Source organism: Muntiacus reevesi, unplaced genomic scaffold (assembly GCF_963930625.1).
Source record: "Muntiacus reevesi unplaced genomic scaffold, mMunRee1.1 SCAFFOLD_47, whole genome shotgun sequence".
Taxonomy (NCBI): domain Eukaryota; kingdom Metazoa; phylum Chordata; class Mammalia; order Artiodactyla; family Cervidae; genus Muntiacus; species Muntiacus reevesi.
Genome location: NW_027077923.1, coordinates 493,990 through 779,510, shown reverse-complemented (window position 1 = coordinate 779,510; position 285,521 = coordinate 493,990). Strand labels below are relative to the sequence as shown.

General features: G+C 58.7%; 1 protein-coding gene across 1 annotated transcript; it reads left to right on the top strand.

The window, feature by feature from the left end:
* Positions 1-134,567: 134,567 nt before the first annotated feature.
* LOC136155245 (adhesive plaque matrix protein-like) lies at positions 134,568-255,353 on the top strand. Its single transcript, XM_065917084.1, has 27 exons — positions 134,568-134,689; positions 138,012-138,144; positions 141,834-141,892; positions 143,600-143,732; positions 147,417-147,559; positions 149,289-149,431; positions 149,739-149,861; positions 189,915-190,019; positions 190,306-190,448; positions 194,015-194,057; positions 194,344-194,486; positions 200,114-200,246; positions 200,364-200,506; positions 200,614-200,746; positions 203,155-203,214; positions 219,987-220,169; positions 223,574-223,696; positions 225,140-225,262; positions 228,653-228,771; positions 230,955-231,087; positions 234,450-234,568; positions 235,072-235,210; positions 236,415-236,539; positions 243,100-243,232; positions 250,654-250,796; positions 254,775-254,907; positions 255,244-255,353. Exons 1-27 carry the CDS (start codon positions 134,568-134,570, stop codon positions 255,351-255,353), a joined length of 3,342 nt encoding a protein of 1,113 aa, XP_065773156.1.
* The last annotated feature ends 30,168 nt before the right edge of the window (positions 255,354-285,521 follow it).

The following is a 285,521-nucleotide window of genomic DNA, read 5'->3' as shown; positions in this document are numbered from 1 at the left end:
TGAATCATGTGTCAATCATTGGGAATCACGTGGGAATCACTTGGGAAGCACGTGGGATTCACGTGAGAATCACGTGGGAATCATGTTTCAATCACGTGTCAATCACATAGGAATCACGTGGGTATCACGTGGGAATCACGTGTCAATCACGAGGGAATCACGTGCTATCACGTGGGAATCACGTGTCAATCACGTGGGAATCATGTGGGAATCACGTGTGAATCACTTGTCAATCACGAGGGAATCACGAGGAAATTACATGGGAATCCAGTGTCAATCACGTGGGAATCACGTGGGAATCACGTGTCAATCGCGTGGGAATCACGTTGGAATCAGTTGGGAATCACATGTCAATCACGTGGGAATCACGTGGGAATCACGTGGGAATCACTTGAGAATCACGTGGGAATCACGTGTCAATCATGTGGGAATCACTTGGGAATCACGTAGGTATCACGTATCATTCACGAGGAATCACGTTGGAATCACGTGGGAATCACGTGGGAATCAGGTGTCATTCACGTGGGAATCACGTGGGAATCACGTGGAAATCACGTGGGAATCACGTGGGAATCAAGTGTCAATCACGTGGAAATCACGTGGGAATCACGTGTCAATCACGTAGGAATCACGTGGGAATCACGTGTCATTCACGTGGGAATCACTTGGGAATCACGTGTCAATCATTGGGAATCACGTGGGAATCACATGGGAAGCACGTGGGATTCACGTGAGAATCAGGTGGGAATCATGTTTCAATCATGTGTCAATCACATAGGAATCACGTGGGAATCACGTGGGAATCACGCGTAATTCACGTGGGAATCATGTGGGAATCAGGTGGAATCACGTGTCAATCACGTGGGAATCACGTGGGAATCAAGTGTCAATCTTGAGGGAATCACGTGGGAATCACGTGTCAATTACGTGGGAATCACGTGGGAATCACGTATCAATCACGTGGGAATCACGTGGGAATCACGTGGGAATCACATGGGAATCACATGGGAATCATGTTTCTATCACGTGGGAATCACGTGGGAGTCACGTGGGAATCACATCTCAATCACATGGAAATCACGTGTCAATCACCTGGAAATCACCTGAGATTCACGTGTAAATCACGGGGGAATCACGTGGGAATCGGGTGAGAATCACGGGTCAATCACGTGGGAATCCCGTGGGAATCAAGTGTCAATCACGTGTCAATCACATGGGAATCACTTGGGAATCACCTGGAAATCACGTGGGAATCACGAGTCATTCACGTGGGAATCACGTGGGAATCACGTGTCAATCACGTAGGAATAACGTGGGAATCACGTGTCATTCACGTGCGAATCACTTGGGAATCACCTGGAAATCACGTGGGAATCACGTGTCATTCACGTGGGAATCACGTGGGAATCACGGTCAATCACGTAGTAATCACGTGGGAATCACGTATCATTCACGTGGGAATCACTTGGGAATCACCTGGAAATCACGTGGGAATCACGAGTCAATCACGTGGGAATTACCTGGGAGTCACGTGGGAAGCACGTGTGAATCATGTGTCAATCATTGGGAATCACGTGGTAATCACCTGGGAGTCACGTGGGAATCACGTATGAATCATGTGTCAATCATTGGGAATCACGTGGGAATCACATGGGAAGCACGTGGGATTCACGTGAGAATCACGTGGGAATCACGTTTCAATCACGTGTCAATCACATAGGAATCACGTGTGTATCACGTGGGAATCACGTGTCAATCACGTGGGAAACATGTGGGAATCACGTGTGAATCACGTGTCAATCACGAAGGAATCACGAGGTAATTACGTGGGAATCACATGTCAATCACGTGGAAATCACGTGGGAATCACGTGGGAATCACTTGAAAATCACGTGGGAATCACGTGTCAATCACGTGGGAATCACTTGGGAATCACGTGGGTATCACGTGTCATTCACGAGGGAATCACGTTGGAATCACGTGGGAATCACGTGGGAATCAGGTGTCATTCACGTGGAAATCACGTGGTAATCACTTGGGAATCACGTGGGAATCACGTGTCAGTCACGTGGGAATCACGTGGGAATCACGTTTGAATCACATCTCAATCATGTGGGAATCACATGGGAATCACATTTGTATCAAGTCTCAATCACGTGGGAATCTCTTGGGAATCACCTGTCAATCCCGTGGGACTCACGTGGGTATCATATGGGAATCACGTGTCAATCTCGTGCTAATCACGTGGGAATCACTTGATAATCACGTGGGAATCACGTGTCAATCACTTGTCAATCACGTGGGAATCACATGGGTATCACGTGGGAATCACGTGTCAATCACGTGGAAATCACGTGGGAATCACGTGTCAATCATGTGGGAATCACATGGGAATCACGTGCGAATCACGTGTCAATCACTTGTCAATCACGTGGGAATAAAGTGGTAATCACGAGGGAACAACCTGTCAATCACGAGAAAATCACATGGAAATCACGTGTCAATCACTTGGGAGTCACGTGGGAATCACGTGTCAATCACGTGGAAGTCACGTGGGAATCACGTGTCAATCATGTGGGAATCACTTGAGAATCACGTGAGAATCACGTGTCACTCACTTGTCAATCACGTGGGAATCACGTGGGAATCACGTGTCATTCACGAGGGAATCACGTGAGAATCATGTGGGAATCACGTGTCAATCACGTGGGAATCACTTGTCAGTCTCGTGGGAATCATGTGGAAATCATGTGTCAATCACGTGGTAATCACGTGGTAATCACGTGTCAATCACTTGGGAATCACGTGTCAATCATGTGGGAATCACGTGGGAATCACGTGGGAACCACGTGTCATTCACGTGGGAATCACGTGGGCATCACGTGAGAATCACGTGGTAATCAAGTGGGAATCACGTGGGAATCACGTGTCAATCACCTGGGAATCACGTGGGAATCACGTATCAATCACGTGGGAATCACGTGTCAATCACTTGTCAATCACGTGGGAATCATGTGGGAATCACGCGTATATCACGTGGGAATCACGTGGGAATCAGGTGGGAATCACGTGTCAATCACGTGGGAATCACGAGTGAATCAAGTGTCAATCTCGAGGGAATCACGTGGGAATCACGTGTCAATTACCTGGGAATCACGTGGGAATCACGTATCAATCACGTGGGAATCACGTGTCAATCACGTGGGAATCACGTGGGAATCACATGGGAATCACGTGGGAATCATGTTTCAATCACGTGGGAATCACGTGGGAGTCACGTGGGAATCACATATCAATCACATGGGAATCACGTGTCAATCACCTGGAAATCACCTGACATTCACGTGTAAATCACGGGGGAATCACGTGGGAATCGGGTGAGAATCACGAGTCAATCACGTGGGAATCACGTGGGAATCACGTGTCAATCACGTGGGAAACACGACGGAGTCACGTGGGAATCTCTTGGAAATCACGTGGGAATCATGTGTCAATCACGTGGGAATTAAGTGGGAATCACGTGGGAATCATGTGTCAATCACGTGGGAATCTCTTGGGAATCACTTGGGAATCACCTGTCAATCACTTGGGAATCTCGTGGGAATCACATGGGAATCACGTGTCAGTCACATGGGAATCACGTGGGAATCACGTGGGAATCACGTGGGAATCACTTGGAAATCACTTGGGAATCATGTGTCAATCAGGTGGGAATCTCGTGGGAGTCAGGTGGGAATCACTTGGAAATCACGTGGGAATCATGTGTCAATCAGGTGGGAATCACGTGGGAATCACTTGGAAATCACGTGGGAATCATGTGTCAATCAGGTGGGAATCACGTGGGAATCACGTGTCAATCACGTGGGAATCACACGGGAATCACCTGTCAATCAGGTGGGAATCTCATGGGAGTCAGGTGGGAATCACTTGTCAGTCACGTGGGAATCACGTGGCAATCACATGGGAATAACGAGAGAATCACGTGGCAATCACGTGGGATTCACGAGAGAATCACGTGGGAATCACGTGGGAATCACGTGTCAATCACGAGTGATTCACGTGGGAATCATGTGTCAATCACGTGGGCATCACATGGGAATCACTTTTGTATCACGTGTCAATCACGTGGAAATCACGAGGGAATCACGTGTCAATCACTGGGAATCACGTGGGAATCACGTCAGAATCACGTGTCAATCACTTGGGAATCACGTGGGAATCAAGTGTCAATCACGTGAGAATCTCGTGGGAATCAGGTGGGAATCACTTGTCAATCACGTGGGATTCACGTGGGAATCACATGGGAATCACGAGAGAATCACATGGCAATCACGTGGGAATCACGAGAGAATCACGTGGCAGTCACGTGGGAATCACGTGGGAATCACATGGGAATCACGAGAGAATCACATGGGAATCACGTGGGAATCACATGTCAATCACGTGGGAATCATGTGGGAATCACGTGGCAATCACGAGTGAATCACGTGGGAATCACGGGTCAATCACGTGGGAATCACGTGGGAATCACATTTTTATCACGTGTCAATCATGTGGGAATCACGAGGGAATCACGTGATAATCACTGGGAATCACGTGGGAATCACGTGGAAATCAGGTGTCAATCACGTGGGAATCACGTGTGAATCACGTGTAAATCACATGTCAATCACGTGGGAATCACGTGGGAATCACATGTCAATCACGTGGGAATCACGTGTCAATCACGTGGGAATCACGTGGGAATCACATGGGAATCACGTGGGAATCATGTTTCAATCACGTGGGAATCACGTGGACTCACGTGTCAATCACCTGGGAATCACCAGGGATTCACGTGTAAATCACGGGGGAGTCACGTGGGAATCGGGTGAGAATCACGTGTCAATCACGTGGGAATCTCGTGGGAATCACGTGTCAATCACGTGGGAAACACGACGGAGTCACATGGGAATCACGTGGGAATCACTTGGAAATCACGTGGGAATCATGTGTCAATCACGTGTGAATTACGTGGGAATCACGTGTCAATCACGTGGGAATCTTTTGGGAATCACGTGGAAATCACCTGTCAATCACGTGGGAATCACGTGGGAATCACATGGGAATCACGTGTCAATCACGTGGGAATCACGTGTCATTCACGTGGGAATCACGTGGGAATCACGAGTCAATCACGTGGGAATCACGTGGGAATCACGTGTCAATCACGTGGGAATCATCTGTCAGTCTCGTGGGAATCACGTGGGAATCACGTGGAAATCATTTTTCAATCACGTGGGAATCACGTGGGAATCACGTGGAAATCAGGTGTCAATCACGTGGGAATCACGTGGGAATCACGTGGGAATCACGTGTAAATCACGTGGAAATCCCGTGGGAATCACGTGTCAATCACATAGGAATCACGTGGGAATCACGTGGGAATCACGTGTCATTCACGTGGGAATCACGTAGGTATCACGTGTCAATCACGTGGGAGTCACGGGGGAATCACGTGATAATCACGTGGGAATCACGTGTCAATCACGTCTCAATCACATGGGAATCAAGTGGGAATCACGTGTCAATCACGTGGGAATCACATGGGAATCAGGTGGGAATCACGTGTCAATCACGTGGGAATCATCTGTCAGTCTCGTGGGAATCACGTGGGAATCACGTGGAAATCATTTTTCAATCACGTGTGAATCACGTGGGAATCACGTGGAAATCAGGTGTCAATCACGTGGGAATCACGTGGGAATCACGTGGGAATCACGTGTAAATCACGTGGATATCACGTGGGAATCACGTGTCAATCACGTAGGAATCACGTGGGAATCACGTGGGAATCACGTGTCATTCACGTGGGAATCACGTAGGTATCACGTGTCAATCACGTGGGAGTCACGGGGGAATCACGTGATAATCACGTGGGAATCACGTGTCAATCACGTCTCAATCACATGGGAATCAAGTGGGAATCACGTGTCAATCACGTGGGAATCACGTGGGAATCAGGTGGGAATCACCTGTCAATCACGTGGGAATCACGTGGGAATCACGTGTCAATCACATGTCAATCACGTGGGAATCACGTGTCAATCACGTGGGAATCACGTGTCAATCACGTGGGAATCACGTGGGAATCACTTGTCATTCACGTGGGAATCACGTGGGCATCACGTGGGGATCACGTGGAAATCACGAGGGATTCACGTGGGAATCAGGTGTCAATCACGTGGGAATCACGTGGGAATCACGTGAGAATCACGTGGAATTACGTTGTAATCACGTGCGGATCACGTGGGAATCACGTGTCAATCACGTGGGAATCACGTGGGAATCACGTGGGAATCATGTGTCATTCACGTGGGAATCACGTGGGTATCACGTGTCAATCACGTGGAAATCACGTGGTAATCACTTGGGAATCACGTGTCATTCACGAGGGAATCACGTTGGAATCACGTGGGAATCACGTGGGAATCAGGTGTCATTCACGTGGAAATCACGTGATAATCACTTGGGAATCACGTGGGAATCACGTGGGAAGCACGTGGGATTCACGTGAGAATCACATGGGAATCACGTTTCAATCACGTGTCAATCACATAGGAATCACGTGGGTATCACGTGGGAATCACGTGTCAATCACGTGGGAAACATGTGGGAATCACGTGTGAATCACGTGTCAATCACGAAGGAATCACGAGGTAATTACGTGGGAATCACATGTCAATCACGTGGAATTCACGTGGGAATCACGTGGGAATCACTTGAGAATCACGTGGGAATCACGTGTCAATCCCGTGGGAATCACTTGGGAATCACGTGGGTATCACGTGTCATTCACGAGGGAATCACGTTGGAATCACGTGGGAATCACGTGGGAATCAGGTGTCATTCACGTGGAAATCACGTGGTAATCACTTGGGAATCACGTGGGAATCACGTGTCAGTCACGTGGGAATCACGTGGGAATCACGTTTGAATCACATCTCAATCATGTGGGAATCACATGGGAATCACATTTGTATCAAGTCTCAATCACGTGGGAATCTCTTGGGAATCACCTGTCAATCCCGTGGGACTCACATGGGTATCACATGGGAATCACGTGTCAATCACGTTGGAATCACGTGGGAATCACTTGATAATCACGTGGGAATCACGTGTCAATCACTTGTCAATCACGTGTGAATCACATGGGTATCACGTGGGAATCACGTGTCAATCACGTGGAAATCACGTGGGAATCACGTGTCAATCATGTGGGAATCACATGGGAATCACGTGCGAATCACGTGTCAATCACTTGTCAATCACGTGGGAATAACGTGGTAATCACGAGGGAACAACCTGTCAATCACGAGGAAATCACATGGAAATCACGTGTCAATCACTTGGGAGTCACGTGGGAATCACGTGTCAATCACGTGGAAATCACGTGGGAATCACGTGTCAATCATGTGGGAATCACTTGAGAATCACGTGAGAATCACGTGTCACTCACTTGTCAATCACGTGGGAATCACGTGTCATTCACGAGGGAATCACGTGAGAATCATGTGGGAATCACGTGTCAATCACGTGGGAATCACTTGTCAGTCTCGTGGGAATCATGTGGAAATCATGTGTCAATCACGTGGTAATCACGTGGGAATCACGTGTCAATCACGTGGGAATCACGTGTCAATCATGTGGGAATCACGTGGGAATCACGTGGGAATCACGTGTCATTCACGTGGGAATCACGTGGGCATCAGGTGAGAATCACGTGGTAATCAAGTGGGAATCACGTGGGAATCACGTGGGAATCACGTGTCAATCACCTGGGAATCACGTGGAAATCACTTGGGAATCACAAGTCATTCACGTGGGAATCACGTGGTTATCACGTGTAAATCACGTGGGAGTCACGGGGGAATCACGTGATAATCACGTGGGAATCACGTGTCAATCACGTGTCAATCACGTGGGAATCATGTGGGAATCACGCGTACATCACGTGGGAATCACGTGGGAATCAGGTGGGAATCACGTGTCAATCACGTGGGAATCACGAGGGAATCAAGTGTCAATCTCGAGGGAATCACGTGGGAATCACATGTCAATTACCTGGGAATCACGTGGGAATCACGTATCAATCACGTGGGAATCACGTGTCAATCACGTGGAAATCACGTGGGAATCACATGGGAATCACGTGGGAATCATGTTTGAATCACGTGGGAATCACGTGGGAGTCACGTGGGAATCACATATCAATCACATGGGAATCACGTGTCAATCACCTGGAAATCACCTGAGATTCACGTGTAAATCACGGGGGAATCACGTGGGAATCGGGTGAGAATCACGAGTCAATCACGTGGGAATCACGTGGGAATCACGTGTCAATCACGTGGGAATTAAGTGTGAATCACGTGGGAATCATGTGTCAATCACGTGGGAATTAAGTGTGAATCACGTGGGAATCATGTGTCAATCACGTGGGAATCTCTTGGGAATCACCTGTCAATCACTTGGGAATCTCGTGGGAATCACATGGGATTCACGTGTCAATCACGTGGGAATCACGTGGGAATCACGTGGGAATCACGTGGGAATCACTTGGAAATCACGTGGGAATCATGTGTCAATCAGGTGGGAATCTCGTGGGAGTCAGGTGGGAATCACTTGGAAATCACGTGGGAATCATGTGTCAATCAGGTGGGAATCACGTGGGAATCACGTGGGAATCACTTGGAAATCACGTGGGAATCATGTGTCAATCAGGTGGGAATCACGTGGGAATCACGTGTCAATCACGTGGGAATCACACGGGAATCACGTGTCAATCAGGTGGGAATCTCATGGGAGTCAGGTGGGAATCACTTGTCAGTCACGTGGGAATCACGTGGCAATCACATGGGAATAACGAGAGAATCACGTGGCAATCACGTGGGATTCACGAGAGAATCACGTGGGAATCACGTGGGAATCACGTGTCAATCACGAGTGATTCACGTGGGAATCATGTGTCAATCACGTGGGCATCACATGGGGATCACTTTTGTATCACGTGTCAATCACGTGGGAATCACGAGGGAATCACGTGTCAATCACTGGGAATCACGTGGGAATCAAGTCAGAATCACGTGTCAATCACTTGGGAATCACGTGGGAATCAAGTGTCAATCACGTGAGAATCTCGTGGGAATCAGGTGGGAATCACTTGTCAATCACGTGGGATTCACGTGGGAATCAGATGGGAATCACGAGAGAATCACATGGCAATCACGTGGGAATCACGAGAGAATCACGTGGCAGTCACGTGGGAATCACGTGGGAATCACATGGGAATCACGAGAGAATCACATGGGAATCACGTGGGAATCACATGTCAATCACGTGGGAATCATGTGGGAATCACGTGGCAATCACGAGTGAATCACGGGGGAATCACGTGTCAATTACGTGGGAATCACGTGGGAATCACATTTTTATCACGTGTCAATCATGTGGGAATCACGTGGGAATCACGTGGAAATCAGGTGTCAATCACGTGGGAATCACGTGTGAATCACGTGTCAATCACATGTCAATCACGTGGGAATCACGAGGGAATCACGTGTCAATCACGTGGGAATCACGTGGGAATCACGTGGGAATCACGTGTCAATCACGTGGGAATCACGTGGGAATCACATGGGAATCACGTGGGAATCATGTTTCAATCACGTGGGAATCACGTGGACTCACGTGTCAATCACCTGGGAATCACCAGGGATTCACGTGTAAATCACGGGGGAGTCACGTGGGAATCGGGTGAGAATCACGTGTCAATCACGTGGGAATCTCGTGGGAATCACGTGTCTATCACGTGGGAAACACGACGGAGTCACATGGGAATCACGTGGGAATCACTTGGAAATCACGTGGGAATCATGTGTCAATCACGTGTGAATTACGTGGGAATCACGTGTCAATCACGTGGGAATCTTTTGGGAATCACGTGGAAATCACCTGTCAATCACGTGGGAATCACGTGGGAATCACATGGGAATCACGTGTCAATCACGTGGGAATCACGTGTCATTCACGTGGGAATCACGTGGGAATCACGAGTCAATCACGTGGGAATCACGTGGGAATCACGTGTCAATCACGTGGGAATCATCTGTCAGTCTCGTGGGAATCACGTGGGAATCACGTGGAAATCATTTTTCAATCACGTGGGAATCACGTGGGAATCACGTGGAAATCAGGTGTCAATCACGTGGGAATCACGTGGGAATCACGTGGGAATCACGTGTAAATCACGTGGAAATCCCGTGGGAATCACGTGTCAATCACATAGGAATCACGTGGGAATCACGTGGGAATCACGTGTCATTCACGTGGGAATCACGTAGGTATCACGTGTCAATCACGTGGGAGTCACGGGGGAATCACGTGATAATCACGTGGGAATCACGTGTCAATCACGTCTCAATCACATGGGAATCAAGTGGGAATCACGTGTCAATCACGTGGGAATCACATGGGAATCAGGTGGGAATCACGTGTCAATCACGTGGGAATCATCTGTCAGTCTCGTGGGAATCACGTGGGAATCACGTGGAAATCATTTTTCAATCACGTGTGAATCACGTGGGAATCACGTGGAAATCAGGTGTCAATCACGTGGGAATCACGTGGGAATCACGTGGGAATCACGTGTAAATCACGTGGAAATCACGTGGGAATCACGTGTCAATCACGTAGGAATCACGTGGGAATCACGTGGGAATCACGTGTCATTCACGTGGGAATCACGTAGGTATCACGTGTCAATCACGTGGGAGTCACGGGGGAATCACGTGATAATCACGTGGGAATCACGTGTCAATCACGTCTCAATCACATGGGAATCAAGTGGGAATCACGTGTCAATCACGTGGGAATCACGTGGGAATCAGGTGGGAATCACCTGTCAATCACGTGGGAATCACGTGGGAATCACGTGTCAATCACATGTCAATCACGTGGGAATCACGTGTCAATCACGTGGGAATCACGTGTCAATCACGTGGGAATCACGTGGGAATCACTTGTCATTCACGTGGGAATCACGTGGGCATCACGTGGGGATCACGTGGAAATCACGAGGGATTCACGTGGGAATCAGGTGTCAATCACGTGGGAATCACGTGGGAATCACGTGAGAATCACGTGGAATTACGTTGTAATCACGTGCGGATCACGTGGGAATCACGTGTCAATCACGTGGGAATCACGTGGGAATCACGTGGGAATCATGTGTCATTCACGTGGGAATCACGTGGGTATCACGTGTCAATCACGTGGAAATCACGTGGTAATCACTTGGGAATCACGTGTCATTCACGAGGGAATCACGTTGGAATCACGTGGGAATCACGTGGGAATCAGGTGTCATTCACGTGGAAATCACGTGATAATCACTTGGGAATCACGTGGGAATCACGTGGGAAGCACGTGGGATTCACGTGAGAATCACATGGGAATCACGTTTCAATCACGTGTCAATCACATAGGAATCACGTGGGTATCACGTGGGAATCACGTGTCAATCACGTGGGAAACATGTGGGAATCACGTGTGAATCACGTGTCAATCACGAAGGAATCACGAGGTAATTACGTGGGAATCACATGTCAATCACGTGGAAATCACGTGGGAATCACGTGGGAATCACTTGAGAATCACGTGGGAATCACGTGTCAATCCCGTGGGAATCACTTGGGAATCACGTGGGTATCACGTGTCATTCACGAGGGAATCACGTTGGAATCACGTGGGAATCACGTGGGAATCAGGTGTCATTCACGTGGAAATCACGTGGTAATCACTTGGGAATCACGTGGGAATCACGTGTCAGTCACATGGGAATCACGTGGGAATCACGTTTGAATCACATCTCAATCATGTGGGAATCACATGGGAATCACATTTGTATCAAGTCTCAATCACGTGGGAATCTCTTGGGAATCACCTGTCAATCCCGTGGGACTCACATGGGTATCACATGGGAATCACGTGTCAATCACGTTGGAATCACGTGGGAATCACTTGATAATCACGTGGGAATCACGTGTCAATCACTTGTCAATCACGTGTGAATCACATGGGTATCACGTGGGAATCACGTGTCAATCACGTGGAAATCACGTGGGAATCACGTGTCAATCATGTGGGAATCACATGGGAATCACGTGCGAATCACGTGTCAATCACTTGTCAATCACGTGGGAATAACGTGGTAATCACGAGGGAACAACCTGTCAATCACGAGGAAATCACATGGAAATCACGTGTCAATCACTTGGGAGTCACGTGGGAATCACGTGTCAATCACGTGGAAATCACGTGGGAATCACGTGTCAATCATGTGGGAATCACTTGAGAATCACGTGAGAATCACGTGTCACTCACTTGTCAATCACGTGGGAATCACGTGTCATTCACGAGGGAATCACGTGAGAATCATGTGGGAATCACGTGTCAATCACGTGGGAATCACTTGTCAGTCTCGTGGGAATCATGTGGAAATCATGTGTCAATCACGTGGTAATCACGTGGGAATCACGTGTCAATCACGTGGGAATCACGTGTCAATCATGTGGGAATCACGTGGGAATCACGTGGGAATCACGTGTCATTCACGTGGGAATCACGTGGGCATCAGGTGAGAATCACGTGGTAATCAAGTGGGAATCACGTGGGAATCACGTGGGAATCACGTGTCAATCACCTGGGAATCACGTGGAAATCACTTGGGAATCACAAGTCATTCACGTGGGAATCACGTGGTTATCACGTGTAAATCACGTGGGAGTCACGGGGGAATCACGTGATAATCACGTGGGAATCACGTGTCAATCACGTGTCAATCACGTGGGAATCATGTGGGAATCACGCGTACATCACGTGGGAATCACGTGGGAATCAGGTGGGAATCACGTGTCAATCACGTGGGAATCACGAGGGAATCAAGTGTCAATCTCGAGGGAATCACGTGGGAATCACATGTCAATTACCTGGGAATCACGTGGGAATCACGTATCAATCACGTGGGAATCACGTGTCAATCACGTGGAAATCACGTGGGAATCACATGGGAATCACGTGGGAATCATGTTTGAATCACGTGGGAATCACGTGGGAGTCACGTGGGAATCACATATCAATCACATGGGAATCACGTGTCAATCACCTGGAAATCACCTGAGATTCACGTGTAAATCACGGGGGAATCACGTGGGAATCGGGTGAGAATCACGAGTCAATCACGTGGGAATCACGTGGGAATCACGTGTCAATCACGTGGGAATTAAGTGTGAATCACGTGGGAATCATGTGTCAATCACGTGGGAATTAAGTGTGAATCACGTGGGAATCATGTGTCAATCACGTGGGAATCTCTTGGGAATCACCTGTCAATCACTTGGGAATCTCGTGGGAATCACATGGGATTCACGTGTCAATCACGTGGGAATCACGTGGGAATCACGTGGGAATCACGTGGGAATCACTTGGAAATCACGTGGGAATCATGTGTCAATCAGGTGGGAATCTCGTGGGAGTCAGGTGGGAATCACTTGGAAATCACGTGGGAATCATGTGTCAATCAGGTGGGAATCACGTGGGAATCACGTGGGAATCACTTGGAAATCACGTGGGAATCATGTGTCAATCAGGTGGGAATCACGTGGGAATCACGTGTCAATCACGTGGGAATCACACGGGAATCACGTGTCAATCAGGTGGGAATCTCATGGGAGTCAGGTGGGAATCACTTGTCAGTCACGTGGGAATCACGTGGCAATCACATGGGAATAACGAGAGAATCACGTGGCAATCACGTGGGATTCACGAGAGAATCACGTGGGAATCACGTGGGAATCACGTGTCAATCACGAGTGATTCACGTGGGAATCATGTGTCAATCACGTGGGCATCACATGGGGATCACTTTTGTATCACGTGTCAATCACGTGGGAATCACGAGGGAATCACGTGTCAATCACTGGGAATCACGTGGGAATCAAGTCAGAATCACGTGTCAATCACTTGGGAATCACGTGGGAATCAAGTGTCAATCACGTGAGAATCTCGTGGGAATCAGGTGGGAATCACTTGTCAATCACGTGGGATTCACGTGGGAATCAGATGGGAATCACGAGAGAATCACATGGCAATCACGTGGGAATCACGAGAGAATCACGTGGCAGTCACGTGGGAATCACGTGGGAATCACATGGGAATCACGAGAGAATCACATGGGAATCACGTGGGAATCACATGTCAATCACGTGGGAATCATGTGGGAATCACGTGGCAATCACGAGTGAATCACGGGGGAATCACGTGTCAATTACGTGGGAATCACGTGGGAATCACATTTTTATCACGTGTCAATCATGTGGGAATCACGTGGGAATCACGTGGAAATCAGGTGTCAATCACGTGGGAATCACGTGTGAATCACGTGTCAATCACATGTCAATCACGTGGGAATCACGAGGGAATCACGTGTCAATCACGTGGGAATCACGTGGGAATCACGTGGGAATCACGTGTCAATCACGTGGGAATCACGTGGGAATCACATGGGAATCACGTGGGAATCATGTTTCAATCACGTGGGAATCACGTGGACTCACGTGTCAATCACCTGGGAATCACCAGGGATTCACGTGTAAATCACGGGGGAGTCACGTGGGAATCGGGTGAGAATCACGTGTCAATCACGTGGGAATCTCGTGGGAATCACGTGTCTATCACGTGGGAAACACGACGGAGTCACATGGGAATCACGTGGGAATCACTTGGAAATCACGTGGGAATCATGTGTCAATCACGTGTGAATTACGTGGGAATCACGTGTCAATCACGTGGGAATCTTTTGGGAATCACGTGGAAATCACCTGTCAATCACGTGGGAATCACGTGGGAATCACATGGGAATCACGTGTCAATCACGTGGGAATCACGTGGGAATCACGTGTCATTCACGTGGGAATCAAGTGTAAATCACGTGGGAATCACGTGGGAATCACGTGTCAAGCACGTGGGAATCATCTGTCAGTCTCGTGGGAATCACGTGGGAATCACGTGGAAATCATTTGTCAATCACGTGGGAATCACGTGGAAATCAGGTGTCAATCACGTTGGAATCACGTGGGAATCACGTGTAAATCACGTGGAAATCACGTGGGAATCACGTGTCAATCACGTAGGAATCACGTGGGAATCACGTGGGAATCACGTGTCATTCACGTGGGAATCACGTAGGTATCACGTGTCAATCACGTGGGAATCAAGTGGGAATCACCTGTCAATCACGTGGGAATCACGTGGGAATCAGGTGGGAATCACCTGTCAATCACGTGGGAATCACGTGGGAATCACGTGTCAATCACGTGTCAATCACGTGGGAATCACGTGTCAATCACGTGGGAATCACGTGTCAATCACGTGGGAATCACGTGGGAATCACGTGTCAATCACGTGGGAATCACGTGTCAATCACGTGGGAATCACGTGGAAATCACTTGTCATTCACGTGGGAATCACGTGGGCATCACATGGGGATCACGTGGAAATCACGAGGGATTCACGTGGGAATCAGGTGTCAATCACGTGGGAATCACGTGGGAATCACGTGAGAATCACGTGGAATTACGTTGGAATCACGTGGGGATCACGTGGGAATCACGTGTCAATCACGTGGGAATCACGTGGGAATCACGGGGGAATCACGTGTCATTCACGTGGGAATCACGTGGGTATCACGTGTCAATCACGTGGAAATCACGTGGTAATCACTTGGGAATCACGTGTCATTCAGGAGGGAATCACGTGGGAATCACGTGGGAATCACGTGGGAATCAGGTGTCATTCACGTGGAAATCACGTGATAATCACTTGGGAATCACGTGGGAATCACGTCTCAATCACGTGGGAATCACATGGGAATCACGTTTGTATCAAGTCTCAATCACGTGGGAATCTCTTGGGAATCACCTGTCAATCCCGTGGGATTCACGTGGGTATCACATGGGAATCACGTGTCAATCACGTGGGAATCACGTGGGAATCACTTGATAATCACGTGGGAATCACGTGTCAATCACTTGTCAATCACGTGGGAATCACATGGGTATCACGTGGGAATCACGTGTCAATCACGTGGAAATCACGTGGGAATCACGTGTCAATCATGTGGAAATCACATGGGAATCACGTGGTAATCACTTGGGAATCACGTGTCATTCACGAGGGAATCACGTTGGAATCACGTGGGAATCACTTGGGAATCAGGTGTCATTCACGTGGAAATCACGTGATAATCACGTGGGAATCACGTGTCAATCACGTGGAAATCACGTGGGAATCACGTGTCAATCATGTGGAAATCACATGGGAATCACGTGGGAATCACGTGTCAATCACTTGTCAATCACGTGGGAATCACATGGGTATCACGTGGGAATCACGTGTCAATCACGTGGAAATCACGTGGGAATCACGTGTCAATCATGTGGAAATCACATGGGAGTCACGTGGGAATAAAGTGTCAATCACGTGGAAATCACGTGGGAATCACGTGTCAATCATGTGGGAATCACTTGAGAATCACGTGGGAATCACGTGTCACTCACTTGTCAATCACGTGGGAATCACGTGGGAATCACGTGTCATTCACGAGGGAATCATGTGAGAATCATGTGGGAATCACGTGTCAATCACGTGGGAATCACTTGTCAGTCTCGTGGGAATCACGTGGAAATCATGTATCAATCACGTGGTAATCACGTGGGAATCACGTGTCAATCACGTGGGAATCACATGTCAATCATGTGGGAATCACGTGGGAATCACGTGTCATTCACGTGGGAATCACGTGGGAATCACGTGGGAATCACGTGTCAATCACGTGGGAATCACGTGGAAATCACGTGGGAATCACAAGTCATTCACGTGGGAATCACGTGGTTATCACGTATCAATCACGTGGGAGTCACGGGGAATCACGTGATAATCACGTGGGAATCACGAGTCAATCACGTGGGAATCACATGGGAATCACGTGTCTATCACGTGGGAATAAAGTGGGAATCACGTGAGAATCACGTGTCAATCACGTGGGAATCACCTGTCAGTCTAGTGGGAATCACGTGGGAATCACGAGAAAATCATTTGTCAATCACGTGGGAATCACGTGGGAATCACGTGGAAATCAGGTGTCAATCACGTGGGAATCACGTGGGAATCACGTGGGAATCACTTGATAATCACGTGGGAATCACGTGTCAATCACTTGTCAATCACGTGGGAATCACATGGGTATCACGTGGGAATCACGTGTCAATCACGTGGAAATCACGTGGGAATCACGTGTCAATCATGTGGAAATCACATGGGAATCACGTGGTAATCACTTGGGAATCACGTGTCATTCACGAGGGAATCACGTTGGAATCACGTGGGAATCACGTGGGAATCAGGTGTCATTCACGTGGAAATCACGTGATAATCACGTGGGAATCACGTGTCAATCACGTGGAAATCACGTGGGAATCACGTGTCAATCATGTGGAAATCACATGGGAATCACGTGGGAATCACGTGTCAATCACTTGTCAATCACGTGGGAATCACATGGGTATCACGTGGGAATCACGTGTCAATCACGTGGAAATCACGTGGGAATCACGTGTCAATCATGTGGAAATCACATGGGAATCACGTGGGAATCACGTGTCAATCACTTGTCAATCACGTGGGAATCACATGGGTATCACGTGGGAATCACGTGTCAATCACGTGGAAATCACGTGGGAATCACGTGTCAATCATGTGGGAATCACTTGAGAATCACGTGGGAATCACGTGTCACTCACTTGTCAATCACGTGGGAATCACGTGGGAATCACGTGTCATTCACGAGGGAATCACGTGAGAATCATGTGGGAATCACGTGTCAATCACGTGGGAATCACTTGTCAGTCTCGTGGGAATCACGTGGAAATCATGTATCAATCACGTGGTAATCACGTGGGAATCACGTGTCAATCACGTGGGAATCACATGTCAATCATGTGGGAATCACGTGGGAATCACGTGTCATTCACGTGGGAATCACGTGGGCATCACGTGAGAATCACGTGGTAATCAAGTGGGAATCACGTGGGAATCACGTGGGAATCACGTGTCAATCACGTGGTTATCACGTGGAAATCACGTGTTAATCACAAGTCATTCACGTGGGAATCACGTGGTTATCACGTATCAATCACGTGGGAGTCACGGGGAATCACGTGATAATCACGTGGGAATCACGTGTCAATCACGTGGGAATCACATGGGAATCACGTGTCTATCACGTGGGAATAAAGTGGGAATCACGTGAGAATCACGTGTCAATCACGTGGGAATCACCTGTCAGTCTAGTGGGAATCACGTGGGAATCACGAGAAAATCATTTGTCAATCACGTGGGAATCATGTGGGAATCACGTGGAAATCAGGTGTCAATCACGTGGGAATCACGTGGGAATCACGTGGGAATCACGTGTCAATCACTTGTCAATCACGTGGGAATCACATGGGTATCACGTGGGAATCACGTGTCAATCACGTGGAAATCACGTGGGAATCACGTGTCAATCATGTGGGAATCACTTGAGAATCACGTGGGAATCACGTGTCACTCACTTGTCAATCACGTGGGAATCACGTGGGAATCACGTGTCATTCACGAGGGAATCACGTGAGAATCATGTGGGAATCACGTGTCAATCACGTGGGAATCACTTGTCAGTCTCGTGGGAATCACGTGGAAATCATGAATCAATCACGTGGTAATCACGTGGGAATCACGTGTCAATCACGTGGGAATCACATGTCAATCATGTGGGAATCACGTGGGAATCACGTGTCATTCACGTGGGAATCACGTGGGCATCACGTGAGAATCACGTGGTAATCAAGTGGGAATCACGTGGGAATCACGTGGGAATCACGTGTCAATCACGTGGGAATCACGTGGAAATCACGTGGGAATCACAAGTCATTCACGTGGGAATCACGTGGTTATCACGTATCAATCACGTGGGAGTCACGGGGAATCACGTGATAATCACGTGGGAATCACGTGTCAATCACGTGGGAATCACATGGGAATCACGTGTCTATCACGTGGGAATAAAGTGGGAATCACGTGAGAATCACGTGTCAATCACGTGGGAATCACCTGTCAGTCTAGTGGGAATCACGTGGGAATCACGAGAAAATCATTTGTCAATCACGTGGGAATCATGTGGGAATCACGTGGAAATCAGGTGTCAATCACGTGGGAATCACGTGGGAATCACGTGGGAATCAAGTGTCAATCACGTGGAAATCACGTGGGAATCACATGTCTATCACCTAGGAAACACGTGGGAATCACGTGTCATTCACGTGGGAATCACTTGGGAATCACCTGGAAATCACGGGGGAATCAAGAGTCAATCACGTGGGAATCACGTGGGAGTCACGTGGGAATCACTTGTGAATCACGTGTCAATCATTGGGAATCACGTGGGAATCACTTGGGAAGCACGTGGGATTCACGTGAGAATTACGTGGGAATCATGTTTCAGTCACGTGTCAATCACATAGGAATCACGTGGGTTTCACGTCGGAATCACATGTCAATCACGAGGGAATCACGTTGCTATCACGTGGGAATCACGTGTCAATCACGTGGGAATCATTTGGGAATCACGTGTGAATCACGTGTCAATCAGGAGGGAATCACGAGGTAATTACATGGGAATCAAGTGTCAATCACTTGGGAATCACGTGGGAATCACGTGTCAATCGCGTGGGAATCACGTGGGAATCAGTTGGGAATCACATGTCAATCACGTGGGAATCACGTGGGAATCACGTGGGAATCACTTGAGAATCACGTGGGAATCACGTGTCAATCATGTGGGAATCACTTGGGAATCACATGGGTATCACGTGTCATTCACGAGGAATCACGTTGGAATCACGTGCAAATCACGTGGGAATCAGGTGTCATTCACGTGGGAATTACGTGGGAATCACGTGGGAATCATGTGTCAATCACGTGGGAATCTCTTGTGAATCACGTGGAAATCACCTGTCAATCACGTGGGAATCACGTGGGAATCACATGGGAATCACGGGTCAATCACGTGGGAATCACGTAGGAATCACTTGTCATTCACGTGGGAATCACGTGGGAATCACGTGTCAATCACGTGGGAATCATGTGGGAATCACGTGAGAATCACGTGTCAATCACGTGGGAATCACCTGTCAGTCTAGTGGGAATCACGTTGGAATTACGTGGAAATCATTTGTCAATCACGTGGGAATCACGTGGAAATCACGTGGAAATCAGGTGTCAATCACGTGGGAATCACGTGGGAATCACGTGGGAATCAAGTGTCAATCACGTGGAAATCACGTGGGAATCACGTGTCAATCACATAGGAATCACGTGGGAATCACGTGTCATTCACGTGGGAATCACTTGGGAATCACGTGTCAATCATTGGGAATCACGTGGGAATCACATGGGAAGCACGTGGGATTCACGTGAGAATCAGGTGGGAATCATGTTTCAATCATGTGTCAATCACAAAAGAATCACGTGGGAATCACGTGGGAATCACGCGTAATTCACGTGGGAATCATGTGGGAATCAGGTGTAATCACGTGTCAATAACGTGGGAATCACGTGGGAATCAAGTGTCAATCTTGAGGGAATCACGTGGGAATCACGTGTCAATTATGTGGGAATCACGTGGGAATCACGTATCAATCACGTGGGAATCACGTGGGAATCACGTGGGAATCACATGGGAATCACGTGGGAATCATGTTTCAATCACATGGGAATCACGTGGGAGTCACCTGGGAATCACATCTCAATCACATGGAAATCACGTGTCAATCACCTGGAAATCACCTGAGATTCACGTGTAAATCACGGGGGAATCACGTGGGAATCGGGTGAGAATCACGGGTCAATCACGTGGGAATCCCGTGGGAATCACGTGTCAATCACGTGGGAAACACGACGGAGTCACGTGGGAATCTCTTGGAAATCACGTGGGAATCATGTGGGAATCACGTGTGAATCACGTGTCAATCACGTGGGAATCACTTGGGAATCACCTGGAAATCACGTGGGAATCACGAGTCATTCACGTGGGAATCACGTGGGAATCACGTGTCAATCACGTAGTAATAACGTGGGAATCACGTGTCATTCACGTGGGAATCACTTGGGAATCACCTGGAAATCACGTGGGAATCACGAGTCAATCACGTGGGAATCACCTGGGAGTCACTTGGGAAGCACGTGTGAATCATATGTCAATCATTGGGAATCACGTGGTAATCACCTGGGAGTCACGTGGGAATCACGTGTGAATCATGTGTCAATCATTGGGAATCACGTGGGAATCACGTGGGAAGCACGTGGGATTCACGTGAGAATCACGTGGGAATCACGTTTCAATCACGTGTCAATCACATAGGAATCAAGTGGGTATCACGTGGGAATCACGTGTCAATCAAGTGGGAATCACGTTGCTATCATGTTGGAATCATGTGTCAATCACGTGGGAAACATGTGGGAATCACCTGTGAATCACGTGTCAATCACGAAGGAATCACGAGGTAATTACGTGGGAATCACATGTCAATCACGTGGAAATCACGTGGGAATCACGTGGGAATCACTTAAGAATCACGTGGGAATCACGTGTCAATCACGTGGGAATCACTTGGGAATCACGTGGGTATCACGTGTCATTCACGAGGGAATCACGTTGGAATCACGTGGGAATCACGTGGGAATCAGGTGTCATTCACGTGGAAATCACGTGGTAATCACTTGGGAATCACGTGGGAATCAAGTGGGAATCACGTGGGAATCACGTGTCATTCACGTGGGAATCACGGGGGAATCACGTGTCAATCATGTGGGAATCACGTGGGAATCACGTGGGAATCACGTGTCATTCACGTGGGAATCACGTGGGCATCACGTGAGAATCACGTGGTAATCAAGTGGGAATCACAAGTCATTCACGTGGGAATCACGTGTCAATCACGTGGGAGTCACGGGGGAATCACGTGATAATCACGTGGGAATCACGTGTCAATCACGTGTCAATCACGTGGGAATCATGTGGGAATCACTCGTACATCACGTGGGAATCACGTGTCAATCACCTGGGAATCACGTGGAAATCACGTGGGAATCACAAGTCATTCACGTGGGAATCACGTGTCAATCACGTGGGAGTCACGGGGGAATCACGTGATAATCACGTGGGAATCACGTGTCAATCACGTGTCAATCACGTGGGAATCATGTGGGAATCACTCGTACATCACGTGGGAATCACGTGGGAATCAGGTGGGAATCACGTGTCAATCACGTGGGAATCACGAGGGAATCAAGTGTCAATCTCGAGGGAATCACGTGGGAATCACGTGTCAATTACCTGGGAATCACGTGGGAATCACGTATCAATCACGTGGGAATCACGTGTCAATCACGTGGGAATCACGTGGGAATCACATGGGAATCACGTGGGAATCATGTTTCAATCACGTGGGAATCACGTGGGAGTCACGTGGGAATCACATATCAATCACATCGGAATCACGTGTCAATCACCTGGAAATCACCTGAGATTCACGTGTAAATCACGGGGGAATCACGTGGGAATCGGGTGAGAATCACTAGTCAATCACGTGGGAATCACGTGGGAATCACGTGTCAATCACGTGGGAAACACGACGGAGTCACGTGGGAATCTCTTGGAAATCACGTGGGAATCATGTGTCAATCACGTGGGAATTAAGTGGGAATCACGTGGGAATCATGTGTCAATCACGTGGGAATCTCTTGGGAATCACTTGGGAATCACCTGTCAATCACTTGGGAATCACGTGGGAATCACTTGGAAATCACGTGGGAATCATGTGTCAATCAGGTGGGAATCTCGTGGGAGTCAGGTGAGAATCACTTGGAAATCACGTGGGAATCATGTGTCAATCTGGTGGGAATCACGTGGGAATCTCGTGGGAATCACTTGGAAATCACGTGGGAATCATGTGTCAATCAGGTGGGAATCAGGTGGGAATCACGTGGGAATCACGTGTCAATCACGTGGGAATCACATGGGAATCACGTGTCAATCAGGTGGGAATCTCGTGGGAGTCAGGTGGGAATCACTTGTCAGTCACGTGGGAATCACGTGGCAATCACATGGGAATAACGAGAGAATCACGTGGCAATCACGTGGGATTCACGAGAGAATCACGTGGGAATCACGTGGGAATCACGTGTCAATCACGAGTGATTCACGTGGGAATCATGTGTCAATCAAGTGGGCATCACATGGGAATCACTTTTGTATCACGTGTCAATCACGTGGGAATCATGAGGGAATCACGTGTCAATCACTGGGAATCACGTGGGAATCACGTCAGAATCACGTGTCAATCACTTGGGAATCACGTGGGAATCAAGTGTCAATCACGTGAGAATCTCGTGGGAATCATGTGTGAATCACTTGTCAATCACGTGGGATTCACGTGGGAGTCACATGGGAATCACGAGAGAATCACATGGCAATCACGTGGGAATCACGAGAGAATCACGTGGCAGTCACATGGGAATCACGTGGGAATCACATGGGAATCACGAGAGAATCACATGGGAATCACGTGGGAATCACATGTCAATCACGTGGGAATCATGTGGGAATCACGTGCAATCACGAGTGAATCACGTGGGAATCAGGTGTCAATCACGTGGGAATCACGTGGGAATCACATTTTTATCACGTGTCAATCATGTGGGAATCACGAGGGAATCACGTGATAATCACTGGGAATCACGTGGGAATCACGTGGAAATCAGGTGTCAATCACGTGGGAATCACGTGTGAATCACGTGTCAATCACATGTCAATCACGTGGGTATCACGTGGGAATCACGTGTCAATCACGTGGAATCACGTGGGAATCACGTGGGAATCACGTGTCAATCACGTGGGAATCACGTGTCAATCACGTGGGAATCACGTGGGAATCACATGGGAATCACGTGGGAATCATGTTTCAATCACGTGGGAATCACGTGGACTCACGTGTCAATCACCTGGGAATCACCTGGGATTCACGTGTAAATCACGAGGGAGTCACGTGGGAATCGGGTGAGAATCACGTGTCAACCCGTGGGAATCTCGTGGGAATCACGTGTCAATCACGTGGGAAACACGACGGAGTCACATGGGAATCACATGGGAATCACTTGGAAATCACGTGGGAATCATGTGTCAATCACGTGTGAATTACGTGGGAATCACGTGTCAATCACGTGGGAATCTTTTGGGAATCACGTGGAAATCACCTGTCAATCACGTGGGAATCACATGGGAATCACGTGTCAATCACGTGGGAATCACGTGGGAATCACGTGTCATTCACGTGGGAATCACGTGGGAATCACGTGTCAATCACGTGGAAATCACGTGGGAATCTCGTGTCAATCACGTGGGAATCATCTGTCAGTCTCGGAATCACGTGGGAATCATGTGGAAATCATTTGTCAATCACGTGGGAATCACGTGGGAATCACGTGGAAATCAGGTGTCAATCACGTGGGAATCACGTGGGAATCACGTTGGAATCACGTGTAAATCACGTGGAAATCACGTGGGAATCACGTGTCAATCACATTGGAATCACGTGGGAATCACGTGGGAATCACGTGTCATTCACGTGGGAATCACGTAGGTATCATGTGTCAATCACGTGGGAGTCACGGGGGAATCACGTGATAATCACGTGGGAATCATGTGTCAATCACGTCTCAATCACGTGGGAATCAAGTGGGAATCACGTGTCAATCACGTGGGAATCACGTGGGAATCAGGTGGGAATCACCTGACAATCACGTGGGAATCACGTGGGAATCACGTGTCAATCACGTGTCAATCACGTGGGAATCACGTGTCAATCACGTGGGAATCACGTGGGAATCACTTGTCATTCACGTGGGAATCACGTGGGCATCACGTGGGGATCACGTGGAAATCACGAGGGATTCACGTGGGAATCAGGTGTCAATCACGTGGGAATCACGTGGGAATCACGTGAGAATCACGTGGAATTACGTTGGAATCACGTGGGGATCACGTGGGAATCACGTGTCAATCACGTGGGAATCACGTGGGAATCACGTGGGAATCACGTGTCATTCACATGGGAATCACGTGGGTATCACGTGTCAATCACGTGGAAATCACGTGGTAATCACTTGGGAATCACGTGTCATTCACGAGGGAATCACGTTGGCATCACGTGGGAATCACGTGGGAATCAGGTGTCATTCACGTGGAAATCATGTGGTAATAACTTGGAAATCACGTGGGAATCACGTCTCAATCACGTGGGAATCACATGGGAATCACGTTTGTATCAAGTCTCAATCACGTGGGAATCTCTTGGGAATCACCTGTCAATCCCGTGGGATTCACGTGGGTATCACATGGGAATCACGTGTCAATCACGTGGGAATCACGTGGGAATCACTTGATAATCACGTGGGAATCACGTGTCAATCACTTGTCAATCACGTGGGAATCACATGGGTATCACGTGGGAATCACGTGTCAATCACGTGGAAATCACGTGGGAATCACGTGTCAATCATGTGGAAATCACATGGGAATCACGTGGGAATCACGTGTCAATCACTTGTCAATCACTTGGGAATAACGTGGTAATCACGAGGGAATCACCTGTCATTCACGAGGAAATCACATGGAAATCATGTGTCAATCACTTGGGAGTCACGTGGGAATCACGTGTCAATCACGTGGGAATCACGTGTCAATCATGTGGGAATCACTTGAGAATCACGTGGGAATCACGTGTCACTCACTTGTCAATCACGTGGGAATCACGTGGGAATCACGTGTCATTCACGAGGGAATCATGTGAGAATCATGTGGGAATCACTTGTCAATCACGTGGGAATCACTTGTCAGTCTCGTGGGAATCAGGTTGAAATCATGTATCAATCACGTGGTAATCACGTGGGAATCACGTGTCAATCACGTGGGAATCACATGTCAATCATGTGGGAATCACGTGGGAATCACGTGGGAATCACGTGTCATTCACGTGGGAATCACGTGGGCATCACGTGAGAATCACGTGTTAATCAAGTGGGAATCACGTGGGAATCACGTGGGAATCACGTGTCAATCACGTGGGAATCACGTGGAAATCACGTGGGAATCACAAGTCATTCACGTGGGAATCACGTGGTTATCACGTATCAATCACGTGGGAGTCACGGGGGAATCACGTGATAATCACGTGGGAATCACGTGTCAATCACGTGTCAATCACGTGGGAATCACGCGTAAATCACGTGGGAATCACGTGGGAATCCGCTGGGAATCACGTGTCAATCACGTGGGAATCACGTGGGAATCAAGTGTCAATCTCGAGGGAATCGCGTGGGAATCACGTGTCAATTACGTGGGAATCACGTGGGAATCACGTATCAATCACGTGGGAATCACGTGTCAATCACGTGGGAATCACGCGGGAATCACATGGGAATCACGTGGGAATCATGTTTCAATCACGTGGGAATCACGTGGGAGTCACGTGGGAATCACATCAAAATCACATGGGAATCACGTGTCAATCACCTGGAAATCACCTGAGATTCACGTGTAAATCACGGGGGAATCACGTGGGAATCGGGTGAGAATCACGGGTCAATCACGTGGGAATCACGTGTCAATCACGTGGAATCACATGGGAATCACGTGGGAATCACGTGTCAATCACGTGGGAATCACGTGGGAATCACGTGTCAATCACGTGGGAATCACGTGTCAATCACGAGGGAATCACGTGGGAATCACATGGGAATCACGTGGGAATCATGTTCCAATCACGTGGGAATCACGTGGAAATCATTTGTCAATCACGTGGGAATCACGTGGGAATCACGTGGAAATCATGTGTCAATCACGTGGGAATCACGTGGGAATCACTTTTAAATCACGTGGTAATCACGTGGGAATCACATGTCAATCACGTAGGAATCACGTGGAAATCACGTGGGAATCACGTGTCATTCACGTGGGAATCACGTGTGTATCACGTGTCAATCACGTGGGAGTCACGGGGGAATCACGTGATAATCACGTGGGAATCACGTGTGAGTCATGTCTCAATCACGTGGGAATCATGTGGGAATCACGTGTCAATCACGTGGGGATCACGTGGGAATCAGTTGGGAATCATCTGTCAAACACGTGGGAATCACGTGGGAATCACGTGTCAATCACGTGTCAATCACGTGGGAATCACGTGGGAATCACGTGTCAATCACGTGGGAATCACGTGGGTATCATGTGTCAATCACGTTGGAGTCACGGGGGAATCAAGTGATAATGACGTGGGAATCACGTGTCAATCACGTGTCAATCACGTGGGAATCACGTGGGAATCACGTGTCAATCACGTGGGAATCACGTGTCAATCACGTGGGAATCACGTGGGAATCACGTGTCAATCACATGTCAATCACGTGGGAATCACGTGGGAATCACGTGTCAATCACGTGGAATCACGTGGGAATCACGTGGGAATCACGTGTCAATCACGTGGGAATCACGTGTCAATCACGTGGGAATCACGTGGGAATCACATGGGAATCACGTGGGAATCATGATTCAATCACGTGGGAATCACGTGGACTCACGTGTCAATCACCTGGGAATCACCTGGGATTCACGTGTAAATCACGGGGGAGTCACGTGGGAATCGGGTGAGAATCACGTGTCAACCCGTGGGAATCTCGTGGGAATCACGTGTCAATCACGTGGGAAACACGACGGAGTCACATGGGAATCACATGGGAATCACTTGGAAATCACGTGGGAATCATGTGTCAATCACGTGTGAATTACGTGGGAATCACGTGTCAATCATGTGGGAATCTTTTGGGAATCACGTGGAAATCACCTGTCAATCACGTGGGAATCACATGGGAATCACGTGTCAATCACGTGGGAATCACGTGGGAATCACGTGTCATTCACGTGGGAATCACGTGGGAATCACGTGTCAATCACGTGGAAATCACGTGGGAATCTCGTGTCAATCACGTGGGAATCATCTGTCAGTCTCGGAATCACGTGGGAATCATGTGGAAATCATTTGTCAATCACGTGGGAATCACGTGGGAATCACGTGGAAATCAGGTGTCAATCACGTGGGAATCACGTGGGAATCACGTTGGAATCACGTGTAAATCACGTGGAAATCACGTGGGAATCACGTGTCAATCACATTGGAATCACGTGGGAATCACGTGGGAATCACGTGTCATTCACGTGGGAATCACGTAGGTATCATGTGTCAATCACGTGGGAGTCACGGGGGAATCACGTGATAATCACGTGGGAATCATGTGTCAATCACGTCTCAATCACGTGGGAATCAAGTGGGAATCACGTGTCAATCACGTGGGAATCACGTGGGAATCAGGTGGGAATCACCTGACAATCACGTGGGAATCACGTGGGAATCACGTGTCAATCACGTGTCAATCACGTGGGAATCACGTGTCAATCACGTGGGAATCACGTGGGAATCACTTGTCATTCACGTGGGAATCACGTGGGCATCACGTGGGGATCACGTGGAAATCACGAGGGATTCACGTGGGAATCAGGTGTCAATCACGTGGGAATCACGTGGGAATCACGTGAGAATCACGTGGAATTACGTTGGAATCACGTGGGGATCACGTGGGAATCACGTGTCAATCACGTGGGAATCACGTGGGAATCACGTGGGAATCACGTGTCATTCACATGGGAATCACGTGGGTATCACGTGTCAATCACGTGGAAATCACGTGGTAATCACTTGGGAATCACGTGTCATTCACGAGGGAATCACGTTGGCATCACGTGGGAATCACGTGGGAATCAGGTGTCATTCACGTGGAAATCATGTGGTAATAACTTGGGAATCACGTGGGAATCACGTCTCAATCACGTGGGAATCACATGGGAATCACGTTTGTATCAAGTCTCAATCACGTGGGAATCTCTTGGGAATCACCTGTCAATCCCGTGGGATTCACGTGGGTATCACATGGGAATCACGTGTCAATCACGTGGGAATCACGTGGGAATCACTTGATAATCACGTGGGAATCACGTGTCAATCACTTGTCAATCACGTGGGAATCACATGGGTATCACGTGGGAATCACGTGTCAATCACGTGGAAATCACGTGGGAATCACGTGTCAATCATGTGGAAATCACATGGGAATCACGTGGGAATCACGTGTCAATCACTTGTCAATCACTTGGGAATAACGTGGTAATCACGAGGGAATCACCTGTCAATCACGAGGAAATCACATGGAAATCATGTGTCAATCACTTGGGAGTCACGTGGGAATCACGTGTCAATCACGTGGGAATCACGTGTCAATCATGTGGGAATCACTTGAGAATCACGTGGGAATCACGTGTCACTCACTTGTCAATCACGTGGGAATCACGTGGGAATCACGTGTCATTCACGAGGGAATCATGTGAGTATCATGTGGGAATCACTTGTCAATCACGTGGGAATCACTTGTCAGTCTCGTGGGAATCAGGTGGAAATCATGTATCAATCACGTGGTAATCACGTGGGAATCACGTGTCAATCACGTGGGAATCACATGTCAATCATGTGGGAATCACGTGGGAATCACGTGGGAATCACGTGTCATTCACGTGGGAATCACGTGGGCATCACGTGAGAATCACGTGTTAATCAAGTGGGAATCACGTGGGAATCACGTGGGAATCACGTGTCAATCACGTGGGAATCACGTGGAAATCACGTGGGAATCACAAGTCATTCACGTGGGAATCACGTGGTTATCACGTATCAATCACGTGGGAGTCACGGGGGAATCACGTGATAATCACGTGGGAATCACGTGTCAATCACGTGTCAATCACGTGGGAATCACGCGTAAATCACGTGGGAATCCGCTGGGAATCACGTGTCAATCACGTGGGAATCACGTGGGAATCAAGTGTCAATCTCGAGGGTATCGCGTGGGAATCACGTGTCAATTACGTGGGAATCACGTGGGAATCACGTATCAATCACGTGGGAATCACGTGTCAATCACGTGGGAATCACGCGGGAATCACATGGGAATCACGTGGGAATCATGTTTCAATCACGTGGGAATCACGTGGGAGTCACGTGGGAATCACATCTCAATCACATGGGAATCACGTGTCAATCACCTGGAAATCACCTGAGATTCACGTGTAAATCACGGGGAAACACGTGGGAATCGGGTGAGAATCACGGGTCAATCACGTGGGAATCACGTGTCAATCACGTGGAATCACATGGGAATCACGTGGGAATCACGTGTCAATCACGTGGGAATCACGTGTCAATCACGTGGAATCACATGGGAATCACGTGGGAATCACGTGTCAATCATGTGGGAATCACGTGGGAATCACGTGTCAATCACGTGGGAATCACGTGTCAATCACGAGGGAATCACGTGGGAATCACATGGGAATCACATGGGAATCATGTTCCAATCACGTGGGAATCACGTGGAAATCATTTGTCAATCACGTAGGAATCACGTGGGAATCACGTGGAAATCATGTGTCAATCACGTGGGAATCACGTGGGAATCACTTTTAAATCACGTGGTAATCACGTGGGAATCACATGTCAATCACGTAGGAATCACGTGGGAATCACGTGGGAATCACGTGTCATTCACGTGGGAATCACGTGTGTATCACGTGTCAATCACGTGGGAGTCACGGGGGAATCACGTGATAATCACGTGGGAATCACGTGTGAGTCATGTCTCAATCACGTGGGAATCAAGTGGGAATCACGTGTCAATCACGTGGGGATCACGTGGGAATCAGTTGGGAATCATCTGTCAAACACGTGGGAATCACGTGGGAATCACGTGTCAATCACGTGTCAATCACGTGGGAATCACGTGGGAATCACGTGTCAATCACGTGGGAATCACGTGGGTATCATGTGTCAATCACGTTGGAGTCACGGGGGAATCAAGTGATAATAACGTGGGAATCACGTGTCAATCACGTGTCAATCACGTGGGAATCACGTGGGAATCACGTGTCAATCACGTGGGAATCACGTGTCAATCACGTGGGAATCACGTGTGAATCACGTGTCAATCACATGTCAATCACGTGGGAATCACGTGGGAATCACGTGTCAATCACGTGGAATCACGTGGGAATCACATGGGAATCACGTGTCAATCACGTGGGAATCACGTGTCAATCACGTGGGAATCACGTGGGAATCACATGGGAATCACGTGGGAATCATGTTTCAATCACGTGGGAATCACGTGGACTCACGTGTCAATCACCTGGGAATCACCTGGGATTCACGTGTAAATCACGGGGGAGTCACGTGGGAATCGGGTGAGAATCACGTGTCAACCCGTGGGAATCTCGTGGGAATCACGTGTCAATCACGTGGGAAACACGACGGAGTCACATGGGAATCACATGGGAATCACTTGGAAATCACGTGGGAATCATGTGTCAATCACGTGTGAATTACGTGGGAATCACGTGTCAATCACGTGGGAATCTTTTGGGAATCACGTGGAAATCACCTGTCAATCGTGTGGGAATCACATGGGAATCACGTGTCAATCACGTGGGAATCACGTGGGAATCACGTGTCATTCACGTGGGAATCACGTGGGAATCACGTGTCAATCACGTGGAAATCACGTGGGAATCTCGTGTCAATCACGTGGGAATCATCTGTCAGTCTCGGAATCACGTGGGAATCATGTGGAAATCATTTGTCAATCACGTGGGAATCACGTGGGAATCACGTGGAAATCAGGTGTCAATCACGTGGGAATCACGTGGGAATCACGTTGGAATCACGTGTAAATCACGTGGAAATCACGTGGGAATCACGTGTCAATCACATTGGAATCACGTGGGAATCACGTGGGAATCACGTGTCATTCACGTGGGAATCACGTAGGTATCATGTGTCAATCACGTGGGAGTCACGGGGGAATCACGTGATAATCACGTGGGAATCATGTGTCAATCACGTCTCAATCACGTGGGAATCAAGTGGGAATCACGTGTCAATCACGTGGGAATCACGTGGGAATCAGGTGGGAATCACCTGACAATCACGTGGGAATCACGTGGGAATCACGTGTCAATCACGTGTCAATCACGTGGGAATCACGTGTCAATCACGTGGGAATCACGTGGGAATCACTTGTCATTCACGTGGGAATCACGTGGGCATCACGTGGGGATCACGTGGAAATCACGAGGGATTCACGTGGGAATCAGGTGTCAATCACGTGGGAATCACGTGGGAATCACGTGAGAATCACGTGGAATTACGTTGGAATCACGTGGGGATCACGTGGGAATCACGTGTCAATCACGTGGGAATCACGTGGGAATCACGTGGGAATCACGTGTCATTCACATGGGAATCACGTGGGTATCACGTGTCAATCACGTGGAAATCACGTGGTAATCACTTGGGAATCACGTGTCATTCACGAGGGAATCACGTTGGCATCACGTGGGAATCACGTGGGAATCAGGTGTCATTCACGTGGAAATCATGTGGTAATAACTTGGGAATCACGTGGGAATCACGTCTCAATCACGTGGGAATCACATGGGAATCACGTTTGTATCAAGTCTCAATCACGTGGGAATCTCTTGGGAATCACCTGTCAATCCCGTGGGATTCACGTGGGTATCACATGGGAATCACGTGTCAATCACGTGGGAATCACGTGGGAATCACTTGATAATCACGTGGGAATCACGTGTCAATCACTTGTCAATCACGTGGGAATCACATGGGTATCACGTGGGAATCACGTGTCAATCACGTGGAAATCACGTGGGAATCACGTGTCAATCATGTGGAAATCACATGGGAATCACGTGGGAATCACGTGTCAATCACTTGTCAATCACTTGGGAATAACGTGGTAATCACGAGGGATTCACCTGTCAATCACGAGGAAATCACATGGAAATCATGTGTCAATCACTTGGGAGTCACGTGGGAATCACGTGTCAATCACGTGGGAATCACGTGTCAATCATGTGGGAATCACTTGAGAATCACGTGGGAATCACGTGTCACTCACTTGTCAATCACGTGGGAATCACGTGGGAATCACGTGTCATTCACGAGGGAATCATGTGAGAATCATGTGGGAATCACTTGTCAATCACGTGGGAATCACTTGTCAGTCTCGTGGGAATCAGGTGGAAATCATGTATCAATCACGTGGTAATCACGTGGGAATCACGTGTCAATCACGTGGGAATCACATGTCAATCATGTGGGAATCACGTGGGAATCACGTGGGAATCACGTGTCATTCACGTGGGAATCACGTGGGCATCACGTGAGAATCACGTGTTAATCAAGTGGGAATCACGTGGGAATCACGTGGGAATCACCTGTCAATCACGTGGGAATCACGTGGAAATCACGTGGGAATCACAAGTCATTCACGTGGGAATCACGTGGTTATCACGTATCAATCACGTGGGAGTCACGGGGGAATCACGTGATAATCACGTGGGAATCACGTGTCAATCACGTGTCAATCACGTGGGAATCACGCGTAAATCACGTGGGAATCACGTGGGAATCCGTTGGGAATCACGTGTCAATCACGTGGGAATCACGTGGGAATCAAGTGTCAATCTCGAGGGAATCGCGTGGGAATCACGTGTCAATTACGTGGGAATCACGTGGGAATCACGTATCAATAACGTGGGAATCACGTGTCAATCACGTGGGAATCACGCGGGAATCACATGGGAATCACGTGGGAATCATGTTTCAATCACGTGGGAATCACGTGGGAGTCACGTGGGAATCACATCTCAATCACATGGGAATCACGTGTCAATCACCTGGAAATCACCTGAGATTCACGTGTAAATCACGGGGGAATCACGTGGGAATCGGGTGAGAATCACGGGTCAATCACGTGGGAATCACGTGTCAATCACGTGGAATCACATGGGAATCACGTGGGAATCACGTGTCAATCACGTGGGAATCACGTGTCAATCACGTGGAATCACATGGGAATCACGTGGGAATCACGTGTCAATCACGTGGGAATCACGTGGGAATCACGTGTCAATCACGTGGGAATCACGTGTCAATCACGAGGGAATCACGTGGGAATCACATGGGAATCACATGGGAATCATGTTCCAATCACGTGGGAATCACGTGAACATCATTTGTCAATCACGTGGGAATCACGTGGGAATCACGTGGAAATCAGGTGTCAATCACGTGGGAATCACGTGGGAATCACTTTTAAATCACGTGGTAATCACGTGGGAATCACATGTCAATCACGTAGGAATCACGTGGGAATCACGTGGGAATCACGTGTCATTCACGTGGGAATCACGTGTGTATCACGTGTCAATCACGTGGGAGTCACGGGGGAATCACGTGATAATCACGTGGGAATCACGTGTGAGTCATGTCTCAATCACGTGGGAATCAAGTGGGAATCACGTGTCAATCACGTGGGGATCACGTGGGAATCAGTTGGGAATCATCTGTCAAACACGTGGGAATCACGTGGGAATCACGTGTCAATCACGTGTCAATCACGTGGGAATCACGTGGGAATCACGTGTCAATCACGTGGGAATCACGTGGGTATCATGTGTCAATCACGTTGGAGTCACGGGGGAATCAAGTGATAATGACGTGGGAATCACGTGTCAATCACGTGTCAATCACGTGGGAATCACGTGGGAATCACGTGTCAATCACGTGGGAATCACGTGTCAATCACGTGGGAATCACGTGTCAATCACATGGGAATCACGTGGGAATCACATGGGAATCACGTGGGAGTCACGGGGGAATCACGTGATAATCACGTGGGAATCACGTGTCAATCACGTGGGAATCACGTGGGAATCACGTGTCAATCACGTGGGAATCACGTGGGAATCGGGTGGGAATCACCTCTCAATCACATGGGAAACACGTGGGAATCACGTGTCAATCACGTGGGAATCACGAGGGAATCACGTGGGAATCACGTGTCATTCACGTGGGAATCATTTCGGCATCACGTGGGGATCACGTGGAAATCACGAGGGATTCACGTGGGAATCAGGTTTCAATCTCGTGGGAATCAAGTGGGAATCACGTGAGAATCACGTGGTAATCATGTGTCAAACACGTGGGAATCACGTGGGAATCACGTCTCAATCACTTGGGAATCACGTGGGAATCACGTGGGAATCACGTGTCATTCACGTGGGAATCACGTGGGTATCACGTGTCAATCACGTGGGAATCACGGGGGAAGCAGGTGATAATTACGTGGGAATCACGAGTCAATCACGTGTCAATCACGTGGGAATCACGTGTCAATCACGTTGGAATCACTTGGGAATCACATGGTAATCACGTGTCAATCACGTGGGAATCACGTGGGAATCACGTGTCAATCACGTGGGAATCACTTGTCAATCACGTGGGAATCACGTGGGAATCACATGGGAATCACGTGGGAATCATGTTTCAATCACGTGGGAATCACGTGGGATTCACGTGTCAATCACGAGGGAAACACGACGGAGTCACATGGGAATCACGTGGGATTCACGTGGGTATCACATGGGAATCACGTGTCAATCACGTGGGAATCACGTGGGAATCACGTGGGAATCACATGGTAATCACGTGTCAGTCACGTGGGAATCATGTGGGAATCACGTGTCATTCACGTGGGAATCACGTGGGGATCACGTGTCAATCACGAGTGATTCACGTGGGAATCATGTGTCAATCACGTGGGAATCACGTGGGAATCACTTTTGTATCACGTGTCAATCACGTGGGAATCAGGATGGAATCACGTGTCAATCACTGGGAATCACGTGGGAATCACGTCAGAATCACGTGTCAATCACTTGGGAATCACGTGGGAATCAAGTGTCAATCACGTGAGAATCTCGTGGGAGTCAGGTGGGAATCACTTGTCAATCACGTGGGATTCACGTGGGAATCACATGGGAATCACGAGAGAATCACGTGGCAATCACGTGGGAATGACATGTCAAACACGTGGGAATCATGTGGCAATCACGTGACAATCACGAGTGAATCACGTGGGAATCACGTGTCAATCACATGGGAATCGCTTGGGAATCACGTGGAAATCACCTGTCAATCACATGGGAATCACGTGGGAATCACATGGAATCACGTGTCAATCACGTGGGAATCACGTGTCATTCACGTGGTAATCACGTGGTAATCACGTGTCAATCACGTGGGAATCACGTGGGAATCACGTGTCAATCACGTGGGAATCACCTGTCAGTCTCGTGGGAATCACGTGGGAATCACGTGGGAATCACGTGTCAATCGCGTGGGAATCACGTGGGAATCAGTTGGGAATCACATGTCAATCACGTGGGAATCACGTGGGAATCACTTGAGAATCACATGGGAATCACGTGTCAATCATGTGGGAATCACTTGGGAATAACGTGGGTATCACGTGTCATTCACGAGGGAATCACATTGGAATCACGTGGGAATCACGTGGGAATCAGGTGTCATTCACGAGGGAATCACGTGGTAATCACTTGGGAATCACGTGGGAATCACGTGTCAGTCACGTGGGAATCACATGGTAATCACGTTTGAATCACGTGTCAATCACGTGGGAATCACTTGGGAATCACGTTTGTATCAAGCCTCCATCACGTGGGAATCTCTAGGGAATCACCTGTCAATCACGTGGGATTCACGTGGTATCACATGGGAATCACGTGTCAATCACGTGGGAATCACGTGGGAATCACGTGGGAATCACATGGTTATCACGTGTCAATCACGTGGGAATCATGTGGGAATCACGTGTCATTCACGTGGGAATCACGTGGGGATCACGTGTCAATCACGTGGGAATCACGGGGGAATCACGTGTCAATCACCTGGGAATCACGTGGGAATCACGTCAAAATCACGTGTCAATCACGTGGGAATCACGTGTCAATCAGTTGGGAATCTCGTGGGAGTCAGGTGGGAATCACTTGTCAATCACGTGGGAATCACGTGGGAATCACTTGGGAATCACGAGAGAATCACGTGGCAATCACGTGGGATTCATGAGAGAATCACGTGGGAATCACGTGTCAATCACGAGTGATTCACGTGGGAATCATGTGTCAATCACGTGGGAATCACGTGGGAATCACTTTTGTATCATGTGTCAATCACGTGGGAATCAGGATGGAATCACGTGTCAATCACTGGGAATCACGTGGGAATCACGTCAGAATCACGTGTCAATCACTTGGGAATCACGTGGGAATCAATTGTCAATCACGTGAGAATCTCGTGGGAGTCAGGTGGGAATCACTTGTCAATCACGTGGGATTCACGTGGGAATCACATGGGAATCACGAGAGAATCACGTGGCAATCACGTGGGAATCACATGTCAAACACGTGGGAATCATGTGGGAATCACGTGACAATCACGAGTGAATCACGTGGGAATCACGTGTCAATTACGTGGGAATCACGCAGGAATCACGTTTTTATCACGTGTCAATCACTTGGGAATCACGTGGGAATCAAGTGTCAATCACGTGAGAATCTCGAGGGAGTCAGGTGGGAATCACTTGTCAATCACGTGGGATTCACGTGGGAATCACATGGGAATCACGAGAGAATCATGTGGCAATCACGAGGGAATCACGAGAGAATCACGTGGCAATCACGTGGGAATCACGAGGGAATCACATAGGAATCACGATAGAATCAAATGGGAATCACGTGGGAATCACATGTCAATCACGTGGGAATCATGTGGGAATCACGTGACGATCACGAGTGAATCACGTGGGAATCACGTGTCAATTACGTGGGAATCACGTGGGAATCACGTTTTTATCACGTGGCAATCATGTGGGAATCACGAGGGAATCACGTGTCAATCACTGGGAATCACGTGGGAATCACGTGGGAATCACGTGGGAATCACGTGTCAATCACGTGGGAATCACGTGGGAATCACGTGTCAATCACGTGGGAATCACGTGGGAATCACGTGGGATCACGTGTCAATCACGTGGGAATCACGTGGGAATCACGTGTCAATCACGTGGGAATCACGTGGGAATCACATGGGAATCACGTGGGAATCATGTTCCAATCACGTGGGAATCACGTGGGACTCACGTGTCAATCACCTGGGAATCACCTGGGATTCACGTGTAAATCACGGGGGAATCACGTGGGAGTCGGGTGAGAATCACGTGTCAATCACGTGGGAATCTCGCGGGAATCACGTGTCAATCACGTGGGAAACACGACGGAGTCACATGGGAATCACGTGGGAATCACGTGGGAATCACGTGTCATTCACGTGGGAATCACGTGGGAATCTCGTGTCAAACACGTGGGAATCACGTGGGAATCACGTGTCAATCACGTAGGAATCACCTGTCAGTCTCGTGGGAATCACGTGGAAATCACGTGGAAATCATTTGTCAATCACGTGGGAATCACGTGGGAATCACGTGGAAATCATGTGTCAATCACGTGGGAATCACGTGGAAATCATGTGTCAATCACGTGGGAATCACGTGGGAATCACGTGTAAATCACGTGGAAATCACGTGGGAATCACGTGTCAATCACGTAGGAATCACGTGGGTATCACGTGTCAATCACGTGGGAGTCACGGGGGAATCACGTGATAGTCACGTGGGAATCACGTGTCAGTCATGTCTCAATCAGGTGGGAATCAAGTGGGAGTCACGTGTCAATCACGTGGGAATCACGTGGGAATCAGTTGGGAATCACCTGTCAAACACGTGGGAATCGCGTGGGAATCACGTGTCAATCACGTGTCAATCACGTGGGAATCACGTGGGAATCACGTGTCTATCACGTGGGAATCACATGTCAATCACGTGGTAATCACGTGGGAATCACGTGGGAATCACTTGTCATTCACGTGGGAATCACGTGGTCATCACGTGGGGATCACGTGGAAATCACGAGGGATTCACGTGGGAATCAGGTGACAATCACGTGGGAATCACGTGAGAATCATGTGGTAATCACGTTGGAATCACTTGGGGATCACGTGGGAATTACGTGTCAATCACGTGGGAATCACGTGGGAATCACTTGGGAATCACGTGTCATTCACGTGGGAATCACGTGGGTATCACGTGTCAATCACGTTGGAGTCACGGGGGAATCACGTGATAATCACGTGGGAATCACGTGTCAATCACGTGTCAATCATGTGGGAATCACGTGGGAATCACGTGTCAATCACGTGGGAATCATGTGGTAATCACGTGACAATCACGAGTGAATCACGTGGGAATCACGTGTCAATCACTTGGGAATCACGTGGGAATCACGTTTTTATCACGTGTCAATCATGTGGGAATCACGAGGGAATCACGTGTCAATCACTGGGAATCACGTAGGAATCACGTGGAAATCAGGTGTCAATCACGTGGGAATCTCGTGGGAATCACGTGTCAATCACGTGGGAATCACGTGGGAATCACGTGTCAATCACGTGGGTATCACATGGGAATCACATGTCAATCACGTGGGAATCTCGTGGGAATCACGTGACAATCACGTGGGAAACACGACGGAGTCACATGGGAATCACGTGGGAATCACTTGGAAATCACGTGGGAATCACGTGGGAATCACATGGGAATCACGTGTCAATCACGAGGGAATCACGTGGGAATCACGTGTCATTCACGTGGGAATCACGTGGGAATCACGTGTCAATCACGTGGGAATCACGTGGGAATCACGTGTCAATCACGTAGGAATCACCTGTCAGTCTCGTGGGAATCACGTCAAAATCACGTGGAAATCATTTGTCAATCACGTGGGAATCACATGGGAATCACGTGGAAATCATGTGTCAATCACGTGGGAATCACGTGGGAATCACGTGTAAATCACGTGGTAATCACGTGGGAATCACGTGTCAATCACGTAGGAATCACGTGGGAATCACGTGGGAGTCACGAGTCATTCACGTGGGAATCACGTGGGTATCACGTGTCAATCACGTGGGAGTCACAGGGGAATCACGTGATAATCACGTGGGAATCACGTGTGAGTCATGTCTCAATCACGTGGGAATCACGTGGGAATCACGTGTCAATCACGTGGGAATCACGTGAGAATCATGTGGTAATCACGTTGGAATCACGTGGGGATCACGTGGGAATCAAGTGTCAATCACGTGGGAATCACGTGGGCATCACATGGGAATCACGTGTCATTCACGTGGGAATCACGTGGGTATCACGTGTCAATCACGTTGGAGTCACGGGGGAATCACGTGATAATCACGTGGGAATCACGTGTCAATCACGTGTCAATCATGTGGGAATCACGTGGGAATCACGTGTCAATCACGTGGGAATCACGGGGGAATCACGTGACAATCACGTGCGAATCACGTGTCAATCACGTGGGAATCACGTGGGAATCACATGGGTATCACGTGGAGTCACGGGGGAATCACGTGATAATCACGTGGGAATCACGTGTCAATCACGTGGGAATCACGTGGGAATCACGTGTCAATCACGTGGAAATCACGTGGGAATCACGTGGGAATCACGTGTCATTCACGTGGGAATCATTTCGGCATCACGTGGGGATCACGTGGAAATCACGAGGAATTCACGTGGGAATCAGGTGTCAATCACGTGGGAATCACGTGAGAATCATGTGGTAATCACGTTGGAATCACTTGGGGATCACGTGGGAATTACGTGTCAATCACGTGGGAATCACGTGGGAATCACTTGGGAATCACGTGTCATTCACGTGGGAATCACGTGGGTATCACGTGTCAATCACGTTGGAGTCACGGCGGAATCACGTGATAATCACGTGGGAATCACGTGTCAATCACGTGTCAATCATGTGGGAATCACGTGGGAATCACGTGTCAATCACGTGGGAATCATGTGGTAATCACGTGACAATCACGAGTGAATCACGTGGGAATCACGTGTCAATCACTTGGGAATGACGTGGGAATCACGTTTTTATCACGTGTCAATCATGTGGGAATCACGAGGGAATCACGTGTCAATCACTGGGAATCACGTAGGAATCACGTGGAAATCAGGTGTCAATCACGTGGGAATCACGTGGGAATCACGTGTCAATCACGTGGGTATCACATGGGAATCACATGTCAATTACGTGGGAATCTCGTGGGAATCACGTGACAATCACGTGGGAAACACGACGGAGTCACATGGGAATCACGTGGGAATCACTTGGAAATCACGTGGGAATCACGTGGGAATCACGTGGGAATCACATGGGAATCACGTGTCAATCACGAGGGAATCACGTGGGAATCACGTGTCATTCACGTGGGAATCACGTGGGAATCACGTGTCAATCACGTGGGAATCACGTGGGAATCACGTGTCAATCACGTAGGAATCACATGTCAGTCTCGTGGGAATCACGTCAAAATCACGTGGAAATCATTTGTCAATCACGTGGGAATCACATGGGAATCACGTGGAAATCATGTGTCAATCACGTGGGAATCACGTGGGAATCACGTGTAAATCACGTGGTAATCACGTGGGAATCACGTGTCAATCACGTAGGAATCACGTGGGAATCACGTGGGAATCACGTGTCATTCACGTGGGAATCACGTGGGTATCACGTGTCAATCACGTGGGAGTCACGGGGGAATCACGTGATAATCACGTGGGAATCACGTGTGAGTCATGTCTCAATCACGTGGGAATCAAGTGGGAATCACGTGTCAATCACGTGGGAATCACGTGAGAATCATGTGGTAATCACGTTGGAATCACGTGGGGATCACGTGGGAATCAAGTGTCAATCACGTGGGAATCACGTGGGCATCACATGGGAATCACGTGTCATTCACGTGGGAATCACGTGGGTATCACGTGTCAATCACGTTGGAGTCACGGGGGAATCACATGGGAATCAAGAGAGAATCACGTGGCAATCACGTGGGAATCACGAGACAATCACGTGGCAATCACGTGGGAGTCACGTGGGAATCACATGGGAATCACGAGAGAATCACATGGGAATCACGTGGGAATCACATGTCAATCACGTGGGAATCATGTGGGAATCACGTGACAATCACGAGTGAATCACGTGGGAATCACGTGTCAATTACGTGGGAATCACGTGGGAATCACGTTTTTTTCACGTGTCAATCATGTGGGAATCACGAGGGAATCACGTGTCAATCACTGGGAATCACGTGGGAATCACGTGTCAATCACGTGGGAATCACGTGTCAATCACGTGGGAATCACGTGGGAATCACATGGGAATCACGTGGGAATCATGTTTCAATCACGTGGGAATCACGTGGGACTCACGTGTCAATCACCTGGGAATCACCTTGGATTCACGTGTAAATCACGAGGGAATGACGTGTGAATCACGTGTCAATCACGTGGGAAACACGACGGAGTCACATGGGAATCACGTGGGATTCACTTGGAAATCACATGGGAATCATGTGTCAATCACGTGTGAATTACATGGGAATCACGTGTCAATCACGTGGGAATCGCTTGGGAATCACGTGGAAATCACCTGTCAATCACGTGGGAATCACGTGGGAATCACATGGAATCACGTGTCAATCACGTGGGAATCACGTGTCATTCACGTGGTAATCACGTGGTAATCACATGTCAATCACGTGGGAATCACGTGGGAATCACGTGGGAATCACATGTCATTCACGTGGGAATCACTTCGGCATCACGTGGGGATCAAGTGGAAATCACGAGGGATTCACGTGGGAATCAGGTTTCAATCTCGTGGGAATCACGTGGGAATCACGTGAGAATCACGTGGTAATCACGTGTCAATCACGTGGGAATCCCGTGGGAATCACGTCTCAATCACGTGGGAATCACGTGGGAATCACGTGTCATTCACGTGGGAATCACGTGGGTATCACGTGTCAATCACGTGGGAGTCACGGGGGAATCACGTGATAATCACGTGGGAATCACGAGTCAATCACGTGTCAATCACGTGGGAATCACGTGTCAATCACGTTGGAATCACTTGGGAATCACATGGTAATCACGTGACAATCACGTGGGAATCACATGGGAATCACGTGTCAATCACGTGGGAATCACGTGTCAAACACGTGGGAATCACGTGGGAATCACATGGGAATCACGTGGGAATCATGTTTCAATCACGTGGGAATCACGTGGGACTCACGTGTCAATCACCTGGGAATCACCTTGGATTCACGTGTAAATGACGAGGGAATCACGTGTGAATCACGTGTCAATCACGTGGGAAACACGACGGAGTCACATGGGAATCACGTGGGAATCACTTGGAAATCACGTGGGAATCATGTGTCAATCACGTGTGAATTACATGGGAATCACGTGTCAATCACGTGGGAATCGCTTGGGAATCAACTGGAAATCACCTGTCAATCACGTGGGAATCACGTGGGAATCACATGGAATCACGTGTCAATCACGTGGGAATCACGTGTCATTCACGTGGTAATCACGTGGTAATCACGTGTCAATCACGTCGGAATAACGTGGGAAACACGTGTCAATCACGTGGAAATCACCTGTCAGTCTCTTGGGAATCACGTGGGAATCACGTGGGAATCACGTGTCAATCGCGTGGGAATCACGTGGGAATCAGTTGGGAATCACATGTCAATCACGTGGGAATCACATGGTAATCACGTTTGAATCACGTGTCAATCACGTGGGAATCACTTGGGAATCACGTGGGTATCACGTGTCATTCACGAGGGAATCACATTGGAATCACGTGGGAATCACGTGGGAATCAGGTGTCATTCACGTGGGAATCACGTGGTAATCACTTGGGAATCACGTGGGAATCAATTGTCAGTCACGTGGGAATCACATGGCAATCACGTTTGAATCACGTGTCAATCACGTGGGAATCACTTGGGAATCACGTTTGTATCAAGTCTCCATCACGTGGGAATCTCTTGGGAATCACCTGTCAATAACGTGGGTATCACATGGGAATCACGTGTCAATCACGTGGGAATCACGTGGGAATCACGTGGGAATCACATGGTAATCACGTGTCAATCACGTGGGAATCATGTGGGAATCACGTGTCATTCACGTGGGAATCACGTGGGGATCACGTGTCAATCACGTGGGAATCACGGGGGAATCACGTGTCAATCACTTGGGAATCACATGGGAATCAAGTGTCAATCACGTGAGAATCTGTGGGAGTCAGGTGGGAATCACTTGTCAATCACGTGGGATTCACGTGGGAATCACATGGGAATCACGAGAGAATCACGTGGCAATCACGTGGGAATCACGAGACAATCACGTGGCAATCACGTGGGAGTCACGTGGGAATCACATGGGAATCACGAGAGAATCAAATGGGAATCACGTGGGAATCACATGTCAATCACGTGGGAATCATGTGGGAATCACGTGACAATCACGAGTGAATCACGTGGGAATCACGTGTCAATTACGTGAGAATCACGTGGGAATCACGTTTTTTTCACGTGTCAATCATGTGGGAATCACGAGGGAATCACGTGTCAATCACTGGGAATCACGTGGGAATCACGTGTCAATTACGTGGGAATCACGTGGGAATCACATGGGAATCACGTGGGAATCATGTTTCAATCACGTGGGAATCACGTGTCAATCACGTGGGAATCACGTGGGTATCACGTGTCAATCACGTGGGAATCACGTGGGAATCATGTGGGAATCACGTGTCATTCACGTGGGAATCACTTCGGCATCACGTGGGGATCACGTGGAAATCACGAGGAATTCACGTGGGAATCAGGTTTCAATCTCGTGGGAATCACGTGGGAATCACGTGAGAATCACGTGGGAATTACGTGTCAATCACGTGGGAATCACCTGTCAGTCTCGTGTGAATCACGTGGGAATCACGTGGGAATCACGTGTCAATCGCGTGGGAATCACGTGGGAATCAGTTGGGAATCACATGTCAATCACGTGGGAATCACGTGGGAATCACTTGAGAATCACGTGGGAATCACGTGTCAATCATGTGGGAATCACTTGGGAATCACGTGGGTATCACGTGTCATTCACGAGGGAATCACATTGGAATCACGTGGGAATCACGTGGGAATCAGGTGTCATTCACGGGGGAATCACGTGGTAATCACTTGGGAATCACGTGGGAATCACGTGTCAGTCACTTGGGAATCACATGTTAATCACGTTTGAATCACGTGTCAATCACGTGGGAATCACTTGGGAATCACGTTTGTATCAAGTCTCCATCACGTGGGAATCTCTTGGGAATCACCTGTCAATCACGTGGGATTCACGTGGGTATCACATGGGAATCACGTGTCAATCACGTGGGAATCACGTGAGAATCACGTGTCAATCACGTGGGAATCATGTGGGAATCACGAGTCATTCACGTGGGAATCACGTGGGGATCACGTGTCAATCACGTGGGAATCACGTGGGAATCACGTGTCAATCACGAGGGAATCACGTGGGAATCACGTGTCAATCAGTTGGGAATCTCGTGGGTGTCAGGTGGGAATCAATTGTCAATCACGTGGGAATCAGGTGGGAATCACTTGGGAATCACGAGAGAATCACGTGGCAATCACGTGGGGTTAACGAGAGAATCACGTGGGAATCACGTGTCAATCACGAGTGATTCACGTGGGAATCATGTGTCAATCACGTGGGAATCACGTGGGAATCACTTTTGTATCACGTGTCAATCACGTGGGAATCAGGAGGGAATCACGTGTCAATCACTGGGAATCACGTGGGAGTCACGTCAGAATCACGTGTCAATCACTTGGGAATCACGTGGGAATCAAGTGTCAATCACGTGAGAATCTCGTGGGAGTCAGGTGGGAATCACTTGTCAATCACGTGGGATTCACGTGGGAATCACATGGGAATCACGAGAGAATCACGTGGCAATCACATGGGAATCACGAGAGAATCACGTGGCAATCACGTGGGAATCCCGTGGGAATCACATGGGAATCACGAGAGAATCACACGGGAATCACGTGGGAATCACATGTCAATCACGTGGAATCATGTGGGAATCACGTGACAATCACGGGTGAATCACGTGGGAATCATGTGTCAATTACGTGGGAATCACGTGGGAATCACGTTTTTATCACGTGTCAATCATGTGGGAATCACGAGGGAATCACGTGTCAATCACTGGGAATCACATGGGAATCACGTGGAAATCAGGTGTCAATCACGTGGGAATCACGTGGGAATCACGTGTCAATCACGTGGGAATCACGTGGGAATCACGTGTCAATCACGTGGGAATCACGTGGGAATCACGTGGGAATCACGTGTCAATCACGTGGGAATCACGTGGGAATCACGTGTCAATCACGTGGGAATCACGTGGGAATCACATGGGAATCACGTGGGAATAATGTTCCAATCACGTGGGAATCACGTGGGACTCACGTGTCAATCACCTGGGAATCACCTGGGATTCACTTGTAAATCACGGGGGAATCACGTGGGAGTCGGGTGAGAATCACGTGTCAATCATGTGGGAATCTCGTGGGAATCACGTGTCAATCACGTGGGAATCACGTGGGAATCACGTGGGAATCACGTGTCAATCACGTGGGAATCATGTGGGAATCACGTGTCAATCACGTAGGAATCACCTGTCAGTCTCGTGGCAATCACGTGGAAATCACGTGGGAATCACGTGGGAATCACGTGGGAATCACGTGTCAATCACGTGGGAATCACGTGGGAATCACGTGTCAATCACGTGGGAATCACGTGGGAATCACATGGGAATCACGTGGGAATAATGTTCCAATCACTTGGGAATCACGTGGGTATCACGTGTCATTCACGAGGGAATCACATTGGAATCACGTGGGAATCACGTGGGAATCAGGTGTCATTCACGTGGGAATCACGTGGTAATCACTTGGGAATCACGTCGGAATCAATTGTCAGTCACGTGGGAATCACATGGCAATCACGTTTGAATCACGTGTCAATCACGTGGGAATCACTTGGGAATCACGTTTGTATCAAGTCTCCATCACGTGGGAATCTCTTGGGAATCACCTGTCAATCACGTGGGTATCACATGGGAATCACGTGTCAATCACGTGGGAATCACGTGGGAATCACGTGGGAATCACATGGTAATCACGTGTCAATCACGTGGGAATCATGTGGGAATCACATGTCATTCACGTGGGAATCACGTGGGGATCACGTGTCAATCACGTGGGAATCACGGGGGAATCACGTGTCAATCACTTGGGAATCACATGGGAATCAAGTGTCAATCACGTGAGAATCTGTGGGAGTCAGGTGGGAATCACTTGTCAATCACGTGGGATTCACGTGGGAATCACATGGGAATCACGAGAGAATCACGTGGCAATCACGTGGGAATCACGAGACAATCACGTGGCAATCACGTGGGAGTCACGTGGGAATCACATGGGAATCACGAGAGAATCAAATGGGAATCACGTGGGAATCACATGTCAATCACGTGGGAATCATGTGGGAATCACGTGACAATCACGAGTGAATCACGTGGGAATCACGTGTCAATTACGTGAGAATCACGTGGGAATCACGTTTTTTTCACGTGTCAATCATGTGGGAATCACGAGGGAATCACGTGTCAATCACTGGGAATCACGTGGGAATCACGTGTCAATTACGTGGGAATCACGTGGGAATCACATGGGAATCACGTGGGAATCATGTTTCAATCACGTGGGAATCACGTGTCAATCACGTGGGAATCACGTGGGAATCACGTGTCAATCACGTGGGAATCACGTGGGAATCATGTGGGAATCACGTGTCATTCACGTGGGAATCACTTCGGCATCACGTGGGGATCACGTGGAAATCACGAGGAATTCACGTGGGAATCAGGTTTCAATCTCGTGGGAATCACGTGGGAATCACGTGAGAATCACGTGGGAATCACGTGTCAATCACGTGGGAATCACCTGTCAGTCTCGTGTGAATCACGTGGGAATCACGTGGGAATCACGTGTCAATCGCGTGGGAATCACGTGGGAATCAGTTGGGAATCACATGTCAATCACGTGGGAATCACGTGGGAATCACTTGAGAATCACGTGGGAATCACGTGTCAATCATGTGGGAATCACTTGGGAATCACGTGGGTATCACGTGTCAATCATGTGGGAATCACTTGGGAATCACGTGGGTATCACGTGTCATTCACGAGGGAATCACATTGGAATCACGTGGGAATCACGTGGGAATCAGGTGTCATTCACGGGGGAATCACGTGGTAATCACTTGGGAATCACGTGGGAATCACGTGTCAGTCACTTGGGAATCACATGTTAATCACGTTTGAATCACGTGTCAATCACGTGGGAATCACTTGGGAATCACGTTTGTATCAAGTCTCCATCACGTGGGAATCTCTTGGGAATCACCTGTCAATCACGTGGGATTCACGTGGGTATCACATGGGAATCACGTGTCAATCACGTGGGAATCACGTGAGAATCACGTGTCAATCACGTGGGAATCATGTGGGAATCACGAGTCATTCACGTGGGAATCACGTGGGGATCACGTGTCAATCACGTGGGAATCACGTGGGAATCACGTGTCAATCACGAGGGAATCACGTGGGAATCACGTGTCAATCAGTTGGGAATCTCGTGGGTGTCAGGTGGGAATCAATTGTCAATCACGTGGGAATCAGGTGGGAATCACTTGGGAATCACGAGAGAATCACGTGGCAATCACGTGGGGTTAACGAGAGAATCACGTGGGAATCACGTGTCAATCACGAGTGATTCACGTGGGAATCATGTGTCAATCACGTGGGAATCACGTGGGAATCACTTTTGTATCACGTGTCAATCACGTGGGAATCAGGAGGGAATCACGTGTCAATCACTGGGAATCACGTGGGAGTCACGTCAGAATCACGTGTCAATCACTTGGGAATCACGTGGGAATCAAGTGTCAATCACGTGAGAATCTCGTGGGAGTCAGGTGGGAATCACTTGTCAATCACGTGGGATTCACGTGGGAATCACATGGGAATCACGAGAGAATCACGTGGCAATCACATGGGAATCACGAGAGAATCACGTGGCAATCACGTGGGAATCCCGTGGGAATCACATGGGAATCACGAGAGAATCACACGGGAATCACGTGGGAATCACATGTCAATCACGTGGAATCATGTGGGAATCACGTGACAATCACGGGTGAATCACGTGGGAATCATGTGTCAATTACGTGGGAATCACGTGGGAATCACGTTTTTATCACGTGTCAATCATGTGGGAATCACGAGGGAATCACGTGTCAATCACTGGGAATCACATGGGAATCACGTGGAAATCAGGTGTCAATCACGTGGGAATCACGTGGGAATCACGTGTCAATCACGTGGGAATCACGTGGGAATCACGTGTCAATCACGTGGGAATCACGTGGGAATCACGTGGGAATCACGTGTCAATCACGTGGGAATCACGTGGGAATCACGTGTCAATCACGTGGGAATCACGTGGGAATCACATGGGAATCACGTGGGAATAATGTTCCAATCACGTGGGAATCACGTGGGACTCACGTGTCAATCACCTGGGAATCACCTGGGATTCACTTGTAAATCACGGGGGAATCACGTGGGAGTCGGGTGAGAATCACGTGTCAATCATGTGGGAATCTCGTGGGAATCATGTGTCAATCACGTGGGAATCACGTGGGAATCACGTGGGAATCACGTGTCAATCACGTGGGAATCATGTGGGAATCACTTGTCAATCACGTAGGAATCACCTGTCAGTCTCGTGGCAATCACGTGGAAATCACGTGGAAATCATTTGTCAATCACGTGGGAATCACGTGGGAATCACGTGGAAATCATGTGTCAATCACGTGGGAATCACGTGGGAATCACGTGTCAATCACGTAGGAATCACGTGGGTATCACGTGTCAATCACATGGGAGTCAAGGGGGAATCACGTGAGAGTCACGTGGGAATCACGTGTCAGTCATGTCTCAATCAGGTGGGAATCGCGTGGGAATCTCGTGTCAATCACGTGTCAATCACGTGGGAATCACGTGGGAATCACGTGTCAATCACGTGGGAATCACATGTCAATCACGTGGGAATCACGTGGGAATCACGTGGGAATCACTTGTCATTCACGTGGGAATCACGTGGGCATCACGTGGAGATCACGTGGAAATCACGAGGGATTCACGTGGGAATCAAGTGTCAATCACGTGGGAATCACGTGAGAATCATGTGGTAATCACGTTGGAATCACTTGGGGATCACGTGGGAATCACGTGTCAATCACGTGGGAATCACGTGGGAATCACATGGGAATAACGTGTCATTCACGTGGGAATCACGTGGGTATCACGTGTCAATCACGTTGGAGTCACGGGGGAATCACGTGATAATCACGTGGGAATCACGTGTCAATCACGTGTCAATCATGTGGGAATCACGTGGGAATCACGTGTCAATCACGTGGGAATCACGTGTCAATCACGTGGGAATCACGTGTCAATCACGTGGGAATCACGTGGGAATCACTTGGGAATCTCGTGGGAGTCACGGGGGAATCACGTGATAATCACGTGGGAATCACGTGTCAATCATTTGGGAATCACGTGGGAATCACGTGTCAATCACGTGGGAATCACGTGGGAATCACGTGGGAATCACATGTCATTCATGTGGGAATCATTTCGTCATCACGTGGGGATCACGTGGAAATCACGAGGGATTCACGTGGGAATCACGTGGGAATCACGTGTCAATCACGTAGGAATAACGTGGGAATCACGTGTCATTCACGTGGGAATCACTTGGGAATCACCTGGAAATCACGTGGGAATCACGAGTCAATCACGTGGGAATCACCTGGGAGTCACTTGGGAAGCACGTGTGAATCATATGTCAATCATTGGGAATCACGTGGTAATCACCTGGGAGTCACGTGGGAATCACGTGTGAATCATGTGTCAATCATTGGGAATCACGTGGGAATCACGTGGGAAGCACGTGGGATTCACGTGAGAATCACGTGGGAATCACGTTTCAATCACGTGTCAATCACATAGGAATCAAGTGGGTATCACGTGGGAATCACGTGTCAATCAAGTGGGAATCACGTTGCTATCATGTTGGAATCATGTGTCAATCACGTGGGAAACATGTGGGAATCACATGTGAATCACGTGTCAATCACGAAGGAATCACGAGGTAATTACGTGGGAATCACATGTCAATCACGTGGAAATCACGTGGGAATCACGTGGGAATCACTTAAGAATCACGTGGGAATCACGTGTCAATCACGTGGGAATCACTTGGGAATCACGTGGGTATCACGTGTCATTCACGAGGGAATCACGTTGGAATCACGTGGGAATCACGTGGGAATCAGGTGTCATTCACGTGGAAATCACGTGGTAATCACTTGGGAATCACGTGGGAATCAAGTGGGAATCACGTGGGAATCACGTGTCATTCACGTGGGAATCACGGGGGAATCACGTGTCAATCATGTGGGAATCACGTGGGAATCACGTGGGAATCACGTGTCATTCACGTGGGAATCACGTGGGCATCACGTGAGAATCACGTGGTAATCAAGTGGGAATCACAAGTCATTCACGTGGGAATCACGTGTCAATCACGTGGGAGTCACGGGGGAATCACGTGATAATCACGTGGGAATCACGTGTCAATCACGTGTCAATCACGTGGGAATCATGTGGGAATCACTCGTACATCACGTGGGAATCACGTGTCAATCACCTGGGAATCACGTGGAAATCACGTGGGAATCACAAGTCATTCACGTGGGAATCACGTGTCAATCACGTGGGAGTCACGGGGGAATCACGTGATAATCACGTGGGAATCACGTGTCAATCACGTGTCAATCACGTGGGAATCATGTGGGAATCACTCGTACATCACGTGGGAATCACGTGGGAATCAGGTGGGAATCACGTGTCAATCACGTGGGAATCACGAGGGAATCAAGTGTCAATCTCGAGGGAATCACGTGGGAATCACGTGTCAATTACCTGGGAATCACGTGGGAATCACGTATCAATCACGTGGGAATCACGTGTCAATCACGTGGGAATCACGTGGGAATCACATGGGAATCACGTGGGAATCATGTTTCAATCACGTGGGAATCACGTGGGAGTCACGTGGGAATCACATATCAATCACATCGGAATCACGTGTCAATCACCTGGAAATCACCTGAGATTCACGTGTAAATCACGGGGGAATCACGTGGGAATCGGGTGAGAATCACGAGTCAATCACGTGGGAATCACGTGGGAATCACGTGTCAATCACGTGGGAAACACGACGGAGTCACGTGGGAATCTCTTGGAAATCACGTGGGAATCATGTGTCAATCACGTGGGAATTAAGTGGGAATCACGTGGGAATCATGTGTCAATCACGTGGGAATCTCTTGGGAATCACTTGGGAATCACCTGTCAATCACTTGGGAATCTCGTGGGAATCACATGGGAATCACGTGTCAATCACGTGGGAATCACGTGGGAATCACGTGGGAATCACTTGGAAATCACGTGGGAATCATGTGTCAATCAGGTGGGAATCTCGTGGGAGTCAGGTGAGAATCACTTGGAAATCACGTGGGAATCATGTGTCAATCTGGTGGGAATCACGTGGGAATCTCGTGGGAATCACTTGGAAATCACGTGGGAATCATGTGTCAATCAGGTGGGAATCAGGTGGGAATCACGTGGGAATCACGTGTCAATCACGTGGGAATCACATGGGAATCACGTGTCAATCAGGTGGGAATCTCGTGGGAGTCAGGTGGGAATCACTTGTCAGTCACGTGGGAATCACGTGGCAATCACATGGGAATAACGAGAGAATCACGTGGCAATCACGTGGGATTCACGAGAGAATCACGTGGGAATCACGTGGGAATCACGTGTCAATCACGAGTGATTCACGTGGGAATCATGTGTCAATCAAGTGGGCATCACATGGGAATCACTTTTGTATCACGTGTCAATCACGTGGGAATCATGAGGGAATCACGTGTCAATCACTGGGAATCACGTGGGAATCACGTCAGAATCACGTGTCAATCACTTGGGAATCACGTGGGAATCAAGTGTCAATCACGTGAGAATCTCGTGGGAATCATGTGTGAATCACTTGTCAATCACGTGGGATTCACGTGGGAGTCACATGGGAATCACGAGAGAATCACATGGCAATCACGTGGGAATCATGAGAGAATCACGTGGCAGTCACATGGGAATCACGTGGGAATCACATGGGAATCACGAGAGAATCACATGGGAATCACGTGGGAATCACATGTCAATCACGTGGGAATCATGTGGGAATCACGTGGCAATCACGAGTGAATCACGTGGGAATCAGGTGTCAATCACGTGGGAATCACGTGGGAATCACATTTTTATCACGTGTCAATCATGTGGGAATCACGAGGGAATCACGTGATAATCACTGGGAATCACGTGGGAATCACGTGGAAATCAGGTGTCAATCACGTGGGAATCACGTGTGAATCACGTGTCAATCACATGTCAATCACGTGGGTATCACGTGGGAATCACGTGTCAATCACGTGGAATCACGTGGGAATCACGTGGGAATCACGTGTCAATCACGTGGGAATCACGTGTCAATCACGTGGGAATCACGTGGGAATCACATGGGAATCACGTGGGAATCATGTTTCAATCACGTGGGAATCACGTGGACTCACGTGTCAATCACCTGGGAATCACCTGGGATTCACGTGTAAATCACGAGGGAGTCACGTGGGAATCGGGTGAGAATCACGTGTCAACCCGTGGGAATCTCGTGGGAATCACGTGTCAATCACGTGGGAAACACGACGGAGTCACATGGGAATCACATGGGAATCACTTGGAAATCACGTGGGAATCATGTGTCAATCACGTGTGAATTACGTGGGAATCACGTGTCAATCACGTGGGAATCTTTTGGGAATCACGTGGAAATCACCTGTCAATCACGTGGGAATCACATGGGAATCACGTGTCAATCACGTGGGAATCACGTGGGAATCACGTGTCATTCACGTGGGAATCACGTGGGAATCACGTGTCAATCACGTGGAAATCACGTGGGAATCTCGTGTCAATCACGTGGGAATCATCTGTCAGTCTCGGAATCACGTGGGAATCATGTGGAAATCATTTGTCAATCACGTGGGAATCACGTGGGAATCACGTGGAAATCAGGTGTCAATCACGTGGGAATCACGTGGGAATCACGTTGGAATCACGTGTAAATCACGTGGAAATCACGTGGGAATCACGTGTCAATCACATTGGAATCACGTGGGAATCACGTGGGAATCACGTGTCATTCACGTGGGAATCACGTAGGTATCATGTGTCAATCACGTGGGAGTCACGGGGGAATCACGTGATAATCACGTGGGAATCATGTGTCAATCACGTCTCAATCACGTGGGAATCAAGTGGGAATCACGTGTCAATCACGTGGGAATCACGTGGGAATCAGGTGGGAATCACCTGACAATCACGTGGGAATCACGTGGGAATCACGTGTCAATCACGTGTCAATCACGTGGGAATCACGTGTCAATCACGTGGGAATCACGTGGTAATCACTTGTCATTCACGTGGGAATCACGTGGGCATCACGTGGGGATCACGTGGAAATCACGAGGGATTCACGTGGGAATCAGGTGTCAATCACGTGGGAATCACGTGGGAATCACGTGAGAATCACGTGGAATTACGTTGGAATCACGTGGGGATCACGTGGGAATCACGTGTCAATCACGTGGGAATCACGTGGGAATCACGTGGGAATCACGTGTCATTCACATGGGAATCACGTGGGTATCACGTGTCAATCACGTGGAAATCACGTGGTAATCACTTGGGAATCACGTGTCATTCACGAGGGAATCACGTTGGCATCACGTGGGAATCACGTGGGAATCAGGTGTCATTCACGTGGAAATCATGTGGTAATAACTTGGAAATCACGTGGGAATCACGTCTCAATCACGTGGGAATCACATGGGAATCACGTTTGTATCAAGTCTCAATCACGTGGGAATCTCTTGGGAATCACCTGTCAATCCCGTGGGATTCACGTGGGTATCACATGGGAATCACGTGTCAATCACGTGGGAATCACGTGGGAATCACTTGATAATCACGTGGGAATCACGTGTCAATCACTTGTCAATCACGTGGGAATCACATGGGTATCACGTGGGAATCACGTGTCAATCACGTGGAAATCACGTGGGAATCACGTGTCAATCATGTGGAAATCACATGGGAATCACGTGGGAATCACGTGTCAATCACTTGTCAATCACTTGGGAATAACGTGGTAATCACGAGGGAATCACCTGTCAATCACGAGGAAATCACATGGAAATCATGTGTCAATCACTTGGGAGTCACGTGGGAATCACGTGTCAATCACGTGGGAATCACGTGTCAATCATGTGGGAATCACTTGAGAATCACGTGGGAATCACGTGTCACTCACTTGTCAATCACGTGGGAATCACGTGGGAATCACGTGTCATTCACGAGGGAATCATGTGAGAATCATGTGGGAATCACTTGTCAATCACGTGGGAATCACTTGTCAGTCTCGTGGGAATCAGGTGGAAATCATGTATCAATCACGTGGTAATCACGTGGGAATCACGTGTCAATCACGTGGGAATCACATGTCAATCATGTGGGAATCACGTGGGAATCACGTGGGAATCACGTGTCATTCACGTGGGAATCACGTGGGCATCACGTGAGAATCACGTGTTAATCAAGTGGGAATCACGTGGGAATCACGTGGGAATCACGTGTCAATCACGTGGGAATCACGTGGAAATCACGTGGGAATCACAAGTCATTCACGTGGGAATCACGTGGTTATCACGTATCAATCACGTGGGAGTCACGGGGGAATCACGTGATAATCACGTGGGAATCACGTGTCAATCACGTGTCAATCACGTGGGAATCACGCGTAAATCACGTGGGAATCCGCTGGGAATCACGTGTCAATCACGTGGGAATCACGTGGGAATCAAGTGTCAATCTCGAGGGTATCGCGTGGGAATCACGTGTCAATTACGTGGGAATCACGTGGGAATCACGTATCAATCACGTGGGAATCACGTGTCAATCACGTGGGAATCACGCGGGAATCACATGGGAATCACGTGGGAATCATGTTTCAATCACGTGGGAATCACGTGGGCATCACGTGAGAATCACGTGTTAATCAAGTGGGAATCACGTGGGAATCACGTGGGAATCACGTGTCAATCACGTGGGAATCACGTGGAAATCACGTGGGAATCACAAGTCATTCACGTGGGAATCACGTGGTTATCACGTATCAATCACGTGGGAGTCACGGGGGATCACGTGATAATCACGTGGGAATCACGTGTCAATCACGTGTCAATCACGTGGGAATCACGCGTAAATCACGTGGGAATCCGCTGGGAATCACGTGTCAATCACGTGGGAATCACGTGGGAATCAAGTGTCAATCTCGAGGGTATCGCGTGGGAATCACGTGTCAATTACGTGGGAATCACGTGGGAATCACGTATCAATCACGTGGGAATCACGTGTCAATCACGTGGGAATCACGCGGGAATCACATGGGAATCACGTGGGAATCATGTTTCAATCACGTGGGAATCACGTGGGAGTCACGTGGGAATCACATCTCAATCACATGGGAATCACGTGTCAATCACCTGGAAATCACCTGAGATTCACGTGTAAATCACGGGGAAACACGTGGGAATCGGGTGAGAATCACGGGTCAATCACGTGGGAATCACGTGTCAATCACGTGGAATCACATGGGAATCACGTGGGAATCACGTGTCAATCACGTGGGAATCACGTGTCAATCACGTGGAATCACATGGGAATCACGTGGGAATCACGTGTCAATCACGTGGGAATCACGTGGGAATCACGTGTCAATCACGTGGGAATCACGTGTCAATCACGAGGGAATCACGTGGGAATCACATGGGAATCACATGGGAATCATGTTCCAATCACGTGGGAATCACGTGGAAATCATTTGTCAATCACGTAGGAATCACGTGGGAATCACGTGGAAATCATGTGTCAATCACGTGGGAATCACGTGGGAATCACTTTTAAATCACGTGGTAATCACGTGGGAATCACATGTCAATCACGTAGGAATCACGTGGGAATCACGTGGGAATCACGTGTCATTCACGTGGGAATCACGTGTGTATCACGTGTCAATCACGTGGGAGTCACGGGGGAATCACGTGATAATCACGTGGGAATCACGTGTGAGTCATGTCTCAATCACGTGGGAATCAAGTGGGAATCACGTGTCAATCACGTGGGGATCACGTGGGAATCAGTTGGGAATCATCTGTCAAACACGTGGGAATCACGTGGGAATCACGTGTCAATCACGTGTCAATCACGTGGGAATCACGTGGGAATCACGTGTCAATCACGTGGGAATCACGTGGGTATCATGTGTCAATCACGTTGGAGTCACGGGGGAATCAAGTGATAATAACGTGGGAATCACGTGTCAATCACGTGTCAATCACGTGGGAATCACGTGGGAATCACGTGTCAATCACGTGGGAATCACGTGTCAATCACGTGGGAATCACGTGTGAATCACGTGTCAATCACATGTCAATCACGTGGGAATCACGTGGGAATCACGTGTCAATCACGTGGAATCACGTGGGAATCACATGGGAATCACGTGTCAATCACGTGGGAATCACGTGTCAATCACGTGGGAATCACGTGGGAATCACATGGGAATCACGTGGGAATCATGTTTCAATCACGTGGGAATCACGTGGACTCACGTGTCAATCACCTGGGAATCACCTGGGATTCACGTGTAAATCACGGGGGAGTCACGTGGGAATCGGGTGAGAATCACGTGTCAACCCGTGGGAATCTCGTGGGAATCACGTGTCAATCACGTGGGAAACACGACGGAGTCACATGGGAATCACATGGGAATCACTTGGAAATCACGTGGGAATCATGTGTCAATCACGTGTGAATTACGTGGGAATCACGTGTCAATCACGTGGGAATCTTTTGGGAATCACGTGGAAATCACCTGTCAATCGTGTGGGAATCACATGGGAATCACGTGTCAATCACGTGGGAATCACATGGGTATCACGTGGGAATCACGTGTCAATCACGTGGAAATCACGTGGGAATCACGTGTCAATCATGTGGAAATCACATGGGAATCACGTGGGAATCACGTGTCAATCACTTGTCAATCACTTGGGAATAACGTGGTAATCACGAGGGAATCACCTGTCAATCACGAGGAAATCACATGGAAATCATGTGTCAATCACTTGGGAGTCACGTGGGAATCACGTGTCAATCACGTGGGAATCACGTGTCAATCATGTGGGAATCACTTGAGAATCACGTGGGAATCACGTGTCACTCACTTGTCAATCACGTGGGAATCACGTGGGAATCACGTGTCATTCACGAGGGAATCATGTGAGAATCATGTGGGAATCACTTGTCAATCACGTGGGAATCACTTGTCAGTCTCGTGGGAATCAGGTGGAAATCATGTATCAATCACGTGGTAATCACGTGGGAATCACGTGTCAATCACGTGGGAATCACATGTCAATCATGTGGGAATCACGTGGGAATCACGTGGGAATCACGTGTCATTCACGTGGGAATCACGTGGGCATCACGTGAGAATCACGTGTTAATCAAGTGGGAATCACGTGGGAATCACGTGGGAATCACGTGTCAATCACGTGGGAATCACGTGGAAATCACGTGGGAATCACAAGTCATTCACGTGGGAATCACGTGGTTATCACGTATCAATCACGTGGGAGTCACGGGGGAATCACGTGATAATCACGTGGGAATCACGTGTCAATCACGTGTCAATCACGTGGGAATCACGCGTAAATCACGTGGGAATCCGCTGGGAATCACGTGTCAATCACGTGGGAATCACGTGGGAATCAAGTGTCAATCTCGAGGGTATCGCGTGGGAATCACGTGTCAATTACGTGGGAATCACGTGGGAATCACGTATCAATCACGTGGGAATCACGTGTCAATCACGTGGGAATCACGCGGGAATCACATGGGAATCACGTGGGAATCATGTTTCAATCACGTGGGAATCACGTGGGCATCACGTGAGAATCACGTGTTAATCAAGTGGGAATCACGTGGGAATCACGTGGGAATCACGTGTCAATCACGTGGGAATCACGTGGAAATCACGTGGGAATCACAAGTCATTCACGTGGGAATCACGTGGTTATCACGTATCAATCACGTGGGAGTCACGGGGGATCACGTGATAATCACGTGGGAATCACGTGTCAATCACGTGTCAATCACGTGGGAATCACGCGTAAATCACGTGGGAATCCGCTGGGAATCACGTGTCAATCACGTGGGAATCACGTGGGAATCAAGTGTCAATCTCGAGGGTATCGCGTGGGAATCACGTGTCAATTACGTGGGAATCACGTGGGAATCACGTATCAATCACGTGGGAATCACGTGTCAATCACGTGGGAATCACGCGGGAATCACATGGGAATCACGTGGGAATCATGTTTCAATCACGTGGGAATCACGTGGGAGTCACGTGGGAATCACATCTCAATCACATGGGAATCACGTGTCAATCACCTGGAAATCACCTGAGATTCACGTGTAAATCACGGGGAAACACGTGGGAATCGGGTGAGAATCACGGGTCAATCACGTGGGAATCACGTGTCAATCACGTGGAATCACATGGGAATCACGTGGGAATCACGTGTCAATCACGTGGGAATCACGTGTCAATCACGTGGAATCACATGGGAATCACGTGGGAATCACGTGTCAATCACGTGGGAATCACGTGGGAATCACGTGTCAATCACGTGGGAATCACGTGTCAATCACGAGGGAATCACGTGGGAATCACATGGGAATCACATGGGAATCATGTTCCAATCACGTGGGAATCACGTGGAAATCATTTGTCAATCACGTAGGAATCACGTGGGAATCACGTGGAAATCATGTGTCAATCACGTGGGAATCACGTGGGAATCACTTTTAAATCACGTGGTAATCACGTGGGAATCACATGTCAATCACGTAGGAATCACGTGGGAATCACGTGGGAATCACGTGTCATTCACGTGGGAATCACGTGTGTATCACGTGTCAATCACGTGGGAGTCACGGGGGAATCACGTGATAATCACGTGGGAATCACGTGTGAGTCATGTCTCAATCACGTGGGAATCAAGTGGGAATCACGTGTCAATCACGTGGGGATCACGTGGGAATCAGTTGGGAATCATCTGTCAAACACGTGGGAATCACGTGGGAATCACGTGTCAATCACGTGTCAATCACGTGGGAATCACGTGGGAATCACGTGTCAATCACGTGGGAATCACGTGGGTATCATGTGTCAATCACGTTGGAGTCACGGGGGAATCAAGTGATAATAACGTGGGAATCACGTGTCAATCACGTGTCAATCACGTGGGAATCACGTGGGAATCACGTGTCAATCACGTGGGAATCACGTGTCAATCACGTGGGAATCACGTGTGAATCACGTGTCAATCACATGTCAATCACGTGGGAATCACGTGGGAATCACGTGTCAATCACGTGGAATCACGTGGGAATCACATGGGAATCACGTGTCAATCACGTGGGAATCACGTGTCAATCACGTGGGAATCACGTGGGAATCACATGGGAATCACGTGGGAATCATGTTTCAATCACGTGGGAATCACGTGGACTCACGTGTCAATCACCTGGGAATCACCTGGGATTCACGTGTAAATCACGGGGGAGTCACGTGGGAATCGGGTGAGAATCACGTGTCAACCCGTGGGAATCTCGTGGGAATCACGTGTCAATCACGTGGGAAACACGACGGAGTCACATGGGAATCACATGGGAATCACTTGGAAATCACGTGGGAATCATGTGTCAATCACGTGTGAATTACGTGGGAATCACGTGTCAATCACGTGGGAATCTTTTGGGAATCACGTGGAAATCACCTGTCAATCGTGTGGGAATCACATGGGAATCACGTGTCAATCACGTGGGAATCACGTGGGAATCACGTGTCATTCACGTGGGAATCACGTGGGAATCACGTGTCAATCACGTGGAAATCACGTGGGAATCTCGTGTCAATCACGTGGGAATCATCTGTCAGTCTCGGAATCACGTGGGAATCATGTGGAAATCATTTGTCAATCACGTGGGAATCACGTGGGAATCACGTGGAAATCAGGTGTCAATCACGTGGGAATCACGTGGGAATCACGTTGGAATCACGTGTAAATCACGTGGAAATCACGTGGGAATCACGTGTCAATCACATTGGAATCACGTGGGAATCACGTGGGAATCACGTGTCATTCACGTGGGAATCACGTAGGTATCATGTGTCAATCACGTGGGAGTCACGGGGGAATCACGTGATAATCACGTGGGAATCATGTGTCAATCACGTCTCAATCACGTGGGAATCAAGTGGGAATCACGTGTCAATCACGTGGGAATCACGTGGGAATCAGGTGGGAATCACCTGACAATCACGTGGGAATCACGTGGGAATCACGTGTCAATCACGTGTCAATCACGTGGGAATCACGTGTCAATCACGTGGGAATCACGTGGGAATCACTTGTCATTCACGTGGGAATCACGTGGGCATCACGTGGGGATCACGTGGAAATCACGAGGGATTCACGTGGGAATCAGGTGTCAATCACGTGGGAATCACGTGGGAATCACGTGAGAATCACGTGGAATTACGTTGGAATCACGTGGGGATCACGTGGGAATCACGTGTCAATCACGTGGGAATCACGTGGGAATCACGTGGGAATCACGTGTCATTCACATGGGAATCACGTGGGTATCACGTGTCAATCACGTGGAAATCACGTGGTAATCACTTGGGAATCACGTGTCATTCACGAGGGAATCACGTTGGCATCACGTGGGAATCACGTGGGAATCAGGTGTCATTCACGTGGAAATCATGTGGTAATAACTTGGGAATCACGTGGGAATCACGTCTCAATCACGTGGGAATCACATGGGAATCACGTTTGTATCAAGTCTCAATCACGTGGGAATCTCTTGGGAATCACCTGTCAATCCCGTGGGATTCACGTGGGTTTCACATGGGAATCACGTGTCAATCACGTGGGAATCACGTGGGAATCACTTGATAATCACGTGGGAATCACGTGTCAATCACTTGTCAATCACGTGGGAATCACATGGGTATCACGTGGGAATCACGTGTCAATCACGTGGAAATCACGTGGGAATCACGTGTCAATCATGTGGAAATCACATGGGAATCACGTGGGAATCACGTGTCAATCACTTGTCAATCACTTGGGAATAACGTGGTAATCACGAGGGATTCACCTGTCAATCACGAGGAAATCACATGGAAATCATGTGTCAATCACTTGGGAGTCACGTGGGAATCACGTGTCAATCACGTGGGAATCACGTGTCAATCATGTGGGAATCACTTGAGAATCACGTGGGAATCACGTGTCACTCACTTGTCAATCACGTGGGAATCACGTGGGAATCACGTGTCATTCACGAGGGAATCATGTGAGAATCATGTGGGAATCACTTGTCAATCACGTGGGAATCACTTGTCAGTCTCGTGGGAATCAGGTGGAAATCATGTATCAATCACGTGGTAATCACGTGGGAATCACGTGTCAATCACGTGGGAATCACATGTCAATCATGTGGGAATCACGTGGGAATCACGTGGGAATCACGTGTCATTCACGTGGGAATCACGTGGGCATCACGTGAGAATCACGTGTTAATCAAGTGGGAATCACGTGGGAATCACGTGGGAATCACGTGTCAATCACGTGGGAATCACGTGGAAATCACGTGGGAATCACAAGTCATTCACGTGGGAATCACGTGGTTATCACGTATCAATCACGTGGGAGTCACGGGGGAATCACGTGATAATCACGTGGGAATCACGTGTCAATCACGTGTCAATCACGTGGGAATCACGCGTAAATCACGTGGGAATCACGTGGGAATCCGTTGGGAATCACGTGTCAATCACGTGGGAATCACGTGGGAATCAAGTGTCAATCTCGAGGGAATCGCGTGGGAATCACGTGTCAATTACGTGGGAATCACGTGGGAATCACGTATCAATAACGTGGGAATCACGTGTCAATCACGTGGGAATCACGCGGGAATCACATGGGAATCACGTGGGAATCATGTTTCAATCACGTGGGAATCACGTGGGAGTCACGTGGGAATCACATCTCAATCACATGGGAATCACGTGTCAATCACCTGGAAATCACCTGAGATTCACGTGTAAATCACGGGGGAATCACGTGGGAATCGGGTGAGAATCACGGGTCAATCACGTGGGAATCACGTGTCAATCACGTGGAATCACATGGGAATCACGTGGGAATCACGTGTCAATCACGTGGGAATCACGTGTCAATCACGTGGAATCACATGGGAATCACGTGGGAATCACGTGTCAATCACGTGGGAATCACGTGGGAATCACGTGTCAATCACGTGGGAATCACGTGTCAATCACGAGGGAATCACGTGGGAATCACATGGGAATCACATGGGAATCATGTTTCAATCACGTGGGAATCACGTGGAAATCATTTGTCAATCACGTGGGAATCACGTGGGAATCACGTGGAAATCATGTGTCAATCACGTGGGAATCACGTGGGAATCACTTTTAAATCACGTGGTAATCACGTGGGAATCACATGTCAATCACGTAGGAATCACGTGGGAATCACGTGGGAATCACGTGTCATTCACGTGGGAATCACGTGTGTATCACGTGTCAATCACGTGGGAGTCACGGGGGAATCACGTGATAATCACGTGGGAATCACGTGTGAGTCATGTCTCAATCACGTGGGAATCAAGTGGGAATCACGTGTCAATCACGTGGGGATCACGTGGGAATCAGTTGGGAATCATCTGTCAAACACGTGGGAATCACGTGGGAATCACGTGTCAATCACGTGTCAATCACGTGGGAATCACGTGGGAATCACGTGTCAATCACGTGGGAATCACGTGGGTATCATGTGTCAATCACGTTGGAGTCACGGGGGAATCAAGTGATAATGACGTGGGAATCACGTGTCAATCACGTGTCAATCACGTGGGAATCACGTGGGAATCACGTGTCAATCACGTGGGAATCACGTGTCAATCACGTGGGAATCACGTGTCAATCACATGGGAATCACGTGGGAATCACATGGGAATCACGTGGGAGTCACGGGGGAATCACGTGATAATCACGTGGGAATCACGTGTCAATCACGTGGGAATCACGTGGGAATCACGTGTCAATCACGTGGGAATCACGTGGGAATCGGGTGGGAATCACCTCTCAATCACATGGGAAACACGTGGGAATCACGTGTCAATCACGTGGGAATCACGTGGGAATCACGTGGGAATCACGTGTCATTCACGTGGGAATCATTTCGGCATCACGTGGGGATCACGTGGAAATCACGAGGGATTCACGTGGGAATCAGGTTTCAATCTCGTGGGAATCAAGTGGGAATCACGTGAGAATCACGTGGTAATCATTGGTCAAACACGTGGGAATCACGTGGGAATCACGTCTCAATCACTTGGGAATCACGTGGGAATCACGTGGGAATCACGTGTCATTCACGTGGGAATCACGTGGGTATCACGTGTCAATCACGTGGGAATCACGGGGGAAGCAGGTGATAATTACGTGGGAATCACGAGTCAATCACGTGTCAATCACGTGGGAATCACGTGTCAATCACGTTGGAATCACTTGGGAATCACATGGTAATCACGTGTCAATCACGTGGGAATCACGTGGGAATCACGTGTCAATCACGTGGGAATCACTTGTCAATCACGTGGGAATCACGTGGGAATCACATGGGAATCACGTGGGAATCATGTTTCAATCACGTGGGAATCACGTGGGATTCACGTGTCAATCACGAGGGAAACACGACGGAGTCACATGGGAATCACGTGGGATTCACGTGGGTATCACATGGGAATCACGTGTCAATCACGTGGGAATCACGTGGGAATCACGTGGGAATCACATGGTAATCACGTGTCAGTCACGTGGGAATCATGTGGGAATCACGTGTCATTCACGTGGGAATCACGTGGGGATCACGTGTCAATCACGAGTGATTCACGTGGGAATCATGTGTCAATCACGTGGGAATCACGTGGGAATCACTTTTGTATCACGTGTCAATCACGTGGGAATCAGGATGGAATCACGTGTCAATCACTGGGAATCACGTGGGAATCACGTCAGAATCACGTGTCAATCACTTGGGAATCACGTGGGAATCAAGTGTCAATCACGTGAGAATCTCGTGGGAGTCAGGTGGGAATCACTTGTCAATCACGTGGGATTCACGTGGGAATCACATGGGAATCACGAGAGAATCACGTGGCAATCACGTGGGAATGACATGTCAAACACGTGGGAATCATGTGGCAATCACGTGACAATCACGAGTGAATCACGTGGGAATCACGTGTCAATCACATGGGAATCGCTTGGGAATCACGTGGAAATCACCTGTCAATCACATGGGAATCACGTGGGAATCACATGGAATCACGTGTCAATCACGTGGGAATCACGTGTCATTCACGTGGTAATCACGTGGTAATCACGTGTCAATCACGTGGGAATCACGTGGGAATCACGTGTCAATCACGTGGGAATCACCTGTCAGTCTCGTGGGAATCACGTGGGAATCACGTGGGAATCACGTGTCAATCGCGTGGGAATCACGTGGGAATCAGTTGGGAATCACATGTCAATCACGTGGGAATCACGTGGGAATCACTTGAGAATCACATGGGAATCACGTGTCAATCATGTGGGAATCACTTGGGAATAACGTGGGTATCACGTGTCATTCACGAGGGAATCACATTGGAATCACGTGGGAATCACGTGGGAATCAGGTGTCATTCACGAGGGAATCACGTGGTAATCACTTGGGAATCACGTGGGAATCACGTGTCAGTCACGTGGGAATCACATGGTAATCACGTTTGAATCACGTGTCAATCACGTGGGAATCACTTGGGAATCACGTTTGTATCAAGCCTCCATCACGTGGGAATCTCTAGGGAATCACCTGTCAATCACGTGGGATTCACGTGGTATCACATGGGAATCACGTGTCAATCACGTGGGAATCACGTGGGAATCACGTGGGAATCACATGGTTATCACGTGTCAATCACGTGGGAATCATGTGGGAATCACGTGTCATTCACGTGGGAATCACGTGGGGATCACGTGTCAATCACGTGGGAATCACGGGGGAATCACGTGTCAATCACCTGGGAATCACGTGGGAATCACGTCAAAATCACGTGTCAATCACGTGGGAATCACGTGTCAATCAGTTGGGAATCTCGTGGGAGTCAGGTGGGAATCACTTGTCAATCACGTGGGAATCACGTGGGAATCACTTGGGAATCACGAGAGAATCACGTGGCAATCACGTGGGATTCATGAGAGAATCACGTGGGAATCACGTGTCAATCACGAGTGATTCACGTGGGAATCATGTGTCAATCACGTGGGAATCACGTGGGAATCACTTTTGTATCATGTGTCAATCACGTGGGAATCAGGATGGAATCACGTTTCAATCACTGGGAATCACGTGGGAATCACGTCAGAATCACGTGTCAATCACTTGGGAATCACGTGGGAATCAATTGTCAATCACGTGAGAATCTCGTGGGAGTCAGGTGGGAATCACTTGTCAATCACGTGGGATTCACGTGGGAATCACATGGGAATCACGAGAGAATCACGTGGCAATCACGTGGGAATCACATGTCAAACACGTGGCAATCATGTGGGAATCACGTGACAATCACGAGTGAATCACGTGGGAATCACGTGTCAATTACGTGGGAATCACGCAGGAATCACGTTTTTATCACGTGTCAATCACTTGGGAATCACGTGGGAATCAAGTGTCAATCACGTGAGAATCTCGAGGGAGTCAGGTGGGAATCACTTGTCAATCACGTGGGATTCACGTGGGAATCACATGGGAATCACGAGAGAATCATGTGGCAATCACGAGGGAATCACGAGAGAATCACGTGGCAATCACGTGGGAATCACGAGGGAATCACATAGGAATCACGATAGAATCAAATGGGAATCACGTGGGAATCACATGTCAATCACGTGGGAATCATGTGGGAATCACGTGACGATCACGAGTGAATCACGTGGGAATCACGTGTCAATTACGTGGGAATCACGTGGGAATCACGTTTTTATCACGTGGCAATCATGTGGGAATCACGAGGGAATCACGTGTCAATCACTGGGAATCACGTGGGAATCACGTGGGAATCACGTGGGAATCACGTGTCAATCACGTGGGAATCACGTGGGAATCACGTGTCAATCACGTGGGAATCACGTGGGAATCACGTGGGATCACGTGTCAATCACGTGGGAATCACGTGGGAATCACGTGTCAATCACGTGGGAATCACGTGGGAATCACATGGGAATCACGTGGGAATCATGTTCCAATCACGTGGGAATCACGTGGGACTCACGTGTCAATCACCTGGGAATCACCTGGGATTCACGTGTAAATCACGGGGGAATCACGTGGGAGTCGGGTGAGAATCACGTGTCAATCACGTGGGAATCTCGCGGGAATCACGTGTCAATCACGTGGGAAACACGACGGAGTCACATGGGAATCACGTGGGAATCACGTGGGAATCACGTGTCATTCACGTGGGAATCACGTGGGAATCTCGTGTCAAACACGTGGGAATCACGTGGGAATCACGTGTCAATCACGTAGGAATCACCTGTCAGTCTCGTGGGAATCACGTGGAAATCACGTGGAAATCATTTGTCAATCACGTGGGAATCACGTGGGAATCACGTGGAAATCATGTGTCAATCACGTGGGAATCACGTGGAAATCATGTGTCAATCACGTGGGAATCACGTGGGAATCACGTGTAAATCACGTGGAAATCACGTGGGAATCACGTGTCAATCACGTAGGAATCACGTGGGTATCACGTGTCAATCACGTGGGAGTCACGGGGGAATCACGTGATAGTCACGTGGGAATCACGTGTCAGTCATGTCTCAATCAGGTGGGAATCAAGTGGGAGTCACGTGTCAATCACGTGGGAATCACGTGGGAATCAGTTGGGAATCACCTGTCAAACCCGTGGGAATCGCGTGGGAATCACGTGTCAATCACGTGTCAATCACGTGGGAATCACGTGGGAATCACGTGTCTATCACGTGGGAATCACATGTCAATCACGTGGTAATCACGTGGGAATCACGTGGGAATCACTTGTCATTCACGTGGGAATCACGTGGTCATCACGTGGGGATCACGTGGAAATCACGAGGGATTCACGTGGGAATCAGGTGACAATCACGTGGGAATCACGTGAGAATCATGTGGTAATCACGTTGGAATCACTTGGGGATCACGTGGGAATTACGTGTCAATCACGTGGGAATCACGTGGGAATCACTTGGGAATCACGTGTCATTCACGTGGGAATCACGTGGGTATCACGTGTCAATCACGTTGGAGTCACGGGGGAATCACGTGATAATCACGTGGGAATCACGTGTCAATCACGTGTCAATCATGTGGGAATCACGTGGGAATCACGTGTCAATCACGTGGGAATCATGTGGTAATCACGTGACAATCACGAGTGAATCACGTGGGAATCACGTGTCAATCACTTGGGAATCACGTGGGAATCACGTTTTTATCACGTGTCAATCATGTGGGAATCACGAGGGAATCACGTGTCAATCACTGGGAATCACGTAGGAATCACGTGGAAATCAGGTGTCAATCACGTGGGAATCTCGTGGGAATCACGTGTCAATCACGTGGGAATCACGTGGGAATCACGTGTCAATCACGTGGGTATCACATGGGAATCACATGTCAATCACGTGGGAATCTCGTGGGAATCACGTGACAATCACGTGGGAAACACGACGGAGTCACATGGGAATCACGTGGGAATCACTTGGAAATCACGTGGGAATCACGTGGGAATCACATGGGAATCACGTGTCAATCACGAGGGAATCACGTGGGAATCACGTGTCATTCACGTGGGAATCACGTGGGAATCACGTGTCAATCACGTGGGAATCACGTGGGAATCACGTGTCAATCACGTAGGAATCACCTGTCAGTCTCGTGGGAATCACGTCAAAATCACGTGGAAATCATTTGTCAATCACGTGGGAATCACATGGGAATCACGTGGAAATCATGTGTCAATCACGTGGGAATCACGTGGGAATCACGTGTAAATCACGTGGTAATCACGTGGGAATCACGTGTCAATCACGTAGGAATCACGTGGGAATCACGTGGGAGTCACGAGTCATTCACGTGGGAATCACGTGGGTATCACGTGTCAATCACGTGGGAGTCACAGGGGAATCACGTGATAATCACGTGGGAATCACGTGTGAGTCATGTCTCAATCACGTGGGAATCACGTGGGAATCACGTGTCAATCACGTGGGAATCACGTGAGAATCATGTGGTAATCACGTTGGAATCACGTGGGGATCACGTGGGAATCAAGTGTCAATCACGTGGGAATCACGTGGGCATCACATGGGAATCACGTGTCATTCACGTGGGAATCACGTGGGTATCACGTGTCAATCACGTTGGAGTCACGGGGGAATCACGTGATAATCACGTGGGAATCACGTGTCAATCACGTGTCAATAATGTGGGAATCACGTGGGAATCACGTGTCAATCACGTGGGAATCACGGGGGAATCACGTGACAATCACGTGCGAATCACGTGTCAATCACGTGGGAATCACGTGGGAATCACATGGGTATCACGTGGAGTCACGGGGGAATCACGTGATAATCACGTGGGAATCACGTGTCAATCACGTGGGAATCACGTGGGAATCACGTGTCAATCACGTGGAAATCACGTGGGAATCACGTGGGAATCACGTGTCATTCACGTGGGAATCATTTCGGCATCACGTGGGGATCACGTGGAAATCACGAGGAATTCACGTGGGAATCAGGTGTCAATCACGTGGGACTCACGTGAGAATCATGTGGTAATCACGTTGGAATCACTTGGGGATCACGTGGGAATTACGTGTCAATCACGTGGGAATCACGTGGGAATCACTTGGGAATCACGTGTCATTCACGTGGGAATCACGTGGGTATCACGTGTCAATCACGTTGGAGTCACGGGGGAATCACGTGATAATCACGTGGGAATCACGTGTCAATCACGTGTCAATCATGTGGGAATCACGTGGGAATCACGTGTCAATCACGTGGGAATCATGTGGTAATCACGTGACAATCACGAGTGAATCACGTGGGAATCACGTGTCAATCACTTGGGAATCACGTGGGAATCACGTTTTTATCACGTGTCAATCATGTGGGAATCACGAGGGAATCACGTGTCAATCACTGGGAATCACGTAGGAATCACGTGGAAATCAGGTGTCAATCACGTGGGAATCACGTGGGAATCACGTGTCAATCACGTGGGAATCACGTGGGAATCACGTGTCAATCACGTGGGTATCACATGGGAATCACATGTCAATTACGTGGGAATCTCGTGGGAATCACGTGACAATCACGTGGGAAACACGACGGAGTCACATGGGAATCACGTGGGAATCACTTGGAAATCACGTGGGAATCACGTGGGAATCACGTGGGAATCACATGGGAATCACGTGTCAATCACGAGGGAATCACGTGGGAATCACGTGTCATTCACGTGGGAATCACGTGGGAATCACGTGTCAATCACGTGGGAATCACGTGGGAATCACGTGTCAATCACGTAGGAATCACATGTCAGTCTCGTGGGAATCACGTCAAAATCACGTGGAAATCATTTGTCAATCACGTGGGAATCACATGGGAATCACGTGGAAATCATGTGTCAATCACGTGGGAATCACGTGGGAATCACGTGTAAATCACGTGGTAATCACGTGGGAATCACGTGTCAATCACGTAGGAATCACGTGGGAATCACGTGGGAATCACGTGTCATTCACGTGGAAATCACGTGGGTATCACGTGTCAATCACGTGGGAGTCACGGGGGAATCACGTGATAATCACGTGGGAATCACGTGTGAGTCATGTCTCAATCACGTGGGAATCAAGTGGGAATCACGTGTCAATCACGTGGGAATCACGTGAGAATCATGTGGTAATCACGTTGGAATCACGTGGGGATCACGTGGGAATCAAGTGTCAATCACGTGGGAATCACGTGGGCATCACATGGGAATCACGTGTCATTCACGTGGGAATCACGTGGGTATCACGTGTCAATCACGTTGGAGTCACGGGGGAATCACATGGGAATCACGAGAGAATCACGTGGCAATCACGTGGGAATCACGAGACAATCACGTGGCAATCACGTGGGAGTCACGTGGGAATCACATGGGAATCACGAGAGAATCACATGGGAATCACGTGGGAATCACATGTCAAACACGTGGGAATCATGTGGGAATCACGTGACAATCACGAGTGAATCACGTGGGAATCACGTGTCAATTACGTGGGAATCACGTGGGAATCACGTTTTTTTCACGTGTCAATCATGTGGGAATCACGAGGGAATCACGTGTCAATCACTGGGAATCACGTGGGAATCACGTGTCAATCACGTGGGAATCACGTGTCAATCACGTGGGAATCACGTGGGAATCACATGGGAATCACGTGGGAATCATGTTTCAATCACGTGGGAATCACGTGGGACTCACGTGTCAATCACCTGGGAATCACCTTGGATTCACGTGTAAATCACGAGGGAATGACGTGTGAATCACGTGTCAATCACGTGGGAAACACGACGGAGTCACATGGGAATCACGTGGGATTCACTTGGAAATCACGTGGGAATCATGTGTCAATCACGTGTGAATTACATGGGAATCACGTGTCAATCACGTGGGAATCGCTTGGGAATCACGTGGAAATCACCTGTCAATCACGTGGGAATCACGTGGGAATCACATGGAATCACGTGTCAATCACGTGGGAATCACGTGTCATTCACGTGGTAATCACGTGGTAATCACATGTCAATCACGTGGGAATCACGTGGGAATCACGTGGGAATCACATGTCATTCACGTGGGAATCACTTCGGCATCACGTGGGGATCAAGTGGAAATCACGAGGGATTCACGTGGGAATCAGGTTTCAATCTCGTGGGAATCACGTGGGAATCACGTGAGAATCACGTGGTAATCACGTGTCAATCACGTGGGAATCCCGTGGGAATCACGTCTCAATCACGTGGGAATCACGTGGGAATCACGTGTCATTCACGTGGGAATCACGTGGGTATCACGTGTCAATCACGTGGGAGTCACGGGGGAATCACGTGATAATCACGTGGGAATCACGAGTCAATCACGTGTCAATCACGTGGGAATCACGTGTCAATCACGTTGGAATCACTTGGGAATCACATGGTAATCACGTGACAATCACGTGGGAATCACATGGGAATCACGTGTCAATCACGTGGGAATCACGTGTCAAACACGTGGGAATCACGTGGGAATCACATGGGAATCACGTGGGAATCATGTTTCAATCACGTGGGAATCACGTGGGACTCACGTGTCAATCACCTGGGAATCACCTTGGATTCACTTGTAAATGACGAGGGAATCACGTGTGAATCACGTGTCAATCACGTGGGAAACACGACGGAGTCACATGGGAATCACATGGGAATCACTTGGAAATCACGTGGGAATCATGTGTCAATCACGTGTGAATTACATGGGAATCACGTGTCAATCACGTGGGAATCGCTTGGGAATCAACTGGAAATCACCTGTCAATCACGTGGGAATCACGTGGGAATCACATGGAATCACGTGTCAATCACGTGGGAATCACGTGTCATTCACGTGGTAATCACGTGGTAATCACGTGTCAATCACGTCGGAATAACGTGGGAATCACGTGTCAATCACGTGGAAATCACCTGTCAGTCTCTTGGGAATCACGTGGGAATCACGTGGGAATCACGTGTCAATCGCGTGGGAATCACGTGGGAATCAGTTGGGAATCACATGTCAATCAGGTGGGAATCACATGGTAATCACGTTTGAATCACGTGTCAATCACGTGGGAATCACTTGGGAATCACGTGGGTATCACGTGTCATTCACGAGGGAATCACATTGGAATCACGTGGGAATCACGTGGGAATCAGGTGTCATTCACGTGGGAATCACGTGGTAATCACTTGGGAATCACGTGGGAATCAATTGTCAGTCACGTGGGAATCACATGGCAATCACGTTTGAATCACGTGTCAATCACGTGGGAATCACTTGGGAATCACGTTTGTATCAAGTCTCCATCACGTGGGAATCTCTTGGGAATCACCTGTCAATCACGTGGGTATCACATGGGAATCACGTGTCAATCACGTGGGAATCACGTGGGAATCACGTGGGAATCACATGGTAATCACGTGTCAATCACGTGGGAATCATGTGGGAATCACGTGTCATTCACGTGGGAATCACGTGGGGATCACGTGTCAATCACGTGGGAATCACGGGGGAATCACGTGTCAATCACTTGGGAATCACATGGGAATCAAGTGTCAATCACGTGAGAATCTGTGGGAGTCAGGTGGGAATCACTTGTCAATCACGTGGGATTCACGTGGGAATCACATGGGAATCACGAGAGAATCACGTGGCAATCACGTGGGAATCACGAGACAATCACGTGGCAATCACGTGGGAGTCACGTGGGAATCACATGGGAATCACGAGAGAATCAAATGGGAATCACGTGGGAATCACATGTCAATCACGTGGGAATCATGTGGGAATCACGTGACAATCACGAGTGAATCACGTGGGAATCACGTGTCAATTACGTGAGAATCACGTGGGAATCACGTTTTTTTCACGTGTCAATCATGTGGGAATCACGAGGGAATCACGTGTCAATCACTGGGAATCACGTGGGAATCACGTGTCAATTACGTGGGAATCACGTGGGAATCACATGGGAATCACGTGGGAATCATGTTTCAATCACGTGGGAATCACGTGTCAATCACGTGGGAATCACGTGGGTATCACGTGTCAATCACGTGGGAATCACGTGGGAATCATGTGGGAATCACGTGTCATTCACGTGGGAATCACTTCGGCATCACGTGGGGATCACGTGGAAATCACGAGGAATTCACGTGGGAATCAGGTTTCAATCTCGTGGGAATCACGTGGGAATCACGTGAGAATCACGTGGGAGTCACGTGTCAATCACGTGGGAATCACCTGTCAGTCTCGTGTGAATCACGTGGGAATCACGTGGGAATCACGTGTCAATCGCGTGGGAATCACGTGGGAATCAGTTGGGAATCACATGTCAATCACGTGGGAATCACGTGGGAATCACTTGAGAATCACGTGGGAATCACGTGTCAATCATGTGGGAATCACTTGGGAATCACGTGGGTATCACGTGTCATTCACGAGGGAATCACATTGGAATCACGTGGGAATCACGTGGGAATCAGGTGTCATTCACGGGGGAATCACGTGGTAATCACTTGGGAATCACGTGGGAATCACGTGTCAGTCACTTGGGAATCACATGTTAATCACGTTTGAATCACGTGTCAATCACGTGGGAATCACTTGGGAATCACGTTTGTATCAAGTCTCCATCACGTGGGAATCTCTTGGGAATCACCTGTCAATCACGTGGGATTCACGTGGGTATCACATGGGAATCACGTGTCAATCACGTGGGAATCACGTGAGAATCACGTGTCAATCACGTGGGAATCATGTGGGAATCACGAGTCATTCACGTGGGAATCACGTGGGGATCACGTGTCAATCACGTGGGAATCACGTGGGAATCACGTGTCAATCACGAGGGAATCACGTGGGAATCACGTGTCAATCAGTTGGGAATCTCGTGGGTGTCAGGTGGGAATCAATTGTCAATCACGTGGGAATCAGGTGGGAATCACTTGGGAATCACGAGAGAATCACGTGGCAATCACGTGGGGTTAACGAGAGAATCACGTGGGAATCACGTGTCAATCACGAGTGATTCACGTGGGAATCATGTGTCAATCACGTGGGAATCACGTGGGAATCACTTTTGTATCACGTGTCAATCACGTGGGAATCAGGAGGGAATCACGTGTCAATCACTGGGAATCACGTGGGAGTCACGTCAGAATCACGTGTCAATCACTTGGGAATCACGTGGGAATCAAGTGTCAATCACGTGAGAATCTCGTGGGAGTCAGGTGGGAATCACTTGTCAATCACGTGGGATTCACGTGGGAATCACATGGGAATCATGAGAGAATCACGTGGCAATCACATGGGAATCACGAGAGAATCACGTGGCAATCACGTGGGAATCCCGTGGGAATCACATGGGAATCACGAGAGAATCACACGGGAATCACGTGGGAATCACATGTCAATCACGTGGAATCATGTGGGAATCACGTGACAATCACGGGTGAATCACGTGGGAATCATGTGTCAATTACGTGGGAATCACGTGGGAATCACGTTTTTATCACGTGTCAATCATGTGGGAATCACGAGGGAATCACGTGTCAATCACTGGGAATCACATGGGAATCACGTGGAAATCAGGTGTCAATCACGTGGGAATCACGTGGGAATCACGTGTCAATCACGTGGGAATCACGTGGGAATCACGTGTCAATCACGTGGGAATCACGTGGGAATCACGTGGGAATCACGTGTCAATCATGTGGGAATCACGTGGGAATCACGTGTCAATCACGTGGGAATCACGTGGGAATCACATGGGAATCACGTGGGAATAATGTTCCAATCACGTGGGAATCACGTGGGACTCACGTGTCAATCACCTGGGAATCACCTGGGATTCACTTGTAAATCACGGGGGAATCACGTGGGAGTCGGGTGAGAATCACGTGTCAATCATGTGGGAATCTCGTGGGAATCACGTGTCAATCACGTGGGAATCACGTGGGAATCACGTGGGAATCACGTGTCAATCACGTGGGAATCATGTGGGAATCACGTGTCAATCACGTAGGAATCACCTGTCAGTCTCGTGGCAATCACGTGGAAATCACGTGGGAATCACGTGGGAATCACGTGGGAATCACGTGTCAATCACGTGGGAATCACGTGGGAATCACGTGTCAATCACCTGGGAATCACGTGGGAATCACATGGGAATCACGTGGGAATAATGTTCCAATCACTTGGGAATCACGTGGGTATCACGTGTCATTCACGAGGGAATCACATTGGAATCACGTGGGAATCACGTGGGAATCAGGTGTCATTCACGTGGGAATCACGTGGTAATCACTTGGGAATCACGTCGGAATCAATTGTCAGTCACGTGGGAATCACATGGCAATCACGTTTGAATCACGTGTCAATCACGTGGGAATCACTTGGGAATCACGTTTGTATCAAGTCTCCATCACGTGGGAATCTCTTGGGAATCACCTGTCAATCACGTGGGTATCACATGGGAATCACGTGTCAATCACGTGGGAATCATGTGGGAATCACATGTCATTCACGTGGGAATCACGTGGGAATCACATGGTAATCACGTGTCAATCACGTGGGAATCATGTGGGAATCATGTGTCAATCACGTGTGAATTACATGGGAATCACGTGTCAATCACGTGGGAATCTTTTGGGAATCACGTGGAAATCACCTGTCAATCACGTGGGAATCACGTGGGAATCACATGGTAATCACGTGTCAATCACGTGGGAATCATGTGGGAATCACATGTCATTCACGTGGGAATCACGTGGGGATCACGTGTCAATCACGTGGGAATCACGGGGGAATCACGTGTCAATCACTTGGGAATCACATGGGAATCAAGTGTCAATCACGTGAGAATCTGTGGGAGTCAGGTGGGAATCACTTGTCAATCACGTGGGATTCACGTGGGAATCACATGGGAATCACGAGAGAATCACGTGGCAATCACGTGGGAATCACGAGACAATCACGTGGCAATCACGTGGGAGTCACGTGGGAATCACATGGGAATCACGAGAGAATCAAATGGGAATCACGTGGGAATCACATGTCAATCACGTGGGAATCATGTGGGAATCACGTGACAATCACGAGTGAATCACGTGGGAATCACGTGTCAATTACGTGAGAATCACGTGGGAATCACGTTTTTTTCACGTGTCAATCATGTGGGAATCACGAGGGAATCACGTGTCAATCACTGGGAATCACGTGGGAATCACGTGTCAATTACGTGGGAATCACGTGGGAATCACATGGGAATCACGTGGGAATCATGTTTCAATCACGTGGGAATCACGTGTCAATCACGTGGGAATCACGTGGGAATCACGTGTCAATCACGTGGGAATCACGTGGGAATCATGTGGGAATCACGTGTCATTCACGTGGGAATCACTTCGGCATCACGTGGGGATCACGTGGAAATCACGAGGAATTCACGTGGGAATCAGGTTTCAATCTCGTGGGAATCACGTGGGAATCACGTGAGAATCACGTGGGAATCACGTGTCAATCACGTGGGAATCACCTGTCAGTCTCGTGTGAATCACGTGGGAATCACGTGGGAATCACGTGTCAATCGCGTGGGAATCACGTGGGAATCAGTTGGGAATCACATGTCAATCACGTGGGAATCACGTGGGAATCACTTGAGAATCACGTGGGAATCACGTGTCAATCATGTGGGAATCACTTGGGAATCACGTGGGTATCACGTGTCATTCACGAGGGAATCACATTGGAATCACGTGGGAATCACGTGGGAATCAGGTGTCATTCACGGGGGAATCACGTGGTAATCACTTGGGAATCACGTGGGAATCACGTGTCAGTCACTTGGGAATCACATGTTAATCACGTTTGAATCACGTGTCAATCACGTGGGAATCACTTGGGAATCACGTTTGTATCAAGTCTCCATCACGTGGGAATCTCTTGGGAATCACCTGTCAATCACGTGGGATTCACGTGGGTATCACATGGGAATCACGTGTCAATCACGTGGGAATCACGTGAGAATCACGTGTCAATCACGTGGGAATCATGTGGGAATCACGAGTCATTCACGTGGGAATCACGTGGGGATCACGTGTCAATCACGTGGGAATCACGTGGGAATCACGTGTCAATCACGAGGGAATCACGTGGGAATCACGTGTCAATCAGTTGGGAATCTCGTGGGTGTCAGGTGGGAATCAATTGTCAATCACGTGGGAATCAGGTGGGAATCACTTGGGAATCACGAGAGAATCACGTGGCAATCACGTGGGGTTAACGAGAGAATCACGTGGGAATCACGTGTCAATCACGAGTGATTCACGTGGGAATCATGTGTCAATCACGTGGGAATCACGTGGGAATCACTTTTGTATCACGTGTCAATCACGTGGGAATCAGGAGGGAATCACGTGTCAATCACTGGGAATCACGTGGGAGTCACGTCAGAATCACGTGTCAATCACTTGGGAATCACGTGGGAATCAAGTGTCAATCACGTGAGAATCTCGTGGGAGTCAGGTCGGAATCACTTGTCAATCACGTGGGATTCACGTGGGAATCACATGGGAATCACGAGAGAATCACGTGGCAATCACATGGGAATCACGAGAGAATCACGTGGCAATCACGTGGGAATCCCGTGGGAATCACATGGGAATCACGAGAGAATCACACGGGAATCACGTGGGAATCACATGTCAATCACGTGGAATCATGTGGGAATCACGTGACAATCACGGGTGAATCACGTGGGAATCATGTGTCAATTACGTGGGAATCACGTGGGAATCACGTTTTTATCACGTGTCAATCATGTGGGAATCACGAGGGAATCACGTGTCAATCACTGGGAATCACATGGGAATCACGTGGAAATCAGGTGTCAATCACGTGGGAATCACGTGGGAATCACGTGTCAATCACGTGGGAATCACGTGGGAATCACGTGTCAATCACGTGGGAATCACGTGGGAATCACGTGGGAATCACGTGTCAATCACGTGGGAATCACGTGGGAATCACGTGTCAATCACGTGGGAATCACGTGGGAATCACATGGGAATCACGTGGGAATAATGTTCCAATCACGTGGGAATCACGTGGGACTCACGTGTCAATCACCTGGGAATCACCTGGGATTCACTTGTAAATCACGGGGGAATCACGTGGGAGTCGGGTGAGAATCACGTGTCAATCATGTGGGAATCTCGTGGGAATCACGTGTCAATCACGTGGGAATCACGTGGGAATCACGTGGGAATCACGTGTCAATCACGTGGGAATCATGTGGGAATCACGTGTCAATCACGTAGGAATCACCTGTCAGTCTCGTGGCAATCACTTGGAAATCACGTGGAAATCATTTGTCAATCACGTGGGAATCACGTGGGAATCACGTGGAAATCATGTGTCAATCACGTGGGAATCACGTGGGAATCACGTGTCAATCACGTAGGAATCACGTGGGTATCACGTGTCAATCACATGGGAGTCAAGGGGGAATCACGTGAGAGTCACGTGGGAATCACGTGTCAGTCATGTCTCAATCAGGTGGGAATCGCGTGGGAATCTCGTGTCAATCACGTGTCAATCACGTGGGAATCACGTGGGAATCACGTGTCAATCACGTGGGAATCACATGTCAATCACGTGGGAATCACGTGGGAATCACGTGGGAATCACTTGTCATTCACGTGGGAATCACGTGGGCATCACGTGGAGATCACGTGGAAATCACGAGGGATTCACGTGGGAATCAAGTGTCAATCACGTGGGAATCACGTGAGAATCATGTGGTAATCACGTTGGAATCACTTGGGGATCACGTGGGAATCACGTGTCAATCACGTGGGAATCACGTGGGAATCACATGGGAATAACGTGTCATTCACGTGGGAATCACGTGGGTATCACGTGTCAATCACGTTGGAGTCACGGGGGAATCACGTGATAATCACGTGGGAATCACGTGTCAATCACGTGTCAATCATGTGGGAATCACGTGGGAATCACGTGTCAATCACGTGGGAATCACGTGTCAATCACGTGGGAATCACGTGTCAATCACGTGGGAATCACGTGGGAATCACTTGGGAATCTCGTGGGAGTCACGGGGGAATCACGTGATAATCACGTGGGAATCACGTGTCAATCATTTGGGAATCACGTGGGAATCACGTGTCAATCACGTGGGAATCACGTGGGAATCACGTGGGAATCACATGTCATTCATGTGGGAATCATTTCGTCATCACGTGGGGATCACGTGGAAATCACGAGGGATTCACGTGGGAATCAGGTTTCAATCACGTGGGAATCATGTGGGAATCACATGTCAATCACGTATGAATCACGTGGGAATCACGTGGGAATCACCTGGGATTCACGTGTAAATCACGAGGGAATCACGTGTGAATCACGTGTCAATCACGTGGGAAACACGACAAAGTCACATGGGAATCACGTGGGAATCACTTGGAAATCACGTGGGAATCATGTGTCAATCACGTGTGAATTACATGGGAATCACGTGTCAATCACGTGGGAATCTCTTGGGAATCACGTGGAAATCACCTGTCAATCACGTGGGAATCACGTGGGAAACACGTGGAAATCACCTGTCAATCACATGGGAATCACATGGGAATCACGGGGAAATCAGGTGTCAATCACGTGGGTATCACGTGGGAATCACGTGGGAATCACGTGTAAATCACGTGAAAATCACGTGGGAATCACATGTCAATCACGTATGAATCACGTGGGAATCACGTGGGAATCACGTGTCATTCACGTGGGAATCACGTGGGTATCACGTGTCGATCACGTGGGAGTAACGGGGGAATCACGTGATAATCACGTGGGAATCACATGTCAATCACGTCTCAATCACGTGGGGATCAAGTGGGAATCACGTGTCAATCACGTGGGATTCACGTGGGAATCACGTGGGAATCACGTGGGAATCACGTGTAAATCACGGGGGAATCACGTGACAATCACCTGGGAATCAGCTGGGATTCACGTGTAAATCACGGGGGAATCACGTGGGAATCACATGTCAATCACGTGTCAATCACGTGGGAATCACGTGGGAATCACGTGTCAATCACGTGGGAATCATGTGTCAATCACGTGGGAATCACGTGGGAATCACGTGTAAATCACGGGGGAATCACGTGTCAATCACCTGGGAATCACCAGGGATTCACGTGTAAATCACGGGGGAATCACGTGGGAATCACGTGTCAATCACGTGGGAATTATGTGTCAATCACGTGGGAATCACGTGGGAATCACGTGTAAATCAAGGGGGAATCACGTGTCAATCTCCTGGGAATCACCTGGGATTCACGGGTCAATCACGTGGGAATCACGTGGGAATCACGTGTAAATCACGGGGGAATCACGTGTCAATCACCTGGGAATCACCTGGGATTCACGTGTAAATCACGTGGGAATCACGTGGGAATCACGTGTCAATCACGTGGGAATCATGTGTCAATCACGTGGGAATCACGTGGGAATCACGTGTAAATCACGGGGGAATCAGGTTTCAATCACCTGGGAATCACCTGGGATTCACGGGTCAATCACGTGGGAATCACGTGGGAATCACGTGTCAATCACGTGGGAAACACGACGGAGTCACGTGGGAATCACGTGGGAATCACTTGGAAATCACGTGGGAATCATGTGTCAATTACGTGGGAATCACGTGGGAATCACATGGGAATCACGTGTCAATCACTTGGGAATCACGTGGGAATCACGTGTCATTCACGAGGGAATAACGTGGAAATTACATGTCAATCACGTGGGAATCATGTGGGAATCACGTGAGAATCACGTGTCAATCACGTGGGAATCACCTGTCTGTCTCGTGGGAATCACGTGGGAATCACGTGGAAATCATTTGTCAACCACGTTGGAATCACATGGAAATCCCGTGTCAAACACTTGGGAATCACGTGGGAATCACGTGGAAATCAGGTGTCAATCACGTGGGAATCACGTGGGAATCACGAGGGAATCACGAGTCAATCATGTGTCAATCACGTAGGAATCACGTGGGTATCACGTGGGAATCACGTGGGAATCACGTTGGTATCACGTGGGAATCACCTGTCAATCTCGTTTGAATCATGTGGGAATCACGTGTAAATCACGTGTCAATCACGAGGGAATCACGAGGTAATTACGTGAGAATCACGTGTCAATCACGTGGGAATCACGTGGGAAGCACGTGTCAATCGCGTGGGAATCACGAGGGAATCAGTTGGGAATCACATGTCAATCACGTGGGAATCACGTGGGAATCACGTGGGAATCAAGTGTCAATCACGTGGAAATCACGTGGGAATCACGTGGGAATCACGTGGGAATCACGTATCAATCACGTGGGAATCACGTGGGAATCACGTGTCAATCACGTGGGAATCACGTGTCAATCACGTGGGAATCACGTGGGAATCAAATGGGAATCCCGTGGGAATCATGTTTCAATCACGTGGGAATCACGTGGGACTCACCTGTCACTCACCTGGGAATCACCTGGGATTCACGTGTAAATCACGGGGGAATCACGTGGGAATCACGTGTCAATCACGTGGGAATCTCGTGGGAATCACGTGTCAATCACGTGGGAATCACGATGGAGTCACATGGGAATCACGTGGGAATCACTGGAAATCACGTGGGAATCACGTGGGAATCACATGGGAATCACGTGTCAATCACGTGGGAATCACGTGTCATTCACGTGGGAATCACGTGGGAATCACGTGTCAATCACGTGGGAATCACGTGGGAATCACGTGTCAATCACGTGGGAATCACCTGTCAATCACGTGAGAATCACGTGGGAATCACGTGTGAATCACGTTTCATTCACGTGGGAATCACGTGGGTATCACGTGTCAATCACGTGGGAGTCACTGGGGAATCACGTGATAATCACGTGGGAATCACGTGTCAGTCATGTCTCAATCACGTGAGAATCTCGTGGGAGTCAGGTGGGAATCACTTGTCAATCACGTGGGATTCACGTGGGAATCACATGGGAATCACGAGAGAATCACGTGGCAATCACGTGGGAATCACGAGACAATCACGTGACAATCACGTGGGAATCACGTGGGAATCACATGGGAATCACGAGAGAATCACATGGGAATCACGTAGGAATCACATGTCAATCACGTGGGAATCATGTGGGAATCACGTGACAATCACGAGTGAATCACGTGGGAATCACGTGTCAATTACGTGGGAATCACGTGGGAATCACGTTTTTTTCACGTGTCAATCATGTGGGAATCACGAGGGAATCACGTGTCAATCACTGGGAATCACGTGGGAATCACGTGTCAATCACGTGGGAATCACGTGTCAATCACGTGGGAATCATGTGGGAATCACATGGGAATCACGTGGGAATCATGTTTCAATCACGTGGGAATCACATGGGACTCACGTGTCAATCACCTGGGAATCACCTTGGATTCACGTGTAAATCACGAGGGAATGACGTGTGAATCACGTGTCAATCACGTGGGAAACACGACGGAGTCACATGGGAATCACGTGGGAATCACTTGGAAATCACGTGGGAATCATGTGTCAATCACGTGTGAATTACATGGGAATCACGTGTCAATCACGTGGGAATCGCTTGGGAATCACGTGGAAATCACCTGTCAATCACGTGGGAATCACGTGGGAATCACATGGAATCACGTGTCAATCACGTGGGAATCACGTGTCATTCACGTGGTAATCACGTGGTAATCACGTGTCAATCACGTGGGAATCACGTGGGAATCACGTGTCAATCACGTGGGAATCACCTGTCAGTCTCATGGGAATCACGTGGGAATCACGTGGGAATCACGTGTCAATCGCGTGGGAATCACGTGGGAATCATTTGGGAATCACATGTCAATCACGTGGGAATCACGTGGGAATCACTTGAGAATCACGTGGGAATCACGTGTCAATCATGTGGGAATCACTTGGGAATCACGTGGGTATCACTTGTCATTCACGAGGGAATCACATTGGTATCACGTGGGAATGACGTGGGAATCAGGTGTCATTCACGTGGGAATCACGTGGGAATCACGTGTCAGTCACGTGGGAATCACACGGTAATCACGTTTGAATCACGTGTCAATCACGTAGGAATCACGTGGGAATCACGTGGGAATCACGTGTCATTCACGTGGGAATCACGTAGGTATCACGTGTCAATCACGTCTCAATCACGTGGGAATCACGTGGGAATCAGGTGGGAATCACCTGTCAATCACGTGGGAATCACGTGGGAATCACGTGTCAATCACGTGTCAATCACGTGGGAATCACGTGTCAATCACGTGGGAATCACGTTTCAATCACGTGGGAATCACGTGGGAATCACTTGTCATTCACGTGGGAATCACGTGGGCATCACGTGAGGATCACGTGGAAATCACGAGGGATTCACGTGGGAATCAGGTGTCAATCACGTGGGAATCACGTGGGAATCACGTGAGAATCACGTGGAAATCACGTTGGAATCACGTGGGGATCACGTGGGAATCACGTGTCAATCATGTGGGAATCACGTGGGAATCACGTGGGAATCACGTGTCATTCACGTGGGATCACGTGGGTATCACGTGTCAATCACGTTGGAGTCATGTAGGAATCACGTGATAATCACGTGGGAATCACGTGTCAATCACGTGTCAATCACGTGGGAATCACGTGGGAATCACGTGTCAATCACGTGGGAATCTCTTGTGAATCACGTGGAAATCACCTGTCAATCACGTGGCAATCACGTGGGAATCACATGGGAATCACGGGTCAATCACGTGGGAATCACGTGGGAATCACGGGTCATTCACGTGGGAATCACGTGGGAATCACGTGTCAATCACGTGGGAATCACATGGGAATCACGTGTCTATCACGTGGGAATCAAGTGGGAATCACGTGAGAATCACGTGTCAATCACGTGGGAATCACCTGTCAGTCTAGTGGGAATCACGTGGGAATCACGTGAAAATCATTTGTCAATCACGTGGGAATCACGTGGGAATCACGTGGAAATCAGGTGTCAATCACGTGGGAATCACGTGGGAATCACGTGGGAATCAAGTGTCAATCACGTGGAAATCACGTGGGAATCACGTGTCAATCACGTAGGAATCACGTGGGAATCACGTGTCATTCACGTGGGAATCACTTGGGAATCACCTGGAAATCACGTGGGAATCAAGAGTCAATCACGTGGGAATCACGTGGCAGTCACGTGGGAATCACTTGTGAATCATGTGTCAATCATTGGGAATCACGTGGGAATCACTTGGGAAGCACGTGGGATTCACGTGAGAATCACGTGGGAATCATGTTTCAATCACGTGTCAATCACATAGGAATCACGTGGGTATCACGTGGGAATCACGTGTCAATCACGAGGGAATCACGTGCTATCACGTGGGAATCACGTGTCAATCACGTGGGAATCATGTGGGAATCACGTGTGAATCACTTGTCAATCACGAGGGAATCACGAGGAAATTACATGGGAATCCAGTGTCAATCACGTGGGAATCACGTGGGAATCACGTGTCAATCGCGTGGGAATCACGTTGGAATCAGTTGGGAATCACATGTCAATCACGTGGGAATCACGTGGGAATCACGTGGGAATCACTTGAGAATCACGTGGGAATCACGTGTCAATCATGTGGGAATCACTTGGGAATCATGTAGGTATCACGTATCATTCACGAGGAATCACGTTGGAATCACGTGGGAATCACGTGTCATTCCCGTGGGAATCACGTGGGAATCACGTGCGAATCACGTGTCAATCACGTGGGAATCACGTGGGAATCACATGGGAATCACGTGGGAATCATGTGTCAATCACGTGGCAATCACGTGGGACTCACGTGTCAATCACCTGGGAATCACCTGGGATTCACGTGTAAATCATGGGGGAGTCACGTGGGAATCGGGTGAGGATCACGTGTCAATCACATGGGAATCTCGTGGGAATCACGTGTCAATCACGTGGGAAACACGACGGAGTCACATGGGAAGCACGTGGGAATCACCTGGAAATCACGTGGGAATCATGTGTCAATCACGTGTCAATCACGTGGGAATCTCTTGGGAATCACGTGGAAATCACCTGTCAATCACGTGGGAATCACGTGGGAATCACATGGGAATCACGTGTCAATCACGTGGGAATCACGTGGGAATCACGTGTCATTCACGTGGGAATCACGTGGGAATCACGTGTCAATCACGTGGGAATCACGTGGGAATCACGTGAGAATCACGTGTCAATCACGTGGGAATCACCTGTCAGTCTAGTGGGAATCACGTGGGAATCACGTGGAAATCATTTGTCAATCACGTGGGAATCACTTGGGAATCACGTGGGAATCAAGTGTCAATCACGTGGAAATCACGTGGGAAACACGTGGGAATCAAGTGTCAATCACGTGGAAATCACGTGGGAATCACGTGTCAATCACGTAGGAATCACGTGGGAATCACGTGTCATTCACGTGGGAATCACTTGGGAATCACGTGTCAATCATTGGGAATCACGTGGGAATCACATGGGAAGCACGTGGGATTCACGTGAGAATCAGGTGGGAATCATGTTTCAATCATGTGTCAATCACATAGGAATCACGTGGGAATCACGTGGGAATCACGCGTAATTCACGTGGGAATCATGTGGGAATCAGGTGGAATCACGTGTCAATCACGTGGGAATCACGTGGGAATCAAGTGTCAATCTTGAGGGAATCACGTGGGAATCACGTGTCAATTACGTGGGAATCACGTGGAATCACGTATCAATCACGTGGGAATCACGTGGGAATCACGTGGGAATCACATGGGAATCACGTGGGAATCATGTTTCAATCACGTGGGAATCACGTGGGAGTCACGTGGGAATCACATCTCAATCACATGGAAATCACGTGTCAATCACCTGGAAATCACCTGAGATTCACGTGTAAATCACTCGGGAATCACGTGGGAATCGGGTGAGAATCACGGGTCAATCACGTGGGAATCCCGTGGGAATCAAGTGTCAATCACGTGTCAATCACATGGGAATCACTTGGGAATCACCTGGAAATCACGTGGGAATCACGAGTCATTCACGGGGGAATCACGTGGGAATCACGTGTCAATCACGTAGGAATAACGTGGGAATCACGTGTCATTCACGTGCGAATCACTTGGGAATCACCTGGAAATCACGTGGGAATCACGTGTCATTCACGTGGGAATCACGTGGGAATCACTGTCAATCACGTAGTAATCACGTGGGAATCACGTATCATTCACGTGGGAATCACTTGGGAATCACCTGGAAATCACGTGGGAATCACGAGTCAATCACGTGGGAATCACCTGGGAGTCACGTGGGAAGCACGTGTGAATCATGTGTCAATCATTGGGAATCACGTGGTAATCACCTGGGAGTCACGTGGGAATCACGTATGAATCATGTGTCAATCATTGTGAATCACGTGGGAATCACGTGGGAAGCACGTGGGATTCACGTGAGAATCACGTGGGAATCACGTTTCAATCACGTGTCAATCACATAGGAATCACGTGGGTATCACGTGGGAATCACGTGTCAATCACGTGGGAATCACGTTGCTATCATGTGGGAATCACGTGTCAATCACGTGGGAAACATGTGGGAATCACGTGTGAATCACGTGTCAATCACAAAGGAATCACGAGGTAATTACGTGGGAATCACATGTCAATCACGTGGAAATCACGTGGGAATCACGTGGGAATCACTTGAGAATCACGTGGGAATCACGTGTCAATCACGTGGGAATCACTTGGGAATCACGTGGGTATCACGTGTCATTGACGAGGGAATCACGTTGGAATCACGTGGGAATCACGTGGGAATCAGGTGTCATTCACGTGGAAATCACGTGGTAATCACTTGGGAATCACGTGGGAATCACGTGTCAGTCACGTGGGAATCACGTGGGAATCACGTTTGAATCACATCTCAATCATGTGGGAATCACATGGGAATCACATTTGTATCAAGTCTCAATCACGTGGGAATCTCTTGGGAATCACCTGTCAATCCCGTGGGACTCACGTGGGTATCACGTGGGAATCACGTGTCAATCACGTGGAAATCACGTGGGAATCACGTGTCAATCATGTGGGAATCACATGGGAATCACGTGCGAATCACGTGTCAATCACTTGTCAATCACGTGGGAATAACGTGGTAATCACGAGGGAACAACCTGTCAATCACGAGAAAATCACATGGAAATCACGTGTCAATCACTTGGGAGTCACGTGGGAATCTCGTGTCAATCACGTGGAAGTCACGTGGGAATCACGTGTCAATCATGTGGGAATCACTTGAGAATCACGTGAGAATCACGTGTCACTCACTTGTCAATCACGTGGGAATCACGTGGGAATCACGTGTCATTCACGAGGGAATCACGTGAGAATCATGTGGGAATCACGTGTCAATCACGTGGGAATCACTTGTCAGTCTCGTGGGAATCATGTGGAAATTATGTGTCAATCACGTGGTAATCACGTGGTAATCACGTGTCAATCACTTGGGAATCACGTGTCAATCATGTGGGAATCACGTGGGAATCACGTGGGAACCACGTGTCATTCACGTGGGAATCACGTGGGCATCACGTGAGAATCACGTGGTAATCAAGTGGGAATCACGTGGGAATCACGTGGGAATCACGTGTCAATCACCTGGGAATCACGTGGAAATCACGTGGGAATCACAAGTCATTCACGTGGGAATCACGTGGTTATCACGTGTCAATCACGTGGCAGTCACGGGGGAATCACGTGATAATCACGTGGGAATCACGTGTCAATCACGTGTCAATCACGTGGGAATCATGTGGGAATCACGCGTACATCACGTGGGAATCACGTGGGAATCAGGTGGGAATCACGTGTCAATCACGTGGGAATCACGAGGGAATCAAGTGTCAATCTCGAGGGAATCACGTGGGAATCACGTGTCAATTACCTGGGAATCACGTGGGAATCACGTATCAATCACGTGGGAATCACGTGTCAATCACGTGGGAATCACGTGGGAATCACATGGGAATCACGTGGGAATCATGTTTCAATCACGTGGGAATCACGTGGGAGTCACGTGGGAATCACATATCAATCACATGGGAATCACGTGTCAATCACCTGGAAATCACCTGAGATTCACGTGTAAATCACGGGGGAATCACGTGGGAATCGGGTGAGAATCACGAGTCAATCACGTGGGAATCACGTGGGAATCACGTGTCAATCACGTGGGAAACACGACGGAGTCACGTGGGAATCTCTTGGAAATCACGTGGGAATCATGTGTCAATCACGTGGGAATTAAGTGGGAATCACGTGGGAATCATGTGTCAATCACGTGGGAATCTCTTGGGAATCACTTGGGAATCACCTGTCAATCACTTGGGAATCTCGTGGGAATCACATGGGAATCACGTGTCAGTCACGTGGGAGTCACGTGGGAATCACGTGGGAATCACTTGGAAATCACGTGGGAATCATGTGTCAATCAGGTGGGAATCTCGTGGGAGTCAGGTGGGAATCACTTGGAAATCACGTGGGAATCATGTGTCAATCAGGTGGGAATCACGTGGGAATCACTTGGAAATCACGTGGGAATCATGTGTCAATCAGGTGGGAATCACGTGGGAATCACGTGTCAATCACGTGGGAATCACACGGGAATCACCTGTCAATCAGGTGGGAATCTCATGGGAGTCAGGTGGGAATCACTTGTCAGTCACGTGGGAATCACGTGGCAATCACATGGGAATAACGAGAGAATCACGTGGCAATCACGTGGGATTCACGAGAGAATCACGTGGGAATCACGTGGGAATCACGTGTCAATCACGAGTGATTCACGTGGGAATCATGTGTCAATCACGTGGGCATCACATGGGAATCACTTTTGTATCACGTGTCAATCACGTGGGAATCACGAGGGAATCACGTGTCAATCACTGGGAATCACGTGGGAATCACGTCAGAATCACGTGTCAATCACTTGGGAATCACGTGGGAATCAAGTGTCAATCACGTGAGAATCTCGTGGGAATCAGGTGGGAATCACTTGTCAATCACGTGGGATTCACGTGGGAATCACATGGGAATCACGAGAGAATCACATGGCAATCACGTGGGAATCACGAGAGAATCACGTGGCAGTCACGAGGGAATCACGTGGGAATCACATGGGAATCACGAGAGAATCACATGGGAATCACGTGGGAATCACATGTCAATCACGTGGGAATCATGTGGGAATCACGTGGCAATCACGAGTGAATCACGTGGGAATCACGGGTCAATCACGTGGGAATCACATTTTTATCACGTGTCAATCATGTGGGAATCACGAGGGAATCACGTGATAATCAGTGGGAATCACGTGGGAATCACGTGGAAATCAGGTGTCAATCACGTGGGAATCACGTGTGAATCACGTGTAAATCACATGTCAATCACGTGGGAATCACGTGGGAATCACGTGTCAATCACGTGGGAATCACGTGTCAATCACGTGGGAATCACGTGGGAATCACATGGGAATCACGTGGGAATCATGTTTCAATCACGTGGGAATCACGTGGACTCACGTGTCAATCACCTGGGAATCACCAGGGATTCACGTGTAAATCACGGGGGAGTCACGTGGGAATCGGGTGAGAATCACGTGTCAATCACGTGGGAATCTCGTGGGAATCACGTGTCAATCACGTGGGAAACACGACGGAGTCACATGGGAATCACGTGGGAATCACTTGGAAATCATGTGGGAATCATGTGTCAATCACGTGTGAATTACGTGGGAATCACGTGTCAATCACGTGGGAATCTTTTGGGAATCACGTGGAAATCACCTGTCAATCACGTGGGAATCACGTGGGAATCACATGGGAATCACGTGTCAATCACGTGGGAATCACGTGGGAATCACGTGTCATTCACGTGGGAATCACGTGGGAATCACGTGTCAATCACGTGGGAATCACGTGGGAATCACGTGTCAATCACGTGGGAATCATCTGTCAGTCTCGTGGGAATCACGTGGGAATCACGTGGAAATCATTTTTCAATCACGTGGGAATCACGTGGGAATCACGTGGAAATAAGGTGTCAATCACGTGGGAATCACGTGGGAATCACGTGGGAATAACGTGTAAATCACGTGGAAATCCCGTGGGAATCACGTGTCAATCACGTAGGAATCACGTGGGAATCACGTGGGAATCACGTGTCATTCACGTGGGAATCACGTAGGTATCACGTGTCAATCACGTGGGAGTCACGGGTGAATCACGTGATAATCACGTGGGAATCACCTGTCAATCACGTCTCAATCACATGGGAATCAAGTGGGAATCACGTGTCAATCACGTGGGAATCACGTGGGAATCAGGTGGGAATCACGTGTCAATCACGTGGGAATCATCTGTCAGTCTCGTGGGAATCACGTGGGAATCACGTGGAAATCATTTTTCAATCACGTGGGAATCACGTGGGAATCACGTGGAAATCAGGTGTCAATCACGTGGGAATCACGTGGGAATCACGTGGGAATCACGTGTAAATCACATGGAAATCACGTGGGAATCACGTGTCAATCACGTAGGAATCACGTGGGAATCACGTGTCATTCACGTGGGAATCACGTAGGTATCACGTGTCAATCACGTGGGAGTCACGGGGGAATCACGTGATAATCACGTGGGAATCACGTGTCAATCACGTCTCAATCACATGGGAATCAAGTGGGAATCACGTGTCAATCACGTGGGAATCACGTGGGAATCAGGTGGGAATCACATGTCAATCACGTGGGAATCACGTGGGAATCACGTGTCAATCACATGTCAATCACGTGGGAATCACGTGTCAATCACGTGGGAATCACGTGTCAATCACGTGGGAATCACGTGGGAATCACTTGTCATTCACGTGGGAATCACGTGGGCATCACGTGGGGATCACGTGGAAATCACGAGGGATTCACGTGGGAATCATTTGTCAATCACGTGGGAATCAGGTGGGAATCACGTGAGAATCACGTGGAATTACGTTGTAATCACGTGCGGATTACGTGGGAATCACGTGTCAATCACGTGGGAATCACGTGGGAATCACGTGGGAATCACGTGTCATTCACGTGGGAATCACGTGGGTATCACGTGTCAATCACGTGGAAATCACGTGGTAATCACTTGGGAATCACGTGTCATTCACGAGGGAATCACGTTGGAATCACGTGGGAATCACGTGGGAATCAGGTGTCATTCACGTGGAAATCACGTGATAATCACTTGGGAATCACGTGGGAATCACGTGGGAAGCACGTGGGATTCACGTGAGAATCACGTGGGAATCACGTTTCAATCACGAAGGAATCACGAGGTAATTACGTGGGAATCACATGTCAATCACGTGGAAATCACGTGTCAATCACATAGGAATCACGTGGGTATCACGTGGGAATCACGTGTCAGTCACGTGGGAAACATGTGGGAATCACGTGTGAATCACGTGTCAATCACGAAGGAATCACGAGGTAATTACGTGGGAATCACATGTCAATCACGTGGAAATCACGTGGGAATCACGTGGGAATCACTTGAGAATCACGTGGGAATCACGTGTCAATCCCGTGGGAATCACTTGGGAATCACGTGGGTATCACGTGTCATTCACGAGGGAATCACGTTGGAATCACGTGGGAATCACGTGGGAATCAGGTGTCATTCACGTGGAAATCATGTGGTAATCACTTGGGAATCACGTGGGAATCACGTGTCAGTCACGTGGGAATCACGTGGGAATCACGTTTGAATCACATCTCAATCATGTGGGAATCACATGGGAATCACATTTGTATCAAGTCTCAATCACGTGGGAATCTCTTGGGAATCACCTGTCAATCCCGTGGGACTCACATGGGTATCACATGGGAATCAGGTGTCAATCACGTGGGAATCACGTGGGAATCACTTGATAATCACGTGGGAATCACGTTGGAATCACGTGGGGATCACGTGGGAATCACGTGTCAATCACGTGGGAATCACGTGGGAATCACGTGTCAATCACGTGGGAATCACGTGTCAATCACGTGGGAATCACGTGGGAATCAAATGGGAATCCCGTGGGAATCATGTTTCAATCACGTGGGAATCACGTGGGACTCACCTGTCACTCACCTGGGAATCACCTGGGATTCACGTGTAAATCACGGGGGAATCACGTGGGAATCACGTGTCAATCACGTGGGAATCTCGTGGGAATCACGTGTCAATCACGTGGGAATCACGATGGAGTCACATGGGAATCACGTGGGAATCACTTGGAAATCACGTGGGAATCACGTGGGAATCACATGGGAATCACGTGTCAATCACGTGGGAATCACGTGTCATTCACGTGGGAATCACGTGGGAATCACGTGTCAATCACGTGGGAATCACGTGGGAATCACGTGTCAATCACGTGGGAATCACCTGTCAATCACGTGAGAATCACGTGGGAATCACGTGTGAATCACGTTTCATTCACGTGATAATCACGTGGGTATCACGTGTCAATCACGTGGGAGTCACGGGGGAATCACCTGATAATCACGTGGGAATCACGTGTCAGTCATGTCTCAATCACGTGAGAATCTCGTGGGAGTCAGGTGGGAATCACTTGTCAATCACGTGGGATTCACGTGGGAATCACATGGGAATCACGAGAGAATCACGTGGCAATCACGTGGGAATCACGAGACAATCACGTGACAATCACGTGGGAATAACGTGGGAATCACATGGGAATCACGAGAGAATCACATGGGAATCACGTAGGAATCACATGTCAATCACGTGGGAATCATGTGGGAATCACGTGACAATCACGAGTGAATCACGTGGGAATCACGTGTCAATTACGTGGGAATCACGTGGGAATCACGTTTTTTTCACGTGTCAATCATGTGGGAATCACGAGGGAATCACGTGTCAATCACTGGGAATCACGTGGAAATCACGTGTCAATCACGTGGGAATCACGTGTCAATCACGTGGGAATCATGTGGGAATCACATGGGAATCACGTGGGAATCATGTTTCAATCACGTGGGAATCACATGGGACTCACGTGTCAATCACCTGGGAATCACCTTGGATTCACGTGTAAATCACGAGGGAATGACGTGTGAATCACGTGTCAATCACGTGGGAAACACGACGGAGTCACATGGGAATCACGTGGGAATCACTTGGAAATCACGTGGGAATCATGTGTCAATCACGTGTGAATTACATGGGAATCACGTGTCAATCACGTGGGAATCGCTTGGGAATCACGTGGAAATCACCTGTCAATCACGTGGGAATCACGTGGGAATCACATGGAATCACGTGTCAATCACGTGGGAATCACGTGTCATTCACGTGGTAATCACGTGGTAATCACGTGTCAATCACGTGGGAATCACGTGGGAATCACGTGTCTATCACGTGGGAATCACCTGTCAGTCTCATGGGAATCACGTGGGAATCACGTGGGAATCACGTGTCAATCGCGTGGGAATCACGTGGGAATCAGTTGGGAATCACATGTCAATCACGTGCGAATCACGTGGGAATCACTTGAGAATCACGTGGGAATCACGTGTCAATCATGTGGGAATCACTTGGGAATCACGTGGGTATCACTTGTCATTCACGAGGGAATCACATTGGTATCACGTGGGAATGACGTGGGAATCAGGTGTCATTCACGTGGGAATCACGTGGTAATCACTTGGGAATCACGTGGGAATCACGTGTCAGTCACGTGGGAATCACACGGTAATCACGTTTGAATCACGTGTCAATCACGTAGGAATCACGTGGGAATCACGTGGGAATCACGTGTCATTCACGTGGGAATCACGTAGGTATCACGTGTCAATCACGTGGGAGTCACAGGGGAAACACGTGATAATCACGTGGGAATCACGTGTCAATCACGTCTCAATCACGTGGGAATCACGTGGGAATCAGGTGGGAATCACCTGTCAATCACGTGGGAATCACGTGGGAATCACGTGTCAATCACGTGTCAATCACGTGGGAATCACGTGTCAATCACGTGGGAATCACGTTTCAATCACGTGGGAATCACTTGTCATTCACGTGGGAATCACGTGGGCATCACGTGGGGATCACGTGGAAATCACGAGGGATTCACGTGGGAATCAGGTGTCAATCACGTGGGAATCACGTGGGAATCACGTGAGAATCACGTGGAAATCACGTTGGAATCACGTGGGGATCACGTGGGAATCACGTGTCAATCATGTGGGAATCACGTGGGAATCACGTGGGAATCACGTGTCATTCACGTGGGATCACGTGGGTATCACGTGTCAATCACGTTGGAGTCATGTAGGAATCACGTGATAATCACGTGGGAATCACGTGTCAATCACGTGTCAATCACGTGGGAATCACGTGGGAATCACGTGTCAATCACGTGGGAATCTCTTGTGAATCACGTGGAAATCACCTGTCAATCACGTGGCAATCACGTGGGAATCACATGGGAATCACGGGTCAATCACGTGGGAATCACGTGGGAATCACGGGTCATTCACGTGGGAATCACGTGGGAATCACGTGTCAATCACGTGGGAATCACGTGGGAATCACGTGTCTATCACGTGGGAATCAAGTGGGAATCACGTGAGAATCACGTGTCAATCACGTGGGAATCACCTGTCAGTCTAGTGGGAATCACGTGGGAATCACGTGAAAATCATTTGTCAATCACGTGGGAATCACGTGGGAATCACGTGGAAATCAGGTGTCAATCACGTGGGAATCACGTGGGAATCACGTGGGAATCAAGTGTCAATCACGTGGAAATCACGTGGGAATCACGTGTCAATCACGTAGGAATCACGTGGGAATCACGTGTCATTCACGTGGGAATCACTTGGGAATCACCTGGAAATCACGTGGGAATCAAGAGTCAATCACGTGGGAATCACGTGGGAGTCACGTGGGAATCACTTGTGAATCATGTGTCAATCATTGGGAATCACGTGGGAATCACTTGGGAAGCACGTGGGATTCACGTGAGAATCACGTGGGAATCATGTTTCAATCACGTGTCAATCACATAGGAATCACGTGGGTATCACGTGGGAATCACGTGTCAATCACGAGGGAATCACGTGCTATCACGTGGGAATCACGTGTCAATCACGTGGGAATCATGTGGGAATCACGTGTGAATCACTTGTCAATCACGAGGGAATCACGAGGAAATTACATGGGAATCCAGTGTCAATCACGTGGGAATCACGTGGGAATCACGTGTCAATCGCGTGGGAATCACGTTGGAATCAGTTGGGAATCACATGTCAATCACGTGGGAATCACGTGGGAATCACGTGGGAATCACTTGAGAATCACGTGGGAATCACGTGTCAATCATGTGGGAATCACTTGGGAATCATGTAGGTATCACGTATCATTCACGAGGAATCACGTTGGAATCACGTGGGAATCACGTGGGAATCAGGTGTCATTCACGTGGGAATCACGTGGGAATCACGTGGGAATCACGTGTCATTCCCGTGGGAATCACGTGGGAATCACGTGCGAATCACGTGTCAATCACGTGGGAATCACGTGGGAATCACATGGGAATCACGTGGGAATCATGTGTCAATCACGTGGCAATCACGTGGGACTCACGTGTCAATCACCTGGGAATCACCTGGGATTCACGTGTAAATCATGGGGGAGTCACGTGGGAATCGGGTGAGGATCACGTGTCAATCACATGGGAATCTCGTGGGAATCACGTGTCAATCACGTGGGAAACACGACGGAGTCACATGGGAAGCACGTGGGAATCAACTGGAAATCACGTGGGAATCATGTGTCAATCACGTGTCAATCATGTGGGAATCTCTTGGGAATCACGTGGAAATCACCTGTCAATCACGTGGGAATCACGTGGGAATCACATGGGAATCACGTGTCAATCACGTGGGAATCACGTGGGAATCACGTGTCATTCACGTGGGAATCACGTGGGAATCACGTGGGAATCACGTGTCAATCACGTGGGAATCACGTGGGAATCACGTGAGAATCACGTGTCAATCACGTGGGAATCACCTGTCAGTCTAGTGGGAATCACGTGGGAATCACGTGGAAATCATTTGTCAATCACGTGGGAATCACTTGGGAATCACGTGGGAATCAAGTGTCAATCACGTGGAAATCACGTGGGAAACACGTGGGAATCAAGTGTCAATCACGTGGAAATCACGTGGGAATCACGTGTCAATCACGTAGGAATCACGTGGGAATCACGTGTCATTCACGTGGGAATCACTTGGGAATCACGTGTCAATCATTGGGAATCACGTGGGAATCACATGGGAAGCACGTGGGATTCACGTGAGAATCAGGTGGGAATCATGTTTCAATCATGTGTCAATCACATAGGAATCACGTGGGAATCACGTGGGAATCACGCGTAATTCACGTGGGAATCATGTGGGAATCAGGTGGAATCACGTGTCAATCACGTGGGAATCACGTGGGAATCAAGTGTCAATCTTGAGGGAATCACGTGGGAATCACGTGTCAATTACGTGGGAATCACGTGGAATCACGTATCAATCACGTGGGAATCACGTGGGAATCACATGGGAATCACATGGGAATCACGTGGGAATCATGTTTCAATCACGTGGGAATCACGTGGGAGTCACGTGGGAATCACATCTCAATCACATGGAAATCACGTGTCAATCACCTGGAAATCACCTGAGATTCACGTGTAAATCACGGGGGAATCACGTGGGAATCGGGTGAGAATCACGGGTCAATCACGTGGGAATCCCGTGGGAATCAAGTGTCAATCACGTGTCAATCACATGGGAATCACTTGGGAATCACCTGGAAATCACGTGGGAATCACGAGTCATTCACGTGGGAATCACGTGGGAATCACGTGTCAATCACGTAGGAATAACGTGGGAATCACGTGTCATTCACGTGCGAATCACTTGGGAATCACCTGGAAATCACGTGGGAATCACGTGTCATTCACGTGGGAATCACGTGGGAATCACTGTCAATCACGTAGTAATCACGTGGGAATCACGTATCATTCACGTGGGAATCACTTGGGAATCACCTGGAAATCACGTGGGAATCACGAGTCAATCACGTGGGAATCACCTGGGAGTCACGTGGGAAGCACGTGTGAATCATGTGTCAATCATTGGGAATCACGTGGTAATCACCTGGGAGTCACGTGGGAATCACGTATGAATCATGTGTCAATCATTGGGAATCACGTGGGAATCACGTGGGAAGCACGTGGGATTCACGTGAGAATCACGTGGGAATCACGTTTCAATCACGTGTCAATCACATAGGAATCACGTGGGTATCACGTGGGAATCACGTGTCAATCACGTGGGAATCACGTTGCTATCATGTGGGAATCACGTGTCAATCACGTGGGAAACATGTGGGAATCACGTGTGAATCACGTGTCAATCACGAAGGAATCACGAGGTAATTACGTGGGAATCACATGTCAATCACGTGGAAATCACGTGGGAATCACGTGGGAATCACTTGGGAATCACGTGGGAATCACGTGTCAATCACGTGGGAATCACTTGGGAATCACGTGGGTATCACGTGTCATTCACGAGGGAATCACGTTGGAATCACGTGGGAATCACGTGGGAATCAGGTGTCATTCACGTGGAAATCACATGGTAATCACTTGGGAATCACGTGGGAATCACGTGTCAGTCACGTGGGAATCACGTGGGAATCACGTTTGAATCACATCTCAATCATGTGGGAATCACATGGGAATCACATTTGTATCAAGTCTCAATCACGTGGGAATCTCTTGGGAATCACCTGTCAATCCCGTGGGACTCACGTGGGTATCACATGGGAATCACGTGTCAATCTCGTGCTAATCACGTGGGAATCACTTGATAATCACGTGGGAATCACGTGTAAATCACTTGTCAATCACGTGGGAATCACATGGGTATCACGTGGGAATCACGTGTCAATCACGTGGAAATCACGTGGGAATCACGTGTCAATCATGTGGGAATCACATGGGAATCACGTGCGAATCACGTGTCAATCACTTGTCAATCACGTGGGAATAACGTGGTAATCACGAGGGAACAACCTGTCAATCACGAGAAAATCACATGGAAATCACGTGTCAATCACTTGGGAGTCACGTGGGAATCACGTGTCAATCACGTGGAAGTCACGTGGGAATCACGTGTCAATCATGTGGGAATCACTTGAGAATCACGTGAGAATCACGTGTCACTCACTTGTCAATCACGTGGGAATCACGTGGGAATCACGTGTCATTCACGAGGGAATCACGTGAGAATCATGTGGGAATCACGTGTCAATCACGTGGGAATCACTTGTCAGTCTCGTGGGAATCATGTGGAAATCATGTGTCAATCACGTGGTAATCACGTGGTAATCACGTGTCAATCACTTGGGAATCACGTGTCAATCATGTGGGAATCACGTGGGAATCACGTGGGAACCACGTGTCATTCACGTGGGAATCACGTGGGCATCACGTGAGAATCACGTGGTAATCAAGTGGGAATCACGTGGGAATCACGTGGGAATCACGTGTCAATCACCTGGGAATCACGTGGAAATCACGTGGGAATCACAAGTCATTCACGTGGGAATCACGTGGTTATCACGTGTCAATCACGTGGCAGTGACGGGGGAATCACGTGATAATCACGTGGGAATCACGTGTCAATCACGTGTCAATCACGTGGGAATCATGTGGGAATCACGCGTACATCACGTGGGAATCACGTGGGAATCAGGTGGGAATCACGTGTCAATCACGTGGGAATCACGAGGGAATCAAGTGTCAATCTCGAGGGAATCACGTGGGAATCACGTGTCAATTACCTGGGAATCACGTGGGAATCACGTATCAATCACGTGGGAATCACGTGTCAATCACGTGGGAATCACGTGGGAATCACATGGGAATCACGTGGGAATCATGTTTCAATCACGTGGGAATCACGTGGGAGTCACGTGGGAATCACATATCAATCACATGGGAATCACGTGTCAATCACCTGGAAATCACCTGAGATTCACGTGTAAATCACGGGGGAATCACGTGGGAATCGGGTGAGAATCACGAGTCAATCACGTGGGAATCACGTGGGAATCACGTGTCAATCACGTGGGAAACACGACGGAGTCACGTGGGAATCTCTTGGAAATCACGTGGGAATCATGTGTCAATCACGTGGGAATTAAGTGGGAATCACGTGGGAATCATGTGTCAATCACGTGGGAATCTCTTGGGAATCACTTGGGAATCACCTGTCAATCACTTGGGAATCTCGTGGGAATCATATGGGAATCACGTGTCAGTCACGTGGGAATCACGTGGGAATCACGTGGGAATCACGTGGGAATCACTTGGAAATCACGTGGGAATCATGTGTCAATCAGGTGGGAATCTCGTGGGAGTCAGGTGGGAATCACTTGGAAATCACGTGGGAATCATGTGTCAATCAGGTGGGAATCACGTGGGAATCACTTGGAAATCACGTGGGAATCATGTGTCAATCAGGTGGGAATCACGTGGGAATCACGTGTCAATCACGTGGGAATCACACGGGAATCACCTGTCAATCAGGTGGGAATCTCATGGGAGTCAGGTGGGAATCACTTGTCAGTCACGTGGGAATCACGTGGCAATCACATGGGAATAACGAGAGAATCACGTGGCAATCACGTGGGATTCACGAGAGAATCACGTGGGAATCACGTGGGAATCACGTGTCAATCACGAGTGATTCACGTGGGAATCATGTGTCAATCACGTGGGCATCACATGGGAATCACTTTTGTATCACGTGTCAATCACGTGGGAATCACGAGGGAATCACGTGTCAATCACTGGGAATCACGTGGGAATCACGTCAGAATCACGTGTCAATCACTTGGGAATCACGTGGGAATCAAGTGTCAATCACGTGAGAATCTCGTGGGAATCAGGTGGGAATCACTTGTCAATCACGTGGGATTCACGTGGGAATCAGATGGGAATCACGAGAGAATCACATGGCAATCACGTGGGAATCACGAGAGAATCACGTGGCAGTCACGTGGGAATCACGTGGGAATCACATGGGAATCACGAGAGAATCACATGGGAATCACGTGGGAATCACATGTCAATCACGTGGGAATCATGTGGGAATCACGTGGCAATCACGAGTGAATCACGTGGGAATCACGGGTCAATCACGTGGGAATCACGTGGGAATCACATTTTTATCACGTGTCAATCATGTGGGAATCACGAGGGAATCACGTGATAATCAGTGGGAATCACGTGGGAATCACGTGGAAATCAGGTGTCAATCACGTGGGAATCACGTGTGAATCACGTGTAAATCACATGTCAATCACGTGGGAATCACGTGGGAATCACGTGTCAATCACGTGGGAATCACGTGTCAATCACGTGGGAATCACGTGGGAATCACATGGGAATCACGTGGGAATCATGTTTCAATCACGTGGGAATCACGTGGACTCACGTGTTAATCACCTGGGAATCACCAGGGATTCACGTGTAAATCACGGGGGAGTCACGTGGGAATCGGGTGAGAATCACGTGTCAATCACGTGGGAATCTCGTGGGAATCACGTGTCAATCACGTGGGAAACACGACGGAGTCACATGGGAATCACGTGGGAATCACTTGGAAATCACGTGGGAATCATGTGTCAATCACGTGTGAATTACGTGGGAATCACGTGTCAATCACGTGGGAATCTTTTGGGAATCACGTGGAAATCACCTGTCAATCACGTGGGAATCACGTGGGAATCACATGGGAATCACGTGTCAATCACGTGGGAATCAGGTGGGAATCACGTGTCATTCACGTGGGAATCACGTGGGAATCACGTGTCAATCACGTGGGAATCACGTGGGAATCACGTGTCAATCACGTGGGAATCATCTGTCAGTCTCGTGGGAATCACGTGGGAATCACGTGGAAATCATTTTTCAATCACGTCGGAATCACGTGGGAATCACGTGGAAATAAGGTGTCAATCACGTGGGAATCACGTGGGAATCATGTGGGAATAACGTGTAAATCACGTGGAAATCCCGTGGGAATCACGTGTCAATCACGTAGGAATCACGTGGGAATCACGTGGGAATCACGTGTCATTCACGTGGGAATCACGTAGGTATCACGTGTCAATCACGTGGGAGTCACGGGGGAATCACGTGATAATCACGTGGGAATCACCTGTCAATCACGTCTCAATCACATGGGAATCAAGTGGGAATCACGTGTCAATCACGTGGGAATCACGTGGGAATCAGGTGGGAATCACGTGTCAATCACGTGGGAATCATCTGTCAGTCTCGTGGGAATCACGTGGGAATCACGTGGAAATCATTTTTCAATCACGTGGGAATCACGTGGGAATCACGTGGAAATCAGGTGTCAATCACGTGGGAATCACGTGGGAATCACGTGGGAATCACGTGTAAATCACATGGAAATCACGTGGGAATCACGTGTCAATCACGTAGGAATCACGTGGGAATCACGTGGGAATCACGTGATAATCACGTGGGAATCACGTGTCAATCACGTCTCAATCACATGGGAATCAAGTGGGAATCTCGTGTCAATCACGTGGGAATCACGTGGGAATCAGGTGGGAATCACCTGTCAATCACGTGGGAATCACGTGGGAATCACGTGTCAATCACGTGGGAGTCACGGGGGAATCACGTGATAATCACGTGGGAATCACGTGTCAATCACGTCTCAATCACATGGGAATCAAGTGGGAATCTCGTGTCAATCACGTGAGAATCACGTGGGAATCAGGTAGGAATCACCTGTCAATCACGTGGGAATCACGTGGGAATCACGTGTCAATCACATGTCAATCACGTGGGAATCACGTGTCAATCACGTGGGAATCACGTGTCAATCACGTGGGAATCACGTGGGAATCACTTGTCATTCACGTGGGAATCACGTGGGCATCACGTGGGGATCACGTGGAAATCACGAGGGATTCACGTGGGAATCATTTGTCAATCACGTGGGAATCACGTGGGAATCACGTGAGAATCACGTGGAATTACGTTGTAATCACGTGCGGATTACGTGGGAATCACGTGTCAATCACGTGGGAATCACGTGGGAATCACGTGGGAATCACGTGTCATTCACGTGGGAATCACGTGGGTATCACGTGTCAATCACGTGGAAATCACGTGGTAATCACTTGGGAATCACGTGTCATTCACGAGGGAATCACGTTGGAATCACGTGGGAATCACGTGGGAATCAGGTGTCATTCACCTGGAAATCACGTGATAATCACTTGGGAATCACGTGGGAATCACGTGGGAAGCACGTGGGATTCACGTGAGAATCACGTGGGAATCACGTTTCAATCACGTGTCAATCACATAGGAATCACGTGGGTATCACGTGGGAATCACGTGTCAATCACGTGGGAAACATGTGGGAATCACGTGTGAATCACGTGTCAATCACGAAGGAATCACGAGGTAATTACGTGGGAATCACATGTCAATCACGTGGAAATCACGTGGGAATCACGTGGGAATCACTTGAGAATCACGTGGGAATCACGTGTCAATCCCGTGGGAATCACTTGGGAATCACGTGGGTATCACGTGTCATTCACGAGGGAATCACGTTGGAATCACGTGGGAATCACGTGGGAATCAGGTGTCATTCACGTGGAAATCACGTGGTAATCACTTGGGAATCACGTGGGAATCACGTGTCAGTCACGTGGGAATCACGTGGGAATCACGTTTGAATCACATCTCAATCATGTGGGAATCACATGGGAATCACATTTGTATCAAGTCTCAATCACGTGGGAATCTCTTGGGAATCACCTGTCAATCCCGTGGGACTCACATGGGTATCACATGGGAATCACGTGTCAATCACGTGGGAATCACGTGGGAATCACTTGATAATCACGTGGGAATCATGTGTCAATCACTTGTCAATCACGTGGGAATCACATGGGTATCACGTGGGAATCACATGTCAATCACGTGGAAATCACGTGGGAATCACGTGAGAATCACGTGGAATTACGTTGTAATCACGTGCGGATTACGTGGGAATCACGTGTCAATCACGTGGGAATCACGTGGGAATCACGTGGGAATCACGTGTCATTCACGTGGGAATCACGTGGGTATCACGTGTCAATCACGTGGAAATCACGTGGTAATCACTTGGGAATCACGTGTCATTCACGAGGGAATCACGTTGGAATCACGTGGGAATCACGTGGGAATCAGGTGTCATTCACGTGGAAATCACGTGATAATCACTTGGGAATCACGTGGGAATCACGTGGGAAGCACGTGGGATTCACGTGAGAATCACGTGGGAATCACGTTTCAATCACGTGTCAATCACATAGGAATCACGTGGGTATCACGTGGGAATCACGTGTCAATCACGTGGGAAACATGTGGGAATCACGTGTGAATCACGTGTCAATCACGAAGGAATCACGAGGTAATTACGTGGGAATCACATGTCAATCACGTGGAAATCACGTGGGAATCACGTGGGAATCACTTGAGAATCACGTGGGAATCACGTGTCAATCCCGTGGGAATCACTTGGGAATCACGTGGGTATCACGTGTCATTCACGAGGGAATCACGTTGGAATCACGTGGGAATCACGTGGGAATCAGGTGTCATTCACGTGGAAATCACGTGGTAATCACTTGGGAATCACGTGGGAATCACGTGTCAGTCACGTGGGAATCACGTGGGAATCACGTTTGAATCACATCTCAATCATGTGGGAATCACATGGGAATCACATTTGTATCAAGTCTCAATCACGTGGGAATCTCTTGGGAATCACCTGTCAATCCCGTGGGACTCACATGGGTATCACATGGGAATCACGTGTCAATCACGTGGGAATCACGTGGGAATCACTTGATAATCACGTGGGAATCATGTGTCAATCACTTGTCAATCACGTGGGAATCACATGGGTATCACGTGGGAATCACATGTCAATCACGTGGAAATCACGTGGGAATCACGTGTCAATCATGTGGGAATCACATGGGAATCACGTGCGAATCACGTGTCAATCACTTGTCAATCACGTGGGAATAACGTGGTAATCACGAGGGAACAACCTGTCAATCACGAGGAAATCACATGGAAATCACGTGTCAATCACTTGGGAGTCATGTGGGAATCACGTGTCAATCACGTGGAAATCACGTGGGAATCACGTGTCAATCATGTGGGAATCACTTGAGAATCACGTGAGAATCACGTGTCACTCACTTTTCAATCACGTGGGAATCACGTGTCATTCACGAGGGAATCACGTGAGAATCATGTGGGAATCACGTGTCAATCACGTGGGAATCACTTCTCAGTCTCGTGGGAATCATGTGGAAATCATGTGTCAATCACGTGGTAATCACGTGGGAATCACGTGTCAATCACGTGGGAATCACGTGTCAATCATGTGGGAATCACGTGGGAATCACGTGGGAATCACGTGTCATTCACGTGGGAATCACGTGGGCATCACGTGAGAATCACGTGGTAATCAAGTGGGAATCACGTGGGAATCACGTGGGAATCACGTGTCAATCACCTGGGAATCACGTGGAAATCACGTGGGAATCACAAGTCATTCACGTGGGAATCACGTGGTTATCACGTGTAAATCACGTGGGAGTCACGGGGGAATCACGTGATAATCACGTGGGAATCACGAGTCAATCACGTGTCAATCACATGGGGATCATGTGGGAATCACGCGTACATCACGTGGGAATCACGTGGAAATCAGGTGGGAATCACGTGTCAATCACGTGGGAATCACGAGGGAATCAAGTGTCAATCTCGAGGGAATCACGTGGGAATCACGTGTCAATTACCTGGGAATCACGTGGGAATCACGTATCAATCACGTGGGAATCACGTGTCAATCACGTGGGAATCACGATGGAGTCACATGGGAATCACGTGGGAATCACTTGGAAATCACGTGGGAATCACGTGGGAATCACATGGGAATCACGTGTCAATCACGTGGGAATCACGTGTCATTCACGTGGGAATCACGTGGGAATCTCGTGTCAATCACGTGGGAATCACGTGGGAATCACGTGTCAATCACGTGGGAATCACCTGTCAATCACGTGGGAATCACGTGAGAATCACGTTTCATTCACGTGGGAATCACGTGGGTATCACGTGTCAATCACGTGGGAGTCACGGGGGAATCACGTGATAATCACGTGGGAATCACGTGTCAGTCATGTCTCAATCACGTGAGAATCTCGTGGGAGTCAGGTGGGAATCACTTGTCAATCACGTGGGATTCACGTGGGAATCACATGGGAATCACGAGAGAATCACGTGGCAATCACGTGGGAATCACGAGACAATCACGTGACAATCACGTGGGAATCACGTGGGAATCACATGGGAATCACGAGAGAATCACATGGGAATCACGTAGGAATCACATGTCAATCACGTGGGAATCATGTGGAATCACGTGACAATCACGAGTGAATCACGTGGGAATCACGTGTCAATTACGTGGGAATCACGTGGGAATCACGTTTTTTTCACGTGTCAATCATGTGGGAATCACGAGGGAATCACGTGTCAATCACTGGGAATCACGTGGGAATCACGTGTCAATCACGTGGGAATCACGTGTCAATCACGTGGGAATCATGTGGGAATCACATGGGAATCACGTGGGAATCATGTTTCAATCACGTGGGAATCACATGGGACTCACGTGTCAATCACCTGGGAATCACCTTGGATTCACGTGTAAATCACGAGGGAATGACGTGTGAATCACGTGTCAATCACGTGGGAAACACGACGGAGTCACATGGGAATCACGTGGGAATCACTTGGAAATCACGTGGGAATCATGTGTCAATCACGTGTGAATTACATGGGAATCACGTGTCAATCACGTGGGAATCGCTTGGGAATCACGTGGAAATCACCTGTCAATCACGTGGGAATCACGTGGGAATCACATGGAATCACGTGTCAATCACGTGGGAATCACGTGTCATTCACGTGGTAATCACGTGGTAATCACGTGTCAATCACGTGGGAATCACGTGGGAATCACGTGTCAATCACGTGGGAATCACCTGTCAGTCTCATGGGAATCACGTGGGAATCACGTGGGAATCACGTGTCAATCGCGTGGGAATCACGTGGGAATCAGTTGGGAATCACATGTCAATCACGTGGGAATCACGTGGGAATCACTTGAGAATCACGTGGGAATCACGTGTCAATCATGTGGGAATCACTTGGGAATCACGTGGGTATCACTTGTCATTCACGAGGGAATCACATTGGAATCACGTGGGAATCACGTGGGAATCAGGTGTCATTCACGTGGGAATCACGTGGTAATCACTTGGGAATCACGTGGGAATCACGTGTCAGTCACGTGGGAATCACACGGTAATCACGTTTGAATCACGTGTCAATCACGTAGGAATCACGTGGGAATAACGTGGGAATCACGTGTCATTCACGTGGGAATCACGTAGGTATCACGTGTCAATCACGTGGGAGTCACAGGGGAAACACGTGATAATCACGTGGGAATCACGTGTCAATCACGTCTCAATCACGTGGGAATCACGTGGAAATCATGTGGGAATCACCTGTCAATCACGTGGGAATCACGTGGGAATCACGTGTCAATCACGTGTCAATCACGTGGGAATCACGTGTCAATCACGTGGGAATCACGTTTCAATCACGTGGGAATCACGTGGGAATCACTTGTCATTCACGTGGGAATCACGTGGGCATCACGTGGGGATCACGTGGAAATCACGAGGGATTCACGTGGGAATCAGGTGTCAATCACGTGGGAATCACGTGGGAATCACGTGAGAATCACGTGGAAATCACGTTGGAATCACGTGGGGATCACGTGGGAATCACGTGTCAATCACGTGGGAATCACGTGGGAATCACGTGGGAATCACGTGTCATTCACGTGGGATCACGTGGGTATCACGTGTCAATCACGTTGGAGTCATGTAGGAATCACGTGATAATCACGTGGGAATCACGTGTCAATCACGTGTCAATCACGTGGGAATCACGTGGGAATCACGTGTCAATCACGTGGGAATCTCTTGTGAATCACGTGGAAATCACCTGTCAATCACGTGGCAATCACGTGGGAATCACATGGGAATCACGGGTCAATCACGTGGGAATCACGTGGGAGTCACGGGTCATTCACGTGGGAATCACGTGGGAATCACGTGTCAATCACGTGGGAATCACGTGGGAATCACGTGTCTATCACGTGGGAATCAAGTGGGAATCACGTGAGAATCACGTGTCAATCACGTGGGAATCACCTGTCAGTCTAGTGGGAATCACGTGGGAATCACGTGAAAATCATTTGTCAATCACGTGGGAATCACGTGGGAATCACGTGGAAATCAGGTGTCAATCACGTGGGAATAACGTGGGAATCACGTGGGAATCAAGTGTCAATCACGTGGAAATCACGTGGGAATCACGTGTCAATCACGTAGGAATCACGTGGGAATCACGTGTCATTCACGTGGGAATCACTTGGGAATCACCTGGAAATCACGTGGGAATCAAGAGTCAATCACGTGGGAATCACGTGGGAGTCACGTGGGAATCACTTGTGAATCATGTGTCAATCATTGGGAATCACGTGGGAATCACTTGGGAAGCACGTGGGATTCACGTGAGAATCACGTGGGAATCATGTTTCAATCACGTGTCAATCACATAGGAATCACGTGGGTATCACGTGGGAATCACGTGTCAATCACGAGGGAATCACGTGCTATCACGTGGGAATCACGTGTCAATCACGTGGGAATCATGTGGGAATCACGTGTGAATCACTTGTCAATCACGAGGGAATCACGAGGAAATTACATGGGAATCCAGTGTCAATCACGTGGGAATCACGTGGGAATCACGTGTCAATCGCGTGGGAATCACGTTGGAATCAGTTGGGAATCACATGTCAATCACGTGGGAATCACGTGGGAATCACGTGGGAATCACTTGAGAATCACGTGGGAATCACGTGTCAATCATGTGGGAATCACTTGGGAATCACGTAGGTATCACGTATCATTCACGAGGAATCACGTTGGAATCACGTGGGAATCACGTGGGAATCAGGTGTCATTCACGTGGGAATCACGTGGGAATCACGTGGAAATCACGTGGGAATCACGTGGGAATCAAGTGTCAATCACGTGGAAATCACGTGGGAATCACGTGTCAATCACGTAGGAATCACGTGGGAATCACGTGTCATTCACGTGGGAATCACTTGGGAATCACGTGTCAATCATTGGGAATCACGTGGGAATCACATGGGAAGCACGTGGGATTCACGTGAGAATCAGGTGGGAATCATGTTTCAATCATGTGTCAATCACATAGGAATCACGTGGGAATCACGTGGGAATCACGCGTAATTCACGTGGGAATCATGTGGGAATCAGGTGGAATCACGTGTCAATCACGTGGGAATCACGTGGGAATCAAGTGTCAATCTTGAGGGAATCACGTGGGAATCACGTGTCAATTACGTGGGAATCACGTGGGAATCACGTATCAATCACGTGGGAATCACGTGGGAATCACGTGGGAATCACATGGGAATCACATGGGAATCATGTTTCAATCACGTGGGAATCACGTGGGAGTCACGTGGGAATCACATCTCAATCACATGGAAATCACGTGTCAATCACCTGGAAATCACCTGAGATTCACGTGTAAATCACGGGGGAATCACGTGGGAATCGGGTGAGAATCACGGGTCAATCACGTGGGAATCCCGTGGGAATCAAGTGTCAATCACGTGTCAATCACATGGGAATCACTTGGGAATCACCTGGAAATCACGTGGGAATCACGAGTCATTCACGTGGGAATCACGTGGGAATCACGTGTCAATCACGTAGGAATAACGTGGGAATCACGTGTCATTCACGTGCGAATCACTTGGGAATCACCTGGAAATCACGTGGGAATCACGTGTCATTCACGTGGGAATCACGTGGGAATCACGGTCAATCACGTAGTAATCACGTGGGAATCACGTATCATTCACGTGGGAATCACTTGGGAATCACCTGGAAATCACGTGGGAATCACGAGTCAATCAAGTGGGAATCACCTGGGAGTCACGTGGGAAGCACGTGTGAATCATGTGTCAATCATTGGGAATCACGTGGTAATCACCTGGGAGTCACGTGGGAATCACGTGTGAATCATGTGTCAATCATTGGGAATCACGTGGGAATCACGTGGGAAGCACGTGGGATTCACGTGAGAATCACGTGGGAATCACGTTTCAATCACGTGTCAATCACATAGGAATCACGTGGGTATCACGTGGGAATCACGTGTCAATCACGTGGGAATCACGTTGCTATCATGTGGGAATCACGTGTCAATCACGTGGGAAACATGTGGGAATCACGTGTGAATCACGTGTCAATCACGAAGGAATCACGAGGTAATTACGTGGGAATCACATGTCAATCACGTGGAAATCACGTGGGAATCACGTGGGAATCACTTGAGAATCACGTGGGAATCACGTGTCAATCACGTGGGAATCACTTGGGAATCACGTGGGTATCACGTGTCATTCACGAGGGAATCACGTTGGAATCACGTGGGAATCACGTGGGAATCAGGTGTCATTCACGTGGAAATCACGTGGTAATCACTTGGGAATCACGTGGGAATCACGTGTCAGTCACGTGGGAATCACGTGGGAATCACGTTTGAATCACATCTCAATCATGTGGGAATCACATGGGAATCACATTTGTATCAAGTCTCAATCACGTGGGAATCTCTTGGGAATCACCTGTCAATCCCGTGGGACTCACGTGGGTATCACATGGGAATCACGTGTCAATCTCGTGCTAATCACGTGGGAATCACTTGATAATCACGTGGGAATCACGTGTCAATCACTTGTCAATCACGTGGGAATCACATGGGTATCACGTGGGAATCACGTGTCAATCACGTGGAAATCACGTGGGAATCACGTGTCAATCATGTGGGAATCACATGAGAATCACGTGCGAATCACGTGTCAATCACTTGTCAATCACGTGGGAATAACGTGGTAATCACGAGGGAACAACCTGTCAATCACGAGAAAATCACATGGAAATCACGTGTCAATCACTTGGGAGTCACGTGGGAATCACGTGTCAATCACGTGGAAGTCACGTGGGAATCACGTGTCAATCATGTGGGAATCACTTGAGAATCACGTGAGAATCACGTGTCACTCACTTGTCAATCACGTGGGAATCACGTGGGAATCACGTGTCATTCACGAGGGAATCACGTGAGAATCATGTGGGAATCACGTGTCAATCACGTGGGAATCACTTGTCAGTCTCGTGGGAATCATGTGGAAATCATGTGTCAATCACGTGGTAATCACGTGGTAATCACGTGTCAATCACTTGGGAATCACGTGTCAATCATGTGGGAATCACGTGGGAATCACGTGGGAACCACGTGTCATTCACGTGGGAATCACGTGGGCATCACGTGAGAATCACGTGGTAATCAAGTGGGAATCACGTGGAAATCACGTGGGAATCACGTGTCAATCACCTGGGAATCACGTGGAAATCACGTGGGAATCACAAGTCATTCACGTGGGAATCACGTGGTTATCACGTGTCAATCACGTGGGAGTCACGGGGGAATCACGTGATAATCACGTGGGAATCACGTGTCAATCACGTGTCAATCACGTGGGAATCATGTGGGAATCACGCGTACATCACGTGGGAATCACGTGGGAATCAGGTGGGAATCACGTGTCAATCACGTGGGAATCACGAGGGAATCAAGTGTCAATCTCGAGGGAATCACGTGGGAATCACGTGTCAATTACCTGGGAATCACGTGGGAATCACGTATCAATCACGTGGGAATCACGTGTCAATCACGTGGGAATCACGTGGGAATCACATGGGAATCACGTGGGAATCATGTTTCAATCACGTGGGAATCACATGGGAGTCACGTGGGAATCACATATCAATCACATGGGAATCACGTGTCAATCACCTGGAAATCACCTGAGATTCACGTGTAAATCACGGGGGAATCACGTGGGAATCGGGTGAGAATCACGAGTCAATCACGTGGGAATCACGTGGGAATCACGTGTCAATCACGTGGGAAACACGACGGAGTCACGTGGGAATCTCTTGGAAATCACGTGGGAATCATGTGTCAATCACGTGGGAATTAAGTGGGAATCACGTGGGAATCATGTGTCAATCACGTGGGAATCTCTTGGGAATTACTTGGGAATCACCTGTCAATCACTTGGGAATCTCGTGGGAATCACATGGGAATCACGTGTCAGTCACGTGGGAATCACGTGGGAATCACGTGGGAATCACGTGGGAATCACTTGGAAATCACGTGGGAATCATGTGTCAATCAGGTGGGAATCTCGTGGGAGTCAGGTGGGAATCACTTGGAAATCACGTGGGAATCATGTGTCAATCAGGTGGGAATCACGTGGGAATCACTTGGAAATCACGTGGGAATCATGTGTCAATCAGGTGGGAATCACGTGTCAATCACGTGGGAATCACACGGGAATCACCTGTCAATCAGGTGGGAATCTCATGGGAGTCAGGTGGGAATCACTTGTCAGTCACGTGGGAATCACGTGGCAATCACATGGGAATAACGAGAGAATCACGTGGCAATCACGTGGGATTCACGAGAGAATCACGTGGGAATCACGTGGGAATCACGTGTCAATCACGAGTGATTCACGTGGGAATCATGTGTCAATCACGTGGGCATCACATGGGGATCACTTTTGTATCACGTGTCAATCACGTGGGAATCACGAGGGAATCACGTGTCAATCACTGGGAATCACGTGGGAATCAAGTCAGAATCACGTGTCAATCACTTGGGAATCACGTGGGAATCAAGTGTCAATCACGTGAGAATCTCGTGGGAATCAGGTGGGAATCACTTGTCAATCACGTGGGATTCACGTGGGAATCAGATGGGAATCACGAGAGAATCACATGGCAATCACGTGGGAATCACGAGAGAATCACGTGGCAGTCACGTGGGAATCACGTGGGAATCACATGGGAATCACGAGAGAATCACATGGGAATCACGTGGGAATCACATGTCAATCACGTGGGAATCATGTGGGAATCACGTGGCAATCACGAGTGAATCACGGGGGAATCACGTGTCAATTACGTGGGAATCACGTGGGAATCACATTTTTATCACGTGTCAATCATGTGGGAATCACGTGGGAATCACGTGGAAATCAGGTGTCAATCACGTGGGAATCACGTGTGAATCACGTGTCAATCACATGTCAATCACGTGGGAATCACGAGGGAATCACGTGTCAATCACGTGGGAATCACGTGGGAATCACGTGGGAATCACGTGTCAATCACGTGGGAATCACGTGGGAATCACATGGGAATCACGTGGGAATCATGTTTCAATCACGTGGGAATCACGTGGACTCACGTGTCAATCACCTGGGAATCACCAGGGATTCACGTGTAAATCACGGGGGAGTCACGTGGGAATCGGGTGAGAATCACGTGTCAATCACGTGGGAATCTCGTGGGAATCACGTGTCTATCACGTGGGAAACACGACGGAGTCACATGGGAATCACGTGGGAATCACTTGGAAATCACGTGGGAATCATGTGTCAATCACGTGTGAATTACGTGGGAATCACGTGTCAATCACGTGGGAATCTTTTGGGAATCACGTGGAAATCACCTGTCAATCACGTGGGAATCACGTGGGAATCACATGGGAATCACGTGTCAATCACGTGGGAATCACGTGTCATTCACGTGGGAATCACGTGGGAATCACGAGTCAATCACGTGGGAATCACGTGGGAATCACGTGTCAATCACGTGGGAATCATCTGTCAGTCTCGTGGGAATCACGTGGGAATCACGTGGAAATCATTTTTCAATCACGTGGGAATCACGTGGGAATCACGTGGAAATCAGGTGTCAATCACGTGGGAATCACGTGGGAATCACGTGGGAATCACGTGTAAATCACGTGGAAATCCCGTGGGAATCACGTGTCAATCACATAGGAATCACGTGGGAATCACGTGGGAATCACGTGTCATTCACGTGGGAATCACGTAGGTATCACGTGTCAATCACGTGGGAGTCACGGGGGAATCACGTGATAATCACGTGGGAATCACGTGTCAATCACGTCTCAATCACATGGGAATCAAGTGGGAATCACGTGTCAATCACGTGGGAATCACATGGGAATCAGGTGGGAATCACGTGTCAATCACGTGGGAATCATCTGTCAGTCTCGTGGGAATCACGTGGGAATCACGTGGAAATCATTTTTCAATCACGTGTGAATCACGTGGGAATCACGTGGAAATCAGGTGTCAATCACGTGGGAATCACGTGGGAATCACGTGGGAATCACGTGTAAATCAGGTGTCAATCACGTGGGAATCACGTGGGAATCACGTGGGAATCACGTGTAAATCACGTGGAAATCACGTGGGAATCACGTGATAATCACGTGGGAATCACGAGTCAATCACGTGTCAATCACGTGGGAATCACGTGTCAATCACGTTGGAATCACTTGGGAATCACATGGTATTCACGTGTCAATCACGTGGGAATCACGTGGGAATCATGTGTCAATCACGTGGGAATCAGGTGTCAAAAACGTGGGAATCACGTGGGAATCACATGGGAATCACGTGGGAATCATGTTTCAATCACGTGGGAATCACGTGGGACTCATGTGTCAATCACCTGGGAATCACCTTGGATTCACGTGTAAATGACGAGGGAATCACGTGTGAATCACGTGTCAATCATGTGGGAAACACGACGGAGTCACATGGGAATCACGTGGGAATCACTTGGAAATCACGTGGGAATCATGTGTCAATCACGTGTGAATTACATGGGAATCACGTGTCAATCACGTGGGAATCGCTTGGGAATCACGTGGAAATCACCTGTCAATCACGTGGGAATCACGTGGGAATCACATGGAATCACGTGTCAATCACGTGGGAATCACGTGTCATTCACGTGGTAATCACGTGGTAATCACGTGTCAATCACGTCGGAATCACGTGGGAATCACGTGTCAATCACGTGGGAATCACCTGTCAGTCTCTTGGGAATCACGTGGGAATCACGTGGGAATCACGTGTCAATCGCGTGGGAATCACGTGGGAATCAGTTGGGAATCACATGTCAATCACGTGGGAATCACATGGTAATCACGTTTGAATCACGTGTCAATCACGTGGGAATCACTTGGGAATCACGTGGGTATCACGTGTCATTCACGAGGGAATCACATTGGAATCACGTGGGAATCACGTGGGAATCAGGTGTCATTCACGTGGGAATCACGTGGTAATCACTTGGGAATCACGTGGGAATCACTTGTCAGTCACGTGGGAATCACATGGTAATCACGTTTGAATCACGTGTCAATCACGTGGGAATCACTTGGGAATCACGTTTGTATCAAGTCTCCATCACGTGGGAATCTCTTGGGAATCACCTGTCAATCACGTGGGATTCACGTGGGTATCACATGGGAATCACGTGTCAATCACGTGGGAATCACGTGGGAATCACGTGGGAATCACATGGTAATCACGTGTCAATCACGTGGGAATCATGTGGGAATCACGTGTCATTCACGTGGGAATCACGTGGGGATCACGTGTCAATCACGTGGGAATCACGGGGGAATCACGTGTCAATCACTTGGGAATCACGTGGGAATCAAGTGTCAATCACGTGTGAATCTCGTGGGAGTCAGGTGGGAATCACTTGTCAATCACGTGGGAATCACGTGGGAATCACGTGGGAATCACTTGTCATTCACGTGGGAATCACGTGGGCATCACGTGGGGATCACGTGGAAATCACGAGGGATTCACGTGGGAATCACGTGTCAATTACGTGGGAATCACGTGGGAATCACATGGGAATCACGTGGGAATCATGTTTCAATCACGTGGGAATCACGTAGGACTCACGTGTCAATCACCTGGGAATCACCTTGGATTCACGTGTAAATCACGAGGGAATGACGTGTGAATCACGTGTCAATCACGTGGGAAACACGACGGAGTCACATGGGAATCACGTGGGAATCGCTTGGAAATCACGTGGGAATCATGTGTCAATCACGTGTGAATTACATGGGAATCACGTGTCAATCACGTGGGAATCGCTTGGGAATCACGTGGAAATCACCTGTCAATCACGTGGGAATCACGTGGGAATCACATGGAATCACGTGTCAATCACGTGGGAATCACGTGTCATTCACGTGGTAATCACGTGGTAATCACGTGTCAATCACGTGGGAATCACGTGGGAATCACGTGTCAATCACGTGGGAATCACCTGTCAGTCTCGTGTGAATCACGTGGGAATCACGTTTCAGTCATGTCTCAATCAGGTGGGAATCGCGTGGGAATCACGTGTCAATCACGTGTCAATCACGTGGGAATCACGTGGGAATCACGTGTCAATCACGTGGGAATCACATGTCAATCACGTGGGAATCATGTGGGAATCACGTGGGAATCACTTGTCATTCACGTGGGAATCACGTGGGAATCACGTGGGGATCACGTGGAAATCACGAGGGATTCACGTGGGAATCAAGTGTCAATCACGTGGGAATCACGTGAGAATCATGTGGTAATCACGTTGGAAACACTTGGGGATCACGTGGGAATCACGTGTCAATCACGTGGGAATCACGTGGGATTCACGTGTCAATCACGTGGGAATCACGTGTCAATCACGTGGGAATCACATGGGAATCACTTGGGAATCTCGTGGGAGTCACGGGGGAATCACGTGATAATCACGTGGGAATCACGTGTCAATCATTTGGGAATCACGTGGGAATCACGTGTCAATCACGTGGGAATCACGTGGGAATCACGTGGGAATCACATGTCATTCATGTGGGAATCATTTCGGCATCACGTGGGGATCACGTGGAAATCACGAGGGATTCACGTGGGAATCAGGTTTCAATCTCGTGGGAATCATGTGGGAATCACGTGAGAATCACGTGGTAATCACGTGTCAATCACGTGGGAATCACGGGGGAATCACGTGTCAATCACCTGGGAATCACGTGGGAATCACGTGTCAATCACGTGGGAATCACGTGGGAATCACGTGTCAATCAGTTGGGAATCTCGTGGGTGTCAGGTGGGAATCAATTGTCAATCACGTGGGAATCAGGTGGGAATCACTTGGGAATCACGAGAGAATCACGTGGCAATCACGTGGGGTTAACGAGAGAATCACGTGGGAATCACGTGTCAATCACGAGTGATTCACGTGGGAATCATGTGTCAATCACGTGGGAATCACATGGGAATCACTTTTGTATCACGTGTCAATCACGTGGGAATCAAGAGGAATCACGTGTCAATCACTGGGAATCACGTGGGAATCACGTCAGAATCACGTGTCAATCACTTGGGAATCACGTGGGAATCAAGTGTCAATCACGTGAGAATCTCGTGGGAGTCAGGTGGGAATCACTTGTCAATGACGTGGGATTCACGTGGGAATCACATGGGAATCACGAGAGAATCACGTGTCAATCACGTGGGAATCACGAGAGAATCACGTGGCAATCACGTGGGAATCCCGTGTGAATCACATGGGAATCACGAGAGAATCACATGGGAATCAAGTGGGAATCACATGTCAATCACGTGGAATCATGTGGGAATCACGTGACAATCACGAGTGAATCACGTGGGAATCACGTGTCAATTACGTGGGAATCACGTGGGAATCACGTTTTTATCACGTGTCAATCATGTGGGAATCACGAGGGAATCACGTGTCAATCACTGGGAATCACGTGGAAATCAGGTGTCAATCACGTGGGAATCACGTGGGAATCACGTGTCAATCACGTGGGAATCATGTGTCAATCACGTGGGAATCACGTGTCAATCACGTGGGAATCACGTGGGAATCACGTGTCAATCACGTGGGAATCACATGTCAATCACGTGGGAATCATGTGGGAATCACGTGTGAATCACTTGTCATTCACGTGGGAATCACGTGGGTATAACGTGTCAATCACGTGGGAGTCACGGGGGAATCACGTGATAATCACGTGGGAATCACGAGTCAATCACGTGTCAATCACGTGGCAATCACGTGTCAATCACGTTGGAATCACTTGGGAATCACATGGGAATCACGTGTCAATCACGTGGGAATCACGTGGGAATCACGTGTCAATCACGTGGGAATCACGTGTCAATCACGTGGGAATCACGTGGGAATCACGTGGGAATCACGTGGGAATCATGTTTCAATCACGTGGGAATCACGTGGGACTGACGTGTCAATCAACTGGGAATCACCTGGGATTCACGTGTAAATCACGAGGGAATCACGTGTGAATCACGTGTCAATCACGTGGGAAACACGACAGAGTCACATGGGAATCACATGGGAATCACTTGGAAATCACGTGGGAATCATGTGTCAATCACGTGTGAATTACATGGGAATCACGTGTCAATCACGTGGGAATCTCTTGGGAATAACGTGGAAATCACCTGTCAATCACGTGGGAATCACGTGGGAATCACGTGTCAATCACGTGGAATCACGTGGGAATCACGTGTCAATCACGTGGGAATCAACTGTCAGTCTCGTGGGAATCACGTGGGAATCACATGGAAATCATTTGTCAATCACGTGGAAATCACATGGGAATCACGTGGAAATCAGGTGTCAATCACGTGTGTATCACGTGGGAATCACGTGGGAATCACGTGTAAATCACGTGAAAATCACGTGGGAATCACATGTCAATCACGTATGAATCACGTGGGAATCACGTGGGAATCACGTGTCATTCACGTGGGAATCACGTGGGTATCACGTGTCGATCACGTGGGAGTAACGGGGGAATCAAGTCTCAATCACGTGGGAATCAAGTGGGATTCACGTGTCAATCACGTGGGATTCACGTGGGAATCACGTGGGAATCACGTGGGAATCACGTGTAAATCACGGGGGAATCACGTGTCAATCACCTGGGAATCACCTGGGATTCACGTGTAAATCACGGGGGAATCACGTGGGAATCACCTGTCAATCACGTGTCAATCACGTGGGAATCACGTGGGAATCACGTGTCAATCACGTGGGAATCATGTGTCAATCACGTGGGAATCACGTGGGAATCACGTGTAAATCACGGGGGAATCACGTGTCAATCACCTGGGAATCACCTGGGATTCACGTGTAAATCACGGGTGAATCACATGGGAATCACGTGTCAATCACGTGGGAATCATGTGTCAATCACGTGGGAATCACGTGGGAATCACGTGTAAATCAAGGGGGAATCACGTGTCAATCTCCTGGGAATCACCTGGTATTCACGGGTCAATCACGTGGGAATCACGTGGGAATCACGTGTAAATCACGGGGGAATCACGTGTCAATCACCTGGGAATCACCTGGGATTCACGTGTAAATCACGTGGGAATCACGTGGGAATCACGTGTCAATCACGTGGGAATCATGTGTCAATCACGTGGGAATCACGTGGGAATCACGTGGGAAACACGACGGAGTCACGTGGGAATCACGTGGGAATCACTTGGAAATCACGTGTGAATCATGTGTCAATTACGTGGGAATCACGTGGGAATCACATGGGAATCACGTGTCAATCACTTGGGAATCACGTGGGAATCACGTGTCATTCACGAGGGAATAACGTGGAAATTACGTGTCAATCACGTGGGAATCATGTGGGAATCACGTGAGAATCACGTGTCAATCACGTGGGAATCACCTGTCTGTCTCGTGGGAATCACGTGGGAATCACGTGGAAATCATTTGTCAACCACGTTGGAATCACATGGAAATCCCTTGTCAAACACTTGGGAATCACGTGGGAATCACGTGGAAATCAGGTGTCAATCACGTGGGAATCACGTGGGAATCACGAGGGAATCACGAGTCAATCATGTGTCAATCACGTAGGAATCACGTGGGTATCATGTGGGAATCACGTGGGAATCACGTTGGTATCATGTGGGAATCACCTGTCAATCTCGTTTGAATCATGTGGGAATCACGTGTAAATCACGTGTCAATCACGAGGGAATCACGAGGTAATTACGTGAGAATCACGTGTCAATCACGTGGGAATCACGTGGGAATCACGTGTCAATCGCCTGGGAATCACGTGGGAATCAGTTGGGAATCACATGTCAATCACGTGGGAATCACGTGGGAATCACGTGGGAATCAAGTGTCAATCACGTGGAAATCACGTGGGAATCACGTGGGAATCACGTGGGAATCACGTGTCAATCACGTGGGAATCACGTGGGAATCAAATGGGAATCCCGTGGGAATCATGTTTCAATCACGTGGGAATCACGTGGGACTCACCTGTCAATCACCTGGGAATCACCTTGGATTCACGTGTAAATCACGAGGGAATGACGTGTGAATCACGTGTCAATCACGTGGGAAACACGACGGAGTCACATGGGAATCACGTGGGAATCATGTTTCAATCACGTGGGAATCACGTTTTTATCACGTGTCAATCATGTGGGAATCACGAGGGAATCACGTGTTAATCACGTGGGAATCACGTGGGAATCACGTGGGAATCACATGGGAATCACGTGGGAATCATGTTTCAATCACGTGGGAATCACGTTTTTATCACGTGTCAATCATGTGGGAATCACGAGGGAATCACGTGTCAATCAGTGGGAATCACATGGGAATCACGTGGAAATCAGGTGTCAATCACGTGGGAATCACGTGGGAATCACGTGTCAATCACGTGGGAATCACGTGGGAATCACGTGTCAATCACGTGGGAATCACGTGGGAATCACGTGGGAATCACGTGTCAATCACGTGGGAATCACGTGGGAATCACGTGTCAATCACGTGGGAATCACATGGGAATCACATGGGAATCACGTGGGAATCATGTTCCAATCACGTGGGAATCACGTGGGACTCACGTGTCAATCACCTGGGAATCACCTGGGATTCACGTGTAAATCACGGGGGAATCACGTGGGAGTCGGGTGAGAATCACGTGTTAATCATGTGGGAATCTCGTGGGAATCACGTGTCAATCACGTGGGAATCACGTGGGAATCACGTGAGCATCACGTGGGGATCACGTGGAAATCACGAGCGATTCACGTGGGAATCAAGTGTCAATCACGTGGGAATCACGTGAGAATCATGTGGTAATCACGTTGGAATCACTTGGGGATCACGTGGGAATCACGTGTCAATCACGTGGGAATCACGTGGGAATCACATGGGAATCACGTGTCATTCACGTGGGAATCACGTGGGTATAACGTGTCAATCACGTTGGAGTCACGGGGGAATCACGTGATAATCACTTGGGAATCACGTGTCAATCACGTGTCAATCATGTGGGAATCACGTGTCAATCACGTGGGAATCACGTGGGAATCACGTGTCAATCACGTGGAAATCACGTGTCAATCACGTGGGAATCACGTGGGAATCACTTGGGAATCTCGTGGGAGTCACGGGGGAATCACGTGATAATCACGTGGGAATCACGTGTCAATCATTTCGGAATCACGTGGGAATCACGTGTCAATCACGTGGGAATCACGTGGGAATCACGTGGGAATCGCAAGTTATTCATGTGGGAATCATTTCGTCATCACGTGGGGATCACGTGGAAATCACGAGGGATTCACGTGGGAATCAGGTTTCAATCACGTGGGAATCATGTGGGAATCACGTCTCAATCACGTGGGAATCACGTGGGAATCACGTGTCATTCACGTGGGAATCACGTGGGTATCACGTATCAATCACGTGGGAGTCACGGGGGAATCACGTGATAATCACGTGTGAATCACGAGTCAATTACGTGTCAATCACGTGGGAATCACGTGCCAATCATGTTGGAATCACTTGGGAATCACATGGTAATCACGTGTCAATCACGTGGGAATCACGTGTCAATCACGTGGGAATCACGTGTCAATCACGTGGGAATCACGTGGGAATCACAGGGGAATCACGTGGGAATCATGTTTCAATCACGTGGGAATCACGTTTTTATCACGTGTCAATCATGTGGGAATCACGAGGGAATCACGTGTCAATCAGTGGGAATCACATGGGAATCACGTGGAAATCAGGTGTCAATCACGTGGGAATCACGTGGGAATCACGTGTCAATCACGTGGGAATCACGTGGGAATCACGTGTCAATCACGTGGGAATCACGTGGGAATCACGTGGGAATCACGTGTCAATCACGTGGGAATCACGTGGGAATCACGTGTCAATCACGTGGGAATCACGTGGGAATCACATGGGAATCACGTGGGAATCATGTTCCAATCACGTGGGAATCACGTGGGACTCACGTGTCAATCACCTGGGAATCACCTGGGATTCACGTGTAAATCACGGGGGAATCACGTGGGAATCACGTGTCAATCATGTGGGAATCTCGTGGGAATCAAGTGACAATCACGTGGGAATCACGTGGGAATCACGTGTCAATCACGTGGGAATCACGTGGGAATCACGTGTCAATCACGTGGGAATCAACTGTCAGTCTCGTGGGAATCACGTGGGAATCACATGGAAATCATTTGTCAATCACATGGGAATCACATGGGAATCACGGGGAAATCAGGTGTCAATCACGTGGGTATCACGTGGGAATCACGTGGGAATCACGTGTAAATCACGTGAAAATCACGTGGGAATCACATGTCAATCACGTATGAATCACGTGGTAATCACGTGGGAATCACGTGTCATTCACGTGGGAATCACATGGGTATCACGTGTCGATCACGTCGGAGTAACGGGGTAATCACGTGATAATCACGTGGGAATCACATGTCAATCACGTCTCAATCACGTGGGAATCAAGTGGGAATCACGTGTCAATCACGGGGGAATCACGTGTCAATCACCTGGGAATCACCTGGGATTCACGTGTAAATCACGGGGGAATCACGTGGGAATCACCTGTCAATCACGTGTCAATCACGTGGGAATCACGTGGGAATCACGTGTCAATCACGTGGGAATCATGTGTCAATCACGTGGGAATCACGTGGGAATCACGTGTAAATCACGGGGGAATCACGTGTCAATCACCTGGGAATCACCTGGGATTCACGTGTAAATCACGGGGGAATCACGTGGGAATCACGTGTCAATCACGTGGGAATCATGTGTCAATCACGTGGGAATCACGTGTAAATCAAGGGGGAATCACGTGTCAATCTCCTGGGAATCACCTGGGATTCACGGGTCAATCACGTGGGAATCACGTGGGAATCACGTGTAAATCACGGGGGAATCACGTGTCAATCACCTGGGAATCACCTGGGATTCACGTGTAAATCACGTGGCAATCACGTGGGAATCACGTGTCAATCACGTGGGAATCATGTGTCAATCACGTGGGAATCACGTGGGAATCACGTGTAAATCACGGGGGAATCACGTGTCAATCACCTGGGAATCACCTGGGATTCACGGGTCAATCACGTGGGAATCACGTGGGAATCACGTGTCAATCACGTGGGAAACACGACGGAGTCACGTGGGAATCACGTGGGAATCACTTGGAAATCACGTGGGAATCATGTGTCAATTACGTGGGAATCACGTGGGAATCACCTGGGAATCACGTGTCAATCACTTGGGAATCACGTGGGAATCACGTGTCATTCACGAGGGAATAACGTGGAAATTACGTGTCAATCACATGGGAATCATGTGGGAATCACGTGAGAATCACGTGTCAATCACGTGGGAATCACCTGTCTGTCTCGTGGGAATCACGTGGGAATCACGTGGAAATCATTTGTCAACCACGTTGGAATCACATGGAAATCCTGTGTCAAACACTTGGGAATCACGTGGGAATCACGTGGAAATCAGGTGTCAATCACGTGGGAATCACGTGGGAATCACGAGGGAATCACGAGTCAATCATGTGTCAATCACGTAGGAATCACGTGGGTATCACGTGGGAATCAAGTGTCAATCACGTGGAAATCACGTGGGAATCACGTTGGTATCACGTGGGAATCACCTGTCAATCTCGTTTGATTCATGTGGGAATCACGTGTAAATCACGTGTCAATCACGAGGGAATCACGAGGTAATTACGTGAGAACCACGTGTCAATCACGTGGGAATCACGTGGGAATCACGTGTCAATCGCGTGGGAATCACGTGGGAATCAGTTGGGAATCACATGTCAATCACGTGGGAATCACGTGGGAATCACGTGGGAATCAAGTGTCAATCACGTGGAAATCACGTGGGAATCACGTGGGAATCACGTGGGAATCACGTATCAATCACGTGGGAATTACGTGGGAATCACGTGTCAATCACGTGGGAATCACGTGTCAATCACGTGGGAATCACGTGGGAATCAAATGGGAATCCCGTGGGAATCATGTTTCAATCACGTGGGAATCACGTGGGACTCACCTGTCAATCACCTGGGAATCACCTGGGATTCACGTGTAAATCACGGGGGAATCACGTGGGAATCACGTGTCAATCACGTGGGAATCTCGTGGGAATCACGTGTCAATCACGTGGGAATCACGACGGAGTCACATGGGAATCACGTGTCAATCACGTGGGAATCACGTGTCATTCACGTGGGAATCACGTGGGAATCACGTGTCAATCACGTGTCAATCACGTGGGAATCACGTGGGAATCACGTGTCAATCACGTGGGAATCACCTGTCAATCACGTGGGAATCACGTGGGAATCACGTGTGAATCACGTTTCATTCACGTGGGAATCACGTGGGTATCACGTGTCAATCACGTGGGAGTCACGGGGGAATCACGTGATAATCACGTGCGAATCACGTGTCAGTCATGTCTCAATCACGTGAGAATCTCGTGGGAGTCAGGTGGGAATCACTTGTCAATCACGTGGGATTCACGTGGGAATCACATGGGAATCACGAGAGAATCACGTGGCAATCACGTGGGAATCACGAGACAATCACGTGACAATCACGTGGGAATCACGTGGGAATCACATGGGAATCACGAGAGAATCATATGGGAATCACGTAGGAATCACATGTCAGTCACGTGGGAATCATGTGGGAATCACGTGACAATCACGAGTGAATCACGTGGGAATCACGTGTCAATTACGTGGGAATCACGTGGGAATCACGTTTTTTTCACGTGTCAATCATGTGGGAATCACGAGGGAATCACGTGTCAATCACTGGGAATCACGTGGGAATCACGTGTCAATCACGTGGGAATCACGTGTCAATCACGTGGGAATCATGTGGGAATCACATGGGAATCACGTGGGAATCATGTTTCAATCACGTGGGAATCACATGGGACTCACGTGTCAATCACCTGGGAATCACCTTGGATTCACGTGTAAATCACGAGGGAATGACGTGTGAATCACGTGTCAATCACGTGGGAAACACGACGGAGTCACATGGGAATCACGTGGGAATCACTTGGAAATCACGTGGGAATCATGTGTCAATCACGTGTGAATTACATGGGAATCATGTGCCAATATAGTGAGAATCTCTTGGGAATCACGTGGTAATCACCTGTCAATCACGTGGGAATCACGTGGGAATCACATGGAATCACGTGTCAATCACGTGGGAATCACGTGTCATTCACGTGGTAATCACGTGGGAACCACGTGTCAATCACGTGGGAATCACGTGGGAATCACGTGTCAATCACGTGGGAATCACCTGTCAGTCTCGTGGGAATCACGTGGGAATCAGGTGGAAATCATTTGTCAATCACGTGGGAATCACATGGGAATCACGTGGAAATCAGGTGTCAATCACGTGGGAATCACGTGGTAATCACGTTTCATTCATGTGGGAATCACGTGGGTATCACGTGTCAATCACGTGGGAGTCACGGGGGAATCACGTGATAATCACGTGGGAATCACGTGTCAGTCATGTCTCAATCACGTGGGAATCACGTGGGAATCAGGTGGGAATCACCTGTCAAACACGTGGGAATCACGTGAGAATCACGTGTCAATCACGTGTCAATCACGTGGGAATCAAGTGTCAATCACGTGGGAATCACATGTCAATCACGTGGGAATCATGTGGGAATCACGTGGGAATCACTAGTCATTCACGTGGGAATCACGTGGGTATAACGTGTCAATCACGTGGGAGTCACGGGGGAATCACGTGATAATCACGTGGGAATCACGTGTCAATCACGTGTCAATCACGTGGGAATCACGTGTCAATCACGTTGGAATCACTTGGGAATCACATGGGAATCACGTGTCAATCACGTGGGAATCACGGGGGAATCACGTGTCAATCACGTGGGAATCACGTGTCAATCACGTGGGAATCACGTGGCAATCACATGGGAATCACGTGGGAATCATGTTTCAATCACGTGGGAATCACGTGGGACTCACGTGTCAATCACCTGGGAATCACCTGGGATTTACGTGTAAATCACGAGGGAATCACGTGGGAATCACGTGTCAATCACGTGGGAAACACCTGTCAATCACGTGGGAATCACGTGGGAATCACGTGTGAATCACGTTTCATTCACGTGGGAATCACGTGGGTATCACGTGTCAATCACGTGGGAGTCACGGGGGAATCACGTGATAATCACCTGTCAATCACGTGGGAATCACGTGGGAATCACGTGTGAATCACGTTTCATTCACGTGGGAATCACGTGGGTATCACGTGTCAATCACGTGGGAGTCACGGGGGAATCACGTGTCAATCCCGTGGGATCACCTGTCAATCACGTGGGAATCACGTGGGAATCACGTGTGAATCACGTTTCATTCACGTGGGAATCACGTGGGTATCACGTGTCAATCACGTGGGAGTCACGGGGGAATCACGTGATAATCACGTGGGAATCACGTGTCAGTCATGTCTCAATCACGTGAGAATCTCGTGGGAGTCAGGTGGGAATCACTTGTCAATCACGTGGGATTCACGTGGGAATCACATGGGAATCACGAGAGAATCACGTGGCAATCACGTGGGAATCACGAGACAATCACGTGACAATCACGTGGGAATCACGTGGGAATCACATGGGAATCACGAGAGAATCACATGGGAATCACGTAGGAATCACATGTCAGTCACGTGGGAATCATGTGGGAATCACGTGACAATCACGAGTGAATCACGTGGGAATCACGTGTCAATTACGTGGGAATCACGTGGGAATCACGTTTTTTTCACGTGTCAATCATGTGGGAATCACGTGGGAATCACGTGTCAATCACGTGGGAATCACGTGGGAATCACTTGTCAATCACGTGGGAATCACATGTCAATCACGTGGGAATCACGTGGGAATCACGTGGGAATCACGTGGGAATCACTTGAGAATCACGTGGGAATCATGTGTCATTCACTTGTCAATCACATGGGAATCACATGGGTATCACATGGGAATCACGTGTCAATCACGTGGGAATCACGTTGGAATCACATGTCAATCATGTGGGAATCACATGGGAATCACGTGGGAATCACGTGTCAATCACTTCTCAATCACGTGGCAATCACATGGGAATCACGTTGGAATCACGTGTCAATCACGAGAGAATAACTTAGGAATCACATAGTAATCAATTGTCATTCACCTGGGAATCACGTGGGAATCACATGGGAATCACGTGGGAATCACATCTCAATCACGTGGAAATCACGTGGGAATCAGGTGGGAATCACGTGTCAATCACGTGGGAATCACTTGGGAATCACGTGGGTATCACGTGTCATTCACGAGGGAATCACGTTGGAATCACATGGGAATCAAAAGGGAATCAGGTGTCAATCACGTAGGAATCACGTGGTAATCACTTGGGAATCACGTGGGAGTCAGGTGGGAATCACTTGTCAATCACGTGGGAATCACGTGGGAATCACCTGGGAATCACGAGAGAATCACGTGGCAATCACGTGGGATTCACGAGATCATCACGTGGGAATCAATCCGGTCCAGCCCGTCCAGCCAGCCAACCAGCCAGTCAGCCAGCCAGCCAGCCATTACTCCCAGCCAGCCTCCCAGCCAGCCTCCCAGTCAGCCTCCCAGCCAGCCAGCCAGACTCCCAGCCAGCCTCCCAGCCAGCCAGCCAGACTCCCAGCCAGCCAGGGAGCCAGCCAGCCAGTCTCCCAGCCAGCCTGCCAGCGAGCCAGCCTCCCAGCCAGCCAGTCTCCCAGCCAGCCAGCCAGCCTCCCACCAAGCCAGCCTCCGAGTCAGCCTGCCAGCAAGGCTCCCAGCCAGCCTCCAGCCTCCCAGCCTCCCAGCCTCCCAGCCAGCATCCCAGCCAGCCTCCCAGACTCCCAGCCTCCCAGACTCCCAGCCTCCCAGCCAGCCTCCCAGCCTCCCAGCCTCCCAGCCAGTGGCAGCCAGCCAGCCAGCCTGTTCCAGCCGGTTCCAACCGGTTCCAGCCGGTTCCAGCCGGTTCCATCCGGTTCAAACCGGTACCAGCCGGTTCAAGCCGGTTCCAGCCGGTTCCAACCGTTTCATGCCGGGCCAAGCCTGTTCCAGCCTATTCCAGCCGGTTCAAGCCGGTTCCAGCAGGTTCCAGCCGGTTCCTGCCGTTTCCAGACGTTTCAAGCCGGTTCCAGCCGGTTCAAACCGGTTCCAGCCGGTTCCAGCCCGTTCCTGCCGGGTCAAGCCGGTTCCAGGCAGTTCCAGCCGGTTCTTGCCGATTCAAGCCGGTTCCAGCAAGTTACAGCCGGTTCAAGCGAGTTCCAGCAGGTTCAAGCCGGTTCCAGCCGGTTCCAGCAGGTTCCATCCGGTTCCAGCCGGTTCAAGCCGGTTCCAGCCGGTTCAAGCCGGATCAATCCGGTCCAGCCCATCCAGCCAGCAGCCAGCCAGTCAGCCAGCCAGCCAGCCATTCCTCCGAGCCAGCCTCCCAGCCAGCCTCCCAGCCAGCCAGCCAGCCATCCTCCCAGGCAGCCTCCCAGCCAGCCAGCCATTCTCCCAGCCAGCCAGCCAGCCAGCCAGCCAGCCAGTCAGCCAGCCAGCCAGCCTCCCAGCCAGCCTCCAAGCCAGCCAGCCAGCCATCCTCCCAGGCACCCTCCCAGCCAGACAGCCAGTCACCCAGCCAGCCAGCCAGCCAGCCTCCCAGCCTCCCAGCCTCCCAGCCTCCCAACCAGCCTCCCAGCCAGCCTCCCAGCCTCCCAGCCTCCCAGCCGGTGCCAGCCAGCCAGCCAGCCTGTTCCAGCCGGTTCTAGCCGGTTCCACCCGGTTCCAGCCGGTACCAGCCGGTTCCAGCCGGTTCCAGCCAGTTCAAACCGGTTCCAGCCGGTTCAAGCCTGTTCAAGCCGGTTCAAGCCGGTTCCAGACGGTTCAAGCCGGTTCCAGCCGGTTCAAGCCGGTTTCAGCTGGTTCCAGCCGGTTCATGACGGGTCAAGCCGGTTCCATCCTGTTCAAGCCGGTTAAAGCCGGTTTCAGCCGGTTCCAGCCGGTTCCAGCCAGTTCCTTCCGGGTCAAGCCGGTTCCAGGCAATTCCAGCCGGTTCATGCCGGTTCAAGCCAGTTCCAGCAGGTTCAAGCTGGTTCCAGCCGGTTCCAGCAGGTTCCATCCAGTTACAGCCGGTTCCATCCGGTTCAAACCGGTTGCACCCGGTTCAAGCCGGTTCAAGGCAGTTCCAGCCGGTACAAGCCGGTTCCAGCCAGATCAAGCCGGTTCCAGCCGGTGCCAGCCGGTTCCAGCCGGTTCCAACCGGTTCAAGCCGGCTCCAACCGGTTCCAGCCGGTTCAAGCTGGTAGCAGACGGTTCCAGGCGGTTCAAGCCGGTTTAAGCCGGTTCACACCGGTTCTAGCCAGTTACAGCCGGTTCCAGCCTGTTCCAGCCGGATCCAGCCGGTTCCAGCTGGTTCAAGACGGATCAATCCGGTCCAGCCCGTCCAGCCAGCCAACCAGCCAGTCAGCCAGCCAGCCAGCCATTACTCCCAGCCAGCCTCCCAGCCAGCCTCCCAGTCAGCCAGCCAGCCATCCTCCCAGCCAGCCTCCCAGCCAGCCAGCCAGACTCCCAGCCAGCCAGCGAGCCAGCCAGCCAGGCTCCCAGCCAGCCTGCCAGCCTCCCAGCCAGCCTCCCAGCCTCCCAGCCAGCATCCCAGCCAGCCTCCCAGCCTCCCAGCCTCCCAGACTCCCAGCTTCCCAGCCAGCCTCCCAGCCCGCCTCCCAGCCTCCCAGCCTCCCAGCCGGTGCCAGCCAGCCAGCCAGCCTGTTCCAGCCGGTTCCATCTGGTTCCAGCTGGTTCCAGCCCGTTCCAGCCGGTTCAAGCCGGTTCCGGCTGGTTCCAGCCGGTTCAAGCAGGTTCCAGCCGGTTCCAGCGGTTTCCAGCCGCTTCCAGCCGGTTCAAGCCGGTTCCAGCCGGTTCCAGCCGGTTCCAGTCGGATCAAGCCGGTCTAGCCGGTCCAGCCAGCCAGCCAGCCAGTCAGCCAGCCAGCCATTCCTCCGAGCCAGCCTACCAGCCAGCCTCCCAGCCAGCCAGCCAGCCATCCTCCCAGCCAGCCTCCCAGCCAGCCAGCCAGTCTCCCAGCCAGCCAGCCAGCCAGCCAGCCAGCCAGTCAGCCAGCCAGCCATCCTCCCAGCCAGCCTCCAAGCCAGCCAGCCAGCCATCCCTACGAGCCAGCCTCCCAGCCAGCCTCCCAGCCAGCCAGCCAGCCATCCTCCCAGCCAGCCTCCCAGCCAGCCAGCCAGTCTCCCAGCCAGCCAGCCAGCCAGCCAGCCAGCCATTCAGCCAGCCAGCCAGCCTCCCAGCCAGCTTCCAAGCCAGCCAACCAGCTATCCTCCCAGCCAGCCTCCCAGCCAGACATCCAGTCAACCAGCCAGCCAGCCAGCCATCCTCCCAGCCTCCCAACCAGCCTCCCAGCCAGCCTCCCAGCCTCCCAGACGGTGCCAGCCAGCCAGCCAGCCTCTTCCAGTCGGTTCCAGCCGGTTCCAGCGGTGCCAGCCAGCCAGCCAGCCTGTTCCAGCCGGTTCCAGCCGGTTCCAGCCGGTACCAGCCGGTTCCAGCCGGTTCCAGCCGGTTCAAACCGGTTCCAGCCGGTCAAACCTGTTGAAGCCGGTTTAAGCCGGTTCCAGAGGGTTCAAGCCGGTTCCAGCCGGTTCAAGCCGGTTCCAGCCGATTCCAGCCGGTTCATGCCGGGTCAAGCCGGTTCCAGCCTGTTCCAGACGGTTCAAGCCGGTTCCAGCAGGTTCCAGCCGGTTCCTGCTGGGTCAAGCCGGTGCCAGGCAGTTCCAGCCGGTTCCAGCCAGTTCCAGCCGGTTCAAGCCGGTTCAAGATGGTTCAAGCCGGTTCAAGCCGGTTCAAGCCGGTTCAAGACGGTTCAAGCCGGTTCTAGCCAGTTTCAGCCGGTTCAAGCCGGTTCAAGCCGGTTCCAGCCGGTTCAAGCCGGTTCAAGACGGTTCAAGCCGGTTCTAGCCGGTTCCAGCCGCTTCAAGCCGGTTCAAGCCGATTCCAGCCGGTTCCAGCCGGTTCCAGCTGGTTCCAGCCGGTTCTAGCCGGTTCCAGCCGGTTCCAGCCTTTTCAAGCCGGTCCAGCTGGTCAAGCAAGCCAGACAGCCAGTCAGCCAGCCAGCCAGCCATCCTCCCAGCCAGCCTCCCAGCCATCCAGCCAGTGTACCAGGCAGCCAGCCAGCCAGCCAGCCAGCCAGTCAGCCAGCCAGCCAGCCTCCCAGCCAGCCTCCAAGCCAGCCAGCCAGCCATCCTCCCTGCCAGCCTCCCAGCCAGACAGCCAGTCTCCCAGCCAGCCAGCCAGCCAGCCAGCCAGCCAGTCAGCCAGCCAGCCAGCCTCCCAGCCAGCCTCCAAGCCAGCCAGCCAGCCATCCTCCCTGCCAGCCTCCCAGCCAGACAGCCAGTCTCCCAGCCAGCCAGCCAGCCAGCCAGCCAGCCAGTCAGCCAGCCAGCCAGCCTCCCAGCCAGTCTCCCAGCCAGCCAGCCAGCCAGCCTCCCAGCTTCCCAGCCTCCCAGCCGGTGCCAGCCAGCCAGCCAGCCTGTTCCAGGCGGTTCCAGCCGGTTCCAGCCGGTTCAAGCCGGTTCAAGACGGTTCCAGCCGGTTCAAGCCGGTTCAAGCTGGTTCAAGCCGGTTCCAGCCGGTTCAAGCCGGTTCAAGCCGGTTCAAGCCAGTTCCAGCCGGTTCCAGCTGGTTCAAGCCGGTTCCAGGCTTTTCAAGCCGGTCCAGCCGGTCCAGAAGCCAGACAGCCAGTCAGCCAGCAAGTCAGCCATTCCTCCGAGCCAGCCTCCCAGCCAGGCTCCCAGCCAGCCAGCCAGCCATCCTCCCAGCCAGCCTCCCAGGGATCCAGCCAGTCTCCCAGCCTGCCAGCTAGCCAGCCAGCCAGCCAGTCAGCCAGCCAGCCAGCCTCCCAGCCAGACTCCAAGCCAGCCAGCCAGCCATCCTCCCTGCCAGCCTCCCAGCCAGACAGCCAGTCTCCCAGCCAGCCAGCCAGCCAGCCTCCCAGCCTCCCAGCCAGCCAGCCAGCCAGTTCCAGCCGGTTCCAGCTGGTTCCAGCCGGTTCCAGCCCGTTCCAGCCTGTTCAAGCCCGTTCCAGCCTGTTCCAGCAGGTTCAAGCCGGTTCAAGCCAGTACAAGCCGGTTCCAGCCGGTTCCAGCCGAATCAATCCGGTCCAGCCCATCCAGCCAGCCAGCCAGCCATTCAGCCAGCCAGCCAGCCATTCCTACCAGCCAGCCTCCCTGCCACCCTCCCAGGCTGTCAGCCAGCCATCCGCCTAGCCAGCCTCCCAGCCAGCCAGCCAGTGTCCCAGCCAGCCAGCGAGCCAGCCAGCCAGCCTCCCAGCCAGCCTGCCAGCCAGGCTCCCAACCATCCTCCCAGCCAGCCTCCCAGCCAGCCAGCCTCCCAGCCACCCAGCCTCCCAGCCAGCCAGCCAGCCTCCCAGCCAGCCTGCCAGCCTGGCTCCCAGCCAGCCTGCCAGCCTGGCTCCCAGCCAGCCTCCAGCCTCCCAGCCTCCCAGCCTCCCAGCCAGCATCCCAGCCAGCCTCCCAGCCTCCCAGCATCCCAGCCAGCCTCCCAGCCCGCCTCCCAGCCTCCCAGCCTCCCAGCCGGTGCCAGCCAGCCAGCCAGCCTGTTCCAGCCGGTTCCATCTGCTTACAGCCGGTTCCAGCCGGTTCCAGCTGGTTCTAGCTGGTTCCAGCCGGTTCAAGCCAGTTCCAGCCGGATCCAGCTGGTTCCTGCGGGTTCCAGCCGGTTACAGCCTGTTCCTGCCGGGTCAAGCCGGTTCCAGGCAGTTCCAGCCGGTTCATGCCGGTTCAAGCCGGTTCCAGCAAGTTCCAGCCGGTTCAAGCCAGTTTCAGCAGATTCAAGCCGGTTCCAGCCGGTTCTAGCCGGTTCCAGCCGGTTCAAAACGGTTACAGCCGGTTCCAGTCGGTTCCAGCCGATTCTAGCCGCTTACAGCCGGTTCCAGCCGGATCCAGCCGGTTCAAACCGATTCCAGCCGGTTCCTGCCGGTTCCAGCCGGTTCCAGGCGGTTCAAGCCGGTTCCAGGCGGTTCAAGCGGGTTCTAGCCGGTTCAATCTGGTTCAAGCCGGTTCAAGCTGGTTCCAGCCGGTTCTAGCCGGTTCCAGCCGGTTCAAACCGGTTTCAGCCGGTTCCAGCCGGAAAAAACCGGTTCCAGCCGGTTCCAGCAGGTTCCAGCCGGTTCAAACCGGTTCCAGCCGGTTCCAGCCGGTTCAAACCAGTTCCAGCCGGTTCAAGCCGGAAAAAACCGTTTCCACCCGGTTCCAGCTGGTTCCAGCCGGAAAAAACCGGTTCGAGCCGGTTCGAGCCGGTTTGAGCCGGTTCCAGCCGGTTCCAGCCGGTTCAAACCGGATCCAGCCGGTTCCAACCGGTTCCAACCGGTTCTAGCCGGTTCCAGACGGTTCAAACCGGTTTCAGCCGGTTCCAGCCGGAAAAAACCGGTTCCAGCCGGTTCCAGCAGATTCCAGCCGGTTCAAACCGGATCCAGCCGGTTCCAACCGGTTCCAGCCGGTTCAAACCGGATCCAGCCGGTTCCAACCGGTTCCAGCCGGTTCCAGCCGGGTCAAGCAGGTTCCAGCCGGTTCCAGCCGGTTCCAGCCGCTTCCAGGTGGTCCAGCCGGTCCGGCCAACCAGCCAGCCATCCTCTCAGCCAGCCTCCCAGCCAGCCAGGCAGACTCCCAGGCAGTCATCCAGCCAGCCAGCCAGCCAGCCAGCCAAACTCCCAGCCAACCAGCCAGCCAGCCAGCGCGCCAGCCAGCCAGCCTCCCAGCCAGCCTCCCAGCCAGCCTCCTAGCCAGCCAGCCAGCCTCAAGGCCAGCCAGCCCCCCAGCCAGCCACCCTCCCAGCCAGCCTGCCAGCCATCCTCCCAGGCAGCCTCCCAGGCAGCCTCCCAGCCTCCCAGCCTCCCAGCCTCCCAGGCTCCCAGCCTCCCAGCCAGCCTCCCAGCCAGCCTCCCAGCCTCCCAGCCAGCCTCCTAGTCTCCTAGCCTCCCAGCCTCCCAGCCTCCCAGCCTTCCAATCTCCAAGCCAGCCAGCCAGCCTCCCAGACAGCCAGCCTCCCAGCCAGCCAGCCCACCAGCCAGCCAGCCTCCCAGCCAGGCTCCCAGCCTCCCAGCCTCCCAGCCTATCAGCCTCCCAGCCTTCCGGCCTCCCAACCAGCCTCCCAGCCTCCCAGCCTCCCAGCCAGCCTGCCAGCCAGCCAGCCAGCCAGCCAGCCTCCCAGCCAGCCTCCCAGCCTGCCTCCCATCCTACCAGCCTCCAAGCGTCCCAGCCTCCCAGCCTCCCAGCCAGCCAGCCAGACTCCCAGGCAGTCATCCAGCCAGCCAGCCATCGAGCCAGCCAGACTCCCAGCCAACCAGCCAGCCAGCCAGCCCGCCAGACAGCCAGCCTCCCAGCCAGCCTCCCAGCCAGCCTCCTAGCCAGCCAGCCAGCCTCAAGGCCAGCCAGCCTCCCAGCCAGCCAGCCTCCCAGCCACCCTGCCAGCCAGCCTCCTAGGCAACTTCCCAGGCAGCCTCCCAGCCTCCCAGCCTCCCAGCCTCCCAGCCTCCCAGGCTCCCAGGCTCCCAGCCAGCCTCCCAGCCATCCTCCCAGCCTCCCAGCCAGCCTCCTAGATTCCTAGCCTCCCAGTCTCCCAGCCTCCCAGCCTTCCAGCCTCCAAGCCAGCCAGCCAGCCTCCCAGCCAGGCTCCCAGCCTCCCAGCCTCCCAGCCTATCAGCCTCCCAGCCTCCCGGCCTCCCAACCAGCCTCCCAGCCTCCCAGCCTCCCAGCCAGCCTGCCAGCCAGCCAGCCAGCCAGCCAGCCAGACTCCCAGGCAGTCATCCAGCCAGCCAGCCAGCCAGCCAGCCTGACTCCCAGCCAACCAGCCAGCCAGCCAGCCCGCCAGCCAGCCATCCTCCCAGCCAGCCTCCCAGCCAGCCTCCTAGCCAGCCAGCCAGCCTCAAGGCCAGCCAGCCCCCCAGCCAGCCAGCCTCCCAGCCAGCCTGCCAGCCAGCCTCCCAGGCAGCCTCCCAGGCAGCCTCCCAGCCTCCAGCCTCCCAGCCTCCCAGGCTCCCAGCCTCCCAGCCAGCCTCCTAGTCTCCTAGCCTCCCAGCCTCCCAGCCTCCCAGCCTTCCAGTCTCCAAGCCAGCCAGCCAGCCTCCCAGACAGCCAGCCTCCCAGCCAGCCAGCCCACCAGCCAGCCAGCCTCCCAGCCAGGCTCCCAGGCTCCCAGCCTCCCAGCCTATCAGCCTCCCAGCCTCCCGGCCTCCCAACCAGCCTCCCAGCCTCCCAGCCTCCCAGCCAGCCTGCCAGCCAGCCAGCCAGCCAGCCAGCCTCCCAGCCAGCCTCCCAGCCAGCCTCCCATCCTACCAGCCTCCCAGCGTCCCAGCCTCCCAGCCTCCCAGCCACCCTGCCAGCCAGCCTCCTAGGCAGCCTCCCAGGCAGCCTACCAGCCTCCCAGCCTCCCAGCCTCCCAGCCTCCCAGGCTCCCAGGCTCCCAGCCAGCCTCCCAGCCATCCTCCCAGCCTCCCAGCCAGCCTCCTAGATTCCTAGCCTCCCAGCCTCCCAGCCTCCCAGCCTTCCAGCCTCCAAGCCAGCCAGCCAGCCTCCCAGAGAGCCAGGCTCCCAGCCAGCCAGCCCACCAGCCAGCCAGCCTCCCAGCCAGGCTCCAAGCCTCCCAGCCTCCCAGCCTATCACCCTCCCAGCCTCCCGGCCTCCCAACCAGCCTCCCAGCCTCCCAGCCTCCCAGCCAGCCTGCCAGCCAGCCAGCCAGCCAGCCAGCCTCCCAGCAAGCCTCCCAACCTCCCAGCCTCCCAGCCTCCCAGCCTCCCAGCCTCCCATCCAGCCTCCATGCCAGCCTCCCAGCCACCCAGCCTCCAAGCCAACAAGCAAGCCAGCCAGCCAGCCAGCCTCCCAGGCAGCATCACAGCCAGGCTCCCATCCTCCCAGCCTCCCAGCCAGCCAGCCAACCAGCCAGCGAGCCAGCCAGCCTCACAGCCATCCTCCCAGCCAGGCTCCCAGCCTCCCATCCTCCCAGCCTCCCAGCCTCCCAGCCTCCTAGCCTCCCAGCCAGCCTCGCAGCCTCCAAGACTCCCAGCCTCCCAGTCTCCCAGCCAGCCTCCCATTCTCCCAGCCTCCCAGCCAGCCTCCCAGCCTCCCAGCCAGCCTCCCAGCCTCCCAGCCAAGGCCAGCCAGCGAGCCAGCCTGTTTCAGCCGGTTCCAGCCGGTTCCATCCGCTTCCAGCCGATTCTAGCCGGTTCGAGCCGGTATCAGCCGGTTCCAGCCGGTTCCAGCCAGTTCCAGCCGATTCTAGCCGGTTTGAGCCGGTATCAGCCGGTTCCAGCCGGTTCCAGCCGGTTCCAGACAGTTCAAGCCGGAAAAAACCGGTTCCAGCCGGTTCCAGCCGGTTCCAGCCGGTTCCAGCCGGTTCCAGCCGGTATAAGCCGGTTCCAGCCGGTTGCAGCCAGTTCCAGCCGGTTCCAGCCGGAAAAAACCGGTTCCAGCCGATTCCAGCTGGTTCAAACCGGTTCCAGCCGGTTCCAGCCGGAAAAAACCGGTTCCAGCCGGTTCCTGCCGGTTCAAACCGGTTCCAGCCGGTTCAAGCCGGAAAAAACCGGTTCCAGCCGTTTCCAGCCGGAAAAAAACGGTTCTAGCCGGTTCGAGCCGGTTCCAGCCGGTTCCAGCCGTTTCTAGCCGGTTCCAGCCGGTTCCAACCGGTTCCAGCCGGTTCCAGCCGGTTCCAGCCGGTTCAAACCGGTTCCAGCCGGTTCCAGCCGGTTCAAACCGGTTCTAGCCGGTTCCAGCCGGTTCAAACCGGTTCCAGCCGGTTCCAGCCGGTTCCATCCGGTTCAAACCGGTTCCAGCCGGTTCCAGCCGCTTCCAGGTGGTCCAGCCGGTCCAGCCATCCAGCCAGCCATCCTCTCAGCCAGACTCCCAGGCAGTCATCCAGCCAGCCAGCCAGCTAGCCCACCAGCCAGCCAGGCTCCCAGCCAGCCTCCTAGCCAGCCAGCCAGCCTCAAGGACAGCCAGCCTACCAGGCAGCCAGCCTCCCAGCCAGCCTGCCAGCCAGCCTCCTAGCCAGCCAGCCAGCCTCAAGGCCAGCCAGCCTCCCAGCCAGCCAGCCTCCCAGCCAGCCTCCAAGCCAGCCTGCCAGCCAGCCTCCCAGGCAGCCTCCCAGGCAGCCTCCCAGCCTCCCAGCCCCCCAGCCTCCCAGGCTCCCAGCCTCCCAGCCAGCCTCCCAGCCAGCCTCCCAGCCTCCCAGCCAGCATCCTAGACTCCTAGCCTCCCAGCCTCCCAGCCTCCCAGCCTCCCAGCCTCCCATCCAGCCTCCCAGCCTCCAAGACTCCCAGCCTCCCAGCCTCCCAGCCAGCCTCCCATTCTCCCAGCCTCCCAGCCAGCCTCCCAGCCTCCCAGCCAGCCTCCCAGCCTCCCAGCCAGCCTTCAAGCCTCCAAGACTCCCAGCCTCCCAGCCTCCCAGCCAGCCTCCCAGCCTCCAAGACTCCCAGCCTCCCATTCTCCCAGCCTCCCAGCCAGCCTCCCAGCCAGCCTCCCAGCCTCCCAGCCAGTGCCAGCCAGCGAGCCAGCCTGTTCCAGCCGGTTCCAGCCGGTTCCATCCGGTTCCAGCCGATTCTAGCCGTTTCGAGCCGGTACCAGCCGGTTCCAGCCGGTTCCAGCCAGTTCCAGCCGGAAAAAACTGGTTCCAGCCGGTTCCAGGCGGTTCCAGCTGGTTCAAGCCGGTTCTAGCCGGTTCCAGCCTTTTCCAACCGGTTCCAGCCGGTTCCAGCCGGTACAAACCGGTTCCAGCCGGTTCCAGCCGGTTCTAGCCGGTTCCAGCCGTTCAAACCGGTTCCAGCCGGTTCCAGCCGTGTCAAGCCGGTTCCAGCCGGTACAAACCGGTTCCAGCCGGTTCCAGCCGGTTCAAACCGGTTCCAGCCGGTTCTAGCCGGTTCCAGCCGGTTCTAGCCGGTTCCAGCCGGTTGAAACCGGTTCCAGCCGGTTCCAGCAGGTTCCAGCCGGGTCAAGCCGGTTCCAGCCGGTTCCAGCCGGTTCCAGCCGCTTCCAGGTGGTCCAGCCGGTCCAGCCAACCAGCCAGCCATCCTCTCAGCCAGCCTCCCAGCCAGCCAGCCAGGCTCCCAGGCAGTCATCCAGCCAGCCAGCCAGCCAGCCAGCCAGACTCCCAGCCAGCCAGCCAGCCAGCCAGCCCGCCAGACAGCCAGCCTCCCAGCCAGCCTCCCAGCCAGCCTCCCAGCCAGCCTGCCATCCAGCCTCCCAGGCAGCCTCCCAGGCAGCCTCCCAGCCTCCCAGCCTCCCAGCCTCCCAGCCTTCCAGGCTCCCAGCCTCCCAGCCAGCCTCCCTGCCTCCCAGCCAGCCTCCTAGACTTCTAGCCTCCCAGCCTCCCAGCTTCCCAGCCTTCCAGCCTCCAAGCCAGCCAGCCAGCCTCCCAGACAGCCAGCCTCCCAGCCAGCCAGCCCACCAGCCAGCCAGCCTCCCAGCCAGGCTCCCAGCCTCCCAGCCTCCCAGCCTATCAGCCTCCCAGCCTCCCAGCCTCGAACCAGCCTCCCAGCCTCCGAGCCTCCCAACCAGCCTGCCATCGAACCAGCCAGCCAGCCAGCCTCCCAGCCAGCCTCCCAGCCAGCCTCCCAGCCTCCCAGCCTCCCAGCCTCCCAGCCTCCCAGCCAGCCTCCCAGCCAGCCAGCCAGCCTCCCAGCCAGCCTCCCAGCCAGCCTCCCAGCCTCCCAGCCTCCCAGCCTCCCAGCCTCCCAGCCAGCCTCCCAGCCAGCCTCCCAGCCACCCAGCCTCCCAGCCAGCCAGCAAGCCAGCCAGCCAGCCAGCCTCCCAGGCAGCATCACAGCCAGGCTCCCATCCTCCCAGCCTACCAGCCAGCCAGCCAACCAGCCAGCGAGCCAGCCAGCCTCACAGCCAGCCTCCCAGCCAGGCTCCAAGCCTCCCATCCTCCCAGCCTCCCAGCCTCCCAGCCTCAAAGACTCCCAGCCTCCCAGTCTCCCAGCCAGCCTCCCATTCTCCCAGCCTCCCAGCCATCCTCCCAGCGTCCCAGCCAGCCTCCCAGCCTCCCAGCCAGTGCCAGCCAGCGAGGCAGGCTTTTCCAGCCGGTTCCAGCCGGTTCCATCCGGTTCCAGCCGATTCTAGCCGGTTCGAGCCGGTACCAGCCGGTTCCAGCCGGTTCCAGCCAGTTCCAGCCGGAAAAAAATGGTTCCAGCCGGTTCCAGCCGGTTCCAGCCGGTTCAAGCCGGTTCTAGCCGGTTCCAGCCTGTTCCAACCGGTTCCAGCCGGTTCCAGCCGGTATAAAACGGTTCCAGCCAGTTCCAGCCGGTTCTAGCCGGTTCCATCCGTTCAAACCGGTTCCAGCCGGTTTCAGCCGGGTCAAGCCGGTTCGAGCTGGTACAAACCGTTTCCAGCCGGTTCCAGCCGGTTCAAACCGGTTCCAGCCGGTTCCAGCCGGTTCTAGCCGGTTCCAGCCGGTTCAAACCGGTTCCAGCCGGTTCCAGTCGGTTCCAGCCGATTCTAGCCGCTTACAGCCGGTTCCAGCCGGATCCAGCCGGTTCAAACCGATTCCAGCCGGTTCCAGCCGGTTCCAGCCGGTTCCAGGCGGTTCAAGCCGGTTCCAGGCGGTTCAAGCCGGTTCAAGCCGGTTCTAGCCGGTTCAAGCCGGTTCAAGCCGGTTCCAGGTGGTCCAGCCGGTTCTAGCCGGTTCAAACCGATTCCAGCCGGTTCCAGCCGGTTCCAGCCGGTTCCAGCCGGTTCAAACCGGTTCCAGCCGGTTCAAGCCGGAAAAAACCGTTTCCACCCGGTTCCAGCCGGTTCCAGCCGGAAAAAACCGGTTCCAGCCGGTTCCAGCAGGTTCCAGCTGGTTCAAACCGGTTCCAGCCGGTTCCAACCGGTTCCAACCGGTTCTAGCCGGTTCCAGCCGGTTCAAACCCGTTTCAGCCGGTTCCAGCCGGAAAAAACCGGTTCCAGCCGGTTCCAGCAGATTCCAGCCGGTTCAAACCGGATCCAGCCGGTTCCAAACGGTTCCAGCCGGTTCAAACCGGATCCAGCCGGTTCCAACCGGTTCCAGCCGGTTCCAGCCGGGTCAAGCCGGTTCCAGCCGGTTCCAGCCGGTTACAGCCGCTTCCAGTTGGTCCAGCCGGTCCAGCCAACCAGCCAGCCATCCTCTCAGCCAGCCTCCCAGCCAGCCAGCCAGACTCCCAGGCAGTCATCCAGCCAGCCAGCCAGCCAGCCAGCCAGACTCCCAGCCAACCAGCCAGCCAGCCAGCCCGCCAGCCAGCCAGCCTCCCAGCCAGCCTCCCAGCCAGCCTCCTAGCCAGCCAGCCAGCCTCAAGGCCAGCCAGCCCCCCAGCCAGCCAGCCTCCCAGCCAGCCTGCCAGCCAGCCTCCCAGGCAGCCTCCCAGGCAGCCTACCAGCCTCCCAGACTCCCAGCCTCCCAGGCTCCCAGCCTCCCAGCCAGCCTCCCAGCCAGCCTCCCAGCCTCCCAGCCAGCCTCCTAGTCTCCTAGCCTCCCAGCCTCCCAGCCTCCCAGCCTTCCAGCCTCCAAGCCAGCCAGCCAGCCTCCCAGACAGCCAGCCTCCCAGCCAGCCAGCCCACCAGCCAGCCAGCCTCCCAGCCAGGCTCCCAGCCTCCCAGCCGCCCAGCCTATCAGCCTCCCAGCCTCCCGGCCTCCCAACCAGCCTCCCAGCCTCCCAGCCTCCCAGCCAGCCTGCCAGCCAGCCAGCCAGCCAGCCAGCCTCCCAGCCAGCCTCCCAGCCAGCCTCCCATCCTACCAGCCTCCCAGCGTCCCAGCATCCCAGCCTCCCAGCCAGCCAGCCAGATTCCCAGGCAGTCATCCAGCCAGCCAGCCATCGAGCCAGCCAGACTCCCAGCCAACCAGCCAGCCAGCCAGCCCGCCAGCCAGCCAGCCTCACAGCCAGCCTCCCAGCCAGCCTCCTAGCCAGCCAGCCAGCCTCAAGGCCAGCCAGCCTCCCAGCCAGCCAGCCTCCCAGCCACCCTGCCAGCCAGCCACCTAGGCAGCCTCCCAGGCAGCCTCCCAGCCTCCCAGCCTCCCAGCCTCCCAGGCTCCCAGGCTCCCAGCCAGCCTCCCAGCCATCCTCCCAGCCTCCCAGCCAGCCTCCTAGATTCCTAGCCTCCCAGCCTCCCAGCCTCCCAGCCTTCCAGCCTCCAAGCCAGCCAGCCAGCCTCCCAGAGAGCCAGGCTCCCAGCCAGCCAGCCCACCAGCCAGCCAGCCTCCCAGCCAGGCTCCCAGCCTCCCAGCCTCCCAGCCTATCAGTCTCCCAGCCGCCCGGCCTCCCAACCAGCCTCCCAGCCTCCCAGCCTCCCAGCCAGCCTGCCAGCCAGCCAGCCAGCCAGCCAGCCTCCCAGCAATCCTCCCAGCCAGCCTCCCAGCCTCCCAGCCTCCCAGCCTCCCAGCCTCCCAGCCAGCCTCCATGCCAGCCTCCCAGCCACCCAGCCTCCAAGCCAACAAGCAAGCCAGCCAGCCAGCCAGCCTCCCAGGCAGCATCACAGCCAGGCTCCCATCCTCCCAGCCTCCCAGCCAGCCAGCCAACCAGCCAGCGAGCCAGCCAGCCTCACAGCCATCCTCCCAGCCAGGCTCCCAGCCTCCCATCCTCCCAGCCTCCCAGCCTCCCAGCCTCCCAGCCTCCCAGCCAGCCTCGCATCCTCCATGACTCCCAGCCTCCCAGTCTCCCAGCCAGCCTCCCATTCTCCCAGCCTCCCAGCCAGCCTCCCAGCCTCCCAGCCAGCCTCCCAGCCTCCCAGCCAAGGCCAGCCAGCGAGCCAGCCTGTTCCAGCCGGATCCAGCCGGTTCCATCCGCTTCCAGCCGATTCTAGCCGGTTCGAGCCGGTATCAGCCGGTTCCAGCCGGTTCCAGCCAGTTACAGCCGATTCTAGCCGGTTTGAGCCGGTATCAGCCGGTTCCAGCCGGTTCCAGCCGGTTCCAGCCAGTTCAAGCCGGAAAAAACCGGTTCCAGCCGGTTCCAGCCGGTTCAAGCCGGTTCTAGCCGGTTCCAGCCTGTTCCAACCGGTTCCAGCCGGTTCCAGCCAGTTCAAGCCGGAAAAAACCTGTTCCAGCCGGTTCCAGCCGGTTCAAGCCGGTTCTAGCCGGTTCCAGCCTGTTCCAACCGGTTCCAGCCGGTTCCAGCCGGTTCCAGCCGGAAAAAACAGGTTCCAGCCGATTCCAGCTGGTTCAAACCGGTTCCAGCCGGTTCCAGCCGGAAAAAACCGGTTCCAGCGGGTTCCTGCCGGTTCAAACCGGTTCCAGCCGGTTCAAGCCGGAAAAAACCGGTTCCAGCCGGTTCCAGCCGTTTCCAGCCTGAAAAAAACGGTTCCAGCCGGTTCGAGCCGGTTCCAGCCGGTTCCAGCCGGTTCCAGCCGGTTCCAACCGGTTCCAGCCGGTTCCAGCCGGTTCCAGCCGGTTCAAACCGGTTCCAGCCGGTTCCAGCCGGTTCCATCCGGTTCAAACCGGTTCCAGCCGGTTCCATCCGCTTCCAGTTGGTCCAGCCGGTCCAGCCAACCAGCCAGCCATCCTCTCAGCCAGACTCCCAGGCAGTCATCCAGCCAGCCAGCCAGCTAGCCCACCACCCAGCCAGCCTCCCAGCCAGCCTCCCAGCCAGCCTCCTAGCCAGCCAGCCAGCCTCAAGGCCAGCCAGCCTACCGGGCAGCCAGCCTCCCAGCCAGCCTGCCAGCCAGCCTCCTAGCCAGCCAGCCAGCCTCAAGGCCAGCCAGCCTCCCAGCCAGCCAGCCTCCCAGCCAGCCTCCCAGCCAGCCTGCCAGCCAGCCTCCCAGGCAGCCTCCCAGGCAGCCTCCCAGCCTCCCAGCCCCCCAGCCTCCCAGGCTCCCAGCCTCCCAGCCAGCCTCCCAGCCAGCCTCCCAGCCTCCCAGCCAGCATCCTAGACTCCTAGCCTCCCAGCCTCCCAGCCTCCCAGCCTCCCAGCCTCCCATCCAGCCTCCCAGCCTCCAAGACTCCCAGCCTCCCAGCCTCCCAGCCAGCCTCCCATTCTCCCAGCCTCCCAGCCAGCCTCCCAGCCTCCCAGCCAGCCTCCCAGCCTCCCAGCCAGCCTTCAAGCCTCCAAGACTCCCAGCCTCCCAGCCTCCCAGCCAGCCTCCCAGCCTCCAAGACTCCCAGCCTCCCATTCTCCCAGCCTCCCAGCCAGCCTCCCAGCCTCCCAGCCAGCCTCCCAGCCTCCCAGCCAGTGCCAGCCAGCGAGCCAGCCTGTTCCAGCCGGTTCCAGCCGGTTCCATCCGGTTCCAGCCGATTCTAGCCGGTTCGAGCCGGTACCAGCCGGTTCCAGCCGGTTCCAGCCAGTTCCAGCCGGAAAAAACTGGTTCCAGCCGGTTCCAGGCGGTTCCAGCTGGTTCAAGCCGGTTCTAGCCGGTTCCAGCCTTTTCCAACCGGTTCCAGCCGGTTCCAGCCGGTACAAACCGGTTCCAGCCGGTTCCAGCCGGTTCTAGCCGGTTCCAGCCGTTCAAACCGGTTCCAGCCGGTTCCAGCCGTGTCAAGCCGGTTCCAGCCGGTACAAACCGGTTCCAGCCGGTTCCAGCCGGTTCAAACCGGTTCCAGCCGGTTCTAGCCGGTTCCAGCCGGTTCAAACCGGTTCCAGCCGGTTCCAGCAGGTTCCAGCCGGTTCTAGCCGGTTACAGCCGGTTCCAGCCGGTTCCAGCCGGTTCTAGACGGTTCCAGCCGTTTCAAACCGGTTCCAGCCTGTTCCAGCCGGTTCCAGCCGGTTCCATGCGGTTCCAGCCGGTTCCATGCGGTTCAAGCCGGTTCAAGCCGGTTCTAGACGGTTCCAGCCGGTTCAAGCCGGTTCAAGCCGTTTCCAGCCGGTTCTAGCCGGTTCAAGCCGGTTCAAAACGGATCTAGCCGGTTCCAGCCGGATCAAACCGGTTCCAGCCGGTTCCAGCCGGGTCAAGCCGGTTCCAGCCGGTTCTAGCCGGGTCAAGCCGGTTCCAGCTGCTTCCAGGTGTTCCAGCCGGTCCAGCCAACCAGCCAGCCATCCTCTCAGCCAGCCTCCCAGCCAGCCAGCCAGACTCCCAGGCAGTCATCCAGCCAGCCAGCCAGCCAGCCAGCCACACTCCCAGCCAGCCAGCCAGCCAGCCAGCCTGCCAGCCTGCCAGCCTCCCAGCCAGCCTCCCAGCCAGCCTCCCAGCCAGCCTCCTAGCCAGCCAGCCTCCCAGCCAGCCAGCCTCCCAGCCAGCCTGCCAGCCAGCCTCCCAGGCAGCCTTCCAGCCAGCCTCCCAGCCTCCAAGCCAGCCTCCAGGCCAGTCAGTCTCCCAGCCAGCCAGACTCCCAGCCAGCCTGCCAGCCAGCCTCCCAGGCAGCCTCCAAGCCAGCCAGCCAGACTCCCATGCAGTCATCCAGCCAGCCAGCCAGCCAGCCAGGCAGACTCCCAGCCAGCCAGCCGGCCAGCCAGCCCGCCAGCCAGCCAGCCTCCCAGCCAGCCTCCTAGCCAGCGAGCCAGCCTCAAGGCCAGCCAGCCTCCCAGCCAGCCAGCCTCCCAGCCAGCCTGCCAGCCAGCCTCCCAGGCAGCCTCCCAGCCAGCCTCCCAGCCTCCCAGCCAGCCTCCAGGCCAGTCAGTCTTCCAGCCAGCCAGACTCCCAGCCAGCCTGCCAGCCAGCCTCCCAGGCAGCCTCCAAGCCAGCCAGCCAGACTCCCAGGCAGTCATCCAGCCAGCCAGCCAGCCAGCCAGGCAGACTCCCAGCCAGCCAGCCGGCCAGCCAGCCCGCCAGCCAGCCAGCCTCCCAGCCAGCCTGCCAGACAGCCTCCCAGACAGCCTCCCAGCCAGCCTCCCAGCCTCCCAGCCAGCCTCCAGGCCAGTCAGTCTCCCAGCCAGCCAGACTCCCAGCCAGCCTCCCAGGCAGCCTCCCAGCCAGCCTCCTAGCCAGCCAGCCAGCCTCCAGGCCAGTCAGTCTCCAAGCCAGCCAGACTCCCAGCCAGCCTGCCAGCCAGCCTCCCAGGCAGCCTCCCAGCCAGCCTCACAGCCTCCCAGACTCCCAGCCTCCCAGCCTCCCAGCATCCCAGGCTCCCAGCCTCCCAGCCAGCCTCCTAGACTCCTAGCCTCCCAGCCTCCCAGCCTCCCAGCCTCCCAGCCTCCCATCCAGCCTCCCAGCCTCCAAGACTCCCAGCCTCCCAGCCTCCCAGCCAGCCTCCCATTCTCCCAGCCTCCCAGTCAGCCTCCCAGCCTCCCAGCCGCCTCCCAGCCTCCCAGCCAGCCTCCCAGCCTCCAAGACTCCCAGCCTCCCAGTCTCCCAGCCAGCCTCCCATTCTCCCAGCCTCCCAGCCATCCTCCCAGCGTCCCAGCCAGCCTCCCAGCCTCCCAGCCAGTGCCAGCCAGCGAGCCAGGCTTTTCCAGCCGGTTCCAGCCGGTTCCATCCGGTTCCAGCCGATGCTAGCCGGTTCGAGCCGGTACCAGCCGGTTCCAGCCGGTTCCAGCCAGTTCCAGCCGGAAAAAAATGGTTCCAGCCGGTTCCAGCCTGTTCCAACCGGTTCCAGCCGGTTCCAGCCGGTATAAAACGGTTCCAGCCGGTTCCAGCCGGTTCTAGCCGGTTCCATCCGTTCAAACCGGTTCCAGCCGGTTTCAGCCGGGTCAAGCCGGTTCGAGCTGGTACAAACCGTTTCCAGCCGGTTCCAGCCGGTTCAAACCGGTTCCAGCCGGTTCCAGCCGCTTCTAGCCGGTTCCAGCCGGTTCAAACCGGTTCCAGCCGGTTCCATCCGATTCTAGCCGCTTACAGCCGGTTCCAGCCGGATCCAGCCGGTTCAAACCGATTCCAGCCGGTTCCAGCCGGTTCCAGCCGGTTCCAGGCGGTTCAAGCCGGTTCCAGGCGGTTCAAGCCGGTTCAAGCCGGTTCTAGCCGGTTCAAGCCGGTTCAAGCCGGTTCCAGCCGGTTCTAGCCGGTTCCAGCCGGATCAAACCGGTTTCAGCCGGTTCCAGCCGGAAAAAACCGGTTCCAGCCGGTTCCAGCAGGTTCCAGCTGGTTCAAACCGGTTCCAGCCGGTTCCAGCCGGTTCAAACCAGTTACAGCCGGTTCAAGCCGGAAAAAACCGTTTCAACCCGGTTCCAGCCGGTTCCAGCCGGAAAAAACCGGTTCGAGCCGGTTCCAGCCGGAAAAAACCGGTTTCAGCCGGTTCCAGCCGGAAAAAACCGGTTCCAGCCGGTTCCAGCAGGTTCCAGCTGGTTCAAACCGGATCCAGCCGGTTCCAACCGGTTCCAAACGGTTCTAGCCGGTTCCAGCCGGTTCAAACCCGTTTCAGCCGGTTCCAGCCGGAAAAAACCGGTTCCAGCCGGTTCCAGCAGATTCCAGCCGGTTCAAACCGGATCCAGCCGGTTCCAACCGGTTCCAGCCGGTTCAAACCGGATCCAGCCGGTTCCAACCGGTTCCAGCCGGTTCCAGCCGGGTCAAGCCGGTTCCAGCCGGTTACAGCCGGTTACAGCCGCTTCCAGGTGGTCCAGCCGGTCCAGCCAACCAGCCAGCCATCCTCTCAGCCAGCCTCCCAGCCAGCCAGCCAGATTCCCAGGCAGTCATCCAGCCAGCCAGCCATCGAGCCAGCCAGACTCCCAGCCAAACAGCCAGCCAGCCAGCCCGCCAGCCAGCCTGCCTCCCAGCCAGCCTCCCAGCCAGCCTCCTAGCCAGCCAGCCAGCCTCAAGGCCAGCCAGCCTCCCAGCCAGCCAGCCTCCCAGTCACCCTGCCAGCCAGCCTCCTAGGCAGCCTCCCAGGCAGCCTCCCAGCCTCCCAGCCTCCCAGCCTCCCAGCCTCCCAGGCTCCCAGGCTCCCAGCCAGCCTCCCAGCCATCCTCCCAGCCTCCCAGCCAGCCTCCTAGATTCCTAGCCTCCCAGCCTCCCAGCCTCCCAGCCTTCCAGCCTCCAAGCCAGCCAGCCAGCCTCCCAGAGAGCCAGGCACCCAGCCAGCCAGCCCACCAGCCAGCCAGCCTCCCAGCCAGGCTCCCAGCCTCCCAGCCTCCCAGCCTATCAGCCTCCCAGCCTCCCGGCCTCCCAACCAGCCTCCCAGCCTCCCAGCCTCCCAGCCAGCCTGCCAGCCAGCCAGCCAGCCAGCCAGCCTCCCAGCAAGCCTCCCAGCCAGCCTCCCAGCCTCCCAGCCTCCCAGCCTCCCAGCCAGCCTCCATGCCAGCCTCCCAGCCACCCAGCCTCCAAGCCAGCAAGCAAGCCAGCCAGCCAGCCAGCCTCCCAGGCAGCATCACAGCCAGGCTCCCATCCTCCCAGCCTCCCAGCCAGCCAGCCAACCAGCCAGCGAGCCAGTAAGCCTCACAGCCATCCTCCCAGCCAGGCTCCCAGCCTCCCATCCTCCCAGCCTCCCAGCCTCCCAGCCTCCCAGCCTCCCAGCCAGCCTCGCATCCTCCATGACTCCCAGCCTCCCAGTCTCCCAGCCAGCCTCCCATTCTCCCAGCCTCCCAGCCAGCCTCCCAGCCTCCCAGCCAGCCTCCCAGCCTCCCAGCCAAGGCCAGCCAGCGAGCCAGCCTGTTCCAGCCGGTTCCAGCCGGTTCCATCCGCTTCCAGCCGATTCTAGCCGGTTCGAGCCGGTATCAGCCGGTTCCAGCCGGTTCCAGCCAGTTACAGCCGATTCTAGCCGGTTTGAGCCGGTATCAGCCGGTTCCAGCCGGTTCCAGCCGGTTCCAGCCAGTTCAAGCCGGAAAAAACCGGTTCCAGCCGGTTCCAGCCGGTTCAAGCCGGTTCTAGCCTGTTCCAAACGGTTCCAGCCGGTTCCAGCCAGTTCAAGCCGGAAAAAACCGGTTCCAGCCGGTTCCAGCCGGTTCAAGCCGGTTCTAGCCGGTTCCAGCCTGTTCCAACCGGTTCCAGCCGGTTCCAGCCGGTTCCAGCCGGAAAAAACCGGTTCCAGCCGATTCCAGCTGGTTCAAACCGGTTCCAGCCGGTTCCAGCCGGAAAAAATCGGTTCCAGCCGGTTCCTGCCGGTTCAAACCGGTTCCAGCCGGTTCCAACCGGTTCCAGCCGGTTCCAGCCGGTTCAAACCGGTTCCAGCCGGTTCCAGCCGGTTCCATCCGGTTCAAACCGGTTCCAGCCGGTTCCATCCGTTTCCAGCCTGAAAAAAACGGTTCCAGCCGGTTCGAGCCGGTTCCAGCCGGTTCCAGCCGGTTCTAGCCGTTTCCAGCCGGTTCCAACCGGTTCCAGCCGGTTCCAGCCGGTTCAAACCGGTTCCAGCCGGTTCCAGCCGGTTCCATCCGGTTCAAACCGGTTCCAGCCGGTTCCATCCGCTTCCAGGTGGTCCAGCCGGTCCAGCCAACCAGCCAGCCATCCTCTCAGCCAGACTCCCAGGCAGTCATCCAGCCAGCCAGCCAGCTAGCCCACCACCCAGCCAGACTCCCAGCCAGCCTCCCAGCCAGCCTCCTAGCCAGCCAGCCAGCCTCAAGGCCAGCCAGCCTACCAGGCAGCCAGCCTCCCAGCCAGCCTGCCAGCCAGCCTCCTAGCCAGCCAGCCAGCCTCAAGGCCAGCCAGCCTCCCAGCCAGCCAGCCTCCCAGCCAGCCTCCCAGCCAGCCTGCCAGCCAGCCTCCCAGGCAGCCTCCCAGGCAGCCTCCCAGCCTCCCAGCCCCCCAGCCTCCCAGGCTCCCAGCCTCCCAGCCAGCCTCCCAGCCAGCCTCCCAGCCTCCCAGCCAGCATCCTAGACTCCTAGCCTCCCAGCCTCCCAGCCTCCCAGCCTCCCAGCCTCCCATCCAGCCTCCCAGCCTCCAAGACTCCCAGCCTCCCAGCCTCCCAGCCAGCCTCCCATTCTCCCAGCCTCCCAGCCAGCCTCCCAGCCTCCCAGCCAGCCTCCCAGCCTCCCAGCCAGCCTTCAAGCCTCCAAGACTCCCAGCCTCCCAGCCTCCCAGCCAGCCTCCCAGCCTCCAAGACTCCCAGCCTCCCATTCTCCCAGCCTCCCAGCCAGCCTCCCAGCCTCCCAGCCAGCCTCCCAGCCTCCCAGCCAGTGCCAGCCAGCGAGCCAGCCTGTTCCAGCCGGTTCCAGCCGGTTCCATCCGGTTCCAGCCGATTCTAGCCGGTTCGAGCCGGTACCAGCCGGTTCCAGCCGGTTCCAGCCAGTTCCAGCCGGAAAAAACTGGTTCCAGCCGGTTCCAGGTGGTTCCAGCTGGTTCAAGCCGGTTCTAGCCGGTTCCAGCCTTTTCCAACCGGTTCCAGCCGGTTCCAGCCGGTACAAACCGGTTCCAGCCGGTTCCAGCCGTTCAAACCGGTTCCAGCCGGTTCCAGCCGTGTCAAGCCGGTTCCAGCCGGTACAAACCGGTTCCAGCCGGTTCCAGCCGGTTCAAACCGGTTCCAGCCGGTTCTAGCCGGTTCCAGCCGGTTCAAACCGGTTCCAGCCGGTTCCAGCAGGTTCCAGCCGGTTCTAGCCAGTTACAGCCGGTTCCAGCCGGTTCCAGCCGGTTCTAGACGGTTCCAGCCGTTTCAAACCGGTTCCAGCCTGTTCCAGCCGGTTCCAGCCGGTTCCATGCGGTTCCAGCCGGTTCCATGCGGTTCAAGCCGGTTCAAGCCGGTTCTAGACGGTTCCAGCCGGTTCAAGCCGGTTCAAGCCGTTTCCAGCCGGTTCTAGCCGGTTCAAGCCGGTTCAAAACGGATCTAGCCGGTTCCAGCCGGATCAAACCGGTTCCAGCCTGTTCCAGCTGGGTCAAGCCGGTTCCAGCCGGTTCTAGCCGGGTCAAGCCGGTTCCAGCCGCTTCCAGGTGGTCCAGCCGGTCCAGCCAACCAGCCAGCCATCCTCTCAGCCAGCCTCCCAGCCAGCCAGCCAGACTCCCAGGCAGTCATCCAGCCAGCCAGCCAGCCAGCCAGCCAGACTCCCAGCCAGCCAGCCAGCCAGCCAGCCCGCCAGCCTGCCAGCCTCCCAGCCAGCCTCCCAGCCAGCCTCCTAGCCAGCCAGCCAGCCTCAAGTCCAGCCAGCCTCCCAGCCAGCCAGCCTCCCAGCCAGCCTGCCAGCCAGCCTCCCAGGCAGCCTCCCAGCCAGCCTCCCAGCCTCCCAGCCAGCCTCCTAGCCAGCCAGCCAGCCTCAAGGCCAGCCAGCCTCCCAGCCAGCCAGCCTCCCAGCCAGCCTGCCAGCCAGCCTCCCAGGCAGCCTCCCAGCCAGCCTCCCAGCCTCCCAGCCAGCCTCCAGGCCAGTCAGTCTCCCAGCCAGCCAGACTCCCAGCCAGCCTGCCAGCCAGCCTCCCAGGCAGCCTCCAAGCCAGCCAGCCAGACTCCCAGGCAGTCATCCAGCCAGCCAGCCAGCCAGCCAGGCAGACTCCCAGCCAGCCAGCCGGCCAGCCAGCCCGCCAGCCAGCCAGCCTCCCAGCCAGCCTCCTAGCCAGCCAGCCAGCCTCAAGGCCAGCCAGCCTCCCAGCCAGCCAGCCTCCCAGCCAGCCTGCCAGACAGCCTCCCAGACAGCCTCCCAGCCAGCCTCCCAGCCTCCCAGCCAGCCTCCAGGCCAGTCAGTCTCCCAGCCAGCCAGACTCCCAGCCAGCCTCCCAGGCAGCCTCCCAGCCAGCCTCCTAGCCAGCCAGCCAGCCTCCAGGCCAGTCAGTCTCCAAGCCAGCCAGACTCCCAGCCAGCCTGCCAGCCAGCCTCCCAGGCAGCCTCCCAGCCAGCCTCACAGCCTCCCAGACTCCCAGCCTCCCAGCCTCCCAGCATCCCAGGCTCCCAGCCTCCCAGCCAGCCTCCTAGACTCCTAGCCTCCCAGCCTCCCAGCCTCCCAGCCTTCCAGCCTCCAAGCCAGCCAGCCAGCCTCCCAGACAGCCAGCCTCCCAGCCAGCCAGCCCACCAGACAGCCAGCCTCCCAGCCAGTCTCCCAGCCTCCCAGCCTCCCAGCCTCCCAGCCTCCCAGCCTCCCAACCAGCCTCCCAGCCTCCCAGCCTCCCAGCCAGCCTCCCAGCCAGGCTCCCAGCCTCCCAGCATCCCAGCCAGCCTCCATGCCAGCCTCCCAGACACCCAGCCTCCCAGCCAGCCAGCAAGCCAGCCAGCCAGCCAGCCTCCCAGGCAGCATCACAGCCAGGTTCCCATCCTCCCAGCCTCCCAGCCAGGCAGCCAACCAGCCAGCGAGCCAGCCAGCCTCACAGCCAGCCTCACAGCCAGGCTCCCAGCCTCCCATCCTCCCAGCCTCCCAGCCTCCCAGCCTCCCAGCCTCCCAGCCAGCCTCGCAGCCTCCAAGACTCCCAGCCTCCCAGCCTCCCAGCCAGCCTCCCATTCTCCCAGCCTCCCAGCCAGCCTCCCAGCCTCCCAGCCAGCCTCCCAGCCTCCCAGCCTCCCAGCCTCCCAGCCTCCCAGGCTCCCAGCCTCCCAGCCAGCCTCCCAGCCTCCCAGCCAGCCTTCTAGACTCCTAGACTCCCAGCCTCCCAGCCTCCCAGCCTTCCAGCATCCAAGCCAGCCAGCCAGCCTCCCAGACAGACAGCCTCCCAGCCAGGCAGCCCACCAGACAGCCAGCCTCCCAGCCAGTCTCCCAGCCTCCCAGCTTCCCAGTCTCCCAGCCTCCCAGCCTCCCAGCCTACTAGCCAGCCTCCCAGCCTCCCAGCCTCCCAGCCTCCCAGCCTCCCAGGCTCCCAGCCTCCCAGCCAGCCTCCCAGCCAGCCTCCCAGCCTCCCAGCCTCCCAGCCTCCCAGCCAGCCTTCTAGACTCCTAGACTCCCAGCCTCCCAGCCTCCCAGCCTTCCAGCATCCAAGCCAGCCAGCCAGCCTCCCAGGCTCCCAGCCTCCCAGCCAGCCTCCCAGCCAGCCTCCCAGCCTCCCAGCCTCCCAGCCTCCCAGGCTCCCAGCCTCCCAGCCAGCCTCCTAGACTCCTAGACTCCCAGCCTCCCAGCCTCCCAGCCTTCCAGCATCCAAGCCAGCCAGCCAGCCTCCCAGCCAGCCAGCCCACCAGCCAGCCAGCCTCCCAGCCAGGCTCCCAGCCTCCCAGCCTCCCAGCCTATCAGCCTCCCAGCCTCCTGGCCTCCCAACCAGCCTCCCAGCCTCCCAGCCTCCCAGCCAGCCTGCCAGCCAGCCAGCCAGCCAGCCAGCCTCCCAGCCAGCCTCCCAGCCAGCCTCCCATCCTCCCAGCCTCCCAGCGTCCCAGCCTCCCAGCCTCCCAGCCAGCCAGCCAGACTCCCAGGCAGTCATCCAGCCAGCCAGCCAGCGAGCCAGCCAGACTCCCAGCCAACCAGCCAGCCAGCCAGCCCGCCAGCCAGCCAGCCTCCCAGCCAGCCTCCCAGCCAGCCTCCTAGCCAGCCAGCCAGCCTCAAGGCCAGCCAGCCTCCCAGCCAGCCAGCCTCCCAGTCACCCTGCCAGCCAGCCTCCTAGGCAGCCTCCCACGCTGCCTCCCAGCCTCCCAGCCTCCCAGCCTCCCAGCCTCCCAGGCTCCCAGGCTCCCAGCCAGCCTCCCAGCCATCCTCCCAGCCTCCCAGCCAGCCTCCTAGATTCCTAGCCTCCCAGCCTCCCAGCCTCCCAGCCTTCCAGCCTCCAAGCCAGCCAGCCAGCCTCCCAGAGAGCCAGGCTCCCAGCCAGCCAGCCCACCAGCCAGCCAGCCTCCCAGCCAGGCTCCCAGCCTCCCGGCCTCCCAACCAGCCTCCCAGCCTCCCAGCCTCCCAGCCAGCCTGCCAGCCAGCCAGCCAGCCAGCCAGCCTCCCAGCAAGCCTCCCAGCCAGCCTCCCAGCCTCCCAGCCTCCCAGCCTTCCAGCCTCCAAGCCAGCCAGCCAGCCTCCCAGAGAGCCAGGCTCCCAGCCAGCCAGCCCACCAGCCAGCCAGCCTCCCAGCCAGCCAGCCAGCAAGCCAGCCTCCCAGCAAGCCTCCCAGCCAGCCTCCCAGCCTCCCAGCCTCCCAGCCTCCCAGCCTCCCAGCCAGCCTCCATGCCAGCCTCCCAGCCACCCAGCCTCCCAGCCAGCCAGCCAAACAGCCAGCGAGCCAGCCAGCCTCACAGCCATCCTCCCAGCCAGGCTCCCAGCCTCCCATCCTCCCAGCCTCCCAGCCTCCCAGGCTCCCAGCCTCCCAGCCAGCCTCGCAGCCTCCAAGACTCCCAGCCTCCCAGTCTCCCAGGCAGCCTCCCATTCTCCCAGCCTCCCAGCCAGCCTCCCAGCCTCCCAGCCAGCCTCCCAGCCTCCCAGCCAAGGCCAGCCAGCGAGCCAGCCTGTTCCAGCCGGTTCCAGCCGGTTCCATCCGGTTCCAGCCGATTCTAGCCGGTTCGAGCCGGTATCAGCCGGTTCCAGCCGGTTCCAGCCAGTTCCAGCCGATTCTAGCCGGTTCGAGCCGGTATCAGCCAGTTCCAGCCGGTTCCAGCCAGTTCCAGCCGGTTCCAGCCGGTTCCAGCCAGTTCAAGCCGGAAAAAACCGGTTCCAGCCGGTTCCAGCCGGTTCAAGCCGGTTCTAGCCGGTTCCAGCCTGTTCCAACCGGTTCCAGCCGGTTCCAGCCGGTTCCAGCCGGTATAAACCGGTTCCAGCCGGTTGCAGCCGGTTCCAGCCGGACAAAACCGGTTCCAGCCGATTCCAGCTGGTTCAAACCGGTTTCAGCCGGTTCCAGCCGGAAAAAACCGGTTCCAGCCGGTTCCTGCCGGTTCAAACCGGTTCAAGACGGTTCAAGCCGGAAAAAACCGGTTCCAGCCGGTTCCAGCCGTTTCCAGCCGGAAAAAAACGGTTCCAGCCGGTTCGAGCCGGTTCCAGCCGGTTCGAGCCGGTTCCAGCCGGTTCCAACCGGTTCCAGCCGGTTCCAGCCGGTTCAAACCGGTTCCAGCCGGTTCCAGCCGGTTCAAACCGGTTCTAGCCGGTTCCAGCCGGTTCAAACCGGTTCCAGCCGGTTCCAGCCGGTTCCATCCGGTTCAAACCGGTTCCAGCCGGTTCCAGCCGCTTCCAGGTGGTACAGCCGGTCCAGCCAACCAGCCAGCCATCCTCTCAGCCAGACTCCCAGGCAGTCATCCAGCCAGCCAGCCAGCTATCCCACCAGCCATCCAGCCTCCCAGCCAGCCTCCTAGCCAGCCAGCCAGCCTCAAGGCCAGCCAGCCTACCAGGCAGCCAGCCTCCCAGCCAGCCTGCCAGCCAGCCTCCTAGCCAGCCAGCCAGCCTCAAGGCCAGCCAGCCTCCCAGCCAGCCGGCCTCCCAGCCAGCCTCCCAGCCAGCCTGCCAGCCAGCCTCCCAGGCAGCCTCCCAGGCAGCCTCCCAGCCTCCCAGCCCCCCAGCCTCCCAGGCTCCCAGCATCCCAGCCAGCCTCCCAGCCAGCCTCCAAGCCTCCCAGCCAGCATCCTAGACTCCTAGCCTCCCAGCCTCCCAGCCTCCCAGCCTCCCAGCCTCCCATCCAGCCTCCCAGCCTCCAAGATTCCCAGCCTCCCAGCCTCCCAGCCAGCCTCCCATTCTCCCAGCCTCCCAGCCAGCCTCCCAGCCTCCCAGCCAGCCTCCCAGCCTCCCAGCCAGCCTTCAAGCCTCCAAGACTCCCAGCCTCCCAGCCTCCCAGACAGCCTCCCAGCCTCCAAGACTCCCAGCCTCCCATTCTCCCAGCCTCCCAGCCAGCCTCCCAGCCTCCCAGCCAGCCTCCCAGCCTCCCAGCCAGTGCCAGCCAGCGAGCCAGCCTGTTCCAGCCGGTTCCAGCCGGTTCCATCCGGTTCCAGCCGATTCTAGCCGGTTCGAGCCGGTACCAGCCGGTTCCAGCCGGTTCCAGCCAGTTCCAGCCGGAAAAAACTGGTTCCAGCCGGTTCCAGGCGGTTCCAGCTGGTTCAATCCGGTTCTAGCCGGTTCCAGCCTTTTCCAACCGGTTCCAGCCGGTTCCAGCCGGTACAAACCGGTTCCAGCCGGTTCCAGCCGGTTCTAGCCGGTTCCAGCCGTTCAAACCGGTTCCAGCCGGTTCCAGCCGTGTCAAGCCGGTTCCAGCCGGTACAAACCGGTTCCAGCCGGTTCCAGCCGGTTCAAAACGGTTCCAGCCGGTTCCAGCAGGTTCCAGCCGTTTCTAGCCGGTTACAGCCGGTTCCAGTCGGTTCCAGCCGGTTCCAGCAGGTTCCAGCCGGTTCCAGGAGGTTCCAGCCGGTTCCAGCCGGTTCCAGCCGTTTCAAACCGGTTCCAGCCTGTTCCAGCCGGTTCTAGCCGGTTCCAGCCGGTTCCAGCCGGTTCCAGCAGGTTCCAGCCGGTTCCAGCAGGTTCCAGCCGGTTCCAGCCGGTTCCAGCCGTTTCAAACCGGTTCCAGCCTGTTCCAGCCGTTTCTAGCCGGTTACAGCCGGTTCCAGCCGGTTCCAGCCGGTTCCAGCAGGTTCCAGCCGGTTCCAGCAGGTTCCAGCCGGTTCTAGCCGGTTCCAGCCGTTTCAAACCGGTTCCAGCCTGTTCCAGCCGGTGCCAGCCGTTTCCATGCGGTTCCAGCTGGTTCCATGCGGTTCAAGCCGGTTCCAGCCGGTTCTAGCCGGTTCCAGCCGGTTCAAACCGGATCTAGCCAGTTCCAGCCGGGTCAAGCCGGTTCCAGCCGGTTCTAGCCGGGTCAAGCCGGTTTCAGCCGGTTCCAGCCGGTTCCAGCCGCTTCCAGGTGGTCCAGCCGGTCCAGCCAACCAGCCAGCCATCCTCTCAGCCAGCCTCCGAGCCAGCCAGCCAGACTCCCAGGCAGTCATCCAGCCAGCCAGCCAGCCAGCCAGCCAGACTCCCAGCCAGCCAGCCAGCCAGCCAGCCCGCCAGCCTGCCAGCCTCCCAGCCAGCCTCCCAGCCAGCCTCCTAGCCAGCCAGCCAGCCTCAAGGCCAGCCAGCCTCCCAGCCAGCCAGCCTCCCAGCCAGCCTGCCAGCCAGCCTCCCAGGCAGCCTCCCAGCCAGCCTCCCAGCCTCCCAGCCAGCCTCCAGGCCAGTCAGTCTCCCAGCCAGCCAGACTCCCAGCCAGCCTGCCAGCCAGCCTCCCAGGCAGCCTCCAAGCCAGCCAGCCAGACTCCCAGGCAGTCATCCAGCCAGCCAGCCAGCCAGCCAGGCAGACTCCCAGCCAGCCAGCCGGCCAGCCAGCCCGCCAGCCAGCCAGCCTCCCAGCCAGCCTCCCAGCCAGCCTCCTAGCCAGCCAGCCAGCCTCAAGTCCGGCCAGCCTCCCAGCCAGCCAGCCTCCCAGCCAGCCTGCCAGCCAGCCTCCCAGGCAGCCTCCCAGCCAGCCTCCCAGCCTCCCAGCCAGCCTCCAGGCCAGTCAGTCTCCCAGCCAGCCAGACTCCCAGCCAGCCTCCCAGGCAGCCTCCCAGCCAGCCTCCTAGCCAGCCAGCCAGACTCCAGGCCAGTCAGTCTCCAAGCCAGCCAGACTCCAAGCCAGCCTGCCAGCCAGCCTCCCAGGCAGCCTCCCAGCCAGCCTCCCAGCCTCCCAGACTCCAAGCCTCCCAGCCTCCCAGCATCCCAGGCTCCCAGCCTCCCAGCCAGCCTCCTAGACTCCTAGCCTCCCAGCCTCCCAGCCTCCCAGCCTTCCAGCCTCCAAGCCAGCCAGCCAGCCTCCCAGACAGCCAGCCTCCCAGCCAGGCAGCCCACCAGACAGCCAGCCTCCCAGCCAGTCTCCCAGCCTCCCAGCCTCCCAGCCTCCCAGCCTCCCAGCCTCCCAACCAGCCTCCCAGCCTCCCAGCCTCCCAGCCAGCCTGCCAGCCAGCCAGCCAGCCAGCCAGCCTCCCAGCCAGCCTCCCAGCCTCCCAGCCTCCCAGCGTCCCAGCCTCCCAGCCTCCCAGCCAACCTCCCAGCCAGGCTCCCAGCCTCCCAGCATCCCAGCCAGCCTCCATGCCAGCCTCCCAGCCACCCAGCCTCCCAGCCAGACAGCAAGCCAGCCAGCCAGCCAGCCTCCCAGGCAGCATCACAGCCAGGTTCCCATCCTCCCAGCCTCCCAGCCAGGCAGCCAACCAGCCAGCGAGCCAGCCAGCCTCACAGCCAGCCTCCCAGCCAGGCTCCCAGCCTCCCATCCTCCCAGCCTCTCAGCCTCCCAGCCTCCCAGCCAGCCTCCCAGCCTCCAAGACTCCCAGCCTCCCAGCCAGGCACCCCACCAGACAGCCAGCCTCCCAGCCAGTCTCCCAGCCTCCCAGCCTCCCATCCTCCCAGCCTCCCAGCCTCCCAGCCTCCCAGCCTCCCAGCCAGCCTCCCAGCCTCCAAGACTCCAGCCTCCCAGCCTCCCAGCCAGCCTCCCATTCTCCCAGCCTCCCAGCCAGCCTCCCAGCCTCCCAGCCAGCCTCCCAGCTTCCCAGTCTCCCAGCCTCCCAGCCTCCCAGGCTCCCAGCCTCCCAGCCAGCCTCCCAGCCAGCCTCCCAGCCTCCCAGCCTCCCAGCCTCCCAGGCTCCCAGCCTCCCAGCCAGCCTCCCAGCCAGCCTCCCAGCCTCCCAGCCAGCCTCCTAGACTCCTAGACTCCCAGCCTCCCAGCCTCCCAGCCTTCCAGCATCCAAGCCAGCCAGCCAGGCTCCCAGACAGCCAGCCTCCCAGCCAGCCAGCCCACCAGCCAGCCAGCCTCCCAGCCAGGCTCCCAGCCTCCCAGCCTCCCAGCCTATCAGCCTCCCAGCCTCCTGGCCTCCCAACCAGCCTCCCAGCCTCCCAGCCTCCCAGCCAGCCTGCCAGCCAGCCAGCCAGCCAGCCAGCCTCCCAGCCAGCCTCCCAGCCAGCCTCCCATCCTCCCAGCCTCCCAGCGTCCCAGCCTCCCAGCCTCCCAGCCTCCCAGCCAGCCAGCCAGACTCCCAGGCAGTCATCCAGCCAGCCAGCCAGCGAGCCAGCCAGACTCCCAGCCAACCAGCCAGCCAGCCAGCCCGCCAGCCAGCCAGCCTCCCAGCCAGCCTCCCAGCCAGCCTCCTAGCCAGCCAGCCAGCCTCAAGGCCAGCCAGCCTCCCAGCCAGCCAGCCTCCCAGCCACCCTGCCAGCCAGCCTCCTAGGCAGCCTCCCACGCTGCCTCCCAGCCTCCCACGCTGCCTCCCAGCCTCCCAGCCTCCCAGCCTCCCAGCCTCCCAGGCTCCCAGGCTCCCAGCCAGCCTCCCAGCCATCCTCCCAGCCTCCCAGCCAGCCTCCTAGATTCCTAGCCTCCCAGCCTCCCAGCCTCCCAGCCTTCCAGCCTCCAAGCCAGCCAGCCAGCCTCCCAGAGAGCCAGGCTCCCAGCCAGCCAGCCCACCAGCCAGCCAGCCTCCCAGCCAGGCTCCCAGCCTCCCAGCCTCCCAGCCTATCAGCCTCCCAGCCTCCCGGCCTCCCAACCAGCCTCCCAGCCTCCCAGCCTCCCAGCCAGCCTGCCAGCCAGCCAGCCAGCCAGCCAGCCAGCCTCCCAGCCAGCCTCCCAGCCAGCCTCAAAGCCTCCCAGCCTCCCAGCCTCCCAGCTTCCCAGCCAGCCTCGCAGCCTCCAAGACTCCCAGCCTCCCAGTCTCCCAGCCAGCCTCCCATTCTCCCAGCCTCCCAGCCAGCCTCCCAGTCTCCCAGCCAGCCTCCCATTCTCCCAGCCTCCCAGCCAGCCTCCCAGCCTCCCAGCCAGCCTCCCAGCCTCCCAGCCAAGGCCAGCCAGCGAGCCAGCCTGTTCCAGCCGGTTCCAGCCGGTTCCATCCGGTTCCAGCCGATTCTAGCCGGTTCGAGCCGGTATCAGCCGGTTCCAGCCGGTTCCAGCCAGTTCCAGCCGATTCTAGCCGGTTCGAGCCGGTATCAGCCAGTTCCAGCCGGTTCCAGCCAGTTCCAGCCGGTTCCAGCCGGTTCCAGCCAGTTCACGCCGGAAAAAACCGGTTCCAGCCGGTTCCAGCCGGTTCAAGCCGGTTCTAGCCGGTTCCAGTCTGTTCCAACCGGTTCCAGCCGGTTCCAGCCGGTTCCAGCCGGTATAAACCGGTTCCAGCCGGTTGCAGCCGGTTCCAGCCGGACAAAACCGGTTCCAGCCGATTCCAGCTGGTTCAAACCGGTTTCAGCCGGTTCCAGCCGGAAAAAACCGGTTCCAGCCGGTTCCTGCCGGTTCAAACCGGTTCAAGACGGTTCAAGCCGGAAAAAACCGGTTCCAGCCGGTTCCAGCCGTTTCCAGCCGGAAAAAAACGGTTCCAGCCGGTTCGAGCCGGTTCCAGCCGGTTCGAGCCGGTTCCAGCCGGTTCCAACCGGTTCCAGCCGGTTCCAGCCGGTTCAAACCGGTTCCAGCCGGTTCCAGCCGGTTCAAACCGGTTCTAGCCGGTTCCAGCCGGTTCAAACCGGTTCCAGCCGGTTCCAGCCGGTTCCATCCGGTTCAAACCGGTTCCAGCCGGTTCCAGCCGCTTCCAGGTGGTACAGCCGGTCCAGCCAACCAGCCAGCCATCCTCTCAGCCAGACTCCCAGGCAGTCATCCAGCCAGCCAGCCAGCTATCCCACCAGCCATCCAGCCTCCCAGCCAGCCTCCTAGCCAGCCAGCCAGCCTCAAGGCCAGCCAGCCTACCAGGCAGCCAGCCTCCCAGCCAGCCTGCCAGCCAGCCTCCTAGCCAGCCAGCCAGCCTCAAGGCCAGCCAGCCTCCCAGCCAGCCAGCCTCCCAGCCAGCCTCCCAGCCAGCCTGCCAGCCAGCCTCCCAGGCAGCCTCCCAGGCAGCCTCCCAGCCTCCCAGCCCCCCAGCCTCCCAGGCTCCCAGCATCCCAGCCAGCCTCCCAGCCAGCCTCCAAGCCTCCCAGCCAGCATCCTAGACTCCTAGCCTCCCAGCCTCCCAGCCTCCCAGCCTCCCAGCCTCCCATCCAGCCTCCCAGCCTCCAAGATTCCCAGCCTCCCAGCCTCCCAGCCAGCCTCCCATTCTCCCAGCCTCCCAGCCAGCCTCCCAGCCTCCCAGCCAGCCTCCCAGCCTCCCAGCCAGCCTTCAAGCCTCCAAGACTCCCAGCCTCCCAGCCTCCCAGCCAGCCTCCCAGCCTCCAAGACTCCCAGCCTCCCATTCTCCCAGCCTCCCAGCCAGCCTCCCAGCCTCCCAGCCAGCCTCCCAGCCTCCCAGCCAGTGCCAGCCAGCGAGCCAGCCTGTTCCAGCCGGTTCCAGCCGGTTCCATCCGGTTCCAGCCGATTCTAGCCGGTTCGAGCCGGTACCAGCCGGTTCCAGCCGGTTCCAGCCAGTTCCAGCCGGAAAAAACTGGTTCCAGCCGGTTCCAGGCGGTTCCAGCTGGTTCAATCCGGTTCTAGCCGGTTCCAGCCTTTTCCAACCGGTTCCAGCCGGTTCCAGCCGGTACAAACCGGTTCCAGCCGGTTCCAGCCGGTTCTAGCCGGTTCCAGCCGTTCAAACCGGTTCCAGCCGGTTCCAGCCGTGTCAAGCCGGTTCCAGCCGGTACAAACCGGTTCCAGCCGGTTCCAGCCGGTTCAAAACGGTTCCAGCCGGTTCCAGCAGGTTCCAGCCGTTTCTAGCCGGTTACAGCCGGTTCCAGCCGGTTCCAGCCGGTTCCAGCAGGTTCCAGCCGGTTCCAGCAGGTTCCAGCCGGTTCCAGCCGGTTCCAGCCGTTTCAAACCGGTTCCAGCCTGTTCCAGCCGGTTCTAGCCGGTTCCAGCCGGTTCCAGCCGGTTCCAGCAGGTTCCAGCCGGTTCCAGCAGGTTCCAGCCGGTTCCAGCCGGTTCCAGCCGTTTCAAACCGGTTCCAGCCTGTTCCAGCCGTTTCTAGCCGGTTCCAGCCGGTTCCAGCCGGTTCCAGCCGGTTCCAGCAGGTTCCAGCCGGTTCCAGCAGGTTCCAGCCGGTTCTAGCCGGTTCCAGCCGTTTCAAACCGGTTCCAGCCTGTTCCAGCCGGTTCCAGCCGTTTCCATGCGGTTCCAGCTGGTTCCATGCGGTTCAAGCCGGTTCCAGCCGGTTCTAGCCGGTTCCAGCCGGTTCAAACCGGATCTAGCCAGTTCCAGCCGGGTCAAGCCGGTTCCAGCCGGTTCTAGCCGGGTCAAGCCGGTTTCAGCCGGTTCCAGCCGGTTCCAGCCGCTTCCAGGTGGTCCAGCCGGTCCAGCCAACCAGCCAGCCATCCTCTCAGCCAGCCTCCGAGCCAGCCAGCCAGACTCCCAGGCAGTCATCCAGCCAGCCAGCCAGCCAGCCAGCCAGACTCCCAGCCAGCCAGCCAGCCAGCCAGCCCGCCAGCCTGCCAGCCTCCCAGCCAGCCTCCCAGCCAGCCTCCTAGCCAGCCAGCCAGCCTCAAGGCCAGCCAGCCTCCCAGCCAGCCAGCCTCCCAGCCAGCCTGCCAGCCAGCCTCCCAGGCAGCCTCCCAGCCAGCCTCCCAGCCTCCCAGCCAGCCTCCAGGCCAGTCAGTCTCCCAGCCAGCCAGACTCCCAGCCAGCCTGCCAGCCAGCCTCCCAGGCAGCCTCCAAGCCAGCCAGCCAGACTCCCAGGCAGTCATCCAGCCAGCCAGCCAGCCAGCCAGGCAGACTCCCAGCCAGCCAGCCGGCCAGCCAGCCCGCCAGCCAGCCAGCCTCCCAGCCAGCCTCCCAGCCAGCCTCCTAGCCAGCCAGCCAGCCTCAAGTCCGGCCAGCCTCCCAGCCAGCCAGCCTCCCAGCCAGCCTGCCAGCCAGCCTCCCAGGCAGCCTCCCAGCCAGCCTCCCAGCCTCCCAGCCTCCCAGCCAGCATCCTAGACTCCTAGCCTCCCAGCCTCCCAGCCTCCCAGCCTCCCAGCCTCCCATCCAGCCTCCCAGCCTCCAAGATTCCCAGCCTCCCAGCCTCCCAGCCAGCCTCCCATTCTCCCAGCCTCCCAGCCAGCCTCCCAGCCTCCCAGCCAGCCTCCCAGCCTCCCAGCCAGCCTTCAAGCCTCCAAGACTCCCAGCCTCCCAGCCTCCCAGACAGCCTCCCAGCCTCCAAGACTCCCAGCCTCCCATTCTCCCAGCCTCCCAGCCAGCCTCCCAGCCTCCCAGCCAGCCTCCCAGCCTCCCAGCCAGTGCCAGCCAGCGAGCCAGCCTGTTCCAGCCGGTTCCAGCCGGTTCCATCCGGTTCCAGCCGATTCTAGCCGGTTCGAGCCGGTACCAGCCGGTTCCAGCCGGTTCCAGCCAGTTCCAGCCGGAAAAAACTGGTTCCAGCCGGTTCCAGGTGGTTCCAGCCGGTACAAACCGGTTCCAGCCGGTTCCAGCCGTTCAAACCGGTTCCAGCCGGTTCCAGCCGTGTCAAGCCGGTTCCAGCCGGTACAAACCGGTTCCAGCCGGTTCCAGCCGGTTCAAACCGGTTCCAGCCGGTTCTAGCCGGTTCCAGCCGGTTCAAACCGGTTCCAGCCGGTTCCAGCAGGTTCCAGCCGGTTCTAGCCAGTTACAGCCGGTTCCAGCCGGTTCCAGCCGGTTCTAGACGGTTCCAGCCGTTTCAAACCGGTTCCAGCCTGTTCCAGCCGGTTCCAGCCGGTTCCATGCGGTTCCAGCCGGTTCCATGCGGTTCAAGCCGGTTCAAGCCGGTTCTAGACGGTTCCAGCCGGTTCAAGCCGGTTCAAGCCGTTTCCAGCCGGTTCTAGCCGGTTCAAGCCGGTTCAAAACGGATCTAGCCGGTTCCAGCCGGATCAAACCGGTTCCAGCCTGTTCCAGCTGGGTCAAGCCGGTTCCAGCCGGTTCTAGCCGGGTCAAGCCGGTTCCAGCCGCTTCCAGGTGGTCCAGCCGGTCCAGCCAACCAGCCAGCCATCCTCTCAGCCAGCCTCCCAGCCAGCCAGCCAGACTCCCAGGCAGTCATCCAGCCAGCCAGCCAGCCAGCCAGCCAGACTCCCAGCCAGCCAGCCAGCCAGCCAGCCCGCCAGCCTGCCAGCCTCCCAGCCAGCCTCCCAGCCAGCCTCCTAGCCAGCCAGCCAGCCTCAAGTCCAGCCAGCCTCCCAGCCAGCCAGCCTCCCAGCCAGCCTGCCAGCCAGCCTCCCAGGCAGCCTCCCAGCCAGCCTCCCAGCCTCCCAGCCAGCCTCCTAGCCAGCCAGCCAGCCTCAAGGCCAGCCAGCCTCCCAGCCAGCCAGCCTCCCAGCCAGCCTGCCAGCCAGCCTCCCAGGCAGCCTCCCAGCCAGCCTCCCAGCCTCCCAGCCAGCCTCCAGGCCAGTCAGTCTCCCAGCCAGCCAGACTCCCAGCCAGCCTGCCAGCCAGCCTCCCAGGCAGCCTCCAAGCCAGCCAGCCAGACTCCCAGGCAGTCATCCAGCCAGCCAGCCAGCCAGCCAGGCAGACTCCCAGCCAGCCAGCCGGCCAGCCAGCCCGCCAGCCAGCCAGCCTCCCAGCCAGCCTCCTAGCCAGCCAGCCAGCCTCAAGGCCAGCCAGCCTCCCAGCCAGCCAGCCTCCCAGCCAGCCTGCCAGACAGCCTCCCAGACAGCCTCCCAGCCAGCCTCCCAGCCTCCCAGCCAGCCTCCAGGCCAGTCAGTCTCCCAGCCAGCCAGACTCCCAGCCAGCCTCCCAGGCAGCCTCCCAGCCAGCCTCCTAGCCAGCCAGCCAGCCTCCAGGCCAGTCAGTCTCCAAGCCAGCCAGACTCCCAGCCAGCCTGCCAGCCAGCCTCCCAGGCAGCCTCCCAGCCAGCCTCACAGCCTCCCAGACTCCCAGCCTCCCAGCCTCCCAGCATCCCAGGCTCCCAGCCTCCCAGCCAGCCTCCTAGACTCCTAGCCTCCCAGCCTCCCAGCCTCCCAGCCTTCCAGCCTCCAAGCCAGCCAGCCAGCCTCCCAGACAGCCAGCCTCCCAGCCAGCCAGCCCACCAGACAGCCAGCCTCCCAGCCAGTCTCCCAGCCTCCCAGCCTCCCAGCCTCCCAGCCTCCCAGCCTCCCAACCAGCCTCCCAGCCTCCCAGCCTCCCAGCCAGCCTGCCAGCCAGCCAGCCAGCCAGCCAGCCTCCCAGCCAGCCTCCCAGCCTCCCACCCTCCCAGCGTCCCAGCCTCCCAGCCTCCCAGCCAGCCTCCCAGCCAGGCTCCCAGCCTCCCAGCATCCCAGCCAGCCTCCATGCCAGCCTCCCAGACACCCAGCCTCCCAGCCAGCCAGCAAGCCAGCCAGCCAGCCAGCCTCCCAGGCAGCATCACAGCCAGGTTCCCATCCTCCCAGCCTCCCAGCCAGGCAGCCAACCAGCCAGCGAGCCAGCCAGCCTCACAGCCAGCCTCCCAGCCAGGCTCCCAGCCTCCCATCCTCCCAGCCTCCCAGCCTCCCAGCCTCCCAGCCTCCCAGCCAGCCTCGCAGCCTCCAAGACTCCCAGCCTCCCAGCCTCCCAGCCAGCCTCCCATTCTCCCAGCCTCCCAGCCAGCCTCCCAGCCTCCCAGCCAGCCTCCCAGCCTCCCAGCCTCCCAGCCTCCCAGCCTCCCAGGCTCCCAGCCTCCCAGCCAGCCTCCCAGCCTCCCAGCCAGCCTTCTAGACTCCTAGACTCCCAGCCTCCCAGCCTCCCAGCCTTCCAGCATCCAAGCCAGCCAGCCAGCCTCCCAGACAGACAGCCTCCCAGCCAGGCAGCCCACCAGACAGCCAGCCTCCCAGCCAGTCTCCCAGCCTCCCAGCTTCCCAGTCTCCCAGCCTCCCAGCCTCCCAGCCTACTAGCCAGCCTCCCAGCCTCCCAGCCTCCCAGCCTCCCAGCCTCCCAGGCTCCCAGCCTCCCAGTCAGCCTCCCAGCCAGCCTCCCAGCCTCCCAGCCTCCCAGCCTCCCAGGCTCCCAGCCTCCCAGCCAGCCTCCTAGACTCCTAGACTCCCAGCCTCCCAGCCTCCCAGCCTTCCAGCATCCAAGCCAGCCAGCCAGCCTCCCAGCCAGCCAGCCCACCAGCCAGCCAGCCTCCCAGCCAGGCTCCCAGCCTCCCAGCCTCCCAGCCTATCAGCCTCCCAGCCTCCTGGCCTCCCAACCAGCCTCCCAGCCTCCCAGCCTCCCAGCCAGCCTGCCAGCCAGCCAGCCAGCCAGCCAGCCTCCCAGCCAGCCTCCCAGCCAGCCTCCCATCCTCCCAGCCTCCCAGCGTCCCAGCCTCCCAGCCTCCCAGCCAGCCAGCCAGACTCCCAGGCAGTCATCCAGCCAGCCAGCCAGCGAGCCAGCCAGACTCCCAGCCAACCAGCCAGCCAGCCAGCCCGCCAGCCAGCCAGCCTCCCAGCCAGCCTCCCAGCCAGCCTCCTAGCCAGCCAGCCAGCCTCAAGGCCAGCCAGCCTCCCAGCCAGCCAGCCTCCCAGTCACCCTGCCAGCCAGCCTCCTAGGCAGCCTCCCACGCTGCCTCCCAGCCTCCCAGCCTCCCAGCCTCCCAGCCTCCCAGGCTCCCAGGCTCCCAGCCAGCCTCCCAGCCATCCTCCCAGCCTCCCAGCCAGCCTCCTAGATTCCTAGCCTCCCAGCCTCCCAGCCTCCCAGCCTTCCAGCCTCCAAGCCAGCCAGCCAGCCTCCCAGAGAGCCAGGCTCCCAGCCAGCCAGCCCACCAGCCAGCCAGCCTCCCAGCCAGGCTCCCAGCCTCCCGGCCTCCCAACCAGCCTCCCAGCCTCCCAGCCTCCCAGCCAGCCTGCCAGCCAGCCAGCCAGCCAGCCAGCCTCCCAGCAAGCCTCCCAGCCAGCCTCCCAGCCTCCCAGCCTCCCAGCCTTCCAGCCTCCAAGCCAGCCAGCCAGCCTCCCAGAGAGCCAGGCTCCCAGCCAGCCAGCCCACCAGCCAGCCAGCCTCCCAGCCAGCCAGCCAGCAAGCCAGCCTCCCAGCAAGCCTCCCAGCCAGCCTCCCAGCCTCCCAGCCTCCCAGCCTCCCAGCCTCCCAGTCAGCCTCCATGCCAGCCTCCCAGCCACCCAGCCTCCCAGCCAGCCAGCCAAACAGCCAGCGAGCCAGCCAGCCTCACAGCCATCCTCCCAGCCAGGCTCCCAGCCTCCCATCCTCCCAGCCTCCCAGCCTCCCAGGCTCCCAGCCTCCCAGCCAGCCTCGCAGCCTCCAAGACTCCCAGCCTCCCAGTCTCCCAGGCAGCCTCCCATTCTCCCAGCCTCCCAGCCAGCCTCCCAGCCTCCCAGCCAGCCTCCCAGCCTCCCAGCCAAGGCCAGCCAGCGAGCCAGCCTGTTCCAGCCGGTTCCAGCCGGTTCCATCCGGTTCCAGCCGATTCTAGCCGGTTCGAGCCGGTATCAGCCGGTTCCAGCCGGTTCCAGCCAGTTCCAGCCGATTCTAGCCGGTTCGAGCCGGTATCAGCCAGTTCCAGCCGGTTCCAGCCAGTTCCAGCCGGTTCCAGCCGGTTCCAGCCAGTTCAAGCCGGAAAAAACCGGTTCCAGCCGGTTCCAGCCGGTTCAAGCCGGTTCTAGCCGGTTCCAGCCTGTTCCAACCGGTTCCAGCCGGTTCCAGCCGGTTCCAGCCGGTTGCAGCCGGTTCCAGCCGGACAAAACCGGTTCCAGCCGATTCCAGCTGGTTCAAACCGGTTTCAGCCGGTTCCAGCCGGAAAAAACGGGTTCCAGCCGGTTCCTGCCGGTTCAAACCGGTTCAAGACGGTTCAAGCCGGAAAAAACCGGTTCCAGCCGGTTCCAGCCGTTTCCAGCCGGAAAAAAACGGTTCCAGCCGGTTTGAGCCGGTTCCAGCCGGTTCGAGCCGGTTCCAGCCGGTTCCAACCGGTTCCAGCCGGTTCCAGCCGGTTCAAACCGGTTCCAGCCGGTTCCAGCCGGTTCAAACCGGTTCTAGCCGGTTCCAGCCGGTTCAAACCGGTTCCAGCCGGTTCCAGCCGGTTCCATCCGGTTCAAACCGGTTCCAGCCGGTTCCAGCCGCTTCCAGGTGGTACAGCCGGTCCAGCCAACCAGCCAGCCATCCTCTCAGCCAGACTCCCAGGCAGTCATCCAGCCAGCCAGCCAGCTATCCCACCAGCCATCCAGCCTCCCAGCCAGCCTCCTAGCCAGCCAGCCAGCCTCAAGGCCAGCCAGCCTACCAGGCAGCCAGCCTCCCAGCCAGCCTGCCAGCCAGCCTCCTAGCCAGCCAGCCAGCCTCAAGGCCAGCCAGCCTCCCAGCCAGCCGGCCTCCCAGCCAGCCTCCCAGCCAGCCTGCCAGCCAGCCTCCCAGGCAGCCTCCCAGGCAGCCTCCCAGCCTCCCAGCCCCCCAGCCTCCCAGGCTCCCAGCATCCCAGCCAGCCTCCCAGCCAGCCTCCAAGCCTCCCAGCCAGCATCCTAGACTCCTAGCCTCCCAGCCTCCCAGCCTCCCAGCCTCCCAGCCTCCCATCCAGCCTCCCAGCCTCCAAGATTCCCAGCCTCCCAGCCTCCCAGCCAGCCTCCCATTCTCCCAGCCTCCCAGCCAGCCTCCCAGCCTCCCAGCCAGCCTCCCAGCCTCCCAGCCAGCCTTCAAGCCTCCAAGACTCCCAGCCTCCCAGCCTCCCAGACAGCCTCCCAGCCTCCAAGACTCCCAGCCTCCCATTCTCCCAGCCTCCCAGCCAGCCTCCCAGCCTCCCAGCCAGCCTCCCAGCCTCCCAGCCAGTGCCAGCCAGCGAGCCAGCCTGTTCCAGCCGGTTCCAGCCGGTTCCATCCGGTTCCAGCCGATTCTAGCCGGTTCGAGCCGGTACCAGCCGGTTCCAGCCGGTTCCAGCCAGTTCCAGCCGGAAAAAACTGGTTCCAGCCGGTTCCAGGCGGTTCCAGCTGGTTCAATCCGGTTCTAGCCGGTTCCAGCCTTTTCCAACCGGTTCCAGCCGGTTCCAGCCGGTACAAACCGGTTCCAGCCGGTTCCAGCCGGTTCTAGCCGGTTCCAGCCGTTCAAACCGGTTCCAGCCGGTTCCAGCCGTGTCAAGCCGGTTCCAGCCGGTACAAACCGGTTCCAGCCGGTTCCAGCCGGTTCAAAACGGTTCCAGCCGGTTCCAGCAGGTTCCAGCCGTTTCTAGCCGGTTACAGCCGGTTCCAGCCGGTTCCAGCCGGTTCCAGCAGGTTCCAGCCGGTTCCAGCAGGTTCCAGCCGGTTCCAGCCGGTTCCAGCCGTTTCAAACCGGTTCCAGCCTGTTCCAGCCGGTTCTAGCCGGTTCCAGCCGGTTCCAGCCGGTTCCAGCAGGTTCCAGCCGGTTCCAGCAGGTTCCAGCCGGTTCCAGCCGGTTCCAGCCGTTTCAAACCGGTTCCAGCCTGTTCCAGCCGTTTCTAGCCGGTTACAGCCGGTTCCAGCCGGTTCCAGCCGGTTCCAGCAGGTTCCAGCCGGTTCCAGCAGGTTCCAGCCGGTTCTAGCCGGTTCCAGCCGTTTCAAACCGGTTCCAGCCTGTTCCAGCCGGTTCCAGCCGTTTCCATGCGGTTCCAGCTGGTTCCATGCGGTTCAAGCCGGTTCCAGCCGGTTCTAGCCGGTTCCAGCCGGTTCAAACCGGATCTAGCCAGTTCCAGCCGGGTCAAGCCGGTTCCAGCCGGTTCTAGCCGGGTCAAGCCGGTTTCAGCCGGTTCCAGCCGGTTCCAGCCGCTTCCAGGTGGTCCAGCCGGTCCAGCCAACCAGCCAGCCATCCTCTCAGCCAGCGTCCCAGCCAGCCAGCCAGACTCCCAGGCAGTCATCCAGCCAGCCAGCCAGCCAGCCAGCCAGACTCCCAGCCAGCCAGCCAGCCAGCCAGCCCGCCAGCCTGCCAGCCTCCCAGCCAGCCTCCCAGCCAGCCTCCTAGCAAGCCAGCCAGCCTCAAGGCCATCCAGCCTCCCAGCCAGCCAGCCTCCCAGCCAGCCTGCCAGCCAGCCTCCCAGGCAGCCTCCCAGCCAGCCTCCCAGCCTCCCAGCCAGCCTCCAGGCCAGTCAGTCTCCCAGCCAGCCAGACTCCCAGCCAGCCTGCCAGCCAGCCTCCCAGGCAGCCTCCAAGCCAGCCAGCCAGACTCCCAGGCAGTCATCCAGCCAGCCAGCCAGCCAGCCAGGCAGACTCCCAGCCAGCCAGCCGGCCAGCCAGCCCGCCAGCCAGCCAGCCTCCCAGCCAGCCTCCCAGCCAGCCTCCTAGCCAGCCAGCCAGCCTCAAGTCCGGCCAGCCTCCCAGCCAGCCAGCCTCCCAGCCAGCCTGCCAGCCAGCCTCCCAGGCAGCCTCCCAGCCAGCCTCCCAGCCTCCCAGCCAGCCTCCAGGCCAGTCAGTCTCCCAGCCAGCCAGACTCCCAGCCAGCCTCCCAGGCAGCCTCCCAGCCAGCCTCCTAGCCAGCCAGCCAGACTCCAGGCCAGTCAGTCTCCAAGCCAGCCAGACTCCAAGCCAGCCTGCCAGCCAGCCTCCCAGGCAGCCTCCCAGCCAGCCTCCCAGCCTCCCAGACTCCAAGCCTCCCAGCCTTCCAGCATCCAAGCCAGCCAGCCAGCCTCCCAGACAGACAGCCTCCCAGCCAGGCAGCCCACCAGACAGCCAGCCTCCCAGCCACTCTCCCAGCCTCCCAGCTTCCCAGTCTCCCAGCCTCCCAGCCTCCCAGCCTACTAGCCAGCCTCCCAGCCTCCCAGCCTCCCAGCCTCCCAGCCTCCCAGGCTCCCAGCCTCCCAGCCAGCCTCCCAGCCAGCCTCCCAGCCTCCCAGCCTCCCAGGCTCCCAGCCTCCCAGCCAGCCTCCTAGACTCCTAGACTCCCAGCCTCCCAGCCTCCCAGCCTTCCAGCATCCAAGCCAGCCAGCCAGCCTCCCAGCCAGCCAGCCCACCAGCCAGCCAGCCTCCCAGCCAGGCTCCCAGCCTCCCAGCCTCCCAGCCTATCAGCCTCCCAGCCTCCTGGCCTCCCAACCAGCCTCCCAGCCTCCCAGCCTCCCAGCCAGCCTGCCAGCCAGCCAGCCAGCCAGCCAGCCTCCCAGCCAGCCTCCCAGCCAGCCTCCCATCCTCCCAGCCTCCCAGCGTCCCAGCCTCCCAGCCTCCCAGCCAGCCAGCCAGACTCCCAGGCAGTCATCCAGCCAGCCAGCCAGCGAGCCAGCCAGACTCCCAGCCAACCAGCCAGCCAGCCAGCCCGCCAGCCAGCCAGCCTCCCAGCCAGCCTCCCAGCCAGCCTCCTAGCCAGCCAGCCAGCCTCAAGGCCAGCCAGCCTCCCAGCCAGCCAGCCTCCCAGTCACCCTGCCAGCCAGCCTCCTAGGCAGCCTCCCACGCTGCCTCCCAGCCTCCCAGCCTCCCAGCCTCCCAGCCTCCCAGGCTCCCAGGCTCCCAGCCAGCCTCCCAGCCATCCTCCCAGCCTCCCAGCCAGCCTCCTAGATTCCTAGCCTCCCAGCCTCCCAGCCTCCCAGCCTTCCAGCCTCCAGGCCAGCCAGCCAGCCTCCCAGAGAGCCAGGCTCCCAGCCAGCCAGCCCACCAGCCAGCCAGCCTCCCAGCCAGGCTCCCAGCCTCCCGGCCTCCCAACCAGCCTCCCAGCCTCCCAGCCTCCCAGCCAGCCTTCCAGCCAGCCAGCCAGCCAGCCAGCCTCCCAGCAAGCCTCCCAGCCAGCCTCCCAGCCTCCCAGCCTCCCAGCCTTCCAGCCTCCAAGCCAGCCAGCCAGCCTCCCAGAGAGCCAGGCTCCCAGCCAGCCAGCCCACCAGCCAGCCAGCCTCCCAGCCAGCCAGCCAGCAAGCCAGCCTCCCAGCAAGCCTCCCAGCCAGCCTCCCAGCCTCCCAGCCTCCCAGCCTCCCAGCCTCCCAGCCAGCCTCCATGCCAGCCTCCCAGCCACCCAGCCTCCCAGCCAGCCAGCCAAACAGCCAGCGAGCCAGCCAGCCTCACAGCCATCCTCCCAGCCAGGCTCCCAGCCTCCCATCCTCCCAGCCTCCCAGCCTCCCAGGCTCCCAGCCTCCCAGCCAGCCTCGCAGCCTCCAAGACTCCCAGCCTCCCAGTCTCCCAGCCAGCCTCCCATTCTCCCAGCCTCCCAGCCAGCCTCCCAGCCTCCCAGCCAGCCTCCCAGCCTCCCAGCCAAGGCCAGCCAGCGAGCCAGCCTGTTCCAGCCGGTTCCAGCCGGTTCCATCCGGTTCCAGCCGATTCTAGCCGGTTCGAGCCGGTATCAGCCGGTTCCAGCCGGTTCCAGCCAGTTCCAGCCGATTCTAGCCGGTTCGAGCCGGTATCAGCCAGTTCCAGCCGGTTCCAGCCAGTTCCAGCCGGTTCCAGCCGGTTCCAGCCAGTTCAAGCCGGAAAAAACCGGTTCCAGCCGGTTCCAGCCGGTTCAAGCCGGTTCTAGCCGGTTCCAGCCTGTTCCAACCGGTTCCAGCCGGTTCCAGCCGGTTCCAGCCGGTATAAACCGGTTCCAGCCGGTTGCAGCCGGTTCCAGCCGGACAAAACCGGTTCCAGCCGATTCCAGCTGGTTCAAACCGGTTTCAGCCGGTTCCAGCCGGAAAAAACCGGTTCCAGCCGGTTCCTGCCGGTTCAAACCGGTTCAAGACGGTTCAAGCCGGAAAAAACCGGTTCCAGCCGGTTCCAGCCGTTTCCAGCCGGAAAAAAACGGTTCCAGCCGGTTCGAGCCGGTTCCAGCCGGTTCGAGCCGGTTCCAGCCGGTTCCAACCGGTTCCAGCCGGTTCCAGCCGGTTCAAACCGGTTCCAGCCGGTTCCAGCCGGTTCAAACCGGTTCTAGCCGGTTCCAGCCGGTTCAAACCGGTTCCAGCCGGTTCCAGCCGGTTCCATCCGGTTCAAACCGGTTCCAGCCGGTTCCAGCCGCTTCCAGGTGGTACAGCCGGTCCAGCCAACCAGCCAGCCATCCTCTCAGCCAGACTCCCAGGCAGTCATCCAGCCAGCCAGCCAGCTATCCCACCAGCCATCCAGCCTCCCAGCCAGCCTCCTAGCCAGCCAGCCAGCCTCAAGGCCAGCCAGCCTACCAGGCAGCCAGCCTCCCAGCCAGCCTGCCAGCCAGCCTCCTAGCCAGCCAGCCAGCCTCAAGGCCAGCCAGCCTCCCAGCCAGCCGGCCTCCCAGCCAGCCTCCCAGCCAGCCTGCCAGCCAGCCTCCCAGGCAGCCTCCCAGGCAGCCTCCCAGCCTCCCAGCCCCCCAGCCTCCCAGGCTCCCAGCATCCCAGCCAGCCTCCCAGCCAGCCTCCAAGCCTCCCAGCCAGCATCCTAGACTCCTAGCCTCCCAGCCTCCCAGCCTCCCAGCCTCCCATCCAGCCTCCCAGCCTCCAAGATTCCCAGCCTCCCAGCCTCCCAGCCAGCCTCCCATTCTCCCAGCCTCCCAGCCAGCCTCCCAGCCTCCCAGCCAGCCTCCCAGCCTCCCAGCCAGCCTTCAAGCCTCCAAGACTCCCAGCCTCCCAGCCTCCCAGACAGCCTCCCAGCCTCCAAGACTCCCAGCCTCCCATTCTCCCAGCCTCCCAGCCAGCCTCCCAGCCTCCCAGCCAGCCTCCCAGCCTCCCAGCCAGTGCCAGCCAGCGAGCCAGCCTGTTCCAGCCGGTTCCAGCCGGTTCCATCCGGTTCCAGCCGATTCTAGCCGGTTCGAGCCGGTACCAGCCGGTTCCAGCTGGTTCCAGCCAGTTCCAGCCGGAAAAAACTGGTTCCAGCCGGTTCCAGGCGGTTCCAGCTGGTTCAATCCGGTTCTAGCCGGTTCCAGCCTTTTCCAACCGGTTCCAGCCGGTTCCAGCCGGTACAAACCGGTTCCAGCCGGTTCCAGCCGGTTCTAGCCGGTTCCAGCCGTTCAAACCGGTTCCAGCCGGTTCCAGCCGTGTCAAGCCGGTTCCAGTCGGTACAAACCGGTTCCAGCCGGTTCCAGCCGGTTCAAAACGGTTCCAGCCGGTTCCAGCAGGTTCCAGCCGTTTCTAGCCGGTTACAGCCGGTTCCAGCCGGTTCCAGCCGGTTCCAGCAGGTTCCAGCCGGTTCCAGCAGGTTCCAGCCGGTTCCAGCCGGTTCCAGCCGTTTCAAACCGGTTCCAGCCTGTTCCAGCCGGTTCTAGCCGGTTCCAGCCGGTTCCAGCCGGTTCCAGCAGGTTCCAGCCGGTTCCAGCAGGTTCCAGCCGGTTCCAGCCGGTTCCAGCCGTTTCAAACCGGTTCCAGCCTGTTCCAGCCGTTTCTAGCCGGTTACAGCCGGTTCCAGCCGGTTCCAGCCGGTTCCAGCAGGTTCCAGCCGGTTCCAGCAGGTTCCAGCCGGTTCTAGCCGGTTCCAGCCGTTTCAAACCGGTTCCAGCCTGTTCCAGCCGGTTCCAGCCGTTTCCATGCGGTTCCAGCTGGTTCCATGCGGTTCAAGCCGGTTCCAGCCGGTTCTAGCCGGTTCCAGCCGGTTCAAACCGGATCTAGCCAGTTCCAGCCGGGTCAAGCCGGTTCCAGCCGGTTCTAGCCGGGTCAAGCCGGTTTCAGCCGGTTCCAGCCGGTTCCAGCCGCTTCCAGGTGGTCCAGCCGGTCCAGCCAACCAGCCAGCCATCCTCTCAGCCAGCCTCCCAGCCAGCCAGCCAGACTCCCAGGCAGTCATCCAGCCAGCCAGCCAGCCAGCCAGCCAGACTCCCAGCCAGCCAGCCAGCCAGCCAGCCCGCCAGCCTGCCAGCCTCCCAGCCAGCCTCCCAGCCAGCCTCCTAGCCAGCCAGCCAGCCTCAAGGCCAGCCAGCCTCCCAGCCAGCCAGCCTCCCAGCCAGCCTGCAGCCAGCCTCCCAGGCAGCCTCCCAGCCAGCCTCCCAGCCTCCCAGCCAGCCTCCAGGCCAGTCAGTCTCCCAGCCAGCCAGACTCCCAGCCAGCCTGCCAGCCAGCCTCCCAGGCAGCCTCCAAGCCAGCCAGCCAGACTCCCAGGCAGTCATCCAGCCAGCCAGCCAGCCAGCCAGGCAGACTCCCAGCCAGCCAGCCGGCCAGCCAGCCCGCCAGCCAGCCAGCCTCCCAGCCAGCCTCCCAGCCAGCCTCCTAGCCAGCCAGCCAGCCTCAAGTCCGGCCAGCCTCCCAGCCAGCCAGCCTCCCAGCCAGCCTGCCAGCCAGCCTCCCAGGCAGCCTCCCAGCCAGCCTCCCAGCCTCCCAGCCAGCCTCCAGGCCAGTCAGTCTCCCAGCCAGCCAGACTCCCAGCCAGCCTCCCAGGCAGCCTCCCAGCCAGCCTCCTAGCCAGCCAGCCAGACTCCAGGCCAGTCAGTCTCCAAGCCAGCCAGACTCCAAGCCAGCCTGCCAGCCAGCCTACCAGGCAGCCTCCCAGCCAGCCTCCCAGCCTCCCAGACTCCAAGCCTCCCAGCCTCCCAGCATCCCAGGCTCCCAGCCTCCCAGCCAGCCTCCTAGACTCCTAGCCTCCCAGCCTCCCAGCCTCCCAGCCTTCCAGCCTCCAAGCCAGCCAGCCAGCCTCCCAGACAGCCAGCCTCCCAGCCAGGCAGCCCACCAGACAGCCAGCCTCCCAGCCAGTCTCCCAGCCTCCCAGCCTCCCAGCCTCCCAGCCTCCCAGCCTCCCAACCAGCCTCCCAGCCTCCCAGCCTCCCAGCCAGCCTGCCAGCCAGCCAGCCAGCCAGCCAGCCTCCCAGCCAGCCTCCCAGCCTCCCAGCCTCCCAGCGTCCCAGCCTCCAAGCCTCCCAGCCAACCTCCCAGCCAGGCTCCCAGCCTCCCAGCATCCCAGCCAGCCTCCATGCCAGCCTCCCAGCCACCCAGCCTCCCAGCCAGACAGCAAGCCAGCCAGCCAGCCAGCCTCCCAGGCAGCATCACAGCCAGGTTCCCATCCTCCCAGCCTCCCAGCCAGGCAGCCAACCAGCCAGCGAGCCAGCCAGCCTCACAGCCAGCCTCCCAGCCAGGCTCCCAGCCTCCCATCCTCCCAGCCTCTCAGCCTCCCAGCCTCCCAGCCAGCCTCCCAGCCTCCAAGACTCCCAGCCTCCCAGCCAGGCACCCCACCAGACAGCCAGCCTCCCAGCCAGTCTCCCAGCCTCCCAGCCTCCCATCCTCCCAGCCTCCCAGCCTCCCAGCCTCCCAGCCTCCCAGCCAGCCTCCCAGCCTCCAAGACTCCAGCCTCCCAGCCTCCCAGCCAGCCTCCCATTCTCCCAGCCTCCCAGCCAGCCTCCCAGCCTCCCAGCCAGCCTCCCAGCTTCCCAGTCTCCCAGCCTCCCAGCCTCCCAGGCTCCCAGCCTCCCAGCCAGCCTCCCAGCCAGCCTCCCAGCCTCCCAGCCTCCCAGCCTCCCAGGCTCCCAGCCTCCCAGCCAGCCTCCCAGCCAGCCTCCCAGCCTCCCAGCCAGCCTCCTAGACTCCTAGACTCCCAGCCTCCCAGCCTCCCAGCCTTCCAGCATCCAAGCCAGCCAGCCAGGCTCCCAGACAGCCAGCCTCCCAGCCAGCCAGCCCACCAGCCAGCCAGCCTCCCAGCCAGGCTCCCAGCCTCCCAGCCTCCCAGCCTATCAGCCTCCCAGCCTCCTGGCCTCCCAACCAGCCTCCCAGCCTCCCAGCCTCCCAGCCAGCCTGCCAGCCAGCCAGCCAGCCAGCCAGCCTCCCAGCCAGCCTCCCAGCCAGCCTCCCATCCTCCCAGCCTCCCAGCGTCCCAGCCTCCCAGCCTCCCAGCCAGCCAGCCAGACTCCCAGGCAGTCATCCAGCCAGCCAGCCAGCGAGCCAGCCAGACTCCCAGCCAACCAGCCAGCCAGCCAGCCCGCCAGCCAGCCAGCCTCCCAGCCAGCCTCCCAGCCAGCCTCCTAGCCAGCCAGCCAGCCTCAAGGCCAGCCAGCCTCCCAGCCAGCCAGCCTCCCAGCCACCCTGCCAGCCAGCCTCCTAGGCAGCCTCCCACGCTGCCTCCCAGCCTCCCACGCTGCCTCCCAGCCTCCCAGCCTCCCAGCCTCCCAGCCTCCCAGGCTCCCAGGCTCCCAGCCAGCCTCCCAGCCATCCTCCCAGCCTCCCAGCCAGCCTCCTAGATTCCTAGCCTCCCAGCCTCCCAGCCTCCCAGCCTTCCAGCCTCCAAGCCAGCCAGCCAGCCTCCCAGAGAGCCAGGCTCCCAGCCAGCCAGCCCACCAGCCAGCCAGCCTCCCAGCCAGGCTCCCAGCCTCCCAGCCTCCCAGCCTATCAGCCTCCCAGCCTCCCGGCCTCCCAACCAGCCTCCCAGCCTCCCAGCCTCCCAGCCAGCCTGCCAGCCAGCCAGCCAGCCAGCCAGCCAGCCTCCCAGCAAGCCTCCCAGCCAGCCTCAAAGCCTCCCAGCCTCCCAGCCTCCCAGCCAGCCTCGCAGCCTCCAAGACTCCCAGCCTCCCAGTCTCCCAGCCAGCCTCCCATTCTCCCAGCCTCCCAGCCAGCCTCCCAGTCTCCCAGCCAGCCTCCCATTCTCCCAGCCTCCCAGCCAGCCTCCCAGCCTCCCAGCCAGCCTCCCAGCCTCCCAGCCAAGGCCAGCCAGCGAGCCAGCCTGTTCCAGCCGGTTCCAGCCGGTTCCATACGGTTCCAGCCGATTCTAGCCGGTTCGAGCCGGTATCAGCCGGTTCCAGCCGGTTCCAGCCAGTTCCAGCCGATTCTAGCCGGTTCGAGCCGGTATCAGCCAGTTCCAGCCGGTTCCAGCCAGTTCCAGCCGGTTCCAGCCGGTTCCAGCCAGTTCAAGCCGGAAAAAACCGGTTCCAGCCGGTTCCAGCCGGTTCAAGCCGGTTCTAGCCGGTTCCAGTCTGTTCCAACCGGTTCCAGCCGGTTCCAGCCGGTTCCAGCCGGTATAAACCGGTTCCAGCCGGTTGCAGCCGGTTCCAGCCGGACAAAACCGGTTCCAGCCGATTCCAGCTGGTTCAAACCGGTTTCAGCCGGTTCCAGCCGGAAAAAACCGGTTCCAGCCGGTTCCTGCCGGTTCAAACCGGTTCAAGACGGTTCAAGCCGGAAAAAACCGGTTCCAGCCGGTTCCAGCCGTTTCCAGCCGGAAAAAAACGGTTCCAGCCGGTTCGAGCCGGTTCCAGCCGGTTCCAACCGGTTCCAGCCGGTTCCAGCCGGTTCAAACCGGTTCCAGCCGGTTCCAGCCGGTTCAAACCGGTTCTAGCCGGTTCCAGCCGGTTCAAACCGGTTCCAGCCGGTTCCAGCCGGTTCCATCCGGTTCAAACCGGTTCCAGCCGGTTCCAGCCGCTTCCAGGTGGTACAGCCGGTCCAGCCAACCAGCCAGCCATCCTCTCAGCCAGACTCCCAGGCAGTCATCCAGCCAGCCAGCCAGCTATCCCACCAGCCATCCAGCCTCCCAGCCAGCCTCCTAGCCAGCCAGCCAGCCTCAAGGCCAGCCAGCCTCCCAGCCAGCCGGCCTCCCAGCCAGCCTCCCAGCCAGCCTGCCAGCCAGCCTCCCAGGCAGCCTCCCAGGCAGCCTCCCAGCCTCCCAGCCCCCCAGCCTCCCAGGCTCCCAGCATCCCAGCCAGCCTCCCAGCCAGCCTCCAAGCCTCCCAGCCAGCATCCTAGACTCCTAGCCTCCCAGCCTCCCAGCCTCCCAGCCTCCCAGCCTCCCATCCAGCCTCCCAGCCTCCAAGATTCCCAGCCTCCCAGCCTCCCAGCCAGCCTCCCATTCTCCCAGCCTCCCAGCCAGCCTCCCAGCCTCCCAGCCAGCCTCCCAGCCTCCCAGCCAGCCTTCAAGCCTCCAAGACTCCCAGCCTCCCAGCCTCCCAGCCAGCCTCCCAGCCTCCAAGACTCCCAGCCTCCCATTCTCCCAGCCTCCCAGCCAGCCTCCCAGCCTCCCAGCCAGCCTCCCAGCCTCCCAGCCAGTGCCAGCCAGCGAGCCAGCCTGTTCCAGCCGGTTCCAGCCGGTTCCATCCGGTTCCAGCCGATTCTAGCCGGTTCGAGCCGGTACCAGCCGGTTCCAGCCGGTTCCAGCCAGTTCCAGCCGGAAAAAACTGGTTCCAGCCGGTTCCAGGCGGTTCCAGCTGGTTCAATCCGGTTCTAGCCGGTTCCAGCCTTTTCCAACCGGTTCCAGCCGGTTCCAGCCGGTACAAACCGGTTCCAGCCGGTTCCAGCCGGTTCTAGCCGGTTCCAGCCGTTCAAACCGGTTCCAGCCGGTTCCAGCCGTGTCAAGCCGGTTCCAGCCGGTACAAACCGGTTCCAGCCGGTTCCAGCCGGTTCAAAACGGTTCCAGCCGGTTCCAGCAGGTTCCAGCCGTTTCTAGCCGGTTACAGCCGGTTCCAGCCGGTTCCAGCCGGTTCCAGCAGGTTCCAGCCGGTTCCAGCAGGTTCCAGCCGGTTCCAGCCGGTTCCAGCCGTTTCAAACCGGTTCCAGCCTGTTCCAGCCGGTTCTAGCCGGTTCCAGCCGGTTCCAGCCGGTTCCAGCAGGTTCCAGCCGGTTCCAGCAGGTTCCAGCCGGTTCCAGCCGGTTCCAGCCGTTTCAAACCGGTTCCAGCCTGTTCCAGCCGTTTCTAGCCGGTTACAGCCGGTTCCAGCCGGTTCCAGCCGGTTCCAGCAGGTTCCAGCCGGTTCCAGCAGGTTCCAGCCGGTTCTAGCCGGTTCCAGCCGTTTCAAACCGGTTCCAGCCTGTTCCAGCCGGTTCCAGCCGTTTCCATGCGGTTCCAGCTGGTTCCATGCGGTTCAAGCCGGTTCCAGCCGGTTCTAGCCGGTTCCAGCCGGTTCAAACCGGATCTAGCCAGTTCCAGCCGGGTCAAGCCGGTTCCAGCCGGGTCTAGCCGGGTCAAGCCGGTTTCAGCCGGTTCCAGCCGGTTCCAGCCGCTTCCAGGTGGTCCAGCCGGTCCAGCCAACCAGCCAGCCATCCTCTCAGCCAGCCTCCGAGCCAGCCAGCCAGACTCCCAGGCAGTCATCCAGCCAGCCAGCCAGCCAGCCAGCCAGACTCCCAGCCAGCCAGCCAGCCAGCCAGCCCGCCAGCCTGCCAGCCTCCCAGCCAGCCTCCCAGCCAGCCTCCTAGCCAGCCAGCCAGCCTCAAGGCCAGCCAGCCTCCCAGCCAGCCAGCCTCCCAGCCAGCCTGCCAGCCAGCCTCCCAGGCAGCCTCCCAGCCAGCCTCCCAGCCTCCCAGCCAGCCTCCAGGCCAGTCAGTCTCCCAGCCAGCCAGACTCCCAGCCAGCCTGCCAGCCAGCCTCCCAGGCAGCCTCCAAGCCAGCCAGCCAGACTCCCAGGCAGTCATCCAGCCAGCCAGCCAGCCAGCCAGGCAGACTCCCAGCCAGCCAGCCGGCCAGCCAGCCCGCCAGCCAGCCAGCCTCCCAGCCAGCCTCCCAGCCAGCCTCCTAGCCAGCCAGCCAGCCTCAAGTCCGGCCAGCCTCCCAGCCAGCCAGCCTCCCAGCCAGCCTGCCAGCCAGCCTCCCAGGCAGCCTCCCAGCCAGCCTCCCAGCCTCCCAGCCTCCCAGCGTCCCAGCCTCCCAGCCTCCCAGCCAGCCTCCCAGCCAGGCTCCCAGCCTCCCAGCATCCCAGCCAGCCTCCATGCCAGCCTCCCAGCCACCCAGCCTCCCAGCCAGACAGCAAGCCAGCCAGCCAGCCAGCCTCCCAGGCAGCATCACAGCCAGGTTCCCATCCTCCCAGCCTCCCAGCCAGGCAGCCAACCAGCCAGCGAGCCAGCCAGCCTCACAGCCAGCCTCCCAGCCAGGCTCCCAGCCTCCCATCCTCCCAGCCTTCCAGCCTCCCAGCCTCCCAGCCAGCCTCCCAGCCTCCAAGACTCCCAGCCTCACAGCCAGGCACCCCACCAGACAGCCAGCCTCCCAGCCAGTCTCCCAGGCTCCCAGCCTCCCATCCTCCCAGCCTCCCAGCCTCCCAGCCTCCCAGCCTCCCAGCCAGCCTCCCAGCCTCCAAGACTCCAGCCTCCCAGCCTCCCAGCCAGCCTCCCATTCTCCCAGCCTCCCAGCCAGCCTCCCAGCCTCCCAGCCAGCCTCCCAGCCTCCCAGCCTCCCAGCCTCCCAGCCTCCCAGGCTCCCAGCCTCCCAGCCAGCCTCCCAGCCTCCCAGCCAGCCTCCTAGACTCCTAGACTCCCAGCCTCCCAGCCTCCCAGCCTTCCAGCATCCAAGCCAGCCAGCCAGCCTCCCAGACAGCCAGCCTCCCAGCCAGGCAGCCCACCAGACAGCCAGCCTCCCAGCCAGTCTCCCAGCCACCCAGCTTCCCAGTCTCCCAGCCTCCCAGCCTCCCAGGCTCCCAGCCTCCCAGCCAGCCTCCCAGCCAGCCTCCCAGCCTCCCAGCCTCCCAGCCTCCCAGCCTCCCAGGCTCCCAGCCTCCCAGCCAGCCTCCCAGTCAGCCTCCCAGCCTCCCAGCCAGCCTCCTAGACTCCTAGACTCCCAGCCTCCCAGCCTCCCAGCCTTCCAGCATCCAAGCCAGCCAGCCAGGCTCCCAGACAGCCAGCCTCCCAGCCAGCCAGCCCACCAGCCAGCCAGCCTCCCAGCCAGGCTCCCAGCCTCCCAGCCTCCCAGCCTATCAGCCTCCCAGCCTCCTGGCCTCCCAACCAGCCTCCCAGCCTCCCAGCCTCCCAGCCAGCCTGCCAGCCAGCCAGCCAGCCAGCCAGCCTCCCAGCCAGCCTCCCAGCCAGCCTCCCATCCTCCCAGCCTCCCAGCGTCCCAGCCTCCCAGCCTCCCAGCCAGCCAGCCAGACTCCCAGGCAGTCATCCAGCCAGCCAGCCAGCGAGCCAGCCAGACTCCCAGCCAACCAGCCAGCCAGCCAGCCCGCCAGCCAGCCAGCCTCCCAGCCAGCCTCCCAGCCAGCCTCCTAGCCAGCCAGCCAGCCTCAAGGCCAGCCAGCCTCCCAGCCAGCCAGCCTCCCAGCCACCCTGCCAGCCAGCCTCCTAGGCAGCCTCCCACGCTGCCTCCCAGCCTCCCAGGCTCCCAGGCTCCCAGCCAGCCTCCCAGCCATCCTCCCAGCCTCCCAGCCAGCCTCCTAGATTCCTAGCCTCCCAGCCTCCCAGCCTCCCAGCCTTCCAGCCTCCAAGCCAGCCAGCCAGCCTCCCAGAGAGCCAGGCTCCCAGCCAGCCAGCCCACCAGCCAGCCAGCCTCCCAGCCAGGCTCCCAGCCTCCCAGCCTCCCAGCCTATCAGCCTCCCAGCCTCCCGGCCTCCCAACCAGCCTCCCAGCCTCCCAGCCTCCCAGCCAGCCTGCCAGCCAGCCAGCCAGCCAGCCAGCCAGCCTCCCAGCAAGCCTCCCAGCCAGCCTCCAAGCCTCCCAGCCTCCCAGCCTCCCAGCCTCCCAGCCAGCCTCGCAGCCTCCAAGACTCCCAGCCTCCCAGTCTCCCAGCCAGCCTCCCATTCTCCCAGCCTCCCAGCCAGCCTCCCAGCCTCCCAGCCAGCCTCCCAGCCTCCCAGCCAAGGCCAGCCAGCGAGCCAGCCTGTTCCAGCCGGTTCCAGCCCGTTCCAGCCGGTTCCAGCCGGTTCAAGCCGGTTCCAGCCGGTACAATCCGGTTCCAGCCGGTTCCAGCCAGTTCCAGCCAGTTCCAGCCGGTTCTAGCCGATTCTAGCCGGTTCGAGCCGGTATCAGCCGGTTCCAGCCGGTTCCAGCCAGTTCCAGCCAAAAAAACCGGTTCCAGCCGGTTCCAGCCGGTTCCAGCCGGTTCCAGCCGGTACAAACCGGTTCCAGCCGGTTCCAGCCGGTTGAAACTGGTTCCAGCCGGTTCCAGCTGGTTCTATCCGGTTCCAGCCGGTTCAAACCGGTTCCAGCCGGTTCTAGCCGGTTCCAGCCGGTTCAAACCGGTTCCAGCCGGTTCCAGCCGGTTCAAACCGGTTCCAGCCGGTTCCAGCCGGTTCCAGCCGGTTCTAGCAGGTTCCAGCCGGTTCACACCGGTTACAGCCGGTTCAAACCGGTTCCATCCGGTTCCAGCCGGGTCAAGCCTGTTCCAGCCGGTTCAAACCGGTTCCAGCCGGTTCCAGCAGGTTCCAGCCGGTTCACACCGGTTACAGCCGGTTCAAACCGGTTCCAGCCGGTTCCAGCCGGGTCAAGCCTGTTCCAGCCGGTTCAAACCGGTTCCAGCCGGTTCCAGCCAGTTCCAGCCAAAAAAACCGGTTCCAGCCGGTTCCAGCCTGTTCAAACGGGTTCCAGCAAGTTCCAGCCCGTTCCAGCCGCTTCCAGGTGGTCCAGCCGGTCCAGCCAACCAGCCAGCCATCCTCTCAGCCAGCCTCCCAGGCAGCCAGCCAGGCTCCCAGGCAGTCATCCAGCCAGCCAGCCAGCCAGCCAGCCAGACTCCCAGCCAGCCAGCCAGCCAGCCAGCCCGACAGACAGCCAGACTCCCAGCCAGCCAGCCAGCCAGCCAGCCCGCCAGCCAGCCTGCCTTGCCGACAGCCTCCCAGCCAGCCTCCTAGACTCCTAGCCTCCCAGCCTCCCAGCCTCCCAGCCTTCCAGCCTCCAAGCCAGCCAGCCAGCCTCCCAGACAGCCAGCTTCCCAGCCAGACAGCCCACCAGACAGCCAGCCTCCCAGCCAGTCTCCCAGCCTCCCAGTCTCCCAGCCTCCCAGCCTTCCAGCCTCCCAGCCTACAAGCCAGCCTCCCAGCCTCCCAGCAAGCCTCCCACCCATCCTCCCAGCCTCCCAGCCTCCCAGCCAGCCTCGCAGCCTCCAAGACTCCCAGCCTCCCAGCCACCCAGCCAGCCTCCCATTCTCCCAGCCTCCCAGGCAGCCTCCCAGCATCACAGCCAGCCTCCCAGCCTCCCAGCCTCCCAGTCAGTGCCAGCCAGCGAGCCAGCCTGTTCCAGCCGGTTCCAGCCGGTTCCATCCGGTTCGAGCCGATTCTAGCCGGTTCGAGCCGGTACCAGCCGGTTCCAGCCGGTTCCAGCCAGTTCCAGCCAGAAAAAATCGGTTCCAGCCGGTTCCAGCCGGTTCCAGCCGGTTCAAGCCGGTTCCAGCCGGTACAAACCGGTTCAAGCCGGTTCAAACCGGTTCTAGCCGGTTCCAGCTGGTTCAAACCGGTTCCAGCCGGTTCCAGCCGGTTCCATCTGGTTCCAGCCGATTCTAGCCTGTTCGAGCCGGTACCAGCCGGTTCCAGCCGGTTCCAGCCAGTTCCAGCCAAAAAAACCGGTTCCAGCCGGTTCCAGCCGGTTCCAGCCGGTACAAACCGGTTCCAGCCGGTTCCAGCCGGTTCAAACCTTTTCCTGCCGGTTCCAGCCGGTTCCAGCCGGATCAAACCGGTTCCAGCCGGTTCTAGCCGGTTCCAGCCGGTTCCAGCCGGTTCAAACCGGTTCCAGCCGGTTCCAGCCAGTTCCAGCCGGTTCCAGCCGGTTCACACCGGTTCCAGCCGGTTCCAGCCGGTTCAATCCGGTTCCAGCCGGTTCCAGCCGGTTCCAGGCGGTTCTAGCCGGTTCCAGCTGGTTCAAACCGGTTCCAGCCGGTTCCAGCCGGTTCAAAACGGTTCCAAGCGGTTCCAGCCGGTTCAAACCGGTTCTAGCCGGTTCCAGCTGGTTCAAACCGGTTCCAGCCGGTTCCAGCCGGTTTCAGCCGGTTCAAACCGGTTCCAGCCGGTTCCAGCCGGGTCAAGCCGGTTTCAGACGGTTCCAGCCGGTTCCAGCCGCTTCCAGGTGGTCCAGCCGGTCCAGCCAACCAGCCAGCCATCCTCTCAGCCAGCCTACCAGCCAGCCAGCCAGGCTCCCAGGCAGTCATCCAGCCAGCCAGCCAGCCAGCCAGCCAGACTCCCAGCCAGCCAGCCAGCCAGCCAGCCCGCCTGCCAGCCTGCCTCCCAGCCAGCCTCCCAGCCAGCCTCCTAGCCAGCCAGCCAGCCTCCTAGCCAGGCAGCCTCCCACCCAGCTAGCCTCCCAGCCAGCCTGCCAGCCAGCCAGCCAGGCTCCCAGGCAGTCATCCAGCCAGCCAGCCAGCCAGCCTGCCAACTCCCAGCCAGCCAGCCAGCCAGCCAGCCCACCAGCCAGCCAGCCTCCCAGCCAGCCTCCCAGCCAGCCTCCTAGACTCCTAGCCTCCCAGCCTCCCAGCCTCCCAGCCTTCCAGCCTCCAAGCCAGCCAGCCAGCCTCCCAGAGAGCCAGGCTCCCAGCCAGCCAGCCCACCAGCCAGCCAGCCTCCCAGCCAGGCTCCCAGCCTCCCAGCCTCCCAGCCTATCAGCCTCCCAGCCTCCCGGCCTCCCAACCAGCCTCCCAGCCTCCCAGCCTCCCAGCCAGCCTGCCAGCCAGCCAGCCAGCCAGCCAGCCTCCCAGCCTCCCAGCCTCCCAGCCTCCCAGCCTCCCAGCCAGCCTCGCAGCCTCCAAGACTCCCAGCCTCCCAGTCTCCCAGCCAGCCTCCCATTCTCCCAGCCTCCCAGCCAGCCTCCCAGCCTCCCAGCCTGCCTCCCAGCCTCCCAGCCAAGGCCAGCCAGCGAGCCAGCCTGTTCCAGCCGGTTCCAGCCCGTTCCAGCCGGTTCCAGCCGGTTCAAGCCGGTTCCAGCCGGTACAATCCGGTTCCAGCCGGTTCCAGCCAGTTCCAGCCGGTTCCAGCCGGTTCCAGCCGATTCTAGCCGGTTCGAGCCGGTACCAGCCGGTTCCAGCCGGTTCCAGCCAGTTCCAGCCAAAAAAACCGGTTCCAGCCGGTTCCAGCCGGTTCCAGCCGGTTCCAGCCGGTACAAACCGGTTCCAGCCGGTTCCAGCCGGTTCAAACTGGTTCCAGCCGGTTCCAGCCGGTTCTATCCGGTTCCAGCCGGTTCAAACCGGTTCCAGCCGGTTCTAGCCGGTTCCAGCCGGTTCAAACCGGTTCCAGCCGGTTCCAGCCTGTTCAAACCGGTTCCAGCCGGTTCCAGCCGGTTCCAGCCTGTTCTAGCAGGTTCCAGCCGGTTCACACCAGTTACAGCCGGTTCAAACCGGTTCCAGCCGGTTCCAGCCGGGTCAAGCCTGTTCCAGCCGGTTCAAACCGGTTCCAGCCGGTTCCAGCAGGTTCCAGCCGGTTCACACCGGTTACAGCCGGTTCAAACCGGTTCCAGCCGGTTCCAGCCGGGTCAAGCCTGTTCCAGCCGGTTCAAACCGGTTCCAGCCGGTTCCAGGCAGTTCCAGCCAAAAAAACCGGTTCCAGCCGGTTCCAGCCGGTTCCAGCCGGTTCCAGCCGGTTCAAACGGGTTCCAGCAGGTTCCAGCCGGTTCCACCCGCTTCCAGGTGGTCCAGCCGGTCCAGCCAACAAGCCAGCCATCCTCTCAGCCAGCCTCCCAGCCAGCCAGCCAGGCTCCCAGGCAGTCATCCAGCCAGCCAGCCAGCCAGCCAGCCAGACTCCCAGCCAGCCAGCCAGCCAGCCAGCCCGACAGACAGCCAGAATCCCAGCCAGCCAGCCAGCCAGCCAGCCCGCCAGCCAGCCTGCCTCCCCGACAGCCTCCCAGCCAGCCTCCTAGCCAGCCAGCCAGCCTCCCAGCCAGCCAGCCTCCCAGCCAGGCAGCCTCCCAGCCAGCCTGCCAGCCAGCCAGCCAGGCTCCCAGGCAGTCATCCAGCCAGCCAGCCAGCCAGCCAGCTAGACTCCCAGCCAGCCAGCCAGCCTCCCAGCCAGCCTCCCAGCGAGCCTCCCAGCGTCCCAGCCTCCCAGCCTCCCAGCCTCCCAGCCTCCCAGCCTCCCAGCCAGCCTCCCAGCCTCCAAGACTCCCAGCCTCCCAGCCTCCCAGCCAGCCTCCCATTCTCCCAGCCTCCCAGCCAGCCTCCCAGCCTCCCAGCCAGCCTCTCAGCCTCCCAGGCTCCCAGCCTCCCAGCCAGCCTCCCAGCCAGCCACCCAGCCTCCCAGACAGCCTCCTAGACTCCTAGCCTCCCAGCCTCCCAGCCTCCCAGCCTCCCAGGCAGCCTCCCAGCCTCCAAGACTCCCAGCCTCCCAGCCTCCCAGCCAGCCTCCCATTCTCCCAGCCTCCCAGCCAGCCTCCCAGCCTCCCAGCCAGCCTCTCAGCCTCCCAGGCTCCCAGCCTCCCAGCCAGCCTCCCAGCCAGCCTCCCAGCCTCCCAGACAGCCTCCTAGACTCCTAGCCTCCCAGCCTCCCAGCCTCCCAGCCTTCCAGCCTCCAAGCCAGCCAGCCAGCCTCCCAGACAGCCAGCTTCCCAGCCAGACAGCCCACCAGACAGCCAGCCTCCCAGCCAGTCTCCCAGCCTCCCAGTCTCCCAGCCTCCCAGCCTTCCAGCCTCCCAGCCTACAAGCCAGCCTCCCAGCCTCCCAGCAAGCCTCCCACCCATCCTCCCAGCCTCCCAGCCTCCCAGCCAGCCTCGCAGCCTCCAAGACTCCCAGCCTCCCAGCCACCCAGCCAGCCTCCCATTCTCCCAGCCTCCCAGCCAGCCTCCCAGCCTCCCAGCCAGCCTCCCAGCCTCCCAGCCTCCCAGTCAGTGCCAGCCAGCGGCCAGCCTGTTCCAGCCGGTTCCAGACGGTTCCATCGGGTTCGAGCCGATTCTAGCCGGTTCGAGCCGGTACCAGCCGGTTCCAGCCGGTTCCAGCCAGTTCCAGCCAGAAAAAATCGGTTCCAGCCGATTCCAGCCGGTTCCAACCGGTTCAAGCCGGTTCCAGCCGGTACAAACCGGTTCCAGCCGGTTCAAACCGGTTCCAGCCGGTTCCAGCTGGTTCCATCTGGTTCCAGCCGATTCTAGCCGGTTCGAGCCGGTACCAGCCGGTTCCAGGGGGTTCCAGCCAGTTCCAGCCGGTTCAAACCGTTTCCTGCCGGTTCCAGCCGGTTCCAGCCGGTTCAAACCGTTTCCTGCCGGTTCCAGCCGGTTCCAGCCGGATCAAACCGGTTCCAGCCGGTTCTAGCCGGTTCCAGCCGGTTCCAGCCGGTTCAAACCGGTTCCAGCCGGTTCACACCGGTTCCAGCCGGTTCCAGCCGGTTCAATCCGGTTCCAGCCGGTTCCAGCCGGTTCCAGCCGGTTCTAGCCGGTTCCAGCTGGTTCAAACCGGTTCCAGCCGGTTCCAGCCGGTTCAAAACGGTTCCAAGCGGTTCCAGCCGGTTCAAACCGGTTCTAGCCGGTTCCAGCTGGTTCAAACCGGTTCCAGCCGGTTCCAGCCGGTTTCAGCCGGTTCAAACCGGTTCCAGCCGGTTCCAGCCGGGTCAAGCCGGTTTCAGACGGTTCCAGCCGGTTCCAGCCGCTTCCAGGTGGTCCAGCCGGTCCAGCCAACCAGCCAGCCATCCTCTCAGCCAGCCTCCCAGCCAGCCAGCCAGGCTCCCAGGCAGTCATCCAGCCAGCCCGCTAGCCAGCCAGCCAGACTCCCAGCCAGCCAGCCAGCCAGCCAGCCCGCCTGCCAGCCTGCCTCCCAGCCAGCCTCCCAGCCAGCCTCCTAGCCAGCCAGCCAGCCTCCTAGCCAGGCAGCCTCCCAGCCAGCCAGCCTCCCAGCCAGCCTGCCAGCCAGCCAGCCAGGCTCCCAGGCAGTCATCCAGCCAGCCAGCCAGCCAGCCCGCCAGACTCCCAGCCAGCCAGCCAGCCAGCCAGCCCACCAGCCAGCCAGCCTCCCAGCCAGCCTCCCAGCCAGCCTCCCAGGCAGCCTTCCAGCCTCCCAGCCTCCCAGCCTCCCAGCCTCCTAGGCTCCCAGCCTCCCAGCCAGCCTCCCAGCCAGCCTCCCAGCCTCCCAGCCAGCCTCCTAGACTCCTAGACTCCCAGCCTCCCAGCCTCCCAGCCTTCCAGCCTCCAAGCCAGCCAGCCAGCCTCACAGACAGCCAGCCTCCCAGCCAGCCAGCCCACCAGCCAGCCTCCCAGCCAGCCTTCCAGCCTCCCAGCCAGCCTCCCATTCTCCCAGGCTCCCAGCCAGCCTCCCAGCCTCCCAGTCAGCCTCCCAGCCTCCCAGCCTCCCAGTCAGTGCCAGCCAGCGAGCCAGCCTGTTCCAGCCGGTTACAGCCGGTTCCATCTGGTTCCAGCCGGTTCAAACCGGTTCTAGCCGGTTCTAGCCGGTTCAAACCGGTTCCAGGCGGTTCCAGCCGGGTCAATCCGGTTCCAGCCGGTTCCAGCCGGTTCCAGGCACTTCCAGGTGGTCCAGCCGGTCCAGCCAACCAGCCAGCCTCCTAGCCAGCTAGCCAGCCTCAAGGCCATCCAGCCTCCCAGCCAGCCAGCCTCCCAGCCAGCCTGCCAGCCAGCCTCCTAGCCAGGCAGCCAGCATCAAGGCCAGCCAGACTCCCAGCCAGCCAGGCAGCCAACCAGCCAGCCTCCCAGCCAGCCTCCCAGCCAGCCTCCTAGCCAGCCAGCCAGCCTCCAGGCCAGCCAGCCTCCCAGCCAGCCAGCCTCCCAGCCAGCCTGCCAGCCAGCCTCCCAGGCAGCCTCCCAGCCAGCCTCCCAGCCAGCCTCCCAGCCTCCCAGACTCCCAGCCTCCCAGCCTCCCAGCATCCCAGGCTCCCAGCCTCCCAGCCATCCTCCTAACCTCCCAGCCTCCCAGCTTCCCATCCTTCCAGCCTCCAAGCCAGCCAGCCAGCCTCCCAGACAGCCAGGCTCCCAGCCAGCCAGCCCACCAGCCAGCCAACCTCCCAGCCAGTCTCCCAGCCTCCCAGCCTCCCAGCCTCCCAGCCTCCCAGCCTCCCAACCAGCCTCCCAGCCTCCCAGCCTCCCAGCCAGCCTGCCACCCAGCCAGCCAGCCAGCCAGCCTCCCAGCCAGCCTCCCAGCCTCCCAGCCTCCCAGCGTCCGAGCCTCTCAGTCTCCCCGCCAGCCTCCCAGCCAGCCTCCCAGCCACCCAGCCTCCCAGCCAGCCAGCAAGCCAGCCAGCCAGCCAGCCTCCCAGGCAGCATCACAGCCAGGGTCCCATCCTCCCAGCCTCCCAGCCAGCCAGCCAACCAGCCAGCGAGACAGCCAGCCTCACAGCCAGCCTCCCAGCCTCCCATCCTCCCAGCCTCCCAGCCTCCCAGCCAGCCTCCCAGCCTCCAAGACTCCTAGCCTCCCAGCCTCCCAGCCAGCCTCCCATTCTCCCAGCCTCCCAGCCAGCCTCCCAGCCTCCCAGCCAGCCTCCCAGCCTCCCAGACTCCCAGCCAGTGCCAGCCAGCGAGCCAGCCTGTTCCAGCCGGTTCCAGCCGGTTCCATTCGGTTCCAGCCGATTTTAGCCGTTTCGAGCCGGTACCAGCCGGTTCCAGCCGGTACCAGCCAGTTCCAGCCGGAAAAAACCTGTTCCAGCCGGTTCCAGCCTGTTCTAGCCGGTTCCAGCCGGTTCCAGCCGGTTCAAGCCGGTTCCAGCCGGTTCCAGCCTGTTCCAACCGGTTCCAGCCGGTTCCAGCCGCTTCTAGCCGGTTCCCGCCGGTTCAAGCCGGTTCTAGCCGGTTCCAGCCTGTTTCAACCGGTTCAAGCCGGTTCCAGCCAGTTCCAGCCGGAAAAAACCGGTTCAAGCCGGAAAAAAACGGTTCAGCCGGTTCCAGCCGGTTCCAGCCGGTTCCAGCCGGTTCAAGCCGGTTCTAGCCGGTTCCATCCGGTTCAAGCCGGTTCTAGCCGGTTGCAGCCTGTTTCAACCGGTTCCAGCCGGTTCCAGCCGGTTCCAGCCGGTTCCAGCCGTTACAAACCGGTTCAAGCCGGTTCCAGCCGGTTCGAACCGGTTTCAGCCGGTTCCAGCCGGTTCTAGCCGCTTCCAGCCGGTTCCAGCCGGTTCTAGCCGGTTCCAGCCGGTTCAAACCGGTTCCAGCCGAAAAAACCGGTTCCAGCCGGTTCCAGCCGGTTCCAGCCGGAAAAAACCGGTTCCAGCCGGAAAAAACCGGTTCAGCCGGTTCCAGCCGGTTCCAGCCTGTTCCATCCAGTTCCAGCCGGTTCAAACCGGTTCCAGCCGGTTCCAGCCGGTTCCAGCCGGTTCAAACCGGTTCCAGCCAATTCCAACCGGTTCGAACCGGTTCCAGCTGGTTCCAGTCGGTTCCAGTCGGTTCAAACCGGTTCAAGCCAGTTCCAGCCGGTTCAAACCGGTTCCAGCCGGTTCTAGCCGGTTCCGGCCGGTTAACACCGGTTCCAGCCGGTTCCAGCCGGTTCAAACCGGTTCCAGCCGCTTCCAGCCTGTTCAAGCCGGTTTCAGCCGGTTCCAGCCGGAAAAAAACAGTTCCAGCCGGTTCCAGCCGGTTCCAGCCGATTCAAACCGGTTCCAGCCGGTTCCAGCCGATTCCAGCCGATTCAAACCGGTTACAGCCGGTTCAAGCCAGTTCAAGCCGGTTTCAGCCGGTTCCAGCCGGTTCCAGCCGGAAAAAACCGGTTCAGCCGGTTCCAGCCGGTTCAAACCTGTTCCAGAAGGTTCCAGCCGGTACAAACCGGTTCCAGGCGGTTCCAGCCGGTTCAAAGCGGTTCCAGCCGGTTCCAGCCGGTTCCAGCCGGTTCTAGCCGGTTCCAGCCTGTTCAAACCAGTTCCAGCCGGTTCTAGCCGGTTCCAGCCGGTTCAAAGCGGTTCTAGCCGGTTCCAGCCGGTTCAAATCGGTTCCAGCCGGTTCCAGCCGGTTCAAACCGGTTCCAGCAAGTTCCTGCCGGTTCAAACCGGTTCCAGCCGGTTCTAGCCGGTTCCAGCCGGTTCAAACCGGTTCCAGCCGGTTCCAGCCGGAAATAGCCGGTTCCAGCCGGTTCCAGCCGGTTCAAACCGGTTCCAGCCGGTTCCAGACGGAAAAAGCCGGTTCCAGCCGGTTCCAGCCGGTTCAAGCCGTTTCTAGCCGGTTCCAGCCGGTTCAATCCAGTTCTAGCCGGTTCCAACCGGTTCCAGCCGGTTCCAGCCGGTTCAAGACGGTACAAACCAGTTCCAGCCGTTTCCAGCCGGTTCAAACCGGTTTCAGCCGGTTCCAGCCGCTTTTATCCAGTTGCAGCCGGTTTTAGCCGGTTCCAGCCGGTTCCAGCCGGTTCCAGCCGGTTCAAACCGGTTCTAGCCGGTTCCAGCCGGAAAAAACCGGTTCCAGCTGGTTCCAGCCGGTTCCATCCGGTTCAAATTGGTTCCAGCCGGTTCCGGCCGGGTCAAGCCGGTTTCAGCCGGTTCCAGCCTGTTCCAGCCGCTTCCAGGTGGTCCAGCCAGTCCAGCCAACTAGCCAGCCATCCTCTCAGCCAGCCTCCCAGCCAGCCAGCCAGACTCCCAGGCAGTCATCCAGCCAGCCAGCCAGCCAGCCAGCCAGACTCCCAGCCAGCCAGCCAGCCAGCCAGCCCGCCAGCCAGCCTGCCTCCCAGCCAGCCTCCCAGCCACCCTCCTAGCCAGCCAGCCAGCCTCCAGGCCAGCCAGCCTCCCAGACAGCCAGCCTCCCAGCCAGCCAGCCCACCAGCCAGCCAGCCTCCCAGCCAGTCTCCCAGCCTCCCAGCCTCCCAGCCTCCCAGCCTCCCAGCCTCCCAACCTCCCAGCCTCCCAGCCTCCCAACCAGCCTCCCAGCCTCCCAGCCTCCCAGCCAGCCTGCCAGCCAGCCAGCCAGCCTCCTAGCCAGGCAGCCAGCCAGCCAGCCCGCCTGCCAGCCTGCCTCCCAGCCAGCCTCCCAGCCAGCCTCCTAGCCAGCCAGCCAGCCTCCTAGCCAGGCAGCCTCCCAGCCAGCCAGCCTCCCAGCCAGCCTGCCAGCCAGCCAGCCAGGCTCCCAGGCAGTCATCCAGCCAGCCAGCCAGCCAGCCCGCCAGACTCCCAGCCAGCCAGCCAGCCAGCCAGCCCACCAGCCAGCCAGCCTCCCAGCCAGCCTCCCAGCCAGCCTCCCAGGCAGCCTTCCAGCCTCCCAGCCAGCCTCCTAGACTCCTAGACTCCCAGCCTCCCAGCCTCCCAGCCTTCCAGCCTCCAAGCCAGCCAGCCAGCCTCACAGACAGCCAGCCTCCCAGCCAGCCAGCCCACCAGCCAGCCTCCCAGCCAGCCTTCCAGCCTCCCAGCCAGCCTCCCATTCTCCCAGGCTCCCAGCCAGCCTCCCAGCCTCCCAGCCAGCCTCCCAGCCTCCCAGCCTCCCAGTCAGTGCCAGCCAGCGAGCCAGCCTGTTCCAGCCGGTTACAGCCGGTTCCATCTGGTTCCAGCCGGTTCAAACCGGTTCTAGCCGGTTCTAGCCGGTTCAAACCGGTTCCAGGCGGTTCCAGCCGGGTCAATCCGGTTCCAGCCGGTTCCAGCCGGTTCCAGGCACTTCCAGGTGGTCCAGCCGGTCCAGCCAACCAGCCAGCCTCCTAGCCAGCCAGCCAGCCTCAAGGCCATCCAGCCTCCCAGCCAGCCAGCCTCCCAGCCAGCCTGCCAGCCAGCCTCCTAGCCAGGCAGCCAGCATCAAGGCCAGCCAGACTCCCAGCCAGCCAGGCAGCCAACCAGCCAGCCTCCCAGCCAGCCTCCCAGCCAGCCTCCTAGCCAGCCAGCCAGCCTCCAGGCCAGCCAGCCTCCCAGCCAGCCAGCCTCCCAGCCAGCCTGCCAGCCAGCCTCCCAGGCAGCCTCCCAGCCAGCCTCCCAGCCAGCCTCCCAGCCTCCCAGACTCCCAGCCTCCCAGCCTCCCAGCATCCCAGGCTCCCAGCCTCCCAGCCATCCTCCTAGCCTCCCAGCCTCCCAGCTTCCCATCCTTCCAGCCTCCAAGCCAGCCAGCCAGCCTCCCAGACAGCCAGGCTCCCAGCCAGCCAGCCCACCAGCCAGCCAACCTCCCAGCCAGTCTCCCAGCCTCCCAGCCTCCCAGCCTCCCAGCCTCCCAACCAGCCTCCCAGCCTCCCAGCCTCCCAGCCAGCCTGCCACCCAGCCAGCCAGCCAGCCAGCCTCCCAGCCAGCCTCCCAGCCTCCCAGCCTCCCAGCGTCCGAGCCTCTCAGTCTCCCCGCCAGCCTCCCAGCCAGCCTCCCAGCCACCCAGCCTCCCAGCCAGCCAGCAAGCCAGCCAGCCAGCCAGCCTCCCAGGCAGCATCACAGCCAGGGTCCCATCCTCCCAGCCTCCCAGCCAGCCAGCCAACCAGCCAGCGAGACAGCCAGCCTCACAGCCAGCCTCCCAGCCTCCCATCCTCCCAGCCTCCCAGCCTCCCAGCCAGCCTCCCAGCCTCCAAGACTCCTAGCCTCCCAGCCTCCCAGCCAGCCTCCCATTCTCCCAGCCTCCCAGCCAGCCTCCCAGCCTCCCAGCCAGCCTCCCAGCCTCCCAGACTCCCAGCCAGTGCCAGCCAGCGAGCCAGCCTGTTCCAGCCGGTTCCAGCCGGTTCCATTCGGTTCCAGCCGATTTTAGCCGTTTCGAGCCGGTACCAGCCGGTTCCAGCCGGTACCAGCCAGTTCCAGCCGGAAAAAACCTGTTCCAGCCGGTTCCAGCCTGTTCTAGCCGGTTCCAGCCGGTTCCAGCCGGTTCAAGCCGGTTCCAGCCGGTTCCAGCCTGTTCCAACCGGTTCCAGCCGGTTCCAGCCGCTTCTAGCCGGTTCCCGCCGGTTCAAGCCGGTTCTAGCCGGTTCCAGCCTGTTTCAACCGGTTCAAGCCGGTTCCAGCCAGTTCCAGCCGGAAAAAACCGGTTCAAGCCGGAAAAAAACGGTTCAGCCGGTTCCAGCCGGTTCCAGCCGGTTCCAGCCGGTTCAAGCCGGTTCTAGCCGGTTCCATCCGGTTCAAGCCGGTTCTAGCCGGTTGCAGCCTGTTTCAACCGGTTCCAGCCGGTTCCAGCCGGTTCCAGCCGGTTCCAGCCGTTACAAACCGGTTCAAGCCGGTTCCAGCCGGTTCGAACCGGTTTCAGCCGGTTCCAGCCGGTTCTAGCCGCTTCCAGCCGGTTCCAGCCGGTTCTAGCCGGTTCCAGCCGGTTCAAACCGGTTCCAGCCGGTTCCAGCCGAAAAAACCGGTTCCAGCCGGTTCCAGCCGGTTCCAGCCGGAAAAAACCGGTTCCAGCCGGAAAAAACCGGTTCAGCCGGTTCCAGCCGGTTCCAGCCTGTTCCATCCAGTTCCAGCCGGTTCAAACCGGTTCCAGCCGGTTCCAGCCGGTTCCAGCCGGTTCAAACCGGTTCCAGCCAGTTCCAACCGGTTCGAACCGGTTCCAGCTGGTTCCAGTCGGTTCCAGTCGGTTCAAACCGGTTCAAGCCAGTTCCAGCCGGTTCAAACCGGTTCCAGCCGGTTCTAGCCGGTTCCGGCCGGTTAACACCGGTTCCAGCCGGTTCCAGCCGGTTCAAACCGGTTCCAGCCGCTTCCAGCCTGTTCAAGCCGGTTTCAGCCGGTTCCAGCCGGAAAAAAACAGTTCCAGCCGGTTCCAGCCGGTTCCAGCCGATTCAAACCGGTTCCAGCCGGTTCCAGCCGATTCCAGCCGATTCAAACCGGTTACAGCCGGTTCAAGCCAGTTCAAGCCGGTTTCAGCCGGTTCCAGCCGGTTCCAGCCGGAAAAAACCGGTTCAGCCGGTTCCAGCCGGTTCAAACCTGTTCCAGAAGGTTCCAGCCGGTACAAACCGGTTCCAGGCGGTTCCAGCCGGTTCAAAGCGGTTCCAGCCGGTTCCAGCCGGTTCCAGCCGGTTCTAGCCGGTTCCAGCCTGTTCAAACCAGTTCCAGCCGGTTCTAGCCGGTTCCAGCCGGTTCAAAGCGGTTCTAGCCGGTTCCAGCCGGTTCCAGCCGGTTGAAACCGGTTCCAGCCGGTTCCAGCCGGTTCAAATCGGTTCCAGCCGGTTCCAGCCGGTTCAAACCGGTTCCAGCAAGTTCCTGCCGGTTCAAACCGGTTCCAGCCGGTTCTAGCCGGTTCCAGCCGGTTCAAACCGGTTCCAGCCGGTTCCAGCCGGAAATAGCCGGTTCCAGCCGGTTCCAGCCGGTTCAAACCGGTTCCAGCCGGTTCCAGACGGAAAAAGCCGGTTGCAGCCGGTTCCAGCCGGTTCAAGCCGTTTCTAGCCGGTTCCAGCCGGTTCAATCCAGTTCTAGCCGGTTCCAACCGGTTCCAGCCGGTTCCAGCCGGTTCAAGACGGTACAAACCAGTTCCAGCCGTTTCCAGCCGGTTCAAACCGGTTTCAGCCGGTTCCAGCCGCTTTTATCCAGTTGCAGCCGGTTTTAGCCGGTTCCAGCCGGTTCCAGCCGGTTCCAGCCGGTTCAAACCGGTTCTAGCCGGTTCCAGCCGGAAAAAACCGGTTCCAGCTGGTTCCAGCCGGTTCCATCCGGTTCAAATTGGTTCCAGCCGGTTCCGGCCGGGTCAAGCCGGTTTCAGCCGGTTCCAGCCTGTTCCAGCCGCTTCCAGGTGGTCCAGCCAGTCCAGCCAACTAGCCAGCCATCCTCTCAGCCAGCCTCCCAGCCAGCCAGCCAGACTCCCAGGCAGTCATCCAGCCAGCCAGCCAGCCAGCCAGCCAGACTCCCAGCCAGCCAGCCAGCCAGCCAGCCCGCCAGCCAGCCTGCCTCCCAGCCAGCCTCCCAGCCACCCTCCTAGCCAGCCAGCCAGCCTCCAGGCCAGCCAGCCTCCCAGACAGCCAGCCTCCCAGCCAGCCAGCCCACCAGCCAGCCAGCCTCCCAGCCAGTCTCCCAGCCTCCCAGCCTCCCAGCCTCCCAGCCTCCCAGCCTCCCAACCTCCCAGCCTCCCAGCCTCCCAACCAGCCTCCCAGCCTCCCAGCCTCCCAGCCAGCCTGCCAGCCAGCCAGCCAGCCAGCCAGCCTCCCAGCCAGCCTCCCAGCCTCCCAGCCTCCCAGCCAGCCAGCAAGCCAGCCAGCCAGCCAGCCTCCCAGGCAGCATCACAGCCAGGCTCCCATCCTCCCAGCCTCCCAGCCAGCCAGCCAACCAGCCAGCGAGCCAGCCAGCCTCACAGCCAGACTCCCAGCCAGGCTCCCAGCCTCCCATCCTCCCAGCCTCCCAGCCTCCCAGCCAGCCTCCCAGCCTCCAAGACTCCCAGCCTCCCAGCCTCCCAGCCAGCCTCCCATTCTCCCAGCCTCCCAGCCAGCCTCCCAGCCTCCCAGCCAGCCTCCCAGACTCCCAGCCTCCCAGCCTCCCAGCCTCCCAGCCTCCCAGCCTCCCAGCCAGCCTCCCAGCCAGCCTCCCAGCCTCCCAGCCAGCCTCCTAGACTCCCAGCCTCCCAGCCTCCCAGCCTTCCAGCCTCCAAGCCAGCCAGCCAGCCTCGCAGACAGCAGCCTCTCAGCCAGCCAGCCCACCAGACAGCCAGCCTCCCAGCCAGTCTCCCAGCCTCCCAGCCTCCCAGTCTCCCAGCCTCCCAGCCTCCCAGCCTCCCAGCCTACTAGCCAGCCTCCCAGCCTCCCAGCCTAACAGACAGCCAGCCAGCCAGCCAGCCTCCCAGCCAGCCTCCCAGCCAGCCTCCCAGCCAGCCTCCCTACCTCCCAGCCTCCCAGCGTCCCAGCCTCCCAGCCTCCCAGCCAGCCTCCCAGCCAGGCTCCCAGCCTCCCAGCCTCCCAGCCTATCAGCCTCCCCGCCTCCCAGCCAGCCTCCATGCCAGCCAGCCAGCCAGCCAGCCTCCCAGCCAGCCTCCCAGCCAGCCTCACAGCCTCCCAGCCTTCCAGCGTCCCAGCCTCCCAGCCTCCCAGCCAGCCTCCCAGCCAGCCTCCCAGCCTCCAAGCCTCCCAGCCAGCCTCCATGCCGGCCTCCCAGCCACCCCGCCTCCCAGCCAGCCATCAAGCCAGCCAGCCAGCCAGTCTCCCAGGCAGCATCACAGCCAGGCTCCCAGCCTCCCATCCTCCCAGCCTCCCAGCCTCCCAGCCTACCAGCCTCCCAGCCTCCCAGCCTCCCAACCAGCCTCCCAGCCTTCCACCCTCCCAGCCAGCCTGCCACCCAGCCAACCAGCCAGCCAGCCTCCCAGCCAGCCTCCCAGCCAGCCTCCCAGCCTCCCAGCCTCCCAGCGTCCCAGCCTCACAGCCTCCCCACCAGCCACCCAGCCAGCCTCACAGCCTCCCAGCTTCCCAGCCAGCCTCCATGCCAGCCTCCCAGCCACCCAGCCTTCCAGCCAGAGAGCAAGACAGCCAGCCAGCCAGCCTCCCAGGCAGCATCACAGCCAGGCTCCCATCCTCCCAGCCTCACAGCCAGCCAGCCAACCAGCCAGCGAGCCAGCCAGCCTCACAACCAGCCTCCCAGCCAGGCTCCAAGCCTCCCATCCTCCCAGCCTCCCAGCCTCCCAGCCTCCCAGCCAGCCTCCCAGCCTCCCATTCTCCCAGCCTCCCAGCCAGCCTCCCAGCCTTCCAGCCAGCCTCCCAGCCTCCCACACTCCCAGCCAGTGCCAGCCAGCGAGCCAGCCTGTTCCAGCCGGTTCCAGCCGGTTCCTTTCGGTTCCAGCAGATTCTAGCCGTTTCGAGCCGGTACCAGCCGGTTCCAGCCGGTTACATCAAGTTCCAGCCGGAAAAAAACTGTTCCAGCCGGTTCCAGCCGGTTATAGCCGGTTCCAGCCGGTTCCAGCCGGTTCAAGCCGGTTCCAGCCGGTTCCAGCCTGTTCCAACCGGTTCCAGCCGGTTCCAGCCGGTTCCAGCCGGTTCTAGCCGGTTCCAGCCGTTTCCAGCCGGTTCCAGCCGGTTCCAGCCGGTTCCAGGCGGCTCAAGCCGGTTCAAGCCGGTTCTAACCGGTTCCAGCCGGTTCAAGCCGGTTCAAGCCGGTTCCAGCCGGTTCTAGCCGGTTCCAGCCGGTTCAAACCGCTTCCAGCCGTTTCCAGCCAGTTCAAACCGGTTTCAGCTGGTTCCAGCTGGAAAAACCGGTTCCAGCCGGTTCTAGCAGGTTCCAGCCGGTTCCAGCCGCTTCCAGGTGGTCCAGCTGGTCCAGCCAACCAGTCAGCCATCCTCTCAGCCAGCCTCCCACCCAGCCAGCCAGACTCCCAGGCAGTCATCCAGCCAGCCAGCCAGCCAGCCAGCCAGAATCCCAGCCAACCAGCCAGCCAGCCAGCCCGCCAGCCAGCCAGCCTCCCAGCCAGCCTCCCAGCCAGCCTCCTAGCCAGCCAGCCAGCCTCAAGGCCAGCCAGCCTCCCAGGCAGGCAGCCTCCCAGCCAGCCAGCCTCCCAGCCTCCCAGGCTCCCAGCCTTCCAGCCAGCCTCCCAGCCAGCCTCCCAGCCTCCCAGCCAGCCTCCTAGACTCCTAGCCTCCCAGCCCCCCAGCCTCCCAGCCTTCCAGCCTCCAAGCCAGCCAGCCAGCCTCCCAGACAACCAGCCTCCCAGCCAGCCAGCCCACCAGCCAGCCAGCCTCCCAGCCAGGCTCCCAGGCTCCCAGCCTCCCAGCCTATCAGCCTCCCAGCCTCCCGGCCTCACAACCAGCCTCCCAGCCTCCCAGCCTCCCAGCCAGCCTGCCAGCCAGCCAGCCAGCCAGCCAGCCAGCCTCCCAGCCAGCCTCCCAGCCAGCCTACCAGCCTCCCAGCGTCCCAGCCTCCCAGCCTCCCAGCCAGCCAGCCAGAAACCCAGGCAGTCATCCAGCCAGCCAGCCAGCCAGCCAGCCAGACTCCCAGCCAACCCAGCCAGCCAGCCAGCCCGCCAACCAGCCAGCCTCCCAGCCAGCCTCCCAGCTAGCCTCCTAGCCAGCCAGCCAGCCTCAAGGCCAGCCAGCCTCCCAGCCTCCCAGGCTCCCAGTCAGCCTCCCAGCCTCCCAGCCTCACAGCCTCCCAGCCTCCCAGCCTCCAAAGCTCCCAGCCTCCCAGCCATCCTCCCAGCCAGCCTCCCAGCCTCCCAGCCAGCCTCCTAGACTCCTAGCCTCCCAGCCTCCCAGCCTCCCACCCTTCCAGCCTCCAGGCCAGCCAGCCAGCCTCCCAGACAGCCAGCCTCCCAGCCAGCCAGCCCACCAGCCAGCCAGCCTCCCAGCCAGGCTCCCAGGCTCCCAGCCTCCCAGCCTATCAGCCTCCCAGCCTCCCGGCCTCCCAACCAGCCTCCCAGCCTCCCAGCCTCCCAGCCTCCCAGCCAGCCTCTCAGCCAGCCTCCCAGCCTCCCAGCCTCACAGCCTCACAGCCTCCCAGCCAGCCTCCATGCCAGCCTCCCAGCCACCGAGCCTCCCAGCCAGCCAGCAAGCCAGCCAGCCAGCCAGCCTCCCAGGCAGCATCACAGCCAGGCTCCCATCCTCCCATCCTCCCAGCCTCCCAGCCTCCCAGCCAGCCTCCCAGCCTCCCATCCTCCCAGCCTCCCAGTCTCCCAGCCAGCCTCCCAGTCTCCCAGCCAGCCTCCCATTCTCCCAGCCTCCCAGCCAGCCTCCCAGCCTCCCAGCCAAGGCCAGCCAGCGAGTCAGCCTGTTCCAGCCGGTTCCAGCCGGTTCCATCCGGTTCCAGCCGATTCTAGCCGGTTCGAGCCGGTACCAGCCGGTTCCAGCCGGTTCAAGTCGGTTCCAGCCGGTTCCAGCCTGTTCCAACCGGTTCCAGCCGGTTCCAGCCGGTATAAACCGGTTCCAGCCGGTTCCAGCCGGTTCAAACCGGTTCTAGCCGGAAAAAACAGGTTCCAGCCGATTCCAGCTGGTTCAAACCGGTTCCAGTCGGTTCAAACCCGTTCTAGCCGGATACAGCCGGTTCAAACCGGTTCCAGCCGGTTCCAGCCGGTTCTATCCGGTTCAAACCGGTTCCAGCCGGTTCCAGCCAGTTCCAGCCGGAAAAACACGGTTCCAGCCGGTTCGAGCTGGTTCCAGCTGGTTCCAGCCGGTTTCAGCCGGTTCTAGCCGGTTCAAACCGGTTCCAGCCGGTTCCAGCCGGTTCCAGCCGGTTCAAACCGGTTCCAGCCCGTTCCAGCCGGTTCAAACCCGTTCTAGCCGGATACAGCCGGTTCAAACCGGTTCCAGCCGGTTCCAGCCGGTTCCATCCGGTTCAAACCGGTTCCAGCCGGTTCCAGCCAGTTCCAGCCGGAAAAACAGGGTTCCAGCCGGTTCGAGCTGGTTCCAGCCGGTTCCAGCTGGTTTTCGCCGGTTCCAGCCGGTTCAAACCGGTTACAGCCGGTTCCAGCCGGTTCCAGCCGGTTCAAACCGGTTCCAGCCGGTTCCAGCCGGTACAAACCCGTTCTAGCCGGATACAGCCGGTTCAAACCGGTTCCAGCCGGTTCCAGCCGGTTCCATCCGGTTCAAACCGGTTCCAGCCGGTTCCAGCCGCTTCCAGGTGGTCCAGCCGGTCCAGCCTCCCAGCCAGCCTCCTAGCCAGCCAGCCAGCCTCAAGGCCAGCCAGACTCCCAGCCAGCCAGGCAGCCAGCCAGCCCGCCAGCCAGCCAGCCTCCCAGCCAGCCTCCCAGCCAGCCTGCCAGCCAGCCTCCCAGGCAGCCTCCCAGCCAGCCTCCCAGCCTCCCAGACTCCCAGCCTCCCAGCCTCCCAGCATCCCAGGCTCCCAGCCTCCCAGCCAGCCTCCTAGACTCCTAGCCTCCGAGCCTCACAGCCTCCCAGCCTTCCAGCCTCCAAGCCAGCCAGCCAGCCTCCCAGACAGCCAGGCTCCCAGCCAGCCAGCCCACCAGCCAGCCAGCCTCCCAGCCAGTCTCCCAACCACCCAGCCTCCCAGCCTCCCAGCCTCCCAACCAGCCTCCCAGCCTCCCAGCCTCCCAGCCTCCCAGCGTCCCAGCCTCACAGCCTCCCAGCCAGCCAGCAAGCCAGCCAGCCCGCCAGCCTCCCAGGCAGCATCACAGCCAGGCTCCCATCCTCCCAGCCTCCCAGCCAGCCAGCCAACCAGCCAGCGAGCCAGCCAGCCTCACAGCCAGCCTCCCAGCCAGGCTCCCAGCCTCCCATCCTCCAAGCCTCCCAGCCTCCCAGCCTCCCAGCCTCCCAGCCAGCCTACAAGCCTCCAAGACTCCCAGCCTCCCAGCCTCCCAGCCAGCCTCCCATTCTCCCAGCCTCCCAGCCAGCCTCCCAGCCTCCCAACCAGCCTCCCAGCCTCCCAGCCTGCCAGCCTCCCAGCCTCCCAGCCTCCCAGCCTCCCAGCCAGCCTCCCAGCCAGCCTCCCAGCCTCCTAGCCTCCCAGCCTCCCAGCCTCCCAGCCTTCCAGCCTCCAAGCCAGCCAGCCAGCCTCCCAGACAGCAGCCTCCCAGCCAGGCAGCCCACCAGACAGCCAGCCTCCCAGCCAGTCTCCCAGCCTCCCAGCCTCCCAGTCTCCCAGCCTCACAGCCTCCCAGCCTCCCAGCCTACTAGCCAGCCTCCCAGCCTCCCAGCCTAACAGACAGCCAGCCAGCCAGCCAGCCTCCCAGCCAGCCTCCCAGCCAGCCTCCCTACCTCCCAGCCTCCCAGCGTCCCAGCCTCACAGCCTCCCAGCCAGCCTCCCAGCCAGCCTCCCAGCCTCCCAGCCTCCCTGCCAGCCTCCATGCCAGCCTCCCAGCCATCCAGCCTCCCAGCCAGCCAGCAAGCCAGCCAGCCAGCCAGCCTCCCAGGCAGCATCACAGCCAGGCTCCCATCCTCCCAGCCTCCCAACCAGCCAGCCAACCAGCCAGCGAGCCAGCCAGCCTCACAGCCAGCCTCCCAGCCAGGCTCCCAGCCTCCCATCCTCCAAGCCTCCCAGCCTCCCAGCCTCCCAGCCTCCCAGGCAGCCTACAAGCCTCCAAGACTCCCAGCCTCCCAGCCTCCCAGCCAGCCTCCCATTCTCCCAGCCTCCCAGCCAGCCTCCCAGCCTCCCAACCAGCCTCCCAGCCTCCCAGCCTGCCAGCCTCCCAGCCTCCCAGCCTCCCAGCCTCCCAGCCAGCCTCCCAGCCAGCCTCCCAGCCTGCTAGCCTCCCTGCCAGCCTCCATGCCAGCCTCCCAGCCAGCCAGCCTCCCAGGCAGCATCACAGCCAGGCTCCCATCCTCCCAGCCTCCCAGCCAGCCAGCCCAACAGCCAGCCAGGCTCCCAGCCTGCGTCCCAGCCTCCCAGAATCCCAGCCAGCCAGCCAGCCTCCCAGCCAGCCTCCCAGCCAGCCTCCTAGAGTCCCAGCCTCCCAGCGTGCCAGCCTCCCAGCCTCCCAGCCAGCCTCCCAGCCAGCCTCCCAGCCTCCCAGCCTCCCAGCCATCCGCCCAGCCTCCAAGACTCCCAGCCTCCCAGCCTCCCAGCCAGCCTCCCATTTTCCCAGCCTCCCAGCCAGCCTCCAAGCCTCCAAGACTCCCAGCCAGCCTCCCAGCCTTCCAGCCAGCCTCCCAGCCTCCCAGCGTACCAGCCTCCCAGCCTCCCAGCCAGCCTTCCATCCAGCCTCCCAGCCTCCCAGCCTCCCAGCCAGCTTCCCAGCCTCCAAGACTCCCAGCCTCCAAGCCTCCAGCCAGCCTCCCATTCTCCCAGCCTCCCAGCCAGCCTCCCAGCCTCCCAGCCAGCCTCCCAGCCTCCCAGCCAGCCTCCCAGCCTCCCAGCCTCCCAGCCTCCCAGCCTCCCAGTCAGTGCCAGCCAGCGAGCCAGCCTGTTCCAGCCGGTTCCAGCCGGTTCTAGCCGGTTCCAGCCGGTTCTAGCCGTTTCCAGCCGGTTCAAACCGGTTCCAGCCGGTTCCAGCCGGTTCAAACCAGTTCCAGCCGGTTCCAGCCGTTTCCAGCCGGTTCCAGCAGGTTCCAGCCGGTTCACACCGGTTCCAGCCGGTTCCAGCCGGTTCAAACCGGTTCCAGCCGGTACCAGCCGAAAAAAACCGGTTCCATTCGGTTTCAGCTAGTTCCAGCCAGAAAAAACCGGTTCCAGCCGGTTCCAGCCGGTTCTAGCCGGTTTCAGCCGGTTCAAACCGGTTCCAGCCGGTTCCAGCCGGTTCAAACGGGTTCCAGCAGGTTCCAGCCGGTTCCAGCCGCTTCCAGGTGGTCCAGCCGGTCCAGCCAACCAGCCAGCCATCCTCTCAGCCAGCCTCCCAGCCAGCCAGCCAGGCTCCCAGGCAGTCATCCAGACAGCCAGCCAGCCAGCCAGCCAGACTCCCAGCCAGCCAGCCAGCCAGCCAGCCCGCCAGCCAGCCTGCCTCCCAGCCAGCCTCCCAGCCAGCCTCCTAGCCAGCCAGCCAGCCTCCCAGCCAGCCAGCCTCCCAGCCATCCAGCCTCCCAGCCAGCCTGCCAGCCAGCCAGCCAGGCTCCCAGGCAGTCATCCAGCCAGCCAGCCAGCCAGTCAGCCAGACTCCCAGCCAGCCAGGCAGCCAGACAGCCCGCCAGCCAGCCAGCCTCCCAGCCAGCCTCCTAGCCAGCCAGCCAGCCTCAAGGCCAGCCAGCCTCCCAGCCAGGCAGCCTCCCAGCCAGCCTGCCAGCCAGCCTCCCAGGCAGCCTCCCAGGCAGCCTTCCAGCCTCCCAGCCTCAGAGCCTCCCAGCCTCCCAGCCTCCCAGCCTCCCAGCCAGCCTCCCAGCCAGCCTCCCAGCCTCCCAGCCTCCCTGCCAGCCTCCATGCCAGCCTCCCAGCCATCCAGCCTCCCAGCCAGCCAGCAAGCCAGCCAGCCAGCCAGCCTCCCAGGCAGCATCACAGCCAGGCTCCCATCCTCCCAGCCTCCCAACCAGCCAGCCAACCAGCCAGCGAGCCAGCCAGCCTCACAGCCAGCCTCCCAGCCAGGCTCCCAGCCTCCCATCCTCCAAGCCTCCCAGCCTCCCAGCCTCCCAGCCTCCCAGGCAGCCTACAAGCCTCCAAGACTCCCAGCCTCCCAGCCTCCCAGCCAGCCTCCCATTCTCCCAGCCTCCCAGCCAGCCTCCCAGCCTCCCAACCAGCCTCCCAGCCTCCCAGCCTGCCAGCCTCCCAGCCTCCCAGCCTCCCAGCCTCCCAGCCAGCCTCCCAGCCAGCCTCCTAGACTCCTAGCCTCCCAGCCTCCCAGCCTCCCAGCCTTCCAGCCTCCAAGCCAGCCAGCCAGCCTCCCAGACAGCAGCCTCCCAGCCAGGCAGCCCACCAGACAGCAAGCCTCCCAGCCAGTCTCCCAGCCTCCCAGCCTCCCAGTCTCCAGCCTCACAGCCTCCCAGCCTCCCAGCCTACTAGCCAGCCTCCCAGCCTCCCAGCCTAACAGACAGCCAGCCAGCCAGCCAGCCTCCCAGCCAGCCTCCCAGCCAGCCTCCCTACCTCCCAGCCTCCCAGCGTCCCAGCCTCACAGCCTCCCAGCCAGCCTCCCAGCCAGCCTCCCAGCCTCCCAGCCTCCCTGCCAGCCTCCATGCCAGCCTCCCAGCCATCCAGCCTCCCAGCCAGCCAGCAAGCCAGCCAGCCAGCCAGCCTCCCAGGCAGCATCACAGCCAGGTTCCCATCCTCCCAGCCTCCCAACCAGCCAGCCAACCAGCCAGCGAGCCAGCCAGCCTCACAGCCAGCCTCCCAGCCAGGCTCCCAGCCTCCCATCCTCCAAGCCTCCCAGCCTCCCAGCCTCCCAGCCTCCCAGGCAGCCTACAAGCCTCCAAGACTCCCAGCCTCCCAGCCTCCCAGCCAGCCTCCCATTCTCCCAGCCTCCCAGCCAGCCTCCCAGCCTCCCAACCAGCCTCCCAGCCTCCCAGCCTGCCAGCCTCCCAGCCTCCCAGCCTCCCAGCCTCCCAGCCAGCCTCCCAGCCAGCCTCCCAGCCTCCTAGCCTCCCAGCCTCCCAGCCTCCCAGCCTTCCAGCCTCCAAGCCAGCCAGCCAGCCTCCCAGACAGCAGCCTCCCAGCCAGGCAGCCCACCAGACAGCCAGCCTCCCAGCCAGTCTCCCAGCCTCCCAGCCTCCCAGTCTCCCAGCCTCACAGCCTCCCAGCCTCCCAGCCTACTAGCCAGCCTCCCAGCCTCCCAGCCTAACAGACAGCCAGCCAGCCAGCCAGCCTCCCAGCCAGCCTCCCAGCCAGCCTCCCTACCTCCCAGCCTCCCAGCGTCCCAGCCTCACAGCCTCCCAGCCAGCCTCCCAGCCAGCCTCCCAGCCTCCCAGCCTCCCTGCCAGCCTCCATGCCAGCCTCCCAGCCATCCAGCCTCCCAGCCAGCCAGCAAGCCAGCCAGTGAGCCAACCTCCCAGGCAGCATCACAGCCAGCCTCCCAGCCTCCCAGCCTAACAGCCAGCCAGCCAGCCAGCCAGACTCCCAGCCAGCCTCCCAGCCAGCCTCCTAGCCAGCCAGCCAGCCTCCCAGCCAGCCAGCCTCCCAGCCATCCAGCCTCCCAGCCAGCCTGCCAGCCAGCCAGCCAGGCTCCGAGGCAGTCATCCAGCCAGCCAGCCAGCCAGCCAGCCAGCCTCCCAGCCAGCCTCCCAGCCTCCCAGCCAGCCTCCTAGACACCTAGGCTCCCAGCCTCCCAGCCAGCCAGCCCAACAGCCAGCCAGGCTCCCAGCCAGCGTCCCAGCCTCCCAGACTCCCAGCCAGCCAGCAAGCCTCCCAGCCAGCCTCACAGCCAGCCTCCCAGCGTCCCAGCCTCCCAGCGTGCCAGCCTCCGAGCCTCCCAGCCAGCCTCCCAGCCAGCCTCCCAGCCTCCCAGCCTCCCAGCCATCTGCCCAGCCTCCAAGACTCCCAGCCTCCCAGCCTCCCAGCCAGCCTCCCATTTTCCCAGCCTCCCAGCCAGCCTCCCAGCCTCCCAGCCAGCCTCCAAGCCTCCAAGACTCCCAGCCTCCCAGCCTTCCAGCCAGCCTCCCAGCCTCCCAGCGTACCAGCCTCCCAGCCTCCCAGCCTGCCTCCCACCCAGCCTCCCAGCCTCCCAGCCTCCCAGCCAGCCTCCCAGCCTCCAAGACTCCCAGTCTCCAAGCCTCCAGCCAGCCTCCCATTCTCCCAGCCTCCCAGCCAGCCTCCCAGCCTCCCAGCCAGCCTCCCAGCCTCCCAGCCTCCCAGTCAGTGCCAGCCAGCGAGCCAGCCTGTTCCAGCCGGTTCCAGCCGGTTCTAGCCGGTTCCAGCCGGTTCAAACCGGTTCCAGCCGGTTCTAGCCGTTTCCAGCCGGTTCAAACCGGTTCCAGCCGGTTCCAGCCGGTTCAAACCAGTTCCAGCCGGTTCCAGCCGTTTCCAGCCGGTTCCAGCAGGTTTCAGCCGGTTCACACCGGTTCCAGCCGGTTCCAGCCGGTTCAAACCGGTTCCAGCCGGTTCCAGCCGGAAAAAACCGGTTCCATCCGGTTCCAGCTGGTTCCAGCCAGAAAAAACCGGTTCCAGCCGGTTCCAGCCGGTTCTAGCCGGTTTCAGCCGGTTCAAACCGGTTCCAGCCGGTTCCAGCCGGTTCCAGCCGGTTCAAACGGGTTCCAGCAGGTTCCAGCCGGTTCCAGCCGCTTCCAGGTGGTCCAGCCGGTCCAGCCAACCAGCCAGCCATCCTCTCAGCCAGACTCCCAGGCAGTCATCCCGCCAGCCAGCAAGCTAGCCCACCAGCCAGCCAGCCTCCCAGCCAGCCTCCCCGCCAGCCTCCTAGCCAGCCAGCCAGCCTCAAGGCCAGCCAGCCCCCCAGCCAGCCAGCCTTCCAGCCAGCCTGCCAGCCAGCCTCCTAGCCAGCCAGCCAGCCTCAAGGCCAGCCAGCCTCCCAGCCAGCCAGCCTCCTAGCCAGCCAGCCAGCCTCAAGGCCAGCCAGCCTCCCAGCCTCCCAGACTCCCAGCCAGCCTCCCAGCCTCCAAGACTCCCAGCCTCCCAGGCTCCCAGCCAGCCTCCCATTCTCCCAGCCTCCCAGCCAGCCTCCCAGCCTCGCAGCCAGCCTCCCAGTTTCCCAGCCAGCCTCCAAGCCTCCAAGACTCCCAGCCTCCCAGGCTCCCAGCCAGCCTCCCAGCCTCCAAGACTCCCAGCCTCCCAGTCTCCCAGCCAGCCTCCCATTCTCCCAGCCTCCCAGCCAGCCTCCCAGCCTCCCAGCCAGCCTCTCAGCCTCCCAGCCAGTGCAAGCCAGCGAGCCAGCCTGTTCCAGCCGGTTCCAGCCGGTTTCATCCGGTTCCAGCCGATTCTAGCCGGTTCGAGCCGGTACCAGCCGGTTCCAGCCGGTTCCAGCCAGTTCCAGCCGGGAGAAACCGGTTCCAGGCGGTTCCAGCCGGTTCCAGCTGGTTCAAGCCGGTTCTAGCCGGTTCCAGCCTGTTCCAACCGGTTCCAGCCGGTTCCAGCCGGTACCAGCCGGTTCCAGCCGGTTCAAACCGGTTCCAGCCGGTTCCAGCCGGTTCTAGCCGGTTCCAGCCGTTCAAACCGGTTCCAGCTGCTTCCAGCCGGGTCAAGCCGGTTCCAGCCGGTACAAACCGGTTCTAGCCGGTTCCAGCCGGTTCAAACCGGTTCCAGCCGGTTCTAGCCGGTTCCAGCCGGTTCAAACCGGTTCCAGCCGGTTCCAGCTGGTTCCAGCCGGTTCTAGCCGGTTACAGCCTGTTCCAGCAGGTTCCAGCCGGTTCCAGCCGGTTCTAGCCGGTTCCAGCCGGTTCAAACCGTTTCCAGCTGGTTCCAGCCGGTTCCAGCCGGTTCCAGGCGATTCAAGCCGGTTCAAGCCGGTTCTAACCGTTTTCAGCCGTTTCAAGCCGGTTCAAGCCAGTTCCAGCCGGTTCTAGCCGGTTCCAGCCAGTTCAAACCGCTTCCAGCCGTTTCCAGCCGGTTCAAACCGGTTTCAGCTGGTTCCAGCTGGAAAAAACCGGTTCCAGCCGGTTACAGTAGGTTCCAGCCGGTTCCAGCCGGTTCCAGCCGGTTCAAACCGGTTCCAGCCGGTTCAAACCGGTTGCAGCCGGTTCCAACCGGTTCAAACCTGGTCTAGCCGGTTCCAGCCGGTTCAAACCGGTTCCAGCCGGTTCCAGCCGGTTCCATCCGGTTCAAACCGGTTCCAGCCGGTTCCAGCCGGGTCAAGCCGGTTCCAGCCGGTTCCAGCCGGTTCCAGCCGCTTCCAGGTGGTCCAGCCGGTCCAGCCAACCAGGCAGCCATCCTCTCAGCCATCCTCCCAGCCAGCCAGCCAGTCTCCCAGGCCGTCATCCTGCCAGCCAGCCAGCCAGCCAGCCAGAATCCCAGCCAACCAGCCAGCCAGCCAGCCCGCCAGCCAGCCAGCTTCCCAACCATCCTCCCAGCCAGCCTCCTAGCCAGCCAGCCAGCCTCAAGGCCAGCCAGCCTCCCAGGCAGGCAGCCTCCCAGCCAGCCTGCCAGCCAGCCTCCCAGGCAGCCTCCCAGGCAGCCTCCCAGCTTCCCATCCTCCCAGCCTCCCAGGCTCCCAGCCTCCCAGCCAGCCTCCCAGCCAGCCTCCCAGCCTCCCAGCCAGCCTCCTAGACTCCTAGCCTCCCAGCCTCCCAGCCTCCCAGCCTTCCAGACTCCAAGCCAGCCAGCCAGCCTCCCAGACAGCCAGCCTCCCAGCCAGCCAGCCCACCAGCCAGCCAGCCTCCCATCCAGGCTCCCAGCCTCCCAGCCTCCCAGCCTATCAGCCTCCCAGCCTCCCGGCCTCCCAACCAGCCTCCCAGCCTCCCAGCCTCCCAGCCAGCCTGCCAGCCAGCCAGCCAGCCAGCCAGCCTCCCATCCAGCCTCCCAGCTTGCCTCCCAGCCTCACAGCCTCCCAGCGTCCCAGCCTCCCAGCCTCCCAGCCAGCCAGCCAGACTCCCAGGCAGTCATCCAGCCAGCCATCCAGCCAGCCAGACTCCCAGCCAGCCAGCAAGCCAGCCAGCCAGCCAGCCTCCCAGGCAGCATCACAGCCAGGCTCCCATCCTCCCAGCCTCCCAGCCAGCCAGCCAACCAGCCAGCGAGCCAGGAGCCTCACAGCCAGCCTCCCTGCCAGGCTCCCAGCCTCCCATCCTCCCAGCCTCCCAGCCTCCCAGCATCCCAGCCTCCCAGCCAGCCTCCCAGCCTCCAATCCTCCCAGCCTCCCAGTCTCCCAGCCAGCCTTCCATTCTCCCAGCCTCCCAGCCAGCCTCCCACCCAGCCATCCAGCCTCCCAGCCAGGCTCCCAGCCTCCCAGCCTCCCAGCCTATCAGCCTCCCAGCCTCCCAGCATCCCAACCAGCCTCCCAGCCTCCCAGCCTCCCAGCCTCCCAGCCTCCCAGCCTCCCAGCGTCCCAGCCACCCAGCCTCAAAGCCAGCCAGCAAGCCAGCCAGCCAGCCAGCCAGCCTCCCAGGCAGCCTCTCAGGCAGCCTCCCAGCCTCCCAGCCTCCCAGGCTCCCAGGCTCCCAGTCAGACTCCCAGCCAGCCTCCCAGCCTCCCAGCCAGCCTCCTAGACTCCTAGCCTCCCAGCCTCCCAGCCTCCCAGCCTCCCAGCCTCCCAGGCTCCCAGCCTCCCAGCCAGCCTCCCAGCCAGCCTCCCAGCCTCCCAGCCAGCCTCCTAGACTCCTAGCCTCCCAGCCTCCCAGCCTCCCAGCCTTCCAGCCTCCAGGCCAGCCAGCCAGCCTCCCAGACAGCCAGCCTCCCAGCCAGTCAGCCCACCAGCCAGCCAGCCTCCCAGCCAGGCTCCCAGCCTCCCAGCCTCCCAGCCTCCCGGCATCCCAACCAGCCCCCAGCCTCCCAGCCTCCCAGCCTCCCAGCCAGCCTCTCAGCCAGCCTCCCAGCCTCCCAGCCTCACAGCCTCCCAGCCTCCCAGCCAGCCTCCATGCCAGCCTCCCAGCCACCCAGCCTCCCAGCCAGCCAGCAAGCCAGCCAGCCAGCCAGCCTCCCAGGCAGCATCACAGCCAGGCTCCCCTCCTCCCAGCCTCCCAGCCAGCGAGCCAACCAGCCAGCGAGCCAGCCAGCCTCACAGCCAGCCTCCCAGCCAGGCTCCCAGCCTCCCATCCTCCCAGCCTCCCAGCCTCCCAGCCTCCCAGCCTCCCAGCCAGCCTCCCAGCCTCCCATCCTCCCAGCCTCCCAGTCTCCCAGCCAGCCTCCCATTCTCCCAGCCTCCCAGCCAGCCTCCCAGCCTCCCAGCCAGCCTCCCAGCCTCCCAGCCAAGGCCAGCCAACGAGTCAGCCTGTTCCAGCCGGTTCCAGCCGGTTCCATCCGGTTCCAGCCGATTCTAGCCGGTTCGAGCAGGTACCAGCCGGTTCCAGCCGGTTCCAGCCGGAAAAAACCGGTTCCAGCCGGTTCCAGCCGGTTCAAGTCGGTTCCAGCCGGTTCCAGCCTGTTCCAACCGGTTACAGCCGGTTCCAGCTGGTTCCAGCCGGTATAAACCGGTTCCAGCTGGTTCCAGCCGGTTTAAACCGGTTCTAGCCGGAAAAAACCGGTTCCAGCCGATTCCAGCTGGTTCAAACCGGTTCCAGCCGGTTCCAGCCAGTTCCAGCCGGAAAAACACGGTTCCAGCCGGTTCGAGCTGGTTCCAGCCGGTTCCAGCCGGTTTTAGCCGGTTACAGCCGGTTCAAACCGGTTACAGCCGGTTCCAGCCTGTTCCAGCCGGTTCAAACCGGTTGCAGCCGGTTCCAGCCGGTTCAAACCGGTTCTAGCTGGTTCCAGCCGGTTCAAACCGGTTCCAGCCTGTTCCAGCCGGTTCCATCCGGTTCAAACCGGTTCCAGCCGGTTCCAGCCGCTTCCAGGTGGTCCAGCAGGTCCAGCCTCCCAGACAGCCTCCTAGCCAGCCAGCCAGCCTCAAGGCCAGCCAGCCTCCCAGCCAGCCAGCCTCCCAGCCAGCCTGCCAGCCAGCCTCCTAGCCAGCCAGCCAGCCTCAAGGCCAGCCAGACTCCCAGCCAGCCAGGCAGCCAGCCAGCCCGCCAGCCAGCCAGCCTCCCAGCCAGCCTCCCAGCCAGCCTCCTAGCCAGCCAGCCAGCCTCCAGGCCAGCCAGCCTCCCAGCCAGCCAGCCTCCCAGCCAGCCTGCCAGCCAGCCTCCCAGGCAGCCTCCCAGCCAGCCTCCCAGCCTCTCAGACTCCCAGCCTCCCAGCCTCCCAGCATCCCAGGCTCCCAGGCTCCCAGCCAGCCTCCTAGACTCCTAGCCTCCCAGCCTCCCAGCCTTCCAGCCTCCAAGCCAGCCAGCCAGCCTCCCAGACAGCCAGGCTCCCAGCCACCCAGCCCACCAGCCAGCCAGCCTCCCAGCCAGTCTCCCAGCCTCCCAGCCTCCCAGCCTCCCAGCCTCCCAGCCTCCCAACCAGCCTCCCAGCCTCCCAGCCTCCCAACCAGCCTCCCAGCCTCCCAGCCTACCAGCCAGCCTGCCACCCAGCCAGCCAGCCAGCCAGCCTCCCAGCCAGCCTCCCAGCCAGCCTCCCAGCCTCCCAGCCTCCCAGCGTCCCAGCCTCACAGCCTCCCAGCCAGCCAGCAAGCCAGCCAGCCAGCCAGCCTCCCAGGCAGCATCACAGCCAGGCTCCCAGCCTCCCAGCCTCCCAGCCAGCCAGCCAACCAGCCAGCGAGCCAGCCAGCCTCACAGCCAGCCTCCCAGCCAGGCTCCCAGCCTCCCATCCTCCAAGCCTCCCAGCCTCCCAGCCTCCCAGCCTCCCAGCCAGCCTCCCAGCCTCCAAGACTCCCAGCCTCCCAGCCTCCCAGCCATCCTCCCATTCTCCCAGCCTCCCAGCCAGCCTCCCAGCCTCCCAACCAGCCTCCCAGCCTCCCAGCCTGCCAGCCTCCCAGCCTCCCAGTCTCCCAGCCTCCCAGCCAGCCTCCCAGCCAGCCTCCCAGCCTCCTAGCCTCCCAGCCTCCCAGCCTCCCAGCCTTCCAGCCTCCAAGCCAGCCAGCCAGCCTCGCAGACAGCAGCCTCCCAGCCAGCCAGCCCACCAGACAGCCAGCCTCCCAGCCAGTCTCCCAGCCTCCCAGCCTCCCAGTCTCCCAGCCTCCCAGCCTCCCAGCCTCCCAGCCTATTAGCCAGCCTCCCAGCCTCCCAGCCTAACATACAGCCAGCCAGCCAGCCAGCCTCCCAGCCTCCCAGCCTCCCAGCCTATTAGCCAGCCTCCCAGCCTCCCAGCCTAACATACAGCCAGCCAGCCAGCCAGCCTCCCAGCCAGCCTCTCAGCCAGCCTCCCTATCTCCCAGCCTCCCAGCGTCCCAGCCTCCCTGCCAGCCTCCATGCCAGCCTCCCAGCCATCCAGCCTCCCAGCCAGCCAGCAAGCCAGCCAGCCAGCCAGCCTCCCAGGCAGCATCAGAGCCAGGCTCCCATCCTCCCAGCCTCCCAGCCAGCCAGCCCAACAGCCAGCCAGGCTCCCAGCCAGCGTCCCAGCCTCCCAGACTCCCAGCCAGCCAGCAAGCCTCCCAGCCAGCCTCACAGCCAGCCTCCCAGCGTCCCAGCCTCCCAGCGTGCCAGCCTCCGAGCCTCCCAGCCAGCCTCCCAGCCAGCCTCCCAGCCTCCCAGCCTCCCAGCCATCTGCCCAGCCTCCAAGACTCCCAGCCTCCCAGCCTCCCAGACAGCCTCCCATTTTCCCAGCCTCCCAGCCAGCCTCCCAGCCTCCCAGCCAGCCTCCCAGCCTCCCAGCCTCCCAGCCAGCCTCCAAGCCTCCAAGATTCCCAGCCTCCCAGCCTTCCAGCCAGCCTCCCAGCCTCCCAGCGTACCAGCCTCCCAGCCTCCCAGCCAGCCTCCCACCCAGCCTCCCAGCCTCCCAGCCAGCCTCCCAGCCTCCAAGACTCCCAGTCTCCAAGCCTCCAGCCAGCCTCCCATTCTCCCAGCCTCCCAGCCAGCCTCCCAGCCTCCCAGCCAGCCTCCCAGCCTCCCAGCCTCCCAGTCAGTGCCAGCCAGCGAGCCAGCCTGTTCCAGCCGGTTCCAGCCGGTTCTAGCCGGTTCCAGCCGGTTCAAACCGGTTCCAGCCGGTTCTAGCCGTTTCCAGCCGGTTCAAACCGGTTCCAGCCGGTTCCAGCCGGTTCAAACCAGTTCCAGCCGGTTCCAGCCGTTTCCAGCCGGTTCCAGCAGGTTCCAGCCGGTTCACACCGGTTCCAGCCGGTTCCAGCCGGTTCAAACCGGTTCCAGCCGCTTCCAGCCGGAAAAAACCGGTTCCATCCGGTTCCAGCTGGTTCCAGCCAGAAAAAACCGGTTCCAGCCGGTTCCAGCCGGTTCTAGCCGGTTTCAGCCGGTTCAAACCGGTTCCAGCCGGTTCCAGCCGGTTCCAGCCGGTTCAAACGGGTTCCAGCAGGTTCCAGCCGGTTCCAGCCGCTTCCAGGTGGTCCAGCCGGTCCAGCCAACCAGCCAGCCATCCTCTCAGCCAGCCTCCCAGGCAGCCAGCCAGGCTCCCAGGCAGTCATCCAGACAGCCAGCCAGCCAGCCAGCCAGACTCCCAGCCAGCCTCCCAGCCAGCCTCCTAGCCAGCCAGCCAGCCTCCCAGCCAGCCAGCCTCCCAGCCATCCAGCCTCCCAGCCAGCCTGCCAGCCAGCCAGCCAGGCTCCGAGGCAGTCATCCAGCCAGCCAGCCAGCCAGCCAGCCAGCCTCCCAGCCAGCCTCCCAGCCTCCCAGCCAGCCTCCTAGACACCTAGGCTCCCAGCCTCCCAGCCAGCCAGCCCAACAGCCAGCCAGGCTCCCAGCCAGCGTCCCAGCCTCCCAGACTCCCAGCCAGCCAGCAAGCCTCCCAGCCAGCCTCACAGCCAGCCTCCCAGCGTCCCAGCCTCCCAGCGTGCCAGCCTCCGAACCTCCCAGCCAGCCTCCCAGCCAGCCTCCCAGCCTCCCAGCCTCCCAGCCATCTGCCCAGCCTCCAAGACTCCCAGCCTCCCAGCCTCCCAGCCAGCCTCCCATTTTCCCAGCCTCCCAGCCAGCCTCCCAGCCTCCCAGCCAGCCTCCAAGCCTCCAAGACTCCCAGCCTCCCAGCCTTCCAGCCAGCCTCCCAGCCTCCCAGCGTACCAGCCTCCCAGCCTCCCAGCCTGCCTCCCACCCAGCCTCCCAGCCTCCCAGCCTCCCAGCCAGCCTCCCAGCCTCCAAGACTCCCAGTCTCCAAGCCTCCAGCCAGCCTCCCATTCTCCCAGCCTCCCAGCCAGCCTCCCAGCCTCCCAGCAGGCCTCCCAGCCTCCCAGCCTCCCAGTCAGTGCCAGCCAGCGAGCCAGCCTGTTCCAGCCGGTTCCAGCCGGTTCTAGCCGGTTCCAGCCGGTTCAAACCGGTTCCAGCCGGTTCTAGCCGTTTCCAGCCGGTTCAAACCGGTTCCAGCCGGTTCCAGCCGGTTCAAACCAGTTCCAGCCGGTTCCAGCCGTTTCCAGCCGGTTCCAGCAGGTTCCAGCCGGTTCAAACCGGTTCCAGCCGGTTCCAGCCGGAAAAAACCGGTTCCATCCGGTTCCAGCTGGTTCCAGCCAGAAAAAACCGGTTCCAGCCGGTTCCAGCCGGTTCTAGCCGGTTTCAGCCGGTTCAAACCGGTTCCAGCCGGTTCCAGCCGGTTCCAGCCGGTTCAAACGGGTTCCAGCAGGTTCCAGCCGGTTCCAGCCGCTTCCAGGTGGTCCAGCCGGTCCAGCCAACCAGCCAGCCATCCTCTCAGCCAGACTCCCAGGCAGTCATCCCGCCAGCCAGCAAGCTAGCCCACCAGCCAGCCAGCCTCCCAGCCAGCCTCCCCGCCAGCCTCCTAGCCAGCCAGCCAGCCTCAAGGCCAGCCAGCCCCCCAGCCAGCCAGCCTTCCAGCCAGCCTGCCAGCCAGCCTCCTAGCCAGCCAGCCAGCCTCAAGGCCAGCCAGCCTCCCAGCCAGCCAGCCTCCCAGCCAGCCTCCCAGCCAGCCTGACAGCCAGCCTCCCAGGCAGCCTCCCAGGCAGCTTCCCAGCCTCCCAGCCTCCCAGCCTCCCAGGCTCCCAGCCTCCCAGCCAGCCTCCCAGCCAGCCTCCCAGCCTCCCAGCCAGCCTCCTAGACTCCTAGCCTCCCAGCCTCCCAGCCTCCCAGCCTCCCAGCCAGCCTCCCAGCCTCCAAGACTCCCAGCCTCCCAGGCTCCCAGCCAGCCTCCCATTCTCCCAGCCTCCCAGCCAGCCTCCCAGCCTCGCAGCCAGCCTCCCAGCTTCCCAGCCAGCCTCCAAGCCTCCAAGACTCCCAGCCTCCCAGCCTCCCAGCCAGCCTCCCAGCCTCCAAGACTCCCAGCCTCCCAGTCTCCCAGCCAGCCTCCCATTCTCCCAGCCTCCCAGCCAGCCTCCCAGCCTCCCAGCCAGCCTCCCAGCCTCCCAGCCAGTGCCAGCCAGCAAGCCAGCCTGTTCCAGCCGGTTCCAGCCGGTTCCATCCGGTTCCACCCGATTCTAGCCGGTTCGAGCCGGTACCAGCTGGTTCCAGCCGGTTCCAGCCAGTTCCAGCCGGGAGAAACCGGTTCCAGGCGGTTCTAGCCGGTTCCAGCTGGTTCAAGCCGGTTCTAGCCGGTTCCAGCCTGTTCCAACCGGTTCCAGCCGGTTCCAGCCGGTACCAGCCGGTTCGAGCCGGTACAAACCGGTTCCAGCTGGTTCAAGCCGGTTCTAGCCGGTTCCAGCCTGTTCCAACCGGTTCCAGCCGGTTCCAGCCGGTACCAGCCGGTTCCAGGCGGTACAAACCGGTTCCAGCCGGTTCCAGCCGGTCAAACCGGTTCCAGCCGGTTTTAGCCGGTTCCAGCCGGTTCAAACCGGTTCCAGCCGGTTCCAGCCGGTTCCTGCCGGTTCTAGCCAGATACAGCCTGTTCCAGCCGGTTCCAGCCGGTTCCAGACGGTTCTAGCCGGTTCCAGCCGGTTCAAACCGGTTCCAGCCTGTTCCAGCCGGTTCCAGCCGGTTCCAGGCGGTTCAAGCCGGTTCAAGCCGGTTCTAGCCGGTTCCAGCAGGTTCAAGACGGTTCAAGCCGGTTCCAGCCGGTTCTAGCCGGTTCCAGCCGGTTCAAACCGGTTCTAGCCGGTTCCAGCCGGTTCAAACCGGTTCCAGCCTGTTCCAGCCGGTTCCATCCGGTTCAAACCGGTTCCAGCCGGTTCAAACCGGGTCAAGCCGGTTCCAGCCGGTTCCAGCCGGTTCCAGCCGCTTCCAGGTGGTCCAGTCGGTCCAGCCAACCAGCCAGCCATCCTCTCAGCCAGCCTCCCAGCCAGCCAGCCAGACTCCCAGGCAGTCATCCAGCCAGCCAGCCAGCCAGCCAGCCAGACTCCCAGCCAGCCAGCCAGCCAGCCAGCCCGCGAGCCAGCCAGCCTACCAGGCAGCCTCCTAGGCAGCCTCCCAGCCTCCCAGCCTCCCAGCCTCCCAGGCTCCCAGCCTCCCAGGCTCCCAGCCTCCCAGCCAGCCTCCCAGCCAGCCTCCCAGCCTCCCAGCCAGCCTCCTAAACTCCTAGACTCCCAGCCTCCCAGCCTCCCAGCCTTCCAGCCTCCAAGCCAGCCAGCCAGCCTCCCTGACAGCCTGCCTCCCAGCCAGCCAGCCCACCAGCCAGCCAGCCTCCCAGCCAGGCTCCCAGCCTCCCAGCCTCCCAGCCTATCAGCCTCCCAGCCTCCCAGCCTCCCAACCAGCCTCCCAGCCTCCCAGCCTCCCAGCCACCCTGCCAGCCAGCCAGCCAGCCAGCCAGCCTCCCAGCCAGCCTCCCAGGAAGCCTCCCAGCCTCCCAGCCTCCCAGCGTCCCAGCCTCCCAGCCTCCCAGCCAGCCAGCCAGACTCCCAGGCAGACATCCAGCCAGCCAGCCAGCCAGCCAGCCAGACTCCCAGCCAACCAGCCAGCCACCCAGCCCGCCAACCAGCCAGCCTCCCAGCCAGCCTGCCAGCCAGCCTCCTAGCCAGCCAGCCAGCCTCAAGGCCAGCCTGCCTCCCAGCCAGTCAGCCTCCCAGCCAGCATGCCAGCCAGCCTACCAGGCAGCCTCCCAGGCAGCCTCCTAACCTCCCAGCCAGCCTCCTAGACTCCTAGCCTCCCAGCCTCCCAGCCTCCCAGCCTTCCAGCCTCCAAGCCAGCCAGCCAGCCTCTCAGACAGCCAGCCTCCCAGCCAGCCAGCCCACCAGCCAGCCAGCCTCCCAGCCAGGCTCCCAGGCTCCCAGCCTCCCAGCCTCCCAGCCTCCCAGCCAGCCTCCCAGCCTCCAAGACTCCCAGCCTTCCAGTCTCCCAGCCAGCGTCCCATTCTCCCAGCCTCCCAGCCTCCAAGCCAGCCAGCCAGCCTCCCAGACAGCCAGCCTCCCAGCCAGGCAGCCCACCAGACAGCCAGCCTCCCAGCCAGTCTCCCAGCCTCCCAGCCTCCCAGCCTCCCAGCCTCCCAGCCTCCCAACCAGCCTCCCAGCCTCCCAGCCCCCCAGCCTCCCAGGCTCCCAGCCTCCCAGCCAGCCTCCCAGCCAGCCTCACAGCCAGCCTCCCAGCCAGGCTCCCAGCCTCCCATCCTCCCAGCCTCCCAGCCTCCCAGCCTCCCAGCCAGCCTCCCAGCCTCCAAGACTCCCAGCCTTCCAGTCTCCCAGCCAGCGTCCCATTCTCCCAGCCTCCCAGCCAGCCTCCCAGCATCCCAGCCAGCCTCCCAGCCTCCCAGCCAAGGCCAGCCAGCGAGCCAGCCTGTTCCAGCCGGTTCCAGCCGGTTCCATCCAGTTCCAGCCGATTCTAGCTGGTTCGAGCCGGTACCAGCCGGTTCCAGCCGGTTCCAGCCAGTTCCAGCCGGAAAAAACCGGTTCTAGCTGGTTCCAGCCGGTTCAAGATGGTTCTTGCCGGTTCCAGCCGGTTCCAGCCGGTTGAAACCGGTTCCAGCCGGTTCCAGCCGGAAAATAACTGTTTCCAGCCGATTCCAGCTGGTTCAAACCGTTTCCAGCCGGTTCCAGCCAGAAAAAACCGGTTCCAGCCGGTTCCAGCCGGCTCAAACCGGTTCCAGCCGGTTCAAGCCGGAAAAAACCGGTTCCAGCCGGTTCCAGCCGGTTCCACCGGAAAAAAACGGTTCCAGCCGGTTCGAGCCGGTTCCAGCCGGTTCCATCCGGTTCTAGCCGGTTCCAGCCGGTTCAAACTGGTTCCAGTCGGTTCCAGCCGGTTCCAGCCGGTTCAAATCGGTTCCAGCCGGTTCCAGCCGGTTCAAACCGGTTCTAGCCGGTTCCAGCCGTTTCAAACCGGCTCCAGCCGGTTCCAGCCGGTTCCATCCGGTTCAAACCGGTTGCAGCCAGTTCAAGCCGCTTCCAGGTGGTCCAGCCGGTCCAGCCAAACAGCCAGCCATCCTTTCTGCCAGACTCCCAGGCAGTCATCCAGCCAGCCAGACAGCTAGCCCACCAGCCAGCCAGCCTCAAGGGCAGCCAGCCTCCCAGCCAGCCAGCCTCCCAGCCAGCCTGACAGCCAGCCTCCTAGCCAGCCAGCCAGCCTCAAGGCCAGCCAGCCTCCCAGCCAGCCTGCCAGCCAGCCTGCCAGGCAGCCTCCCAGGCAGCCTCCCAGCCTCCCAGCCTCCCAGCCTACCAGCCTCCCAGCTTCCCAGCCTCCCAGTCTCCCAGCCTCCCAGCCAGCCTCCCAGCCAGCCTGCCAGCCAGCCTGCCAGGCAGCCTCCCAGCCAGCCTCCCATTCTCCCAGCCTCCCAGCCAGCCTCCCAGCCTCGCAGCCAGCCTCCCAGCCTCCCAGCCAGCCTCCAAGCCTCCAAGACTCCCAGCCTCCCAGCCAGCCTCCCAGCCTCCAAGACTCCCAGCCTCCCAGTCTCCCAGCCAGCCTCCCATTCTCCCAGCCTCCCAGCCAGCCTCCCAGCCTCCCAGCCAGCCTCCCAGCCTCCCAGCCAGTGCCAGCCAGCGAGCCAGCCTGTTCCAGCCGGTTCCAGCCGGTTTCAGCCGGTTCCAGCCGATTCTAGCCGGTTCGAGCCGGTACCCGCCGGTTCCAGCCGGTTCCAGCCAGTTCCAGCCGGAAAAAACCGGTTCCAGCCGGTTCCAGCCGGTTCCAGCTGGTTCAAGCCGGTTCTAGCCGGTTCCAGCCTGTTCCAAACGGTTCCAGCCGGTTCCAGCCGGTTCCAGCCGGTACAAAGCGGTTCCAGCCGGTTCTAGCCGGTTCTAGCCGGCTCCAGCCGTTCAAACCGGTTCCAGCAGGTTCCAGCCGGGTCAACCGGTTCCAGCCGGTTCAAACCGCTTCCAGCCGTTTCCAGCCGGTTCAAACCGGTTTCAGCTGGTTCCAGCTGGAAAAAACCGGTTCCAGCCGGTTCTAGCAGGTTGCAGCCGGTTCCAGCCGCTTCCAGGTGGTCCAGCTGGTCCAGCCAACCAGCCAGCCAATCTCTCAGCCAGCCTCCCAGCCAGCCAGCCAGACTCCCAGGCAGTCATCCAGCCAGCCAGCCAGCCAGCCAGCCAGAATCCCAGCCAACCAGCCAGCCAGCCAGCCCGCCAGCCAGCCAGCCTCCCAGCCAGCCTCCCAGCCAGCCTCCTAGCCAGCCAGCCAGCCTCAAGGCCAGCCAGCCTCCCAGCCAGGCAGCCTCCCAGCCAGCCTCCCAGCCAGCCTCCCAGCCTCCCAGGCTCCCAGCCTCCCAGCCAGCCTCCTAGACTCCTAGCCTCCCAGCCTCCCAGCCTCCCAGCCTTCCAGCCTCCAAGCCAGCCAGCCAGCCTCCCAGACAGCCAGCCTCCCAGCCAGCCAGCCCACCAGCCAGCCAGCCTCCCAGCCAGGCTCCCAGCCTCCCAGCCTCCCAGCCTATCAGCCTCCCAGCCTCCCGGCCTCCCAACCAGCCTCCCAGCCTCCCAGCCTCCCAGCCAGCCTGCCAGCCAGCCAGCGAGCCAGCCAGCCTCACAGCCAGCCTCCCAGCCAGGCTCCCAGCCTCCCATCCTCCCAGCCTCCCAGCCTCCCAGCCTCCCAGCCAGCCTCCCAGCCTCCCATCCTCCCAGCCTCCCAGTCTCCCAGCCAGCCTCCCATTCTCCCAGCCTCCCAGCCAGCCTCCCAGCCTCCCAGCCAGCCTCCCAGCCTCCCAGCCAAGGCCAGCCAGCGAGTCACCCTGTTCCAGCCGGTTCCAGCCGGTTCCATCCGGTTCCAGCCGATTCTAGCTGGTTCGAGCCGTTACCAGCCAGTTCCAGCCGGTTCCAGCCAGTTCCAGCCGGAAAAAACCGGTTCCAGCCGGTTCCAGCCGGTTCAAGTCGGTTCCAGCCGGTTCCAGCCTGTTCCAACCGGTTCCAGCCGGTTCCAGCCGGTATAAACCGGTTCCAGCCGGTTCCAGCCGGTTCAAACCGGTTCTAGCCGGAAAAAAACCGGTTCCAGCCGATTCCAGCTGGTTAAAACCGGTTCCAGCCGGTTCCAGCCAGTTCCAGCCGGAAAAACACGGTTCCAGCCGGTTCGAGCTGGTTCCAGTCGGTTCCAGCCGGTTTCAGCCGGTTCCAGCCGGTTCAAACCGGTTACAGCCGGTTCCAGCCGGTTCCAGCCGGTTCAAACCGGTTCCAGCCGGTTCCAGCCGGATCAAACCGGTTCTAGCCGGTTCCAGCCGGTTCAAACCGGTTCCAGCCGGTTCCAGCCGGTTCCATCCGGTTCAAACCGGTTCCAGCCGGTTCCAGCCGCTTCCAGGTGGTCCAGCCGGTCCAGCCTCCCAGCCAGCCTCCTAGCCAGCCAGCCAGCCTCAAGGCCAGCCAGCCTCCTAGCCAGCCAGCCTCCCAGCCAGCCTGCCAGCCAGCCTCCTAGCCAGCCAGCCAGCCTCAAGGCCAGCCAGACTCCCAGCCAGCCAGGCAGCCAGCCAGCCCGCCAGCCAGCCAGCCTCCAAGCCAGCCTCCCAGCCAGCCTCCTAGCCAGCCAGCCAGCCTCCAGGCCAGCCAGCCTCCCAGCCAGCCAGCCTCCCAGCCAGCCTGCCAGCCAGCCTCCCAGGCATCCTCCCAGCCAGCCTCCCAGCCTCCCAGACTCCCAGCCTCCCAGCCTCCCAGCATCCCAGGCTCCCAGGCTCCCAGCCAGCCTCCTAGACTCCTAGCCTCCAAGCCTCCCAGCCTCCCAGCCTTCCAGCCTCCAAGCCAGCCAGCCAGCCTCCCAGACAGCCAGGCTCCCAGCCAGCCAGCCCACCAGCCAGCCAGCCTCCCAGCCAGTCTCCCAGCCTCCCAGCCTCCCAGACTCCCAGCCTCCTTGCCTCCCAGCCTCCCAACCAGCCTCCCAGCCTCCCAGCCTCCCAACCAGCCTCCCAGCCTCCCAGCCTCCCAGCCAGCCTGCCACCCAGACAGCCAGCCAGCCAGCCTCCCAGCCAGCCTCCCAGCCAGCCTCCCAGCCTCCCAGGGTCCCAGCCTCACAGCCTCCCAGCCAGCCAGCAAGCCAGCCAGCCAGCCAGCCTCCCAGGCAGCATCACAGCCAGGCTCCCATACTCCCAGCCTCCCAGCTAGCCAGCCAACCAGCCAGCGAGCCAGCCAGCCTCAGAGCCAGCCTCCCAGCCAGGCTCCCAGCCTCCCATCCTCCAAGCCTCCCAGCCTCCCAGCCTCCCAGCCTCCCAGCCAGCCTCCCAGCCTCCAAGACTCCCAGCCTCCCAGCCTCCCAGCCAGCCTCCCATTCTCCCAGCCTCCCAGCCAGCCTCCCAGCCTCCCATCCAGCCTCCCAGCCTCCCAGCCTGCCAGCCTCCCAGCCTCCCAGCCTCCCAGCCTCCCAGCCAGCCTCCCAGCCAGCCTCCCATCCTCCTAGCCTCCCAGCCTCCCAGCCTCCCAGCCTCCCAGCCTAACAGACAGCCAGCCAGCCAGCCAGCCTCCCAGCCAGCCTCCCTACCTCCCAGCCTCCCAGCGTCCCAGCCTCCCAGCCTCCCAGCCAGCCTCCCAGCCAGCCTCCCAGCCTCCCAGCCTCCCTGCCAGCCTCCATGCCAGCCTCCCAGTCATCCAGCCTCCCAGCCAGCCAGCAAGCCAGCCAGCCAGCCAGCCTCCCAGGCAGCATCACAGCCAGGCTCCCATCTTCCCAGCCTCCCAGCCAGCCAGCCCAAAAGCCAGCCAGGCTCCCAGCCAGCGTCCCAGCCTCCCAGACTCCCAGCCAGCCAGCCAGCCTCCCAGCCAGCCTCCCAGCCAGCCTCCCAGCGTCCCAGCCTCCCAGCGTGCCAGCCTCCCAGCCAGCCTCCCAGCCAGCCTCCCAGCCTCCCAGCCTCCCAGCCAGCCTCCAAGCCTCCAAGACTCCCAGCCTCCCAGCCTTCCAGCCAGCCTCCCAGCCTCCCGGCGTACCAGCCTCCCAGCCTCCCAGCCAGCCTCCCACCCAGCCTCCCAGCCTCCCAGCCTCCCAGCCATCCTCCCAGCTTCCAAGACTCCCAGCCTCCAAGCCTCCAGCCAGCCCCCATTCTCCCAGCCTCCCAGCCAGCCTCCCAGCCTCCCAGCCAGCTTCCCAGCCTCCCAGCCTCCCAGTCAGTGCCAGCCAGCGAGCCAGCCTGTTCCAGCCGGTTCCAGCCGGTTCTAGCCGGTTCCAGCCGGTTCAAACCGGTTTCAGCCGGTTCTAGCCGTTTCCAGCCGGTTCAAACCGGTTCCAACCGGTTCCAGCCGGTTCAAACCAGTTCCAGCCGGTTCCAGCCGTTTCCAGCCGGTTCCAGCAGGTTGCAGCCGGTTCACACCGGTTCCAGCCGGTTCCAGCCGGTTCAAACCGGTTCCAGCCGCTTCCAGCCGGAGAAAACCGGTTCCATCCGGTTCCAGCTGGTTCCAGCCAGAAAAAACCGGTTCCAGCCGGTTCCAGCCGGTTCTAGCCGGTTCCAGCCGGTTCAAACGGGTTCCAGCAGGTTCCAGCCGGTTCCAGCCGCTTCCAGGTGGTCCAGCCGGTCCAGCCAACCAGCCAGCCATCCTCTCAGCCAGCCTCCCAGACAGCCAGCCAGGCTCCCAGGCAGTCATCCAGACAGCCAGCCAGCCAGCCAGCCAGACTCCCAGCCAGCCAGCCAGCCAGCCAGCCCGCCAGCCAGCCTGCCTCCCAGCCAGCCTCCCAGCCAGCCCCCTAGCCAGCCAGCCAGCCTCCCAGCCAGCCAGCCTCCCAGCCATCCAGCCTCCCAGCCAGCCTGCCAGCCAGCCAGCCAGGCTCCCAGGCAGTCATCCAGCCAGCCATCCAGCAAGCCAGCCCGACTCCCAGCCAGCCAGGCAGCCAGACAGCCCGCCAGCCAGCCAGCCTCCCATCCATCCTCCTAGACAGCCAGCCAGCCTCCCAGCCAGCCAGCCTCCCAGCCAGCCTGCCAGCCAGCCTCCCAGGCAGCCTCCCAGGCAGCCTCCCAGCCTACCAGCCTCCCAGCCTCCCAGCCTCCCAACCTCCCAGGCTCCCTGCCTCCCAGCCAGCCTCCCAGCCAGCCTCCCAGCCTCCCAGCCAGCCTCCTAGACTCCTAGGCTCCCAGCCTCCCAGCCTCCCAGCCTTCCAGCCTCCAAGCCAGCCAGCCAGCCTCCCAGACAGCCAGCCTCCCAGCCAGCCAGCCCACCAGACAGCCAGCCTCCCAGACAGTCTCCCAGCCTCCCAGCCAGCCTCCCAGCAGCCCAGCCTCCCAGTCAGTGCCAGCCAGCGAGCCAGCCTGTTCCAGCAGGTTCCAGCCGGTTCCATCCGGTTCCAGCCGATTCTAGCCGGTTCGAGCCGGTACCAGCCGGTTCCAGCCGGTTCCAGACAGTTACAGCAAGAAAAAATCGGTTCCAGCCGGTTCCAGCCGGTTCCAGCCGGTTCAAGCCGGTTCCAGCCGGTACAAACTGGTTCCAGCCGGTTCCAGCCGGTTCCAGCCGTTTCCAGCCGCTTCCAGCTGATTCTAGCCGGTTCGAGCCGGTACCAGCCGGTTCCAGCCTGTTCCAGCCAGTTCCAGCCAAAAAAACCGGTTCCAGCCGGTTCCAGCCGGTTCCCGCCGGTTCCAGCCAGTACAAACCGGTTCCAGCCGGTTCCAGCCGGTTCAAACCGGTTCCAGCCGGTTCCAGCCGGTTCCAGCCGGTTCTATCCGGTTCCAGCCGGTTCAAACCGGTTCCAGCCGGTTCTAGCCGGTTCCAGCCGGTTCAAACCGGTTCCTGCCGGTTCCAGCCGGTTCAAACCGGTTCCAGCCGGTTCCAGCCGGTTCCAGCAGGTTCCAGCCGGTTCACACCGGTTCCAGCCGGTTCCAGCCGGTTCAAACCGGTTCCAGCCGGTTCCAGCCGGAAAAAACCTGTCCAGCCGGTTCCAGCTGGTTCCAGCCAGAAAAAACCGGTACCAGCCGGTTCCAGCCGGTTTTAGCCGGTTCCAGCCGGTTCAAACGGTTTCCAGCCGGTTCCAGCCGGTTGAAACCTGTTCTAGCCGGTTCCAGCCGGTTCAAACCGGTTCCAGCCGGTTCCAGCCTGTACCAGGCGGTTCCAGCCGGTTCCAGCCAGTTCCAGCCGGTTCAAACCGGTTCCAGCCGGTTCCAGCCGGTTCCGTCCGGTTCAAACCGGTTCCAGCCGGTTCCAGCCGCTTCCAGGTGGTTCAGCCGGTCCAGCCAACCAGCCAGCCATCCTCTCAGCCAGACTCCCAGGCAGTCATCCAGCCAGCCAGCCAGCTAGCCCACCAGCCAGCCAGCCTCCCAGCCAGCCTCCCCGCCAGCCTCCTAGCCAGCCAGCCTGCCTCAAGGCCAGCCAGCCTCCCAGCCAGCCAGCCTCCCAGCCAGCCTGCCAGCCAGCCTCCTAGCCAGCCAGCCAGCCTCAAGGCCAGCCAGCCTCCCAGCCAGCCAGCCTCCCAGCCAGCCTCCCAGCCAGCCTGACAGCCAGCCTCCCAGGCAGCCTCCCAGGCAGCTTCCCAGCCTCCCAGCCAGCCTCCTAGACTCCTAGCCTCCCAGCCTCCCAGCCTCCCAGACTCCCAGCCAGCCTCCCAGCCTCCAAGACTCCCAGCCTCCCAGGCTCCCAGCCAGCCTCCCATTCTCCCAGCCTCCCAGCCAGCCTCCCAGCCTCGCAGCCAGCCTCCCAGTTTCCCAGCCAGCCTCCAAGCCTCCAAGACTCCCAGCCTCCCAGCCTCCCAGCCAGCCTCCCAGCCTCCAAGACTCCCAGCCTCCCAGTCTCCCAGCCAGCCTCCCATTCTCCCAGCCTCCCAGCCAGCCTCCCAGCCTCCCAGCCAGCCTCTCATCCTCCCAGCCAGTGCAAGCCAGCGAGCCAGCCTGTTCCAGCCGGTTCCAGCCGGTTTCATCCGGTTCCAGCCGATTCTAGCCGGTTCGAGCCGGTACCAGCCGGTTCCAGCCGGTTCCAGCCAGTTCCAGCCGGGAGAAACCAGTTCCAGGCGGTTCCAGCCGGTTCCAGCTGGTTCAAGCCGGTTCTAGCCGGTTCCAGCCTGTTCCAACCGGTTCCAGCCGGTTCCAGCCGGTACCAGCCGGTTCCAGCCGGTTCAAACCGGTTCCAGCCGGTTCCAGCCGGTTCTAGCCGGTTCCAGCCGTTCAAACCGGTTCCAGCTGCTTCCAGCCGGGTCAAGCCGGTTCCAGCCGGTACAAACCGGTTCTAGCCGGTTCCAGCCGGTTCAAACCGGTTCCAGCCGGTTCTAGCCGGTTCCAGCCGGTTCAAACCGGTTCCAGCCGGTTCCAGCTGGTTCCAGCCGGTTCTAGCCGGTTACAGCCTGTTCCAGCAGGTTCCAGCCGGTTCCAGCCGGTTCTAGCCGGTTCCAGCCGGTTCAAACCGTTTCCAGCTGGTTCCAGCCGGTTCCAGCCGGTTCCAGGCGATTCAAGCCGGTTCAAGCCGGTTCTAACCGTTTTCAGCCGTTTCAAGCCGGTTCAAGCCAGTTCCAGCCGGTTCTAGCCGGTTCCAGCCAGTTCAAACCGCTTCCAGCCGTTTCCAGCCGGTTCAAACCGGTTTCAGCTGGTTCCAGCTGGAAAAAACCGGTTCCAGCCGGTTACAGTAGGTTCCAGCCGGTTCCAGCCGGTTCCAGCCGGTTCAAACCGGTTCCAGCCGGTTCAAACCGGTTGCAGCCGGTTCCAACCGGTTCAAACCTGTTCTAGCCGGTTCCAGCCGGTTCAAACCGGTTCCAGCCGGTTCCAGCCGGTTCCATCCGGTTCAAACCGGTTCCAGCCGGTTCCAGCCGGGTCAAGCCGGTTCCAGCCGGTTTCAGCCGGTTCCAGCCGCTTCCAGGTGGTCCAGCCGGTCCAGCCAACCAGGCAGCCATCCTCTCAGCCATCCTCCCAGCCAGCCAGCCAGTCTCCCAGGCCGTCATCCTGCCAGCCAGCCAGCCAGCCAGCCAGAATCCCAGCCAACCAGCCAGCCAGCCAGCCCGCCAGCCAGCCAGCTTCCCAACCATCCTCCCAGCCAGCCTCCTAGCCAGCCAGCCAGCCTCAAGGCCAGCCAGCCTCCCAGGCAGGCAGCCTCCCAGCCAGCCTGCCAGCCAGCCTCCCAGGCAGCCTCCCAGGCAGCCTCCCAGCTTCCCATCCTCCCAGCCTCCCAGGCTCCCAGCCTCCCAGCCAGCCTCCCAGCCAGCCTCCCAGCCTCCCAGCCAGCCTCCTAGACTCCTAGCCTCCCAGCCTCCCAGCCTCCCAGCCTTCCAGACTCCAAGCCAGCCAGCCAGCCTCCCAGACAGCCAGCCTCCCAGCCAGCCAGCCCACCAGCCAGCCAGCCTCCCATCCAGGCTCCCAGCCTCCCAGCCTCCCAGCCTATCAGCCTCCCAGCCTCCCGGCCTCCCAACCAGCCTCCCAGCCTCCCAGCCTCCCAGCCAGCCTGCCAGCCGGCCATCCAGCCAGCCAGCCTCCCATCCAGCCTCCCAGCTTGCCTCCCAGCCTCACAGCCTCCCAGCGTCCCAGCCTCCCAGCCTCCCAGCCAGCCAGCCAGACTCCCAGGCAGTCATCCAGCCAGCCATCCAGCCAGCCAGACTCCCAGCCAGCCAGCAAGCCAGCCAGCCAGCCAGCCTCCCAGGCAGCATCACAGCCAGGCTCCCATCCTCCCAGCCTCCCATCCAGCCAGCCAACCAGCCAGCGAGCCAGGAGCCTCACAGCCAGCCTCCCTGCCAGGCTCCCAGCCTCCCATCCTCCCAGCCTCCCAGCATCCCAGCCTCCCAGCCAGCCTCCCAGCCTCCAATCCTCCCAGCCTCCCAGTCTCCCAGCCAGCCTTCCATTCTCCCAGCCTCCCAGCCAGCCTCCCACCCAGCCAGCCAGTCTCCCAGGCAGTTATCCAGCCAGCCAGCCAGCCAGCCAGCCAGAATCCCAGCCAACCAGCCAGCCAGCCAGCCCGCCAGCCAGCCAGCTTCCCAAGCATCCTCCCAGCCAGCCTCCTAGCCAGCCAGCCAGCCTCAAGGCCAGCCAGCCTCCCAGCCAGGCAGCCTCCCAGCCAGCCTGCCAGCCAGCCTCCCAGGCAGCCTCCCAGGCAGCCTCCCAGCCTCCCAGCCTCCCAGCCTCCCAGCCTCCCAGCCTCCCAGCCAGCCTCCCAGCCAGCCTCCCAGCCTCCCAGCCAGCCTCCTAGACTCCTAGCCTCCCAGCCTCCCAGCCTCCCAGCCTTCCAGACTCCAAGCCAGCCAGCCAGCCTCCCAGACAGCCAGCCTCCCAGCCAGCCAGCCCACCAGCCAGCCAGCCTCCCAGCCAGGCTCCCAGCCTCCCAGCCTCCCAGCCTATCAGCCTCCCAGCCTCCCGGGCTCCCAACCAGGCTCCCAGCCTCCCAGCCTCCCAGCCAGCCTGCCAGCCAGCCAGCCAGCCAGCCAGCCTCCCATCCAGCCTCCCAGCTTGCCTCCCAGCCTCCCAGCCTCCCAGCGTCCCAGCCTCCCAGCCTCCCAGCCAGCCAGCCAGACTCCCAGGCAGTCATCCAGCCAGCCAGCCAGCCAGCCAGCCAGACTCACAGCCAACCCAGCCAGCGAGCCAGCCCGCCAGCCAGCCAGCCTCCCAGCCAGCCTCCCAGCCAGCCTCCTAGCCAGCCAGCCAGCCTCAAGGCCAGCCAGCCTCCCAGCTAGCCAGCCTCCCAGCCAGCCAGCCAGCCAGCCTCCCAGGCAGCCTCACAGGCAGCCTCCCAGCCTCCCAGCCTCCCAGCCTCCCATGCTCCCAGTCAGCCTCCCAGCCTCCCAGCCTCCCAGCCTCCCAGCCTCCCAGCCTCCCAGGCTCCCAGCCTCCCAGCCATCCTCCCAGCCAGCCTCCAAGCCTCCCAGCCAGCCTCCTAGACTCCTAGCCTCCCAACCTCCCAGCCTCCCAGCCTTCCAGCCTCCAGGCCAGCCAGCCAGCCTCCCAGACAGCCAGCCTCCCAGCCAGCCAGTCCACCAGCCAGCCAGCCTCCCAGCCAGGCTCCCAGCCTCCCAGCCTCCCAGCCTATCAGCCTCCCAGCCTCCCGGGCTCCCAACCAGCCTCCCAGCCTCCCAGCCTCCCAGCCAGCCTGCCAGCCAGCCAGCCAGCCAGCCAGCCTCCCAGACAGCCTCTCAGCCAGCCTCCAAGCCTCGCAGCCTCACAGCCTCCCAGCCTCCCTGCCAGACTCCATGCCAGCCTCCCAGCCACCCAGCCTCCCAGCCAGCCAGCAAGCCAGCCAGCCAGCCAGCCTCCCAGGCAGCATCACAGCCAGGCTCCCATCCTCCCAGCCTCCCAGCCAGCCAGCCAACCAGCCAGCGAGCCAGCCAGCCTCACAGCCAGCCTCCCTGCCAGGCTCCCAGCCTCCCATCCTCCAAGCCTCCCAGCCTCCCAGCCTCCCAGCCTCCCAGCCAGCCTCCCAGCCTCCCATCCTCCCAGCCTCGCAGTCTCCCAGCCAGCCTTCCATTCTCCCAGCCTCCCAGCCAGCCTCGCAGCCTCCCAGCCTCCCAGCCTCCCAGCCAAGGCCAGCCAGCGAGTCAGCCTGTTCCAGACGGTTCCAGCCGGTTCCAGGCGATTCTAGCCGGTTCGAGCCGGTACCAGCCGGTTCCAGCCGGTTCCAGCCAGTTCCAGCCGGAAAAACACGGTTCCAGCCGGTTCGAGCCGGTTCCAGCCGGTTCCAGCCGGTTCCAGCCGGTTTAAACCGGTTCAAACCGGTTCCAGCCGGTTCAAACCGGTTTAAACCGGTTCAAACCGGTTCCAGCCGGTTCCAGCCGGTTCCAACCGGTTCAAACCGGTTCCAGCCGGTTCCAGCCGGGTCAAGCCTGTTCCAGCCGGTTCCAGCCGTTTCCAGCCGCTTCCAGGTGGTCCAGCCGGTCCAGCCAACCAGCCAGCCATCCTCTCAGCCAGCCTCCCAGCCAACCAGCCAGCCAGCCAGCCCACCAGCCAGCCAGCCTCCCAGGCAGCCTCCCAGCCAGACTCCCAGCCTCCCAGCCTCCCAGCCTCCCAGCCTCCCAGCCTCCCAGACAGCCTCCCAGCCTCCAAGACTCCCAGCCTCCCAGCCTCCCAGCCAGCCTCCCATTCTCTCAGCCTCCCAGCCAGCCTCCCAGCCTCCCAGCCAGCCTCCCAGCCACCCAGCCTCCCAGCCTCCCAGCCTCTCAGCCAGCCTCCCATTCTCCCAGCCTCCCAGCCAGCCTCCCAGCCTCCCAGCCAGCCTCCCAGCCTCCCAGCCTCCCAGCCAGCCAGCCAGCCAGCCAGCCCGCCAGCCAGCCAGCCAGCCCGCCAGCCAGCCAGGCTCCCAGGCAGCCTCCCAGCCAGCCTCCCAGCCTCCCAGCCTCCCAGCCTCCCAGCCAGTACCAGCCAGTGAGCCAGCCTGTTTCAGTGGGTTCCAGCCGGTTCCATTCGGTTCCAGCCAATTCTAGCCGGTTCGAGCCGGTACCAGCCGGTTCCAGCCGGTTCCAGCCAGTTCCAGCCGGTTCCAGACGGTTCCTGCCGGTTCCAGCCGGTTCCATCCGGTTTAAACCGGTTCAAACCGGTTCCAGCCGTTTCCAGCCGGTTTGAACCGGTTCAAACCGGTTCCAGCCGGTTCCAGCCGGTTCAAACCGGTTTAAACCGGTTCATACCGGTTCTAGCCAGTTCAAGCCGGTTCCAGCCGGTTCCAACCGGTTTAAACCGGTTCAAACCGGTTCCAGCCGGTTCCAGCCGGTTTAAACCGGTTCAAACCGGTTCCAGCGGTTTCCAGCCGGTTCCAGCCGGTTCAAACCGGTTCCAGCCCGTTCCAGCCGGTTTAAACCGGTTCCAACCGGTTCCAGCCGTTTCCAGCCGGTTCCAGCCGGTTCAAACCGGTTCCAGCCGGTTCAAACGGTTTCCAGCCGGTTCCAGCCGGTTGAAACCTGTTCTAGCCGGTTCCAGCCGGTTCAAACCGGTTCCAGCCGGTTCCAGCCTGTACCAGGCGGTTCCAGCCGGTTCCAGCCAGTTCCAGCCGGTTCAAACCGGTTCCAGCCGGTTCCAGCCGGTTCCGTCCGGTTCAAACCGGTTCCAGCCGGTTCCAGCCGCTTCCAGGTGGTTCAGCCGGTCCAGCCAACCAGCCAGCCATCCTCTCAGCCAGACTCCCAGGCAGTCATCCAGCCAGCCAGCCAGCTAGCCCACCAGCCAGCCAGCCTCCCAGCCAGCCTCCCCGCCAGCCTCCTAGCCAGCCAGCCTGCCTCAAGGCCAGCCAGCCTCCCAGCCAGCCAGCCTCCCAGCCAGCCTGCCAGCCAGCCTCCTAGCCAGCCAGCCAGCCTCAAGGCCAGCCAGCCTCCCAGCCAGCCAGCCTCCCAGCCAGCCTCCCAGCCAGCCTGACAGCCAGCCTCCCAGGCAGCCTCCCAGGCAGCTTCCCAGCCTCCCAGCCAGCCTCCTAGACTCCTAGCCTCCCAGCCTCCCAGCCTCCCAGACTCCCAGCCAGCCTCCCAGCCTCCAAGACTCCCAGCCTCCCAGGCTCCCAGCCAGCCTCCCATTCTCCCAGCCTCCCAGCCAGCCTCCCAGCCTCGCAGCCAGCCTCCCAGTTTCCCAGCCAGCCTCCAAGCCTCCAAGACTCCCAGCCTCCCAGCCTCCCAGCCAGCCTCCCAGCCTCCAAGACTCCCAGCCTCCCAGTCTCCCAGCCAGCCTCCCATTCTCCCAGCCTCCCAGCCAGCCTCCCAGCCTCCCAGCCAGCCTCTCAGCCTCCCAGCCAGTGCAAGCCAGCGAGCCAGCCTGTTCCAGCCGGTTCCAGCCGGTTTCATCCGGTTCCAGCCGATTCTAGCCGGTTCGAGCCGGTACCAGCCGGTTCCAGCCGGTTCCAGCCAGTTCCAGCCGGGAGAAACCAGTTCCAGGCGGTTCCAGCCGGTTCCAGCTGGTTCAAGCCGGTTCTAGCCGGTTCCAGCCTGTTCCAACCGGTTCCAGCCGGTTCCAGCCGGTACCAGCCGGTTCCAGCCGGTTCAAACCGGTTCCAGCCGGTTCCAGCCGGTTCTAGCCGGTTCCAGCCGTTCAAACCGGTTCCAGCTGCTTCCAGCCGGGTCAAGCCGGTTCCAGCCGGTACAAACCGGTTCTAGCCGGTTCCAGCCGGTTCAAACCGGTTCCAGCCGGTTCTAGCCGGTTCCAGCCGGTTCAAACCGGTTCCAGCCGGTTCCAGCTGGTTCCAGCCGGTTCTAGCCGGTTACAGCCTGTTCCAGCAGGTTCCAGCCGGTTCCAGCCGGTTCTAGCCGGTTCCAGCCGGTTCAAACCGTTTCCAGCTGGTTCCAGCCGGTTCCAGCCGGTTCCAGGCGATTCAAGCCGGTTCAAGCCGGTTCTAACCGTTTTCAGCCGTTTCAAGCCGGTTCAAGCCAGTTCCAGCCGGTTCTAGCCGGTTCCAGCCAGTTCAAACCGCTTCCAGCCGTTTCCAGCCGGTTCAAACCGGTTTCAGCTGGTTCCAGCTGGAAAAAACCGGTTCCAGCCGGTTACAGTAGGTTCCAGCCGGTTCCAGCCGGTTCCAGCCGGTTCCAACCGGTTCCAGCCGGTTCAAACCGGTTGCAGCCGGTTCCAACCGGTTCAAACCTGTTCTAGCCGGTTCCAGCCGGTTCAAACCGGTTCCAGCCGGTTCCAGCCGGTTCCATCCGGTTCAAACCGGTTCCAGCCGGTTCCAGCCGGGTCAAGCCGGTTCCAGCCGGTTTCAGCCGGTTCCAGCCGCTTCCAGGTGGTCCAGCCGGTCCAGCCAACCAGGCAGCCATCCTCTCAGCCATCCTCCCAGCCAGCCAGCCAGTCTCCCAGGCCGTCATCCTGCCAGCCAGCCAGCCAGCCAGCCAGAATCCCAGCCAACCAGCCAGCCAGCCAGCCCGCCAGCCAGCCAGCTTCCCAACCATCCTCCCAGCCAGCCTCCTAGCCAGCCAGCCAGCCTCAAGGCCAGCCAGCCTCCCAGGCAGGCAGCCTCCCAGCCAGCCTGCCAGCCAGCCTCCCAGGCAGCCTCCCAGGCAGCCTCCCAGCTTCCCATCCTCCCAGCCTCCCAGGCTCCCAGCCTCCCAGCCAGCCTCCCAGCCAGCCTCCCAGCCTCCCAGCCAGCCTCCTAGACTCCTAGCCTCCCAGCCTCCCAGCCTCCCAGCCTTCCAGACTCCAAGCCAGCCAGCCAGCCTCCCAGACAGCCAGCCTCCCAGCCAGCCAGCCCACCAGCCAGCCAGCCTCCCATCCAGGCTCCCAGCCTCCCAGCCTCCCAGCCTATCAGCCTCCCAGCCTCCCGGCCTCCCAACCAGCCTCCCAGCCTCCCAGCCTCCCAGCCAGCCTGCCAGCCAGCCATCCAGCCAGCCAGCCTCCCATCCAGCCTCCCAGCTTGCCTCCCAGCCTCACAGCCTCCCAGCGTCCCAGCCTCCCAGCCTCCCAGCCAGCCAGCCAGACTCCCAGGCAGTCATCCAGCCAGCCATCCAGCCAGCCAGACTCCCAGCCAGCCAGCAAGCCAGCCAGCCAGCCAGCCTCCCAGGCAGCATCACAGCCAGGCTCCCATCCTCCCAGCCTCCCATCCAGCCAGCCAACCAGCCAGCGAGCCAGGAGCCTCACAGCCAGCCTCCCTGCCAGGCTCCCAGCCTCCCATCCTCCCAGCCTCCCAGCATCCCAGCCTCCCAGCCAGCCTCCCAGCCTCCAATCCTCCCAGCCTCCCAGTCTCCCAGCCAGCCTTCCATTCTCCCAGCCTCCCAGCCAGCCTCCCACCCAGCCAGCCAGTCTCCCAGGCAGTTATCCAGCCAGCCAGCCAGCCAGCCAGCCAGAATCCCAGCCAACCAGCCAGCCAGCCAGCCCGCCAGCCAGCCAGCTTCCCAAGCATCCTCCCAGCCAGCCTCCTAGCCAGCCAGCCAGCCTCAAGGCCAGCCAGCCTCCCAGCCAGGCAGCCTCCCAGCCAGCCTGCCAGCCAGCCTCCCAGGCAGCCTCCCAGGCAGCCTCCCAGCCTCCCAGCCTCCCAGCCTCCCAGCCTCCCAGCCAGCCTCCCAGCCAGCCTCCCAGCCTCCCAGCCAGCCTCCTAGACTCCTAGCCTCCCAGCCTCCCAGCCTCCCAGCCTTCCAGACTCCAAGCCAGCCAGCCAGCCTCCCAGACAGCCAGCCTCCCAGCCAGCCAGCCCACCAGCCAGCCAGCCTCCCAGCCAGGCTCCCAGCCTCCCAGCCTCCCAGCCTATCAGCCTCCCAGCCTCCCGGGCTCCCAACCAGGCTCCCAGCCTCCCAGCCTCCCAGCCAGCCTGCCAGCCAGCCAGCCAGCCAGCCAGCCTCCCATCCAGCCTCCCAGCTTGCCTCCCAGCCTCCCAGCCTCCCAGCGTCCCAGCCTCCCAGCCTCCCAGCCAGCCAGCCAGACTCCCAGGCAGTCATCCAGCCAGCCAGCCAGCCAGCCAGCCAGACTCACAGCCAACCCAGCCAGCCAGCCAGCCCGCCAGCCAGCCAGCCTCCCAGCCAGCCTCCCAGCCAGCCTCCTAGCCAGCCAGCCAGCCTCAAGGCCAGCCAGCCTCCCAGCTAGCCAGCCTCCCAGCCAGCCAGCCAGCCAGCCTCCCAGGCAGCCTCACAGGCAGCCTCCCAGCCTCCCAGCCTCCCAGCCTCCCATGCTCCCAGTCAGCCTCCCAGCCTCCCAGCCTCCCAGCCTCCCAGCCTCCCAGCCTCCCAGGCTCCCAGCCTCCCAGCCATCCTCCCAGCCAGCCTCCAAGCCTCCCAGCCAGCCTCCTAGACTCCTAGCCTCCCAACCTCCCAGCCTCCCAGCCTTCCAGCCTCCAGGCCAGCCAGCCAGCCTCCCAGACAGCCAGCCTCCCAGCCAGCCAGTCCACCAGCCAGCCAGCCTCCCAGCCAGGCTCCCAGCCTCCCAGCCTCCCAGCCTATCAGCCTCCCAGCCTCCCGGGCTCCCAACCAGCCTCCCAGCCTCCCAGCCTCCCAGCCAGCCTGCCAGCCAGCCAGCCAGCCAGCCAGCCTCCCAGACAGCCTCTCAGCCAGCCTCCAAGCCTCGCAGCCTCACAGCCTCCCAGCCTCCCTGCCAGACTCCATGCCAGCCTCCCAGCCACCCAGCCTCCCAGCCAGCCAGCAAGCCAGCCAGCCAGCCAGCCTCCCAGGCAGCATCACAGCCAGGCTCCCATCCTCCCAGCCTCCCAGCCAGCCAGCCAACCAGCCAGCGAGCCAGCCAGCCTCACAGCCAGCCTCCCTGCCAGGCTCCCAGCCTCCCATCCTCCAAGCCTCCCAGCCTCCCAGCCTCCCAGCCTCCCAGCCAGCCTCCCAGCCTCCCATCCTCCCAGCCTCGCAGTCTCCCAGCCAGCCTTCCATTCTCCCAGCCTCCCAGCCAGCCTCGCAGCCTCCCAGCCTCCCAGCCTCCCAGCCAAGGCCAGCCAGCGAGTCAGCCTGTTCCAGACGGTTCCAGCCGGTTCCAGGCGATTCTAGCCGGTTCGAGCCGGTACCAGCCGGTTCCAGCCGGTTCCAGCCAGTTCCAGCCGGAAAAACACGGTTCCAGCCGGTTCGAGCCGGTTCCAGCCGGTTCCAGCCGGTTCCAGCCGGTTTAAACCGGTTCAAACCGGTTCCAGCCGGTTCAAACCGGTTTAAACCGGTTCAAACCGGTTCCAGCCGGTTCCAGCCGGTTCCAGCCGGTTCCAACCGGTTCAAACCGGTTCCAGCTGGTTCCAGCCGGGTCAAGCCTGTTCCAGCCGGTTCCAGCCGTTTCCAGCCGCTTCCAGGTGGTCCAGCCGGTCCAGCCAACCAGCCAGCCATCCTCTCAGCCAGCCTCCCAGCCAACCAGCCAGCCAGCCAGCCCACCAGCCAGCCAGCCTCCCAGGCAGCCTCCCAGCCAGACTCCCAGCCTCCCAGCCTCCCAGCCTCCCAGCCTCCCAGCCTCCCAGACAGCCTCCCAGCCTCCAAGACTCCCAGCCTCCCAGCCTCCCAGCCAGCCTCCCATTCTCTCAGCCTCCCAGCCAGCCTCGCAGCCTCCCAGCCTCCCAGCCTCCCAGCCAAGGCCAGCCAGCGAGTCAGCCTGTTCCAGACGGTTCCAGCCGGTTCCAGGCGATTCTAGCCGGTTCGAGCCGGTACCAGCCGGTTCCAGCCGGTTCCAGCCAGTTCCAGCCGGAAAAACACGGTTCCAGCCGGTTCGAGCCGGTTCCAGCCGGTTCCAGCCGGTTCCAGCCGGTTTAAACCGGTTCAAACCGGTTCCAGCCGGTTCAAACCGGTTTAAACCGGTTCAAACCGGTTCCAGCCGGTTCCAGCCGGTTCCAGCCGGTTCCAACCGGTTCAAACCGGTTCCAGCCGGTTCCAGCCGGGTCAAGCCTGTTCCAGCCGGTTCCAGCCGTTTCCAGCCGCTTCCAGGTGGTCCAGCCGGTCCAGCCAACCAGCCAGCCATCCTCTCAGCCAGCCTCCCAGCCAACCAGCCAGCCAGCCAGCCCACCAGCCAGCCAGCCTCCCAGGCAGCCTCCCAGCCAGACTCCCAGCCTCCCAGCCTCCCAGCCTCCCAGCCTCCCAGCCTCCCAGACAGCCTCCCAGCCTCCAAGACTCCCAGCCTCCCAGCCTCCCAGCCAGCCTCCCATTCTCTCAGCCTCCCAGCCAGCCTCCCAGCCTCCCAGCCAGCCTCCCAGCCACCCAGCCTCCCAGCCTCCCAGCCTCCCAGCCTCTCAGCCAGCCTCCCATTCTCCCAGCCTCCCAGCCAGCCTCCCAGCCTCCCAGCCAGCCTCCCAGCCTCCCAGCCTCCCAGCCAGCCAGCCAGCCAGCCAGCCCGCCAGCCAGCCAGCCAGCCCGCCAGCCAGCCAGGCTCCCAGGCAGCCTCCCAGCCAGCCTCCCAGCCTCCCAGCCTCCCAGCCTCCCAGCCAGTACCAGCCAGTGAGCCAGCCTGTTTCAGTGGGTTCCAGCCGGTTCCATTCGGTTCCAGCCAATTCTAGCCGGTTCGAGCCGGTACCAGCCGGTTCCAGCCGGTTCCAGCCAGTTCCAGCCGGTTCCAGACGGTTCCTGCCGGTTCCAGCCGGTTCCATCCGGTTTAAACCGGTTCAAACCGGTTCCAGCCGTTTCCAGCCGGTTTGAACCGGTTCAAACCGGTTCCAGCCGGTTCAAACCGGTTTAAACCGGTTCATACCGGTTCTAGCCAGTTCAAGCCGGTTCCAGCCGGTTCCAACCGGTTTAAACCGGTTCAAACCGGTTCCAGCCGGTTCCAGCCGGTTTAAACCGGTTCAAACCGGTTCCAGCGGTTTCCAGCCGGTTCCAGCCGGTTCAAACCGGTTCCAGCCCGTTCCAGCCGGTTTTAAACCGGTTCCAACCGGTTCCAGCCGTTTCCAGCCGGTTCCAGCCGGTTCAAACCGGTTCCAGCCGGTTCAAAACCGGTTTTAAACCGGTTCTAACCGGTTCCAGCCGGTTCCAGCCGGTTCAAACCGGTTCCAGCCGGTTCCAGCCGGTTTAAACCGGTTCAAACCGGTTTCCAGCCGGTTCCAGCCGGTTCCAGCCGGTTCCAGCCGGTTTAAACCGGTTCAAACCGGTTCCAGCCGGTTCCAGCCGGTTCCAGCCGGTTCCAACCGGTTTAAACCGGTTCAAACCGTTTCCAGCCGGTTCCAGCCGGTTTTAAACCGGTTCAAACCAGTTCCAGCCGGTTCCAGCCGGTTCCAGCCGCTTCCAGGTGGTCCAGCCGGTCCAGCCAACCAGCCAGCCATCCTCTCAGCCAGCCTCCCAGCCAGCCAGCCAGCCAGCCAGCCCGCCAGCCAGCCAGCCTCCCAGGCAGCCTCCCAGGCAGCCTCCCAGCCTCCCACCCTCCCTGCCTCCCAGCCTCCCAGCCTCCCAGCCTCCCAGCCAGCCTCCCCAGCCTCCAAGACTCCTAACCTCACAGCCTCCCAGCCAGCCTCCCATTCTCCCAGCCTCCCAGCCAGCCTCCCAGCCTCCCAGCCAGCCGCCCAGCCTCCCAGCCTCCCAGCCAGCCAGCCAGCCAGCCAGCCCGCCAGCCAGCCAGCCAGCCCGCCAGCCAGCCAGCCTCACAGGCAGCCTCCCAGCCAGCCTCCCAGCCTCCCAGCCTCCCAGCCTCCCAGCCCGTGCCAGCCAGCGAGCCAGCCTGTTCCAGTGGGTTCCAGCCGGTTCCATTCGGTTCCAGCCGATTCTAGCCGGTTCGAGCTGGTACCAGCCGGTTCCACCTGGTTCCAGCCAGTTCCAGCCGGTTCAAACCGGTTCCAGCCGGTTCCAGCCGGTTCCAGGCCGGTTCCAACCGGTTTAAACCGGTTCAAACCGGTTCCAGCCGGTTCCAGCCGGTTCCAGCCGGTTCCAGCCGGTTTTAAACCGGTTCAAACTGGTTCCAGCCGGTTCCAGCCGGTTCCAGCCGGTTCCAACCGGTTTAAACCGGTTCAAAACCGGTTCCATCCGGTTCCAGCCGGTTCAAACCGGTTCCAGCCGGTTCCAGCCGGTTCCAGGCGGTTCAAACCTGTTCCAGCCGGTTCCAGGCCGGTTCAAACCGGTTCCAGCCGGTTCCAGCCAGTTCCAGCCGGTTCCAGCCGGTTTAAACCGGTTCAAACCGGTTCCAGCCGGTTCCAGCCGGAAAAAACCGGTTCCAGCCGGTTCCAGCCGGTTCCCGCCGGTTTCAGGTGGTTCCAGCCGGTTTAAACCGGTTCAAACCGGTTCCAGCCGGTTCCAGCCGGTTCCAGCCGGTTCAAACCGGTTTAAACCGGTTCAAACCGGTTCCAGCCGGTTCCAGCCGGTTTAAACCGGTTCAAACCAGTTCTAGCCGGTTCCAGCCGGTTCAAAACGGTTTAAACCGGTTCAAACCGGTTCAAACCGGTTCCAGCCGGTTCCAGCCAGTTCCAGCCGGTTCCAGCCGGTTTAAACCGGTTCAAACCGGTTCCAGCAGTTTCCAGCCGGTTCCAGCCTGTTTAAACCGGTTCAAACCGGTTCCAGCCGGTTCCCGCCTGTTCCAGCCGGTTCAAACCGGTTCCAGCCGGTTCCAGCCGGGTCAAGCCGGTTCCAGCCGGTTCCAGCCGTTTCCAGCCGCTTCCAGGTGGTCCAGCCGGTCCAGCCAACCAGCCAGCCATCCTCTCAGCCAGCCTCCCAGCCAGCCAGCCAGCCAGCCAGCCCACCAGCCAGCCAGCCTCCCAGGCAGCCTCCCAGCCAGACTCCCAGCCTTCCAGCCTCCCAGCCTCCCAGCCTCCCAGCCTCCCAGCCTCCCAGCCAGCCTCCCAGCCTCCCAGCCTCCCAGCCTCCCAGCCTCTCAGCCAGCCTCCCATTCTCCCAGCCTCCCAGCCAGCCTCCCAGCCTCCCAGCCAGCCTCCCAGCCTCCCAGCCTCCCAGCCAGCCAGCCAGCCAGCCAGCCCGCCAGCCAGCCAGCCAGCCCGCCAGCCAGCCAGCCTCCCAGGCAGCCTCCCAGCCAGCCTCACAGCCTCCCAGCCTCCCAGCCTCCCAGCCTCCCAGCCTCCCAGCCTTCCAGCCTCCCAGCCAGTGCCAACCTGCGAGCCAGCCTGTTCCAGCCGGTTCCACCCTGTTCAAACCGGTTCCAGCCGGTTCCAGCCGGGTCAAGCCAGTTCCAGCCGGTTCCAGCCGGTTCCAGCCGCTTCCAGGTGGTCCAGCCGGTCCAGCCAACCAGCCAGCCATCCTCTCAGCCAGCCTCCCAGCCAGCCAGCCAGCCAGCCAGCCCGCCAGCCAGCCAGCCTCCCAGGCAGCCTCCCATCCAGCCTCCCAGCCTCCCAGCCAGCCTCCCAGCCTCCCAGCCTCCCAGCCAGCCAGCCAGCCAGCCAGCCCGCCAGCCAGCCAGCCAGCCCGCCAGCCAGCCAGCCTCCCAGGCAGCCTCCCAGCCAGCCTCCCAGCCTCCCAGCCTCCCAGCCAGTGCCAGCCAGCGAGCCAGCCTGTTCCAGTGGGTTCCAGCCGGTTCCATTCGGTTCCAGCCGATTCTAGCCGGTTCGAGGCGGTACCAGCCGGTTCCAGCCAGTTCCAGCCGGAAAAAACCGGTTCCAGCCGGTTCCAGCCAGTTTAAACCGGTTCAAACCGGTTCCAGCCGGTTCCAGCCGGTTCAAACCGGTTCAAACCGGTTTAAACCGGTTCAAACCGGTTCCAGCCGGTTCCAGCCGGTTTAAACCGGTTCAAACCGGTTCCAGCCGGTTCCAGCCAGTTCAAACCGGTTCCAGCCGGTTTAAACCGGTTCAAACAGGTTCCAGCCGTTTCCAGCAGGTTCCAGCCGGTTCAAACCGGTTCCAGCCCGTTCCAGCCGGTTTAAACCGGTTCAAACCGGTTCCAGCCGTTTCCAGCCGGTTCCAGCCGGTTCAAACCGCTTCCAGCCGGTTCAAACCGGTTTAAACCGGTTCCAGCCGGTTCAAACCGGTTTAAACCGGTTCAAACCGGTTCCAGCCGGTTCCAGCCGGTTCAAACCGGTTTAAAGCGGTTCAAACCGGTTCCAGCCGGTTCCAGCCGGTTCCAGCCGGTTCCAACCGGTTTAAACCGGTTCAAACCGGTTCCAGCCGGTTCCAGCCGGTTCCAGCCGGTTCCAGCCGGTTTAAACCGGTTCAAACCGGTTCCAGCCGGTTCCAGCCGGTTCCAGCCGGTTCCAGCCGGTTTAAACCGGTTCAAACCGGTTCCATCAGGTTCCAGCCGGTTCAAACCGGTTCCAGTCGGTTCCAGCCGGTTCCAGGCGGTTCAAACCTGTTCCAGCCGGTTCCAGCCGGTTCAAACCGGTTCCAGCCGGTTCCAGCCAGTTCCAGCCGGTTCCAGCCGGTTTAAACCGGTTCAAACCGGTTCCAGCCGGTTCCAGCCGGTTTAAACCGGTTCAAACCGGTTCCAGCCGGTTCCAGCCGGAAAAAACCGGTTCCAGCCGGTTCCAGCCGGTTCCCGCCGGTTTCAGGTGGTCCAGCCGGTTTAAACCGGTTCAAACCGGTTCCAGCCGGTTCCAGCCGGTTCCAGCCGGTTCAAACCGGTTTAAACCGGTTCAAACCGGTTCCAGCCGGTTCCAGCCGGTTTAAACCGGTTCAAACCAGTTCTAGCCGGTTCCAGCCGGTTCAAAACGGTTTAAACCGTTTACAGCCGGTTCCAGCCAGTTCCAGCCGGTTCCAGCCGGTTTAAACCGGTTCAAACCGGTTCCAGCAGTTTCCAGCCGGTTCCAGCCTGTTTAAACCGCTTCAAACCGGTTCCAGCCGGTTCCCGCCTGTTCCAGCCGGTTCAAACCGGTTCCAGCCGGTTCCAGCCGGGTCAAGCCGTTTCCAGCCGGTTCCAGCCGTTTCCAGCCGCTTCCAGGTGGTCCAGCCGGTCCAGCCAACCAGCCAGCCATCCTCTCAGCCAGCCTCCCAGCCAGCCAGCCAGCCAGCCAGCCCACCAGCCAGCCAGCCTCCCAGGCAGCCTCCCAGCCAGACTCCCAGCCTTCCAGCCTCCCAGCCTCCCAGCCTCCCAGCCTCCCAGCCTCCCAGACAGCCTCCCAGCCTCCAAGACTCCCAGCCTCCCAGCCTCCCAGCCAGCCTCCCATTCTCTCAGCCTCCCAGCCAGCCTCCCAGCCTCCCAGCCAGCCTCCCAGCCTCCCAGCCAGCCTCCCAGCCTCCCAGCCTCCCAGCCTCCCAGCCTCCCAGCCTCCCAGCCTCTCAGCCAGCCTCCCATTCTCCCAGCTTCCCAGCCAGCCTCCCAGCCTCCCAGCCAGCCTCCCAGCCTCCCAGCCTCCCAGCCAGCCAGCCAGCCAGCCAGCCCGCCAGCCATCCAGCCAGCCCGCCAGCCAGCCAGCCTCCCAGGCAGCCTCCCAGCCAGCCTCACAGCCTCCCAGCCTCCCAGCCTCCCAGCCTCCCAGCCTCCCAGCCTTCCAGCCTCCCAGCCAGTGCCAGCCAGCGAGCCAGCCTGTTCCAGCCGGTTCCACCCTGTTCAAACCGGTTCCAGCCGGTTCCAGCCGGGTCAAGCCAGTTCCAGCCGGTTCCAGCCGGTTCCAGCCGCTTCCAGGTGGTCCAGCCGGTCCAGCCAACCAGCCAGCCATCCTCTCAGCCAGCCTCCCAGCCAGCCAGCCAGCCAGCCAGCCCGCCAGCCAGCCAGCCTCCCAGGCAGCCTCCCATCCAGCCTCCCAGCCTCCCAGCCAGCCTCCAAGCCTCCAAGCATCCCAGCCAGCCAGCCAGCCAGCCAGCCCGCCAGCCAGCCAGCCAGCCCGCCAGCCAGCCAGCCTCCCAGGCAGCCTCCCAGCCAGCCTCCCAGCCTCCCAGCCTCCCAGCCTCCCAGCCAGTCCAGCCAGCGAGCCAGCCTGTTCCAGTGGGTTCCAGCCGGTTCCATTCGGTTCCAGCCGATTCTAGCCGGTTCGAGCTGGTACCAGCCGGTTCCAGCCGGTTCCAACCAGTTCCAGCCGGAAAAAACCGGTTCCAGCCGGTTCCAGACGGTTCCCGCCGGTTTCAGGCGGTTCCAGCCGGTTCCAACCGGTTTAAACCGGTTCAAACCGGTTCCAGCCGGTTCCAGCCGGTTCCAGCCGGTTCCAGCCGGTTTAAACCGGTTCAAACCGGTTCCAGCCGGTTCCAGCCGGTTCCAGCCGGTTCCAGCCGGTTTAAACCGGTTCAAACCGGTTCCATCCGGTTCCAGCCGGTTCAAACCGGTTCCAGCCGGTTTAAACCGGTTCAAACCGGTTCCAGCCGGTTCCAGCCGGTTTAAACCGGTTCAAACCGGTTCCAGCCGGTTCCAGCCAGTTCAAACCGGTTCCAGCCGGTTTAAACCGGTTCAAACAGGTTCCAGCCGTTTCCAGCAGGTTCCAGCCGGTTCAAACCGGTTCCAGCCCGTTCCAGCCGGTTCAAACCGGTTCCAGCCGGTTCCAGCCGGTTCCAGCCGGTTCTATCCGGTTCCAGCCGGTTCAAACCGGTTCCAGCCGGTTCTAGCCGGTTCCAGCCGGTTCAAACCGGTTCCTGCCGGTTCCAGCCGGTTCAAACCGGTTCCAGCCGGTTCCAGCCGGTTCCAGCAGGTTCCAGCCGGTTCACACCGGTTCCAGCCGGTTCCAGCCGGTTCAAACCGGTTCCAGCCGGTTCCAGCCGGAAAAAAACGGTTCCAGCCGGTTCCAGCTGGTTCCAGCCAGAAAAAACCGGTACCAGCCGGTTCCAGCCGGTTTTAGCCGGTTCCAGCCGGTTCAAACGGTTTCCAGCCGGTTCCAGCCGGTTGAAACCTGTTCTAGCCGGTTCCAGCCGGTTCAAACCGGTTCCAGCCGGTTCCAGCCTGTACCAGGCGGTTCCAGCCGGTTCCAGCCAGTTCCAGCCGGTTCAAACCGGTTCCAGCCGGTTCCAGCCGGTTCCGTCCGGTTCAAACCGGTTCCAGTCGGTTCCAGCCGCTTCCAGGTGGTTCAGCCGGTCCAGCCAACCAGCCAGCCATCCTCTCAGCCAGACTCCCAGGCAGTCATCCAGCCAGCCAGCCAGCTAGCCCACCAGCCAGCCAGCCTCCCAGCCAGCCTCCCCGCCAGCCTCCTAGCCAGCCAGCCTGCCTCAAGGCCAGCCAGCCTCCCAGCCAGCCAGCCTCCCAGCCAGCCTGCCAGCCAGCCTCCTAGCCAGCCAGCCAGCCTCAAGGCCAGCCAGCCTCCCAGCCAGCCAGCCTCCCAGCCAGCCTCCCAGCCAGCCTGACAGCCAGCCTCCCAGGCAGCCTCCCAGGCAGCTTCCCAGCCTCCCAGCCAGCCTCCTAGACTCCTAGCCTCCCAGCCTCCCAGCCTCCCAGACTCCCAGCCAGCCTCCCAGCCTCCAAGACTCCCAGCCTCCCAGGCTCCCAGCCAGCCTCCCATTCTCCCAGCCTCCCAGCCAGCCTCCCAGCCTCGCAGCCAGCCTCCCAGTTTCCCAGCCAGCCTCCAAGCCTCCAAGACTCCCAGCCTCCCAGCCTCCCAGCCAGCCTCCCAGCCTCCAAGACTCCCAGCCTCCCAGTCTCCCAGCCAGCCTCCCATTCTCCCAGCCTCCCAGCCAGCCTCCCAGCCTCCCAGCCAGCCTCTCAGCCTCCCAGCCAGTGCAAGCCAGCGAGCCAGCCTGTTCCAGCCGGTTCCAGCCGGTTTCATCCGGTTCCAGCCGATTCTAGCCGGTTCGAGCCGGTACCAGCCGGTTCCAGCCGGTTCCAGCCAGTTCCAGCCGGGAGAAACCAGTTCCAGGCGGTTCCAGCCGGTTCCAGCTGGTTCAAGCCGGTTCTAGCCGGTTCCAGCCTGTTCCAACCGGTTCCAGCCGGTTCCAGCCGGTACCAGCCGGTTCCAGCCAGTTCAAACCGCTTCCAGCCGTTTCCAGCCGGTTCAAACCGGTTTCAGCTGGTTCCAGCTGGAAAAAACCGGTTCCAGCCGGTTACAGTAGGTTCCAGCCGGTTCCAGCCGGTTCCAGCCGGTTCAAACCGGTTCCAGCCGGTTCAAACCGGTTGCAGCCGGTTCCAACCGGTTCAAACCTGTTCTAGCCGGTTCCAGCCGGTTCAAACCGGTTCCAGCCGGTTCCAGCCGGTTCCATCCGGTTCAAACCGGTTCCAGCCGGTTCCAGCCGGGTCAAGCCGGTTCCAGCCGGTTTCAGCCGGTTCCAGCCGCTTCCAGGTGGTCCAGCCGGTCCAGCCAACCAGGCAGCCATCCTCTCAGCCATCCTCCCAGCCAGCCAGCCAGTCTCCCAGGCCGTCATCCTGCCAGCCAGCCAGCCAGCCAGCCAGAATCCCAGCCAACCAGCCAGCCAGCCAGCCCGCCAGCCAGCCAGCTTCCCAACCATCCTCCCAGCCAGCCTCCTAGCCAGCCAGCCAGCCTCAAGGCCAGCCAGCCTCCCAGGCAGGCAGCCTCCCAGCCAGCCTGCCAGCCAGCCTCCCAGGCAGCCTCCCAGGCAGCCTCCCAGCTTCCCATCCTCCCAGCCTCCCAGGCTCCCAGCCTCCCAGCCAGCCTCCCAGCCAGCCTCCCAGCCTCCCAGCCAGCCTCCTAGACTCCTAGCCTCCCAGCCTCCCAGCCTCCCAGCCTTCCAGACTCCAAGCCAGCCAGCCAGCCTCCCAGACAGCCAGCCTCCCAGCCAGCCAGCCCACCAGCCAGCCAGCCTCCCAGCCAGGCTCCCAGCCTCCCAGCCTCCCAGCCTATCAGCCTCCCAGCCTCCCGGGCTCCCAACCAGGCTCCCAGCCTCCCAGCCTCCCAGCCAGCCTGCCAGCCAGCCAGCCAGCCAGCCAGCCTCCCATCCAGCCTCCCAGCTTGCCTCCCAGCCTCCCAGCCTCCCAGCGTCCCAGCCTCCCAGCCTCCCAGCCAGCCAGCCAGACTCCCAGGCAGTCATCCAGCCAGCCAGCCAGCCAGCCAGCCAGACTCACAGCCAACCCAGCCAGCGAGCCAGCCCGCCAGCCAGCCAGCCTCCCAGCCAGCCTCCCAGCCAGCCTCCTAGCCAGCCAGCCAGCCTCAAGGCCAGCCAGCCTCCCAGCTAGCCAGCCTCCCAGCCAGCCAGCCAGCCAGCCTCCCAGGCAGCCTCCCAGCCAGACTCCCAGCCTTCCAGCCTCCCAGCCTCCCAGCCTCCCAGCCTCCCAGCCTCCCAGACAGCCTCCCAGCCTCCAAGACTCCCAGCCTCCCAGCCAGCCTCCCATTCTCTCAGCCTCCCAGCCAGCCTCCCAGCCTCCCAGCCAGCCTCCCAGCCTCCCAGCCAGCCTCCCAGCCTCCCAGCCTCCCAGCCTCCCAGCCTCCCAGCCTCCCAGCCTCTCAGCCAGCCTCCCATTCTCCCAGCCTCCCAGCCAGCCTCCCAGCCTCCCAGCCAGCCTCCCAGCCTCCCAGCCTCCCAGCCAGCCAGCCAGCCAGCCAGCCCGCCAGCCAGCCAGCCAGCCCGCCAGCCAGCCAGCCTCCCAGGCAGCCTCCCAGCCAGCCTCACAGCCTCCCAGCCTCCCAGCCTCCCAGCCTCCCAGCCTCCCAGCCTTCCAGCCTCCCAGCCAGTGCCAACCTGCGAGCCAGCCTGTTCCAGCCGGTTCCACCCTGTTCAAACCGGTTCCAGCCGGTTCCAGCCGGGTCAAGCCAGTTCCAGCCGGTTCCAGCCGGTTCCAGCCGCTTCCAGGTGGTCCAGCCGGTCCAGCCAACCAGCCAGCCATCCTCTCAGCCAGCCTCCCAGCCAGCCAGCCAGCCAGCCAGCCCGCCAGCCAGCCAGCCTCCCAGGCAGCCTCCCATCCAGCCTCCCAGCCTCCCAGCCAGCCTCCCAGCCTCCCAGCCTCCCAGCCAGCCAGCCAGCCAGCCAGCCCGCCAGCCAGCCAGCCAGCCCGCCAGCCAGCCAGCCTCCCAGGCAGCCTCCCAGCCAGCCTCCCAGCCTCCCAGCCTCCCAGCCAGTGCCAGCCAGCGAGCCAGCCTGTTCCAGTGGGTTCCAGCCGGTTCCATTCGGTTCCAGCCGATTCTAGCCGGTTCGAGGCGGTACCAGCCGGTTCCAGCCAGTTCCAGCCGGAAAAAACCGGTTCCAGCCGGTTCCAGCCAGTTTAAACCGGTTCAAACCGGTTCCAGCCGGTTCCAGCCGGTTCAAACCGGTTCAAACCGGTTTAAACCGGTTCAAACCGGTTCCAGCCGGTTCCAGCCGGTTTAAACCGGTTCAAACCGGTTCCAGCCGGTTCCAGCCAGTTCAAACCGGTTCCAGCCGGTTTAAACCGGTTCAAACAGGTTCCAGCCGTTTCCAGCAGGTTCCAGCCGGTTCAAACCGGTTCCAGCCCGTTCCAGCCGGTTTAAACCGGTTCAAACCGGTTCCAGCCGTTTCCAGCCGGTTCCAGCCGGTTCAAACCGCTTCCAGCCGGTTCAAACCGGTTTAAACCGGTTCCAGCCGGTTCAAACCGGTTTAAACCGGTTCAAACCGGTTCCAGCCGGTTCCAGCCGGTTCAAACCGGTTTAAAGCGGTTCAAACCGGTTCCAGCCGGTTCCAACCGGTTTAAACCGGTTCAAACCGGTTCCAGCCGGTTCCAGCCGGTTCCAGCCGGTTCCAGCCGGTTTAAACCGGTTCAAACCGGTTCCAGCCGGTTCCAGCCGGTTCCAGCCGGTTCCAGCCGGTTTAAACCGGTTCAAACCGGTTCCATCAGGTTCCAGCCGGTTCAAACCGGTTCCAGTCGGTTCCAGCCGGTTCCAGGCGGTTCAAACCTGTTCCAGCCGGTTCCAGCCGGTTCAAACCGGTTCCAGCCGGTTCCAGCCAGTTCCAGCCGGTTCCAGCCGGTTTAAACCGGTTCAAACCGGTTCCAGCCGGTTCCAGCCGGTTTAAACCGGTTCAAACCGGTTCCAGCCGGTTCCAGCCGGAAAAAACCGGTTCCAGCCGGTTCCAGCCGGTTCCCGCCGGTTTCAGGTGGTCCAGCCGGTTTAAACCGGTTCAAACCGGTTCCAGCCGGTTCCAGCCGGTTCCAGCCGGTTCAAACCGGTTTAAACCGGTTCAAACCGGTTCCAGCCGGTTCCAGCCGGTTTAAACCGGTTCAAACCAGTTCTAGCCGGTTCCAGCCGGTTCAAAACGGTTTAAACCGTTTACAGCCGGTTCCAGCCAGTTCCAGCCGGTTCCAGCCGGTTTAAACCGGTTCAAACCGGTTCCAGCAGTTTCCAGCCGGTTCCAGCCTGTTTAAACCGCTTCAAACCGGTTCCAGCCGGTTCCCGCCTGTTCCAGCCGGTTCAAACCGGTTCCAGCCGGTTCCAGCCGGGTCAAGCCGTTTCCAGCCGGTTCCAGCCGTTTCCAGCCGCTTCCAGGTGGTCCAGCCGGTCCAGCCAACCAGCCAGCCATCCTCTCAGCCAGCCTCCCAGCCAGCCAGCCAGCCAGCCAGCCCACCAGCCAGCCAGCCTCCCAGGCAGCCTCCCAGCCAGACTCCCAGCCTTCCAGCCTCCCAGCCTCCCAGCCTCCCAGCCTCCCAGCCTCCCAGACAGCCTCCCAGCCTCCAAGACTCCCAGCCTCCCAGCCTCCCAGCCAGCCTCCCATTCTCTCAGCCTCCCAGCCAGCCTCCCAGCCTCCCAGCCAGCCTCCCAGCCTCCCAGCCAGCCTCCCAGCCTCCCAGCCTCCCAGCCTCCCAGCCTCCCAGCCTCCCAGCCTCTCAGCCAGCCTCCCATTCTCCCAGCTTCCCAGCCAGCCTCCCAGCCTCCCAGCCAGCCTCCCAGCCTCCCAGCCTCCCAGCCAGCCAGCCAGCCAGCCAGCCCGCCAGCCATCCAGCCAGCCCGCCAGCCAGCCAGCCTCCCAGGCAGCCTCCCAGCCAGCCTCACAGCCTCCCAGCCTCCCAGCCTCCCAGCCTCCCAGCCTCCCAGCCTTCCAGCCTCCCAGCCAGTGCCAGCCAGCGAGCCAGCCTGTTCCAGCCGGTTCCACCCTGTTCAAACCGGTTCCAGCCGGTTCCAGCCGGGTCAAGCCAGTTCCAGCCGGTTCCAGCCGGTTCCAGCCGCTTCCAGGTGGTCCAGCCGGTCCAGCCAACCAGCCAGCCATCCTCTCAGCCAGCCTCCCAGCCAGCCAGCCAGCCAGCCAGCCCGCCAGCCAGCCAGCCTCCCAGGCAGCCTCCCATCCAGCCTCCCAGCCTCCCAGCCAGCCTCCAAGCCTCCAAGCATCCCAGCCAGCCAGCCAGCCAGCCAGCCCGCCAGCCAGCCAGCCAGCCCGCCAGCCAGCCAGCCTCCCAGGCAGCCTCCCAGCCAGCCTCCCAGCCTCCCAGCCTCCCAGCCTCCCAGCCAGTGCCAGCCAGCGAGCCAGCCTGTTCCAGTGGGTTCCAGCCGGTTCCATTCGGTTCCAGCCGATTCTAGCCGGTTCGAGCCGGTACCAGCCGGTTCCAGCCAGTTCCAGCCGGAAAAAACCGGTTCCAGCCGGTTCCAGACGGTTCCCGCCGGTTCCAGCCGGTTCCAGCCGGTTTAAACCGGTTCAAACCGGTTCCAGCCGGTTCCAGCCGGTTCCAGCCGGTTCAAACCGGTTCCAGCCGGTTCCAGCCGGTTTGAACCGGTTCATACCGGTTCCAGCCGTTTCCAGCCGGTTCAAACCGGTTTAAACCGGTTCAAACCGGTTCCAGCCGGTTCCAGCCGGTTTAAACCGGTTCAAACCGGTTCCAGCCGTTTCCAGCTGGTTCCAGCCGGTTCAAACCGGTTCCAGCCGGTTCCAGCCGGTTCAAACCGGTTCCAGCCGGTTCCAGCCGGTTCCAGCCGGTTCAAACCGGTTCCAGCCGGTTCCAACCGGTTTAAACCGGTTCAAACCAGTTCCAGCCGGTTCCAGCCGGTTCAAAATGGTTTAAACCGGTTCAAACCGGTTCAAGCCGTTTCCAGCCGGTTCAAACCGGTTCCAGCCGGTTCCAGCCGGTTTAAACCGGTTCAAACCGGGTCCAGCCGGTTCCAGCCGGTTCCAGGCGGTTTAAACCGGTTCAAACCGGTTCCAGCCGGTTCCAGCCGGTTCCAGCCGGTTCCAACCGGTTTAAACCGGTTCAAACCGTTTCCAGCCGGTTCCAGCCGGTTTAAACCGGTTCAAACCAGTTCCAGCCGGTTCCAGCCGGTTCCAGCCGCTTCCAGGTGGTCCAGCCGGTCCAGCCAAACAGCCAGCCATCCTCTCAGCCAGCCTCCCAGCCAGCCAGCCAGCCAGCCAGCCCGCCAGCCAGGAGCCTCCCAGGCAGCCTCCCAGCCAGCCTCCCAGCCTCCCAGCCTCCCTGCCTCCCAGCCTCCCAGCCTCCCAGCCTCCCAGCCAGCCTCCCAGCCTCCAAGCCTCCTAGCCTCCCAGCCTCCCAGCCAGCCTCCCATTCTCCCAGCCTCCCAGCCAGCCTCCCAGCCTCCCAGCCTGCCTCCCAGCCTCCCAGCCTCCCAGCCAGCCAGCCAGCCAGCCAGCCCGCCAGCCAGCCAGCCAGCCCGCCAGCCAGCCAGCCTCCCAGGCAGCCTCCCAGCCAGCCTCCCAGCCTCCCAGCCTCCCAGCCTCCCAGCCAGTCCAGCCAGCGAGCCAGCCTGTTCCAGTGGGTTCCAGCCGGTTCCATTCGGTTCCAGCCGATTCTAGCCGGTTCGAGCTGGTACCAGCCGGTTCCAGCCGGTTCCAGCCAGTTCCAGCCGGAAAAAACCGGTTCCAGCCGGTTCCAGCCGGTTCCCGCCGGTTTCAGGCGGTTCCAGCCGGTTCCAACCGGTTTAAACCGGTTCAAACCGGTTCCAGCCGGTTCCAGCCGGTTCCAGCCGGTTCCAGCCGGTTTAAACCGGTTCAAACCGGTTCCAGCCGGTTCCAGCCGGTTCCAGCCGGTTCCAGCCGGTTTAAACCGGTTCAAACCGGTTCCATCCGGTTCCAGCCGGTTCAAACCGGTTCCAGCCGGTTTAAACCGGTTCAAACCGGTTCCAGCCGGTTCCAGCCGGTTTAAACCGGTTCAAACCGGTTCCAGCCGGTTCCAGCCAGTTCAAACCGGTTCCAGCCGGTTTAAACCGGTTCAAACAGGTTCCAGCCGTTTCCAGCAGGTTCCAGCCCGTTCCAGCCGGTTCAAACCGGTTCCAGCCGGTTCCAGCCGGTTCCAGCCGGTTCTATCCGGTTCCAGCCGGTTCAAACCGGTTCCAGCCGGTTCTAGCCGGTTCCAGCCGGTTCAAACCGGTTCCTGCCGGTTCCAGCCGGTTCAAACCGGTTCCAGCCGGTTCCAGCCGGTTCCAGCAGGTTCCAGCCGGTTCACACCGGTTCCAGCCGGTTCCAGCCGGTTCAAACCGGTTCCAGCCGGTTCCAGCCGGAAAAAAACGGTTCCAGCCGGTTCCAGCTGGTTCCAGCCAGAAAAAACCGGTACCAGCCGGTTCCAGCCGGTTTTAGCCGGTTCCAGCCGGTTCAAACGGTTTCCAGCCGGTTCCAGCCGGTTGAAACCTGTTCTAGCCGGTTCCAGCCGGTTCAAACCGGTTCCAGCCGGTTCCAGCCTGTACCAGGCGGTTCCAGCCGGTTCCAGCCAGTTCCAGCCGGTTCAAACCGGTTCCAGCCGGTTCCAGCCGGTTCCGTCCGGTTCAAACCGGTTCCAGTCGGTTCCAGCCGCTTCCAGGTGGTTCAGCCGGTCCAGCCAACCAGCCAGCCATCCTCTCAGCCAGACTCCCAGGCAGTCATCCAGCCAGCCAGCCAGCTAGCCCACCAGCCAGCCAGCCTCCCAGCCAGCCTCCCCGCCAGCCTCCTAGCCAGCCAGCCTGCCTCAAGGCCAGCCAGCCTCCCAGCCAGCCAGCCTCCCAGCCAGCCTGCCAGCCAGCCTCCTAGCCAGCCAGCCAGCCTCAAGGCCAGCCAGCCTCCCAGCCAGCCAGCCTCCCAGCCAGCCTCCCAGCCAGCCTGACAGCCAGCCTCCCAGGCAGCCTCCCAGGCAGCTTCCCAGCCTCCCAGCCAGCCTCCTAGACTCCTAGCCTCCCAGCCTCCCAGCCTCCCAGACTCCCAGCCAGCCTCCCAGCCTCCAAGACTCCCAGCCTCCCAGGCTCCCAGCCAGCCTCCCATTCTCCCAGCCTCCCAGCCAGCCTCCCAGCCTCGCAGCCAGCCTCCCAGTTTCCCAGCCAGCCTCCAAGCCTCCAAGACTCCCAGCCTCCCAGCCTCCCAGCCAGCCTCCCAGCCTCCAAGACTCCCAGCCTCCCAGTCTCCCAGCCAGCCTCCCATTCTCCCAGCCTCCCAGCCAGCCTCCCAGCCTCCCAGCCAGCCTCTCAGCCTCCCAGCCAGTGCAAGCCAGCGAGCCAGCCTGTTCCAGCCGGTTCCAGCCGGTTTCATCCGGTTCCAGCCGATTCTAGCCGGTTCGAGCCGGTACCAGCCGGTTCCAGCCGGTTCCAGCCAGTTCCAGCCGGGAGAAACCAGTTCCAGGCGGTTCCAGCCGGTTCCAGCTGGTTCAAGCCGGTTCTAGCCGGTTCCAGCCTGTTCCAACCGGTTCCAGCCGGTTCCAGCCGGTACCAGCCGGTTCCAGCCGGTTCAAACCGGTTCCAGCCGGTTCCAGCCGGTTCTAGCCGGTTCCAGCCGTTCAAACCGGTTCCAGCTGCTTCCAGCCGGGTCAAGCCGGTTCCAGCCGGTACAAACCGGTTCTAGCCGGTTCCAGCCGGTTCAAACCGGTTCCAGCCGGTTCTAGCCGGTTCCAGCCGGTTCAAACCGGTTCCAGCCGGTTCCAGCTGGTTCCAGCCGGTTCTAGCCGGTTACAGCCTGTTCCAGCAGGTTCCAGCCGGTTCCAGCCGGTTCTAGCCGGTTCCAGCCGGTTCAAACCGTTTCCAGCTGGTTCCAGCCGGTTCCAGCCGGTTCCAGGCGATTCAAGCCGGTTCAAGCCGGTTCTAACCGTTTTCAGCCGTTTCAAGCCGGTTCAAGCCAGTTCCAGCCGGTTCTAGCCGGTTCCAGCCAGTTCAAACCGCTTCCAGCCGTTTCCAGCCGGTTCAAACCGGTTTCAGCTGGTTCCAGCTGGAAAAAACCGGTTCCAGCCGGTTACAGTAGGTTCCAGCCGGTTCCAGCCGGTTCCAGCCGGTTCAAACCGGTTCCAGCCGGTTCAAACCGGTTGCAGCCGGTTCCAACCGGTTCAAACCTGTTCTAGCCGGTTCCAGCCGGTTCAAACCGGTTCCAGCCGGTTCCAGCCGGTTCCATCCGGTTCAAACCGGTTCCAGCCGGTTCCAGCCGGGTCAAGCCGGTTCCAGCCGGTTTCAGCCGGTTCCAGCCGCTTCCAGGTGGTCCAGCCGGTCCAGCCAACCAGGCAGCCATCCTCTCAGCCATCCTCCCAGCCAGCCAGCCAGTCTCCCAGGCCGTCATCCTGCCAGCCAGCCAGCCAGCCAGCCAGAATCCCAGCCAACCAGCCAGCCAGCCAGCCCGCCAGCCAGCCAGCTTCCCAACCATCCTCCCAGCCAGCCTCCTAGCCAGCCAGCCAGCCTCAAGGCCAGCCAGCCTCCCAGGCAGGCAGCCTCCCAGCCAGCCTGCCAGCCAGCCTCCCAGGCAGCCTCCCAGGCAGCCTCCCAGCTTCCCATCCTCCCAGCCTCCCAGGCTCCCAGCCTCCCAGCCAGCCTCCCAGCCAGCCTCCCAGCCTCCCAGCCAGCCTCCTAGACTCCTAGCCTCCCAGCCTCCCAGCCTCCCAGCCTTCCAGACTCCAAGCCAGCCAGCCAGCCTCCCAGACAGCCAGCCTCCCAGCCAGCCAGCCCACCAGCCAGCCAGCCTCCCATCCAGGCTCCCAGCCTCCCAGCCTCCCAGCCTATCAGCCTCCCAGCCTCCCGGCCTCCCAACCAGCCTCCCAGCCTCCCAGCCTCCCAGCCAGCCTGCCAGCCGGCCATCCAGCCAGCCAGCCTCCCATCCAGCCTCCCAGCTTGCCTCCCAGCCTCACAGCCTCCCAGCGTCCCAGCCTCCCAGCCTCCCAGCCAGCCAGCCAGACTCCCAGGCAGTCATCCAGCCAGCCATCCAGCCAGCCAGACTCCCAGCCAGCCAGCAAGCCAGCCAGCCAGCCAGCCTCCCAGGCAGCATCACAGCCAGGCTCCCATCCTCCCAGCCTCCCATCCAGCCAGCCAACCAGCCAGCGAGCCAGGAGCCTCACAGCCAGCCTCCCTGCCAGGCTCCCAGCCTCCCATCCTCCCAGCCTCCCAGCATCCCAGCCTCCCAGCCAGCCTCCCAGCCTCCAATCCTCCCAGCCTCCCAGTCTCCCAGCCAGCCTTCCATTCTCCCAGCCTCCCAGCCAGCCTCCCACCCAGCCAGCCAGTCTCCCAGGCAGTTATCCAGCCAGCCAGCCAGCCAGCCAGCCAGAATCCCAGCCAACCAGCCAGCCAGCCAGCCCGCCAGCCAGCCAGCTTCCCAAGCATCCTCCCAGCCAGCCTCCTAGCCAGCCAGCCAGCCTCAAGGCCAGCCAGCCTCCCAGCCAGGCAGCCTCCCAGCCAGCCTGCCAGCCAGCCTCCCAGGCAGCCTCCCAGGCAGCCTCCCAGCCTCCCAGCCTCCCAGCCTCCCAGCCTCCCAGCCTCCCAGCCAGCCTCCCAGCCAGCCTCCCAGCCTCCCAGCCAGCCTCCTAGACTCCTAGCCTCCCAGCCTCCCAGCCTCCCAGCCTTCCAGACTCCAAGCCAGCCAGCCAGCCTCCCAGACAGCCAGCCTCCCAGCCAGCCAGCCCACCAGCCAGCCAGCCTCCCAGCCAGGCTCCCAGCCTCCCAGCCTCCCAGCCTATCAGCCTCCCAGCCTCCCGGGCTCCCAACCAGGCTCCCAGCCTCCCAGCCTCCCAGCCAGCCTGCCAGCCAGCCAGCCAGCCAGCCAGCCTCCCATCCAGCCTCCCAGCTTGCCTCCCAGCCTCCCAGCCTCCCAGCGTCCCAGCCTCCCAGCCTCCCAGCCAGCCAGCCAGACTCCCAGGCAGTCATCCAGCCAGCCAGCCAGCCAGCCAGCCAGACTCACAGCCAACCCAGCCAGCCAGCCAGCCCGCCAGCCAGCCAGCCTCCCAGCCAGCCTCCCAGCCAGCCTCCTAGCCAGCCAGCCAGCCTCAAGGCCAGCCAGCCTCCCAGCTAGCCAGCCTCCCAGCCAGCCAGCCAGCCAGCCTCCCAGGCAGCCTCACAGGCAGCCTCCCAGCCTCCCAGCCTCCCAGCCTCCCATGCTCCCAGTCAGCCTCCCAGCCTCCCAGCCTCCCAGCCTCCCAGCCTCCCAGCCTCCCAGGCTCCCAGCCTCCCAGCCATCCTCCCAGCCAGCCTCCAAGCCTCCCAGCCAGCCTCCTAGACTCCTAGCCTCCCAACCTCCCAGCCTCCCAGCCTTCCAGCCTCCAGGCCAGCCAGCCAGCCTCCCAGACAGCCAGCCTCCCAGCCAGCCAGTCCACCAGCCAGCCAGCCTCCCAGCCAGGCTCCCAGCCTCCCAGCCTCCCAGCCTATCAGCCTCCCAGCCTCCCGGGCTCCCAACCAGCCTCCCAGCCTCCCAGCCTCCCAGCCAGCCTGCCAGCCAGCCAGCCAGCCAGCCAGCCTCCCAGACAGCCTCTCAGCCAGCCTCCAAGCCTCGCAGCCTCACAGCCTCCCAGCCTCCCTGCCAGACTCCATGCCAGCCTCCCAGCCACCCAGCCTCCCAGCCAGCCAGCAAGCCAGCCAGCCAGCCAGCCTCCCAGGCAGCATCACAGCCAGGCTCCCATCCTCCCAGCCTCCCAGCCAGCCAGCCAACCAGCCAGCGAGCCAGCCAGCCTCACAGCCAGCCTCCCTGCCAGGCTCCCAGCCTCCCATCCTCCAAGCCTCCCAGCCTCCCAGCCTCCCAGCCTCCCAGCCAGCCTCCCAGCCTCCCATCCTCCCAGCCTCGCAGTCTCCCAGCCAGCCTTCCATTCTCCCAGCCTCCCCGCCAGCCTCCTAGCCAGCCAGCCTGCCTCAAGGCCAGCCAGCCTCCCAGCCAGCCAGCCTCCCAGCCAGCCTGCCAGCCAGCCTCCTAGCCAGCCAGCCAGCCTCAAGGCCAGCCAGCCTCCCAGCCAGCCAGCCTCCCAGCCAGCCTCCCAGCCAGCCTGACAGCCAGCCTCCCAGGCAGCCTCCCAGGCAGCTTCCCAGCCTCCCAGCCAGCCTCCTAGACTCCTAGCCTCCCAGCCTCCCAGCCTCCCAGACTCCCAGCCAGCCTCCCAGCCTCCAAGACTCCCAGCCTCCCAGGCTCCCAGCCAGCCTCCCATTCTCCCAGCCTCCCAGCCAGCCTCCCAGCCTCGCAGCCAGCCTCCCAGTTTCCCAGCCAGCCTCCAAGCCTCCAAGACTCCCAGCCTCCCAGCCTCCCAGCCAGCCTCCCAGCCTCCAAGACTCCCAGCCTCCCAGTCTCCCAGCCAGCCTCCCATTCTCCCAGCCTCCCAGCCAGCCTCCCAGCCTCCCAGCCAGCCTCTCAGCCTCCCAGCCAGTGCAAGCCAGCGAGCCAGCCTGTTCCAGCCGGTTCCAGCCGGTTTCATCCGGTTCCAGCCGATTCTAGCCGGTTCGAGCCGGTACCAGCCGGTTCCAGCCGGTTCCAGCCAGTTCCAGCCGGGAGAAACCAGTTCCAGGCGGTTCCAGCCGGTTCCAGCTGGTTCAAGCCGGTTCTAGCCGGTTCCAGCCTGTTCCAACCGGTTCCAGCCGGTTCCAGCCGGTACCAGCCGGTTCCAGCCGGTTCAAACCGGTTCCAGCCGGTTCCAGCCGGTTCTAGCCGGTTCCAGCCGTTCAAACCGGTTCCAGCTGCTTCCAGCCGGGTCAAGCCGGTTCCAGCCGGTACAAACCGGTTCTAGCCGGTTCCAGCCGGTTCAAACCGGTTCCAGCCGGTTCTAGCCGGTTCCAGCCGGTTCAAACCGGTTCCAGCCGGTTCCAGCTGGTTCCAGCCGGTTCTAGCCGGTTACAGCCTGTTCCAGCAGGTTCCAGCCGGTTCCAGCCGGTTCTAGCCGGTTCCAGCCGGTTCAAACCGTTTCCAGCTGGTTCCAGCCGGTTCCAGCCGGTTCCAGGCGATTCAAGCCGGTTCAAGCCGGTTCTAACCGTTTTCAGCCGTTTCAAGCCGGTTCAAGCCAGTTCCAGCCGGTTCTAGCCGGTTCCAGCCAGTTCAAACCGCTTCCAGCCGTTTCCAGCCGGTTCAAACCGGTTTCAGCTGGTTCCAGCTGGAAAAAACCGGTTCCAGCCGGTTACAGTAGGTTCCAGCCGGTTCCAGCCGGTTCCAGCCGGTTCAAACCGGTTCCAGCCGGTTCAAACCGGTTGCAGCCGGTTCCAACCGGTTCAAACCTGTTCTAGCCGGTTCCAGCCGGTTCAAACCGGTTCCTGCCGGTTCCAGCCGGTTCCATCCGGTTCAAACCGGTTCCAGCCGGTTCCAGCCGGGTCAAGCCGGTTCCAGCCGGTTTCAGCCGGTTCCAGCCGCTTCCAGGTGGTCCAGCCGGTCCAGCCAACCAGGCAGCCATCCTCTCAGCCATCCTCCCAGCCAGCCAGCCAGTCTCCCAGGCCGTCATCCTGCCAGCCAGCCAGCCAGCCAGCCAGAATCCCAGCCAACCAGCCAGCCAGCCAGCCCGCCAGCCAGCCAGCTTCCCAACCATCCTCCCAGCCAGCCTCCTAGCCAGCCAGCCAGCCTCAAGGCCAGCCAGCCTCCCAGGCAGGCAGCCTCCCAGCCAGCCTGCCAGCCAGCCTCCCAGGCAGCCTCCCAGGCAGCCTCCCAGCTTCCCATCCTCCCAGCCTCCCAGGCTCCCAGCCTCCCAGCCAGCCTCCCAGCCAGCCTCCCAGCCTCCCAGCCAGCCTCCTAGACTCCTAGCCTCCCAGCCTCCCAGCCTCCCAGCCTTCCAGACTCCAAGCCAGCCAGCCAGCCTCCCAGACAGCCAGCCTCCCAGCCAGCCAGCCCACCAGCCAGCCAGCCTCCCATCCAGGCTCCCAGCCTCCCAGCCTCCCAGCCTATCAGCCTCCCAGCCTCCCGGCCTCCCAACCAGCCTCCCAGCCTCCCAGCCTCCCAGCCAGCCTGCCAGCCAGCCATCCAGCCAGCCAGCCTCCCATCCAGCCTCCCAGCTTGCCTCCCAGCCTCACAGCCTCCCAGCGTCCCAGCCTCCCAGCCTCCCAGCCAGCCAGCCAGACTCCCAGGCAGTCATCCAGCCAGCCATCCAGCCAGCCAGACTCCCAGCCAGCCAGCAAGCCAGCCAGCCAGCCAGCCTCCCAGGCAGCATCACAGCCAGGCTCCCATCCTCCCAGCCTCCCATCCAGCCAGCCAACCAGCCAGCGAGCCAGGAGCCTCACAGCCAGCCTCCCTGCCAGGCTCCCAGCCTCCCATCCTCCCAGCCTCCCAGCATCCCAGCCTCCCAGCCAGCCTCCCAGCCTCCAATCCTCCCAGCCTCCCAGTCTCCCAGCCAGCCTTCCATTCTCCCAGCCTCCCAGCCAGCCTCCCACCCAGCCAGCCAGTCTCCCAGGCAGTTATCCAGCCAGCCAGCCAGCCAGCCAGCCAGAATCCCAGCCAACCAGCCAGCCAGCCAGCCCGCCAGCCAGCCAGCTTCCCAAGCATCCTCCCAGCCAGCCTCCTAGCCAGCCAGCCAGCCTCAAGGCCAGCCAGCCTCCCAGCCAGGCAGCCTCCCAGCCAGCCTGCCAGCCAGCCTCCCAGGCAGCCTCCCAGGCAGCCTCCCAGCCTCCCAGCCTCCCAGCCTCCCAGCCTCCCAGCCTCCCAGCCAGCCTCCCAGCCAGCCTCCCAGCCTCCCAGCCAGCCTCCTAGACTCCTAGCCTCCCAGCCTCCCAGCCTCCCAGCCTTCCAGACTCCAAGCCAGCCAGCCAGCCTCCCAGACAGCCAGCCTCCCAGCCAGCCAGCCCACCAGCCAGCCAGCCTCCCAGCCAGGCTCCCAGCCTCCCAGCCTCCCAGCCTATCAGCCTCCCAGCCTCCCGGGCTCCCAACCAGGCTCCCAGCCTCCCAGCCTCCCAGCCAGCCTGCCAGCCAGCCAGCCAGCCAGCCAGCCTCCCATCCAGCCTCCCAGCTTGCCTCCCAGCCTCCCAGCCTCCCAGCGTCCCAGCCTCCCAGCCTCCCAGCCAGCCAGCCAGACTCCCAGGCAGTCATCCAGCCAGCCAGCCAGCCAGCCAGCCAGACTCACAGCCAACCCAGCCAGCGAGCCAGCCCGCCAGCCAGCCAGCCTCCCAGCCAGCCTCCCAGCCAGCCTCCTAGCCAGCCAGCCAGCCTCAAGGCCAGCCAGCCTCCCAGCTAGCCAGCCTCCCAGCCAGCCAGCCAGCCAGCCTCCCAGGCAGCCTCACAGGCAGCCTCCCAGCCTCCCAGCCTCCCAGCCTCCCATGCTCCCAGTCAGCCTCCCAGCCTCCCAGCCTCCCAGCCTCCCAGCCTCCCAGCCTCCCAGGCTCCCAGCCTCCCAGCCATCCTCCCAGCCAGCCTCCAAGCCTCCCAGCCAGCCTCCTAGACTCCTAGCCTCCCAACCTCCCAGCCTCCCAGCCTTCCAGCCTCCAGGCCAGCCAGCCAGCCTCCCAGACAGCCAGCCTCCCAGCCAGCCAGTCCACCAGCCAGCCAGCCTCCCAGCCAGGCTCCCAGCCTCCCAGCCTCCCAGCCTATCAGCCTCCCAGCCTCCCGGGCTCCCAACCAGCCTCCCAGCCTCCCAGCCTCCCAGCCAGCCTGCCAGCCAGCCAGCCAGCCAGCCAGCCTCCCAGACAGCCTCTCAGCCAGCCTCCAAGCCTCGCAGCCTCACAGCCTCCCAGCCTCCCTGCCAGACTCCATGCCAGCCTCCCAGCCACCCAGCCTCCCAGCCAGCCAGCAAGCCAGCCAGCCAGCCAGCCTCCCAGGCAGCATCACAGCCAGGCTCCCATCCTCCCAGCCTCCCAGCCAGCCAGCCAACCAGCCAGCGAGCCAGCCAGCCTCACAGCCAGCCTCCCTGCCAGGCTCCCAGCCTCCCATCCTCCAAGCCTCCCAGCCTCCCAGCCTCCCAGCCTCCCAGCCAGCCTCCCAGCCTCCCATCCTCCCAGCCTCGCAGTCTCCCAGCCAGCCTTCCATTCTCCCAGCCTCCCAGCCAGCCTCGCAGCCTCCCAGCCTCCCAGCCTCCCAGCCAAGGCCAGCCAGCGAGTCAGCCTGTTCCAGACGGTTCCAGCCGGTTCCAGGCGATTCTAGCCGGTTCGAGCCGGTACCAGCCGGTTCCAGCCGGTTCCAGCCAGTTCCAGCCGGAAAAACACGGTTCCAGCCGGTTCGAGCCGGTTCCAGCCGGTTCGAGCCGGTTCCAGCCAGTTTAAACCGGTTCAAACCGGTTCCAGCCGGTTCAAACCGGTTTAAACCGGTTCAAACCGGTTCCAGCCGGTTCCAGCCGGTTCCAGCCGGTTCCAACCGGTTCAAACCGGTTCCAGCCGGTTCCAGCCGGGTCAAGCCTGTTCCAGCCGGTTCCAGCCGTTTCCAGCCGCTTCCAGGTGGTCCAGCCGGTCCAGCCAACCAGCCAGCCATCCTCTCAGCCAGCCTCCCAGCCAACCAGCCAGCCAGCCAGCCCACCAGCCAGCCAGCCTCCCAGGCAGCCTCCCAGCCAGACTCCCAGCCTCCCAGCCTCCCAGCCTCCCAGCCTCCCAGCCTCCCAGACAGCCTCCCAGCCTCCAAGACTCCCAGCCTCCCAGCCTCCCAGCCAGCCTCCCATTCTCTCAGCCTCCCAGCCAGCCTCCCAGCCTCCCAGCCAGCCTCCCAGCCACCCAGCCTCCCAGCCTCCCAGCCTCCCAGCCTCTCAGCCAGCCTCCCATTCTCCCAGCCTCCCAGCCAGCCTCCCAGCCTCCCAGCCAGCCTCCCAGCCTCCCAGCCTCCCAGCCAGCCAGCCAGCCAGCCAGCCCGCCAGCCAGCCAGCCAGCCCGCCAGCCAGCCAGGCTCCCAGGCAGCCTCCCAGCCAGCCTCCCAGCCTCCCAGCCTCCCAGCCTCCCAGCCAGTACCAGCCAGTGAGCCAGCCTGTTTCAGTGGGTTCCAGCCGGTTCCATTCGGTTCCAGCCAATTCTAGCCGGTTCGAGCCGGTACCAGCCGGTTCCAGGCGGTTCCAGCCAGTTCCAGCCGGTTCCAGACGGTTCCTGCCGGTTCCAGCCGGTTCCATCCGGTTTAAACCGGTTCAAACCGGTTCCAGCCGTTTCCAGCCGGTTTGAACCGGTTCAAACCGGTTCCAGCCGGTTCCAGCCGGTTCAAACCGGTTTAAACCGGTTCATACCGGTTCTAGCCAGTTCAAGCCGGTTCCAGCCGGTTCCAACCGGTTTAAACCGGTTCAAACCGGTTCCAGCCGGTTCCAGCCGGTTTAAACCGGTTCAAACCGGTTCCAGCGGTTTCCAGCCGGTTCCAGCCGGTTCAAACCGGTTCCAGCCCGTTCCAGCCGGTTTAAACCGGTCCAACCGGTTCCAGCCGTTTCCAGCCGGTTCCAGCCGGTTCAAACCGGTTCCAGCCGGTTCAAACCGGTTTAAACCGGTTCTAACCGGTTCCAGCCGGTTCCAGCCGGTTCAAACCGGTTCCAGCCGGTTCCAGCCGGTTTAAACCGGTTCAAACCGGTTCCAGCCGGTTCCAGCCGGTTCCAGCCGGTTCCAGCCGGTTTAAACCGGTTCAAACCGGTTCCAGCCGGTTCCAGCCGGTTCCAGCCGGTTCCAACCGGTTTAAACCGGTTCAAACCGTTTCCAGCCGGTTCCAGCCGGTTTAAACCGGTTCAAACCAGTTCCAGCCGGTTCCAGCCGGTTCCAGCCGCTTCCAGGTGGTCCAGCCGGTCCAGCCAACCAGCCAGCCATCCTCTCAGCCAGCCTCCCAGCCAGCCAGCCAGCCAGCCAGCCCGCCAGCCAGCCAGCCTCCCAGGCAGCCTCCCAGGCAGCCTCCCAGCCTCCCACCCTCCCTGCCTCCCAGCCTCCCAGCCTCCCAGCCTCCCAGCCAGCCTCCCAGCCTCCAAGACTCCTAACCTCACAGCCTCCCAGCCAGCCTCCCATTCTCCCAGCCTCCCAGCCAGCCTCCCAGCCTCCCAGCCAGCCGCCCAGCCTCCCAGCCTCCCAGCCAGGCAGCCAGCCAGCCAGCCCGCCAGCCAGCCAGCCAGCCCGCCAGCCAGCCAGCCTCCCAGGCAGCCTCCCAGCCAGCCTCCCAGCCTCCCAGCCTCCCAGCCTCCCAGCCCGTGCCAGCCAGCGAGCCAGCCTGTTCCAGTGGGTTCCAGCCGGTTCCATTCGGTTCCAGCCGATTCTAGCCGGTTCGAGCTGGTACCAGCCGGTTCCAGCTGGTTCCAGCCAGTTCCAGCCGGTTCAAACCGGTTCCAGCCGGTTCCAGCCGGTTCCAGCCGGTTCCAACCGGTTTAAACCGGTTCAAACCGGTTCCAGCCGGTTCCAGCCGGTTCCAGCCGGTTCCAGCCGGTTTAAACCGGTTCAAACTGGTTCCAGCCGGTTCCAGCCGGTTCCAGCCGGTTCCAACCGGTTTAAACCGGTTCAAACCGGTTCCATCCGGTTCCAGCCGGTTCAAACCGGTTCCAGCCGGTTCCAGCCGGTTCCAGGCGGTTCAAACCTGTTCCAGACGGTTCCAGACGGTTCAAACCGGTTCCAGCCGGTTCCAGCCAGTTCCAGCCGGTTCCAGCCGGTTTAAACCGGTTCAAACCGGTTCCAGCCGGTTCCAGCCGGAAAAAACCGGTTCCAGCCGGTTCCAGCCGGTTCCCGCCGGTTTCAGGTGGTTCCAGCCGGTTTAAACCGGTTCAAACCGGTTCCAGCCGGTTCCAGCCGGTTCCAGCCGGTTCCAACCGGTTTAAACCGGTTCAAACCGGTTCCAGCCGGTTCCAGCCGGTTTAAACCGGTTCAAACCAGTTCTAGCCGGTTCCAGCCGGTTCAAAACGGTTTAAACCGGTTCAAACCGGTTCAAACCGGTTCCAGCCGGTTCCAGCCAGTTCCAGCCGGTTCCAGCCGGTTTAAACCGGTTCAAACCGGTTCCAGCGGTTTCCAGCCGGTTCCAGCCTGTTTAAACCGGTTCAAACCGGTTCCAGCCGGTTCCCGCCTGTTCCAGCCGGTTCAAACCGGTTCCAGCCGGTTCCAGCCGGGTCAAGCCGGTTCCAGCCGGTTCCAGCCGTTTCCAGCCGCTTCCAGGTGGTCCAGCCGGTCCAGCCAACCAGCCAGCCATCCTCTCAGCCAGCCTCCCAGCCAGCCAGCCAGCCAGCCAGCCCACCAGCCAGCCAGCCTCCCAGGCAGCCTCCCAGCCAGACTCCCAGCCTTCCAGCCTCCCAGCCTCCCAGCCTCCCAGCCTCCCAGCCTCCCAGACAGCCTCCCAGCCTCCAAGACTCCCAGCCTCCCAGCCTCCCAGCCAGCCTCCCATTCTCTCAGCCTCCCAGCCAGCCTCCCAGCCTCCCAGCCAGCCTCCCAGCCTCCCAGCCAGCCTCCCAGCCTCCCAGCCTCCCAGCCTCCCAGCCTCCCAGCCTCCCAGCCTCTCAGCCAGCCTCCCATTCTCCCAGCCTCCCAGCCAGCCTCCCAGCCTCCCAGCCAGCCTCCCAGCCTCCCAGCCTCCCAGCCAGCCAGCCAGCCAGCCAGCCCGCCAGCCAGCCAGCCAGCCCGCCAGCCAGCCAGCCTCCCAGGCAGCCTCCCAGCCAGCCTCACAGCCTCCCAGCCTCCCAGCCTCCCAGCCTCCCAGCCTCCCAGCCTTCCAGCCTCCCAGCCAGTGCCAACCTGCGAGCCAGCCTGTTCCAGCCGGTTCCACCCTGTTCAAACCGGTTCCAGCCGGTTCCAGCCGGGTCAAGCCAGTTCCAGCCGGTTCCAGCCGGTTCCAGCCGCTTCCAGGTGGTCCAGCCGGTCCAGCCAACCAGCCAGCCATCCTCTCAGCCAGCCTCCCAGCCAGCCAGCCAGCCAGCCAGCCCGCCAGCCAGCCAGCCTCCCAGGCAGCCTCCCATCCAGCCTCCCAGCCTCCCAGCCAGCCTCCCAGCCTCCCAGCCTCCCAGCCAGCCAGCCAGCCAGCCAGCCCGCCAGCCAGCCAGCCAGCCCGCCAGCCAGCCAGCCTCCCAGGCAGCCTCCCAGCCAGCCTCCCAGCCTCCCAGCCTCCCAGCCAGTGCCAGCCAGCGAGCCAGCCTGTTCCAGTGGGTTCCAGCCAGTTCCATTCGGTTCCAGCCGATTCTAGCCGGTTCGAGGCGGTACCAGCCGGTTCCAGCCAGTTCCAGCCGGAAAAAACCGGTTCCAGCCGGTTCCAGCCAGTTTAAACCGGTTCAAACCGGTTCCAGCCGGTTCCAGCCGGTTCCAGCCGGTTCCAGCCGGTTCAAACCGGTTCCAACCGGTTTAAACCGGTTCAAACCGGTTCCAGCCGGTTTAAACCGGTTCAAACCGGTTCCAGCCGGTTCCAGCCAGTTCAAACCGGTTCCAGCCGGTTTAAACCGGTTCAAACAGGTTCCAGCCGTTTCCAGCAGGTTCCAGCCGGTTCAAACCGGTTCCAGCCCGTTCCAGCCGGTTTAAACCGGTTCAAACCGGTTCCAGCCGTTTCCAGCCGGTTCCAGCCGGTTCAAACCGCTTCCAGCCGGTTCAAACCGGTTTAAACCGGTTCCAGCCGGTTCAAACCGGTTTAAACCGGTTCAAACCGGTTCCAGCCGGTTCCAGCCGGTTCAAACCGGTTTAAACCGGTTCAAACCGGTTCCAGCCGGTTCCAGCCGGTTCCAGCCGGTTCCAACCGGTTTAAACCGGTTCAAACCGGTTCCAGCCGGTTCCAGCCGGTTCCAGCCGGTTCCAGTCGGTTTAAACCGGTTCAAACCGGTTCCAGCCGGTTCCAGCCGGTTCCAGCCGGTTCCAGCCGGTTTAAACCGGTTCAAACCGGTTCCATCCGGTTCCAGCCGGTTCAAACCGGTTCCAGTCGGTTCCAGCCGGTTCCAGGCGGTTCAAACCTGTTCCAGCCGGTTCCAGCCGGTTCAAACCGGTTCCAGCCGGTTCCCGCCGGTTTCAGGTGGTCCAGCCGGTTTAAACCGGTTCAAACCGGTTCCAGCCGGTTCCAGCCGGTTCCAGCCGGTTCAAACCGGTTTAAACCGGTTCAAACCGGTTCCAGCCGGTTCCAGCCGGTTTAAACCGGTTCAAACCAGTTCTAGCCGGTTCCAGCCGGTTCAAAACGGTTTAAACCGTTTACAGCCGTTTCCAGCCAGTTCCAGCCGGTTCCAGCCGGTTTAAACCGGTTCAAACCGGTTCCAGCAGTTTCCAGCCGGTTCCAGCCTGTTTAAACCGGTTCAAACCGGTTCCAGCCGGTTCCCGCCTGTTCCAGCCGGTTCAAACCGGTTCCAGCCGGTTCCAGCCGGGTCAAGCCGTTTCCAGCCGGTTCCAGCCGTTTCCAGCCGCTTCCAGGTGGTCCAGCCGGTCCAGCCAACCAGCCAGCCATCCTCTCAGCCAGCCTCCCAGCCAGCCAGCCAGCCAGCCAGCCCACCAGCCAGCCAGCCTCCCAGGCAGCCTCCCAGCCAGACTCCCAGCCTTCCAGCCTCCCAGCCTCCCAGCCTCCCAGCCTCCCAGCCTCCCAGACAGCCTCCCAGCCTCCAAGACTCCCAGCCTCCCAGCCTCCCAGCCAGCCTCCCATTCTCTCAGCCTCCCAGCCAGCCTCCCAGCCTCCCAGCCAGCCTCCCAGCCTCCCAGCCAGCCTCCCAGCCTCCCAGCCTCCCAGCCTCCCAGCCTCCCAGCCTCCCAGCCTCTCAGCCAGCCTCCCATTCTCCCAGCTTCCCAGCCAGCCTCCCAGCCTCCCAGCCAGCCTCCCAGCCTCCCAGCCTCCCAGCCAGCCAGCCAGCCAGCCAGCCCGCCAGCCATCCAGCCAGCCCGCCAGCCAGCCAGCCTCCCAGGCAGCCTCCCAGCCAGCCTCACAGCCTCCCAGCCTCCCAGCCTCCCAGCCTCCCAGCCTCCCAGCCTTCCAGCCTCCCAGCCAGTGCCAGCCAGCGAGCCAGCCTGTTCCAGCCGGTTCCACCCTGTTCAAACCGGTTCCAGCCGGTTCCAGCCGGGTCAAGCCAGTTCCAGCCGGTTCCAGCCGGTTCCAGCCGCTTCCAGGTGGTCCAGCCGGTCCAGCCAACCAGCCAGCCATCCTCTCAGCCAGCCTCCCAGCCAGCCAGCCAGCCAGCCAGCCCGCCAGCCAGCCAGCCTCCCAGGCAGCCTCCCATCCAGCCTCCCAGCCTCCCAGCCAGCCTCCAAGTCTCCAAGCATCCCAGCCAGCCAGCCAGCCAGCCAGCCCGCCAGCCAGCCAGCCAGCCCGCCAGCCAGCCAGCCTCCCAGGCAGCCTCCCAGCCAGCCTCCCAGCCTCCCAGCCTCCCAGCCTCCCAGCCAGTGCCAGCCAGCGAGCCAGCCTGTTCCAGTGGGTTCCAGCCGGTTCCATTCGGTTCCAGCCGATTCTAGCCGGTTCGAGCCGGTACCAGCCGGTTCCAGCCAGTTCCAGCCGGAAAAAACCGGTTCCAGCCGGTTCCAGACGGTTCCCGCCGGTTCCAGCCGGTTCCAGCCGGTTTAAACCGGTTCAAACCGGTTCCAGCCGGTTCCAGCCGGTTCCAGCCGGTTCAAACCGGTTCCAGCCGGTTCCAGCCGGTTTGAACCGGTTCATACCGGTTCCAGCCGTTTCCAGCCGGTTCAAACCGGTTTAAACCGGTTCAAACCGGTTCCAGCCGGTTCCAGCCGGTTTAAACCGGTTCAAACCGGTTCCAGCCGTTTCCAGCTGGTTCCAGCCGGTTCAAACCGGTTCCAGCCGGTTCCAGCCGGTTCAAACCGGTTCCAGCCGGTTCCAGCCGGTTCCAGCCGGTTCAAACCGGTTCCAGCCGGTTCCAACCGGTTTAAACCGGTTCAAACCAGTTCCAGCCGGTTCCAGCCGGTTCAAAATGGTTTAAACCGGTTCAAACCGGTTCAAGCCGTTTCCAGCCGGTTCAAACCGGTTCCAGCCGGTTCCAGCCGGTTTAAACCGGTTCAAACCGGGTCCAGCCGGTTCCAGCCGGTTCCAGCCGGTTTAAACCGGTTCAAACCGGTTCCAGCCGGTTCCAGCCGGTTCCAGCCGGTTCCAACCGGTTTAAACCGGTTCAAACCGTTTCCAGCCGGTTCCAGCCGGTTTAAACCGGTTCAAACCAGTTCCAGCCGGTTCCAGCCGGTTCCAGCCGCTTCCAGGTGGTCCAGCCGGTCCAGCCAAACAGCCAGCCATCCTCTCAGCCAGCCTCCCAGCCAGCCAGCCAGCCAGCCAGCCCGCCAGCCAGGAGCCTCCCAGGCAGCCTCCCAGCCAGCCTCCCAGCCTCCCAGCCTCCCTGCCTCCCAGCCTCCCAGCCTCCCAGCCTCCCAGCCAGCCTCCCAGCCTCCAAGCCTCCTAGCCTCCCAGCCTCCCAGCCAGCCTCCCATTCTCCCAGCCTCCCAGCCAGCCTCCCAGCCTCCCAGCCTGCCGCCCAGCCTCCCAGCCTCCCAGCCAGCCAGCCAGCCAGCCAGCCCGCCAGCCAGCCAGCCAGCCCGCCAGCCAGCCAGCCTCCCAGGCAGCCTCCCAGCCAGCCTCCCAGCCTCCCAGCCTCCCAGCCTCCCAGCCAGTCCAGCCAGCGAGCCAGCCTGTTCCAGTGGGTTCCAGCCGGTTCCATTCGGTTCCAGCCGATTCTAGCCGGTTCGAGCTGGTACCAGCCGGTTCCAGCCGGTTCCAGCCAGTTCCAGCCGGAAAAAACCGGTTCCAGCCGGTTCCAGCCGGTTCCCGCCGGTTTCAGGCGGTTCCAGCCGGTTCCAACCGGTTTAAACCGGTTCAAACCGGTTCCAGCCGGTTCCAGCCGGTTCCAGCCGGTTCCAGCCGGTTTAAACCGGTTCAAACCGGTTCCAGCCGGTTCCAGCCGGTTCAAGCCGGTTCCAGCCGGTTTAAACCGGTTCAAACCGGTTCCATCCGGTTCCAGCCGGTTCAAACCGGTTCCAGCCGGTTTAAACCGGTTCAAACCGGTTCCAGCCGGTTCCAGCCGGTTTAAACCGGTTCAAACCGGTTCCAGCCGGTTCCAGCCAGTTCAAACCGGTTCCAGCCGGTTTAAACCGGTTCAAACAGGTTCCAGCCGTTTCCAGCAGGTTCCAGCCGGTTCAAACCGGTTCCAGCCCGTTCCAGCCGGTTTAAACCGGTTCAAACCGGTTCCAGCCGTTTCCAGCCGGTTCCAGCCGGTTCAAACCGCTTCCAGCCGGTTCAAACCGGTTCAAACCGGTTCCAGCCGGTTCCAACCGGTTTAAACCGGTTCAAACCGGTTCCAGCCGGTTCCAGCCGGTTCAAACCGGTTTAAACCGGTTCAAACCGGTTTCAGCCGGTTCCAGCCGGTTCCAGCCGGTTCCAACCGGTTTAAACCGGTTCAAACCGGTTCCAGCCGGTTCCAGCCGGTTCCAGCCAGTTCCAGCCGGTTTAAACCGGTTCAAACCGGTTCCAGCCGGTTCCAGCCGGTTCCAGCCGGTTTAAACCGGTTCATACCGGTTCCATCCGGTTCCAGCCGGTTCAAACCGGTTCCAGTCGGTTCCAGCCGGTTCCAGGCGGTTCAAACCTGTTCCAGCCGGTTCCAGCCGGTTCAAACCGGTTCCAGCCGGTTCCAGCCAGTTCCAGCCGGTTCCAGCCGGTTTAAACCGGTTCAAACCGGTTCCAGCCGGTTCCAGCCGGTTTAAACCGGTTCAAACCGGTTCCAGCCGGTTCCAGCCGGAAAAAACCGGTTCCAGCCGGTTCCAGCCGGTTCCCGCCGGTTTCAGGTGGTCCAGCCGGTTTAAACCGGTTCAAACCGGTTCCAGCCGGTTCCAGCCGGTTTAAACCGGTTCAAACCGGTTCCAGCCGGTTCCAGCCGGTTCCAGCCGGTTTAAACCGGTTCAAACCAGTTCTAGCCGGTTCCAGCCGGTTCAAAACGGTTTAAACCGTTTACAGCCGGTTCCAGCCAGTTCCAGCCGGTTCCAGCCGGTTTAAACCGGTTCAAACCGGTTCCAGCAGTTTCCAGCCGGTTCCAGCCTGTTTAAACCGGTTCAAACCGGTTCCAGCCGGTTCCCGCCTGTTCCAGCCGGTTCAAACCGGTTCCAGCCGGTTCCAGCCGGGTCAAGCCGTTTCCAGCCGGTTCCAGCCGTTTCCAGCCGCTTCCAGGTGGTCCAGCCGGTCCAGCCAACCAGCCAGCCATCCTCTCAGCCAGCCTCTCAGCCAGCCAGCCAGCCAGCCAGCCCACCAGCCAGCCAGCCTCCCAGGCAGCCTCCCAGCCAGACTCCCAGCCTTCCAGCCTCCCAGCCTCCCAGCTTCCCAGCCTCCCAGCCTCCCAGACAGCCTCCCAGCCTCCAAGACTCCCAGCCTCCCAGCCTCCCAGCCAGCCTCCCATTCTCTCAGCCTCCCAGCCAGCCTCCCAGCCTCCCAGCCAGCCTCCCAGCCTCCCAGCCAGCCTCCCAGCCTCCCAGCCTCCCAGCCTCCCAGCCTCCCAGCCTCTCAGCCAGCCTCCCATTCTCCCAGCTTCCCAGCCAGCCTCCCAGCCTCCCAGCCAGCCTCCCAGCCTCCCAGCCTCCCAGCCAGCCAGCCAGCCAGCCAGCCCGCCAGCCATCCAGCCAGCCCGCCAGCCAGCCAGCCTCCCAGGCAGCCTCCCAGCCAGCCTCACAGCCTCCCAGCCTCCCAGCCTCCCAGCCTCCCAGCCTCCCAGCCTTCCAGCCTCCCAGCCAGTGCCAGCCAGCGAGCCAGCCTGTTCCAGCCGGTTCCACCCTGTTCAAACCGGTTCCAGCCGGTTCCAGCCGGGTCAAGCCAGTTCCAGCCGGTTCCAGCCGGTTCCAGCCGCTTCCAGGTGGTCCAGCCGGTCCAGCCAACCAGCCAGCCAACCTCTCAGCCAGCCTCCCAGCCAGCCAGCCAGCCAGCCTCCCAGGCAGCCTCCCATCCAGCCTCCAAGCCTCCCAGCCAGCCTCCAAGCCTCCAAGCATCCCAGCCAGCCAGCCAGCCAGCCAGCCCGCCAGCCAGCCAGCCAGCCCGCCAGCCAGCCAGCCTCCCAGGCAGCCTCCCAGCCAGCCTCCCAGCCTCCCAGCCTCCCAGCCTCCCAGCCAGTGCCAGCCAGCGAGCCAGCCTGTTCCAGTGGGTTCCAGCCGGTTCCATTCGGTTCCAGCCGATTCTAGCCGGTTCGAGCCGGTACCAGCCGGTTCCAGCCAGTTCCAGCCGGAAAAAACCGGTTCCAGCCGGTTCCAGACGGTTCCCGCCGGTTCCAGCCGGTTCCAGCCGGTTTAAACCGGTTCAAACCGGTTCCAGCCGGTTCCAGCCGGTTCCAGCCGGTTCAAACCGGTTCCAGCCGGTTCCAGCCGGTTTGAACCGGTTCATACCGGTTCCAGCCGTTTCCAGCCGGTTCAAACCGGTTCCAGCCGGTTCCAGCCGGTTTAAACCGGTTCAAACCGGTTCCAGCCGTTTCCAGCTGGTTCCAGCCGGTTCAAACCGGTTCCAGCCGGTTCCAGCCGGTTCAAACCGGTTCCAGCCGGTTCCAGCCGGTTCCAGCCGGTTCAAACCGGTTCCAGCCGGTTCCAACCGGTTTAAACCGGTTCAAACCAGTTCCAGCCGGTTCCAGCCGGTTCAAAATGGTTTAAACCGGTTCAAACCGGTTCAAGCCGTTTCCAGCCGGTTCAAACCGGTTCCAGCCGGTTCCAGCCGGTTTAAACCGGTTCAAACCGGGTCCAGCCGGTTCCAGCCGGTTCCAGCCGGTTTAAACCGGTTCAAACCGGTTCCAGCCGGTTCCAGCCGGTTCCAGCCGGTTCCAACCGGTTTAAACCGGTTCAAACCGTTTCCAGCCGGTTCCAGCCGGTTTAAACCGGTTCAAACCAGTTCCAGCCGGTTCCAGCCGGTTCCAGCCGCTTCCAGGTGGTCCAGCCGGTCCAGCCAAACAGCCAGCCATCCTCTCAGCCAGCCTCCCAGCCAGCCAGCCAGCCAGCCAGCCCGCCAGCCAGGAGCCTCCCAGGTAGCCTCCCAGCCAGCCTCCCAGCCTCCCAGCCTCCCTGCCTCCCAGCCTCCCAGCCTCCCAGCCTCCCAGCCAGCCTCCCAGCCTCCAAGCCTCCTAGCCTCCCAGCCTCCCAGCCAGCCTCCCATTCTCCCAGCCTCCCAGCCTGCCTCCCAGCCTCCCAGCCTGCCGCCCAGCCTCCCAGCCTCCCAGCCAGCCAGCCAGCCAGCCAGCCCGCCAGCCAGCCAGCCAGCCCGCCAGCCAGCCAGCCAGCCCGCCAGCCAGCCAGCCTCCCAGGCAGCCTCCCATCCAGCCTCCAAGCCTCCCAGCCAGCCTCCAAGCCTCCAAGCATCCCAGCCAGCCAGCCAGCCAGCCAGCCCGCCAGCCAGCCAGCCAGCACGCCAGCCAGCCAGCCTCCCAGGCAGCCTCCCAGCCAGCCTCCCAGCCTCCCAGCCTCCCAGCCTCCCAGCCAGTGCCAGCCAGCGAGCCAGCCTGTTCCAGTGGGTTCCAGCCGGTTCCATTCGGTTCCAGCCGATTCTAGCCGGTTCGAGCCGGTACCAGCCGGTTCCAGCCAGTTCCAGCCGGAAAAAACCGGTTCCAGCCGGTTCCAGACGGTTCCCGCCGGTTCCAGCCGGTTCCAGCCGGTTTAAACCGGTTCAAACCGGTTCCAGCCGGTTCCAGCCGGTTCCAGCCGGTTCAAACCGGTTCCAGCCGGTTCCAGCCGGTTTGAACCGGTTCATACCGGTTCCAGCCGTTTCCAGCCGGTTCAAACCGGTTTAAACCGGTTCAAACCGGTTCCAGCCGGTTCCAGCCGGTTTAAACCGGTTCAAACCGGTTCCAGCCGTTTCCAGCTGGTTCCAGCCGGTTCAAACCGGTTCCAGCCGGTTCCAGCCGGTTCAAACCGGTTCCAGCCGGTTCCAGCCGGTTCCAGCCGGTTCAAACCGGTTCCAGCCGGTTCCAACCGGTTTAAACCGGTTCAAACCAGTTCCAGCCGGTTCCAGCCGGTTCAAAATGGTTTAAACCGGTTCAAACCGGTTCAAGCCGTTTCCAGCCGGTTCAAACCGGTTCCAGCCGGTTCCAGCCGGTTTAAACCGGTTCAAACCGGGTCCAGCCGGTTCCAGCCGGTTCCAGCCGGTTTAAACCGGTTCAAACCGGTTCCAGCCGGTTCCAGCCGGTTCCAGCCGGTTCCAACCGGTTTAAACCGGTTCAAACCGTTTCCAGCCGGTTCCAGCCGGTTTAAACCGGTTCAAACCAGTTCCAGCCGGTTCCAGCCGGTTCCAGCCGCTTCCAGGTGGTCCAGCCGGTCCAGCCAAACAGCCAGCCATCCTCTCAGCCAGCCTCCCAGCCAGCCAGCCAGCCAGCCAGCCCGCCAGCCAGGAGCCTCCCAGGTAGCCTCCCAGCCAGCCTCCCAGCCTCCCAGCCTCCCTGCCTCCCAGCCTCCCAGCCTCCCAGCCTCCCAGCCAGACTCCCAGCCTCCAAGCCTCCTAGCCTCCCAGCCTCCCAGCCAGCCTCCCATTCTCCCAGCCTCCCAGCCTGCCTCCCAGCCTCCCAGCCTGCCGCCCAGCCTCCCAGCCTCCCAGCCAGCCAGCCAGCCAGCCAGCCCGCCAGCCAGCCAGCCAGCCCGCCAGCCAGCCAGCCTCCCAGGCAGCCTCCCAGCCAGCCTCCCAGCCTCCCAGCCTCCCAGCCTCCCAGCCAGTCCAGCCAGCGAGCCAGCCTGTTCCAGTGGGTTCCAGCCGGTTCCATTCGGTTCCAGCCGATTCTAGCCGGTTCGAGCTGGTACCAGCCGGTTCCAGCCGGTTCCAGCCAGTTCCAGCCGGAAAAAACCGGTTCCAGCCGGTTCCAGCCGGTTCCCGCCGGTTTCAGGCGGTTCCAGCCGGTTCCAACCGGTTTAAACCGGTTCAAACCGGTTCCAGCCGGTTCCAGCCGGTTCCAGCCGGTTCCAGCCGGTTTAAACCGGTTCAAACCGGTTCCAGCCGGTTCCAGCCGGTTCCAGCCGGTTTAAACCGGTTCAAACCGGTTCCATCCGGTTCCAGCCGGTTCAAACCGGTTCCAGCCGGTTTAAACCGGTTCAAACCGGTTCCAGCCGGTTCCAGCCGGTTTAAACCGGTTCAAACCGGTTCCAGCCGGTTCCAGCCAGTTCAAACCGGTTCCAGCCGGTTTAAACCGGTTCAAACAGGTTCCAGCCGTTTCCAGCAGGTTCCAGCCGGTTCAAACCGGTTCCAGCCCGTTCCAGCCGGTTTAAACCGGTTCAAACCGGTTCCAGCCGTTTCCAGCCGGTTCCAGCCGGTTCAAACCGCTTCCAGCCGGTTCAAACCGGTTTAAACCGGTTCCAGCCGGTTCAAACCGGTTTAAACCGGTTCAAACCGGTTCCAGCCGGTTCCAGCCGGTTCAAACCGGTTTAAACCGGTTCAAACCGGTTTCAGCCGGTTCCAGCCGGTTCCAGCCGGTTCCAACCGGTTTAAACCGGTTCAAACCGGTTCCAGCCGGTTCCAGCCGGTTCCAGCCGGTTCCAGCCGGTTTAAACCGGTTCAAACCGGTTCCAGCCGGTTCCAGCCGGTTCCAGCCGGTTTAACCCGGTTCAAACCGGTTCCATCCGGTTCCAGCCGGTTCAAACCGGTTAGAGTCGGTTCCAGCCGATTCCAGGCGGTTCAAACCTGTTCCAGCCGGTTCCAGCCGGTTCAAACCGGTTCCAGCCGGTTCCAGCCAGTTCCAGCCGGTTCCAGCCGGTTTAAACCGGTTCAAACCGGTTCCAGCCGGTTCCAGCCGGTTCCAGCCGGTTCCAACCGGTTTAAACCGGTTCAAACCGTTTCCAGCCGGTTCCAGCCGGTTTAAACCGGTTCAAACCAGTTCCAGCCGGTTCCAGCCGGTTCCAGCCGCTTCCAGGTGGTCCAGCCGGTCCAGCCAACCAGCCAGCCATCCTCTCAGCCAGCCTCCCAGCCAGCCAGCCAGCCAGCCAGCCCGCCAGCCAGCCAGCCTCCCAGGCAGCCTCCCAGGCAGCCTCCCAGCCTCCCACCCTCCCTGCCTCCCAGCCTCCCAGCCTCCCAGCCTCCCAGCCAGCCTCCCAGCCTCCAAGACTCCTAACCTCACAGCCTCCCAGCCAGCCTCCCATTCTCCCAGCCTCCCAGCCAGCCTCCCAGCCTCCCAGCCAGCCGCCCAGCCTCCCAGCCTCCCAGCCAGCCAGCCAGCCAGCCAGCCCGCCAGCCAGCCAGCCAGCCCGCCAGCCAGCCAGCCTCCCAGGCAGCCTCCCAGCCAGCCTCCCAGCCTCCCAGCCTCCCAGCCTCCCAGCCCGTGCCAGCCAGCGAGCCAGCCTGTTCCAGTGGGTTCCAGCCGGTTCCATTCGGTTCCAGCCGATTCTAGCCGGTTCGAGCTGGTACCAGCCGGTTCCAGCTGGTTCCAGCCAGTTCCAGCCGGTTCAAACCGGTTCCAGCCGGTTCCAGCCGGTTCCAGCCGGTTCCAACCGGTTTAAACCGGTTCAAACCGGTTCCAGCCGGTTCCAGCCGGTTCCAGCCGGTTCCAGCCGGTTTAAACCGGTTCAAACTGGTTCCAGCCGGTTCCAGCCGGTTCCAGCCGGTTCCAACCGGTTTAAACCGGTTCAAACCGGTTCCATCCGGTTCCAGCCGGTTCAAACCGGTTCCAGCCGGTTCCAGCCGGTTCCAGGCGGTTCAAACCTGTTCCAGCCGGTTCCAGCCGGTTCAAACCGGTTCCAGCCGGTTCCAGCCAGTTCCAGCCGGTTCCAGCCGGTTTAAACCGGTTCAAACCGGTTCCAGCCGGTTCCAGCCGGAAAAAACCGGTTCCAGCCGGTTCCAGCCGGTTCCCGCCGGTTTCAGGTGGTTCCAGCCGGTTTAAACCGGTTCAAACCGGTTCCAGCCGGTTCCAGCCGGTTCCAGCCGGTTCAAACCGGTTTAAACCGGTTCAAACCGGTTCCAGCCGGTTCCAGCCGGTTTAAACCGGTTCAAACCAGTTCTAGCCGGTTCCAGCCGGTTCAAAACGGTTTAAACCGGTTCAAACCGGTTCAAACCGGTTCCAGCCGGTTCCAGCCAGTTCCAGCCGGTTCCAGCCGGTTTAAACCGGTTCAAACCGGTTCCAGCAGTTTCCAGCCGGTTCCAGCCTGTTTAAACCGGTTCAAACCGGTTCCAGCCGGTTCCCGCCTGTTCCAGCCGGTTCAAACCGGTTCCAGCCGGTTCCAGCCGGGTCAAGCCGGTTCCAGCCGGTTCCAGCCGTTTCCAGCCGCTTCCAGGTGGTCCAGCCGGTCCAGCCAACCAGCCAGCCATCCTCTCAGCCAGCCTCCCAGCCAGCCAGCCAGCCAGCCAGCCCACCAGCCAGCCAGCCTCCCAGGCAGCCTCCCAGCCAGACTCCCAGCCTTCCAGCCTCCCAGCCTCCCAGCCTCCCAGCCTCCCAGCCTCCCAGACAGCCTCCCAGCCTCCAAGACTCCCAGCCTCCCAGCCTCCCAGCCAGCCTCCCATTCTCTCAGCCTCCCAGCCAGCCTCCCAGCCTCCCAGCCAGCCTCCCAGCCTCCCAGCCTCCCAGCCTCCCAGCCTCCCAGCCTCCCAGCCTCTCAGCCAGCCTCCCATTCTCCCAGCCTCCCAGCCAGCCTCCCAGCCTCCCAGCCAGCCTCCCAGCCTCCCAGCCTCCCAGCCAGCCAGCCAGCCAGCCAGCCCGCCAGCCAGCCAGCCAGCCCGCCAGCCAGCCAGCCTCCCAGGCAGCCTCCCAGCCAGCCTCACAGCCTCCCAGCCTCCCAGCCTCCCAGCCTCCCAGCCTCCCAGCCTTCCAGCCTCCCAGCCAGTGCCAACCTGCGAGCCAGCCTGTTCCAGCCGGTTCCACCCTGTTCAAACCGGTTCCAGCCGGTTCCAGCCGGGTCAAGCCAGTTCCAGCCGGTTCCAGCCGGTTCCAGCCGCTTCCAGGTGGTCCAGCCGGTCCAGCCAACCAGCCAGCCATCCTCTCAGCCAGCCTCCCAGCCAGCCAGCCAGCCAGCCAGCCCGCCAGCCAGCCAGCCTCCCAGGCAGCCTCCCATCCAGCCTCCCAGCCTCCCAGCCAGCCTCCCAGCCTCCCAGCCTCCCAGCCAGCCAGCCAGCCAGCCAGCCCGCCAGCCAGCCAGCCAGCCCGCCAGCCAGCCAGCCTCCCAGGCAGCCTCCCAGCCAGCCTCCCAGCCTCCCAGCCTCCCAGCCAGTGCCAGCCAGCGAGCCAGCCTGTTCCAGTGGGTTCCAGCCGGTTCCATTCGGTTCCAGCCGATTCTAGCCGGTTCGAGGCGGTACCAGCCGGTTCCAGCCAGTTGCAGCCGGAAAACACCGGTTCCAGCCGGTTCCAGCCAGTTTAAACCGGTTCAAACCGGTTCCAGCCGGTTCCAGCCGGTTCCAGCCGGTTCCAGCCGGTTCAAACCGGTTCCAACCGGTTTAAACCGGTTCAAACCGGTTCCAGCCGGTTCCAGCCGGTTTAAACCGGTTCAAACCGGTTCCAGCCGGTTCCAGCCAGTTCAAACCGGTTCCAGCCGGTTTAAACCGGTTCAAACAGGTTCCAGCCGTTTCCAGCAGGTTCCAGCCGGTTCAAACCGGTTCCAGCCCGTTCCAGCCGGTTTAAACCGGTTCAAACCGGTTCCAGCCGTTTCCAGCCGGTTCCAGCCGGTTCAAACCGCTTCCAGCCGGTTCAAACCGGTTTAAACCGGTTCCAGCCGGTTCAAACCGGTTTAAACCGGTTCAAACCGGTTCCAGCCGGTTCCAGCCGGTTCAAACCGGTTCAAACCGGTTCCAGCCGGTTCCAGCCGGTTCCAGCCGGTTCCAACCGGTTTAAACCGGTTCAAACCGGTTCCAGCCGGTTCCAGCCGGTTCCAGCCGGTTCCAGCCGGTTTAAACCGGTTCAAACCGGTTCCAGCCGGTTCCAGCCGGTTCCAGCCGGTTTAAACCGGTTCAAACCGGTTCCAGCCGGTTCCAGCCGGTTCAAACCGGTTCCAGCCGGTTCCAGCCGGTTTAAACCGGTTCAAACCGGTTCCAGCCGGTTCCAGCCGGTTCCAGCCGGTTCCAACCGGTTTAAACCGGTTCAAACCGTTTCCAGCCGGTTCCAGCCGGTTTAAACCGGTTCAAACCAGTTCCAGCCGGTTCCAGCCGGTTCCAGCCGCTTCCAGGTGGTCCAGCCGGTCCAGCCAACCAGCCAGCCATCCTCTCAGCCAGCCTCCCAGCCAGCCAGCCAGCCAGCCAGCCCGCCAGCCAGCCAGCCTCCCAGGCAGCCTCCCAGGCAGCCTCCCAGCCTCCCACCCTCCCTGCCTCCCAGCCTCCCAGCCTCCCAGCCTCCCAGCCAGCCTCCCAGCCTCCAAGACTCCTAACCTCACAGCCTCCCAGCGAGCCTCCCATTCTCCCAGCCTCCCAGCCAGCCTCCCAGCCTCCCAGCCAGCCACCCAGCCTCCCAGGCTCCCAGCCAGCCAGCCAGCCAGCCAGCCCGCCAGCCAGCCAGCCAGCCCGCCAGCCAGCCAGCCTCCCAGGCAGCCTCCCAGCCAGCCTCCCAGCCTCCCAGCCTCCCAGCCTCCCAGCCCGTGCCAGCCAGCGAGCCAGCCTGTTCCAGTGGGTTCCAGCCGGTTCCATTCGGTTCCAGCCGATTCTAGCCGGTTCGAGCTGGTACCAGCCGGTTCCAGCTGGTTCCAGCCAGTTCCAGCCGGTTCAAACCGGTTCCAGCCGGTTCCAGCCGGTTCCAGCCGGTTCCAACCGGTTTAAACCGGTTCAAACCGGTTCCAGCCGGTTCCAGCCGGTTCCAGCCGGTTCCAGCCGGTTTAAACCGGTTCAAACTGGTTCCAGCCGGTTCCAGCCGGTTCCAGCCGGTTCCAACCGGTTTAAACCGGTTCAAACCGGTTCCATCCGGTTCCAGCCGGTTCAAACCGGTTCCAGCCGGTTCCAGCCGGTTCCAGGCGGTTCAAACCTGTTCCAGCCGGTTCCAGCCGGTTCAAACCGGTTCCAGCCGGTTCCAGCCAGTTCCAGCCGGTTCCAGCCGGTTTAAACCGGTTCAAACCGGTTCCAGCCGGTTCCAGCCGGAAAAAACCGGTTCCAGCCGGTTCCAGCCGGTTCCCGCCGGTTTCAGGTGGTTCCAGCCGGTTTAAACCGGTTCAAACCGGTTCCAGCCGGTTCCAGCCGGTTCCAGCCGGTTCAAACCGGTTTAAACCGGTTCAAACCGGTTCCAGCCGGTTCCAGCCGGTTTAAACCGGTTCAAACCAGTTCTAGCCGGTTCCAGCCGGTTCAAAACGGTTTAAACCGGTTCAAACCGGTTCAAACCGGTTCCAGCCGGTTCCAGCCAGTTCCAGCCGGTTCCAGCCGGTTTAAACCGGTTCAAACCGGTTCCAGCAGTTTCCAGCCGGTTCCAGCCTGTTTAAACCGGTTCAAACCGGTTCCAGCCGGTTCCCGCCTGTTCCAGCCGGTTCAAACCGGTTCCAGCCGGTTCCAGCCGGGTCAAGCCGGTTCCAGCCGGTTCCAGCCGTTTCCAGCCGCTTCCAGGTGGTCCAGCCGGTCCAGCCAACCAGCCAGCCATCCTCTCAGCCAGCCTCCCAGCCAGCCAGCCAGCCAGCCAGCCCACCAGCCAGCCAGCCTCCCAGGCAGCCTCCCAGCCAGACTCCCAGCCTTCCAGCCTCCCAGCCTCCCAGCCTCCCAGCCTCCCAGCCTCCCAGACAGCCTCCCAGCCTCCAAGACTCCCAGCCTCCCAGCCTCCCAGCCAGCCTCCCATTCTCTCAGCCTCCCAGCCAGCCTCCCAGCCTCCCAGCCAGCCTCCCAGCCTCCCAGCCAGCCTCCCAGCCTCCCAGCCTCCCAGCCTCCCAGCCTCCCAGCCTCCCAGCCTCTCAGCCAGCCTCCCATTCTCCCAGCCTCCCAGCCAGCCTCCCAGCCTCCCAGCCAGCCTCCCAGCCTCCCAGCCTCCCAGCCAGCCAGCCAGCCAGCCAGCCCGCCAGCCAGCCAGCCAGCCCGCCAGCCAGCCAGCCTCCCAGGCAGCCTCCCAGCCAGCCTCACAGCCTCCCAGCCTCCCAGCCTCCCAGCCTCCCAGCCTCCCAGCCTTCCAGCCTCCCAGCCAGTGCCAACCTGCGAGCCAGCCTGTTCCAGCCGGTTCCACCCTGTTCAAACCGGTTCCAGCCGGTTCCAGCCGGGTCAAGCCAGTTCCAGCCGGTTCCAGCCGGTTCCAGCCGCTTCCAGGTGGTCCAGCCGGTCCAGCCAACCAGCCAGCCATCCTCTCAGCCAGCCTCCCAGCCAGCCAGCCAGCCAGCCAGCCCGCCAGCCAGCCAGCCTCCCAGGCAGCCTCCCATCCAGCCTCCCAGCCTCCCAGCCAGCCTCCCAGCCTCCCAGCCTCCCAGCCAGCCAGCCAGCCAGCCAGCCCGCCAGCCAGCCAGCCAGCCCGCCAGCCAGCCAGCCTCCCAGGCAGCCTCCCAGCCAGCCTCCCAGCCTCCCAGCCTCCCAGCCAGTGCCAGCCAGCGAGCCAGCCTGTTCCAGTGGGTTCCAGCCGGTTCCATTCGGTTCCAGCCGATTCTAGCCGGTTCGAGGCGGTACCAGCCGGTTCCAGCCAGTTCCAGCCGGAAAAAACCGGTTCCAGCCGGTTCCAGCCAGTTTAAACCGGTTCAAACCGGTTCCAGCCGGTTCCAGCCGGTTCAAACCGGTTCCAACCGGTTTAAACCGGTTCAAACCGGTTCCAGCCGGTTCCAGCCGGTTTAAACCGGTTCAAACCGGTTCCAGCCGGTTCCAGCCATTTCAAACCGGTTCCAGCCGGTTTAAACCGGTTCAAACAGGTTCCAGCCGTTTCCAGCAGGTTCCAGCCGGTTCAAACCGGTTCCAGCCCGTTCCAGCCGGTTTAAACCGGTTCAAACCGGTTCCAGCCGTTTCCAGCCGGTTCCAGCCGGTTCAAACCGCTTCCAGCCGGTTCAAACCGGTTTAAACCGGTTCCAGCCGGTTCAAACCGGTTTAAACCGGTTCAAACCGGTTCCAGCCGGTTCCAGCCGGTTCAAACCGGTTCAAACCGGTTCCAGCCGGTTCCAGCCGGTTCCAGCCGGTTCCAACCGGTTTAAACCGGTTCAAACCGGTTCCAGCCGGTTCCAGCCGGTTTAAACCGGTTCAAACCGGTTCCAGCCGGTTCCAGCCGGTTCCAGCCGGTTTAAACCGGTTCAAACCGGTTCCAGCCGGTTCCAGCCGGTTCCAGCCGGTTCCAGCCGGTTTAAACCGGTTCAAACCGGTTCCAGCCGGTTCCAGCCGGTTCCAGCCGGTTTAAACCGGTTCAAACCGGTTCCAGCCGGTTCCAGTCGGTTCCAGCCGGTTCCAGGCGGTTCAAACCTGTTCCAGCCGGTTCCAGCCGGTTCAAACCGGTTCCAGCCGGTTCCAGCCAGTTCCAGCCGGTTCCAGCCGGTTTAAACCGGTTCAAACCGGTTCCAGCCGGTTCCAGCCGGTTTAAACCGGTTCAAACCGGTTCCAGCCGGTTCCAGCCGGAAAAAACCGGTTCCAGCCGGTTCCAGCCGGTTCCCGCCGGTTTCAGGTGGTCCAGCCGGTTTAAACCGGTTCAAACCGGTTCCAGCCGGTTCCAGCCGGTTCCAGCCGGTTCAAACCGGTTTAAACCGGTTCAAACCGGTTCCAGCCGGTTCCAGCCGGTTTAAACCGGTTCAAACCAGTTCTAGCCGGTTCCAGCCGGTTCAAAACGGTTTAAACCGTTTACAGCCGGTTCCAGCCAGTTCCAGCCGGTTCCAGCCGGTTTAAACCGGTTCAAACCGGTTCCAGCAGTTTCCAGCCGGTTCCAGCCTGTTTAAACCGGTTCAAACCGGTTCCAGCCGGTTCCCGCCTGTTCCAGCCGGTTCAAACCGGTTCCAGCCGGTTCCAGCCGGGTCAAGCCGTTTCCAGCCGGTTCCAGCCGTTTCCAGCCGCTTCCAGGTGGTCCAGCCGGTCCAGCCAACCAGCCAGCCATCCTCTCAGCCAGCCTCCCAGCCAGCCAGCCAGCCAGCCAGCCCACCAGCCAGCCAGCCTCCCAGGCAGCCTCCCAGCCAGACTCCCAGCCTTCCAGCCTCCCAGCCTCCCAGCCTCCCAGCCTCCCAGCCTCCCAGACAGCCTCCCAGCCTCCAAGACTCCCAGCCTCCCAGCCTCCCAGCCAGCCTCCCATTCTCTCAGCCTCCCAGCCAGCCTCCCAGCCTCCCAGCCAGCCTCCCAGCCTCCCAGCCAGCCTCCCAGCCTCCCAGCCTCCCAGCCTCCCAGCCTCCCAGCCTCCCAGCCTCTCAGCCAGCCTCCCATTCTCCCAGCTTCCCAGCCAGCCTCCCAGCCTCCCAGCCAGCCTCCCAGCCTCCCAGCCAGCCAGCCAGCCAGCCAGCCCGCCAGCCATCCAGCCAGCCCGCCAGCCAGCCAGCCTCCCAGGCAGCCTCCCAGCCAGCCTCACAGCCTCACAGCCTCCCAGCCTCCCAGCCTCCCAGCCTCCCAGCCTTCCAGACTCCCAGCCAGTGCCAGCCAGCGAGCCAGCCTGTTCCAGCCGGTTCCACCCTGTTCAAACCGGTGCCAGCCGGTTCCAGCCGGGTCAAGCCAGTTCCAGCCGGTTCCAGCCGGTTCCAGCCGCTTCCAGGTGGTCCAGCCGGTCCAGCCAAACAGCCAGCCATCCTCTCAGCCAGCCTCCCAGCCTCCCAGCCAGCCTCCAAGCCTCCAAGCATCCCAGCCAGCCAGCCAGCCAGCCAGCCCGCCAGCCAGCCAGCCAGCCCGCCAGCCAGCCAGCCTCCCAGGCAGCCTCCCAGCCAGCCTCCCAGCCTCCCAGCCTCCCAGCATCCCAGCCAGTGCCAGCCAGCGAGCCAGCCTGTTCCAGTGGGTTCCAGCCGGTTCCATTCGGTTCCAGCCGATTCTAGCCGGTTCGAGCCGGTACCAGCCGGTTCCAGCCAGTTCCAGCCGGAAAAAACCGGTTCCAGCCGGTTCCAGACGGTTCCCGCCGGTTCCAGCCGGTTCCAGCCGGTTTAAACCGGTTCAAACCGGTTCCAGCCGGTTCCAGCCGGTTCCAGCCGGTTCAAACCGGTTCCAGCCGGTTCCAGCCGGTTTGAACCGGTTCATACCGGTTCCAGCCGTTTCCAGCCGGTTCAAACCGGTTTAAACCGGTTCAAACCGGTTCCAGCCGGTTCCAGCCGGTTTAAACCGGTTCAAACCGGTTCCAGCCGTTTCCAGCTGGTTCCAGCCGGTTCAAACCGGTTCCAGCCGGTTCCAGCCGGTTCAAACCGGTTCCAGCCGGTTCCAGCCGGTTCCAGCCGGTTCAAACCGGTTCCAGCCGGTTCCAACCGGTTTAAACCGGTTCAAACCAGTTCCAGCCGGTTCCAGCCGGTTCAAAATGGTTTAAACCGGTTCAAACCGGTTCAAGCCGTTTCCAGCCGGTTCAAACCGGTTCCAGCCGGTTCCAGCCGGTTTAAACCGGTTCAAACCGGGTCCAGCCGGTTCCAGCCGGTTCCAGCCGGTTTAAACCGGTTCAAACCGGTTCCAGCCGGTTCCAGCCGGTTCCAGCCGGTTCCAACCGGTTTAAACCGGTTCAAACCGTTTCCAGCCGGTTCCAGCCGGTTTAAACCGGTTCAAACCAGTTCCAGCCGGTTCCAGCCGGTTCCAGCCGCTTCCAGGTGGTCCAGCCGGTCCAGCCAAACAGCCAGCCATCCTCTCAGCCAGCCTCCCAGCCAGCCAGCCAGCCAGCCAGCCCGCCAGCCAGGAGCCTCCCAGGCAGCCTCCCAGCCAGCCTCCCAGCCTCCCAGCCTCCCTGCCTCCCAGCCTCCCAGCCTCCCAGCCTCCCAGCCAGCCTCCCAGCCTCCAAGCCTCCTAGCCTCCCAGCCTCCCAGCCAGCCTCCCATTCTCCCAGCCTCCCAGCCAGCCTCCCAGCCTCCCAGCCTGCCGCCCAGCCTCCCAGCCTCCCAGCCAGCCAGCCAGCCAGCCAGCCCGCCAGCCAGCCAGCCAGCCCGCCAGCCAGCCAGCCTCCCAGGCAGCCTCCCAGCCAGCCTCCCAGCCTCCCAGCCTCCCAGCCTCCCAGCCAGTCCAGCCAGCGAGCCAGCCTGTTCCAGTGGGTTCCAGCCGGTTCCATTCGGTTCCAGCCGATTCTAGCCGGTTCGAGCTGGTACCAGCCGGTTCCAGCCGGTTCCAGCCAGTTCCAGCCGGAAAAAACCGGTTCCAGCCGGTTCCAGCCGGTTCCCGCCGGTTTCAGGCGGTTCCAGCCGGTTCCAGCCGGTTCCAACCGGTTTAAACCGGTTCAAACCGGTTCCAGCCAGTTCCACCGGTTTAAACCGGTTCAAACCAGTTCCAGCCGGTTCCAGCCGGTTCAAAACGGTTTAAACCGGTTCAAACCGGTTCAAGCCGGTTCCAGCCGGTTCAAACCGGTTCCAGCCGATTCCAGCCAGTTTAAACCGGTTCAAAGCGGTTCCAGCCGGTTCCAGCCGGTTCCAGCCGGTTCAAAACGGTTTAAACCGGTTCAAACCGGTTCAAGCCGGTTCCAGCCGGTTCAAACCTGTTCCAGCAGGTTCCAGCCAGTTTAAACCGGTTCAAACCGGTTCCAGCCGCTTCCAGCCGGTTCCAGCCGGTTCAAACCTGTTCCAGCCGGTTCCAGCCGGTTCCAGCCAGTTCCAGCCAGTTCCAGCCGGAAAAAACCGGTTCCAGCCGGTTCCAGCCGGTTCCCGGCCGTTTCAGGCGGTTCCAGCCGGTTCCAGCCGGTTCCAACCGGTTTAAACCGGTTCAAACCGGTTCCAGCCGGTTCCAGCCGGTTTAAACCGGTTCAAACCAGTTCCAGCCGGTTCCAGCCGGTTTAAAGCTGTTCAAACCGGTTCCAGCCGGTTCCAGCCGGTTTAAACCGGTTCAAACCGGTTCCAGCCGGTTCCAGCCGGTTCAAACCGGTTTAAACCGGTTCAAACCGGTTCCAGCCGGTTCCAGCCGGTTCCAGCCGGTTCCAGCCGGTTCAAACCAGTTCCAACCGGTTTAAACTGGTTCAAACCGGTTCCAGCCGGTTCCAGCCGGTTTAAACCGGTTCAAACCGGTTCCAGCCGGTTCCAGCCGGTTCCAGCCAGTTCAAACCGGTTCCAGCCGGTTCCCGCCGGTTTCAGGCGGTTCCAGCCGGTTCCAGCCGGTTCAAACCGGTTCCAGCCGGTTCCAGCCGGTTCCAGCCGGTTCCAACCGGTTTAAACCGGTTCAAACCGGTTCCAGCCGGTTCCAAACGGTTTAAACCGGTTCAAAACAGTTCCAGCCGGTTCCAGCCGGTTCAAACCGGTTTAAACCGGTTCCAACCGGTTCAAACCGGTTTAAACCGGTTCAAGCCGGTTCCAGCCGGTTCAAACCGGTTCCAGCCGGTTCCAGCCGGTTTAAACCGGTTCAAACCGGTTCCAGCCGGTTACAGCCGGTTCCAGCCGGTTCCAGCCGGTTTAAACCGGTTCAAACCGGTTCCAGCCGGTTCCAGCCGGTTCCAGCCGGTTCTAGCCGGTTCCAGGCGGTTCAAACCTGTTCCAGCCGGTTACAGCCGGTTCCAGCCGGTTCCAACCGGTTTAAACCGGTTCAAACCGGTTCCATCCGGTTCCAGCCGGTTCAAACCGGTTCCAGCCGGTTCCAGCCGGTTCCAGGCGGTTCAAACCTGTTCCAGCCGGTTCCAGCCGGTTCAAACCGGTTCCAGCCGGTTCCAGCCAGTTCCAGCCGGTTCCAGCCGGTTTAAACCGGTTCAAACCGGTTCCAGCCGGTTCCAGCCGGTTTAAACCGGTTCAAACCGGTTCCAGCCGGTTCCAGCCGGAAAAAACCGGTTCCAGCCGGTTCCAGCCGGTTCCCGCCGGTTTCAGGTGGTTCCAGCCGGTTTAAACCGGTTCAAACCGGTTCCAGCCGGTTCCAGCCGGTTCCAGCCGGTTCAAACCGGTTTAAACCGGTTCAAACCGGTTCCAGCCGGTTCCAGCCGGTTTAAACCGGTTCAAACCAGTTCTAGCCGGTTCCAGCCGGTTCAAAACGGTTTAAACCGTTTCAAACCGGTTCAAACCGGTTCCAGCCGGTTCCAGCCAGTTCCAGCCGGTTCCAGCCGGTTTAAACCGGTTCAAACCGGTTCCAGCAGTTTCCAGCCGGTTCCAGCCTGTTTAAACCGGTTCAAACCGGTTCCAGCCGGTTCCCGCCTGTTCCAGCCGGTTCAAACCGGTTCCAGGCGGTTCCAGCCGGGTCAAGCCGGTTCCAGCCGGTTCCAGCCGTTTCCAGCCGCTTCCAGGTGGTCCAGCCGGTCCAGCCAACCAGCCAGCCATCCTCTCAGCCAGCCTCCCAGCCAGCCAGCCAGCCAGCCAGCCCACCAGCCAGCCAGCCTCCCAGGCAGCCTCCCAGCCAGACTCCCAGCCTTCCAGCCTCCCAGCCTCCCAGCCTCCCAGACTCCCAGCCTCCCAGACAGCCTCCCAGCCTCCAAGACTCCCAGCCTCCCAGCCTCCCAGCCAGCCTCCCATTCTCTCAGCCTCCCAGCCAGCCTCCCAGCCTCCCAGCCAGCCTCCCAGCCTCCCAGCCAGCCTCCCAGCCTCCCAGCCTCCCAGCCTCCCAGCCTCCCAGCCTCCCAGCCTCTCAGCCAGCCTCCCATTCTCCCAGCCTCCCAGCCAGCCTCCCAGCCTCCCAGCCAGCCTCCCAGCCTCCCAGCCTCCCAGCCTCCCAGCCAGCCAGCCAGCCAGCCAGCCCGCCAGCCAGCCAGCCAGCCCGCCAGCCAACCAGCCTCCCAGGCAGCCTCCCAGCCAGCCTCACAGCCTCCCAGCCTCCCAGCCTCCCAGCCTCCCAGCCTCCCAGCCTTCCAGCCTCCCAGCCAGTGCCAACCTGCGAGCCAGCCTGTTCCAGCCGGTTCCACCCTGTTCAAACCGGTTCCAGCCGGTTCCAGCCGGGTCAAGCCAGTTCCAGCCGGTTCCAGCCGGTTCCAGCCGCTTCCAGGTGGTCCAGCCGGTCCAGCCAACCAGCCAGCCATCCTCTCAGCCAGCCTCCCAGCCAGCCAGCCAGCCAGCCAGCCCGCCAGCCAGCCAGCCTCCCAGGCAGCCTCCCATCCAGCCTCCCAGCCTCCCAGCCAGCCTCCCAGCCTCCCAGCCTCCCAGCCAGCCAGCCAGCCAGCCAGCCCGCCAGCCAGCCAGCCAGCCCGCCAGCCAGCCAGCCTCCCAGGCAGCCTCCCAGCCAGCCTCCCAGCCTCCCAGCCTCCCAGCCTCCCAGCCAGTGCCAGCCAGCGAGCCAGCCTGTTCCAGTGGGTTCCAGCCCGTTCCATTCGGTTCCAGCCGATTCTAGCCGGTTCGAGCCGGTACCAGCCGGTTCCAGCCAGTTCCAGCCGGAAAAAACCGGTTCCAGCCGGTTCCAGACGGTTCCCGCCGGTTCCAGCCGGTTCCAGCCGGTTTAAACCGGTTCAAACCGGTTCCAGCCGGTTCCAGCCGGTTCCAGCCGGTTCAAACCGGTTCCAGCCGGTTCCAGCCAGTTTAAACCGGTTCAAACCGGTTCCAGCCGGTTCCAGCCGGTTCCAGCCGGTTCCAGCCGGTTCAAACCGGTTCCAACCGGTTTAAACCGGTTCAAACCGGTTCCAGCCGGTTCCAGCCGGTTTAAACCGGTTCAAACCGGTTCCAGCCGGTTCCAGCCAGTTCAAACCGGTTCCAGCCGGTTTAAACCGGTTCAAACAGGTTCCAGCCGTTTCCAGCAGGTTCCAGCCGGTTCAAACCGGTTCCAGCCCGTTCCAGCCGGTTTAAACCGGTTCAAACCGGTTCCAGCCGTTTCCAGCCGGTTCCAGCCGGTTCAAACCGCTTCCAGCCGGTTCAAACCGGTTTAAACCGGTTCCAGCCGGTTCAAACCGGTTTAAACCGGTTCAAACCGGTTCCAGCCAGTTCCAGCCGGTTCAAACCGGTTTAAACCGGTTCAAACCGGTTCCAGCCGGTTCCAGCCGGTTCCAGCCGGTTCCAACCGGTTTAAACCGGTTCAAACCGGTTCCAGCCGGTTCCAGCCGGTTCCAGCCGGTTTAAACCGGTTCAAACCGGTTCCAGCCGGTTCCAGCCGGTTCCAGCCGGTTCCAGCCGGTTTAAACCGGTTCAAACCGGTTCCATCCGGTTCCAGCCGGTTCAAACCGGTTCCAGTCGGTTCCAGCCGGTTCCAGGCGGTTCAAACCTGTTCCAGCCGGTTCCAGCCGGTTCAAACCGGTTCCAGCCGGTTCCAGCCAGTACCAGCCGGTTCCAGCCGGTTTAAACCGGTTCAAACCGGTTCCAGCCGGTTCCAGCCGGTTTAAACCGGTTCAAACCGGTTCCAGCCGGTTCCAGCCGGAAAAAACCGGTTCCAGCCGGTTCCAGCCGGTTCCCGCCGGTTTCAGGTGGTCCAGCCGGTTTAAACCGGTTCAAACCGGTTCCAGCCGGTTCCAGCCGGTTCAAACCGGTTTAAACCGGTTCAAACCGGTTCCAGCCGGTTCCAGCCGGTTTAAACCGGTTCAAACCAGTTCTAGCCGGTTCCAGCCGGTTCAAAACGGTTTAAACCGGTTACAGCCGGTTCCAGCCAGTTCCAGCCGGTTCCAGC

Excerpts from the sequence above, each read along its gene's own strand:
- LOC136155245 (XM_065917084.1), top strand. The coding sequence starts at position 134,568 with ATGCCGGTTCAAGCCGGTTCCAGCAAGTTCCAGCCGGTTCAAGCCAGT. Across the intron at positions 138,145-141,833 it reads GTTCAAGCCGGAAAAAACCG|CCGGTTCCAGCCGGGTCAAG; the intron begins GTTCCAGCCGGT and ends AACCGGTTCCAG. Across the intron at positions 203,215-219,986 it reads GTTCAAACCGGTTCCAGCCG|CCTCCCAGCCAGCCTCCCAG; the intron begins GTACCAGCCGAA and ends CCATTCTCCCAG.